Source organism: Zeus faber (assembly GCF_960531495.2).
Source record: "Zeus faber genome assembly, chromosome: 16".
Lineage (NCBI taxonomy): Eukaryota > Metazoa > Chordata > Actinopteri > Zeiformes > Zeidae > Zeus > Zeus faber.
Window position 1 is genome coordinate 29368 of NC_137202.1, and position 288358 is coordinate 317725.

General features: G+C 42.7%; 8 protein-coding genes and 1 pseudogene across 18 annotated transcripts; 4 read left to right on the forward strand and 5 right to left on the reverse strand.

The window, feature by feature from the left end:
• Positions 1–77231: 77231 nt before the first annotated feature.
• Positions 77232–98014, forward strand: LOC307242185 (transmembrane protein 41A-B-like). The gene is made up of 5 exons (XM_080016521.1): positions 77232–77536; positions 95080–95230; positions 95708–95869; positions 96632–96770; positions 97254–98014. The coding sequence occupies exons 1-5, from the start codon at positions 77397–77399 to the stop codon at positions 97466–97468; spliced, it is 807 nt and encodes a 268-aa protein (XP_079872647.1). The 5' UTR covers positions 77232–77396; the 3' UTR covers positions 97469–98014.
• A 147-nt stretch (positions 98015–98161) lies between these two features.
• LOC307242184 (lysosomal cholesterol signaling protein-like) lies at positions 98162–118353 on the reverse strand. 4 transcript variants are annotated; one of them, XM_080016517.1, is made up of 20 exons: positions 118165–118353; positions 117388–117592; positions 116342–116489; positions 115931–116060; positions 115389–115567; positions 113382–113534; positions 111780–111847; positions 111479–111650; positions 110995–111150; positions 110455–110538; positions 109921–110041; positions 108274–108358; positions 106944–107034; positions 106588–106795; positions 105958–106035; positions 105628–105776; positions 105071–105166; positions 102633–102697; positions 102398–102538; positions 98162–101741 (listed from the first exon to the last, which is right to left on the reverse strand). In XM_080016517.1, exons 2-20 carry the CDS (start codon positions 117540–117542, stop codon positions 101012–101014), a joined length of 3009 nt encoding a protein of 1002 aa, XP_079872643.1. In that variant the 5' UTR covers positions 117543–117592; positions 118165–118353; the 3' UTR covers positions 98162–101011. The 4 variants fall into 4 exon arrangements, with proteins under 4 accessions (XP_079872643.1, XP_079872644.1, XP_079872645.1 ...); XM_080016520.1 differs by having other exon boundaries at positions 101601–101799; XM_080016518.1 differs by lacking the exon at positions 113382–113534.
• A 2012-nt stretch (positions 118354–120365) lies between these two features.
• On the reverse strand, positions 120366–139089 carry LOC307241912 (WAS/WASL-interacting protein family member 1-like). 3 transcript variants are annotated; one of them, XM_080016180.1, is made up of 9 exons: positions 138996–139089; positions 130208–130298; positions 129061–129190; positions 128771–128893; positions 123934–124669; positions 123697–123791; positions 123308–123511; positions 122016–122129; positions 120366–121138 (listed from the first exon to the last, which is right to left on the reverse strand). In XM_080016180.1, exons 2-9 carry the CDS (start codon positions 130250–130252, stop codon positions 121086–121088), a joined length of 1500 nt encoding a protein of 499 aa, XP_079872306.1. In that variant the 5' UTR covers positions 130253–130298; positions 138996–139089; the 3' UTR covers positions 120366–121085. The 3 variants fall into 3 exon arrangements, with proteins under 3 accessions (XP_079872306.1, XP_079872305.1, XP_079872307.1); XM_080016179.1 differs by lacking the exon at positions 138996–139089 and adding an exon at positions 134760–134898; XM_080016181.1 differs by lacking the exons at positions 129061–129190; positions 130208–130298; positions 138996–139089 and adding an exon at positions 127214–127334 and having other exon boundaries at positions 128771–128832.
• A 3058-nt stretch (positions 139090–142147) lies between these two features.
• LOC307242419 (tubulin beta-4B chain-like) lies at positions 142148–145482 on the reverse strand (the record flags this gene model as incomplete). 4 transcript variants are annotated; one of them, XM_080016886.1, is made up of 7 exons in its annotated part: positions 142148–142295; positions 142397–142741; positions 143007–143329; positions 143451–143695; positions 143841–143951; positions 145101–145209; positions 145426–145482. In XM_080016886.1, 7 exons carry the CDS (start codon positions 145480–145482, stop codon positions 142148–142150), a joined length of 1338 nt encoding a protein of 445 aa, XP_079873012.1. The 4 variants fall into 4 exon arrangements, with proteins under 4 accessions (XP_079873012.1, XP_079873011.1, XP_079873014.1 ...); XM_080016885.1 differs by having other exon boundaries at positions 145074–145209; XM_080016888.1 differs by lacking the exon at positions 145101–145209 and having other exon boundaries at positions 145446–145482.
• A 3072-nt stretch (positions 145483–148554) lies between these two features.
• Positions 148555–162049, forward strand: LOC307242458 (tubulin beta-4B chain-like; annotated as a pseudogene). Its single transcript has 7 exons — positions 148555–148611; positions 148706–148767; positions 160219–160340; positions 160499–160667; positions 160893–161201; positions 161376–161713; positions 161881–162049. The product of its transcript is annotated as a tubulin beta-4B chain-like (transcript).
• A 2166-nt stretch (positions 162050–164215) lies between these two features.
• Positions 164216–167706, reverse strand: LOC307242022 (tubulin beta-4B chain). The gene is made up of 7 exons (XM_080016352.1): positions 167609–167706; positions 167382–167490; positions 166197–166307; positions 165773–166017; positions 165317–165639; positions 164793–165137; positions 164216–164629 (listed from the first exon to the last, which is right to left on the reverse strand). The coding sequence occupies exons 1-7, from the start codon at positions 167663–167665 to the stop codon at positions 164482–164484; spliced, it is 1338 nt and encodes a 445-aa protein (XP_079872478.1). The 5' UTR covers positions 167666–167706; the 3' UTR covers positions 164216–164481.
• A 2251-nt stretch (positions 167707–169957) lies between these two features.
• cryzl1 (crystallin, zeta (quinone reductase)-like 1) lies at positions 169958–195947 on the reverse strand. 2 transcript variants are annotated; one of them, XM_080017000.1, is made up of 12 exons: positions 195766–195947; positions 190937–191014; positions 182300–182372; positions 182136–182180; positions 173491–173559; positions 173142–173275; positions 172954–173065; positions 172363–172461; positions 171545–171669; positions 171343–171448; positions 170932–170977; positions 169958–170569 (listed from the first exon to the last, which is right to left on the reverse strand). In XM_080017000.1, the coding sequence occupies exons 1-12, from the start codon at positions 195829–195831 to the stop codon at positions 170473–170475; spliced, it is 1050 nt and encodes a 349-aa protein (XP_079873126.1). In that variant the 5' UTR covers positions 195832–195947; the 3' UTR covers positions 169958–170472. The 2 variants fall into 2 exon arrangements, with proteins under 2 accessions (XP_079873126.1, XP_079873127.1); XM_080017001.1 differs by lacking the exon at positions 172363–172461.
• Positions 195948–202608: 6661 nt separating this feature from the next.
• On the forward strand, positions 202609–257921 carry itsn1 (intersectin 1 (SH3 domain protein); the record flags this gene model as incomplete). The annotated part of the gene is made up of 45 exons (XM_080016892.1): positions 202609–202716; positions 211029–211127; positions 211369–211432; positions 213124–213284; positions 217150–217326; positions 217608–217680; positions 218360–218469; positions 218557–218620; positions 219269–219406; positions 220055–220149; positions 220545–220684; positions 221120–221242; positions 221882–222031; positions 223039–223179; positions 223327–223414; positions 224496–224635; positions 225491–225574; positions 228975–229111; positions 229265–229563; positions 229776–229939; positions 235219–235457; positions 236178–236352; positions 236627–236713; positions 236838–236986; positions 238945–239024; positions 239152–239324; positions 239426–239471; positions 239851–239972; positions 240351–240474; positions 243153–243347; positions 251460–251581; positions 251739–251845; positions 252126–252227; positions 252319–252400; positions 252661–252759; positions 252957–253040; positions 253295–253378; positions 254022–254153; positions 254386–254466; positions 255524–255645; positions 255833–255915; positions 256659–256742; positions 257284–257348; positions 257437–257545; positions 257773–257921. Exons 1-45 carry the CDS (start codon positions 202689–202691, stop codon positions 257919–257921), a joined length of 5370 nt encoding a protein of 1789 aa, XP_079873018.1. The 5' UTR covers positions 202609–202688.
• Positions 257922–264136: 6215 nt separating this feature from the next.
• On the forward strand, positions 264137–282573 carry bmp5 (bone morphogenetic protein 5; the record flags this gene model as incomplete). The annotated part of the gene is made up of 7 exons (XM_080016957.1): positions 264137–264695; positions 269989–270181; positions 274250–274398; positions 274787–274984; positions 278132–278208; positions 279556–279666; positions 281704–282573. The coding sequence occupies 7 exons, from the start codon at positions 264137–264139 to the stop codon at positions 281851–281853; spliced, it is 1437 nt and encodes a 478-aa protein (XP_079873083.1). The 3' UTR covers positions 281854–282573.
• Between the last annotated feature and the right edge of the window lie 5785 nt (positions 282574–288358).

Sequence of the window (288358 nt, forward strand, 5' to 3'; positions counted from 1 at the left end):
AACTAACCTTCAAGCTAAACTTATGTGGGATGCAGATGCATTGGCAGCGTTTGAAAGCATCAAACGAGAACTTCAGGGAGCAAGTGTATTGGCAACTCCAGACTATACAAAACCATTCCTATTGTATGTAGCAAATAGGAGTCAGGGGTACGCATCAGCAATACTAATGCAAGAATCCTGCAGTGGGAGGCGAAATCAACCCATAGCATATTATAGCTCAAAATTGGATACAGTAGCACAAGGCTACCCACCCTGTTATCAGGGATTAGCTGCGGTACAGTATGCTTATGACAAAGCTTCATCCATCACGATGGGATATCCGGTAACTATTTTTACACATCATAAAGTTACTGAACTGATTGAACAGGGGAAATTTGTGTTGACAAACGCGAGGTTGTTGGAATATTTGACCTTGCTTACGTTCCCCGATGTTACCATCAGAAGGTGTTCAACGGTGAACCCAGCAGAAAAAATTCTGCATGATTTTGAAGGGACGTCACACGACTGTGTGACTGATTCTCTGACGTTTACCAAGTTAAGGCCTGATTTGTTGTCAACACCACTAATTGGGGCTGAGGAGGAGTTGTTTGTAGATGGTTCGTGCTACAGAGATCATTTGGGTAACCATGCAGGATTTGCAGTAGTACGACAAAACCCGGATAGAACTTTTGCTGTCATTCAAAGTTCTTATTGTAAACAACCATGTTCAGCACAGGTGGCTGAATTGAAAGCTCTTACAGCTGCCTGCCGGGAAGGGGCAGGTAAAATTGTGAACATATATACTGATTCTGCATATGCACATGGTGTGTGTCATCTGTTCGGAGCAGTATGGAAAATGAGGGGTTTTAAGAAGACTGATGGGTCCCCCATAATGCATTGTGATCAGATTGTGGAACTGATGTTGGCATTGTTGCTACCTAAGCAAGTGGCGATAATCAAATGTCAGGCACACAAGAAAGGAAATGACTATATCACAAAAGGTAACAGTGCTGCAGATGAGGCGGCCAAGAGAGCCTCTAACAGTTGTGTTCTGATTCAGGCAGTGTTGACTATGCCTGTGGCGTCACCTACTGAAGATGATGTTGTCCGCATGCAAGAGAAGGCTGGTGTCTATGAGCAAAACATGTGGCTGAAGAGGGGTGCGGTGCGCACTCCGACTGGGTTATGGAGAACTCATGATGGGATGTTAGTGGCACCGACCGCGTTGTTAGGATTGCTTATCACTAATGCGCATGGTTTTGACCATTGCGCAAGGGGGGAAGTAGTAAGGAGAATCAGAAAACAAGGTTTTTGGTCACCATACTTGCAAACAATGGTTGAAAATCAGCTCAATGAATGTGAAGTATGTGCGAAAAATAATGTAAGAAAAACAATCACCACCCCATTGGGACACATTCCAACACCAGAGGGACCATTCAGACATCTAGTCTTAGACTATGTGGACATGATCAAAAAAGTAAATGGGAAAAGATACATGCTTGTAGTCATTGACAGATTTAGCAGATGGGTGGAGGCAGTCCCATCAAAAGATCAGGGTGCGGTTACAGTAATCAAATTTTTGACCAGAGAGGTCATGCCAAGGTTTGGAATTCCAACAGAAATAAGCTCAGACAACGGCTCTGCGTTTATCCAAAAAACTGTTAAACAAGTAATACAGCAATTACATGTCAAACAAAGATTGGGTTGTGTGTATCACCCTCAATCACAAGGAATGGTGGAAAGAGTGAATGGAACAATCAAGACAAAATTTAACAAAATTTGTGCAAGTGCTAAATTGAACTGGGTAGATGCACTCCCATTAGCACTAATGAGTTATCGCATGCAAACTAACAGAATGACACATTTAACTCCGCACGAAATGCTCACGGGTCGACCCATGCCTGCACCTAACCTCAGAGGACCCCATAAGGGTCCTCCACTGGAACAATTGCAATTAGAAATTAGAGAATATATCAAGCAACTAACTGGCATACATAAGCATTTATTCCAACAGGAGAAGAACCGAGTACCAGAACCAGAAGACGACCCACCAAGGGGGGTGGAACCAGGTGACCAGGTGTACCTAAGGGTGTTCCGGAGAAAGTGGAACGAGCCCAGGAGAGAAGGACCATACAAGGTCACCAATGCAACCCCAACTGCCATCCAGGTGGAAGGGAGTTCCACCTGGTACCACCTCAACCACTGCACGAAAGCTGCGCAACCCAGGACGAGGGAAGAGAGTGGGGAGGAGTCGGATGCAGACGCACCCGATACTGACCCACCACCCCAAGACCAGACCTAGCCCAGCCAGGATGATGATGATGTTGAAGCTGATGAAGCTGTTCCTGATCCTCTACGGCTTTGGGCAGACCCCAGTGGCCCAAGGACGGATTCAGAGGAAGGATGAAATCACACTAACAGAGCAGACCTGGAACAACCAGGAATCAGATGGTAACAACAGAGAAAACATGACAGTGTTGCAGGAAAGGCTAGCCCCGAGGTATTCAGGAAAAGTAAATAGTGTAAGGAAAAAGAGGTCAGAGAGAGAAGCCTTACATATTGAAACACCCCCACAAGAAGTAAAATTTGACAATGAACAAATTATCTTAAGTGTTATGGCAGATGGAGAACGTCAATGTGCGGTAATGATGCTCAAGAAGTTCAAACCAATTATCTGGGGACAAGAACAATGCAAAATAAGTATTTCAAAGACTCATGCATACTGGTGCTTTACAGTCGAACCTACAAATCAATGGAACTATGAGATAAACCACTACAGATTAGAAATTACGAAACTGCAGATTCCAAATATACGTGAAGATACAAAAATATTTTCCTTATTAAGACGAAATGCCTCTTGTATAATACAAGAGAATAATGATATGACCAAGGCAAATAAAATATTAACTATGGATTCTGACATAATTAATAATAATACTAATATAACAAGCGTCACCGTAAAGGGTAGTGTGATAACAACAGATGATGCCGTATCCATTTTTCAGACGGAAGGGACAATCACCACAATAGCTCCAAGAGAAAATGTCTTAAGCACAGAGGCGACAGCAATAGAGGATGTCCATCCTGAAAAAAGATCAAATAAAACAACAAGAGCCATAAAACAGGATATATCTGTTAAACAAGATACATCTGATCACTTCAAACGGAAAAATTAAAGTAATAACTGTAGACCGGTTGTATGATCAAGCAATAGGAAATAGCTGGTACAAATGGGAAAATGGGGAACAATATTGGCTCAAATAGGATTAGTTCTTTTGATTGTATTCACAATGATGGGATTGATTTTTTGTTGTTGTATTCCAATACTAAGGTCCATGATAGAATCTAGGCTAAACAAGAAAATGTTCCTTATGTCCAAAGGCATAGGTGAGGAGAAAGGATTAGAATGGGAATATGTTGGGAATAAAAGCCAGAGTGAATATGGGGATGATGACGACATGGAAGGGGAGAAATTCAAGGTTTGACCTGGCCTTGAGGAGGCTCACATGTGATTGTGCTAGTAACCTCTCCATGTGGGTCACACCCTTGTTAAGCAGGATGAACACTGAACTCATCAAATAACCGGACATGAAGGGGCTGATGAAAGCTGAAGCAACGACTACAATAATGCCCAAAACCCCCCACAAACATACAGCACACCAATACATGAAGATCACCTGATCATCCACGACAATGAATGCTGAAAGTTTGTTTAATTTTGTGTTATGCATTCATTGAAGTACTTATATGATGTTTATCTAGGTTATGGGTTGTGGAGAGATAATGATTTAGATGTTTTTCACGATTTATAGAGGAAATAACACATGCAAGACTCTACTTAAATAACAGGCTGCCGCTTACATGACATTTATAACTGAACTCACTATGCTAAGTGATTTACTAAGTTAACTTGTACTCATGTTAAGATGTTTTGCAATAATATGCAATTTGATATAGGTATGCTAAAGGTTTTTATGTTAACTTTTAATTTTTGTATTGCATGTTTTTATATTCGATTATATATTTCATTATGGGTACCAACTCAGAGGATTGAAACACTTATAGGGTATCGCACATTTGGTAACCTTTTTTCACTTGCTTAAGTAGAAGGTTCAGGTTGAAAACCCTGGAACAGGTTGAAATTCCTGTGATGATAAGAAAGCAAGACGTTTTTTCCAGGTAATCAAATGTGAATACTGTTCGTTTATCTAGCAGTCCGGCAAGTAGTCATTTGTAAATTTGGGTTATTAAAGATAATGGCAATTGACATTGGGACTTAATAAGTCCCAAAGGGGGGATATATGGGAGAAATTTACTAGTACATTTAAAAGAAATATGTTCATTATATTCTACCATTAAATAAGAAAGAACATTCGTTATCTTGCCCATATGCTATAGGAATGAAGTAAGTGTGTGTGAGACAGGGGTCAGCAAAGACATGAATAAGTGCTTTGTTGACTGTGGGCCATGTGACATGGGAAGGTGTGTGAATGCAACCATCCCCTCATAAAATGTGGCCTGGACTAGTGTCGGGAGGTTTGTTGTTGTAACTGATGTCAAAGAATGCAGACAAATGGCTTCTTTGCACTATTGACCGTCTAGGAGGAAGGAAGGGATCCTAATTGAGTAAACAGATGTACTTTCTCTACCAACAGAAAGAGGTTAAAAGGAGGAGTCCATGAGCGGCTCGGGAGTTCTTTGCCAAACCAACTCAGATTCTGTTGTCACTTCTTGCAAGTGATAATAAAGTCTTATATCTTCAGACCTCGACTCTCTCGAACTTCTCTTCTTCAGTTTAATTGTTAGATGCAGTTTTTTCCACTACAGCATTTGCCACCGTGACTGGACTAGGCCACAAGCTGGTCATTACAGCAGAGTCTCCAGATAAGAAGGTAATTTTGTTTAATTATTTATGAACAATACTTGTTCTGATAAATAAGTTGTGATTTACATAAAAAAAATACTTTCTATGTTTGTAGTTTGTAATTCTGGTTGGTGACTCCCATCTACGGAGCATTGTGGATGGATTTGTGAAGATGCCAGGGGACCAAGGTACTGAATGCTTTTTTGTCTCTGAGAACTGATGCAGTTTGTGTTGTAGCCCCTAGCAGCAACATGACGGCCAGCATGACCATCTACGAGGCAGCAGTAGACTTTCGCAGCCTCCAGGTTAGTGTCTGCTGTCACTGGCCAAATTTACGCTTGATGTTTATTACATTTTTGGTAGTATTGGTACTATTAATACTTTTGCTTTGTGAGCTCTGCAGAACACATTTAACAGTTGGAAAACAAATGTACTGTAGTAAACACCTTTTTATTTTTTGTGTTTGTATTGGTGTTTGTCCTTGACTTCCCTCCGCGTCTGACCAGGAAGGTGGCGCTGCAGGATTTTCTCCGGAATACCATCATGTGGCAGCATGCATAGGTATGTTGGAAGCATATTTAAGTTTAACTAAAGTTAAATGTATAACAGAGTATATATTTTTAGACAAACCAGTTCAATATTTTTTTTTTTCATGAACAAAGTTGACATATATGTATGCATATTTCTATTCATCATAATCATTGTTGTTAGATATCAAGTTCTTTTCTGCAGCCAACCACTTCCCATTGAACCACCCAGAGCTGTGAAGCAGAGATGGTGTAAGTACAATTGTACAATTTGTTGTCATGTCAAGTGATGGGAATTTTATTAATAACTTTGCTATGTTGTGCAACCATGGCCATATAAACTTGTGTGTGTAAACAATATATCTAAATCTATGTTATCACAGAAACATTTATGCACACACATAAGGAAGAACACAACCTCATATATCCTTGTGATGTTGTAATCACATATCAGCACACAGTGTTAATTCCCACAGACAGTCCAGATGCAGCCAGCAGAATTTAGGCCTCACCGCGATGCAGCTGCAGAGGGCGAGAACAACATCCATTCTTTACGAATCTGTGACGCCAAACTCACTAAATATTGTTTCTGACTTCCCAAAATAAACTTGATCCCAGAGAGCTGCCTTAAGCACAGCTGTGATCCAACCCTTGTACAACCGGCCATTGTACAAGGTAATAAATTCACTTTGAGACCAAAACCTCTTTCCTCTTCATTGTTTATTAGAAAATAGGGCATTCAGCAAAATTATTTTTCTAACACACGCTAAATGGAAAAGTTTCATGTTCCCTTTTTTGTCGGTGATACAACAAATTCTGTCCATGGCAGATACACATTGAGGGTAACTGTGAAATACCATATACCCATAATGATTTCAATCTGCTTTGTGCATTAATGTTTCAATACTTATTTTTGCAGGTACACCTGAGTAATGCTGAGGGGATGAAGATCCTTGTGACATTGCTGTGAAATGCTGCTTATCGCCAACTGGAGACAACAGCACCGCCAACAGCACCAAAGTCAAAGGTTTCTCCCGGCACTTCCAACAGTCTCTCCAAAAGTGGTTGTGAGGGGGGAGCTCATCGTGCCTCATCCTTCACCTAACCCTTTTGAGTGGGGACTGGTTGGAAGGGGCAGAAAGATAATGGGTTGCACATTGTTGGGTTAAGACCCTCTGGAAACTGTGATATTCCCTGATATTCACTCAAAGTGTACCTATTTTTTTTAAACAATTTTGATATGTTTATTATGTGTGTAGTTTGAGATTCGTCAAGACAAAGTCTTAAATCGTCGTTTTGCTCTATGATCTCACAGGTGGACACAATACCAGTAGTGCCACCGTTATGGTCCATCTCGCTATCTCATTTTGGATGTGATGGATCAACTTGTTCCATCGCATCTTTCCAGCCCCATCCAGTGTGGAGATTTTTATATTGTTTTTATATCAACAATTTTGCTTTGCTTACATGGAAAAGCCACGATGGGATGTCGGAAGAAAGCTACTGCCTCCAAGAGGACACTGGGAAAGGAGCAGGTTTGCTTTGGTTTTTTTTTTCTTTTTTTTGTGCAATATTACACTTATTTGGAAATTTTTTTGGACTGTTTGAGTGGACAGGCAGCAATGACATTTTTGACAGTTGTAGTTCATTTTAGTTTTATTTTGTCCATGCATTTCATTCTATTGCTTTTTGTTCGGCGAACGCAACACCAACCGTTGTGGAGGTGTCTTCAAAGCCATCACCTGCCAGTGATGTGCCAGTTCTTGTGAAGGAGAAGCAACACTCTCAAACATTCGTCAAAAATCAGAGTGATGCTGCTCCTTATCATCCTGATATGGAGAGTGCTACAGTGTTTTCTGATGTTGCAGCAGAGCTTGAGGGTAGCATTTCTGTCATGGGAACAAGTGATGTAGGTTCTATCAGGTGAACAGGTGATGTCAGTTCTGTCCGGGGAACAGGTGGTACTTTTGAGTGTCCTAGTTCTACAGATGAGGTTGTTGAAGCTTTTTCTGTCAAAGCAGCAAATTAAAGTGTTAATCTGGAAAACATTCAAGTTGTAGCTGAGCCTGAGGAGTACTTAATTATCAGCGTTGTAACAGTGTAAGGGGATCATTTTATCAGGGGAAAGATATTTTTACATATGCAGATGTACAGTACATGGCAATAGGTTTGGCAAGGCTCGCAAAACATACGCTTCAAAGTGTTTTATAGAAGATCTGGACGCGGTTCTGTTGTCAGGTGACCAGTTGTATACATATTTGCAAGATACTGGCAAGTTCAGAGGAGGGCAAGTTTTCTTGTGTGTCCCTGAATAACCTAAACAACACACATTTTATGGAGAGGACTTTGAGTTTGAATATTGTGATGACTATATAAATGGTGATGTCAATGTGGTTGAGGGAGACTCTTTCAAGGATTTCAGGTACATCACTTTACAACACGGATTGGAAAATTTGTTGGCAAAATATGATACATGTTTGCTGACGGTAAATAGTAATCATTATGGACGGTATGCAGTGGTTGACTCTCATTCGCCCAATGCTGCTGGAATGCCAGATGTATGTGGCCGAAGTGTTGTTGTATATTTAGGGTCCTCATCTACAGAATGTAGGATGATGATCCTATTATTATTGCTCTGTTTATTAGGGATTGTTGGAGAAATTCTCATGCGTGGTCGGTGAGGTTAATCTGCCCACTACAGGAAAACAAAACTGAGGGTATTAAAGATATTTATTCTGCAGAATAAAGAGAAAGATTCAGTCATGCTTCAAAGCAGTGTTCTGATCAGTCTACCTCCACTTTACTTGACAAGGCTTTTATAGTCATGAGAGGTTGTGTCCCATTCTGAGACTTGCCATGTGATGTATGTGACAAATAATCTCTTGAACTTGATTCGCTGTTGTCTTTAGTAACAGCTGAGAACATGTTTTCAAAAAGAAAAACAGAGAATACTTTCCTTTTACAATCTAGAAAAACAGAGATAACGACTAAAACATTTGTGACAGTGGTATACAGGAATGTAAGATCTCCTGTGAAAGAGTCGGGCGTCACCAAACAAACATATGCCTCAGCATTTATACATCACTTGGTGGTCGAATTATATCATTCATTAACATTGATCATAATTTTTCTCTCACACTCCCTCCTGTTGTTCCCAGTGGAACAATACGAAAGGAAAATGCAATAATGCTTAAATATCATAAAATTGAGGCAAAGGGATCAGAAAATGACATATAAATTGATTACAATACAATTATATTACAGAGATATTGTTTTATCGTAGTCCTTTTGATGGAGAGGCGAAGGAAAATTATGACCATATAACAAGGTGGGGAGTGGTCAGGTGTAATCAAATGTGGAGCAGAAGTCCAGCGGTGGAGCGAACTGTGGGGCGCCAATGTTGGTGTAGAATACCCCTTCGATAACTGCTTCCAAAACACACATTTCTTCAGCTGTGGTAAGGGGAATGGCAGTAACCCAAGTAGCGTATGTAGGTGTGGTACCATCGCAGTTGCAGGGTGAGCAGCATTCGGCGTACACTCACGTTGTCTCCTCAATGAGTACCTAGAGGGGAGTAAGAACTTTCTTGCAATGAGATGCGTGTACCCATGTTGGTCGTCTGCCACCTTAACTGCTGCTGCAGTGGTGCGGACTGAAACCCTGCTGCAGAGATCCTAGGAATCTGGCAGAGTTCCTGCTTTTCCTCTGGAAGTCACGAATCACCACCCATTCACCTGGTCAGAGGCCGTGTAGAGGTCCTCCAAGTGGGACGGGTAGGGCTGCTTTGACCTGGGCACATAGACTTCAACACTTGGGTGAGAGACACACATTATGACAACATTTTTTGGTATAGGTCCAATATTGTTTAAATGGGGTACGTTGAATAATTCTGTGATTTCCCAAACAGTTATGTTGAATAGCTGACTACAGGCTCAGTACAAAAATGAATGTATGCACACTCGTGTAACAACAGAATAATATTATCGCAATGTCTAATATGTAGGAGATAATGTTCATAGAATATTGATTAGGCTACAAAATAACAGACAGTGTGTAAATCATGCAAGGTTTTTAATTTTCCTAGAATGCATTTCTCGAATGTTGCTTGAACATAATCCCACCTACACAATCCATTAATAAAGTCAAATCTAAAAGTGATAAATACCAAACTGGACAATCTGATCACTACTGGTTTACGTGATGTAATTCATATGTGGCTTTTGTCGACAAAAGACAGACATAACCGCATTGGTCTCCCGGTCAGCACTTCATGCTGAACAGTCCTGTCACACCATGTGATCATCCTCACATTCCCGTCATCACTAATGGCAGGAATGGAACTCAGTTGAGCTTACCTTTACTGGCATTCCATTAAGATTCCCATCAATATTATATGGCAGTGGCAAAATGGCGACCACGCCCTCTTTAAAATTTCAGAAAATCAAACCTATTCACTTTTTACCATGAAACTCATAGATTTCGGGAAACTTATGTAACATCTTGGATTAAATTTGTAATTTGATTCACTTTCCGGTCATTTTCATGCTTTGTACTTTTGCAAACTCCTCCGAGGCCATTTATCTGATCAGCTTCAAACGTGGCGTGTGTCCACAAGACATCTTCACGATTTTTGTCACACGATGTGGGCATGGCAAATTGTAGAATTTCATGTTCCAAAAAAAGCTGTGTTTTCGTAATATATTAGTCACTTTTTATGCTTTGTACTTCTCTTTCAAACTTCTCCTAGGGGATTTGTTGGATCGACTTCAAAGTTGGCGAGTGTCTACAAGACTCATTGGGGATTAAAATTTGTTAAAACATCTTTTTTTTGTTACGAGTTGTGGGCATGGCAACGCGTTGAATTTCATGTTTGGAAAAACACTTCACGTGACTTTTGGGCCCTTAAGATACTCAAAAATATCGCAAAACTTTGCAAACTCGTCAGTCCCAGTGTATCATTTGATATTCTATGGGTCCCACGCATCGGCGTGTAAAAATGGTTGCCTATGCCCCCATAGAAAATAAAATAATACTTGTCTTACCTATTCACTTTTTTCCACGAAAACTCCTGAAATTCGGTACACATAGGTAACCTCACTAGACTTAAAAAATATATATATTTCCGCCATAACTGAAACCCAACAGGAAGTCGGCCACTTTGAATTTTCCTGACTTTTTAGTCATATTTATTCTTTGTACTTTCGCGAACTCCTCCTTGGCGATTTTTTGGATGGACTTCAAACTTGATGAGTGTGTACAAGACACCTTCACAGCTAAAAGTAATTACAATATATATATTTTTGGCACACGGTGTGGGCGTGGCAACACGTTAAATTTCATGTTCCAAAGGATACATGGAAATTCACGAAACTTTGCGCACTCGTCAGTCCCAGTGTGGCAATTAATATTCTATGGGTTCCATGCATGGGCGTGGTCATGCATGGGGTTGTTTTCGTCACATGATGTGGCCATGGCAAAGTGTTGAATTTCATGTTCCAAAAAAAAGCTATGTTTTCGTGATATTTTCAACACTTTTTATGCTTTGTACTTTCCCGAACCACTCCTAGGGGATTCATTGAATCGACTTAAAAGTTGACGAGTGTCTACAAGACACCTTGGGGATTATAATTGAATAAAACATTTCGTTTTCATCACACAATGTGGGCGTGGCAACACGTTGAATTTCATGTTCGAGAAAACACTGTGTTAACGTGACTTTTGGGGCCTTAAGAAACTCGGAAAAATCACAAAACTTTGCACACTCCTCAGGCCCGCTGTGTCGTTTCATATTCTATGGGTCCCATGCATGGGTGTTTCAAAATGGCCACCTACGCCCCCTAGAAAAAATAAAGAAGATCAAACCTATTCACTTTTTTACCTCGAAAACTCATATGTAACGTCACTAGACTTTAAAAAAATATATATATTGCCGCCATGACCAAAACACAACAACACAACAGGAATGCCATGTCAGCATGAGCCAATTGCCATGGGCCAATGTCAGCCATATTGGATTAAAGGTCCAATTGTAGTCACTTTTTGGTCATTTTCATGCTTTGTACTTTCGATTCACTATTAACACAAATTGAAAGATTTCTTTTCCTCACACGGTGTGGGCGTGGCACAGCCTTGAATTTCATGTTGGAAAACAGCCTCTTTTTTGTCACTTTTTGGTCATTTTCATGCTCCGTAATTTCGCGGACTCCTTAAATCCAATTTATCCGGTCCCGCCGTCACTTGCACTCTGAGTACGCCGTCATCACTGCTTGCAGCTCTAATGTATATTATGTTAAAATTTACATGAGAATTGGTAGGGTAGTACAAACTGTAATCTAGAGAAAGTCCATTCTTCCAAGGCACTGGCGGGTTAGTTGAGTAAAAGTAATCTCGACGACACCCCCTGCTTTGTCCAATAACTGGGCAGTTGAAATGAGGTGCCAAAGGCAATGCACGGGCCAACGCTTGTCTTCAGCAGCTCTCCATTCCCATATTACTCACTCTGTGATTCATATAAAGAGTAGAGATAAAATTGATTTTGTGTCAGTCAATGCCCAAGTAAAGGGCTTTGAAGTTCTGACTTCACGGTTTTTGACAGCATTTTTGTGACCATAGCTATTGTTGGAGAAATATATATCCTCGAGGAAAGCAACCAGTTGTTCTGTTGTAGATAACCTGTTCTGTTAATTAATTCAAATATGATAACTATTACAACCTGTTTCAATCAATTACTAAACTTCTGTTGATCAATTAAAGTATAATTACCTTCGAGGTTCTCCGTGTGTTCGTTAAAGGGCTTGGAGCGTCAATCAGAAGACGTATCACAAATTTAGGAGTTGGTCATGTTTATTGTCCGGCAGAATCAAAAAGTACAGCATACAGAGTCTCTGGGTACAATACAATGACAATGCATGGCTCCGGGCATGATTGGAAGGGAAAACCCCATTTGTCTTATGGGGAAAAAACCTGCCAACATCCTTATTTTTGAACGTGCGGATCGCATTCACTCACCAACTGGACCATTTACAATAAAAGAGCAAAAAAAAAGTACAGAGTTATTGTTATTATTTTATTATTTTATTTTTTTTAGGAGTTGTGTCTCCCTGGGTGTAATACTGGATCTCACAGCTTTTTAGCTCTTAACCTCATGCAAGGTGTGCTGACTTTGCTGTTTAGATCTTTCTCTCTTGAACCCTGGTCAACTAGATGCAGTCATCGTGCACGATCAAAGCAACACATTGGTTAAATCAAAAAATACATCACATATTATCTTCTCCTTTTCATCTTCTGAGTCAACTGGCATAGGGCCGACTGGCAGCAACGACTGGGTCTCGGACTGCAGTTGGGGCATCTGATAGGGAGGGGGCTCTCCCCCTTTTCCTTCTATAGCCGTGGTAATCAGGCGGAGGGAGAGGGAGCAGATACAGGGAATACAACAGCATCCGCACAGAACAAGGATGGCCACAGACATTATTATTGTGGTGAGAATATACAGGAACACGGCCTTCCATTTACCAAACATCTGGTCCATCCAATTACTGAACGGATTGTCCACACCCGAGTGTTCCTTCATTTCAGCTGATAGGGTACGTAGACCAGCTAGAGCGCGGGTCAAGGGCAGTGTTGTTGGGAATGAAAGTACAACAGTGATCACCAAACATATGACAGACGCCCCCGTTTTCGGGCAATAACATGTCGAGCGCCATTCTATTCTGGACAGCCATCGGTGAGGTGGCCGCCATTTGCTCTGACAGTCCCGCGACCGCGTCCCTCATTAGGTTGGCCAGCCGCTGTACATTATAGTGAACATAGTTAATACGGTCTACGTTTTTTTGTTTTTTTTGGGGGGGGTTACCGGGAAGAGCGCGGCAATCAGGGGAATGTTTTCAAAACCGGTAGCCAATCTTACCATATCCTGGGGGGTAAATTTGGTGGGGTTAAATACCTGGACTTCCTTAGTCTGGGTCACTGCCTCCTGGGAGGTGTTGGTAAAGGTGGTTGTTGTGGTAATGCAACACAATCCGTGTCCCACTGATATCTACGCCCATCACTAGATAAAACGATGTCGCCGAGGTATTACAAGGGCCGGAGGTTAAAAGGGACTGATTGAGACCCGATATGGTGAGAAAGAGGGGATTAACCTTGCTTTGCATGCTGGTATCGAAGAGTAGGCCTCGGTGTATCTGAATCCTACCCTTATCACACTGTTGGCCCTGTGGACACGGCGTGGTAGTCCAACTCGGCCCTGTCCAGACAATTACATAGCCCCAGGTGGGACACCACCTGTGTTTGGTATGGTAGGCTAACACTCCTACCACCACATGAGCACATAAGTAGATGTTGTATCCCTTCCATCTCGCCGGGTAAGACCCACATGGGATAACGCTACACAGGTCAAATATGAAGGACTGGATGGAGCCTTTTGTATAATGTAATTCTACTCCACTGTAATTGCGTAGGCATGAGTCAGCTGGGTTGGGCTGCAAAGGTGCCAATTGCTTAGTCCTGCTGTGTGTGGGCCCTACCCTCTGCGCCCGATTATTTTAACACCAGTGATTACTGGTGTTAAAATAATTGGTCAGCGGAGGCGTGGTGGGGGAGGTGGTTGTCAGCACTGTTGCCAGGTGGTAAGAAGCAAACAAGGCAATTGCAATAGTACATAACCATATACACACTCCCCGGGGATTATTTCCACGCGAGTCATTGGCCACATTATTTTTACTTGCTGCGTTGCCCAGGGCCACCCTGGTCTCCACGAGGGAGCGCTGGGGGGTCTCAGCTGGGGCGCACTGCGTGAGGTGATACCAGGTGTCGCCTTTCCCATCCAACCGGACAGAGTGGGTGTTCGTCTGGACCACTCGGAATGGTCCGGTCCACCTGGCCTTCTTCCACTTCCTTTTTACCGCTTTCAGCCAGACCCAGTCGGAGACTCTTACAGCCTTAACCGACAGTAGGTTGATTCCCTCTCCGGCGTGGTCCTGGATCTGTTAGGAGAGTGAGGCTACCAGTACAGTTAGGATACCATAGTACGATGCGTGATCCACGCGGGTGAGGCCCAGGGGCGTCCCCCTTAGACCCATCATGGCCGGGCTCTCTAGCCTCTTTCCTGTGCACAATTCAAATGGGGAGAAACCTGTGCCGCTATTAGTGGATGCCCTTATTGACATGAGAGCTATCGGAAGGGCTTCTACCCAAGTTAGCTTTGAGTCCGCGCAAATCTTAGCCAATTTGGCCTTGATCGTTCTATTTGCCCTTTCCACCTGCGCATTTAGGAGTCGGTTTAGGAACAAGGAGACTATATAGGAGATAGGAGGCAGTCTATGAACATCCATATGATTCGCCATGTATGTGCTGTGTGGTTGGAGTAGTGTTTGTTCCAATTTTGTTTGTCGCAGACTAGTCATGGTAAATGCTTTGGATGAGATGAACGACGTCACGCTATGTGTTGTTAGGACCGTTAATGGGTGGCACATAACCATGTGGGCTGTTTAGAGTCCAGGTTGGAGCTGTGACACATCAGGACTAGTCTATCTCCCCTTGTTTTTTGAAAAAGGGCAGCATTTGCCACTCCCCGTCTTTCAGAAACATCCAAATAAAACGGGAGGGTGTAGTCTGGGACGGTGAGGGCAAGCGAGACATGTGGTTGCAAGTAATCAAATACGGCGTACTACTCCAGTTGGTCAGGCGTAAACAAGATCTGGGGTCCGGGTGTAGTTGAGGGTGACGTGGTATGGGTCTCTCGGTGGGACGAAGGGTCGGATGGACTGCAACCAGGGTTTCCATTTGGTGTACATGGAAAGTATTCCCCCTTTTTCAAGTGTCTCTGGGCATACTCTGCCCCAGTATACATTGGCTTTGGGGGTCGGGGTACGGGTTGAGTGTCTGGCGACAGAATCATCTGAGCTGCCACTGTAAGGCAGTTAGGTCCACACGTCATGACCTTCCCATCCAGGAACTTGACTCTGTTGCCAGATGGAAGACACGTCACTTCCGCCCTTGTTTTAATGGTAGCTGCGGGGATTCGACAGTCATTGGGAGTAGGGGCTCTGCCAGTCCCTCCTCCAGGGGGCTTGGTGTGGCTGTGATCCCTGCTGCGCTGCAGGGGGTGGTCCTCTGTGGTCTGGGGCTTGGGACTGCCATGGTACCGGGCATTTGGGAGCCCAATGTCCGTTTTCCCCACAGTTGAAACATCCCTGTGGTTGAGGATTGGAAGCAAATCCTCCTCTCCCTCGTCGACCGTATCCCCCACGACCACATTTGTTCGATGTAAAATTAAATCCCTGTCCCCTTCCATAGTAGGTTGGCTGCTGTGGTGGAGGACCCCAGCTCGCCTGTGGGGGAGGAGGACCGCATTGGCCTTGGTACATCTGTACTCCTCCTCTCGTGGGATCCCCCCACGTGGGTCCAGTGTAACCCTCCAAATCAGGCTGAGGAGATGTGATAGGCATTATAACGAATCAAGGTGGAGGTCAGGTGGGGCATATCTTCGGAGGCGCAAGTTGTCAGATGCTTCGGCATATGACGATGTGGCCTCGCACATTATTTTGTGGCGTTTATGGGCATCGTTACACGCGAGTTGTAAAGATTGTCATTCTTTTTTCCGCAGTCTTTCTTTTAATGACTTTGTGATCTTTTTTCGCTCGGGCCAAATCATCAACTGCTTGTTTATACACAGTCTAAAATGCCTCGCACAATGCTTTAATTTCGGTCTCTTTATCATCATCCGGGGGTAATATACTTTTGTCCCGTAACTCATTTTTTAGTGATGTCAATTGGAATACTCTTTTAGATCTTTCCTTCGGACTGAGTCCTCCCAAGAATAGTCCATTTATTACTTCCCAATTTTCTCTGAATGTTTCCATGGTCATATTTTACAAACTTACTGATCAAATGTACAAACGTCCTTAAAAAAAAAAACTCATATATGTTTTATCAAATGTATAAACGTCCTGTAAACAGCTCATATATTTTTTATCAATCAAATTTATACACGTCCTGTAAAAGGCTCATATATTTTTATCAATCAATTTTATAAACGTCCTGTAAAAGGCTCATATGTTTTTTATGAATCAAATTTATAAACGTCCTATAAAAGGCTCATGTGTTTTTGATCAATTAAATTTATAAACGTCCTATAAAAGGCTCATATATTTTTACAACGTCCGTAAACAGGCTCATATATATTTATTACTAGAGGGGCAAGAAATGTTTCTTACCACATGTGTATTAACTGCCACAAGTTTTAAAATTTATACACGTGATCAACAGACAATGTATGGTCGCAATTCCCTATTTGTGGACCTAATCGACAAGCTTCTACAGATTCTTAGAGAAAACTGCGGCCGACTACTGCGGGTTCTATCCCAGTCCCACAAATCATTTTAATACATGTCCGTCTATTTCACCACCAACCCACTGTTATACCACACAGGTTTTTCCTTTTATTCCTCGGATGATTTATTCAATAGAAATAATCGCTCGAGGAATTTCGAGAAAAGACCCTCCCCACAATATTGGCTTGGCTTTACTAAAAATAATGCCGGGAAATGGTCGGCTTACCTAACTATGACAGGACTGTCACATCAGTCATCGTTATCTGTCTAATGCGTTTACCTAAAATTTATCGGTCATTTACCGAATCATTTACCTAACTATGACAGTCCTCTCTTTACGCGACACGATGCAATGGCCTGGGCTTTTTGTTCTAGAAATGCCGGGACCATCCGTCACTGCCAGCATATCGAATTATGACAACCTAGTTTCTTGAATACCCTAAATCTGGCATTCTTGTACCTCAAATCTGGCATTTCTTTGAATAGAGCCGAGAGAGATTATCTTAAATCTAGCATTTCAAGAACCTGGTTATTGAATCAATTCAACCATTCACCTGTCGTCATATACTGTAACTATGACAGTCCTGTACAGACTGTCCAAAGGCAAGAGAGCAGAGAGAGAGAGAGAGAGAGAGAGAGAGGAGGAGGGTAATGGACCAGTTGAGAGGAGGAGAGAAACATAACCCAGTTTCCCTAAAGGGGGGGAGAAAAACCTAAAATTTGGATTGAATCATTTACCTAAAATTGAATGCCAAGCCCACCCTTGCGCACTTCTTTTACTATCCGTTTACCCATAAATGCATGCTTATCCTATAATTTTATGCCGTTTTTGACTTTGCCTTTTATTTAAAACATCTGTTCCTTATCCTGACATCGATAATTTGATATAGTCAATATGCACAGTTCTGTTAAAAAGGTTTGTGCTGACCTTTTTTATGAGGCGCCTCTCGGTGTCTGGACAGATCTGGATTTTGTTTAGGGAACTTCCAATAACCCTGTGACGTTCATTTTAAACAAATTGTCATTGTCGTCACTTAAAATGTTATTATTAATTTGTAGTTACGACCTCTGATTTAAACTCCTTCCTATCAGGTCGGGGTCCCCAATTGTTGGAGAAATTTATATCCTTGAGGAAAGAAACCAGTTGTTCCGTTGTAGATAACCTTTCTGTTAATTAATTAAAATATGATAACTATTACAACCTGTTTCAATCAATTACTAGACTTCTGTTGATCAATTCAAGTATAGAAATTACCTTCGAGGTTCTCCGCGTGTTCGTTGATGGGTCAGAGCATCAATCAGAAGACGTATCACGAATTTAGGAGTTGGTCATATTTATTGTCCGGCAGAATCAAAAAGTAGTCATTGGGACCTTGTATCCCTGACAGAGCTATCGAGCAGGGTCATTTCGCAAAGTATCTGCGCCGTTCCTTCTTCTCTGGACCCTTATATAGTTTCATGTACGCAAGTGGTCACAAAAGGACATATGGATCACAAAGAACCTACTCCAACCAGAGGCGCACATGCAGAACAACAATGACAACATGCACTCAAGCGGAAAAGTACAGGAACAACATGTGCGCGACTGGTCACAAAAGGACATTTCCAACCAAAGGCGCCATATTATTTCTAACACTATCCAGATTTTAAGTCCAATTTGGAAAACAAGCCTGTATTTCTGTAGTTGGATTGTCTCTGATTTTTAAAAATTTTTTTTTGCAGCTAAACTTTGTTTGAAGGCTTCAGTTGGGCTTTCAGAAATGTATTCCCGTATCTGGACTGCATCCGAACCTTATAATCAGAATTTGTTTAATAAAACATATTTATATATTTTCGTGTCTGGATTACATCAGGATTTTATGAATCTGGATTATACACCCCCTCACTCAGTGTATTAATGATATTAATGCATGGATGTCACAGAGCTTTTTACAATTGAACAAAGATACAACAGAAATACTCATCTTTAGTGGAAAGGCTCAAAGACAGAAAATTGCAGCTCATCTGTCCCTTTCTCTGTCCCTGAAGAGCAAGAATAAAGCCAAAAATCTGGGTGTTATCATAGACGGCGATCTAAATTTTAAGAGCCATATCAATCACATCACAAAATCAGCCTTCTACCATCTAAAAAACATTTTTTTAAGAGTCTTCCTGTCAAAAGCACTCTGAAAAATGAATCTATGCATTCATAACGAGAAGATTGGACTACTGTAATGGCCTCTTCACCAGCCTCCTGAAATCAGCTGTGCAGCTGCTACAGTTAATCCAGAATGCGGCTGCACATAAATATATAAATGGCCTTGCACCTCAGTATGTAAAAGAAATGCTAATTATACACAAACCAGCAAGAGGAGCAGGGGAGGCTGCCTTCTGTGTCTATGCCCCAAGTTAATGGAACACCCTGCTGAGGGACCTGTGAGAGGCCCTCACACTGAACATTTTTAAAAGCAAGTTAAAAACCTTGCTGTTCACTACTGTCTATGACTGGTGTGTGTGTGTGTGGGTGCGTGGGTGCGTGTGTGCAAGTGTGAGGGTGGGTGGGTGGGCATGTGTGTGTGGGTTGGTGTTCTCTATGATGTGAGATTTGTGTGTGTGTTCTCTATGTTGTGAGATTTGTGTGTGCTCTGTATGCTGTGAGATTTGTGTGTGTGCTCTGTATGCTGTGAGATCTGTATATTCCGCACTGACTGTTCTTATGATTGCACAGACATTTTCTGCTGCTCTTTCTGTTGGTGCTTCTGTTTTTGTTGCTGCGGTTTTTGTTGCTGATGGTGTTGTTGTTGCTGTTGTTGCTGTTGTTGTTTCTGTAGCTGCTGCTATTGCTGCTGATGCTGTCGTTGTAGTTTCTGTTTTTGTTGCTGCTGTTGTAGTTGTTTTTGCTGTTGTTTTGGTTGTTGCTGCTGGTGTTGATGTTGCTGCTGCTGCTGCTGTTGTTTCTGTGGCTACTGCTTCTATTGTTGCTGCTGTCGTTATTTTTTTCTATTTCTGCTGTTGTTGCTACGGCGGTTGTAATTGTTTTGATGTTGTTTTTGCTGTTGTTGTTTCAGGGGCATTTTTTGGAAATGACCAGCTGACAACAATGTTCTTTCTTTTATTGTATATCTTTGTTTTTCTTTTGCACATTGCCTTGCCCTGGTATGAAATGTGCTTTATAAATAATGTGTGACTTGACTTGACTTGACTTTTAATTTGTATTACTGTTTGTTTGGATTGGATCTGATTTTTTTAATCTGGCTTTTAAGGCGGTTTTGAAACTCTATTTTTGTATCTGGATTGTGTCTGAATTTTTATGACACATCATCAGTAGTGGACCCAAGTATCATGGGGTGTTTCAACCATTATCACTAGACACCCTTGCCTGAGGAAAGCCTTTCTGATTATGAGATACAAATAAATCTGCTGAAAATGCGTTTTTTCCCATTTGTGCACATTTTTATGAAAATGATCGTAACTCGAGAAATACATGTTAGATAGGCCTAAAACTGTGTAACAAACAAAAATTTGCCAGCACATACTAGTTTATAATAGTATTTATACTGTCGGACCCTGTCACAAAGAGTAATGACTAAAGCTTTTAACCTAACCGCCTTTTCAGCGTTTGAATCGGCTGAAAATGCGTTTTTTCCCATCTGTGCACACTTTGATGAAAATGATCAGAACTCGAAAAATACATGTTAGATGGGCCTAACACTGTATGACATATAACACTTTACCAACACATACTAGTTTATCATAGTATTTATACTGTCTGACCCTGTCACACAGTCATAACTGATGCTTTTAACCTAACGGCCCTTTCAGCCTTTAAATCGGCTGAAAATTTGTTTTTTCCCATGTGTGCACACTTTGATTAAATAATTATCAAAACACGAGAAATACATGTTAGATGGGCCTCAAACTGTGTGACAAATGACATTTACCAGCACATAGTAGTTTATAATAGTTTTTATACTGTCTGACCCTGTCACACAGATTAATGACTGATGCTCTTAATCTAACTGCCTTTTCAGCCTTTAAATCGGCTGAAAATTAGTTTTTTCCCACATGTGCACACTTTGATGAAAATTTTCATAACACGAGAAATACATGTTAGGCTTAAAACTGTGTGACAAACAATACTTTACCAGCACATATTAGTTTATAATAGCATTTATACTGTCTAACACTGTCACACAGAGTAATGACTGAGGCTTTTAACCTAACCCCCTTTTCAGTGTTTAAAATGGCTGAAAATGCATTTTTCCCATGTGTGCACACTATGATGAAAATTATCATAGCTTATAACCCTCACTGAGTAAAACCGAACACTGAGCAAATCCGAACACAGAGCTCCGCGAAATTACATCTCAAATTAGTAATATCAGCCATCAAAAGACACAATTCCTCATGCATCAAAGAAGAGCAAATTATTTTGAATTCATTGACAAATCAGGTAAATTTCTTGCCAATCAATTGAAATGCGATTGAGAAAAAACACTTGTGCAATCAAAGATCCACAGGGTAGGATAACATACACCCCCCACAAGACATCAATAACATATTTAGTCTGGTACGGAACCCAATATCATTCCTACTGGAGGTGTTAAATCTATATCTAAATTCTCAGCTATTTCAGACTATTCAATAAGTTGGACTAAAACCACAGTCTTACCACTCAGTGAGGGGGACTGCAATGCAGCAACCCAGAAACTTCCCTTAACCATCACAACGGGCAATATTAGATCCCTTGGTATTGATATCTCCACCAATCTGTCAGATTTGTTTACCCTTAACTTTACTCCATTGCTCAAATACATTGAAGACGACCTCATTCGAGGGAACAACCTACCCATCTCACTAATTGGTAGGATGGCAGCAGTGAAAATGAATATACTTCCAAAAATAAACTATATATTTTCAATGACCCCAGTGCAACCTTGGTACATTGGTTTAATACTCTAGACTCAGTAGTCAATACATTTTATTGGAAATACAAGAAACTGAGTATTAAACTAGTAACACTACAGAAAAACAAAGACTGGCCTAGCAACCTCAAACTTTAGTTACTACTAACTAGTGAAACATCTTCAATTTATAATGAAATGGTTATAACCAGAATAACAATTGGGCCATGGATGGCGAGACATTCAACAAACAGAATGTCAGGAGTTATCATATCTGATCTACCATTCCTTACTTAATCAATAAGGAAACATAATTGCTTTAAAAATCCATTTATTGCAACAACTCTGTCAGCCTGGTGGAAATTCCCCAAACTCAGTGGTCACACTCTATCTCCAAACAAATTCACGCTAATCTGGCACAATGCAGATTTTCTGGTTGACAACAGACCAATAATCTTTAGGTCTGGGAAAAGACAAGGAATTACTCATTGGGAACACATTTTTGAAAACAATTTCTGAAAACTTCTTACATCCTTCCCAACTTTAACCCAAAGGTATAATATCAGTGGCCACAGCTTCCTTCAATTCCTTCAATAACAGCAGTCTCTAAAAATTTAAATCAAATTGACGAACAAAATCCTAGAACCACCTCCAATGATTGAACATCTCACCCATATGGGTCACTTAAAAAAATCAATTTTCCAGAATATACAAACTTTTATTAAAAACAGATGACACTTTATCTTTACCTACAATGGAATGTGAAAGAGACCTATCAACCTGTGGAAGCTTATTTGCCTTTTCTATTTTTCTATGACCCGCAACTCCAAAATGCAACTCATCCATTGTAAGATTCTAGTCAGAGCTCATATCACGGAACACAAAATGTCCAAAATGGGTTTTGTGGATGAAGACATTTGCTCTCACTGTTCCCTTAATACCAGAGATGACTACTTTCCGGTCTTCTGGCTCTGCCCACCTATCCCAGCATTCTGGACCAACATCACCAAGAAGCTATCAACCCTTCTGGGTCGCAGCATTCCAGTCTTCCCGTCTATACGTCTTCTCGGTGACCAACCTTCAGTTGACCCACCACTTAAACACCACTAACCCATTTTGATGGCCTTAACAATTGCCAAGAAAACAGTATTACTGATTTGGTTAGGCGTTCCATCTGGTCCTGTCGGCCGGGGGCCCGAACCTGGCTGGGTGTGCTCGGAGTGGGGCTCACCATGTGGCCTCCTTTGTTGGGGAGCTGTCGTCACAATGGGCTGCCGGGACACCTGTTCTCTGGCAGTCTTAGTGCACAGGGCGCTCGTCACTGGGGGCTCGGGCTGTAGGTGGTCTGCCACCCTCTGTTCTGTGGTCCGCATGCTAAGCGGCTGGGGGCTGACTATGGCCCTCATGGGAGCGCAGAGCTGCCTGGCATGGCGGAGGCGCATGGCGAGCCGCTCTGCGCCTGTGGCTGATTGCTGTAGGTAACGTGCCACCAGGTATCGGAGGTGGGTGTGCTAGGGTGCGGTCAGGTCGGGGGTGGAGCGCTGCTCCCCGGCCTGCTCTGCCACTGCATCGATCTGGTCGCACTTCGCCTTTCTCTCCCAGTGCCAAAACTCATACTCAGTACATACACCACACAATAGGCCCAGGAGGATGGGTGCGAGCTATGTGGATAGGGATGTGGCAGGCAGCTGCCACCTTGCCTGTCACACTCCTGCCCCAGTGTGCTTCTCGTCCGTCCCGAAATTTTAAACCCACTTATATTTGCTTGGAAAACATACACTCGCACACCAATCCTACGCCAAACAACACAACTCCAGACCAGGGTCTGCGGGGCTGAAGCAGTTTGAGTGATTCGGGTTCAACTTGCCTGAAGGACTCTCACCCCCACACCCCACAATTTTAACTGCAATTACCAATAGAACACATTGAGCACTGGGGATTTCCCGGGGTGGGTCGGTGTGGGTGCCCTGGGTGCCAGGGATGGTGGGGGGCCCACAGATATTTCGGTCCCAGTGTGGCAATTAATATTCTATGGGTTCGGTGCATGGGCGTGGTAACATGGCCGAACACGCCCTGTTGAAAATTTCAAAACATAAAACCTATTCACTTTTTATCATGAAATTGGGTATACTAATGTAAAGCAGATATGCAAAGAAGACTGAGGTAATCACCTATAACTTCCGATTACAACATCAGATGGCAACGCTCTGCGAGAGGTCAATGACTTCAAATACTTGGGTTCCTGAGTGAACTCCACAGAACAGGACCTTAAGGTCAGGAAGGCACTAGCGTGGAGGGCCCTGAACGGTATGTCAAGAGTGTGGTGCTCGAATCTCCCTCGACACATAAAGCTGAGCCTATTCCACGCCACTGTGGAGTCTGTCCTCCTGTATGGCTGCGAAAGCTGGACCCTGACACCCACCCTGCAGAAGTCCCTGGATGGGTGCTACACCAGAATGCTATGAGCTGTTCTGAATGTGGACCAGAACATCCACATTAAAAAACCAGGACCTGTACCGGCAACTGCCAAGGCTCAGCAAGAAGGTAGCATCTAGGAGGATGAGGCTGGCCGGCCACTGCCACAGACATCGGGAGCTCCCGGCCAGCAGGCTGGTCCTATGGGAACCAACGCACGGGCATCGATCGCGAGGACGTTCAGCTCTAACGTATGTGGATGTCTTGAAGAAGGATGCGGGAGCTGAAAGCTCTTCGGAGCTGGCCGGGTGTATGGAGAACCGGAAGGATTGGAGACTCCGATGGAAGCTCGTCTGTGGACGACCGAGAGAGAGAATGTAACATCACTAGACTTAAAAAAAACTATATTGCCGCCATGATCAACACCCAACCAATAGGAAGTCGGCCATATTGGATTTAATGTCTAATTTTAGTCACTTTTTGGTCATTTTCATGCTTTGTACTTTGGCAAACTCCTCCGAGGCAATATATTCGTTTGGCTTCAACCTTGAGTGTCTACAAGACACCTTCACGGTTGAAAGTTATTCAAATATTTTGTTTTCGTCACGTGTGGGCATGGCAACGTGTTGAGTTTCATGTTCTAAAAAAAGTTGTGTTTTCATGATATTTAAGGTACTTTTTATGCTTGTATTTCGCAAAACTCCTCCTAGGGGATTCATCAGATCAACTTCAAAGTTGGTGAGGGTCTACAAGACACCTTCAGGATTAAAATGTATGAAAACATTTTGTTTTCGTCACACAATGTGAGCGTGGCAACACGTTAAATTTCATGTTTGAGAAAAGACTGTGTTAACGTGACTTTTGAAACTCGAAAAATCACGAAACTTTGCACACTCCTCAAGCCCGGTGTGTCATTTCATACTCTATGGGTCCCGTGCATGGATGTGTCAAAATGGTCGCCTACGCGCCCTAGAAAAAATAAAGAAGATCCTAAAAAAAACCTATTCACTTTTTTCCTCGAACACTGACGAAATTCGGTACACATATAACATCACTCGACTTAAAAAATATATATATTGCCACCATGACCAAAACAACACAACAGGATGACATGCCATGTCAGCATGTTCCGATTGCCATGGTCCAATGTCAGCCATATTGGATTAAAGTCCGAAGATTAAAGTCACTTTTTGGTCATTTTCAAGCTTTGTACTTTTGATTCACTATTAACACTAATTAAAAGATTTGTTTTCCTCACATGGTGTGGGCGTGGCACAGCCTTAAATTTCATGCTGGAAAACAGCCACTTTTTTGTCACTTTTTGGTCATTTTCATGCTCCGTAATTTCGCAGACCCCTTCAATCCAATATATACGGTCCCGCTGACACTTGCACTTTGAGGACCCTGTCATCGCTGCTTGCAGCTTTTATCAATTTGGAATTCTTTGTGATAAAATCTATTAAAAAAGCACAAACTATAGCTCTAGAACAAAAACTCACCATACTGGTCACCTTACAAAAGTCGCATTTATAAACCACCAGATTATTTTTCCAGCAACTTAAAATCTGCAGCAACTCACCACACCAATCATTTCTCGACACACAATCAAACCTTTCAAACTGTTCAATATCTATTCATACTACTTCAGCATGGACTACTTTTGTTAACTGGCAGTTAAATGCAATTAGATTTGAATTCAGTCTGCTAAACACAACTAATTTTCAAAGTGTTTTATTTGTCAAGTGTACAGTACAACACAAGGTCATTCGGTACAATGAAATTCTTGGGGCATGACAGGCAACAACTGCGTAGTGGACATAAAAAGATAAAATAACAAGGCAAAAAATAATATATATTTTTTTTTTAATAAAATAAGGGTCGAATATAAAAAAAAGTAAGAGTCGATGTTACAAATACGGGCAAGACGTCGCAGTGTATGTACATAAAATGAAAATAAGAAAAATAATCCTAAAACAGAAACTAAAATAATTGGAACATTGTAGCAGTTCCAAAACAAATAGGTCAGTCTATTGCACAAGATATGAATATAAATATAAAGTGAAGGAGTGCTGGTGGATATGTACATGTAGTTGTGGTGATGTACATTTAATTAACATAGCTGACTACAGAGGTTGAGAAGCCTGATGGCCTGAGGGTAAAAACTGTTCGTGAGTCTAGTAGTCCGTGCCCGGATGTTCCGGTAACGTTTAACAAATGGCAGCAGCGTGAACAGTCCGTAGCCTGGGTGGCTGTAGTCCTTTATGATTTTCCGTGCCTTCCTAAGGCATTGTGTGCGGTAGATGCCTTGCACAGATGCGAGGTGTCAACCAATGATGCGCTCCGATGTCTTCACCACCCTCTGGAGCGCCTTGCGATCGGCAGTGGAGCAGCTGCCGTACCAGGCGGTGATGCAGCCAGTGAGAATGCTCTCAATGGTGCATCGGTAGAAGCTGGTGAGAGTCCTGACAGAGATGCCAAACTTCTTGAGTCTCCTCAGGAAGAATAGGCGCTTTTGGGCAGTTTGTCCAATTGCCTGGACCAGGAGAAGTCATCACTGATGGACACACCAAGCTTGAAGCAGGAGACTCTCTCCACTTCAGCTCCATCGATGTGGATGGGGGCGTGCCCCCCCGCTGTCGTTTCCTGTAGTCCACCATCATCTCTTTAGTCTTGCAGACGTTGAGAGAGAGGTTGTTATCCAAGTACCATGTTGCCATGACGCTGACCTCCTCTCTGTAGGAGGACTCATTGTTGTTGGAGATGAGACCTAGGATGGTGGCGTTGTCTGTAAACTTCAGGATGGTGTTGGTGCTGCGCTTGGCAACACAGTCATGTGTGAACAGGGCATACAGGAGGTGACTGAGCATGTAGCCCTGTGGGGCTCCTGTGCTCAGGGTCAGTACAGATGAGGAGACGTTTCCCATTCTTACCACCTGGGGTCTGCCAGAAGTCCAGGATCCAGTTACAGAGGAAGGTGTTAAGACCCAGGATCCTGAGCTTGCTTGAACAAGCTTAGCGGGCACAATTGTGTTGAATGCTGAGCTGTAATCTACAAACAGCATCCTCACGTATGTGTTGCTCTTGTCCAGGTGGGAGAGGGTGGTGTGCACTGCCAGGCGATGGCGTCATCCGTCGATCTGTTCGGGCGATATGCAATTTGAAGGGGTCCAGGGTGTCAGGAAGTGAGGAGCAGATGTGGGTTCTGACTAGCCGCTCGAAGCACTTCATGATGGTAGAGGCATGTGACGGATTGTTTCTTTGGTACCGGGACAATGGTTGTCTGTTTGAAGCAGGTGGGGACTGTAGACTGGATGAGGGAGAGGTTGAATATGCAGGTGAATACCTCTGCCAGCTGGTCAGTGCACGCTCTGAGGACGTGGCCTGGAATACCATCAGGCCCTGGAGACTTCCGTGGGTTTACTCTTTTAAGTGATCTCCTCACGTCAGCCGTAGACAGGAACAGTCATCCTGGTGCTCTGCTAGCCTTGCAGACGGGATGGTGTTGCTCGTCTCAAGCCGTGCGTAGAAGGTGTTGAGCTAGTCGGGAGGAGAGACGGCTGGCCGGGCATCACAACAAAACTGAGAGTATTAAAGATATTTATTCTGCAGAATAAAGAGAAAGATGCAGTCATGCTTCAGAGCAGTGTTCTGATCAGTCTACACCTATTACTGACGAAGAGGGCTTTATACTAAAGAGAGATTGTGTGCCATTGGTCAGGTGTCATTTACAACACTGTTACCCCCTGTCATATCCCTGGGTGTTACCCCTAAACAGTGATTTAACATTCAAACTCCGGTCACAGACACAATTCTACTGTACCATAAAACAAACACACAACGCTCTTTTAAGCCCCCCTTGTCCTTATCCTTATCTCCACACAAAGTTAAGTGAGGATGAAATGTGGTCTGGTTTTTCCAATACGACAACTGGAATTTTTTAGACGGAACAATCTCTTTATATTAACTCTGAGTGATTCATTAAAACCCATAGACAATGACTTTTATAACTACATAACATACAAAAGGCTATTGTCCTGTATAAAACATGTAAAACATCTTTCAAATAGTTGATCATGTGCATTTTTCCCTCAGTGCACGGCCTCCATACGTGCAACTGCGGCTCTTGTGCGGGCCACTGCGATCGCACTGACGTTTCACCCGCTGGACTTGATGGACCTGCTGGCCAATTTAAAGGAGTTATTGGCCCGACTTAATGGACTTGTTGGCTGACTTGAAGGACCTGCTGGATGAGTTGCCAAGCTTGCTTTGCGCAGTCAAAGTTGTACTGCCACTGCGGTCCAGGCCTTCTGCCCGATACTCCAAGCCTGGCTATCTGTTTGGGCCCACGAGTTCCGTGGAGCCTCTGGGTTCCGAGGTGTCTGAGGGTTCCTTGGGCACTGGGTGTTCTGACATCATTGCTCTCAACATCAAGGTGCCCCGTGCTGAGCACACTTTGCTACATGGTTGGGCACTCGACTCTCACACCGGTTGGGGCATGTGGTCGGCTGCGGTGGGGTGGGCCTCGCCCTTATGTTGGGCGTGGGTGTCCCATTGCCTCGCCCGATGGGGCGGGCGGTTCGGGCAGGGTGTCGGTCTGGTGTCGGGGATGGGCGCGGCTGGGGTTCTGTGCCTGCAGCTGTGGCTTGTGTCTGCACGTTGGGGTGGGTTGTATGAGTCCGCCCCTGGGGTGCGGGGTCTCCTCGTGCCGCCTGGAACTGGGTTATGCTCCTCTGTGCCGGGTGTGGGGGTTGCTCCACGGCTATCTGGCTTCTCTGGGGGCCCGGGGGTCTTCTGTGGCCGCAGGGCAGGGTGCTCGGGGCTTTCCTGCAGCCGTATGGTGTCAACGCGGCTGCGGAGCTTGGGGGGCTTCGGTGCCCTTTCCACTGCTTGGAGGCGCCACGACATAATACCGACTTCTACACCAGTACCAAATGGGATAAGTCATGTATACTCACCGGTGGACACCTTACACACACACGCACACACACACACACACAGACAGGTGGTCCCATCACACACACACACGCACACCCCACCACACCTGCTTCGAATGCACCCCAGCACCCGCCTGGTTGCATTCCTCTCCTTTTCTCCCTCATTTACTGCCATAACTATGACAGGAAGAGACCATATGACCAATTGTCATTCCGGTTTTCCTGGACCTAATCAATTGTGTTTCATGACATCTTGTCATCCAATGTTTATTTTTTTGTGAAAATGTTGTTTGGTTCTCTGTTTAATTATGTCACGGGTGGTGATTTCCCCCTCTTGGAGTAGTGATCAGTTTATAGACCCAAACATGGGTTAGGGTTAACAACATGATAAATAGTTTTCCAAATAGGGGGGTTGGGGTTGGTTCATTGTGACCAAAAACTGTGCTCTTGTCATCCTAAGGATCATCCACGGGACAGAGTTATTGCAGCAATTCTTGATGATTAAGAATGAATAAAGTGTTGCATTGCAGGTTGAGAACTTGAACTCCACTTGCAGACTAACTCTGTCCTAGATACAATGGCATACAAATACTCTTTGTTGTATTCCTAGCATGCTGACAGGACAGGTTAAAAATAAATAAATAAAGAATAAAATCTTCACTAATTACTCTGTGTGACAGGGTCAGACAAAGGGTCAAACATGTATTTGTCGAGTATGAGCATTTTCAGAACTTTGGACGGTTTGCTCTCCATCTGAATTACAGAAACATTGTCTCTTTTTAGGTGAATGATTGAGAATGCTGCAGTAAACCATAGGGGTTTAATTATTATTAGGAACTATTATGTGCTTGTTAAGTGTTTCTCACAGAGTTCTAGGCCCATCTAACATGTATTTGTGGAGTTATGATCATTTTCATCAAAGGGTGCACATGTGGGAAAAAACGCATTTTCAGCCGATTTAAACGTTGAAAAGGTGGATAGGTTAAAAGCTTCAGTCATTACTCTGTGTGACAGTGTCAAACAGTATAAATACTATGATAAACTAGTATGTGCTCCTCAAGTGTTGTTTGTGAAACTGTTTTAGGCCCATCTAACATGTATTTGTCGAGTTATGAGAACTTTTGACGGTTTTGAACGAATTCGAGACTCACAAAAAAATCGACAATTAGGTAAAATTCAACACTTCACCAGACTCCAAACACCAGAATAAATCAGAACTTATAATAAATCAGCCAAACTCTGGACTTGGAACAAATTTGAGACTTAGACAGGAATCGACACTTTGAATAAATCAGGCAAACTCTGGACTTTTAACTTATTCGAGACTTCGCAAAAAATTGACACTTAGAAAGAAATCGACACCTAGCATTTATCAGTAGAACTTGGGAAAAAATTCAACACTTAAATAAAAATCAACACTTAAAATAAATCAGCAAAACTTCGTACTTTGACCTAATTCAAGACTTAAAAATATAGACACTTGGGGAAAATTCGACACTTAGACTAAAAAATTCGAGACTTCAAGAGAAATCAAACCTCAGAAGAAATTTGACATTTAGATAAAAATCGACACTTAAAATAAATCAGCGAAACTGGGGACTTAGAAACTCAAACTCGGGACTTTGGCCTTACTTTGTACTTTGACCTAATTCAAGACTCACAAAAAAATCGACACTTGGGTAAAATTCGACACTTAGACTAAATCAACACTTAAAATAAATCAGCCAAAAGAAGGACTTTGAAAAAAATCGAGACTTAGAAAAGATTCCACACTTGGAAAAAAAAATCGAAACTTTGAATTGATCAGGCAAACTCAGGACTTTGAACAAATTAGGGACTCACAACATAATTGACAATTAGGTAAAATTCAACACTTCATAAGACTAAATCAACACTTATAATAAATCAGCCAAACCCAGGACTTGAAACCAGTTTGAGACTTAGAAAGGAATCAACACTTTCAATAAATCAGCCAAACTCAGGACTTTGAACTTATTCCACACTCGACAAAAAAATCGACAATAAGGGAAAATTCAGCACTTATAATAAATCAGCCAAACTCAGGACTTTGAATAATTCGAAGATTAGAGAAAAATCGACACTTAGCATAAATCATCATAAATCTTTGAGCAAATTCGAGACTCACAAAATAATCTTTGACAAAAATCGAGACTTGGAGAAAAATGGACACTTGGAAGGAAATTAATTTTTAGCATGAATCAGCAAAACTGGGGACTTTGAAAAAATTCGAGACTTAGAAAGAAAATTGACCCTTGAAAAATATTTGAAACTTAGAATTAATCAGCCTAATTTGGGACTTTGAAATAAATTAGACTTAGACTAAATCAGCACTTATAATAAATCAGCCAAGCTCGGGATTTGGAACAAATTCAAGACTTATAACGAAATCGACACGTTGAAATAATTAGTCAACTCGGGACTTTGAAAAAAATTTGGGATTTTGGCTAAAAATCGCAACTTAGGGGAAATTATACACATAGACACTTGGAAAAAAATTGACTATTAGAATGGATCTGCCAAATTCGGGACTTTGAAAAAAACTAGAACCTTGAAAAAAATATACACATGGAAAAAAATTGACAGTATAAATCAGCCAGACTCGGAACCTTGATAAAATTTGAGACTTGGAAAAAATCTACACTTTGAATAAATTAGCCAAACTTGGGAAATTAACAAAATTCAATACTCACAAAACACTGGACACTGAAGAACAAAGTCAACAGTTAGATTAAAATCGACAGTTAGAAAAAATATGCCAAATTCGGGAATTTGAAAAAATTAGAGACTTAGAAAATAATCTATACTTAAAAAAAATCGACACTTAGATAAAAATTGACACTTAGAATAAATTAGCCAAACTCGGGACTTTGAAAAAATTCAACACTTTGAAAAAAAAACAACGCTTAGAATAAATCCACCAAACTCGGGACATTGAAAAAAGTCGAGACTAAAAAGGAAATCGACAGTTAGAAAAAAATTGACAAAAAATTGACAAATTACCAGTTAGAACGAATCTGCCAAATTAGGGACTCTTGAAATTAATTGAAACCTTGAAAAAATTCGGCACTTCGTTTTTTTACACTTCAATAAACAATCGACACTTAGAATAAATCTGCAGAACTTGGGACTTTGAACAAATTTGAGACCCAGAAAGAAATTGACAATTGGCAAATATTTGACACCAAGATAAAAATAAGTACTTGGAATAAATCAGCCAAACCTGGGACAATGAAAAAATTTGGGACTTCATAAAAGTTTGACACTCAAATTAGAGACTTAGAATAAATCAGCAAAATCAAAAAAAATCCATGCTTGGAAAAAATTAGACACTTAGATACAAATCGACACCTAGAATAAATCAGCCAAACTCGTGACTTTGAAGGAATTTGAGACTTCGAAAGAAATCGACACTTAGAACAAATTAGCTCTCAAATTAGAACTCAGGACTTTGAAAAAACTCGAGACTCACAAAAAAATTGACACTTAGAAAAAATTTGACACTTAGAACGAATCTGCCAAATTCGGGACTTTGATCAAATTCAACACTTTCAAAAAAATCGACACCTGGAAAAATTTAACATTTAGAATATATCAGCCAAATTCTGGAATTTGAAAAAAATTAAGACTTAGAAAGAAATCGAAACTTAGCGAATATCTGACACTTAGATGAAAATCAAAACTAAAAATAAATCAGCCCAACTTGGGACTTTGAAAAAATTTGGGACTTAGAATAAATGGGCCAAATTCAGGAATTTAAACAAATTCAGGACATAGAAATAACTTGACACTTGGATAAAAATAGACACTTAGAATAAATCAGCCAAACTTGGACTTTGATCAAATTTGAGACCTAGCAAAATATCACCACCTGGAAAAAATTAAACACTTAGCATATTTCAGCAAAATTCGGGAATTTGAAAAAAAATGAGACTAAGAAAACAATCGACACATTGAAAAAAACGTACAATTAGAATGAATCTGCCAATAGTCTGCTTCGGGACTTTGAAAAAAAATAGAACCTCGAAAAAATCGGCACATGGAAAAGATTTCACATTTTGATAAAAGTTTGACACTTGGAATAAATCCGTCAATCGTGGGACTTTGAACAGATTCAACACTTTGAAAAAAATCAACACACTGAAACAAATAGACATTTAGTATAAATCAGCCAAACTTGGGACTTTAATAAAATTTGAGACATAGAAAAAATCAACACTTTGAATAAATCAGCGAATTTTGGGACTTCGAACAAATTCGAGACTTTGAATGAAATTGACACTGAGAACAAATCAGCTAAACTTGGGACTTTGAAAATAATCGAAACATAGAGAGAAATCGACACTTCGAACAAATCAGTCAATCTTGGGACTTTGAACAAATTGGACACTTCAAAAAAATGAGACTGGAAAAAAATTGCACACCTGGAAAAAAATCGACATTAATCAGCCAAACTTGGGACTTTGCCAAACTTTGGACTTCGTAAAATTTAGACACTTAGAATTGTATAGGCCAAATTCTGGAATTTGAAAAGATTCAGGACTGAGAAAAAACTTGAGACTTCAAAAATTCAACACTTAGAAAAAATTAAGCCAAACTCTGGACTTTGATCAAATTTTAGACCGAACAAAAAATTGACACCTAGAGACAATTCAACACTTAGAATATATCAGACAAATTCGGGAATTTGAAAAAAATTGAGGTTTCGAAAATAATCGACACTGAGAATAAATTAGCCAAACTCGGGACTTTGACAAAAATCGAGACTTCTCCCGTTAGGTGTCCACAGCGGATCATCCACCTCCAATACCTTCTGTTCTGCGCATCTTCCTCTCTTACACCAACCACCTGCATGTCCTCCCTCACCACATCCATAATCCTTCTCTTTAGCCTTCCTCTTTGCCTCTTGCTTGGCAGCGCCCAATGTAACTCTCATCTCTCCTACACATGTGTCCAAACCATCTCAATCTCACCTCTTTCACTTTTAGACCGAATTGTCCAACCTGAGCTGTCCCTCTAATGTACTCATTCTTAATCCTGTCCATCCTTGTCACTCCCAATGAAAATCTCAACATCCTCAACTATGCCATCTCCAGTTCAGCCACCTGCCTTTTTATCAGTGTCACCGCCTCTAAACCGTAGACATAGCTGGTCTCGCTACTGTCCTGTAGACCTTCCCCTTGAACTCTTGTTGGAACCCTTCTGTCACAGATCACTCCGGACACTCTTCTCCACCCACTCCACCCTGCCTGTACTCTCTTCTTCACCTCTCTCCCGCACTCTCCACTGCTTTGTGTGGTCGACCCTAAGTGCTTGAACTCATCCGTCTTCTCCACTCCTTGCATTCTCAGCTTTTTTCGCCACCCTTCCTCAATTTCAGGCACATGTATTCTGTCTTACTCCTGCTGACTTTCATTCCTCTTCTCTCTAATGCATGCCTCCACTCCACTACTACAGATGCAAACATTAGATAACATAAGTTAGAAACGTCTGGACCTTTTTTTAACCACAATAGCGGGGCGCTGGTAGGTTGGTGTGGGGGTGTGGTTGGCTGGGGGTGACTGGGTGTGGCCCCTGCCAGATGTGTTCAGTTCCTGGAAGCTTGCTCATGGTGCTAGTTAGTTTTTGGCGTGCTTCGACCTTGCAGGGCTGCAGGTGGCTCCAGGGCCCCTTGGAGTCTACTTGCTGTCGTAGGTGTGGGTTTGGGTGTAGGGCCTTTGCTCCTGCTGCTTGGCTTCTCTGCAGCAAGTGCCCCGGGTGGTGTAGGGCCTACATATCTGTGAAAGAAAGAAGAAAAAACAGTCTTTATTTATCACACAACACACCACACTATAACACATGCTTGCACACACACACACATGCATGCACATGCTTTTGATGGTGGCCGGTGAAATGGATTCTCTGCTTTTGACCCATCCTGGCTTGTCCTTCCTCTGGGGGCACAGCCAGGAGCAGTGGGCAGCATACGTAGACGCGCCCGGGGACCAGGAGATAAATGTCCATTGCTGGTCAGACAATGATGGGTGCATGTTTTTTTTGGTGGGGGTCCTTACTGACGTGAGGTGGAGGAAACCCCATGTGAGCACGGGGAGAACATGCAAACTCCACACAGAAAGGCTCCTATTCGGGAGATAACCCGCCGGAGCACGGTGCCAACAGCGCCCCAGGCGGGAATCAAACCCAGGACCTTCTTGCTGTGAGGCAGCAGTGCAATGCACTGCGCCACCGTGCCACGGTGGTCCGTGCCTAGCTGCGGCCAGGGCGCCTGCGGCTGTGGCTGCGTCTGTGTCTTGTGCCTGCGCGTGGGGGTGGGTTGTATGTTTGCGCCTCAGGGATGCAGGGTCCCCTTGCGCTCTCTAGGACTGGTTCATGCACCACGGGGCCGGGCGTTGCTTCTGGCTTTACTGGGGGTTGGGGGGTCTTCTTTGGCTCCTTGGCAGGGTGCTTGGGGTTTTCCTGCTGCCGCAGGGTGTCTATAGGGCCGTGGGACTCAGTGGTGGCTCCGGGCCTTTTCCCACACACTCACACACACACGCGCGCACACACACACACACACACATACAGGCGGACTCATCACAGGGACACACACACCACCAGCATCTGCTGACGTTTATATGGTTGTGTTTTTCCATGTACATGGTGTTTGGCTCTATGTTTATCAGTCTCATCCATGGTGATTCTCCCACTCTTGAAGTAGCAATTAGTTGTTTAAAGACCAAAACATGGTAAAATTGTTCTTCAAAGAGGGGGATTGGTGGTGGTTCTGTGTCACAAAAAGCTGTGCTCTTGTCATCCCACAGGTCATCCACAGGACAGAGTTGTTGCAAGCAGTTCTTGATGATTAAAGAATGAATACAATTGGCATTGCAGGTTGAGAAGTTAAACTCCACTTGCAGACTAACTGTCCTGGATGTAGTTGCATACAAATACTCTGTGTGGTACTGTATGCCCAGCATACTGGCAGGTTTGAAAAATGTTTTTTATTAAATGTGCTCTTCATCTGCAAACACATTTTTAGTTTTGGATAATGGTCACAGAAAAGTCAGATATAGATATATAACATATAGATTGGTCTGTAACATCATACAATAAATATATGGATACCCATTTCTATCAAAGTAAAATAAATTCACATGAATTTATATCCAACAAATACTCTTCTGTAGTAGTTTGAATGCCTATTCAATCAGTACAGTAAAGTTAACTTTTTACAGCTCTGGTCACTCACCTGCCGATGCTGACCGCTCCAGCGAATTACCACTTTAATACCTCAGGGTTCTCTCACAAATTGAGCTGTGTGTGGTTTTTGAAGCGGTGGTGTTTAGCGCAGATAGGCTGCACTGACAAGAGGAGATTGTGCGGAGATGGAGATGATGTGTTGATGTGTGAAGTGAGTTTCCGTCTAAATTGGCGTTTATTAAGTTGTAAAAGACGTAAATAAGGGGAATAAGAGAATAAGTGAAGAAAAAGAGAATTAAGTTGAAATACAGAAAGACGAAAGAAATAAAAGATTACGTAAGTTAAAAGTAAAGGTTAAAGGCTTAAAGATGTGGAGAAAGTTTAAGTAAAACGTAATTGTAGAATGGCAGAACTAGTAGCCAAAAGTTATTTAAATAACCATGCAAGATTAATGAAGACAGGGCCCGTATCTTCTTAATGGTAAGACATGTGTACATTAAATGCTGTGTGAAAGTTAGCTGTATGATAATATAGTATAGTCGAATCTGTGTAAGAAAAACAGAGTGGAAATAACCCTGGCCAGGGGAATTGGCTAAATATAAAATGATATATATTAAGATGAAAAAGATGAAAAGTGAAAAAGAGATAAGAGTAAAAAGCCGAAATTAAGATGAAAAAGATGAAAAGTGAAAAAGAGATAAAAGTTAAAAGCCTAAATTAAGATGAAAAAGATGAAAAGTGAAAAAGAGATAAAAGTTAAAAGCCTAAAGTAAGATGAAAAAGATGAAAAGTAAAGTAAAAAGAGTTACAAGTTAAAGGCTTAAAAGATGAAAAATAAAGTTTGAGAAAAAATGGGGAAAATCAGGGCTGAACCAGCCTAGGAGAATGAGTGCACATTGAACTGAAAGAGCTGAAAGCTGAAAGAATCTGATTAAAAAGATTTGTTAAAAGTTTGGCCAAAGTGAAAATTTTAATGAAATTAGAAAAGCATAAATGAGTCGACGTTAAAATAGAAAGTTAAGTGCTGTTTGAAGTCTTTGGAGAATCAGATGTGCTGCTGGACAGACATGTCTTTTCCTTTTTCCTTTTTTTGGGTGGGTGGGTGTGTGTATGTGTGTGTGTGCCGCGGCTAAAGATGTGTGAAGAGATTTGTGTATTGTTCGTGTATATGTATAAATGATATATAGATCATATGTGTTATGTAATAGGTATACATAGGTGGTGAGTGGTTTGATTAATACATAAAGAAAGACATTTTGCCTCTTTAGTGATAAAATATATATGAGCCTTTTTCAAGGACGTTTGTACAATTGATTAAACCTATGAGCCTTTCTTGAAGGACGTTTTGTACATTTGATAAAAAAGTATGAGCCTTTCTTTCAGGACGTTTTGTACATTTGATAAAAAGAATGAGCCTTTCTACAGGACGTTTATACATTTGATAAAATTATGAGCCTTATGAGAAGGAGTAAAGCCAACCAGCAACAGTTTGCTTACACATGCATGTACACATTCAGAAAAAGAAAGAAAAACGTCTTGTTCTGATTTTGTAAGTAGGATTTGTGGATTGTTTGATTAGTGTGTGGGGTTTTTTCTTTGTCTTTTTATGCTTGGTGTGTGTATGACAGTGCTTGCTGTGAGTCCTGTCTTGTTTAAAGAGCAGATGTCTTGTTAAAATAGAAGGAGAAGCTGGTTTGGCTGCCAGAAGATAGATTTGTGTTTCGGCTGCTGAGTGAGAGAAAACAGATCTGATTGTTGGCTCTGTGCCTGGCCTGAGGGAGCTAAAACAGGATGTTCACTCGCTGACGACCAGTGCAAACTGGACGTTGTGCCTCAATTTAAGAGGTGGAGCAAGGGGTGGTGCTTCATACAGAGTGGAGATTAGTTAACTCCTCCTGACAAGAGGGGCTCTGAAGTAGCCTCTCCTCTCATTTCCTATCAGTATGATAGAATAAAAAATAAAAATGTAATTAAATTAAATAGATAAATAGAATAAAAAAAATGAATTGAAGGTGATATCAGATTGACGAATATACTCTTTACATTTGAATGCATAGTATGAATAAAAGTAAATATTGCTTTATTTCAAATGCACAAGAAATAAGAAAGCTGATAATGTCTGTCTCACTGAATTGTTTTATAGTGTGTATAAGAATTTTGATTGGTCTTAAGACACTGAACTCTTGTGTTGTTCTTTTTGTTTTTTCTTTCTTCCTCTCTTTTACTCTGCTGAGTGAAAGCTGGGGGAAAAACAGATGGAATGGAAGATGCTATGTGTCTGAATTGGATCATCCAAGGGGCAGATAACAAGACATCTGGCAGTTCTTCACAGACACTGGAAGCTTGCGGATGACAGTCAATAGAAATTCTGAATCCAGTTGAATCAGGCCAGTGCAGTTTTATCCACAAACTCTTTCAATAGACACCTGCATTTACCTATATGTGTATACATTTAGTTATAACCGACATAATTGATACATGTTTAGTTTGTTTACACATATAGGCTTACAGTAGTTATTTTTCTTATATTGCGTTTGCAATTAGTTAGTAAGAGACTTGGCAATGGACTGATGGCAATGGACGAATGCCTTGATTAGTCAAGGCATTCGCCTAATTAATGGAGTATTATTGATTTGATTGATCACATGCGGAAAAGCTGATTTGATTTAAATACGGTTGAGTGCTGTGAATATTGGTTTCATTATCTGAGTATGGTTTACCTTGATTGAGGCTGTATAAATTCTGATAATTTAAGATAAATGAGTATGATCAGATGCATCAGATGATGAACAAGTGAATTTGCTTTCATAAGTGGGAAGCTATTGGTCTCCTTTGGGGTTGGTAAATTCAGTTGTTTTTGGTTGAGTGTGATTACACAGTGCTTTATAAATCATTTTTAAATTAATCAATTCGATTTACAATAAAAGAAATGGTTAAAAAATTACAAAAGTAATCACTCATATTGATGAAGTGTGAAAGAATAATCCTCTTATTAAAGATATTGCAAAAATATCAGGAAAATGGAGCAAGCGGTGGCCTTACATTGAACAACCATGGCCAGTTGAGGGAACTCTTAACCCGGATGTGATTAAAACAATGTAGGTGCTTGTGTCCACATATAAAGTAAATCAAAAGAAAGACAAGAAAGGAAAGAGACGCATGGAAAAAAGACAAATATAACTCGGCATTCTGCACCTGTTTGAAAAGGAGGGACAGAAATGGTTCGAAGCTGCAAAGGAAAAAAGAGAACAAAGAAGACAAGAAATAAAGAAAAATTAAAAGGAAACAGAAAAATTGATAGAGAAGATTAAGTCACCCTTCTCACATACTGCATCCCCTGCAAGAAGCCCCCTCCTTATGAGAAGGAGGTGAAGTTCACTGATGTTTATCCCCAGTTCGAAGTGATTACACAGGAGGGCAACTATCTCTTCAAAGATGAGGATGGGCAAATAATAGAGATGGGCAAGGCTAAAACAACCATAAAGATGTACCCGAGCTCCAACAGTACAAAGAGAAGGAACCGGTTGGGAAGAAGACAACAAGTCAGAAGTCTGGAAATAGGAGAAGAGATCATTTAGAGTACAAGCCTTGGCAGAATACAGACATACTTGAAAAGTTACCCACTCTTCAAGATGGAGCTCATCCGTGGATCTCAAAGCTGGAAGAGGTTTTGGTGGGAACACAGCCTGAGATATTAAGAGACTTTTGGCTAGCCTCATTGGAGTCCCAGCTATGGAGGAGAGCCTGCAGGCAGCAGGCCTTAACAGATACATGGCAACTGCGGTGTATGATCCACAATTGTTTGCTGCAAGTAGACATTGGATGTGGAGAGCATTGAGAGATGCATTTCCAACAAACGTACACCCGGACAACATCTTTATTGAGTCATTGGGCCCACAGGAAAATTCAAGAGCTTATGTGTCAAGGGCTCATCAATTGTGGAGAAATGTCACTGGAAATGATCGAGATTTGAATCAAATGGAGATATCAATTCTCCGAGCCAAAATACAGAAGGGGCTGTCTCTACAAGTGAGGAGCAAATTGGCAGAAGTGGTTGGTCTTGGAAGAATGACCAAAGGTGTTTATACGGATCACATAGCACATCAAGTGGAGCTATATCGGAAAAAGGAGCATGACCAGGAGGAACAGGCTCTCAGAAAACTCAACCAAATACAGTTGGCGGATGATAAGAAAATGGAAAGGAAACAAGCTGTGGTTATGCAGAGCCAGTTACAACCAAATCAATTACCACCACAACCACAGCAAGGACAGATTCAGGTTCAACCACCTGTGGTCCCCACTGTCTCCTTTCCACAGCCAGTTTTTGATCAACCACAGATATGGAGAGGAAGATGTCAAGGAAATTTAGGAACAGGTAGAGGAGGAAATTTCCAACAGCCTCAAGGAGCGTGTTATAATTGTGGACAACTAGACCACTTTGCTCGTGACTGTTACAGGTTAAGAGGAGGCTTCAGAGAAGGCCAAAGAGAAGGTTTATGGATGTGGTGAATGAGGACATGCAGAACAGAAGGTATCCTAGGTAGACAATGCACTGCGGCACCCCCTAACGGGAGCAGCCGAAAGGAGAAGAAGAAATCCAGTCTTGTTACAGTTAATAAAATAATTTGGCGATGTTTCTTTTCATGTCAAATTTAAGTAAATCAATTCCGGATTTTTGGTGGTGGAATGAGGAAGTAAAGGAGCAGCTATATAAACACTGATGATTATCTTGATAAAGAGCATGACATTGAGAAAAGTGTGCTACATGTGACTTTAATGGTGGCTGAAGGATTTGAGCAGAAGCATATAGGAGAAATGATAGCAGAAGCTAAGGAAGCCATTTTTGCACCAATAAAGGAGAATCTTGCTATCTGGATGGGGGAAGAACAGAAGTTCATAAAAATCATGATCTCAGCTCAAGGACAAGGACAACCACAAGTGGTACAGATGTCACATGAGTCAATGCTCAGCACTAAATTGGACTCAGACAGCATGAGAGAGGAGATGCTGCAACAAATTCCAGAATGTTTGTGGTCATGACAGTACTGACATCGGACTTGTGAAGTCAGCTCAACCGGTGAGAGTCTAACTGCGACCAGGAACCAAACCTCCTTGGAAGAACCAGTACCCACTAAAGGAGGAGGCAATCAAAGGGATTGAACCACAAATTGAAGGACTGTTAAAAGCAGGTGTAGTGGAAATATGTTTGGATCCTCAGAGCAAGATTCAAGATTCAAGATTCAAGATTTTTTATTTGTCACATACAATATGTCCTAGGAAAAAATAAAAAATAAAATAAAATAAAAAGTAGAAAATTCCTTTCTAATAGACCGACTAACTGACTCCTAAAACGTAATACAGTAAGTGGCAATACGCCTATATTGCCTCTAAAGAAACCAGATGAATCCTATCGCCTGGTACATGATTTGAGAGCGGTAAATGAAGTGGTGCAGGACTTTCCAGCTGATGTAGCAGATGTAACATGTAACACCAAAGCTCAGAACAGTCAGAGAGATGATGACATTTCTTGGCATTGCAGGATATCCTTCAGCCTGGGTAGAGGATTATGCCTGTCTAACAGGGCCTTTGAGTGCCATGATAAAAGAGACTGGGAATGCTCAACTCCATTTTAACCTCACCTGGACGCGGGAAGGTCATATGGAATTTGAGACGATCAAACAGAGCATAGGTGTCGAACTCTGGCCCGCGGGCCAAATATGGCCCGCAGTGTAATTATATAACCAAAGAGTACAACATTAGAAGACACTATGAAACGAAACACCACGACAAGTACAAGGACATGGACATGACTCAAAGGCACCAGAAAGTAGAGGAGATGAAAAGAAGTTTGGTTTCACAACAGACTATGTTCAAAAAAGTAATATCACAAAGTAAGGCTTCTGTAAAGGCAAGTTTTATTGTGGCAGCAGAGATCCCAAAATCAGCCCGGCCCTTCAATGAGGGAGAGTTTGTGAAAAAGCGCATGATGAAAGTTTGTGACCTTGTGTGCCCAGAAAAAAAGCAAGCATTTTCAAATGTGAGCCTGAGCAGAAACACAGTAGCTGATCGCACGTGTGATCTTGCCACCAATCTATATGACCAGCTGATGGAAAAGGGAAAACATTTCGTTGCATTCTCCCTTGCTGTCGATGAGAGCAGCGACACATCTAATACTGCCCAGCTGGCAGCTTCATCCGTGGAGTGGACTCAAATCTGTGTGTTGCGGAGGAACTATTGGGATTAAAATCAATGCGTGGCACAACCACGGGAAAGGAAATCTTTGAAGAGGTTTCCAAATGTGTAACTGAAATGAGGCTGACTTGGGATAAATTCCTGGGATTAACGACAGATGGTGCGCCAGCGATGTGCGGTCAAAAGAGTGGAATGGTGGGCAGGGTACGGGAGAAGATGCGGGAGGAGAGCTGTGCGGGTGAGCTAACTGTTTATCACTGCATTGTACATCAAGAAGCACTGTGTGACAAAGCCCTAAAGATGGAACATGTTATGACCACAGTAACACGAGTAGTTAACTTTAAAAGAGCCAAAGGTCTAAATCACCGCCAGTTCAAGTCTCTTTTGGAGGAGTGTGGTTCGGAATAGGCAGACGTGCCTTATCACACAGAGGTGAGATGGTTAAGCTGAGGAAAAGTACTGAACAGATGTTTCGAGCTCCATTCTGGAAAGCAAAGGGAAAGACACAGCAGAGCTCAGGGAGCAAAAGTTTCTGTGTGAGCTGGCCTTTATGTGTAACATCACGAGCCATTACGATGCCTGAACCTGCAGCATCAAGGGGTGGGAGCGTATCATCACAGACATATACGCTGCAGTAAGGGCTTTTAAAACTAAATTGTGCCTGTGGGAGAATCAGATGCTGCAAGGAAACCTGGGCCATTTTCCCTGCTGCCAAACAATTGAAACGCAGATCTCTACCACCATGCTCCCATGTGCACAGTTTGCTGAAAAACCCGCCGATTTGCCGACTTTGATGTTCAGAAATGTAGGTTTGAACTGCTCAGTTATCCGTTTGCAGTTGACGTGGAAAACATACCTACCAACCTCCAAATGGAGCTGATTGAACTCCAGTGTAGTGACACGCTGCAGTATGATGCTGTGGGTGCCGCACATTTTCCACATTTCATCCCTGACACAATGCCTCAGCTCCGCACCCAAGCTGCTCAGATGCTCTCCATGTTCGGCAGCACTTATCTATGTGAGCAACCTTTCTCCATGTAGATGACCAAACATCTCACAGGAGTCGTCTGACAGATGAACACCTTTGCTCGATCCTGAGGATTTCCTCAGCTCAGAGCCTGAGCCCAGATATTGATGAACTAGCATCCAAGAAGAGATGCCAGGTATCTGGATTAAACACAGAGTAGATCAATATGTAGCAAACTGAGCTACTATTAAAGTTGTCTTTATGCACTTTTTCTTGCTAGTCCAAGGCATGGGCTTGAATGGTTGCACGTTCATTGAAGGATATTATTATTAGTCAATTGGTTAATTATTGTAATTTTATATTTAAATTTATTATTAGCCTGTGGAAGAAGATGACTGTTAAATTTAAATTTAAAGAAGGCTGCAAATAAAAAAAGAGGCATACGATTTTTATTTAAATTTTATTTAAGAAATGAATGCCATTGATGTGTTTTTTTTATATTTGAAATTCAATTTAGCATGTGTGCAATATTAAGTTATATCAAGCTTTGCTTGTTCCATATTGTTTGAACTTGTTTAGGTCCATTTTTCAATAAATATCAATGTTGGCCCGCAACTTTGTCCAAGTTTTAAATTTTGGCCAACTGTATATTTGAGTTTGACACCCCTGAAACAGAGGTTACAAGAAGCTCCAGCGCTAGCACTGCCAGAGTACTCTAAGAACGTTTTGCTGTATGTGGCTACGTCCAATGGGGGCAAATATGAATGCGCAGTTCTTTGTCAACCCACAGGAACAGGAACAAGTCCTCAACCTGTGTCGTATTATTCTACTGCCTATTCAGAAGTAGAATTGGTGCTACCATGGTGCTACAGAGCAATGGTGGGAGTTGATCTAATGTATGATAAAGCATCATCAGTAACTATGGGTTACCCAGTGACAATTCTTACCCATCATAGTCTCAGAATTATTTTGAATTCTGGTAAATGTACATTGACTATGTCTAGGCTAAGAGACTATCCTCTTAGAGCAGGAAGATGTCACCTTAGTAAGGTGCGTCACGGTAAGTCCAGCTGAGAATTTGCCAACACCAGAGGATGGGGAGCCACATGATTGTGTTCAGGAAGAAGAGAGACATGCAAAGCTCAGATCAGACATGCAAGCTTTCCCACTGCATGTGTCAGATGTGGAGGATTGGACCGATGGGTCCTGCTATTGATTAGGAGACAGATAGAGTGCTGGTTATTACATTTACATTTAGTCATTTAGCAGACGCTTTTATCCAAAGCGACTTACAATTGTTCAAACACCGACGGACGCAGCCATCAGGAGCAATTAGGGGTTAAGTGTCTTGCTCAAGGACACTACAGCATGCTAGCAGGAGGAGCCTGGGATCGAACCAGCAACCTTTAGATCACTAGACCACCAGCTCTACCGCCTGAGCTACCACCCCCCCATGCAGTAGTCAAAGCCCAAGGAACTGAATTTGTCATTGAGAAAGCAGAAGTAATACCACAACCTGCTTCTGCACAGCTTGCTGAGCATGTTGGCCTGATGGAAGCTTGTCTATTGGCCGAAGGCAAGCGAGTGACAATATATACATATTTCTGCATATGCACATAATGTGTGTCATTTATTTGGATCAGTGTGGAAAAATCAAGGATTTAAGAAAACCGATGGTTCTCCGATACAGCATCATGCTAATTCAGATAATGTAATTGTTGCATGCAATGATGAAGCCATAGGAAATAGCTGTAGCTAAGTGTGCAGCACACAAAATGGACATGTGAAGGGTCACTCAAGGTAACAAAGCAGCTGATGAGGCTGAAAAAGCAGTTACAGGAGCAAACAAAGCAGGTAAAGTTCTTCTGGTCACCCATGAAGTGGACTTGGAAGATAAAATCACGCTCAGAGATGTGATCTCAATGCAAGAAGCTGCGTCAGCCATAGATAAACAATTATGGACTGAGGGGCCATTCAAGATTCTACTGGTCTGTGGAGAAATCATGAAGGACTAATAGTAGCACCCCCTGAGCTACTAGGTCTGATGATTCAGGAAGCACATGGGTTAGTCCATGTTGCAAGGGGGGGTAAGGAGAAAAATCACTAAAGAGTATGGTTTTTGGGCACTGTACTTGGTTGAGCAAATTGATTATGTCATAGGCAGATGTACAATCTGTCTTAAAAACAATGTTGAGGGGTGTGAAGGGTCCACCCGGTCACATTCCAACTCCGACATGTCCTATGCGTGAGTTGGTTGTGGATTTTGTTCACATGATAATACCAGTAGGAGGTAAAAGATGCATGTTAGTCGTCGTGGATAGATTTTCGCGGTGGGCATGTCCAACCAAGCGTAAAGATGCTCAGTCAGTTGCCAAGTTTTTGTGTCGTGAGGTAATAAGCAGGTGGGGACTTCCAGATCGCATATCCTCAGACAATGGGAAAGAGTTTGTGGATAAAACAGTAAAATGAATTCTGCAAAAATTGGGAATTAAACAACGTCTAGGAGCTGTTTATCATCCGCAAAGCCAAGGTGTTTGTGAAAAAATGAATGGGGTGCTGAAAAATCGCATTGTTAAAATCTGTCAGCACACAGGTCTGAATTGGGTAGAGGCGCTTCCGTTGGCATTAATGGTGTGTCTTTTAAAAGGGCTCCGTGATTTGCGCATGACACCCCAGGAGTTGGCTACGGGTAGGCGAGATAAGCTGGGTAAGCTAAGCCCTTTTAGAAGATGAAATGCGAGTGGATGTTAACTATATAGCTGCACTGCATAAGAGAATACACACATATGTCTCTGACAGGAAAAAACAAGAGGAGGAGCTAACACTAGTAGAGAAATATCTATTCTGAATATCTGATATCGTCATATACTCAATACTATTTTTAACTGGGAAAATGCATGGACAAAGCGGGGAATAGGAAAATGTTAATCATATATTGGAATAATGTTAAAGTGTAAGGCAAAAGTTAAATTATTATACTGTATTTGATGTGTGTGCAAGATACTGGCTGGTGAATTTTTCTTTCAGGATCAGTCTGAGGGTGGCTGTGTCCAGAGATCCTAACAGTCTAATGGACTTGAACACTCAAACATGGACATTCAAAAATGCAGGATGAAAATGGACGGCTGACCCTGAATGAGGATATCATGATCAGGAGTGTCGAGTGAAATATCATTAAAAGTTGATGGTGTTAAAAAGTAACAGTTCAATTCATACATATGTGTCATGCATGTTTGTATGATATTGGAGTTTGGTTCTTACAATGCAACCTGTATTATTGATGAATATTATGTATTCTACACTAGATATTTTTAGCAAAACATATTACTTTCATTTATTATTGTTTCTTTGAGGTTTCTGTAACAGGGTGAAATGAATATATTGGGACCTCAGGCCCAATGCTGTATGCATTTATATGTAACGTCCATCAGGGACCGTGACAGAATTTTCCTGTCTTGATTGTTTGAAGAAAGAACTAAGAAAGGAAGCTGCCAGATGGGTTTTTTGCTCTCACACTCCACAAATGTATTGTATTGCCATGACTAAGCATGTTCAGAAGGGTATATTAAAATAATTTTGTTTGTTAGTATGTGATTTCTATTAAGCCAATTAACATCATAAGTTCAATTACTCTTCTCTCTGTCGAGACTTTGTGTAGTCTCGAAGGGGGGCATATGAAGGTGGTTATGGAATATGGTTGGCATCCCAAGAAAGTCCCCATTGTATAATATAATTACTAACAGATGGTGCCAGGGGTCCCAAGAGAAAGAGCACATTGCCAGGGGTCCTGGTGATAAAGGAAGTGGAATGTGCTTAGATGTATGTCGGACAGGGGCTGACCTGTGACCTATGTAGGGTAACCAGATGGGCAACATTGTCTCTGGACCAACATAAAAAGACACTCCCTAGTTCAATTCAGGAGAGAATACTTCCGGCTTTGTTCTCTCCCAGACGAACCATAGCAAGTCTGGTCTGATGCTGTTCTTTTGTAATAAACCTATTATTTAAATCAAGTCAGCGTCAGCGGTCACTCCTTCTTCATCAACACATCAAACTCATCAAGAAACTTCAGTTTCTAAACCAGCTGCCTTCCCCTTGGGCTCCACACGTTTTATTTCCCATGGCTTTTTTCACATTTGTACTCATTCCACGGTGGCTTTTCTTATGCCTCATCCCTTTCTTATGCCTCTTATGACTAGGCATCGGCGGTCAGGGTCTGCCTGCACTGCCGCTTTGCTTCCCTTTCTTTTTGAAGGAGGCAGTAGTGGCAGCAGCTGACATCTGCAACACGTCCCCCATCAGCTTGGAGGTGAGGAAAAACTGATGTCATTTGGGTTATCTTGGGAGTTACGGTATTAAGATTTGTTTGTATGTTTCCAAACAATTACGTGTTTAATCCAATGAGAAAGTTAGTTATTTAGTTATTAAAGGGTTTTTTTTGCAAACATAGCCAAGGTATTATTTTCAATACAACTTTAAATCCATTAACCTGGTTAAGAGCGTCTGCCTCTCTTACAGAAGTGCGTCTTCATGTTACAGAAGTGCAGGATTTAATATTTACAAGAAAAGAGTATTCACACAAAAAAATCCAGTTTTTACTAAATTAAGTCCCATAGCAATGGGGAGACATGCGTGAAGCGGCACAGGATGCAAGGGCTTTTTATGTTTCATTAAGTAGGAAACAAAGTAAAATAATTACATCTAAAAAAGAAAAAAAACCCTGTTTCTATTTTATTATTTTGTTTGGAGACACAGGAACAGGGCAAGCAGCAGACTGGAGATTGGTCCTTCCCCATTACGCAGCGATCTAATATGGACCGGCATAATTTCTGAGTTGTGTTAAAATTTTTCGTAGGAACCTAATGGAAATAAATACATCTAAAATAAAAACACAAGTAACTTGTGTGGCGCGTGGTGCGCACCGTAGTCTGGGGGAAACAAAATTCCACTCCAATTCTCATATACCATATATTTTTACACCAAAATTAGTGTGTATATGCATGATTTTTAAAAGCAGGCATACCCGATAAAAATAGGCGATTTGTTGTGGTTTATTAATAACCTGTTATGGTTAAATTAGTTACCCCACATGAAAAACCTATTATATGTTATACTAAATCCGATGCGATAACAACCAAATTGAATGTATAAAAAATCCCTTAAAAATTACCTGTTACGGATACGGTCTGGTGAACACAAATGCAGGACACATCAAGGTCTTGGGAGCAGGTGCAAGGTTTAATGTGGAACAGGTCCAGGGACAGAAAAGGAATCAGGGTCCAGGAACAGGCAGGGAAGCAGGATCCTAGCCAGGACCAAGAATTCAATAGACAGACAGACAGACAATGGCAGCTAGAGAGGGACAGAGGGACGTAGAGACAGACAGAGTGAGCCAGAGAGGGACCTAGAGACAGTCAGAGGGAGCCAGAGAGGGACCTAGGGACAGCCAGAGGGAGCCAGAGAGGGACAGAGGGACTGAGAGACAAACAACATGCAAGAGCAGGGCAGGATCCTGGCAGTACCTTTGAAATTTAGTACACCTTATAACCACCAGATGAAGCCAAAGTCTAGTAAATCATATGACCAATAGAGGATGCAAAAACTTTCCAGAAAAAGATTCAAAAATATTATCTTCCGAGGTCATTTAAGGGACAAGTCGTGACTGCGGAGTCAACAAAACCAGTTTTTTTGGAAGCCAGCAGGTTTGGAAAATTACAGATATACCTTCTCCCAAGAGAGAAGGCAAATCTTTCCCTAAATTCCTGTTCAGCCTGAACCCTGCACTGCATCTAAACTCTGTTGTCAATTAAGCGGATATTGTATTGTTATTGTTGTACAGTATTTTGAAGTTTGTGTGAAGATAGATAGATAGATGGATAGATGGATAGATCGATAGATAGATAGATAGATAGACAAACAGATAGACAGACAGATAGACAGACAGATAGACAGATAGACTGATGGATAGACATAAATTAATTTCATATAATTACACAAAACATGCATGGACAGATATTAGTCCGGACAACAAAGACAATCCACTGTCCTCCACAGACCACTGAACAAGTACGAGGACGAGGACCACGAGCCTCAGCGCCCCCTAATTGTAGCGAACAGTGGTCGCCAAAGTAGAAGGGTGGGTGCAGTGGATTAAGACTATGCAACAGACCTCTGAGCATTCTTACAAGCGTGGGTTGGCGGTCGAGATCGTGGCAGCCTGTTTTCCCATTTTTCCTATTTGCCTCCACCACATTCGCAGTTGCTATCAGCTAGTTAGCGAGGATAATTGATAGTACGGCAGAAATGAAATGAATCTCACTTTTGGTACAACGCAACAAGCAAATTTTATCCCGGTCGAGAGTAGCACAGCTAATAAATGCTCTTAGTCTTATCACCATGTCGGTCCAACTTCTGTACTAACCCGGAGTCTATTATTTGACAATCTTAATTCACCAGAAATCGATTTTAATAAACCTTGCAGTTAAAAACTTTCAGGCTTTGAATTTCTGCCTAATATATCCCACCCCTTGACAGGTGCTACTGGAACGAGATGAGCAATGTTATTCACGTGATCTGTCAGTGGGTTTTAATGTTGTAGCTGATCAAAATGATGATTATGCCTCTTATTATGATGATTATATACAGACCATTAAATGCAAACACTTTAGCCTTCCAATGAACATTCACAATTGGAAATCACAAAATACAACACTTAAAAGTCTGATTTTAAGATTGTTGTATTTTGCCGAATTCCACGTAAACAAACTTATCAGTGAGACAATGTTTCAACATGAATGTTATGATATGACGTAATGGAGCTACTGAAATTATTTTGATCTTTCATCTTTTTTTATTTCTACGTTCTATTATTTTTTACCTGTGACATTAACTACTTGGAATCCATTTTTTTTCTAGTGTGCCATTTAAGGAAATGTCATGTTTCTTACTGGTGAAGGGCTTGTTGTTAAGATTTTAAATAACAATGTTTTTGTCGGTTCCTCAGTTTGTTTTTTGTTTTTTTATTCTAAATGCACTGTGATTAAAAAATGATTACATTTAAAAGAACCTTAACATGTTTCAGAACATCCTTTATTTTCTCAGTGGTAAAGCTGCCATTTTTAATTAATTAGCAGACAATGTGATATTGTGTAAACATCCCTGATCATGTTGATTGTTTTCCATATCCCCCCTGTTCCACTGGATGGAATACAGCCCAGTAAATACTCAAACTGCATCCAATTACTCAAAGGGAAATATTATAAAATATTCCAGCAGAAGCATCAGAGAAGTTCAGAAGGTCAGATCTTCAGGACTTTGGATCTTTTGGATGGAGGTTCTGAGACTTTCACTGTCCTTTCTGCAATTTCATCATCACTGGTATCTTCTTCCTCATCTGAAACTAAAAATAGCTTGTTATAACCTTGCAGAGGAATAAAATAAATCTTCAGGTGGAGCTGTTGGAAAATAATTTATAATAATAAATATAATAATAAAAAGCGTCTGCTAAATGTAATGTAATGTAATAATTCCGCTTCAGTGGAGATTTTTCAAAATAAGATGGAGTTTGAGGTCACAAGATGAGGTTTTTATTAAGTAGGCAAACATTAATCAGATATGAATGAATGAGTTAATATAAATAGTAATATTAATTCTAAAAATATATAAAGAAATATATTCATACAAATACGAATATAATAACTGATATAAATAGTATATTCACATCGTCATGAATAATAAATTACCATGAACTGTAAATAATATAATATAAATAGCAAAATGAATAAACTATTTACATAAATTGTAACAAAAATAAGTCATAAATACATATATAAATGATAAATCAACAAAAAATATTTAATATATATAAACAATAGCTAATATAAATAGTAATTATAGTAGTTTTCTCCAGTTACCGTTCGAGGAGTTATTTTCTCCTGTTTCTCCTCTCTCCAGCTCAGTGAGTTCAGTTAGCAGCTCAGATATCCAACAGTTTAATTCCTTTATTCCTTCTCTCAGTGAAACCAGATCTCTCTGTGTCTTAATCTCCATTCTCCTCCTCTCTCCGCTGCTCAGCCTGAGCTGTCCCTGCAGCGCCATGTTGGGGGCGTCACACCACTTCCTGCTTGAGCGGCCTATCAGCGTCGTTTCTGCAGTCACATGTTTTAATTGTGTACTGCGGTATTCAGTCCAACATAACCTTCTTTATTTTATGACTTGAAATTATGAAAGGAGTTTATTAAATATTATTTGTGCTACAGCCTTTGATGATATCAAATAAGATACAATGCAACAAAATAAATGTTATTGTCGTCAAACCACAGTTTGAACGGCCCAGCAACACTATTTTTGTGATATGTTATTTATACCGATAAACATGAAAAGAGGTTATAAATTGTAAAATTTACCCCACTGTAACCCTAATTATACAACTTTCTTCTCGAAGAAGAACCAAAGTGGTTTTTTTTAATTGACACACAGCAGAGCTCATGTTTCTCTTATTTTGCAAATTATTATGTTTAATTATGAATAATAATATAAATTCTTATAATGAATAAGTAATTCATATTGTTATGGTTTTGATTATTAGTATTAGTATTAGTATTAGTATTAGTATTAGTATTAGTATTAGTATTATTAGAATTAGTATTAGTATTAGTATTATTAATAAAAAGATTGGTGGAAAATAATATAGTAATAATAATAATAATTGTTTTTACTGGGATTTTTATTATTCTTCTTCTTGGCCTTTTTCGGGCTCAAGGTGTCTGGAAAACAACAATTGCTGAACTTACGGACATGGTTGAGGTCTCATTTGGAGCAGGAATTAGACAAAACAGACGAAAATCTGCCGTAAGTAGCAAATGTTGGTGTACCTAGATTAGTTGTTTTCGTGTTCTAGATGCCAGAGAGATGCTGAAAGTCAAAGACAATACAGAAGCAGTGGCCAGAACGTCCACCGTGCGTTCCATGTGAACTAATAGATTTGTAATTGGTGTCAGTAGGAAGTGGTGCTGCATTTCATGGGAACTCTGAAAACTACAGTAACTAACATGACAAACCTCAACCCTGTGAATTGCTGCCAGCAGCTATATTAAGTATTAAGAGTTTAAGAGTTTTATGAAGAGTATTATTGTTTTTCTCCTTGGCATATTTCGGGCTAAAAGTGTCTGGAACACGACAACCGCTGGGGCTATGGACAAGAGTGGGGTCTCGTTAAACTGGGACATCACAGACATCTTGTGGTCTAAGATTCGTCCATATGATCCACATTCGGAGCAAGAATTAGCAAAAAAAACAATGAAATTGACCAGAAGTAGCTGAATATTCGTGCATCGTCCATATGCCAAGGTTTCCAAAACATCCGGTCGGGTGGTGGAGTGAGATGAATGTGTGGAGTAAGACGCATTGTAACATCATTATCCAATTTGCTATGTATGTGCAAGTTGTGGCAAAGAATATCCATTTTCATCATGCGAGCTGCGTAGTGTAGACTCCATCTCTCTGTAGTGGTTGCAAACTGCATGTGTGTGTGTGTGTGTGTGTGTTTGTGTGCGTGCGTGCGTGCGTGCGTGCGTGCGTGCGTGCGTGCGTGCGTGCGTGCGTGCGTGCGTGCGTGTGTGTGTGTGTGTCGCCTTACCTGCCCCATGTTGGCGGGGCTTTCGTATGATATTTTATCTCTTTTGCTCTCTTTGTAAATAAAAACGCACTGTGCTAACATTTAATCCGGTGCCGTGTCCATCCTTATTTTGTGGTATTCGAGCTAATCGTAACACACAAACTGTAGGACTCGAAAGCAGTCCAAAACATATTGCGTGTTTTTGTCCTCACACATGGTATTTGCCTGCAGCTCAGGTCCGAATCGTGTCAATCGAGACAGCCACCTTCTAATTTTTAGGATTAAGTAAGCTGATACACGCAACAAGCTTATCAGCTTGTATTTGTAATTCTGCGTGTAACAAGGACTCAGAAAACCTGCGTCATTACGTCAGCCAATGCTGACGAAATCTCAATGGAAACTCAGAAATTTTTAACTTGTTTTTGTGAGTTAGTTAGTTTGAAGAGGGGCGACAGCACAAACTGATGCTACTTTCCATGGGAATTCTAAAAATTGGAATTGCTGTCGATGCTGGACCCTGTGTATTGCTGCCTGCAGCTATATTTATGAGCTTATAGTAAAAAAAGGTTGTTTTTAAGAAACTTCTTGTATAAACAGTTTCCTACAGCTAAACGTAGCAGAAGAGGTTCCCACTCAATGTAACCTGGAAGTAGATTGAAGCTGTTCTCAGTGTTGCCATGTTGGGTGGTTTAGCAGGTACAGGCAGTGCCCGGGTTACAAACAAGTTCCATTTTTAAGTCTGTAAGTCAAATTTTTATGTAAGTCAGAACAGTTACGTACGGTTCACACCTAGCCTCAATTAGTCAAATGTTTGTCTTAGTATGTATTTTACCTAATACATCTAAAATATAATAATCCATTAATAATAATAAATATGGCTGCAGGCAACAATACACGGGATCCAGTTTAGTCGTGTTAGATACGTATTACAGTTCTCAGGATTCTGTGCAATGTAGCACGAGTTACAAATTTTCGATTTTTATGACTTATCTGAGAAAAAACAAGGATTTACATAGTACTGGTTTGTGATGTTACAAAGCGACTGTTCTCGATATAACGCCAACGGGAAGACGGGAGACAGACAAAGGATGTATATTAGCCCACACTCAGTCGTCGACGAGCGGAAACAAGCAGGTAAACCGGGCTGGCTGGAGATGGATGGACAGACTGGGTTGACGAGAGGAGACAAGCAGGTAAGGGGAAGACGAAACAAAGAGACATAAACTAGAAACTTGAAGCAAGCACTTGGAGCTAGGAACTTGGAACTAGGAATGGAGCCAGTAGCTGTACAACTCAGGTAAGCTAGCTGACGGTCTGGCAAAGAATATGCGGTTAGGGGGTCGAGTACCTGGGTCGAGCTGGTGTTCCTGCGCTTGGGTGACACGGACTTGATTTCCCAGGTGAGCGTGGCGGCAAGGCACAAGGGTGGAAGGATGGGTTCTGGATCCCCTGTCTTCTCCTCTGGCGCAAACACAAGGGACAGGGCATCAGGTTTGGCATTCTTGGTGCCAGTAGGATAGAGAAAAGTGAAACCGGCTGAAATACAACGCTCACCTGGCCTGCCGGGAGTTGAGCCGCTTCGCCGTCCAGATATAGGCCAAGTTCTTATGATCGGTCCAGACGACGAAGGGGTGGATTGCTCCCTCAAGCCAGTGGCGCCACTCCTCCAGGGCTAGTTTGACGGCCAGGAGTTCCCAGTTGCCCACGTCATAGTTGCGCTCGGGTGGGGGTGAGCCTGCGGGACAGAAAGGCACAGGGGTGGAGCTTACTGTTGGTTGGAGAGTGCTGAGACAGTACTGCACCTACCCCCGTGTCTGAAGCGTCCACCTCTATGACAAACTGGAGGTTGGCGTCGGGCTGGGCCAAGACTGGGGCCGACAAAAAGCGGCTTCTGAGGTCAAGGAATGCAGACTCGGCCGCGGGGGTCCACTTGAAAGCCACTGTGGTGGAGGTAAGGGCTGAGAGGGGAGCGGGAACGAAACTGGAAGTCTCAGTGACTTTACCCTTTCACTGTGTTACCCTGGAAGTTTAAAACTTACAAAAATAAAAGTGCCAGGTCCAAAAATAAAATAACTACAGAACATATTTTGGTAAACTTCACTAAATATTTATTACATATTTACACTTTGGTTACATTCTCCCCTCTTGAATTTGGCCAAATATGCAAACCAAAACAAAATGTAAAAAAAAAGAAAAGCCATGTTCCACAAAATACAGTAATACTGGAATTACTGTCACAACCAACGAAGGCTATACCCCTATCGTTGAAGATCAACTATCAAGCTGTTCTCTTTAAGAACTAACGAGAGAGAGCATAGGCCTTACCACTCCCTCCACAATAACAACCAAATAAAGTGCCTTTTTCACCTTAAAACTACAATTCCTAACTAAACTGGATGTGGTGTGATGTGAGGATTTGATGGTTTGAGCAGCATGACCTGGATCTAGATGATTGGGTCAGGGTGGCGGCATACCTGTTGCTCATTGGTTGGGCTAACGAACAGCGGGTTAAAACCCCCATCTAACACAGAGGAGACCTGTTATGACATGTTCCATCTGCTCCTGGCTAATTCCACCTAGCCTTCCCCCTACAATAAACTGATGTCTACAACCCATCATTGTCTGTGTCCTTGTGCCAGGGGGCCCTGAAAACACCACTTGGATTGCGTGTGGCAGGCGGAACTGCCACACTGGATTATGCTAGCCTCACACTTACAGCAAAAACTATAAATGCACAAATGTAGGACAGGCTAATGCATATAACGGTCATGTTAAAGTGCATACAAATTAAGCCTGGGACCGAACACTGAAAACTAAAGTCCCCCATTTCTTAAACATGGCTATGCCTGTGCTTAGCATCTTTGGACTGTTCATGGTATAGATGAGGCGATTAACCGGCTTAAAGAGTCTGCCACCCCTAGACCTGGCTGTCGTGAGTTCAATGCCATCTGACTGGTACTCATGCATGATATCTGGACTACTTGGCATCTCTACAACCTCAGACTCCAAACTCCAAACTGACATCCTCCTCATCTGACACATCCAAGTTTGTTCTTGAACCCTGGCAGCTCCCAGGTGGAGAGGGGTCGTGATTGGGGGCAGCCCCATTGAAATGTACCACCTCACTAGGCTGCTTTACTAGATAACCTCACTAGGCTGCTTCAGATAACTGACTTAAGGCATCACTGTCTTCCTCCTCTCTGCCACAGTCTAGTGGTAGGAAGTTGATGCACAGGAGAAGATTGCGATGAACTACTTTCCGCTTTCCAGGTTCTGGGATCTTGTAGATGTGTGTCTGTGGGCTGTGGTCTACTACAGTATAGACAACACTTTCTCTTTTGTCTGTGATCTTTTGTCGTCCACGCTCACCCTTGTTGGCCACGAGAAACCTGTCTCCAACTCCAAAATTGCCCCCTTGGCTCTCTTGTTGTAACACTCGGCCTGATGATGTTGCTCCTTGGTGGTGTGAGCTTTGGCAAGGGTTACAGCTTCCTTCAAGTCTTTCTGCAGAGAATCAATGTAGTTACCAAAGGAAACATCTTCCCCTTTCTGCAGTACACTTTAAAAGATGACATCCTCCAGGATGCAGGGAACTCTGCCAAACATGAGGTAGGACAGAGGGAAGCTAGCAGTCTCTGAGGCAGTACAGTTATACGTCATTGTGAGCGTGTGGAGCATCTGAGGCCAGCTTTGCTTTGTTAGTGGTGTGAGAGCACGTACCATGTTGCCTAGCGTGCGGTTGAAATGCTCGGTGGTGCCGTTACACATGGGGTGGCAGGCCGTCGTGCGAGACTTTTTGACTCCAGAGATCTGCAGGAGGCTGGCGATAAGTTCACTCTCGAATGACGCTCCCTGGTCAGAGTGAATATGTTGTGGGAAACCCTAGACGCAGAAGAAATGGTCCCACAACTTCTGGGCAACGGATCTTGCGGTCTGATCTGGACACAGAAATGCATGAGCGAGCTTCGTAAAATGATCGGTTATCACCAATACATCCACAGTTTTGTTATTCAAGTCCTGGGCACACCAGAAGTCTATGTACACAAGTTCTAAGGGAGCAGTGGTTTTGATGCTTTCTAGTAGCACATGCCCCTCAGGTTCTGGAGTTTTCCCTGACACAGTGGGCACATGACTTAATGTGCTCCCTCACGTCTCTCTCCATGGGAGCCCACTGGAACATCTGGCGAACCAGGTACAGTGTTCTGAACTGACCCTGATGATCCGCGTCCCCATGGCAGCCTCTCACAACTTCACTCCTCAGAGATGCTGGTACGACAAACTGGTAACTCTTGCGCTTGGTCAGGGAGTCTTTGGATACTCTGTATAGGATGCCGTCCTCGACTAACAATTTATTCCATTGTTTAAGAAGTCTGATGACTCCCCTCGTCTCATTTGTTCTTTCACATCTGGATGGACGATGACGACACTCTACAAAGACAACTGCTTTGGCTAAATCTGGAACCTCCAACTGCTTGGCTCTCAGCTTGTGTTTTGTGTATGACGGCAGTGTGTCTTGCCCTGCACCTGCCAAATGCTGATATGGTTCACCATAGAGAGAGTGCTCATTCTCGCACCTGTCTCCTACTCTACATGGCTCCGTAGCACAGCGGCGACCTCAGTGGAAGGCACCTCGCTCATCTCAACACTAAAGCTGTCAGAGGACGTGAGCTCTCTCCTACTCATTGACTGGGTGTTCTGGCTTGAGCTGGTATGGAGAATATCCTGAATAGCACAACTTGCTAGCTTCTTTGACTTTCCCAACATTGCTGAGTAAGGCTCTCTAGTCAGGCGGTGACTAACCCCCTGGCCCTAACAGGGTTCCCTACTCAACGCATCGGTGACTGTGTTCTTTGGGCTTGGGACGTATATCCCCGGGGATTTGATTGGGGGCCATAATCTTGAAAATGACAAGCTAACCAATGGGACCCAACCTCTCATGTCTATGAAGGCCTCTTCAAGTGAAGCAGGGGCAGACTGATCAGACCACTGTTTTTAAAGTACTCTGTATCTTTCTCTTGATTCTGCAGAATAAATATCTTTAATACTCTCAGTTTGTTTACCTGTAGCTGACAGATTACCTATATAACCTCATCGACTATGCAGTGGGAATTCTCCAACAATTTAGCGATGAAGATGAGATTCTCTGATTGATTCTGTTGGACCTGCGTTCACTTTGAGTGCACAATGGCAGTCAGAGACCGGCCGTAAGATATCTCGGAAGGAGTCATCTGGATGTGACGGCAGATGTATCAGAGGCAACACGAGATACCGAACAAATTCAAGGTGAGGACCAACTGAGATATTGTACCAATCATGGATGATCGTAAAAAAAAAGCTTTGAGTAAGCTTAGATATTGTGCCAATGAGGGAAGATTAAAGGAAACAGCTTTGAGTAAGCTTAAAAATGTCATCAATCTAGAGGATCATTGAAAAAGCTATTGTTAAGCTTAGAACCCCCTGCCCAGACAGAGGTATCGCCAACTGCGTGCCACGCAGATTAGAAAGGGCAGTGGACATATCGGTCTGGAGGACCGTGAATGATGCGGCCAATTTTTCATCGATCAAGAGAGATCATGGTTTTTGTTTGTTATTTTTTATTTCTTATTTTTTATTTTAAGCGATAATAAAGTCGACATTATTAAATACAGTATATGATTATTAAACTATAGGTATATAGATTACTCTTGACCCCTCGGTAGCAAAGTGTTGAGGGCAAGAAAGCAGAATAGTACTCTTGTTCCCTCTGTAGCAAAGTTTTGAGGGTAGGTGAGATACTTCTGGTGTTTTCAGAATAAAAGAAAATTAGTTTATAATAAGTAAAATTTATAATAATAATTAATAAAGCCACCTGTCGGTCGTTAGGTGTATTGGGACACAGGTTTGGAACACTCGTGATTAAAAAGGAAAAAAAATACTAATATAATATAATAATACATATACTTTTTAAAAATGTTATTCTATTTTTTTTATAATATTTTTTGGGGGCACTGGTATTCCAGCTATGCGACTTCATTTCTAACTAGTTTTAGCAAGTTTTGAATAGTTAGGGAAAGGACGGAGTTCAAGGTCCCATTGTGTGGTTGGCATTTGTATTTACTCTTCACATGAATCCTGGGTGATCTTATTGGTGTCTGGGGCATGTGACCGCTTGGCCAATGGATCGCACTGGAGCACATATGGATGAGATGAGTTTGGAGTGATTTTATTGCCTTGGGGTATGTTAGCTACCTGGCTGATAAAAATCTTGATGAAACGAGCAAATGCATAAACACGTATATAAGCGTAGTGTGTGTGTCAATAAATGCAAGATAAGCGCGGTATGTGTGTTGTACATTACATGTTAAATTAGCTTCACACATGAGTCCTTGGTGTAACGGTAGCGTTATCAACTAAAATATCCAATGGGAGAGGGGGCACTCGTGAGCAGCAAGTTAAAATGCATGTGATTTGCGCTCTGCATGAAAAGAACAATTTCGTTAAATTTCAGCCTTTAAAACTAACTTTATGACTGCCCAAAGTAAACCTTAACTCTCTGGAGTCCCTGCTGAATTCAGAGAAACGTTGAGATTTTGGTGTGGTCTGATATTTATCTAAATATAATCAACTAAACACACTCTTACTCCATAGTGGTCGGTATATTTATATGAAGGAAAATCACAGCTACATTGATATGCCATCAATAGTTTGGTCACTATCATTATGCAGCTTTAAGATAGATCTCAAACACACAAGATATAAAGAGTATTTTTTTGTGTTGCCAGAAATGTTGTCATAGCACACACTAGAATATATTGACAAACTGTTTTGTCAATACAAAAGTTGTTCATAAAGGTCTTAGGTAATTAATGAAGTCAAAATAGTTGATCAAATCTGATGTCTAAATCAGTAAAAACAAGGTTTCATCACAACGGCTCACAACTTTATTTCAGTTGACCCAAGGTGTGAAATGAGCCATTAGCTAATGACCTGATAATTCATGACCCCCTGGTGGGGGCCATTAGAGGTGTCGATCTGCAGCAGGCCTGGACATCTCTCTGTCAGACTCTCAGACAAAGGAATGAGGCTGTAGGCTAGTGGGAGTGGGGCAATGCAAGAAATGTTTTTAGTTTTGAAAGATTTTGTGAGAGAAAGATGCATACGATCAGCTATTTTGAATGAGGACAAAGGCCTCTGCCTCCAAAAGGGGTTTTAAAACATTTGTCTCTGTCTCCTCAGGAACCCCCCAGAGTTAATGTGAAGAGAAATGTTTTGCTCCTACAATGTAAATTCTAATATGAAAGAATCAGATCACACTTGGCCCTGTTTACCTTCTATAGAGACGAGGGACACTCAACAGGGTAACCTAGAAGTGCATTGTCATGCAACCCGCTTCTGCCAGGTCAAGTTTGCAAGTACCTGTTATTTCTATTGTCTAGGGGGGGCACCCAGGAAGACAGTTGGGGGGGGGCAGACTTGTTGGAGACCTCTGACCCAAACCACACCCTGTTTTCCTGTATAAAGCCTCCTGTCTTCTGTGATATCAGATTGATCCGAGCGCTGCTTTGTAGCAGTACTGAATCTTTCTCTTTATACTGCAGAATAAATAATCTTGAATATTCTCAGTTTTGTTTTCTTGTAGCCGGCAGATTAACCTGGGTGGGGATGGTAGCTCAGGCGGTAGAGCTGGTGGTCTAGTAATCGAAAGGTTGCTGGTTCGATCCCAGGCTCCTCCTGCTAGCATGCTGTAGTGTCCTTGAGCAAGACACTTAACCCCTGATGGCTGCGTCCGTCAGTGATTGAACAATTGTAAGTCGCTTTGGAAAAAAGCGTCTGCGAAATGTAATGTAACCTCACAGATCATTGCAAAAGAATTTCTTCCACAATTTACTGAAAACATCACACAAACTATATTTCTAAACCTCCAAAAAATGTTTTTAAGTGATGAGCAACTCTAGAATCAACAATCACGTTCAAGCCAAATTAAAATTTGAATTCATGAAAAAAAAATTCAATTAAAAACTAATTTGAAAAAAGAGTAAGGAAATGTGATATTTACATCAGACACATCTCTACAGACTACATACATCACACCAGGCAGGGGAATGCCAAATATTACATACAGCTCACCAGCTTATGGACTGTATGCAAACACGCGCACACACACACACACACACACACACACACACACACTGCTTGGTGTGACGCAGTGTGTGTGTGGCTGTTGTGTGGCAACTTGGAGGGGGGATGTGTTGTCACTGTAACCATAAGTAAAACAAAAAGGTTGTAACACGCAGGCTATTGCTAAGTGGAGAGGAGAGCAGAGCTGCATAAAGGATGTGTGCTACTGTTTTCAACTATCGCCTGAATGTGCTGTACAATGCTAAGCTGGCTCAGCAAAGAAAAATCCCATCTCTTTACCCTTAGCTACCGCCGGTATCGCCAGTAACATTAGCTAACTTGACAGAGTTATCGTTGCAGCAAACAGGATTCCATGAAATGGTCTCTAGCTAGCTTAGTTAGCTACTCACCCACCTAGTATTCTGGCTAGCTAACGTGAGTGAACAGTTATACAAGACGCAGAAATCATTTCAATGTTAGCTTGTGCTAGTAAAACATTTTTTACTTACTCGTCGTCAGGTATTGAGTCATCAGCTGGGTCAATTCTCCATTAAAAATTATGTCTTTCTTACTCAGTATCAGGAAATTATGATTTATTGAATCCGTACACAAGTCACACCGGCGCGGGGCTGCGACCGCATCACAGCAGGGCGCGTGGCCGAGGCCGGGTCACAGTGGGGCGCGCGTCATTATGCCAAGCAGCCATCAGGGCTGAATGGAAAGGATGTGGATTCAGGAGCCACAAATCCATTGACATGATAAATTGGTGTTGGTTTGGAAAGACGGATAGAGAGAACAAATACAAGGCCTAACTTAATGCCAAATCTAACCTTAATAATTTAATTATAATATTATTCAAAATCAGAAAGTCGGAAAGTCGCGATTCTAAGCTTTCTGCCCTTTTTTTCCCCACGCGCATATGATAAAGTCACGCAGAGGTAGAGAGCTATTTATAAACCAAAGTAACTTTTTTTTTACCTGCGATCATGCGGGCGTGTTTGTTGACCTCAGAAGGGGTGCATCGTAATAACATGGAGACACATAACTTTTTCTTTCACTCTCATCTTTATTTAATGCGACAATCAACTTTTGCGCAAATGGCTGGAAATTGTAGGCCGAAACAAGGAGCCTAAGCCTCGGACTCGACTGAGGTGGGATCACCAAAGGACACGCCAGACCTGGCGGTCAACACTATAATAGAGGCTATCAAAGCCTCTAAGCAACTGGTTTTGACAAATATAGAAAACACGGCTGCTACACTATCGACAGACCTACACCTGAAAATTGAAAGCCTCTCCGATGAGCTTCGAAGAGAAATAGCCACAGTACGCTCAGAATTTCACGAAGCTCCCGATAGCACTAACCAGGAGATGAAGCTATAGGCTGAAAGAAAAACTGTTGAAAACTTCAGAGATGTTCGTATGGAACGGTCGGTAGCTAAAGTACTCTAGGATTCGCTGGGCTTAGACGACATCCCGACACTGGACCGAGCCCACAGAAGTCTACTGCCTGAACCGAAGGATGGGGATCCCCATTTGATTTCTAAAACGTAATGCAGCTAGCGAATACAATAATATAAATAAAATAAAATAAAAATTAAATAAGACTCAAACAGATAATATAAAGCAGGGGTACAAAATAGAAGGGAATATAGTTATGTATATGGGATAGGCTATATGTATACACAGATATGTGCAGTAAAAATATTTACAGTATAGTATACAACAGTACGACACAGCAATACAGTAACACCGAACAGAACAGCAATACAGCGCAGTATGCAGTAACCCAGAACAGTGATACAGTATGCAGTAGAGTATGCTACATATCGTACAGTAAGGCAGTGTGAGTGACTCAGTGCTTTTTGTTAGGACCCCTGGTGAGTTCAGCATTGACAGTCCTTATGGCTTCCGGGCAGAAACTCCACCTCAGTCTCACTGTCCTCCCTGTGTGACTGCGGAGGTTCCCAAACCAGGCAGTGGTGTTGCCTGTCAGGATGCTCTCCACCGCTCCAGAGTAGAAGGACTTGAGGATCCCCTCCCAGACCCTGAATTTCTTTAGCTGCATGATGTGGTAAAGACGCTGCCTCGCCTTTCTCACCAGAGTGTCTGTATGTAAAGTCCATGTTAAATCCTCCGTGATGTGGATTTCCAGGTACTTGAAGCTGCTCACCCTGTTGACAGAAGTCCCATTAATCACCAACGGCGCATGCGTCCTTGGTTGTAATCCCCTCCTAAAATTCACAATCAGCTCCTTGGTTTTGCTGATGTTCAGGAGGAGGCTGTTGTCCTGGCACCAGAGTGACAGGTCAGCCATCTCCTCATGGTGGGCCTAATCATCGTCGTCAGTGATCAGGCCCACCACGACAGCGTCGTCAGCAAACTTGATGATGGTGTTGGAGCTGGACCTGGCCACATAGTCATGTGTCTGCAGTAAGGGGCTGAGGATGCAGCCCTGAGGGGAATCCTGCATTCGGGGTGAGGGAGCTGGACATGTGCCTCCCTACCCTAATCACCTGAGAGGAAGTCAAGGATCCAGGCACACAGCGGAGTGCTCAGTCCTAGCTCCCACAGCTTGACAGTCAATCTGGTGGGGACTATGGTATTGAAATCTGATCTGTAGTCCATGAACAGCAATCTCACATAGACCATCTTCCGGCCATCCAAGTGCTTGAGCTTGGTGTTGCAGTACCTGTGAGACCGCATCGTCCGTGGATCTATTCGGTCGGTACGCAAACTGCAGTGGATCCAAGGCGCGGGGGAGGGAGGCACAGATGTAATCTGTAATCCTTAATCAGCCTCTCGAAGCACTTCATGACCACGGAGGTGAGGGCCACAAGACGGTAGTCATTCAGGCAGGCTGGAGAGGCGATCTTCGGAACAGGAATGATGGTAGACCTCTTGAAGCAGGACGGGACCACCGACTCAAGGCAAGGGAGGCATTGAATATCCCAGTGAACACCTGGGCAAGCTGGTTAGTACAGGACTTCAGTACTTGCCCAGATATGCCATCTGGGCCCGCCGCTTTCTGGGTGTTCACCAACATCAGACCCCTCCTGACGTCATGCTCCGACACTGAGAGTGTGTGCTCATCCCCAGCGGTGTAACTCCAATTAGCTGGCAAGCTAGCGGTGTTGTGCCAGATGCAAAAGAGGAATTGAGTTAGTTGGCTAGGGAGGCGTCCACACTCGTGGCTGGGAAGGAGCTGCTGTTGTAGTTCGTAATAGTCCGCAGCCCCTGCCAAGCGTCTGGTGTCCCGTTGCTCCTTCTGTCGCCGCACTCTGTTCCTACACATCTGTTTAGTGTCCTTCACCGCCCTCCGCAAATCGTACGACGCCACTTTGTAACTGTCCATATTTCGGATACAAGACCGTCAATGTAGATGGCCGTGCTAGCATTCAGAGCTGCAGATGGATTTAACGACCCAAGGTTTCTGGTTCGGAAATATCCGAACTTTCACCATGGGGTGGATGCCATCCGCTAAGATAGCTATGAAGCACATAGCTACTTTCGTAAACTCGCTGACGTCACTGGAACTTGATTGGAACATGTCCCGGTCTACGTCAATAGGAGTGTCCTGAAGCGCGGCCTCTGATTGGTCTGACCACCGCTTTACGTCCCTCGTCATTACCTTTCCACGGGCAATGCACGGCTTGTAAACAGGGATCAGAGTGATGGACGTGTGGTCCGATTTCCCAAAAGCAGGGAGCGAGACGGTCTTGTATCCATTCTTGTACAGTGTGTAACAGTGGTCCAAAGTTTTATCTCCCTTGGTAGCGTACGTGATGTGTTGATTGAAATTCGGCAGAACTTTTTTCAAGGTTCACCTTGTTAAAGTTCCCAGTCACCACCACAGCCGCATCGGGATGTTTGTTCTGAAGTCCGCACAACACGTCACATAAATCAGATAGTGCTGTTTTGGTGTCAGCTTGGGGTGGAATATAAATGGGTATAATGATGACCGTGCTGAATTCCCGGGGGAGGTAGAATGGACGGCATGGAGGTAAGGTTGTGTCCTCATTCTGACCCGAATGCTGCCTCGTTTACCGCTTTGCCGTGGAACAGCGGCTCTATTATTGATGTTGCTGTTGAGAGCGTTGGTCCTTATAATCTCCGGGGGCTACCCTGGATCCTCAGATAAAAATTCCCAAAGTAAAGGGGTTTGTGCTTACCTTGTTTTAATGAGGCCTCTCGGTGTCTGGACAGGTCTGGATGTTGTTTAGGGAACTTCCAATATCCCACTATATCCTCACTAATATCTGCTCCGAATGTCGACCAATTTTTATGAAATTTAAATCACAAGATCCTTGTGACATACCGGTTTAAAAAACACCTTAACCATATTTGTAGCTTCTGTCATTGTTATGTTCCAAATAGTTTTAGCCGGTTTGGAAATATTTCGGCTTGAAATGCATTGGACTGCATCTGTGATATAGATCAAATTTGGTCAGTTTTCGGCCAATTTCTGCTCCGTATGTGGATCAATTTGGATGATACTTTAACCACAAGGTAGTTGTGACACACCGGTTCAAACAAGATTTTAGCCGTGTAGGTTCTGATGTTGTGTTCCAGATAGTTCTAGATTTAAAATTTCCTGGAACAAAAACAATAGGGTTCCATCCCTACGTAATGTTCTGCTTTTCTTTCTCCACAGTCATATGAGTCATGGCTGATGACTTGAAATCAAGATTCAAGATTCAAGATTTTTTATTTGTCACATACATATACATACTTTCATACATATATGCAGTGAAATGTAATGCAACGCACCCGGTGATAGCACACAATATGTCCTAGGAAAAAATAAAAATAAAAAATTTCTTTCTATAGGCCGACTAACTGACTCCTAAAACGTAATACAGTAAGTTGAATACTTATAGATTAAAATAAAAATATATAGAATAAAATACAATAAAAATAAAAAGAAATAAAATGGAATAGATAGAGGGAATATGCCTATGTATATACAGATATGTGCATTAAAGTGGCATGTGACTTAAAGTGGCATGTGAATGTGAATACAGTTAGGTAGTGTTTGGGATAATACAGCACAGTATACAACAGTACGGCGCAGCAATACGGCATCACGAACAACCCTGAACAGTGACACAGTATGCGGTACAGTATGCTACATATAGTACAGTAGGTAGTGGAGCCTATGTGTAGTTAGGACCCCTGGTCAGCATTGACAGTTCTAATGGCTTGCGGGAAAAAACTCAGTCTCAGTCTCTCTGTGCTAGCTGTGTGACTGCGGAGGCGCTTGCCTGACCGCAGCAGCTGGAACAGTCCGTTGTTGGGGTGATGAGGATCCTTCATGATCCTGCGGGCTCTGCTACTACAGCTCCTGGTGTATACCTCCTGCAAGGGGGGGAGGGTAGTTCCAGTGGTACCTTCAGCTGAACACACCACCCTCTGCAGGGCCCGCCTGTCCTGGTCAGTACGGTTCCCAAATCAGGCAGTGATGTTGCCTATCAGGATGCTCTCCACTGCTCCAGAGTAGAAGGACTTGAGGATCCTCACCGAGACCCGGAATTTCCTCAGCTGCCTGAGGTGGAAAAGACGCTGCCTCGCCTTTCTCACCAGAGTGTCTGTGTGTACAGTCCATGTTAAGTCCTCTGTGATGTGGACTCCCAGATATCTGAAGCTGCTCACCCTATCGACAGAAGTCCCATTAATCCACAAGGGCGCGTGCGTCCTCGATTGTGATCCACGCCTAAAGTCCACAATCAGCTCCTTGGTTTTGCTGACGTTGAGGTGGAGGCTGTTGTCCTGGCACCAGAGTGACAGGTCAGCCACCTCCTCGCGGTAGGCCTTCACATCGCAGTCGGTGATCAGGCCCACGACCACGGTGTCGTCAGCAAACTTGATAATGGTGTTGGAGCTGGACCTGGCCACACAGTCATGTGTGTACAGGGAGTACAGTAGGGGGCTGAGGACGCAGCCCTGGGGGGATCCTGTATTCAGGGTGAGGGAGCTTGACATGTCCTTCCCCACCCTGACCACCTGGGGGCGGGCTGTGAGGAAGTCCAGGATCCAGGCGCACAGCGGAGCATTCAGTCCGAGCTCTTTCAGCTTGACAGCAGGTCTGGTGGGGACTATGGTGTTGAAAGCTGAACTATAATCGATGAACAGAATTCTCACATAGGCCCCCTTCTGGCCATCCAGATGCGTGAGCGTGGTGTGCAGTACCTGGGAGACCGCGTCATCCTTGGATCTGTTTTGCCGGTACGCGAACTGCAACGGGTCCAAGGTGCGGGGAAGGGAGGCGCAGATGTAATACTTGATCAGCCTCTCGAAACACTTCATGACCACCGAGGTGAGGGCAACCGGACGGTAGTCATTCAGGCAGGTTGGAGAGGAGATCTTCGGGACAGGAACGACGGTGGACCTCTTGAAGCAGGACGGGACCACTGATTCAGCCAGGGAGATGTTGAATATTGTAGTTAACACCGGAGCTAGCTGGTTAGCACAGGTCTTCAGTACTCGCCCAGATATGCCATCTGGGCCCGCAGCTTTCTTGGTGTTCACCCGCATCAAAGCCCTCCTGACCTCGTGCAAGGACACTGAGAGTGCGCGCTCATCCCCAGCGGTGTAACTCCAATTAGCCGGTGAGCTAGCGGTGTTGCTGCCAGACTCGAACCGCGCATAAAAGGAGTTCAGTAGGTTGGCCAGGGAGGCGTCCACACTCGTGGCTGGGGGGGAGCTGCTCTTGTAATTCGTAATAGTCCGCAGCCCCTGCCACAAGCGTCTTGTGTCCTCCCGCTCCATCTGTAGCTCCACTGTCTCTCTGTACGTCCGTTTGCCGTCCCTCACCGCCCTCCGCAGATTGTACGACGCCGCTTTGTAATTGTCCATATTACCAGATACAAGACCGTCGTTGTGAGTGGCCGTGCGAGCATTCAGAGCGCATTGATCTTTTAAAGTCAACACAGATGTAAAATGATTATTCTGAGTCTGTGTAATTTATCATCTGTATCTTCCTCTCCATCATCATTGATTGCTTATATAGTGTGTTTAAATCCAATGAGAAAAATAATTATAAAAAGCGGCTTAAATCATCCTTCATGTCGGACATCATTTTTCTATGTCAGTGTTATAAATCTAAACCTGGAGCTCTTCCATAAAACCTGGGCTGAAAGTGAATACTGTTTGCCATAAACATTAGTGTTAAACACGGTCAAAAGGCAAAAGTACCTCCCCAGAAATACAACCCTTTCAGTGCCTAATGTTGGAGCATAAACATTGATAAAAATATCGAAAACTTTCAAACTAAGAACTCTGAATAGAATAAAGAACAGACATTGGACTGTACCAGAAAAACTCCAAGCATCTGTGATGTGTCCGAGCGAATTTTGTGCAGCTCAATTCAAATAGTCAAAACTTTCAACAAATATTAATTTTTTATTTTTTCTCTGGCCTAAGGTATCACTGATGTATGTATCGGACAGCACCTCAGAATACTGGACTTGGTTCCAGTATCAAGGATTAACCCATCTCATATTTGCAAGGATAAGAAATCTGTCAATCACTGTGGATCTAAACCGGACTCCCAAGGGTCGCACAAAATGGCCTTCTTGACAAACAGACCAACAGGCCTATAAAGACAATTAACAGACAGATGTGAAACCATGTAACTGATCCCAAAATCGATGAAAACAACATCCCCCTCTCCCCTGTCTCATCCTGACAAACAATTAAATACGCACATAAAAGAACCCACTCCAGACACAGAGACTTAAAACCGCTTTGACATAGCAGGACACTACAACCTCTGTATTGAGAATCTCACTGCCTTTGTCAAACATTGACACACACAACCACACACACGTACGTCACCTTTTTTAATGTCTCCCACCAAAGTCGCACAAAGGTGTGTTCCCCTGGGATCCCCTGCCATAAACTGATAACTTGCCCAATGGACTTCTGGACTCATTGTCTGTTTTTATACAAAAAACGGTATCAACATGAGTTATTAATTGAATCAATCTGTAACCGAACTATGTTAAAGCTACAAATGTTTCCATTTAAGTGGATTGAAATCATGTCCTTCTACACCAAGAAACGGTGGAGATATCTGTATGTGTTCATGCAGCCAAATGTCTAATTTCTCATTAGTTGGATGTATTTCATGCCCTCTGCAAGGCAGTCTGCAGCCATTTGTTTTTGTAAAATGCTACATATGTCCCACATGTTCTTAGCAGCTCACAATTATTTGTTGTACCATAGTTCTGCCCCTCTCAACAGTGACAAAAAAGTTTTGAACAAAGTTGATATTTGTCTTTGTTATTCACTTGAAAAGTTTGATCTTTGATTGATGGAGTAATGGAGGTTTCTGAACCTGATAAATTAAAGGGATTTATGTTGTAACAGAACAATGTGCTTACATATATTTTTACATTTATGTAAATGCATGTACAATATTTGTACACTTGAATAATTCATAATCAAATGCAGAGACAGTTCTTTAACAATATGTTGAGGAGTAGTTACATTTATTCAGTCTTACAGTTACAACCGGCCCTTTGAGGGCAACCATAATTCTGATGTGGCTCGGGGTGAAAATGAGTTTGACACCACTACAATAGATTGTAAACTTAAAATGACCACCGGGCAGAGACACGTGATGTCATCCCGGGTGATTGGCTTAAAGATACGACATGTTTCACCTAGTCACAAAACCGGCAGACAGCATTTTTGTCAACGACTCTCCTGGTATAGCTACCTCCACCATCTCATCTACGACCCGGAGCTCCATCCTTTCAAGTCTTCTTTAAGTTTTTGGTTTATTTGCTCAAATTTTCTCTTTGTTATTTTCTTCCTTTTGGTTTACTTAAAACCGTCTAGACCATGAAGTGCGGTGCAAGTCTTATTTCTCTTTTCTGATTTATTTTTAAAATCACACTAAGTTTAGATTAAGTTTTGCAATTCGACAACCAGATTCCTCCAGTTAATTTTAACTACACAAGTTTAGACGAAAGGCCAGCCACGGTACTTGATAAAGTAAATTTTGAACGAGTCATCCGACTCCGCCTTTGACACTGTTGACCATCAGATTTTATTAGCGAGATTCAAAAAATTGGTCGGCCTATCTGGCCAAGTTCTAAACTGGTTCAAAACCTACCTACGGGACAAACAGTTCTTTGTGTCCATTGGAGATTTTTTATCGAACAAAGTGGATACTATATGTGGAGGGCCCCAAGGTTCGATTCTGGGGCCATTATTGTTTAACCTCTATATGCTCCCACTTGCACATATTGTAAAGAAACACAAAATAATTTACCATGATTATGCAGATTATTCACAACTGTACATATCCCTATCTCCTGATGACCAACTCCCCATACACTCCCTCACTCAGTGTATTTATGATATTAATGCATGGATGTCACAGAATGTTTTACAGCTGAACAAAGACAAAACAGAAATACTCATCTTTAGGCAAAGGCTCAAAGACAGAAAATTGCAGCTCATCTCAGTTCTCTGTGCCTGGAGAGCAAGAATGAAGCCAAAAATCTGGGTGTAACCATAGACGGCGATCTAATTTTAAGAGCCATATCAATAAACATCACAAAATCAGCCTTCTACCATCTAAAAAACATTTCAAAATTAAAAGATTTCCTGTCTAAAGCAGACTCTGAAAAATAACACATGTTCTCAATGGGACAAAATGTTTGAACACATCACACCTGTTCTTAGATCTCTACATTGGCTCCCTGTAAAAAAATTAATTGATTTTAAGATTCTGCTACTTGTATATAAAGGTATAAATGGCCTTGCACCTCAGTATATAAAATAAATGCTATATACACAAACCAGCAAGAACTCTCAGGTCCACAGGCAGTGGTCGTTTAACTATCCCTCGTACCAACTCTAAAGCAGGGGAGGCTGCCTTCTGTATCTATGCCCCAAGTAAATGGAACACCCTGCCAAGGGACCTGAGAGAGGCCCCCCACACTGAACACTTTTAAAAGCAGGTTAAAAACCTTGCTTTTCACTACAGTCTATGACTGACTACTGTGTCTGCGTGTGTGTGTGTGTGTGTGAGTGTATGTGTGTGTGTGTGTGTGTGTGTGTGTGTGTGTGTGTGTGTGTGTGTGGGTGGGTGGGTTTGTGTGTGTGTCTGGGTTTCTGCTGTTGCTGCTGCTGCTGTTGTTTCTGTTGTTGCTGCTAGTTTTGCTGCTGTTGTTACTGCTGTTGTTGTTTCTGTTGTTGTTTCTGTTGTTGCTGCTGGTGTTATTGTTTTTTCTGTTGTGAGATTACAGTGAGAGGATCATTAGAAGGGTGTGTTGTCAGAGAGAGAGAGTCGGAAGTCCCTCCCGAGGTCTGAAAGAAACTTGACCCATAATTTAGGGACGCTGATTAAAGCACCGTGACTGGATTGAGATGAGATGGTGCACACTGTTGAAATTTCCATTTGCAGTGAGGGCTACCACTTCCGGTTCTGGTGACGTCTTTGTGTGTGCGTTACTTCGTTGAATCATTTCCCAACTTTACCTGATTTGGATAAAGGAATTTGGATTCTTCGCACTGTGATATCCTTGCTATTTCCTGGCTTTGACCCTGGCCTGAACTGTTTTGGGGATTTTGGAACATGTACTTTGGCTTGGCCGGCACTCAGCTGGTGCTGGTTGTTGCTGCTGTTGCTCCTGCTGTTGTTGCTGATGTAGTTGTAGTTGTTTTTGTTGTTGTTGCTGTTGTTGTTGTTGTTTCTGTTGCTGGTAAAAGCTTTTTGCTGTCGTCTCTGTTGCTGCTGCTGTTGTTGTTTCTGTTGTTGCTGCTGTTGTAGTTGCTTTTGTTGTTGTTTTTGTTGTTGTTTTTGTGTGTTTTTTATGCTGTGAGATTTGTGTGTGCTCTGTATGCTGCGAGATCTGTTTTTTCCGCATTGACTGTTGTGATTGCGTAGACATTTCCCATTGTTGTTTCTGTTGTCTGCTGCTTTTGCTGCTGTTTCTGTTGTTGCTGTTGTTTCTGTCTGATTCCGCGGTTGCCGCTGCTGCTGTTGTTTCTGTTGTTGCTGCCGTTGTTGTTTCTGTTGTTGCTGCTGGTGTTGTTGCTGCTGCTCTTCTTGTTGTTTCTGTTGCTTTCTGTTCAGAGAGAGAAAGAGAGAGAGAGTCAAAGTGATATCCCTCCCGAGGTTTAAATGAAAACTTGATCTGCAATTTACAGACGTTAATTAAAGCCCTGCGACTGGATTGAGATGAGATGGTGCACACTGTTGACTCAATACAGATGAGATTTCCGGTTTTGGTGAGAGCTACCACTTCTGGTTCCGGTGACGTCTTTGTGTGTGCATTACTTCGGTGAATCGTCTTCCAACTCCACCTGATTTTAGATTAGGAATTTCGGTGTGTGATATGTCTGTGATATCCTACTATTTCTTGGCTTTGACCCTTGCCTGAACTGTTTTTCGGTTTGGGAAGGTGGACTTTGGCGTAGCTATCACTAGTTGTTTCTGCTGTTGTTGTTGCTGCTGGTGTTGCTGTTGTTTCTGTTGCTGCTGGTACTGTTGTTTCTGTTGCTGCTGTTGTTGTTGTTTCTGTTGCTGCTGCTGTCTGTTGTCTGTTTCTGTTGTTGTCTCATTTGCGGCTGCTGTTGTTTTTGCTGCTGTTTCTGTTGTTTCTACTGTAGTTGTTGTTGCTTTTTCTGTAGGTGTTTCTGTGCTGCTGCTGTTTCAGTTGTTGTTGTTTCTGTAGCTGCTGCTATTGCTGCTGCCGCTGTTGTTGTTTCTATTGTTGCTGCTGCTGTTTTTTTTTGCTGCTGCTGTTGCTGCTGTTGTAGATGTTTGTGCTGTTGTTTTTGTTGTTGTTGCTGCTGTTGTTGTTTCTGTGGCTGCTGCTGTTGTAGCTGCTTTTGTCGCTGATTTTGTTGTTTTTGCTGTTGCTGCTGCTGCTTTTTGTTGTTGCCTGATGTTTCAGGGGAATTCTTTTAAAATGACAACTTTGTTCCTTTTTTGATTGTATTTCTTTGTAAAGCGCATTGTGTTGCCTTGGTATGAAATGCGCTTTATAAATTAAGTGTGATCTGACTTGACTTGACTTGACAGTTCAAATCAAACCACTCCCGGTCCATCACACGGATCCGATCACATCGACGTTACAGACTTACAGACTTAGTCTTTACCACCTCCAACTTTGCCTTAGCGACTTCCTCATGCTGTCCCGATCGGAAGGACGGAAGACCCAATGAAGCCGCCTTTCTTCCAAACCCAACACTGCACAGTGTATTTCTTCCAATTGTAGAGTATCGTTTTGGAGCGGAATAAGCAACTACTTTCATGCTTCCAGCAGCTGTACGACAGAGCATACGTTCCTCGGCAAGTTGAATTGGCAGAACATTCTTACTGCCGTGCATGTGATCAGAGTTGGTGTATAATCGATATTAAACCTTTAGATTAGAACTTAGAATTATATTTAAACGCCCGGTCCCATTATTATATCCCTAATCACACACTCTCTCCATTACTGCCAATTAGCGGTGACTTTATTTTCCTTTAGTTGTTTTCCTATATGTTTTTATTGATTTGCTATTTTAAATTCTTTATTTTTAATTTTTTAACATGATAATTTCCAAGTATTTTAGATAACAAATATATGCTTATTTTATTATTAAGGATGTTGCGTGTTATATTTAGCTCCCGTTAGTATTGGGATCACTGAAAGAGAAACGAGCCGCACACTTTAGAGATGAGATTAACTGATTAAACTTCATGACTGACTTACACTGAACGACTGACTTAATTAAATGCACAAGTTTCCTTCAAATAAGTAAAACAAAGGTGATGCCCAAACGAGACAATTATTGATTATTGTGTTATTTAATTGTTAAGTTTTAATTATTTCTTAAATATTTACACCAAATTGTTGTGGTAATGCTACATTATCCAATGAACTTTACTGGGTGCCTAAGGAATCACTGATCTGCTTCCAAGATTTCCAGGCACTCTTAATATCCAAACAAATTAGCTTTTTTTCAACCATTTATTTTTTAATGATGACAACTCAATCAGCTACCCTTTCCACACGTTTCCACGCCCTTATGGACCAGTCGCTCTTCAAGCAGCCAATCCCACCTTCTCTAGCTACTTTGCTCATTACTGTGTTACTGCTCTCTCTCCACCTCCACTGTGTCCACCTGTTGGGCTGTATCCTTTTATCCGATGGAGCACTTATTATCACTCCTCTTTCAACGCTCCAAAATTACAGGGGGCGATTCAGGAATCTGACCTTAATTCCCTAATTACCCCTTATTTCACACTTGAACACCCCCACCCCACAAAGAGGTAGAAACAACATATTGAGGGGGTCAAACCATTTATATATCTTTCTTACCTCTAATCATAAGGATTATATTCCCGCATTCATGCCTGGAAAAATCTCCGACACCCCAAATGTGTAACATACTATTATGCTGAGCATCACGCTTCGTGGAGCAGATCCGCCGCAACTGGAGTGTCTGTTCCTAACTCACTAATGCCCTCCAGTGACAACTTTCTGCAAGTGCAACTTGAACGTAATGCTCACCAACCTCAGTGTAGTTACGAGCTGCATTCTTTAAACCAGTGGTCCCCAAACCAAGGCCCGCGGGCCGGATACGGCCCGCCTCCACATTTGGCCCAGCCCCCTGAACAATACCAGAGACGCATTATGATTTTTTTTTCAGTCTAGCCACACGAATCCTAGGCTAGCCCCTGTCAAATAGAACGGAATAATGGCGAAAAGGTTAGGTAAGAGAAAAATTGATTCAGAATGCAGGGTATTTAACCTGCAGTGGTCAAACGATTATTTTTTTGTTCAATGCAAAAAAAGGCTGTTTCTCTCATCTGTCAAGAGGCGGTGGCGGTATTCAAAGAACACAATCTGCGCCGATACTATGAATCCCGTCATAAAGACAACTATGATAACTTTCAAGGCCAAATGCGAGCAGACAAACTCTCAAAGCTAAAAAGTGGACTGTTAGCTCAGCAGAATACATTTGTACGCCAAGCTCAGCTGAACCAGTCATCCGTTCTGGCCAGCTTTCGGGTTGTTCAACTGATAGCAAACAGCGGTAAACCTTTCAGTGATGGAGAGTTTGTCAAGAAATGTTTGAATGCTGTCGCGGAAGCGGTGTGTCCCGAGAAGAAAGATGTCTTTAAAAGAATTGGCAGCCCTCCAAAGTCTCAAAGGGACTACAACGGGGGAGGATATTTGCGGCAAAGTATGCCAAACCATGGAAGAGTTGGACCTAGACTGGTCAAAGCTTGCCAGCATCACGACTGACGGGGCTCCTAGTATGATGACACCTCGCATTTTTAACAGACGTGACAGAAATGCTGAACAGCCTTAACTTGCAGCTACAAGGCCAGGGAAAACTCATTTGCGACATGTATTCGCACATAAAAGCATTTGAGGTGAAACTTGCGCTGCTTTTGGAAAGTGAAAAAGCACAACTTCATCCATCTCCCTGCTACCCAAGACCTCTCTGCAGAGAACCCAGTGGTCCCGTTCCCAGCTGAAAAGTGTGTGGAAGCACTGGAAATGCTGAAGGCGGAGTTCGGTGTGCGATTCCGGCAACTACATGTTAATGCAAAAGAAATCCGTCTTTTCCAGAAGCCCAGCCTTCTTATCAGTTTGAGTTGACCGAGTTACAGAACTGTAACTGTTTCTTACGGCTCCCAAGCATTTATTTTATCTATGAAATTTTATGAAATATTTTGTTTATATTCATTCCACCACAAAAATATAACAATATTTATAATGATTTATTGTGACTGGGCTCAATGTTACTTATTGAAAAACAAGACTCGATCAAACAAATCAAGACTCGATAGGGTTAGTGCTGAAAAATATACATGTCTAGATCAAATCAAATCATGTATTGAGAGATACAGTCTTATCTATTATCGACTGTACCTTGCTTAATTTTAAACTGATTTTCATGAAATTGAGTTTGTTATTAACGTGCGGTATCATGCGTGCCTCATACTGCACTTTAATTTAACAATTTAGTATTGAATATTTTATATATTTAATTTTTTTATTCAAACATTGGACATATTGAATTTTGCTTTCGGCAAAAGTTCCTTGCTTTTATTTGTCTCCCCCTTATTTTTCTGCTGATCCCAAAGATTATCCAATCCGTGATACGATCCGAACAGTGAGTTTTGTGATCCGTTGCACCCATACTCAGAACAAGAAAGTCCTGTATTCCTTCTGTGGAGTTTGCGTGTTCTCCCTGCGTTTTTGTATATTTCCTTCCATCATCAAAATACATGTACTGTTAGGAGTTCAGTGGTCCTGAGCAAGGCACTGGCAAAAAGAGCAGGAGTTGGTCTCGGGCACTGGACTGCAGCTGCCCACTGCTCCTAGGGTGTGTAGGATGTGTCAAATGCAGATGACAAATGTGTTGTACTTGTACTATGACAATAAAGAGACACTCCCTATTCTAGGAAATGTGTGTCCATCCGATGGTCACTTCAGAGCACATTTTACCCTACGATGCATTGCAATTCTTCTGATGGTGCTTTGAGTTTATTGGAGGATCCCGAACCTAATGCAGGTGCATAGCGCTACCCACTGTGGTATTTTTGTACGACAACTAGCATTTCCAAAATTGCGCTCATAATCTTAAATCCAGTCACATTTATTCTGTTTTTACATCCTATTTCCAGACAGTCTTCCATATTTTATTATATATGAGTGATTTATACCAAATTGATTCAAGTTGCCGTCCCACATAAGAGATTTCATAACAAATACGTGTTCTGACCTTAGATATTAGATATAGATTAATCTATGACAAACTAAATATAGCTTATTATAGAAGCATTATTTGTTTGACTTGCCATATAGTAGTTAATATTCATATTTAGATATAAATGATATTATAGCTTAAATGTCAGTTTAGTATTCAGCTCCATTGTGTTTACGAGGTGTCTCACACAATATATGTCACAGTTGGCATCTGCATTTCATGACAGCATAATGCATTCTGAATGACACCACAGAGCGTTTGTTTTGAATGGGGCGAGGATGACCTCCCAGGGCATTCAGGAGTGGGGGATGGTGACATCGTGTTCTGGATGTGGGCCCAGCAGGGTGCAGCAGATGTAGGGACCCCTCACAAGGACCCTGTGGATCTTTTTTTCTTCTTCCACCAGCTGGTCGCAGCTTGCCATGTGATCCCCTTAGCATGCTCACTGTCACTGGGAGCTCTATTTTGGGAGAGACCTGCTCTCTGCTTCTGTTTCAACTGGGCTTAAGACTTGAGTGAATCCCCCTCCTGATAAGATTTTTTTTAATGGTCTTGGTCCGTACACAAACGTGATTTTTTTTTTGTTTTGTTTGGTTGGTTGTTTTACTGAAGACCAGAGTAAGCTGCACAAGGACTCGGACCTAAGATTGCACCCCAAGGAGCCATGAGCTCCATCAGCGGACTGGTCGCGGTGGTGTCAGCCGCAACTTTCTACCTGTACCTGCTGTCCGTGAACCTGCCCCCAGGACCAAAACGTGATGTACTGGAGCCAGCAGAGACCCAACTGGGAGCCCAGGGGTACAGGTAGGGATGGATATATAGCCACAACATTAAAACCACTGACAGGAAAAATGGACAAGCATAAGGATCTGAGCAACTTTGACAAGGGCCAAATTGTGATGGCTAGACGACTGGTTTTCCCAGTATACAGTGGTTGGTACCTACCACAAGTGGTCCAAGGAAGGACAACCGGCAACAGGGTCATGGGCGCCCATTGATGTGTGTGGGGAGTGAAGTCTAGCCCTTCTGGTCCGATCCCATAGAAGACTACTGTAGCTCTACTGCTAACATCTTTGTGCCGAGCAGATACCACAGGACACCTTCAGAGGCCTTGTGGAGTCATGCCTTGAGGGGTCAGAACTGTTTTGGTGGCATGAGCGGGAGCTACACATATGCAGTATATGTATGTGTGTATATATGTATGTGTGTGTGTGTGTGTGTGTGTGTGTGTGTGTGTGTGTGTGTGTGTGTGTGTGTGTGTGTGTGTGTGTGTGTGTTTGTGTGTGTGTGTATATGTATGTATGTATGTATGTATGTATGTATGTATGTATGTATGTATGCCTGTATGTATGTATGTATTTATGTGTGTATGAATTTATGTGTGTATACAGTATATATATGAATGGATATATATGTGTGTGTGTGTGTGTGTGTATATATATATATGTGTGTGTGTGTGTGTGTGTGTGTGTGTGTGTGTGTGTGTGTGTGTGTGTGTGTACCCCGCCCATCAGAGCCTTCGTCACTTCTCACACCGGCCCCCTCAAATGGACTGAAGTCAAACAAGTGGTAGAGCGAGCGAGAGCTGCATCAGCCCCAGGATCAAATTGCGTGTACAGAGTGTACAAGATCTGTCCACGTCCCCTCAAGCATTTGTGGAAGCTGATGACCGTCGCCTGGAGAACCCAAGCCATTCCATCAGCATGGAGCAGAGCAATCACCACTTTCATCCGGAAGGAGAAGGATTCCCAAGACATCGGCCAGTTCAGAGGCATTGCCCTGCTGAATGCGGAGGGGAAGATCTTCTTCTCGCTGCTGGCAAAGCGGATGACCTACTTCCTTCTGGCAATAACTACATCGACACCACTTGCCAGAAGGCAGGCGTTCCAGGTTTTCCCGGCTGTGTGGAACACTCTGCCATGATATGGGAGCAAATCCAAACAGCCAAGAGCCACAAATTGGATCTCCATGTGGTTTGGCTGGATCTTGCGAACGCCTATAGGTCGGTTCCTCACCAGTTCATCACCTTCGCCCTTGAATTTTTCCACATACCACCATGCATCCAGAGCCTTGTAGCAAAGTACTTTGACAACTTCCACATCACCCAGACAATCTGAACTGGCTGGCACCAGCTGGAGAAGGGGATAACAATAGGCAGCTCCATCTCGCCCATCCTCTTCACAGAAGCCTTTGCGATCATCCTGATTGGAGGAAGACAGATGGTCCGAGGAGTCAGGTCCCAATCAGGTCATCGACTCCCGGCACTACGGAGCTACATGGATGATGTCACCACACTTCTCCAGACTGCAGCCTGTACCTCCAGACTCCTGAAAAGATTTGAGGAACTGCTCTCTTGGGCCTGGATGAAGATCAAACCTGCCAAGTCCCACAGTCTCTCAATCAGGAAAGTCAGGAGTGACAACATCTCCTTCTCTGTCAGGGGTGAGAAGAGCCGGTGCAAAGCCTCGGAAGGCTCTACACAGCCGACCTTTCCGACAGGCACATGGCTGCACATGTCACTTCCCAGCTCTTGGAGGTTCTGAGCAAGATCGACCACAGCTGCCTGCCAGAAAAATGGCACCAAAGATGTGGTCTAAAGCCACAGAGAAAGAAAGGAAAGATCTGGTCATTTCAGAGGTGGTCAAGGTGGAAAAGGAATGCTACAAGATCTGAGCTGTGTGCCAGCAACAGCAAGGAGATGGACAACCTGGGAGGCTGTGGTTGATAGGGCCGTGACATGGGCGGATATGTGGAGGATGCCTCAGGCAAGGCTCAGCCTCCTGATCCTTGCCACCTACGACACCCTCCCCAGTCCCTGGAACCTGTGGTACAGCTCGGATGAAGCCTGCCAGCTGTGTGAGTCCCAGAACCCAAGCTTGCAGCACATCCTGTCTGGGTGCAAGGCAGCTTTGATGCAGGGCCACTACAGATGGCGCCATGACCTGGTCCTGGGCAAACTAGCTGGAGCCGAGTGGAACATCACAGCCGACCTCGACCGCCAACTAAAGTTCCCCATTGAGATCACCACAATCTCCTTATGACCAGACATCGCGATCTGGTCCATCCCCGCAAGGACAGTTATCATGGGTGAACTGACTGTCCCGTGGGAAGAGGGAATGGAGGCGGCCTACGCGAGGAAGAAGGAGAGGTATGCAGAGCTGGCAACTCTGTGTTCCCAAGCTGGGTGGAAGGCGCTCACGTACCCAGGGAAGTCGGCTGCCGAGGCTACACTGGAGCATCCACCCAGTGATTCCTGAGGTCTCTCGGGATCACGGGCTTCAAACTCAGGAAGGCCACAAAAGACAGGGCAGCGGATGCTGAACAAGGGAGCTTTTGGCTCTCGCTCCGAAGAAAGGATAAGGCGTGGGGAAAGCAAGGGTCTTAGGGTTGGCAAGGAGCATCAGGGAGACGTCCCTGTCACTGCTCCACCATCTGGAGGTGTTCTGGGTTTAAAGGAGCGAAACACCAGTGAAGGGTGGCCCCCAGCTGATGACCTTGCAGCCAACCCAATGGCACTGTCGGAGGTGCTTCAGACAGAAATGCCCTGCAGTTGAACCCATCTGTGCTCCCATCTATATATGTGTGTGTGTGTGTGTGTGTGTGTGTGTGTGTGTGTGTGTGTGTGTGTGTGTGTGTGTGTGTGTGTGTGTGTGTGTGTGTGTGTGTGTGTGTGTGTGTGTGTGTGTGTGTGTATATATATATATATATATATGTTTCTGTTTCTATGTTTGTATGTATATAAGATTCAAGAGGTTATTCTTCACATACATATACATAGGGTCATACATATATGCAGTGAAATGTCATGACACCCGATGTGTATATATATGTATATATGTATATATGTGTATATATGTTTGTGTATATATATATGTATTAATGTTGGCTTTGGCATCCAACTTCAGGGCTGTCAATAGGGTGATGTCACACAGCTTCAGCGGCCACATCAGGCGTTGGTACAAGGTGAACTGGTAACACCAGACCTTGAATTAATTGAAATGCCATTATTAATTGAAATGCCATTACATGTACATGTATATGTACAAATGGGTATATATGTGTATCTATGTTTGTTTATGGGTGTGTGTGTGTGTGTATGTATATATATGTATTTATGTATATATATACGTGTGTGTGCAGTGTGTATATGTATATATATGTGTGTGTATGTATGTATGTATATATATGTACTGTATGTACAGTATATGTGTATATATGTATATATGTATGTATAGATGTATATATACTGTATATATTTATGTATATATACTGTATATGTGTGTGTACAGTGTATATTAGTGTGTGTATATGTATATATGTGTATGTTTATATGTGTGTGTGTGTGTGTGTGTATATGTATATTTATATATGTGTATATATATATGTGTATGTGTGTGTGTGTGTGTGTGTGTGTGTGACTGTGTGTGTGTGTGTGTGTGTGTGTGTGTGTGTGTGTGTGTGTGTGTGTGTGTGTGTGTTGGAAATTTTACTGTATGCCAGACTCATGCATGTGGTAGTAGGACGATAGAATAACACCCTGTAAGATATCATGCCGCATGGACCTAAGAGGATGTTTTAACCAGGTAAGGGGCCAGATGTATGGAGAACCAGGATGACTGGAAACAACGATGGAAGGCTTGTCTGAGGACGACCTAGAAGGGGGACTCAAATGCTCGACACAGAGAGGCAGACGGGGTTCAAAACTGAGTTTTATTGGGAGTAATGAATAGGGAGAGACCCAGTGGAGCTGGATCTGGCGGACGGGTCCGGGAAGGCGGGACAACCAAAAGGGACGAGGCAAGACAGGACAGGGACGACGTGGACGAGGAAGGAGGGATCCACGTGGACTCCCTGTCCACCCGTCCACCAGGCTTGACAAGGCTTGGACGTGGAAGGGTGAAAGGCAAGGTTAGAACGATGAATTGCATCAACAAATACTCCAAAATATGGAGGGACAACGACCGGCACTAACTAGGTTAGATAAGCTGACAATCTTGTGATAATTGGATGGAAGGCTACTGTGATATAGAATACTGTGGGTGTGTGGTACAGCGCAGGAGGTAGGAATGGCAGAGGGGACCGTGAAGGGCTAAGCGCCCGGCGACCTGTCCATGATAAATGACAAACAGACATAAACTGCTCCTAGTGGGGCGAGGAGGCTGTGGGCGTGACAGTACCCCCCCAACCACCACCATGGACACCACCTAGTGGATGCCTGGAGTTGGGAGGATGAGCTTGGTTAAAGTCTCTGAGGGATGCATCCAAAATTTGCCTCCAATAGGTGACTGACCGTGAAGGTAGGTGGTCGTCAATGGTGCGGGGTGGCGGAGCAGAAGGCAACCGACTGGATATGGGAGACATGAAAGGTTGGGTGGACAAAACAAACAGCACAAGGGTTGACGATGGACTTGATAACAAAGCGGCCAACATACCAGGAGGGCGAGCTTGGGGGACTCCACTTTGAGTGACAGGTCCTTTGCCAGGAGCCAGACCCTTTGGACAGGGACGTATGGGGTGGCGGGGCTGGGTGGATGCCTGGAAAAGGGCTGAGTGGGCCTTGTTCCAGGTGCGTTGACGGTGGAGAATGTGGGCCTGCCTAGGTGGAAAAAAAGTGAATTGATGCTGAGCGAGGTGTGAGCATGCTGTGATCTCGTGAGAAGACGGAAGCTGAGTGAGTAGTGAGCGGAGACCCAACATGGTGGCGCCCTGCTACATTAAATAACGTGGTAGCTCCACCTCAGACAAAATAATACAGCAAATTGCAAATAATATTTATATATATATATATAAAAAAGGGAACACCGCACAAAACCAAAATTGAGGACCTCGAGGATTGTATCGATTTTTTTATAAAACCTACGTGATTGAAGAAGACCAGGACCGCAAAAGTCCCGCGAAAAGAAAGAAGACCGACTCAGCAACAGACACTGATGATCTCATACGGAGTGCCGTAGAGGTTAGTGTCTTGGATGAGATTAACAAGAAGCTGGACATGCTCGGTCCACTTCTCCGAGACATAACCGAGATCAAAGCCAGTCTTGATTTCCTGCACTGCACTGTAGGCGAAATGCAAAAAGACAACGCGGATCTGAAAACCTCCGAAGCCTCTCACAGCGGAGATGGAAGTTGTAAAAAAATAAAATAAAATAATGAAAGAGACCATCCTGGATATTCAATCCAGAAGTATGCGGGACAACCTCATCTTTTCTGGGATCCCAGAGAACAACACCGAGTCCCCAAAAAATATGGTGAAAGACTTTCTCCGCATCGCCCTGAAACTCCCGATGGACACCGTTAAGCAGATCACCTTTCACGAATTGATCGACTGGGACACTGTGTGGGGAACCGTCCCCGCTCCATCATTGCTAAGTTTGAACACTTCAAGCACAAGGAGCTGGTTAAAAGCAAAGGACCGGAACTGAAAGGAACCACGCTGGGTATGAACGATCAATTCTCCTGGGAGATCAACGAGCGAAGAAAGGTGCTGTATCCCGTCCTGAAGGAGAACCGGCAGAAGGGTAAACGCGTATCGATGATTGTTGACAAATGATATATAGACGGTCAGTTATTCCGAGACTCCTCCACCACACCCTGGTTATTCTGAGCATAATGTAACAAGTAATTGTAATTGTCATAATTCCAGTTATTATATACTGCAAGATGAAGGAATAGGCATGCTATCTATGTCAGGATTTAAAATATCGCTCACTCTCATCTCACCTTCCTAATTCCCCCTCCATACTTCTCTCATCTCACCTCCCTAATCCCTCTCTCCTTACATCTCACGCTCACTCTATACTGTCTTTCACTTTATGTATGTGTAATCCCGCAATATTCTGTGTTTTTCTTTGTCTACTCGTCAGTTGTTTGTTTAGTTATGTATCCCTACAAACTTCCTACAATACTATGGCAATGAAAAGGAATATAAAGGAGGACACCCCAGACTTATCTATGGGAAAGCATGGGAACGGTAGTATAGCTATTGCCTTGCATGCACTGTGCCATCACCCCCTAACTAGCTTCAATGACACCCATTAACTTTGTTAGTTGGAATGGGAGAGGCTTGGGCTCACCTGCTAAACATAGCAAAATCATAACTCACCTCACCAAGATGAACCCCAGCTTCTGTCTACTGCAAGAAACCCACCTCACTGCATCTGAGCACCTCAAACTCAAAGCTAAATGGCTTAATCAGATGTTTTCCGCATCATACAACTAAAAAAAAAGAGGTGTATCTATATTGATCAATAAAAGTATCCTATATCAAAATAAAACCACAATATCAGACCCAGAAGGACGTTTCATTATGATTAATGGGATTTTAGGTAACATCAAAATAACCATAGCTAATATTTATGGCTCCAATGCTGATGACCTAAATTTCTTTCACAATATATTTTCAAAACTTTTAGAATTTTCTGAATCAATTATCATATTGGGAGGAGATTTCAACACAGTACTGATTCCAAATTTATGCCGCTCTCAAACCAGAAATATTTCCAAATCCTGGCGTTCGTCAGATACCATAAAACAATACATGAGTGATCTTGCTCTTGGGGATTGTTGGCGATCAAATAACCCACATTCTAGAGAATACACATAATACTCACCACGCCACCAAAGTTTCTCTAGAAAAGACCTTTTCTTAACAAGTAACTCTGCACTGTCCAAAATCACTAATCCAGAAATCCACCCTATTTCCCGGCAGGTGGCGGTTTTACACCTCACTTTTGACGGATAAAGAATTTAATCATCTCTTTTCAAGAGAATGGACTTCCTTCATTGAACTGAATGACTCCCCAGGAATATCACCATCCTTACTTTGGGAAACAGCTAAGGCAGTTCTAAAAGGAAGTATTATTTCATTCTCCACTCACAAGAAAAAGAAAGGACAAGAATGCCAAAATAAACTCGAACAGCGACTAAAGGAGTTGCATTCCCAACAAGCCCACTCATCCTCTGAGCAAATCCGATATGAGATCAGGACAATTACATCTCAACTTGAAACTATCATCCATCAAAAGACACAATTCCTTATGACACGGACAAGAGCAAATTATTTTGAATTCAATGAAAAATCTGGTAAATTTCTTGCCAATCAATTGAAACGTGATAGAGAAAAATCACTTATTACAGCCATGAAAGATTCACAGGGTAGAATAACATACTTTCCGCAAGACATCAATAACATATTTAGAGACTTTTATAAGAACCATTATCACTCGGATAATGAATCGAATATATAAAACATTCACTCATTCCTTGATGATATCGACCTTCCTAAACTTTCGACGGAACAGGCTACCACCTTAGATCAACCACTTACTCTTGAAGAACTCAGGAAAGCGCTCTTCTCTATGCCCAACAATAAATCACCTGGATCAGATGGCTACCCAGTGGAATTTTATAAACACTTCTGGCCACTTATCTCCCCACTATTCATCAGAATGGTTACAGAGGTCAAGTCAACCTTGACCATGCCTCCTCACATGAACACTGCTCTTATCTCGGTTTGGCTGGAAGCCAAAAAGGACCCAACCCTCACCTCCAGTTACAGACCCATAAGCCTTATTAATTGACCTTAAGATTATAAGTAAAACACTAACCAACAGAATTGAAAAAGTAATCTCATTTATAATTCACCCATATCAAACAGGCTTTGTCAAACGCAGACACTCATCCAGCAATATGCGTCGTTTATTCAGTCTGATGAGCATATCTAAAAGGAACAACTTAAATACTACCATTGCCTCTTTGGATGCGGAAAAACCTTTGATTGAGTGAATTGGACATATCTCTTTTCAATCCTCAAAAAATTTGGCTTTGGAGAGTCCCTGATTCAATGGATCTGAATCCTCTCCAACTCTCCATCTGCTTCTGTCATCACCAATGGTTACACCTCTCAGCGTTTCACTCTACAACGCGGCACAAGACAAGGATGTCCGCTCTCCCCTATACTATTCCCAATCTTTATTGAACCCCTCGCGGCGGCTATCCGTCAATAAAGCAATATTGTAGGCATACAAACAGGAAACTGTTCACAAAATCAGTTTGTATGCAGACGATATCCTACTGTACATATGGAACCCAGTATCATACCTACCGGAGGAGTTCAATCTTATATCTAAATTCTCAGCTATCTCAGGCTATTTAATAAATTGGACTAAAACCACAGTCTTACCACTCATTGGGGGGTACTGTAATGCTGCAACCCAGAAACTTCACTTAACCATCACAACGGACAATATTAGATTAATTGGTAGGATAGCAGCAGTGAAAATGAATATATTTCCAAAAATAAACTATGTATTTTCATTGACCCCAGTGCACCCAACAGCACATTGGTTTAATACTCTGGACTCAATAGTCAACAAATTTTATTGTAAATACAAGAAACCAAGAATTAAACTCGCAACACTACAGAAAAACAAAGACGGTGGAGGCCTAGCAGCCCCAAACCATCTTCAATTTATAATTAAATGGTTATAGCCAGAGTAACAATTGGCCCATGGATGGCGAGACATTGAACAATCTGAATGTCAGGAGTTATCATTATCCGATCTCCCATTCCTTAATGAATCTATAAAGAAACATAATTGCTTTAAAAACCCACTTATCGCAACAACTCTGTCAGCCTGGTGGAAATTCCTCAAACTCAGTGGTCACACTCTATCGCCAAACAAATTCACGGCAATCTGGCACAACCCAGATTTCCCGGTTAAAAACAGACCAATAATCTTTAGGTCTTGGAAAAGACAAGGAATTACTCATCTGGAACACATTTTTGAAAACAATTTGCTTATATCCTTCCCAACCCTAACCCAAAGGTATAATATCGGTGGCCACGGCTTCCTTCAATTCCTTCAATTATAGCAGTCTCTAAAAGTTAAAATCCTACAACCACCTGAAATGATTGAACATCTCACTTATATCGGTCACTTGAAAAATCCCTTTTCCATAATATACAAACTTTTACTAAAAATAGACGACACCTTGTCTTTACCTACAATGAAATGGGAAAGAGACCTTGCTGTTCCCACCGATATCAACCTGTGGAAGCTTATTTGCAACAACACCTTTTCTATCACCTAACTCCAAAATGCACTCATCCAATATAAGATTTTGCACAGAGCCCATATCACGGAACACAAAATGTTCAAAATGGGTTTTGTGGATGAAGACATTTGCTCTCACTGTTACCTTGATACCAGAGATGACTACTTTCATGCCTTCTGGCTCTGCCCACCTATCCTAGCATTCTGGACCAACATCACCAAGAAGCTATCAACCCTTCTGGGTCGCAGCATTCCATTCTCCCCGTCTATATGTCTTCTCGGTGACCTCTCCTCAGTCGACCCCCCACCGAAACACCACCAACCCATTTTGATCGCCTTAACAATGGCCAAGAAAACTATATTACTCAATTGGAAAAATAGAGATAATCTCACCACATCCCAATGATTGCAGTTATTAATAGATTACATCTAAATGGAAAAACTATTTGCAATATCCAAAAACCATGTTGATTCATTTAATGAGATATGGGCTACTTTTATCACTGACATAACTCCATCATTAAATACTTGAGTCTTCCTAAGTCGGTGCAATGTCGGGGCATGTGGGGGCCCTCCTGGTCTGCCGGGGCTCCGCATTTGGGTGGCTGCCCGGGCGGCTCTGGGGAAATCCGTAGTGCGTGAACCGGTGTTCTTGGGGGATCCGGGGGCCCCACGGGGGAGTTGGGTGGTCTGGGGGGTGGCGCCCGCTCCTTTGCCTGAGTTGAGCTGGCCTGTCCCCGGGGGTGGTGGGGGGGAGACTTGCTCCCGGGGAGTACCTGCAGCTGGCGTCCGTGTGTGGGTTCCGGGTGTGGTTGTGGGTTCTGGGGCTCGGGCTGGGGGCGGGGGGTGTGGGTCGCTGGTTCGGGTCTTGGGCCCCGTGGTCGGCGGGCTAGCGCCCGCAGGGGTCACCCACCCCGCCGGCGGGGTGGCTGGGCCTGCGTGTTCCTCTGCGTCCCGTGGAGCGGGATGGCCCGTCGTGCCGGGGCTGGTTGGGTGTTTCGTCTGGGCCTGTCAACCTGAGTCCTGATTTACCTGTTTATAGATCCAAACATGATGAATAGTTCTCCAAAGAGGGGGGTTGGTGGTGGCTCTCCATAACCAAAACTGTGCTCTTGTCATTCTACAGGGCATTCACAGGACAGAGTTATTGCAGCAGTTCTTGATGATTTAAGAATTAATAAATAGTTGCATTGCAGGTTGAGAACTTGAACTCCTCTTGCAGACTAACTCTGTCCTGGATGCAAATGGCATACAAATACTCTGGGCATACTGTGTTGTATGCCCAGAATGCTGACAGCACAGGTAAAAAAAAAAAAAAGGAGAATGTGGGCCTGCACGGCGGGAACAGAGATCTGTTTCCCAGGACAGGAACAGAGGGTGATGGTGGCCTAGCGAGCAGAGGAAGGGAGACAGACCAGGGGATGCATTGATGAGAGTGTTGTGGGAGTACTCTACCCACGGGAGTTGGATGCTCCAGGAGGAGGGGTTAGCAGCTGTGACGCAGCCAAGCATGGCCTCCGTTTCCTCATTCGCCCGCTCCGTCTGGCCATTGGTCTGGGGGTGGAAACAGGAGGAGAGACTGACCTTGGCTCCCAGGGCAGCGCAAAAGGCTCGCCACTCCTGAGAGATTAACTGCGGACCCCTGTCCGAGATGACATCTGCCAGAATACCATGTAGGCGGAACACCTGGACCACCAGAAGGTTGGCAGTCTCCTTCGCCAATGGCAGCTTGGGCAGGGCGATGAAGTGGGCGGACTTAGAGAACCGGTCAACAACGGTGAGGATGGTGGTGTTGCCACTGGATGGTGGGAGCCCAGTGACAAAGTCCAGGGCAATGTGGGACCATGGGCAACCGGGGATGGGTTGGTGACAGAGGGGGCCGGAGTGGCGTCGGGTGGAGGTCTTGTTCCGAGCGCAGGTGGAGCAGGCTGTGACAAAGGCCCAGATGTTGGGGATCAGGTTAGGCCACCAGAACCGTTGTCGGACGAAGGCCAAGGTACAAGCAATCCCAGGGTTGCAGGTGAGGCTGGATGAGTAGGCCCACTAGAGCACCTGGGAACACACAGTATCTGGTACAACCAGGCAGTTGGGAGGTCCGCTACCTGGGTCAGGCTGATGTTCCTTGGCTCAGGTCACCAGAGACTCAATCTCCCACTTCAGGCTGGAGATAAGGCAGATGGGTGGTAGGATAGGATCCAGGTCCATGCTGCTTTCCTCAACTGTAAACAGGCAGGACAGGGCATCGGGCTTGGTATTACCGGAACCTGGACGATAGGACATTTTAACTGACAATTTAACTGACCAAAGAACAGAGCCCACCTGGCCTGACAGGAGTTGAGCCGCTTTGCATACTGAATGCAGGACAAGTTCTTGGGGTCCATCGAGACCACAAATGGCAGGTCCGCTCGCTCCAGCCAATGCCACCCTTACACCAGAGCCAGTTTCACTGCCAGGAGGTCCCGGTTGCCAACAGCATGATTCGTCTCCGGAGGAGTGAGCCTACGTGAGGGGAAAGCACAGGGGTGGAGCTTACCATCTGAAGGGGAGCACTGAGGCAGAACTGCTCCAACCCTCTGTCCAAGGCGTCAAGGCCAACGCAGTCTCCGCTGCGGAGGTCCACTTGAACGGTGAGGCGCTAGAGGTAAGGGCTGAGAGTGGGGCTGGAGGTGTTGCAGGACCTGCGTATGTGTGGCTCGTGCTCCACAGGGGACTGGGAAAATATCAAAATATTGTCGCGATACACAAACACAAAGTGATTCAACACGTCCTGAAGAACATTGTTAATCAAGGCTTGGAACACTGCAGGAGCACTGGACAGACCAAAGGGCATAACCAGGTACTCGAAGTGGCCTAGAGGGGTGTTGAAGGCAGTCTTCCAATCGCCCCCCCTTGCGGATGCGAACCTGGTGGTAAGCGTTGCGGAGGTCGAGCTTTGTGAAGTGTATGGCACCACAGAGGGAAACAAAAACAGAGTCAATAAATATAAACCCCCATTGCCTCCCGCTCAGGCTGGGAGAGGTTATATTATCTGCTACAGGGAAGAGGGGTGCCAGGGTATGCTTCTTACTAAAAACAAGACCTAGATCATGGTATTGTTCCGGCACAGAGGACAGGTCTGGGGGTTCAGATGGGGAGACGATTGATGAAGGGGCAGAGGAGAAACGGAGACAGTGGCTGTGCCAGTGAGAACTCCAGGCAGAAATTCTACCTGAGGTCCAGTCTATGTGGGGGTTGTGGGCCTGGAGCCAAGGGTAACCCAGAACCAGGGGGGTTTGGAGTGAGTCAATGAGGTGGAAGGCAATTGACTCTCGGTGGTTACCTGAAAGCAACAGTTCAAGGGGAACGGTCTGGTGCTCAACCCGGGCCATAAGCGTCCCAGTCAGGCCCTTGGCTTCCATGGGCACGGAAAAGGGAACGGGCACCAAGCCCAACTGATGCACCAGAATCTAAGAGAGCTGAGAGATGTAGAGTCTGGTTCCCCCAGGAGAGGGTGCCATTTATCAAGGGACGAGAGGTAGAGGTACAGACAGCTTGGTTTGTACATACCTCACCTATGTAGCACAAACGGGGATGTGGCCCGGAGATGTCCAGTCTGGCCGCAGTACAGGCAGGACCAGGTCTATAGGCGGCGGGCCCACTCCTTGGGAGAAAGCTGAGCTCACGCTCGGGAGACTTCAGTAGTACTCGGTGGCTTTTGAAGCCGGCAACCGGGACGTACCCGACGGAGCAGGAAGTACAGGCTGGGAAGGCGCATTCCTCTCGCGTTGGCGCTCCCAGAGCCGGTTGTCCAGCCGTGTTGCAGTATTACCAACTGGTCCAGGTTTGCGGGCTCGTCCCGCAGATTGTCATTAAGAGCATTAAGAGCCACTCTCCAGAGTCTCCGCCAGAGTCCAGAACTCCACTACGAGCACAGATAAACTGCGGGGACCCTGGCGGAGGGAGAGGAGCCTCTTTGAATCTTCTCTCCCACAAACCGGGTGGTCGAAGATTCTCCGCATCTCCTGCGTGAAGGCTTCATAGGAGCGGCCTTTGGGACCATGACGTTCCCACAGCGCCGATGCCCAAGCGAGAGTCGCTCCCCCCGGGAAGGTGATGAGGTAGGCGATGTAGGAGCTCTTGGTGGCGTGGAACAGTGGCTGCTGCTCGAACACCACAGCGCATTGAACCAGGAAAGCCTAGCATGCCCCGAAGTCGCCGTCATATGGCGAGCAGGCTGGAACATGGTGCTCCCAGTGGACGGGAGGAGCGCTGGGAGCCAGGCTGCGAAGCGGTGCGCCAGACGGCGGGGCCTGGAGACCACTCAGGGCCGCCAAGATGTTGCGGAGGTCTTCGGCAATGTCCCAGATGGCTTGATCGTGCTGACCCAGGATGGTTCCCTGGCTCTGTACCGCGCGACAGAGTGCCTCTGTGTCGACTGAGTCCACGTTGTGGCGGAGATCGTACTGTTACGACTAGGACTAGGGGGGGACTCAATCACACAACACAGAGACTGCTGGCAGACGGGGTTCACCAACAGTTTTATTGGAAGACACTAGGCGTGATGGATTAGGAGAGACCCGGTCCGGCACGATCGGGCCGATGTGTCCTAGAATGCGGGACTACCGGACGGGGCGTGGCAAGACAGGACATGGACGGCGTGGACGAGGAAGGAGGGATCCAGGTTCCAGACAGGTAGACACGGAGCCAGGCTCGACGAGGCAGGACAGGAACGGCTTGGACGTGGAAGGGAGAAAGGCAAGGTTAGAACAATGGACTGCATCAACAAATACTCCAAAATATGGAGGGGCCACGAGCTGCACTAACTAGGTTAGATAAGCTGACAATCTGGCGATAATTGGATGGAAGGCTACTGTGATATACAGTGGGGCAAAAAAGTATTTAGTCAGCCACCAATTGTGCAAGTTCTCCCACTTAAAAAGATGAGAGAGGCCTGTTATTTTCATCATAGGTAAACCTCAACTATGAGAGACAAAATGAGAAAAAAAAATCCAGAAAATCACATTGTCTGATTTTTAAAGAATTTATTTGCAAATTATGGTGGAAAATAAGTATTTGGTCAAGAACAAAAGTTCCTCTCAATACTTTGTATATACCCTTTGTTTGCAATGACAGAGGTCAAACGTTTTCTGTAAGTCTTCACAAGGTTTTCACACACTGTTATGCTGGTATTTTGGCCCATTCCTCCATGCAGATCTCCTCTAGAGCAGTGATGTTTTGGGGCTGTCGCTGGGCAACACAGACTTTCAACTCCCTCCAAAGATTTTCTATGGGGTTCAAGATTCAAGATTCAAGATTCAAGATTCAAGATTTTTATTTGTCACATACATATACATACTTCCATACATATATGCAGTGAAATGTAATGGGTTGCAGGGTTGAGATCTGGAGACTGGCTAGGCCACTCCAGGACCTTGAAATGCTTCTTGCGAAGCCACTCCTTCATTGCCCGGGCGGTGTGTTTGGGATCATTGTCATGCTGAAAGACCCAGCCACGTTTCATCTTCAATGCCCTTGCTGATGGAAGGAGGTTTTCACTCAAAATCTCACGATACATGGCCCCATTTATTCTTTCCTTTACACGGATCGGTCGTCCTGGTCCCTTTGCAGAGAAACAGCATCCAAAGCATGATGTTTCCACCCCCATGCTTCACAGTAGGTATGGTGCTCTTTGGATGCAACTCAGCTTTCTTTCTCCTCCAAACACGACAAGTTGAGTTCTTACCAAAAAGTTATATTTTGGTTTCATCTGACCATATGACATTCTCCCAATCCTCTTCTGGATCATCCAAATGCTCTCCAGCAAACTTCAGACGGGCCTGGACATGTACTGGCTTAAGCAGGGGGACACGTCTGGCACTGCAGGATTTGAGTCCCTGGCGGCGTAGTGTGTTACTGATGGTAGCCTTTGTTACTTTGGTCCCAGCTCTCTGCAGGTCATTCACTAGGTCCCCCCGTGTGGTTCTGGGATGTTTGCTCACCATTCTTGTGATCATTTTGAACCCACGGGTGAGATCTTGTGTGGAGCCCCAGATCGAGGGAGATTTTCAGTGGTCTTGTATGTCTTCCATTTTCTAATAATTTCTCCCACTGTTGATTTCTTCACAACAAGCTGATTACCTATTGCAGATTCAGTCTTCCCAGCCTGGTGCAGGTCTACAATTTTGTTTCTGGTGTCCTTTGACAGCTCTTTGGTCTTGGCCATAGTGGAGTTTGGAGTGTGACTGTTTGAGGTTGTGGACAGGTGTCTTTTATACTGATAACGAGTTCAAACAGGTGCCATTAATACAGGTAATGAGTGGAGGACAGAGGAGCCTCTTAAAGAAAAAGTTACAGGTCTGTGAAAGCCAGAAATCTTGCTTGTTTGTAGGTGACCAAATACTTATTTTATCGAGGAATTTACCAATTAATTCATTAAAAAACAGAGACAGACTGCTCCGAGTGGAGTTAGGAGGCTGTGGGCATGACAGATGAGCCTTTTGCAACTGTGTGTGTGTGTGTGTGTGTGTGTGTGTGTGTGTGTGTGTGTGTGTGTGTGTGTGTGTGTGTGTGTGTGTGTGTGTGTGTGTGTGTGTGTGTGTGTGTGTTGTGTGTGTTTGTGTGTGGTGTGTGTGTGTGTTTGTGTGTGTGTGTGTTTGTCCCTTAAGAAAAGGCAATTGAGTCATCACTTTAGTTCCATCTGGATGCTTTGGTTTATATATATATATTTAACTGATTTAGAATATATATTTAAAATATAGTTATAATGTGTGACAAAGAGACTAGTTAATTACATCAATAAGAAAACGTTATATAAGTTTTCCAAAAAAAAAATCTGACTTCTCTCGGACTATCCTGTAACTGTGGAAACTTTAAGTGGTATCATTTTATAGGATGGGATTGGAGCTCACTGACTTAACGTTTTGATTTATCATCTCCGAGGACACTCGGGAGGATGAACAGCCACTTGCCTTCACTCTCTTTGGCTCACTTGGGATTGAAGGCACCGCTCATCATTCATGTGCATTCATTCCCTCTGGGTCGGTTCGAAGCGTGTTGTTGGGATCCAAAGTGGTGACCTTTTGAGCGCACATTCACGTCCCTAACCATCCTCCCTTCATATCCCTCTGGCTGTCGGTGGGTGTGCCTGTACGTATGTTTGGAAAAATACAATATATGTATATATATATATATATGTAGCATCAAAAAATTATTCACTGTCTCAGTATCTACAATGCAGGTGTCCCATGGGGTTATGTGTAAGTGAAATCAAAGAACCAGCTCTCCCTCTCAACCTCACCCTCTCAATTCAGAGATTCCCTCACCACACACAGACAGACACAGACAGACACCCCCCCCCCCCACACACACACACGCACACCCACACACACATTCCATCATCATGTTACTGGCCAATGAGAGAGCTTGTCAACCCATTGACCCATTGATAGCACGATGTTAAATATCAAGGCAATGTTGAGTTGCGTGTTGAGGGGATGTTGAGAGGATGTTGAGTTCCATGGGGATTTTGGTGTGTGTCTCTGGCCATGTGTAATTCTATTGTGTAAGGGTGTGTGTGTGTGTGTGTGTGTGTGTGTGTGTGTGTGTGTGTGTGTGTGTGTGTGTGTGTGTGTGTGTGCGCGCATGTGCGTGTGTGTGTTGTGAGGGGTATCTCCTGAGCCTTTTAGCCAGTTTAGGCTAAGAGGCAGCGCAGGCTATTTTTGTCCGTCAATCAAGTAGATCCTGTTACCCCCACCCCATACACACACACACACACACACACACACACACACACACACAGACATGCATACACGCATGCAACGGCCTCTTACTAACTAGAGCTTTCCTAGCTGGCGAGTTTGCCGTTTGTCAGTAGATGTATAATGTATATGTATGTATGTGGGCTATGACTATCCATCCATCTATATATTTATAAGATCACTCAATGACTTTGTTCATACCACATACTTCATTCAATCACTGAATTCACCCACTAAGAGACACTGACAGTCAGAGTCAAATTCCATATTCTAATTCCCATTCTTTCATAAGTGGTGTCTTTATGGTCTTTATTTTGCATTTTTGTTGTCCCCTTTGTTGTTGTCCCCTTTGTTTTTTCCTTTGCTTTTATCCTGTAAAGTTGTATCAACAACACTAACTATCTGTGGTGAGGGTAAACTCCCAGAGAAGAAGATGCTTTAGTTTTAAGAGTGGTTTTAAAACCGTTGCCAATCTCCAAAAAAAAAAATGGAGGTGTGATAGACGGGAACGCATGATCGGCAGGAATTTAGGGACAGTGTATGTGTTTCCATCCAGACTCAAGTTCCCGTCGGACCTGGATGAGCTGCGGGAGCTGGCAGAGATGCTGAAGTTCTACAAGCGGGAGCACCACCGCTACGTTCTGCTGCTGTTCTGCAGTGCCTACCTTTATAAGCAGTCCTTCGCCATCCCTGGCTCCTCCTTTCTGGTGAGCATGGACACACACACACACACACACACGCACACACACGCATGCACACATGCACTAATAGCAAGAAATGAACCTATAAGAACAATACCTACGGAAACGGAAACTCTTTTTGTCCGGCCTTTCTTTATCTATTTTTTAACATGTTTTGAATAACAGTTATATTTCATCACATTTTATTTAAATGCAAATGCATCCAGACAGGCCGTTCCATAGCATAAGCAGTCTATGCGGTTGTTTAGGGCCACAACCGTTATGGGGGGTGGAGGCACATGATCAGTGTAGGGGCACTGATCATGTGCCCCTACATGTGCCATGTGCCCTCTCTGCTCCTGTCTGTTACTCCAAACAAAACAACAAAAAAACTGTTTTAATTTCAGATCACATATTAATGTTGTGATCTATGCCACCATGCGCATGGACACACCCCCATTTATTTATCCATCCATCCATCCATCCATCCATCCATCTCTGCAGAACATTCTGGCAGGTGCTATCTTCGGCCCATGGGATGGCTTGGTGCTGGCCTGTCTGCTGACCACCTCAGGCTCCACCTTCTGCTACCTTCTCTCTTCTGCCTTTGGGAAGAACTATGTTATTCGCTTCTTCCCTGACAAAGTGGCCATGCTGCAGAGGAAGGTGGGCTAACACTTTCTGTGTGTGTGTGCGTGTGTGTGTGTGTGTGTGTGTATGTGTGTGTGTGTGTGTGTGTGTGTTCACTATCTATACTGTATATTTAAATGTGTTGGATTTTCAAATGCATTTTAGTCAGAACAGTGAACAGAACACTGAAATTTTATACCCGCACAGTGTAACTTTTCAGAGTTCAAATTGTTATTTATAAGTGATGGATGACTTTAATACACAAAACGATATATCGGTGTTTTAGGGCCCTTGGATACAGAGACACAGACAGAGATGTTGCAAACACACCATTTTATTGTAGAGAGTGGCAAGATGTAACAAGCTGGGAGCAGATGGACACATGTCATGACAGAGGCTCCCCTGTGTGTGTGTGTGTGTGTGTGTGGGGATGGGTGATTTACATATTGCTTGTTGATTGCTCTAACGAGACACAGGTTTACAGCCACCTCTGATCCCAGGCCCAATTACCTAGACCCAAGACAGGTGTGGCTGCTTTACTACACCCCCTAACACCACAGACAGGTTTTGACACACGCACATGCACATACAATCTACTTCGTACTCGTTTTCACTCAACCTCCCTCCCTGCCATCCCTTCCCACTTTTCCATTTTTCTTCCCATTTTCCTCTCTCCTTCTGACTCAGTTGCTGTGTCTGACCTCTCGTCTTCCCTTAACGTTTCCCTCTCCTTCACCCTCTTCTCTTCCCTATTTTGTCTTACTCCCTCTCCACTCTTTCTCTCCATCCATCTCCCAGGTGGAGGAGAACCGTAACAGTTTGTTTTTCTTCCTTCTCTTCCTTCGTTTCTTCCCCATGACCCCTAACTGGTTCATTAACGTCACCTCCCCAATCCTCAACATCCCTATGACCATTTTCTTCTCCTCCGTGCTCATAGGTGAGGCCGTGTACACACACACAGTGAACATCCTGACACACACACATATATATACACATTCAAACACAGATCAGACTCAGTGACTTTACTCCACAAAGTACATTTGAAATGTATTTGTAACAAATGTTAATTGTAATAAAATGTTAAAAACAAAATTGACAAACAAACATGAACAAGAATACAGAGCAGAAAAAGCCAACTATATAAAAATATATACAGAATATACAAAATGTGATTTTATTCACTCCTCAAATCTAATGTTGACACACTGACTAGCCCACATACAGTGGGCTAGTCAGTGTGTTATATACTGTATACTGCTGTGTCCCTTCATGTTTTTAACTATGCGTATGAGTATATTTGAAATAGAAATGTATTCTTCACCTAATAATAATTTGCTTGAATTATTGATTTTATTGATTTTATAATATAAAATCAAAGTTTCGATATTTGTATTTTCAAGTTTTTCCCTTCGTCCCACAGGCTTGATCCCCTACAACTTCATATGCGTCAGGACAGGCTCTATCCTGTCGGAGATCTCTTCCCTGGACGACATCTTTACCTGGAGAATGCTGGCCCAACTCCTGGTCATCGCCTGCGTGGCGCTCCTCCCCGGTGCACTGATCCAACGCTACAGCCAAGCGCACCTTCAACTGGACAATCTGAACCCCACAGACGAGGCACGCAAGAAACAGTGATGTAGGAGGGGACGGGGAAATTGGGGCTCTAATTCCCAATTCAGGATTCACACCAAATGCGTTACTACACGTTTATTGTAGAGAGTGGGCCAGTTGAAATTAGCCTGGGGCAGATAGATATGTGTCATGACACAGGCTCCTCTCCTGAGTGTGTGTGGGGATTTTACCTGTTGCTCATTAGACCAACAAACGAGCAACAGGTATGCAGCCACTCTGATCCCAATTACCTAGATCTAGGTCAGGTGTGGCTGCTCAAACCGCTTCATCCCCACACCACAACACACAATTATATAACACACTTATATAAAAAGAGATTGATTGATAGTGGATTTGGTGACATCTAACATTAACGCTAATAACATCATTATTTTAAATGCGTGCCTTGTTTATTTAGTTTTAAGCCCAGTTCCAATTTAAAAAACTCGACTGGCGTAGTACTGTCGAGCTGAAACTTGTCGTATGAGTTAAACATTTTGAATGCATCCCAGAACTTCAATAGAAGGCGGAAAGTCCGATTCTCCATAGGAATAAACGATTTGTTCTTGACGTTCGTTGTATTAGGTGTGAAGTAAAGTAAGTAAGTAATGCTTGCCGCAAAAAGAAAAGCGATTCATGTCATGGGAATCGAGTGGAGGAAACACTAGAATGTCTTAATTCGAAAAGAATGCCGGGTCGTGTTTCCGTCACGCTTCAAGACGTCTCATTTTGGTTTTTTAACTGTTCCTGATATTCAGGGAAGCATTTCAGTGCGTCAGTGTGACTCCACTGTGTTCAAAGACTTTTTTTTAACGCACTTTTTTCTTATCTTTTCTTGAAAAAATGCTTCTAAAGCATTTATTTTTGAATGACCATGTCACAATAAGTTGGGATTAATTTGGGGATTCTGTTATTTAAAGTAAATTATTGAACGTACAATAAGTGAAAATGTCCGGGTGTAGATTGAGATTCTCTTGTTGTATTTATTTTTAAAAGAAGATAATGCTCGGAAGAAAAATCTAATTATAGACTTATAGACTAAAGTATTTGCTACAAATGTATATTGAAAATGTCCTTTGATGACAATATGATCATTGCATATGTACAATCACTTATCCACACACAAGTCTTCATGTCATTGTTTCATTGAATGAAGAAATTGTGCTGGGTTTAAGTTTTCCACATAAAAACAACCAAATCTGCACAGACATGTTTGTAACACAGACTGCAAATTGTTAATTTTTCAGATTTCTGGGCTGAGATCAATTATTCATTTCAGTCACTGTTTTCAAAATATTACTACTTCTTAAGACACATTCAATTTTAAAGTGCAGTATATATAAAGAAATATGGCTGCAGTACGTCAACGATGTGTGTATTTTAAGTGCTTTAACTTTACTTAAGGTAAGCAGATTTCAGTCATATTTATTAAAAAATAAAAGTGAGTTTGGCCTGAACAATATAACAATTTCCAATAGTGGTTTTTACGGCATAAATTTGACTTGAAATGACCTCAGATTTCTAGTGTTTTTCATACTCAGGTTTTCTGTAAACTAAACTAGTAAATATTTGGTATTTGAAGCCAAATGTTTGGCTTCATATATATATATATATATAAATTTAAATCTAAGTGAAAAATAGAATTTTAAATACTGTTGATATCTAAAATGTGCTGTTATTAAATGCAAATCACAACAAAACATATTTTACAAAGCAAAAATTAAAAGAATGTTTATAACAAGTCAATGTTATCATTAAATATTGAATTGAAATTCAAAACCATTTGGGGTGGTAAACTTAAGGTACTTTATTTTCCTTGTCACATAGGAACATTGATAAATGTCTTGTTACATTAAATCATAACACTCAAGACTTGTGGCTTTTTATCAGGTTCACTTTAAGTCCATGCGGCAGAAACGACCACGGCCGTCTGCACATGCCAACTTCTGCTCTTGGTGGGATTTAAAGAACGAGAACAAATACGTGCACACATTTCAGTAGCACACACACAGACACAGCTTTACTTTTAACATCTTTCTCTTGCTCCCAAACAAGAAATGTACCATAGACAGGCGTCTGTTCAAAACCATCTGATTGGAACAAGAAAAGATAAGAGAAGGAGTAGTGGATCTCTTTGTTTAGTACTCCACTTTCTAGTTAATTTTAGAAGTTTTCTAGTTTTGGTTGATGTGAGAAAACTAAAACTGTTGTGTCACTTCCCAAACAATATGAGATTCCACGACTTAGCTATCTTTGTTGTTTCCATCTTGGTGATTTGCCTGAAATGTTTGCAATTTTCCTTTGGCTCATTTCACTGAGGTGTGCTTATATAAACCTCTAAATTGGCACAAACTCACAATTTCACTCGCATTCAATTCATACATCATCAGCAAATCAAATGGGTTGTACCATAGCATGTGACAGAATCTTCCAGTAGTAGCCAAGTCATTTCTGCAGTACTGTATCATGACACCAACTGATATACAACTGAAACCAATCAAAAGATAAGACTTATCCAAGACATTGGGTTATTTTACTGCTATGATTGTTTCAAGCAGTAAATCTCTATCTCAAATCTCTAGTCAAGAAAAATAGATTTGATTTAATTCAGAGCTACTTTAGGAAAGGCCTGTGGTATAAACCAAATCCAGTCCTTTTAAATGGCATTGTAGCATTTGAGCATAGGTGAAACTGTTATTTCATCTAGTAGCGTTGGCTTAACCTGCACTAACACAGATCGGTCAGATTCCCAGAAGAATTAGAGGATTACGTAAAACATTACACACATCCGCAGAAACGGTGAAATCAGTGCAATAATTTGGGTGTGTAAAATGAAGTCAGATCTTCTCTTAGTCATGCAGGTAGTTGGTGCGGAACACTGCCGTGGTTCACAGGGAAAGAGCTTAAATTCACTGTCACCAGAGCTGATTGGCCCAAACATTCAACTGGACTGGCACTGTCTAGGTTTGGAAAAGTGTAACCCTTCCAGCAATGACATTTTAACAGACAAACTGAGTGATGTGAAGCATCGATGTGTGTTACCTTTGATATCAGTATTCTAAATCCAGCTCATGCTTCACTGATGCCACTCTGTTCTCTTCTACATTAAAGGATGTTCAGCTAATGACAGACGGCACCCTCTACTTCAAAAGCTGTTTTTTTCCATCCTTCATACACACTTCATAAATTATAGGATGTGGTAAACACAAAGGCAGGAAGACAAAAAAAAAATACAAAAAGGTTCATGTTAACGTAAACTTAAATGACTTAATGACATAACTGTGGTGGGTGATTAGGTATCAGTGCAGAAAAGAAAGACAGGAAATGACCACTCTAAAACAGTCCTGTGCACTCCAGCAGCACTTTAAACCCCCTCCTAAGAATTCAGCAGATAGTAGAAACGTCTGAATCTAAAATTAGCAAAACATTTTGCAAAAAATGATATAAAATGATATATACAATTTTTTTACCGGCCCGTCAGTATAGTGTGAAAAACCAATGGGAGCATAAAAATGAAAATGTTAGATCCCTGAATTTGAATAGGCTAAAATCCAATCCAAATTTTTATTAATCAAAAGAACCAATAGAACTCAAACCTGTGACAAAATGGGATCCTGAACAGTTTGCATCTGACAGTGTAACTCCATCAGCTTTTAACTGGGATGTCTCCCTCGCCCTCCACCACACCGCAAACCTCAATCCAGTCACCCCCACCCCCTTCCTTCCTCCCTTCCGTATCCTGGAGCACAAGCAGCAGCCTCCAGACAGGGGCGCACTCCCGTCCTCTTTCCCCATCCGCGGCCTGCTTCCCTGGGCGAAACGGTACAACAGGGTGGGGTCCTTAAAGCCGTGCCCATGTGCGAAGTGGTGCAGCACTTCGCCCCACAGCAGCCGCCCACCATAGACCCAGGCCTCCGTCCGGTCGGAGCAGGGGCCGCGGCGGACCAGCCAGTTCACCAAATCGCTGGCTCTGAACGGATCTCCCTGACCGGACTGGGGATGGAAATCGGGCACGTTGGGCTGGTCTCGGGGGTAGGGATACAATCGGTTGTCGGCCCGCTGTGGGGATGCCAGGTCACGGGATGGGGAAACCGGTGGGATCCAGGGCTCCTGGATGATTTGTTGGTGGTTGTTCCTGTTGGTTCCTTTTTCCTGTTCTGCAGAGTGCGCCTGGTTCTGCTCAGGGTAGGAACCTTGGATTTGTCCATGTCCTCCAACACCGTAGTATTCGCTTTCCTCATCTCCATCTCCTCCTGCTGCTGCTCCTGCTCCGCCTCCTCCTCTTCCTCTTCCACACCTGTCATTACCAGAGGAAGGATTCACCTGTGGGAGCGCTCAAACTCTCCCCCGAGCCACTAGGGAGCGGAAGAGAGAAGGGGAGGGAAAAAGAACCAGAAGAGAGGAGAGGAGAGGGGAGGCGAGGCCATAGTAAAAAACAAGTAGGGAGGAAGTCAAAGTGGTAAAAGAGTGAAGAGCGAAGGAGCATAAAAAACAGCGAGGGAAGGTTGGAAGGAGTTGAAAAGGTGTTAAAAGAGGCGAGAGGCAGATTTAAAAACATCAGGAAAAGACTGCAGCAGTTTAGGAGAAGAATTTCAGTGTTTAAGGAATTTCAAGGTATTTTTGGGGGGATAAAAGGCAATTTTTATAGTTACTTAGGGACAGTATCAATGAACTGTGAATCGTTCTAGCTAAAATAATGGTTTACAGTACCATGTTGCAAAATTCAATACCTTAAACAATTGTTTTCACTTTTAGGCAAGGCTGGTATTATGTATTTGATAATATTGTCATCAACATTATTTAATTGTTTTTCTTTAATCCAACGAACATTAAGAGAGCTATGGAAAGTTGATTATGATGTGATGTGGTCATACTTTACTACTGATGTGAGTAATATAAATAAAATTATAAAAATTAAAAAAAATGTACACACCCAAAAATCAACGTGTGTACCTGCGTGTGTGCACTATGTCTTGGTGGCACTGGTCTTTGTGGTAGTGGACAAACTGGGTACAGGTGAGTCTGACCTCCCCTGGTATGACCGAGGGAGTGGACTCCTCTTCCTCCTCCCTTCCGTGCCAGAGGCTGAGCAACCTGAGCAAGAGAGAGATAGGGCGACAGACAAAGTAAAGATATTATGATCTATATCTACATCGCTTCCTTGTCTATCAAATATCCTTGCACTGACCTCTTCTTGAACGGCAGGATGATGAGGTGTCTGTCCAGCCCGAAGACCCCAAATGAGATGAAACCCTGGGACACACCCACAGTTTGGTTGACAACAAATAACAGGCTAATTTAAAATTTGGAAGATATACCTCACACACACATTTGATAGAAACACAAAACAGTAAATGAGACGAATAAAGACAGAAAGCGAGGAAAGAATTAAAGGAAAAGTTCCACAGTGGGGTCTCATCTATTAATAGAAAAGTGTCTTACCTACAGAATAGAATGAGCGCTCAGTGAGTCATACAGCCCTGCACTACTGCACCACTCCAGCTAGCAAGCTTCCATTCAGGTATCTGTCTTTTTGTCAATACCGACCAAAGGCCAGGCTCATCAGGAGAACAAATCTGTTATTTTCAATGTACGTGCACTGAAGGCTCGCTCAAAATAAGTAATACGGTTCCAATACATTATTTTGGCTGTTACCATCAACTTTAACTCAACAAGTCATGAGACAAGAAATACCCAACTGGTCACACACGTCTATTGAATCTTTTCCCTTCCATCCTACGGCCTCACAGCACTGTGAATTTGGGGTAAAATGCACGGAATGTAACAGAAGGTGAACAAAGTGGGGTAGTTTAATTAAGTGTAGACACACAGAGACACACAGACACACAGACACAGAGTTTCTGTCAGAAAAAAATTGGTTCCGGTCAATGTGTTCTGGAAGATTTCAATTTCCCAGACAAATGGGAGAGATTCTGGTCAAATATTATCTGTGTTTATTGAGCTTAAAAACAATTGATAGGTAGGCTATATAGAGAATGACATCATCAAGGCATGTAGATGTATATTTATTGAATAGTCAAGATAAAATAAGTCCCGTCAGTAAGCAGCAATTTAAAAATGAAAAAAAATTATGAATATTACTACCGTATTTTCCGGACTATAAGCCGCTACTTTTTTCCTAGGTTTTGAACCATGCGGCTTATACAAAGGTGCGGCTATTCTGTGGATTTTTCTTCCACCGCTAGGGGCGCTCTAACCGGAATTAGAATCAAAAATAAGATAGACGAAAAATCAATGCAAAGAAGAATACGCTATTTTTTCTTTAGCAGATAGAACGCGGACGATAAATTACCAACTGGTAATTATTTTCAAATCCTCGCCCCTTCATCATGGAACCCACACGAAGAAGTTCGTATGATGCAAGTTTTAAGTTGAAGGCCATCGACATCAGTGTGAATCGGGCATTTAAAGCTGCACTCCGGGTTGAGTGGGAGGCTTGGATGACAAGTGGTGAGAAGTCATTCACAAAAACTGGCCGCATGCGAAAAGCTCTTTTTCTGATGTCTGTCAGTGGACCCTAACAGCGTGGAGTGCTGTGAAAAAATCCACCATCACCAACGGGTTCCGAAAGGCTGGACTGCTACGCGAAGAGAGCGGCGCACCTTCAGAGTCAACTTAACCGGAGGAAGACAGTGACACGGAGAGCGAGACTGATGGAGACAGATGTGACGAAGCGCTTCTGAGGATGTTCAATTCCGACACTGAAGAAGCCGACTTCATGGGTTTCAGCGAAGATGATTAAAGTGACTTGTGGTTTCAAACACAGGAGAAATGAAGGTAAATAAATGCCGTTTTTTTTCTCTTGGTTCTGTTCCGTTTTAATCAGCAAAGTTGCTGCCGTGTTAAAAGGCACTGTTCGGAAAGAATCTGTTCAGGTACATACATGTACATTTACAGTTCAAAATCGTTCTGTACATGCAGTAAATATCTAATTGTTCAACATAGATATCTGCGGCTTATAGCCCGGTGCGGCTTGTATATCTCTTTTTTTTTTTTAAATAGAGCGGATGCGGCTTATATACAGGTGCGCTCTATAGTCCTGAAAATACGGTACTTGAAATCATATAATTTCCGTTCATGAACAAAAAGTAGCAAGTGCAACTGCTTTAATTAACATTTCAATAAAGTAAAAATTTGGTCAAATCAAAAAATATATATATATATGGCAAGTAGTTCTAAATAAATAATAAAGTTTGTGGTGTTGTCTACATATTTTACACAATGAATATTTAACATCTGCTTTTGGTTGGAACTTAAATATATTAAAAAAAACCCGCCAAACTAGGAATGTATGTGTCCCAACGATACATTGTTTTTCTGTTTCTCTTCAGAGTTCTAGACGCTGCCGCTGCCTCCGCTCCATGTGTACTGTGCATGTCTACTGTGTTAAGAAGCGCAACCTGTCCACGAGAGAGGGGGCGGGCTTAGTTCTATATCAACAAATGATTGTTGATATAGAACCAATCCAAACTGATTGGCTTGCCGTTACAACTTGCCGAGCGCGGAAATGAACAGTTTTAATATCTTCAACAGACTTCAACAGATTTTCGCGGTCAAAATCCGGATAACGGAAACGCTGACACACACACACACATACACACACACCTGTCCAAAGTTGGCAGCCACACAGAAAAACTGAAGCTCCAAGTAAAGTCGTCCTGGATCTTTGCTGAAAAGCCACCAGAGACAACTGGAGAGATTCTAGAGGTAGAGCAGAAGAGAGATAGGATGAGAGCAAGAGGTAGAGAAAGAGTGAGGTATAGAGAAAGAGACAGAGGTAGAGAAGTAGAAAGTGAAAGGTGGAGAGAGAAAGCAAGTGAGAGGTAGAGGTAGAAAGAGCAAGAGGTAGTGAGAGGAGAAAGAAAAGGGAAGGACAGAGAAACCCACAATTTAAATATATATTTAAACATCTAAAACAAAAGTTCTCACTCCCCATCTCTCTCCAACACACACACACACACACACACACACACACACACACACACACACACACACACACACACACACACACACACACACACACTATTGTACTGGTATCAAAGTGAGGTCAAAGTAAATACATCTGGTAAGTGAGGACCCATGTTTCTGGTGCCCTTCTAAACCAAATAATAGTAAATTCAGAGATCAGTCCTCACTTGTCAAACACACATACACATACACACCGCCAGCAGGCTGACTATGAGCAGGAGACACAGCAGAACGTGTCGGACGGTCTGTCGCTCATCGTGGATTGGAAGGCAGAGGTCTGGCAGGTTCAGGGGCTGCTCGCTGGAGCTCTGCTGCAAGCCATCGCACAGCACCTCCGTGTGGCCTGGGGTGGAACAGCAACATGCCTCCACACTAATACAATATATTTAAGACTCCATTCTACAACAACAACAACAACAACAACAACAACAGCAACTACAACAAAAACAACAACAATACTAGATGCATCAAAACTGGGCCAGTCTATGACACCTGATTTATTTGTGTGTGTGTGTGTATAATACCTGTGGTGTGTGTGTGTTCACTCTGCGTACTGGCTATCATATAAGGTATTGACTGGAGAGGGGAGCCGTTATGGATGTCTGAAAACAGAACAAAAAACAACAGTACTGTTATAAGAAATAAGAAATAGAGTCTCATATTGCATCTCTGTCATAAACATAAAAGGCATCTTGGTCCATGTTGTTTTGACCAGCGAGCACAAATTACACTTGGAATTATGCCACTTTATTGTCATTTTGTCATTTTCTACCACTAGAGAGAGTACAGTTGGCTAAAACCTTACCAACGTAAAAATAAAACGAAATCTGAAACAAAAACAAGATGGATTCCAACTTTAAAAAAAAAAAAAAAAAAAAAAAAAAGAATTCACAGAATAGGTGTTAAAACAGGAGAGCAAGCAGGCAAATACTAAGTGAATTTCGATTTTCCTCATATGGTATAAATTACATGATTGATACTTTTTTTCCAAATCAATAAGTTACAAATATTCAGTTGTATAAATAATACAATTTGGGGGCGACAGACAAAAATAATCCGTTGGCCACACAAATTACCCACAATTTGATATAATTAAATAAACTAAACTCAACCAGACTAGGAATGGAAACAAAGAACGGTGTCGGGCGCAGTACCAGAATTGATGCTGCAGGCTGACGAGCTTCCCATTTGCCGTTGGTCCTCCAAGCCCCCAGGGGTCCTCTGCTCCTCTGTGATACCCATTATAGAGGCTCTGCCCAGGGCCTGGTAGTCCCTCTGTTCCCTGCCCCCCTGGCTCAGACCTATCAGGGATATGGTGCCCAAAACAAGGCTCATGCCCAGCACCACGGCCGTACTTATTATCTGGAGAGAAAAAGAATGCAACTCAGAAAATAATAAACGGTAAAAATATATATATATATTTATTAATCTAGTAAAATTGTAGTTGTAGATACTGTTTACCAATAGAAACACCTGAAGAAAGAAATAATTGAGGAAGACAGCTTTTAACCTGAGCTTCGCCATAGAGGAAGGCAGAGTCTAGGGTGTTGTTCATTCTTTCTCCTGCCAGCAGCAATCCTCCTACTACCAGGAACGGAACCCTACATGCAAGCAACAACCATACCAGTCAATCTGACAGATTTCCTTAATTTCAATTAAGACCCTGGTGGTACCATTCTTGTAAAAGTCAACAGGTTTCTGTTTTTTGGGGTTTTTTCTGTTTTGTTTTTGTTAGTTTTTTTTGGGGGGGGGGGGCTCCGCTGTGTTGCTTTTCTGTATTTCTTTCATTTAGAGTCTAAAATGTCAAGGTTCGTGTCGTTTTCAGTTTGGGCGAGATAAATTAAATAAGATCCAATGTGTGTAGCATTTTGCTCATCAACTTGCTCAAGGGATCACCATGCTCTCCATTTTTTAATGTGGCGAGGTGTGGCAGTTTCGCCTGCCACACGCTTCTGAATGCTATTTTCATTACTATTTTTATTGGGGGTTTTTTGCCGGCGAGTGTACGAGGGCCAGTCGCAGCCCAGAGCGATGGGACTCGGTTGGGGTCCGAGTCCACCATGGCGGGGTCCGGCTGAGGGGCGCTGTTGTTTTTTTTTTTTTTTTTAAATAAAGACATTAACATTAAGACATTACTTAAAATTAAGCATCTTATTTTTGGCTTAGGCTGTTGTTAACGTTTTACACAGGTTTTTTAATATGGCGGTTGCTAGTGCTCCATTAGCACATGTGTTCGACCAATCAGCGTGCACTTACTTCACTGAAGATTCCTCTTGCGCCGGTTAGTCCCCGCCCTGGAGTAAGAGCTTAAAAAATCCCTCAAAAACAGCGTTCTAAGAACTACGATCTCTCCTAGTTCCTGCAGTGTGGACACAAGAAAAAGGGCCGCTCCTCCAAAAGTTTTTAGAACTATGAAAAAGTTTGTCAGGTGAGAAAAAAAGCCTAGCCAAATTTATAACTAGTCTGGTACCCGTTACATCAATAAATTGGGTTATCCTACACAATTAGCAGTCTGGTGGTTTGCGTGAACAGGATGGCCTGGGATGGAGTCAAATTCCCACCCTGAATTATTGTTTCAGTCCGCCCCTGGTGTGAAGTAGGCTTCAGTGTTATGGCCTGCAGTGGAGTCTGAAGCTATGCACATCATGATACACCAATTTACGATCAAAATTGATGATGGTGTGGTCAATGACCTAATTACCTAATGTTTTGATTTGAAATTGTATGAATTTAAAGAAGTAATGAACCACGGTTCGGTTCACACTATAAATATGTATAAATGTGACGTGGTGTAATTGAAGGGCTTTATGAAGGGTGTGATGAAGGGTGTGCAGGCGTACCCCCAGCCCAGTGCCATGAATACCCCCGGTCGAAGCCTCAGCAGATCATCTCCGCTTGTCAGCGCCAGACACAGTGGGATCAAACCTTCAAGCAATAAAGGAGAGTAGGTCACTGTCACATTCAAAACACAAAAAGACAAAGACAGAACTTTTGCGATTGAAAATCAATGAAAGTATTGATAGTGCTAAAATAAAAAAGCTAAAATACATCATTGGTAGGCGTGTCACGATTCAGATTCGAAATAGAAAATCAATCGAAATGACTGTTCGATTCGAACTTTTAAATCACGAGCAGGTTCGCGATTCTCCCCGTATTTTTGTGGGTAATATTGTTCAACATGGTCGCCATATTGGGTTGGTCAAGATCTGCTGCTAAACAAGTGCAGTGTGCACTGGGGGGTGTCGACTGCGGCTCGTCGCCCCCGAACCGACTTTCTTGAGTTGTTGAGAGCTGCGGTCGCTCTGTGGAGGGGTCCGCTGCACCGCATCCCTCAAAGCACACTGCATCCGCCCACCTGGCACTAGGGCTGCAGTAACAAAATTTGAATAGAATTCGAATTCAATTCAAAAATTCAAAGGAACAAAGTTCAATATAAGTTCATCCAGTTTGCTGCATAGTGAACGCACATTAGAGAGAAATATTCCCGGTAACGCTTTGCGAAATCTGCGTCTGTGGCGGAGACACACGAGTGCACAGTGCCAAACAGTGATCATCCGCCAAAAAGTGCAGGCAAAATGCAGCATCTGCCTTGTCACTGAAAGCTTATTTATACCTCAAAATGACTTGGCTTGGCTGACAGCAGTTTTTGGCGGACGATCAGTTTTTTGCACGACACCAGCACGTTTCACTGTGTTCAAAGGAGAGTGCACCTTTGACCAGAATGTCTAGTTATTCCACAGGTGTGGCGATGAAAGTGGGAAATAAACCGGACCATCATCGAGGGAATGTGCTCCTGTGCAGAGGTTTCCAACCACCGGCTTGCTGACCGTGCTGAGCTGCCCGGCCGCGGGACATTTGCCACAGGACAGTGCAGGGATTTTTTCAGGAGCAGAAGCAGAAAACTGAGTAAATTAAATACATCTAGAGTTTTTATTTGCTCTGTTTGGACAAAAGATCGCTCTGATCGGAGCTGCAGGTAGTAATTTGTCTTTTACTACCAGCATTCCCCTCTGGCAAATAGCATCCGTTTTTCTGCGCTTATTTTGGTGAGTAAATGAAAAGTAGTGTAAGAATTAACCAATTGTTTATTATTTTAAAGTCTAGTTTTGCGAAAGCTCTTAAGTGTTTAGGTGTGTTGTTTAAATATTCTCATATTTTTGTTATTATTTATAATTTTTTAATATGCAAATACAAGTATTTTTCCTTAACAAATCAAGACTCGATATTCTAACAATGGCATAACAGTCGCGGCTGGAAAAAAAATACATGTTTAAATTGAAAATCGAATCGTGAATTTAAAATCTTAAGTCAAATCAAATCATGGATTTGGAGAATCGTGACATACCTAATTCATTAGCGATGTGGGCGTGAAGACATTTGAAGACATTTATTGTTCATTTCACTCAGATAGAACAGTCTAATGAAATAAAATAAAAAAGGATTTTAAGCTTCATCACAATGTTAAGATGACCCACATACACACACACCTGCCCAGATGTACGTGCTGTACAGAGAGCCATACAGGAGGGTGAAGGTGAGGATCTTGCTCAGCAGGGTGTCATCTTGCACCACAAAGTTCCACAGGATCATGCTCACACACACCAGGAACTGGAGAGCAGGACAAGGTAAAGCCGAAATCCACAAGCCATTTCTTTTGTAAATTCCTTATTTTCTTAAATGTTTAACATGTTCTAACGTGTTCAAAATCTTACCTTCATTTTTTATTAGGTAACATAGGCAGGCATAGATACATTTTGTGATTAATATCAATTAATATATCTTAAATGAGACAGATGTACTAGGCGAGATCAGTGCAAAAAATTGAAAGTCACATGCGTTAACGTATTCACCTTCTCGGCCCACATCGGCTCAATAGGGAGTAAATAATAAAATAAATAGAATATAATATAATAAAAACATATTTAAACATGTCAATGATGTAAAGATATTTGTACATTAAATGAAGGATCAACATTTAATTTGATTTTAAATTTAAATGTGACATTTTCCTGGAGACTGACCTGAGCGAGGAAAAGGTTCAAGGTAAAGAGATGAGGAAGCCTGTTGAACTTTTTGCTGAGCAGCATCACTGCTATGGTCCAGACCTAGAAACCCACACACATTTACTTTTCATTACTTTACATAAAACAATGAAAAACAGTTTTGTGTGTTTCTTATTCCTGTTGCTGTTTAATTCTTGTCTGTGCTTTAGGTATGTGAGCTGCACCAGCACCAGAAGGTAAGAAACAGGACAGAAATGTGCTTTTAATCACTTTGGAGGAAGGCTCAGAAATGTAAGCTTTAGCACCGGAATATTACTAATTCTGTAAAATAATTTTTTCTGTGTTCTAGAACTAAACTACTGCCAAAGGCTACTGCCGGACTGCACCAACCTATGGAGTCAAATTCCTGGAATGTCTAAATGTACAACAACATTTACATATTTACAACAAAACAACAGAATTACAATGTTTCTTTTTTTCAAGTTTGATTTGAAAAGTCTTCTTTGTGTGGGTGTGTCATGATCCATGTGTGAATACACTGTACCCAAACACACCTACCAGCACTAAGAGGCAGATGATGCTGATGTTAAAACTGACGTTCTGCAGTTCCCCCACTAGGGGCGTCGGGTCCATCAGAGGGATCGCCAGCAACCATGCCGACATGTACATGATCGGTGCCGAAAGAAATGTACTGATCACCAACCCTGATGTGACCTATTAGGTACGAGAGACGCATCAGGGGGAAGAGAGGGGGCGGGCAGAAAGGGAACATAACAGAACCGTGCTCCAATGTTGTGCCATTCATGGAAAATAGGTCTAATTTATGAAAACATGAGCAGAACAACTTTGTGTGTTACGTAAATGGAGGTAAATTGGAAAAGTAGTAGTAGTGTGTAAACCTGCTCAAACAATATGTGTGAAGATACACCTAAAGTCAAAAATAAAAATTCAAATCATCAAACTCCATTTTAGAATGGAAAAAAATATTTTCAGAAATTGTTCTCCATATCCTATAGACTGGGCTATTTGAGTGACTACTTACCACCTCTAGCTCCATGTTGTAGTGTGCTGCATAGATGGCCACGCTAGGCGCAGTGGGGAAGACTCCGTACAGGAAGGCAAAGTTAGACAAACTGGTATGGTTGGCACTTGTGCTGTTTACACCTATGTCCAAAATGTCCACCATGTCCTTACACACCAATGGCATGACCAGGCTAGAGAGAGAGGTGGACAAATTGCATAATATGTACATATTATTGCAATTATTGTGGTGAAACCAATATGCGTTGAGTGCATTTGTGAACTATATATGAAGTGCTATCCTTAAATACAGTCTTACTTACAGTTTAGCTGTGATAAGTAGTATCAGAGCCACTCCAGTGCCTCTGGTGAGCTTTCTCAACTGTCCCACCTGCAACAGACAGAAGATGGGACAACGAAAAGAAAACAGAAAATTAGAGTGCAGCAGGCGGCTCCGCTCTCTCCGCTCACGCAGCCCTGTGATGTAAAGCAAGCTTGCACAATGTGGGATATGGTATTCTGTAGGGATGCAACAGTACAGTGGGCTCACGGTTCGGTACGCATCAGTTTTGGGGCCACGGCAACATTACGGTTTTGGTGTCTTATATTTATGCACAATAAAAATACAAATTTTTCAAATTAAAAGGTATAAAAAAATGTTTTATAGTAGTCTTCCATAAATAACTAGTGTAATGCTCTGGGTTGTTATAATTTGCATAAGTTCTGATAGGAGGGGAGGTGTCAAGGATAGTGGCTAATTCAAATATTAATTTTCCGTTAACTATATATATATATATATATATATATATATATATATATATATATATATATAAATTAAAAAATGTTTCACAATAAAAAAAAGTAATAAAACCAGTATAGTTAGTTATCTTTGTGTAGAACAGGTAAAAACATTTTTTCACACAAATAATAAATAGTAATAGTAAAATAACTAATTGAAATAAAACCTCAGTCAGACAAGTGCGTATGTGCCTTCGCTTTGTGAACCTGACTTGATGGCAGGTACGCTCCTTCTCAGCCAGGGCACCTCCCGGTGAGGGAGGAGCATAAGCGATCTCTTGCAAAAAGCGAAAAACATTTGCTGGCGGCAGGAGATGGCAACTCAAACAAACAACACAACATAAAACTGTAAAACTTGACAAAAAAAAGAATGTCTCATCACCCAGCGACACTCGGTTCCTTTCATTCCTACAAAAGAGCCGTTCAGAAGAATAGAAGAGAAAAGAAGAGAAGTTTGTGACAAAAGAGGGACACGGCCATCCCAGGGGTTCTTTTTCCGACTGGACACCTTGATTGATTGCACTCACATTTTTATGGAGTTTTATTTTGTGTTTCTATTGAAAAGGCTCGCGTAGCCACACACAGTTGTAGAAATAATAATAAAATACACCTCTCGCGCAAAAATAGAGAAATGCCGCACTGCTGCACACGGACCCCTCACAGCTGATGTGGCCAGTGGAGCTGCAACAGTGGATTTAATAGGAAGCGGTACTGACAGAACACCACACCGCGCCTGTACGCTGCACCAACATGTCCAGGACTTCTTCCATGATACGGTAATACTGCGGTTCACGTGTGCCTATTGAACCGTAGGGTTCATACCATGTACGATTGCATCCCAGGATTTTGGAGAAAGATATGATAGTAAAATGCTATTTATACACCTATCGTTTATTTTACTGGAGTTAATGAATGTGGCATATTCATTTTTAGCACAGCGATACTCTTTGGACTCTTTGGAGAGTGGTTGGACGATCAAAAATAGTTCAGAATGTAGCAGCATTTAAAGATGTCGTCTTGATGTTTGAATGTAGATAAGATCGACAAAAATCAAATTTCCCCCAAACAACTTGACAATCTCATCGAGTTTCTGGTTTGGCCCATAATGTAACGCAGATTGAACCCACCATGCTGAGGCCGAGATAGAAAAGGGCGGCACCTCCGAAAGAGTTGGCCAAGCCGTCTATGAAGTCTGAGAGCACAGCAGGGATTCGCTGCCCAAGGGCAAAGTGAGAGACGATCCCCACCATCACCATGAAGACAATGGGGTTCTTCAACACCTGGAAGTGAATAAAATGAGAAGATAGAAAGAAAGAAAAAGCAATGGAGCAATTAAAAATTCAGTGTTTTTATTGAGTTGATCTTCTGACTTTGGAGGCTGACTGAGGTGTCCTGCACTGAGCACACTTGGCTATGCGGCTAGATGGGGCGTCTGGCCGGTTGCGTTGCGGCGCAGCGGGGGGGGGGGCAGGGCAAGGTAGGCCTACCCCTTGCGCGGGGCAGAGGTGTAGGTCTGTCGGCACGGGACCTGGCCCCGGGCCTGTGGGGCGTACCTGGCATCCACGGCCTGGGTTCTGCGCCTGTCGCTGCATCTTGTGCCTTCAACGTGGCACGGTGGCGCAGTGCATTGCACTGCTGCCTCACAGCAAGAAGGTCCTGGGTTCGATTCCCGCCTGGGGCGCTGTTGGCACCGTGCTCCGGCGGGTTATCTCCCAAATAGGAGCCTTTCTGTGTGGAGTTTGCATGTTCTCCCCGTGCTCATATGGGGTTTCCTCCACCTCACGTCAGTAAGGAAACTAAAAACATGCACCCATCATCGTCTGACCAACGATGGACATTTATCATCTGGTCCCCGGGCGCGTCCACGTATGCTGCCCACTGCTCCTGGCTGTGCCCCCGGAGGAAGGATAAGCCAAGGATGGGTCAAAAGCAGAGAATCCATTTCACCGGCCACCATCAAAGCATGTGTGTGTGCAAGCATGTGTGGTGTGTTGGGTGATAAATAAAGACTGTTTCTTCATCTTTCTGCACGTGGGGGTGGGTTGTCTGTGTGCGCCTCGGGCGTGCAGGGTGTCCTTGCGCTCTCTGGAATGGTTTATGCTCCTCAGGGCTGGGCGTGGGTGTTGCTCCGCGGGCTTCCAGCTTCTCTGGGGGCTGGGGGGTCTTCTGTGGCTGTAGGACGGGGTGCTTGAGGCTTTCCTGTGGTCGTGGGGTGGCTATACAGTCGCGGGACACATGGGTGGTTTCGGTGCCTTTTCCACTGCTTGGAGGCGCTACGATATAATACCTACCTCATACATCAGAACCAATTGGGACAAGTCCAGTACACTCACCGGTGGACACATCACGCACACACGCACACACGGAACACCCTCCTGGTAACCTCCTTTCCTCCCTCATTTACTGCCATAACTATGACAGGAAGAGGCCACGTGCCGAATTGCTGTTCAAGTTTTCTTGGACATAATTAACTGTTATGTCGATAAACGTCTGACATTCTATCTGACATTTCTATGTTTGTTTCACCATGTACATGTTGTTTGGTTCTATCTTTATTTGTCTCACCCATGGTGATTCTCCCCCTCTTGGAGTAGTGATTAGTTGTTTAAAGACCGAAACATGTAAGATCGTTCTCCAAAGAAGGGGGATTGGTAGCGGTTCTTTCCAACAAAAAGCTGTGCTCTCGAGATCCAACAGGTTGTCCACAGGACAGAGTTATCGCAAGCTTTTTTGATGATTAAAGAATGAATAAAAAGTGGTATTGCAGGTTGAGAAGTTAAACTCAACTTGCAGACTAACTCTGTCCAAATGCACTGGCATACAAATACTCTGTGTTGTATATGCACAGCATGCTGACAGCACAGGTTAAATTAAAAAATATATCAATAAAAATGAATAAAAATAATTTAAAAAAGAAAAGAATGATGTACCACTAGTTTTGCATGCTGTAAGCAGTGTGGAAATTAAGATAAAAGGTTTACAAGGGCCTCAGGACTTTGTACTAGGGAAAAACTACATGCTTCAAAAGCTGAATTGAAAGCCTTGAACTTGAATAAAATAAAACGAACAAAATAAAACGACCTAATCACCAAGAAACTGATAACAACACTTATATCAGCCACTATATACAGTACCTGTAGGAGTACAACTCCCAGGATGCTGAGGGTGCTGCGCTGTGGATGGCTGGCCTGTCTCCACACCTGCACCTCACACAGCGCAAAGCCAATGGGATTAAGGAACATGAGAGACACCGGAGCGACGAGATAGATATACTGGAGATACTCTGGATATGTCGCTCTGTAGAGAGCATCAACTATACAGAGGAAGACAGAGAAAAGAGAACAGAACTAAGATTAGGAGTTTGTGTTCTATGTTAGGTAGGTAGATGGACTGGGGAAGTTAAGAGTAAGACAATGTTGCATATGCGTACGAGCATCATTGACCAGTTCCTCATCTAAAAAGCTGTGTATGAATGATTCTCCATGAGAAAATGCACTCCTTGTTTTTTGAGGCTGGCAACTGGAGCCACCAATCTTGCATGAGGATAAATGAGAATATTTTTTTCTGTACTTTCAAAACTATATATAACCACAATATATATACAATTATTATTATATCAACCGCACTGACAGGCTTCCTTATCTGTTTGAGCTATTTCAGATGCTTTACTGCTCACCTATGGGATATCCCAAGGCGAAGTCATTGCCTTGTGTGGCGAAGATGGCATACAGACCTGCCTTGCTGTATTTGGTGTCGGGGCTGGCTACCATCAGCGTCAGCACACAAACCAAAACAAATACTGTTACCTAGGGAGGTGAGAGAGAGAGAGCGAGAGATATAAACCTCCATAATCTACGTTATGTTGCATGCGGTGGCCTTCAGTGGCAAGGGGGGTTCAATGATATGCTACCATTTATTAAAACAATGGTCTAATTTGTAATATATTGTTTAAAATATTTGACCAATGTAAATTTAGGACAACCATAGGCCTAAACTGACTAGAGGGGCCTATCCCCCAGTGGTTGGGTGTAAGAAAGTGTTCCAGTTTTCAAGACATGATTGAATCCACACAACAACACACACCTACCTTGGCTATCAACACACTCCAGAAAAAAGCCCAGACGACATCCCCAAAGTCCAACAGAACCATGTTCTTTAAGAGCAGTGCAGGTAAGGCAAACTTGGACACAAAGTTCCCCAAGCCTTTGGCCTGGCTGGCTGTGATGATGTCCGCCCTGCAGGGAAAAAATGTTGTTGTCACATGCAAACGTTAAATAATTTAACGTTAATAATTTCTTTTAACAACATGGTGTTTCCCCTAGCAGTTCTACAATTAGTGGGCGAGGGTGGTGGTGGAATGTGAAACCTAAAAAATATATTGTTTCCTCAAAATAAAGTAATAATTTTAAACATATCTAATGATGCCCACATTTTAAATAAGTGTTAAAAACTTTAATGTGCGCAGCTCCGGGATATTTATTATATGTCATTTAACACAAAATTTAAATCAAGCAATCAAACAATGACTCTAATCCAAGTATTTATTTAGATGTATCCGTCAGTAGCTTGTAATTTGTCAGTTTCAGTGTGATAATTATGTTCTTATAAAGAGGTCACACGGTTTAACATATACATGCAGTCTCATCCGGCACCTTTCAACTCATTGGAACTTTGAGCTGCAAATCATTCAGGGGAAATGAATACCGAATTTGAAATTCTACCTACACATGGTACAAGTAGAAACTGTGTTACGCTGTCTTCGGATGAATTTACTATGCTACAAATAATGAAAAATAATAACCAATCAGTGAGCTACACATTATTCTGTTGAAAACCTGTAATTCTCTGCTACGGTAAAGCAACGTCTTGTTGCACATTTGTGTTTTCAACATTCGTTTTCACATCTCCGTGTTGACAGGGGGATGAGTGGGCGTACCACACACCAATGCTATGGTCATGGGAACCACTGATAATATGCATAGTTTAGGTGAAAAACAAAGGAAATAGTTCCAATTAAGTGTCAAGAGTGGTCATATTTGTGTCGATTGTGTGTTAATACCATGCTGCCTGGACAGAAATAGCAGTAGACCATTTTTCCTGAGATTACATGAACCTCTACCTTGAAGTACCTACCTGCCTGCTATGTATCCACACAGTATGATACCAAAGCACTCCAGAAGAGCAGGGAACAGCTTGTCAATAGACATGTGAGGCACAGTGGAGTAGGTTACAGCATTGTGGGATATGTTCTTCCCATGGATGAACACGTAGCTGCTTGTCATCTCCATGGCATGAACAGGATGTCAGCGTATTGGGTGGGGTATCGGATGGTGTATGTCTTGGAGTAGAGAAATCGACACGGATTCATAAAACAGATCTCATACTTGAATTAAAGTGCATATCCATGAGAACGTCATATGGATTCTACAAGTCTCAAAATTCCATTCGAAACGGCAAGATCCAGGTTTACCGTCTTCTTTGCGCTGAGATTGTTTCCCAAATGTATGCTTCCTTCTAATCGATTGTTAAAAACAATTATTGAGGTGGTGGCGATATTTTTCATCTGAGTGTACCATTATTTTTAGAGAACATTCATCCACATCGGCAGTTCAGTGACCACAACAGTTACGACAGTTTATAAAGTGCCAGCTAAATGAATATGGGATTCATATAAAACATGGGATTTTTAAACAAAAGAATACATATTATTATTACTTACTATTAATTACTGACGGATTAATAATTTGACGTGACATGAAAGCTAACTGTCGGGCTGCTTTCCCTCAGATCGTTAGCATTACAGATATGTTACGGCATGCTAGGTCTCAAAACACCACGCTACTACAGATTGCTGTGAGAATTACATTTTTAATCTTTAATTTAAGGCTTGTATAGCCGGAGACTGCTTACTTTTGTTGTTCAGTGAATCATCTTCGCCCTAATAAAATGTCCACAACGTCAACTCTCGCTGTGTTGGTCATCTCGAATCATCTGACAGGCAAGCTGCATCCGAAGCAAATGACTGACAGGCAGGCCAGCAAATCACAAGAGAGATATTCAAGTGACGTCAGGTGGGAGTTTTGGACGAAACACATTGAGGTAAATTAACATATATCAACATACAAAAAAATGTATTTTTTGTTGGTTTTGTAAATTAATAAATAAAAACAATATATATACACACACATATACAGTATATATATATATCCTTCCGTCCATCCATGCATTATCTATACCGCATATCCTCGTGGGGTCGCGGGGGGGCTGGAGCCAATCCCAGCTGTCATTGGGCGAAGGGCGGGGTACACCCTGGACATGTCGCCGGTCTATCACAGGGCCGACATACCATGCACGCTCACATTCACGGTCAATTGTTAAGAGTCACCGATTAACCTAACCTGTGTACACACACACACACACACACACACACACACACACACACACACACAGTATACCATCTTTCCCTCCAAGGGCCAAGCCAAGAGCAGCCAAGATTGAGACACCTGGTCCTAGTGTCTGTAGCATATGGTAGTGTAGATGAGTGGTCCATGGTGCTGGATTAAGTCTCCAGTCTCTTTGGCGATGTGGTTCAAATCCCACCATTGCCAAGGTTTTGTATGTCTTTGGTGCATTGGTGAAACGCCAGGCGATGATGAAGAACGATCCTGTCCCAACATGAAACTGACAATTCATTGAAGAAGACAACCTACAACCTAAGGTTCATCATCTTCAGCTCCAAGGGCAAATCCAGTACCAGCAAAGATGGAGACACCTGGTCCTATTTACAGGTTGAGGAGGCTAACCTACTGGGCCGAATGCTCAGAAACTCAATTTGGCTTTCACAGCTAGATATTTAGTAAAAAGCTTTGTTGTTTGTTATATGTAATTCCCAAGAAGACTTTATTTTCACTGCCATTTTCTTTGGCCATCAGAGTGCACCTTGGTTGCATTATTTGCGTTTCATTCTCATTGTTTAAATAAACAACCTGGTGTGTACACTTCTTTTCACTTTTGCACTTATAGCTTTATCCCACATGGTGACCACCGTATTAGGGTTATAATTTTACATTTATTAAGTTACGTTTGAAAAGAGTTTTCTCTGAATTTAGAAATGGTTAGGTTTGGGTAATGATTGGGTGTGGTCAAGATCGGGGCACCAGATATGAACATTTGCAAGTACACACTGCAATGTGTTTAAACTCCAATTCCCACTGTTTATCCCATGCAATTTAAAGCAATTTATGTAACTTTTTATACTGTTGTTTTAAATTGCATGGGATAAGCAGTTGGAATTGGAGTTTGAACAAGCCAACATTAAAGCGGCATTATGTAACTTGTTTTACCTTAAAATAGCAGCTTCCAAATCATTTGGATGGTACACTGACTTGTAATATTGATGGCGAATGGCACCTCTTTCATTCTCCATATTAGCCTGGCAACCAGACCAATCTGCAGCTCATGTTTCATTTGCTCTGCAGAGCAAATTGGGCCACCCTCCCATTCAAACAGAATTCCACCCAACCTTGCCAGGGTCGGGCCAATTCCAACTGTTTATCTAATATGGGGCGGATTTGATACAATGACGAGAGCTGTCGACGCACCTAACCAAGATGGCTGCCGCTGACGTGGAACAGTCTGTTGAATCTGCTTTCGCGACAATATTAAACTACGGTACATTACGACTAAGCTTAACATAACATAAGCTTTTGTTGATAAGACGGATGTGTTTGCGATACTTCTGACAGGACTCGCTCAGTGCTACGTCACGTTTCGTTGCTCTGATTGGTTCTAAGTCTATCCAATTGCATTGAGAGACATTTTGACCTGCCCCCGTTGGTAATGGCCCTTGGGAATCGAAAATGAGAGGAGAGATTCCAGACTAATACGCATTTGCGAATTAGTCTGGTGATCCAAGGCTATATTTAAATAATCTCAAAGCTACAATCTTCTTTAGATTCTTTTGTCCGATGAACAAACAGGATGCTGGTCCATTATATTGTCATTGTCCAACAACCTTCTTCCACCTCTGTATTCTCCTTTTTTATGCTCAACATTCACTGACGTTCAGGAAGTGATGTCAAACACATTTCAGGAGGAAAAATACATCCCGATAAAGAAAAAAAAAAGTATTTTAATACAAAATATATCCACGATTCCTTTTGAATTCAGAATAAAGAATTGATGCATTTCTTCACGATTGTATGATTGCATTTCATCCAAGCTTAAAACATCATAGTTAACACGTGATGACAACATGAAATAAAATAAACAAAACTAAAAAGGTCCAATCAACGGAGTGCCAAGTTCAGAAAAACAAACAAAAAAAAACAAACAGAATACTGCACAGTTCCAAAACACTACTTAAAAAGAAGCTCCAAATCAAACTCAAATCACGTTGTTCCATGAGTAGGCACCTTGGAAGTCAAAACCCATTCAGTTAAACAGTGAGGCGCTAGAATGCTCGTCTTCAGGTCACGCTCCCAGCGCAATCAATCTACGAATGTACCGTTCAGCGGCTCGAGTAGAGCCCGATATTCAAGACACGTCAATACATTTTTTAAGGCACACCCAGCATCCCTCCCATGAACCCACCTACAATGTTTTGTAAAACCTCACAAAGTCGAAGCCTGACAATCTTGGATACAACGCACCACGTTGAAGCATATAATGAACTGGTCATTGGACTTTTTATTCTTTGGTCAAGTGCCACGTTGAAAATAAATGTATTGTAAACATCCTTAATGCGCAAAGGAAACCTCCAGCCATAGTGCAGAGAGAGAGAGAGCGAGAGCAAGAGAGAACAGATTATATGATAGGGTACAGTCTCCTCTTCACCTTGGTATTGGAGGTAGCGGCGGAGCACCTCTCTCCTTCTTACCAGACCCTATAAAAAAACAAAACAAAACAAAAAAACTAACAGAAATTAGTAGATTCACCCATGTCATATTTCTATCCAGCAGATAGGGCTCTGTCACAAGAATCCACTTTTTCCACGAGGCACATTTACAGGTACTCCTCACTTAACAACCGAGTTACATTCCTATGACCAGGTCGTTAAGCTAATTGGTCGATAAGCGAGGATCCACACCCTTACCGTTATTTCAGTCTTGGAGATTGTGAATGCTAGTGTAGTGAATACTGACTGACTGCAGGAATGAGAGACTGAGAAAGGGTGATGCGCAATGAGATGCTTGACGCTTAGACGCCGCGCTGCTTACAATATGCCGCGGTATTGTACACAGCGTACAATACCGACTGGTCGAAGAGCTAGTCGCAAGTCCGAACCGTCGTTAAACAGGTAGGTCGTAAAGCGAGGAGTACCTGTAAAAGGAATTTGTTCTGGTGATGTTTGGTGCATCACACTCAGTGCTTGAAGTGGGCCGGTACTCACTGTTACGCAATACCGGCACATCTACATTTTACTCTCTGGCGTTCCAGGCCTTTTTCTTGCACACAGCCACTTCTCACAAGCTGCCGGTGTTCTGCCCTCTCAAGTGAACAAATCAAGTGGACATGTTGTAAAATATATCATAAATTATTTAGTTGGAGTGCACTTATTCATTTAGTTATTAGAACGCACAAGCTGCGAGCTCCGGCTTAAGCACTGGCACATATCTATTTCCACTTCAAGCACTTGGGTTAAATAGCCAAAGAACCCCCTCCCCCATCGACATTGTTAAGTTACTTATTTCCAACAATGGGGTGGACATAAAACTCCCCATTGAATCATCGTAACAAACAATTAGGAATTGCGTTGTGACCTCGTCCATCGTTCTTGCTCATCTTGCTTGGGTAGGTCTTCTGGCTGGGTGTGTAGGGTTCTGGAGGCGGCAGGTCCGAAGCAGGATGGAAGGTGAAGCGACACTCCCAGTCATCTAGATAGATAGATAGATTTAGGTGCGGTGCTCAGCTGAGGTCAGTGTGATACCAACACAGCGTGGTACCATCACAAATACTTTGTGGACCGAGGAAAAAGAAAGATGAAGTTTGGCCAAGTGGACTTTTTTTTTTTTTTTTTAGGGTAGAAATTATTTAAAAGAAAATCCAAGATTAAGAAAATATCTTTGCAGTGATGTTTATATTCAGACATTATGTGGCTGTTTTGCAGAGGTAGAGCGGGTCGTCCAGTAATCAGAGGATTCATGGCTCGATCCGCCGTTCTTCCTGGCAGCACATGGAAGTGTCCTTGAGCAAGACACTGAACCTAAAGTGCTCTCGATGAGCTGGTGTGCACCTTGCACGGTTGTCGCCGCCATCGACGTATGAATGTGTGTGTGAATGGGTGAATGAATGTGAGGTGTTTATTATAAAGCCCTTTGAGTGGTTGCAAGACTGGAAAAGTGTTATAAGATGCAGTCTATTTACCATTTACTTAAACTGATCCAAAATCCAAAATATTATTTATTATTTAGTGATAGATTTGTTCTAGAATAGAAAGTCCGAGACTAAGGAAGAACTAGTCAGCTCCTTCTGCCTGGTCTTGGTGCTGGTCTTCTCCAGGTCAATTTAGTCAGGTTGACCAGGTTGGAGGCCAGAGGCCACATTACAATTACATTTACATTTAGTCATTTAGCAGACGCTTTTATCCAAAGCGACTTACAATTGTTCAAAGACCGACGGACGCAGCCATCAGGAGCAATTAGGGGTTAAGTGTCTTGCTCAAGGACACTACAGCATGCTAGCAGGAGGAGCCTGGGATCAAACCAGCAACCTTTGGATCACTAGACCACCAGCTCTACCGCATGAGCTACCATCCACATCCATTCACTTAGACCTAGATTAGCTCTAATCTCCCTTCTGGAAATCAGATTTTTTTCTGAGACAGATTTATTTTAAATCATGACTGATAAAAGACCATTTCAGTTAATCCAGATTAAAAGTGTGATTTAGTCAAAGATTGGGCCTTATCTGTGCTTTCAGAATTGCATCTTTGTGTAATGCAGGCTCAGATTTTGAGCAGCAACTTGGGACCGGTGCTGCTTTTCCCCCATCCACTCTAATCATAAGCATAAGAGTTAGGATTAATGTCTGAACATCCCAGTTTCAAATTTACCAGTCTGCTGCTGGTGATGGTGGTGAGAGTTCTGGAAGCCATTGCCCATGGGTGGGGGAGGGGGAGGAGGCCCTCCCATGCCGGGCCTGTCTGGTGGGAGGGGGGGGCGCCCACCCGGGGCCTGCCTGCCGAGAGGCGAAGCACCCGACAATGACCTTTTGCTGCCCCCACCCCAAGCGGTGGGTGGAGGAGGAGGAAGCGGGCCTGCGTGGAATGGAGAGCGACATCGTTGGTAATTCACACGACGAATATGAAAAATCAAATGTCTCAATATGAATATGTGGGGTCAGAACATTAAATCACATGGAAACCATTCAACACGATATGTACGCAAATAAAGCACAAATTCAAGTCGTATTGGAACTAAAAGTCAGTCAAGTGCCGTTCACCTGTACGTCCTGCCGTCCTCCCAAGAGGCGGTGGTCTCTCGTTTGGTGGCGGAGGTAGGGGTCCGGAGCGGCCAGTCGAGGGTGCCAGAGCATGGCTGGTGAACAAAAACAAAATCGTCAACGATACAAATATGGCAAACAAACAAAACAAGCTTATGAATTAACGCTTTACACTCCAAATCGAGTGTCACGCTAAAACAACTACTGGGGGTTTAGGGAGCGGAGATTAGTCATAACCTGTTCAGTGACAGGTTCCTCTGTGGAAGGCGGGGGGTGATGTGGTCCTCCCCACCTGCTGGGGTCGGGGGGAGAGGAGGTGGTCCTGGTCGGCCCGGTGGGAGCGGGGGTGCCCCTCCCCCCACTGACAAACGGGAGGAAGAGGAGGAGATTGAAGACAAGGAAGATTTGGATGTGAGTGAAGGCGGAGGCGGTGGAGGCCCGTCCCGTGGTACAGCGGGGCGGTTGCCCCCAGCCGGGGCTGCTGGGGGTGGGGGGCGCTCGTCAGAAGGTGGAGGCCTCCCTCCTGGAGCCAGTGGGAAGGATGGGCGGAAGTTGTTGGGGAGTGGAGGTGGAGGTGCAGAGGTGCCCGTCCGCGGCCCGCTGTAGGAGCCCCCCGGTGGGGAAGGGACAGGACCGTGCCTGCTTGGTGGAAGGCCGGGGAGTGGGGGTCCTGTGGAAGAACCGGGTCTGGGGCCTCCGGGGACCGGGGGCGGTTGGGGTCCACCCCGTGATTGGAAGCCCTGGTTTGGCCGAGGGGTGCTGGGCACAGGGGGCGGCAGGCCCCCTACAGTGTCTGCCCTGGATGAGGGCATTGAGCGGCCCTTTGGCAGCTCAGGGGCGTTGCTGCGTGGACCAGACCCTGGAATTCTTGGGGGGCCCGTGGAATCTGCACCACCACCCCCCCCACCAAAGGGCCTTGGGCCAGCTGAGCGCCCTCCTGGTGGGAGAACAGGACCTCTGTTTGCTCCGGAGTCTAGAGAAGAGAAAAGAAGGCTGCAACATCAGAGCTCCTTTCATCAGACAGACAGACAGACAGACAGACAGACAGACAGACAGACAGACAGACAGACAGACAGACAGACAGACAGACAGACAGACAGACAGACAGACAGACAGACAGACAGACAGACAGACAGACAGACAGACAGACAGACAGACAGACAGACAGACAGACAGACACTTTTTTCTTTGCATCATTTGAAAGTGGGGAATCAGAGCTTCCAAACAAGGTGTCAATTGTGCAACTCAAGCAAATATTTTAAAAGCTATGTTTTGTTAATGACAAAAGGTGTGGCAAACCGTGTTTCTGACATTCTCACATTCAGGTTGAAATCCGCTGTTTGAAAATGAAGTCCAGTACGCACTGCTAACACTGACTTTGATCTATCGCACTGGTCAGGTTAAGATCTGATATGATATAGATCTTCCTCCACCTGCTTCTCCTCATCCATAATAACCCAGGGAAATGAAAGTTCACACAAAAGTGAAACCGGATCCTCATCTTGTTTACGGAAGTGACGTCAGCAATTCTTACTCGATGATACACGTTGGTACACGCCCCGTCCACAACAATGTCTCCGTGTGTGTAAAAGTAGTACGATTTAAAGGTTGATCTTTATCAAAACGGTTGGGGGTTTTGCTGCGGTGGCTCACATATAACACACACACACACACACACACACACACACACACACACACACACACACACACACACACACACACACACACACACACACACACACACACACACACACACACACACACACACACACACACACACACACACACACACACAGAGATGAATAGAGAGGGTTGTGTCAGGAAGGACATCCGGCGTAAAAACCATGCCAAATCAAACATGCGGACAACAAATCTGATTTCCATAATGGATCGGTCGAGGCCCGGGTTAACAACGACCGCCACTGGTGCCGTTAGCCAACAGGGTGCCAGTGGAAATTGTGCTACTGTCGGCCGAAGAAGAAGACGGGGAAGGCGTGTCCGGAGACAGCAGCAGAGGAAGAAGGGTAGGAGAGTAGAGTAAAGAACAGGAACTTTGAACGTTGGCACTACGAAGGGTAAAGAGAGGGAGCTGGCTGACATGATGGAGAGAAAGAAGGTAGATGTACTATGTGTACAAGAGACCAGGTGGAAGGGGAGTAAGGCCAGGAGTATCGGAGCCAGGTACAAACTGTTCTACCATGGAGTGGGTGGCAAGAGAAATGGGGTAGAGATAGTCTTGAAAGAAGAATATGTCAAGAGTGTTTTGGAGGAGACTAGAGTGTCAGAGTGATGAGCATGAAGCTGGAAATTGATAAGGAGGTAATGAATGTGGTCAGTGCATATGCTCCCCGAGTTGGGTGTGAGATGGAAGAGAAAGAAGAATTCTTAAGTGAGTTGGATGTAGTGGTGGAGAGCGTCCCCAACGGAGAGAGAGTGGTCGTTGGAGCAGATCTCAATGGGCATGTTGGCGAAGGGGTCAGAGACATAGGTGACGAGAAGGTGACGGTGTGAAATGTAGAAAGACAGATGGGGGTGGATTTTGCCAAAAGGCTGGAATTGGCTGTTGTGAATATGTATTTCAAGAAGAGGGAGGAACACAGGGTGGCATACAAGAGTGGAGGAAGGTGCACACAGGTGGACTACATCTTATGCAGAAGGTGCAATCTGAAAGGGATTAGTGACCGCAAAGTGGTGGTTGGGGAGTGTGTTGCTAGGCAGCATCGGATGGTGGTCTGTAGGATGACTCTGGAGGCCAAGAAGAGGAAGAGAGTGAAAGAAGAACCAAAGATAAAATGGTGGAAGTTGAAAAAGGAGGAGTGTTGCATGCAATTTAGGGAAGAGGGAAGGCAGGCAATAGGTGGGAATGAACGGTTACCAGATGACTGGGAAACAACTGCAGAAGTGGTGAGGGAGGCGGGCAAGAAGGTACTCGGTGTATCATGCTGGAAGAGGAAGGAAGACAAGGACTCTTGGTGGTGGAATGAGGAAGTACATGAGAGCATAGAGCAGAAGAGGTTGGCGAAGAAGAAATGGGATAGTCAGAGAGATGAAGAAAGTAGAGACAGACAGACAGACACATATACACACACACTTTTTTCTTTGCATCATTTGAAAGTGGGGAATCAGAGCTACAGGAGTACAAGCTGATGCGGCACAAGGCGAAAAGAGAAGTGGCGAAGGAGAAGGAAAAGGCTTACGACGAGTTGTATGAGAGGTTGGACAGTAAGGAAGGAGAAAAGGACTTGTACCGATTGGCAAAGGGACCAAGCTGGGAAGGATGTACAGCAGGTTTGGGTGATGAAGGATAATGATGGGAATGTGCTGACTAGTGAGGAAAGTGTGTTGAGAAGGTGGTAGGAGTACTTTGAGGAGTTGATGAATGAAGAAAATGAGAGGGAGAGAAGAGTGGATGATGTGGGGATAGTGGTCCAAGAAGTGCAGCAAATTAGCAAGGATGAGGTGATAACAGCATTAAAGAAGATGAAGAGTGGAAAGGCAGTTGGCCCAGATGACATACCTGGGGAAGCATGGAAATGTTTAGGTGAGATGGCAGTGGCGTTCCTAACGAGACTGTTTAACATCATCCTGGAAAGGGAGAGGATGTCGGAGGAGTGGAGAAGAAGTGTACTGGTACCCATCTTTAAGAATAAGGGAGACATACAGAGCTGTAGTAACTACAGGGGAATAAAGTTGATCAGCCACAGCATGAAGTTATGGGAAAGGGTAGTGGAGGCTAGGTTAAGAGGAGAGGTGGGGATCAGCGAGCAGCAGTATCGTTTCATGCCAGGAAAGAGTACTACAGATGCAATGTTTGCTTTAAGAATGCTGATGGAAAAGTACAGGCCAGAGGGAGCTGCACTGCATCTTTGTGGATTTAGAGAAAGCATATGATAGGGTGTCAAGAGAGGAAGTGTGGTATTGCATGAGGAAGTCGTGGTGGCAGAGAATGTGGATATGGATATGGATATGTATGAGGGTAGTCAGGCAGTAGTAAGGTGTGCAGTAGGTGTGTCGAAGGCATTCTAAGTGGAGGTGGGATTCCATCAAGGATCAGCTCTGACCCCTTTCTTGTTTGCAATGGTGATGGACAGGTTAACAGATGAAATCAGGCACGAGTTTCCGTGGACTATGATGTTCGCGGATGACATTGTGATCTGTAGCGGGAGTAGGGAGCAGGTTGAGGAGAATCTGGAGAAGTGGAGGCATGTATTAGAGAGAAAAGGAATGAAAGTCAGCAGGAGTAAGACAGAATACATGTGCCTGAATGGGAGGGAGGGCGGCGAAAAGCTGAGAATGCAAGGAGTGGAGGTGGAGAAGGCGGATGAGTTCAAGTACTTGGGGTCGACCATCCAAAGCAGCGGAGAGTGCGGGAGTGAGTTGAAGAAGAGAGTACAGACCGGGTGGAGTGGGTAGAGAAGAGTGTCCGGAGTGATCTGTGACAGAAGGATTCCAGCAAGAGTGAAGGGGAAGGCCTACAGGACGGTAGTGAGACCAGCTATGTTGTACAGTTTAGAGGCGGTGGCACTGACAAAAAGGCAGGTGGCTGAACTGGAGGTGGCAGAGTTGAGGATGTTGAGATTTTCATTGGGAGTGACGAGGATAGACAGGATTAACAATGAGTACATTAGAGGGACAGCTCAGGTTGGACAGTTTGGTGGAAAAGTGAGAGAGGCCAGATTGAGATGGTTTGGACACGTGTGTAGGAGAGATGAGAGTTACATTGGGAGAAGGATGCTGAGGATGGAGATGCCAGGCAAGAGGAAAAGAGGAAGGCCAAAGAGAAGGTTTATGGATGTGGTGAGGGAGGACATGCAGGTGGTTGGTGTAAGGGAGAAAGATGCGCAGAACAGAAGGTATTGGAGGCAGATGATCCGCTGAGGCGACCCCTAATAGGAGAAGCCGAAAGAAAAAGAAAGACACACACACACACACACACACACACACACACACACACACACACACACACACACACACACACACACACACACACACACACACACACACACACACACACACACACACACACACACACACACACACACACACACACACACACACACACTTTTACTCGTACCGCTGGTGTCTCTGTTTCCCATGGATCTCAGCTTGGGCATTCCTCCCTGGAACAGGCCTCCCAAGCCAGATGGTGCCCCTCCGCCAAAGCCCCCACCCCCACCACCTCCACCTCCTTTAGGCTCTGAGAAATACAGCGAATACAATTCATTAATTTGCACATTATGAGAGACGTCGGCAGTCTGTGACCCCCGAGATGTATCCCCGACATTAATCAGAATGTTTTCTATGGCTTTCTATAGCTGGATATTTAGGGGAAACTGTCGTTATGTGAATGTTGCTGAGTCTTACTGTCCAGTACGGGTACACTGCGGTCATTGGTGATGGCCTTTTTCAGTTTGGTGCCTTTAGAGATTTCAGACAGGAGGGTGTTCCTGCCCTGCTGCTCCGAGCGATTCAGAGACGGCTTTTCTGTGTTGGCCTAGAAAACACGCACAAAGTGACAATCAGAATCTGATTCGCTCACTCATACAACAAGGAATTTGACTCAGTTTGTGCATTGCGGTTACAAATATTATTTCTATTGGAAATCTGAAGCTATACCTTGACTGTGTCCCTTAATAGTGGCTCAATAGTTTTTACTTTTTATTCTTGAAAATATGGAAGTATGTGTCATTTGTTCTTGTGATAATTTGCATGGATGATTTAAAGAACTGTGCATATTATCTGAAATGCTCCAAATTCCGGCAAACAAGATGCAATGACTTAATTTCAACACAGGGTGTCTCTACTGATCTGGGTCAAAGTGGAACAATGAACATTGTAGATCATATTGCAGATATTTACATATCCAAGAGTCTGGCTGAATTCCCATGAAGCCAGCTTTTGTTTAAGGCCACAGATAAGCCAACTCACTTCCTGATACTGTTGTCTTTGTTATAGTTTTCACTACATGATGTATGTTCCGCTTTGGCCAATATTAAATTTGGAACAAACAGAAAATAGGGCTGCACCGATCAGCCTTCCATTGCCAATACGGTTCACTAGGGCAGTCACCATCGTGACAATTTAGTTAACAAATAATCACCACTATAATGGTGGCATAAAATCTAACTAATATAATAATACACGTCTCCCAGCAGAAGAGCCATTTATTGGACAGTTAATTTTCCTCAAGCCAACTTATGGAGGCTCACCTAATTCCCCTTCTATTTATTGTGACATTGGCACAAATCCTAACAAAATTTGGATGCAAACACATCACTGGAAAATACAACGATTTTAGAAAAAGATCGCTATCAGGTTATGTTATAATTGTGAAATCTCTATGGTTCAGATCCCTAATCTTCAAATGTCTACCAATCAATCAATTTTAGTTTGTGGTGGATGGAATATGAGTACATGACTCTTTGTGTTGAGATATTCTGCAATAGCGATAAAGTCATGAGGTATAATGGACGACAGTGTTAGCAGTACGGCATTCCCTAATCACACTCACCAAAGCAAGAGTGGGAGGAGGGGGGGGGCATGGTGGGGGAGGCATCTTTTTCTCCTCTCCTGTTCAAAGTGCGTGTGCTGGACGCTGCACCCTGTTGGACACACACACACACACACACACACACACACACACACACACACACACACACACACACACACACACACACACACACACACACACACACACACACACACACACACACACACACACACACACACACACACACACACACGTCAGAAGCGAACACCTGGGAGGGGGACCAGGGGGATGGAAAAAGGTGACAACTCCTGCATCTCTAGCCACTGGCTCTCTGACTTTAAAACATCCCTTTTAAGGATTTAAAAGCCATTATAGCTTTGCAGGTTCAGCCATATCTCACCATATTTTGTTAGCGTGTGGAGATACAATACAGGAATAATTAGAGATACATACCATATTCCAAACCTGTCACTCGATGTTTCAGCCACTTCAATTACACACCCAGGAATAAAACCAACAAGTGTTAAGGCAACCTCAAGACAAAAATCAAACTAATTACCCTCTATGGCGGAGAGTCTTCAAAAAGGGCGTTTTGTCGGGACCAGAACAAAAGGTCTCGTAAAACAGTAAAAACTGCAATAACCAGAAAGACAAATGGGACGTGGCAGACCTAGAAATATCTGATTACAACAGTACATTACATCTAGAATATCGGACATGTGGGCGATGAAGCAGTAGCATCACAAACACTTGCTGAGCTGAAGTGGTCACGATTTAGAGCCTTGTCCACATCTTCTTGGAATGAAAAACACATGACACCCAGGCAATCATGTCAGAATGTGTATAACACATGACACAGGATTCTCAACATTGGGGTTGCAACCCTGCGTGGAGCCACTTGTCATGCACATTGATATAATTTTCATGAATAAAAATGGTTAAAACAGGTTTGAAATATATAACATTTCCATATAATGGCACTGGAAAGAAAAAATAAAAATAAAAAAAAAGAAGAGTAGCTTTGGGACCTAAAAACAAAGTAAGAAAGACCCCCGGCACATTAGATAAATATATACAGTACATCCATAAATACTGATCAGTCGATGGAGGACAAGAGTATAATGATGCAAATGGTGAATTATGTAATCCAGAATAATAAAATAAATCTGATAGAAAATTATCAGAACACCAAAAGATATGGCTTTATCCACGTACTTTGTATATACGAGCAGCTCTCCGATCAGTTGGTATTGTACGGTGCGTACAGAACCACAGCGTGCGCGCTGCATGTGTGGCGTCTCAGTGTCAAGCATCTCATCACGCATCAGCGTTCTCTGTCACAGTCTCGTTCCCGCAGTCTGTCAGTATTCACTACATTCACTGCATTTGCAATCGCCACATCCCCTTACCATCAAATAACGCGGGTCCTCGCTTATCGAGCAATTGGATTAATGACCTGGTCCTAGGAGCGGAATTCAGTTGTTAATTAAGGAGTACCTGTATATCACATTGTTAACTAACTATAAAGGAATGAATATCATGTTGGTCTGTATGTCCTTTTATTAAAAACAACTAGCGGAAGAGCGAGCCGCTCAGCTCTGTGCAGCAACAGGACGGGGCTTCAGGGCTCTGCAACTGAGTCACTTACGTCCGCAGTGCAGCCCGTTCTGACGGGCATGCCCTAGTCAATTTAAATGCTCGGTTCAATGTCTCTTCACCCAGATCCCATTTATTTCAGTTTCGTATGACCCCCCGCCAATGACAAGGTGACACTGCCTCATCAGGTCAGCTCCCCATCTATCACTCCATTTCATGCCCTGCCAGGCTCTACAACTCACCTCTGGCAACTTTCCGTTCCACCTTTGTTCAAGTTCAAGAGATTATTTGTCACATTCATATACATACCGTCATACATATATACAGTAAAATGTCACGACACCTGGTGATTATGCACAATAAGCTCTATAAGCTCTAAACATACTAAAATGTGCGTAATCGATATGAGGTGCTCGCGTAGGCAGCCGCAAGGGGCGGTGCCACAATCGCGATTCTGGGTTCTATAATTATAGAATAGAATTTATTGTCTGTGTTGTATTGGTCACCTCCCATCTTTTGCTTTCTAACCATAAAACACTTTTATTGATTTTGCTTTGGCCTAGGACACACTAGTGTATTAGTAGAGTTTCTGACCAGGAAGTTGTCGTTTTATCCTTTTGCTGATTTTTTTTGTTTTAATCCTGTGACGTCACCGGACCCACGCCAAGAAAGAAAGGACTTTCACGTGAAATCCCTCACAATACGGCTGACATCGGACCGTGGAGGAGGACTTCACGTACCGTGGTGTTGCGGTCTGTGTAATAATGCAGAAATACTAACCCTGTCCCCTGTCAACATGGCTCATTTCCTAATGCTAGTTTCCTCAAAGTTTTGATGGTTGGGTAGCCATAGCGTGAACCAGGAATTGTGACAGACCACACATCTCGCCTCATCTGTCTCCATTACCCATGCACTCGATGTGAGAGTAATGGAGACCCATATTTCTTCTGTCCAAATTCAGATCCCACAACGTTCCGCCAGCATCATACATCGCAACTTTTGATAAGTTGCTGATGCTGTAAATCATATATTTTTGCCAAATATTATGGACAAAAGCAAGATCCAAGACCCTGAGGTCAGTCAAAGTTGACCGTTTCTAAAAACCAGTGGTGCAAATTCCAAAATATAGATACGGTGAAACATCTTGCATCTCCATGTATAGAAGAACATTAGAAATAAGCCCTTCCACATTCTGGACATTCAGCTAGCACCGACAATGGATGGATGGATGGATGGATGTCAATCACTCCACCCATAGTATGCTCTCTTTTAAGTCCATGTAGAGCAAGTCCATCCCATGTGAAATACTTTTTTGATAATCATTTACAGTTGACACAATTTGTCAAATTGACAATTTGACAAGTTGACATGACGATGGAGTACACTATAATACCGAAGGGTGGATTTAAATTGCTGATTGCTTTAAATGACATGCTTTAAGCATGGAGGTATTAATAACCTGCTGTGATCACACACACAGAAAAAGTAAGTACGTCCAGAGATAAAGCCCTGAAATACATATTCACACTCAAGGAAGTCGGCCATGTTGATGAGCGATCCTGCTTTGTGGTGGAATTCCCCTTTAATCAAGCAGTGCAAGGAGAGGAAAAGAGAGAACGCAACTCGATCTAGGATTCCAGAGTGGACCCTTTGAAATGACAGGACACACACACACACACACACACACACACACACACACACACACACACACACACACACACACACACACACACACACACACACACACACACACACACACACACACACACACACACACACACACACACACACACACACTTTGGTGATTCATGTCCTCCGCTAACAAGTTCCCCAGATAAACGCAATACAATGCTAAGATAGAGATACTGTATAATTCCTCGAAATCATCATATAACAAACAACAGATATCGGATTTCCAATATTGGTGTTTTGTTAGATATGTTATATCGGCCTGTCAGTCATAAACCTCTGATATGAAAAATAATGAAAAAAGTTCCTCGGTAGGGTTAGGCGGTAGACCTGTACCGAATATTTACGGTATATCGATGTATTTTCAAACAAGCTATAGGATGAGACAATAACGTTTATGTCGATGTAATGATGTTGCGTTAAAATACTTAACCTTTTCTTCCGTAAAGCGGCACCAGTGTGCATCTCTCCTCTCTCACTCTCCACGCAACCCCGCCCGGGTGCAGAGGGAAAGTGAGGGCAGAGGGTCAGTCCGCAATACGCTACTTTGGGTTCTTTTTTTGTGAAGTCGCTTGAGAAAGTCCTGGATCGCGTTTTTCCGGTCTGTTTACAAATATATGGTTACTTGTTATGGAAATATGACAAGCGACTTCATTTTTTTATATCAATTGTTGCTTTTTTCCCCAAGGCAGAGGTTCCCAACCACCAGGCCATTCGCCACCGGGCCAAGAGAAGGTGGGCGGGAATTTTTTCAGAAGCGATTTCCACCTTTCTCCAAATAAAGCAAATAAAAACATTTACTCTGTTTCATAATTGAATGAAACAAAGGGTTCCGTGTGAAACAGGGACACTTTGTCAGCCACTATTTTCAAACTTTTTTTTTTTTTTAATTCGTATATAACGAGGTTCACAGACGAAACAATAGATTCCTGGCATTAATCAAAGGCCCTTTTTTGAATGTTCTCTCATAGTACGTATCATTCTAGGAGAGCCTGGCTCTCCAGTTACTCATTAAAACATACCCCTCATATATGGGACTCCCAATTTGAAAACGCTGGATTACTAGCTGCTGAAAACCAGTGAAACTAAACCCTATATATGTACTGTCACACATTCTGTGTTAAAAGATAGGGAGACAAATCTGTTTCACAGAATTAAAAAGGCCATTTGGAGGAACCAGTTGGCTTTAAATTATCCCAGAGTCCCAGACTCAAGCGACGTCGGCAGACATCGACCATCCAATGGATTGTTCATAACAAATAAAGTATGAGACCAAAAATCTACTTACTCAATCTATGGCCATGGAGGAGTCAGCAGCAGAATGTTGAGATAAACATAGAAGAGGCCGCTCAGTTCATTCTTCACACAGAAACCCCGACCACGAAAAATACAAAAAGCGAAGAGGAAGACAAGGAGTCTCTATCAAGTCTTAAAACGTACAACTGTGAGCAGAGCTTCCTAATTCTACTTCCTCTCAGCGACACACACACACACACACACACACACACACACACACACACACACACACACACACACACACACACACACACACACACACACACACACACACACACACACACACACACACACACACACACACACACACACACACACTTCTGCAGTCAGATCTTTGAGCGGCATGATGAAACTATGCATACAGAATGCTATCTGCGAAATTTGAAACTACTAGTTTCAAAATTTGAAACTACTAGTTTTAACAGCAACAAAAGAGAGGCAGCAGTAGCGATTGAAGAATAAAAAGTAAATATTGAACAATAATCAGGGTAAAATATAGACAACATGAAGATGAAGTTCTGATTCAGAATCAAGATTAAAGTATGGGAGTAAAACGAATGAGTGGTTTGAAAAAACACATCATTCACACTGCATTTCTCCTAGATTCTCAACGCCACCAAACCGTGGTAAGAATTAAGAATTCAAGCAAAGTACTGGAGCCTATGTGGGGTTTGGGCTGTGTCTTATTGCAAGTTTTCTTCCATTAGCTGGAACAAATTCAATAAAATTCAGATGCTTAGGCTACATCATAATGGAAACACGGCGTCTGTTTGATGGTAGAAAACAAAGAACAAACTGATCATAGAACAGAAAAAGTCTACCTCCGGAGCGGCCGCATCCGGTGTTCTGCATGAAGCACTTCCTGTCTATGAAGGCAGAACCCAGAGCTGCCATCAATGGCAATATTTTTATAGTGTAGGTTATTGTGAGTTATATTGTTAATGTTGTTATAAGTGATATTGCCACTTTCTTTTTCATATTTTAATTTTCTTATTAGTTTTTTCAAATGTCTTTAATTTCACTCTGATTTTTATTCTATTGTTTGTCATTATCACTACCTATCGTTTTGATGTGAGATGCTGGGACATTGCAATTTCCCTCCGGGGATGAATAAAGTATCTATCTAACTACAATATAGAAGGCCATTCAAAATCATTTCAAACAATAAGCTCTATTGAATTTTAATCTGAGCCCCAGGGATTCCTTGTGTTATCTATTGAAATGGGGTAGCGGACATGACATGGAATAAACAAAATGTAAGGGAATGGGGTACAAGAAAAAAAAAAATCTAATATAAAGAGAGGGACACAGAAGAGATGAACAGAAATAGGGGTTTGTTTGTTTCTAATTCCGTCCATGTTCTTTCCCCAACTCAATTAGTACGACGGCATATTGCTCGGTCACATGAGCAGAGGAAGTGAGCGCCTGCAGGCAGCTACACAACTTTAGACTCTTTGTGTTGACACACGTCACACATGACTCCTATCTGCAGACCCAGTATAGATGTCACCAAATGCAATCGAAATGCAGACGTCGCCCAAACAACTCTGTCTACAATCTATAATCCACTCTAATAGCTGAATCTTAGATCTTCTGTTTGAGAAGTGGTTTTCCTAGTCCAGCAGTTCTCACACTTTTCTTTTGTGTGTATACCTCGAAGATCTTTTTTCAACTGAGCACCCCCTTCACTGGCATTGGGAGTGGCAAAAAATAAAATTTACCCAAATGATGTACTGAATGCGTTTTTTTTTTTAAACACTTACGTAATTTATAATTATATATATAACCGATATTTAACACTTTTTTTTTTTCTCGAAGTACCACAAAGTACCACTAGTGGTATGAGTATCCCTATTTGAGAAACACTGTCCTAGACCACATAGTTAACAATATTCCAATTTATCTCAATTTCTTCAAAAGATCTTCCCCCGTCATCTCATATCAGGGGAACACATACGATGCTTGAGAACCTTCTGAAGTGTGTTGAGGTTTGACATGAACCTGTAACGCAACAATACTCAGCTGCAGAGATACTATAGAATCAGACTGAAGGGAGGTAGTGGCTTCTAACGTACAGTATGCAGTAAATCGACAAAGAAATTACGTAACTCAATCTCTCTGCATTTGCCAATAACGTCAAACTTTGCCTCCATGACATTAATGCAGAAGCAGACAAGCACTAAATGATGGAGGTGCAAGACAGCACACAAGGCACAGGGATAGAAGCAGCTCACCAGCAGCTCACTGTTTGATTCTTTGAACTTTATTGGGCGGTTTCGCAGACAGGATTTAATCTAAAACCGGACTAAGATTTTGCTTCTTAAATTAATCCAGAAGTTAAAATGCCTTTCTGAGATGTGGCTTCATTTAATATAAATTTGTTCTAGACTAAGGTGATGATGGACTAGTCAGCTCCTTCTGTCTGGTCTCGGTGCCGGTCTTAGCCTAATAAGCCTGGTTGACCTGGAGGCCACATCCATTCATCCAAAGACAATTTAAGATTTCACTTAGACCTTGTTTACACCTGGAATTAACATGCGTCTTGGGAGATCCGATCACAAGGGGACAGCTCGAAGTACGTCTGTTCACACCTGGCATTATAATGCGTCTGCACATGCCTCTCGAGTAACTTCTCGGATCTCACTTCCCTGCTCTATATGCAAATAACGTACATAGTTTCCAATTGCAAAGACCAAATGGATTGGAGTGGAGTTTTTTTTCCCTCCTCTTGATGCCGCGCCAGTTTTCTTGTGTTTTTATTTTAGATCTATTTAATTTTGTTTGTTTCCTACTTGTATGAAACTTTTTTTTTTTTAAACACAATTTTAGATGTACGGTATTTGTTTCCCTCCGTTTCTGAATTGAATGTAACAAAAAACATGTCTGTCCTGCGCCGCATCATCCACATCTCCCCATTGCTTTCTGTTGCCAGGGGACTTAATATAGTAAGAGCTGGATTCTTTGTGTAAATACTTAACTTATAAATAAAGAAAATCCTGCACTTCTGTAACTGGGAGACTTTCTAAATTTCCCAACGAGACTTTAGTATGGCGCGCGAAGGAGTAAGTACTTGCGCTTAAGCAGAGAAGGTCGGTTGAGTAGACTGTCCTTCAATGTGGCCCAGGACACATTCGCGTTTACACTGCTAAAATCCATAATACCACCTCTGAATGCGGTCTGACTGATCGGATCTCAATGCGCCCTCAATGCTGTTTGATTGCATTTACGCCTGTACTTAGAGCTATGGGGCGGGCATGTTTAGTCAACCAATCGATTAGTTGACTTGGGAAGTGGTGTTGACTTCCGAGAAACTATTGATGATTTATTTATTAAACCAAGACTAGGGCAAGTCAGACTATTTAAAACCATGACTGAGAAGGACCATTTCAGTTGGTCCGGATTAAAAGTGTGATTTAGACTAAGTACCTGTGTTGCTCAAAGAACAGTTTTTAATTGTGGTTGGGTGTTTAGAGCCATGGTTATGAAATCTGTCTGTAACGTTAAACACAGAAAACATCCCATCGGAGAGGACATCTGGGCCTTGAGGATCAGTGTGTGTCACAGAAAAGGCAGCACTGTATGTACACTGCAGTGTGTATTGGTGCCTTCACACACACACACACACACACACACACACACACACACACACACACACACACACACACACACACACACACACACACACACACACACACACACACACACACAAAATCCCGCTTGCTTGTCCAGCACTGTCGTGTTTGTTGACCAAGAAAGAGAAGATTGGCCTTCAGCAAACAACCCTAAAGTGGCCAAAATGGTTTAATCTGCTATTTTAAAGTTTCTCAGTGGATGTCCTTATAAAGCTCTGTCGAATCAAAACGTCGGATTCCATTTGGATTCACTATTTTTTCCACTCTCCCCTCTTTGTATCACTCTCAATACACAAACATGCACAAACATAAATGAGCATTTAGAAGTAAATAGTGCTCCTTAAACACAACTCATGATTTGTTGCCTAAGTCGCTGCATTGTTCCCAGAATGGCATGCAGCAGACTAAATGTGGAGGAAAAAGAGAGAGAAAAGGCTAAATAAAAAGTCATATTTAATCGGTGTTATTATGTTTAAAATAATAGGAAGGCCTGTGCATGAACTCTGGATTTCTGCTCGGGTTTAACTTTTTTTTGGTCGTATACAGAAAGTTTCCGAGTAAAAAGAAAAACTTTGAGGACTGTGCGCTCCACTTACCTGTCGGGGTGTGAAACGTCTCTGGACGTTAGAAATGTTCCATGGGAGGATGGCAGTGTCGGATCTCATCTGCTTCTGTACGACCATCTGCTGCTTAATGAGCCGCAGACCAGCCTAACAAACTGCGCTAGCGCAGGTCGGATCCGGAGCCTCACATTGAGGAGGTTGGACCACAGTTGCGCCAATAGTTATACGAGACGCGCGAACGATTCGTAGGCGCCGAACACATCTTTTGGTGACTCGGGAGCCTGGAGCCAGGCCGATAAAAGAGCCGTTCGTTGGTATCGTTCTTGACTCGGTAAAAAAAATAAAAAATAAAAAATAGAGCCAGGCACACAGGTTGCCAGGCTTTAGCTGAGACTCGAATGTTGATTCGCGAACGAAAAGAGCCGAGCTGCGAGTCACATGCGCCTCAAGCAGCTAACACCTATAGTGGGTTGGGGAGCGAGAGGATCTTCGACTCGTAAACTTAAAATAATTACTGTGGACGAAATTAATTTAGACAAAAAAATCAATTTGGCATAATTCATGTTGAATGTGACTGAATTACACTTTGCATTCAACCAAAAAATATATACATATATATATATATATATATATATATATATATATATATATATATATATATATATATATATATATATATATATATACATACATACATACATACATACATACATACATACATACATACATATATAAATATATACTGTATATACACAAACATATATATATATATACATACATATATATATATATACACACATATATATATATATATATATATATATATATATACAGTCCGCCAGAGAGCTATGTAGTAATTGGAATTAACAGTGATTAATAAGGCTCAAAACATCCAGGCCGCCAAAGTAAATTAAGTGTTTACCACCCACCTTGTAAACCTCTGGAGGCCAACACGAGACAATCTTACAGCGTTTCTTTGTTCTTCTATGTTATATATATATATATATATATATATATTTGTTTATTTATTTATTTATTTAATTGTATTAATTTTTTTTCCACCAAATTACAAAGTAGTTCAGAGAGAATGAAGCTAAAACATTTTTGATATCCACACTTTGCATTCTTCCGCCAAAAATACATTTTTACAGTTGTTCACTACAAACGAATCGTTGGCGAGTCTTGCATCACGCGCAGTACCGCGGTCGAACTGCATCTCCGCGCGCCTTTAGCCTCCGCGCGGAATGCAGCTGCTGCGTCCGCTTATTGCTTCTCTCATCCGGGTTGTTTTGCGGTGACGCCATGTTTCCAGATGTGGAACACACACACAGGAAAACCTTCCATGTTCTGCGCAGAATCCAAAGCTTTATTTGATCTGAGTGATAAAAGGACAAACTCCAAAGGCTCTGCAAAAATAACAAAAGAATGAATTACAAATAAAAAATAATAAAAAATTAACTGAAATGAAACATAACAATCTAAACTAGAAAAATATATAGAAAGCGAAAAATAAAAGCAATAAATATAGGTAAATATAAAGGTTTTTATTGATGTCCATATGAATTGGGTTGCCAGTTGTATTATTGTCATGTGGGTCGCCGACCTACTTTAACAATCCTAGAAAAAGAGCATTTCAAAATGACACAAACATCAAGTTTTAATATTTAAATATACTGTCGACATTCTTCATGTTTTCTAGCGTTATATATATTATATATATATTAAATATATTGGTCTTAATTATATATATTAAACCGTATTGAGCTCAATACGTCCCAATAGAACACTGTTGTCAGATGGTTCCTTGAGCTCTACATGACACTTTCAACATCTTCAGGTCACGATAGAATTATAAAGAGAAAGCACACTTTGTGGTGGGTCTACATACGAAACAGTACGTTAATATAAGTAAAATTAATGTTTCATGGGTCTGTCAGAATATGCTGACCCCCCTCCATACAAACACACACACACGCAACTTCAGTTTACTATCCAGACGACCAACCCAATGTTTATTTGGAACTAGTGGACAATAATTCAATCAATGACTCATGAAACCTGTTACAATTACATTGCATTTAGCAGACGCTTTTATCCAAAGCGACTTACAATTATTCAAACACCGACGGACACAGCCATCAGGAGCAATTAGGGGTTAAGTGTCTTGCTCAAGGACACTACAGCATGCTAGCAGGAGGAGCCTACGATCGAACCAGCAACGTTTCGCTTACTAGAAGACCAGCTCTACCTCCTGAGCTACCATCCCCTCCCCCTCAGTTACAACTGATAGCCACCCAAAAACCAATAATCAAAGTGCTGAAAGCGGAACATGCCGACTTAAATAAACACTGTAAGATTGTCTCGCATTGGCCTCCAGAGGTTTACAAAGTGCATGGTAAACACTTTACTTTGGCAGCATGGATGTTTTGAGCCTTATTAATCACTGTTAATTTCAATTAGTAAACGGCTCTCTGGAATACTGAATAATGACTGTCTGCTAGGGACCGTTTTCACGAGCAACCACTTGCTTCTCCGTCAGGTTCCGAGTCCGTCGTTTCACACCGCGCAAAATGCTAATGCTAATAACAATGCTAACGCATTCTATATTTTACCTGCAGTAAAGAGTCTAGCCATATTAAGAATAAAGTATTTTTTTGTGGCATGAATAGTTAGCTACATTTGTTGCAATGTTAGCTACATTGTTGCGTTTTTTTTTAAGTGGAAGCTCTTAAACCAGTATAAAACAATTTCTAATCCATATTTTGCTGCAATGTATTATTTTATTTAGTAAGTATCCGTGTAATAAGTGGGATAATGTGTAGCCAGGTGGTCGTTGTCGCAAAATAACAGCCTTCAGAGTGATACAAGAGCACCCTGTCAGGGTTAGTTTGCAACAATGACCACCTGGGCTGCACATTATGCCTTACTTATCTTTTTACCTATGAAAGAGAAATTGATTGCAATTCAAGTTTTTTTTTTTTTTTTTACTCATAGTGTAAACAGCTAGAAGCCTAACATGAGAGAATCTTACACAGTGCTCAAGTAAACACAAAAATACAAGAGTTCAAGAGGAAACAGGAAGTGCAAAACATTACAAACAATGAGGAGTGAGGATGTAGCCAGACTGAAAAACAGATGGAAGATTAAAATCAGGTGGATCTCTGAAAGAGGAGGCTGGGAGATTTCTATGCGGCGTCCTCCTCGCCCTCATCCTCAAACTCTCCTTCTTCCTCAGCGGTGGCGTCTTGGTACTGCTGGTACTCTGACACCAAGTCGTTCATGTTGCTCTCTGCCTCTGTGAACTCCATCTCATCCATCCCCTCGCCGGTGTACCTGGAACAAAATCCATATTGGTTCAATTAATACCTCTGTATGAGTTCAGAAGTCAGTGTCCTTCAGTCACAATGAGTGGTGAAGGGTAGGAGCCTCTGTACCAGTGGAGGAAAGCCTTGCGACGGAACATAGCGGTGAACTGTTCTGAGATGCGTTTGAACAGTTCCTGGATGGCCGTGCTGTTGCCAATGAACGTGGCGGCCATCTTTAGGCCGCGTGGCGGGATGTCACACACGGCCGTCTTGACGTTGTTGGGGATCCACTCCACAAAGTAGCTGCTGTTCTTGTTCTGCACGTTCAGCATCTGCTCGTCCACCTCCTTCGTTGACATGCGGCCACGGAAGATGGCGGCCACTGTGAGGTAGCGACCGTGGCGTGGGTCGCAAGCCGCCATCATGTTCTTGGCGTCGAACATCTGCTGGGTGAGCTCGGGAACTGTCAGCGCTCTGAGGGAAAACACACAACATTGGCACATGATCAAAGCTCAAGTTACCAAAATGCATCATCTTGCATTGGAACAGCGACAAACTACAGATGTGGCCCCTCGGCCTATAGGCACATTCCAGAACATTTCCTTAATATCCAAGGGAGAAGACAATCTGGCGGGTTGCCCCCAGGCACAGAGTTTGAGACATTATACAATCATCCACCTGCACTCTGAAAAGCAGCGCTGTGACTCCAGACCTATAGTCTCATCTTATCTCATCTCACCTGTACTGCTGGCTTCCCCGACTCGTGAGCGGGGCAAAGCCCGGCATGAAGAAGTGCAGCCTGGGGAAGGGCACCATGTTGACTGCCAGCTTCCTCAAGTCGGCGTTAAGCTGTCCAGGGAAGCGCAGGCAGGTGGTTACCCCGCTCATGGTGGCGGAGACCAAGTGGTTCAGGTCCCCGTATGTAGGCGTGGTCAGTTTCAGAGTGCGGAAGCAGATGTCGTAGAGCGCCTCGTTGTCAATGCAGTAGGTCTCGTCTGTGTTTTCAACCAGCTGGTGCACCGACAGGGTGGCGTTGTATGGCTCCACCACCGTGTCTGACACCTGATGGGGAAAGAGAACTGATGGAGTCATGGGTCAGAGGAACAGAAATACGATGCAGGAGAAAAACACTGGTGGCAGTTGGTTTTATACCACTGTGGAAAAGGACAGCGCGTTTGTATACCTTGGGTGACGGCACCACGCTGAAGGTGTTCATGATCCTGTCGGGGTACTCCTCTCTGATCTTGCTGATCAGCAGGGTGCCCATGCCTGAGCCAGTGCCTCCTCCAAGAGAGTGGGTGAGCTGGAAGCCCTGGAGGCAGTCGCAGCTCTCTGCCTCCTTCCTCACCACATCCAGGACAGAGTCCACCAGCTCGGCTCCCTCTGTGTAGTGGCCCTTAGCCCAGTTGTTACCAGCACCACTCTGGCCTTTTGGAGCACACAACAGCATTTCATGGGCAAACATGCAAGATTATGACTGTAAACTGGACTCTCCCTCTCTCCCCATTTCAATCCCTCCCCTTTTCCTGGATTGTATACTAGTACAGATAATTATTATTATCAAAAAACTCACCAAATACAAAATTGTCTGGTCTAAAGACTTGTCCAAAAGGGCCAGACCTCACAGAGTCCATGGTGCCAGGTTCCAAGTCCACCAATACAGCACGGGGAACATATTTGCCACCTTGAAATTCATACAGAGTGAATTATCACAGGTAAAATATAATATACTGGACTTACAAATAGAAATATGCATTTTAAATTGTTGTAGGGCAACGTTCACGTCATTTTGTTATGTGAGCGAAGGGCCTGAGATAGTTATTCAGTTGTATTTTCTATTTCTATTACCTTGAAGAATGTCAAAATTAAAGATCATTTGCAAATCATGAAAGATCATTTTCATTTCACTTCATTATTGAATTATGTGATTTTGACGTCAACGTCATTGCATATAGTCAGAGAAAGTTGCCTGTTAAATCAATTGAAACAAGGCTCACTTCACACAACAATATTTTTTGATATTCTTCAGGTTTATCATAACATGGAAACCAGTGAACGCTGAACTCGAGTCAGAAGCGTTGGTTCAGCTCTTGGGCTATGCATGTTACAGGGAATGTGAACTTTTGACAGGTGCTATGGACCCCGGTCGCTTTTTTGGGAGGATCGCTTCCATTTAATTGCACAGAGAAACAGCGAAAATATACGAAACGTAAAGAAAATGGAGAAAAGAGGGGAGAAAAAGAAGGGTCGAGGTTTGACGCAAGATGGCTGCAAGGTTTTCCGTGGTTTTCCCCCTAACGAGATTTCCAAGCCGCCTTTTAACTCAAAAAATGGCGACCGACAATCACAGTCAATGCGAGTGATTCTCCCCCTACACACACGCACAAACATACATACATACATACATACATACATACATACATACATACATACATACATACATACATACATACATACATACATACATACATACATACATACATACATACATACATACATACATACATACGTATATGGCGGCTCGCTCCAGCAATGTGTCAGCTTCATATTCCCACAAGATTCATTCAATTCTGTTAAAAATTTAACTAGTGGACAATAATTCAATCAATGACTCATGAAACCTGTTAAAAATGATATTCTTCAGGTTTATCATACCATGGAAACGGGAAAACAGTTAACACAGGGTGCATTCAAAACACCATCCCTTGAGATCAAGAGTGATTTCCAGTGGATTCAGGGGACACCATGGTGTCCCTTTCTGGAGCCTCGATGGGTTTCCATTTCCTCCAGAGCTTCTACAAGCTACCGTTTAGCAGCTTGGCAGCCAGGTTACCTGTGGCTTCGTTGTAATAAACGTTGATTCGGTCTAACTGGAGGTCGCTGTCCCCATGGTATGTCCCAGTGGGGTCGATCCCATGTTCGTCGCTTATCACCTCCCAAAACTGTAATTGGGAAAACAAGGAAAATATGATTTAAACCTGGCTTCAACCTTAGATTCTGATGCAAGCCTCTTGAATCTTGAATCTTAAAGCTAAATCGATTCTATAAGTGCCAAAGCTGAAGTTAGCTTACTAAGCGCCCCCCGACCCAACCCCCCCAAAATCATAGCATTTTCATGATTTGAAAATATACTTGAAAAAACGCAAATTAATCTTCACCTTAGCTCCGATTTGATTGCCGCACTGGCCTGCCTGCAGATGCACAATTTCTCTCATTTTAACTAAATCACTTAACTCCTTTACACAACAGAAATTGAAAGAAATTAAGGAAATTGCTCCGGATGGATCAACAAACTAAGTTAAAACTAGGTTTAAGTGTCATAAGAAGTTAAAGGTGTGCTGATGCCGCATGTGTGTTTGTGTGTGTGCGTATATATAGGTGTGAGTGTATATATCTATGCATGGGGGATAATTGTGACTTCACATTGACATCACATGAGAATTGATGCCGGGAATTCCCCCAATATGAGCTATTGTTTGGTCAGTGCAACCTTGCGCATTCTTTTGATTGGAAACACTTTGGGACGGGCTTCCCGTTGCCGATGGTGACAGAAATGAGAGCACATGCACAGACGTGGAAGGCTCCAGTGGAGCTGGAAGGACGCAATTGGGAAAAACCAAACTCAAGCCACAAATTATAGCCCTATAGCCTTAACATCTGAAAGACTGTTGTTTGTTTTGAGGAAAAGGATATCTGATAGCACCATGCCATACCTATCATTTGTCTGGAGGATGAAATAAGCAAAGCTCAAGTTAGCAATAGGCTGAATGGTGGTGGTGGCTGAATCTATACAGAGGAAATGGTTACTGTTTTAAGATTCAAGATTCAAGATTCAAGATTTTTATTTGTCACATACATATACATACTTTCATACATATATGCAGTGAAATGTAATGCAACGCACCCGGTGGTAGCACACAATATGTCCTAGGAAAAAAAATAAAAGTAGAAAATTCCTTTCTAATAGACCGACTAACTGACTCCTAAAACGTAATACAGTAAGTTGAATACTTATAGAATAAGATAAAAATATATAGAATAAAATACAATAAAAATAAATTGAAATAAAATGGAATAGATAGAAGGAATATGCCTATGTATATACAGATATGTGCATTAAAGTGGCATGTGAATTAAAGTGGCATGTGAATGTGAATAGAGTGAGGCAGTGTTTGGGATAATACAGCACAGTATACAACAGTACGGCGCAGCAATACGGCATCACGAACAACCCTGAACAGTGACACAGTATGTGGTACAGTATGCTACATACAGTACAGTAGGTAGTGGAGCCTAGTGCATGGCTCAGTTAGGACCCCTGGTGAGGTCAGCGTTGACAGTTCTAATGGCTTGCGGGAAAAAACTCCGTCTCAGTCTCTCTGTTCTCGCTGTGTGACTGCGGAGGCGCTTGCCTGACCGCAGCAGCTGAAACAGTCCGTTGTTGGGGTGATGAGGATCCTTCATGATCCTGCGGGCTCTGCTACTACACCTCCTGGTGTATAGCTCCTGCAAGGGGGGGAGGGTAGTTCCAGTGGTACGTTCAGCTGAACGCACCACCCTCTGCAGGGCCCGCCTGTCCTGGGCAGTACAGTTCCCAAACCAGGCAGTGATGTTGCCTGTCAGACTTGAGGATCCTCACCGAGACCCGGAATTTCCTCAGCTGCCTGAGGTGGTAGAGACACTGCCTCGCCTTTCTCACCAGAGTGTCTGTGTGTACAGTCCATGTTAAGTCCTCTGTGATGTGGACTCCCAGATAATGGCATTGTAGTGGGTGGAAGACCATGCAAGAGACCATGCAAGAGTATATCAAGATTAGGAATTTGACATAGCGGGCTGAAGGAAACACTGTTGTTGTCCCTGTTGTGGGAAACATCAACAGAACAGTTGGAATATTGGCAGGAAGAAGAGTCAGTGCAACATGTTGTAGTCAGAAAATACTGGACGCAAATGGAGCCAAGGGAAGAGGAATTCAGACTGTAAACACTGCGGGAGACTGCAGGCAGAGTTTACATTTTCAATCTCATGTGCCAAATAAAAACCTTTAAGAAGTCTTTGTGTTTTTATTTTGATATTCTGCCATTCATGTGCAATTTTTTAGGTACTGCAATAAATAAATAAATTTGAATCTTATGCTTCGATATGCTTCAATAAATGGTTTAGATGTCTTGTCTAATGAGTACATGTTACATTATTTGTATCAGTGAAAGTAAACAGTAGGGCTGTGTGGCCAGTATGATCCATAATCAATTGGAGCATATAACTGCATATGACTGCTTCTACATAGCAGTATATTTAGAGCTTATTATGCGTAATCACTGGGTGTCACAACATTTCACTGGATATATGTATGATCGTTTGTACTGTATATGTATGTGACAAATAATCTCTTGAACTTGAACTATTGGCCCTAAACCTATAAACCCTGGTATTATGCATTTTCCTTCACAATTGACATTTATGTGACAAGTATTTAATGAGATAAGTGAGAAAAATAACTTTTCATCATCATCAGTGTTTTGGGAATACATTTGAAATGGGACAAAGATAAAGGGGGGTTCGGGGAATGTTCTTGTCCAACAGGACAATATCCCCATCCCCCCACAAACACAGAAGAGGAACCATTGTCATGCTGTCAATTTGCTCCGGGGCTTGTTCCACCTAGCCAACTTGTCTTCTTTGCCCAGCAAAGAAGAATAAAATCATATAAATAAAGACAGATCTTTCTCTTCTCTATCTGCCAGCGCTGAAACTTTCAAAACTCTCTTTTTGATTTAACAAAGTCAGAGAAAATTATCAACATGTGTAAAAGCAAACAGAAACAACCACAACCTCATAGAGATAAGGATTAAAAAATGTAATAATAATAATGCAGTTTATTTCTAAAAATCAGATCAGAAGTAAAAAAATAAATAAATAACAGATAGAATTAATAAAATAAATAGAGGCTTTTTCGAAAAAAAGCGTATTGCTTTTCTTATTGTTTATTAAAAAACATACTTATTCAGATAGACATTTCTGAATAACATTTCTGGAATAACTGCAGACGTGCATTTCTTACTAGTTACACATTTAAGACATTAAAAATAACTAATAATAATAATCCAAACGTTCAAACCTGTCAACACACTTCTAGCGGATCAGTGACGTGCGAAGCTTCGTGACATCCCAATCACGCATTGATCACCATTCGACCCGGGAGCTTCACGGCCGCGAGACCGGCGTCTCGTCCTCAGACCGTCCAGTTGTTTTTTCATGCGAATAGGTAATATAAATTCTGTCAGAAAAAAATGAGAGAAATCGTGCATGTGCAGGCAGGCCAGTATGGCAATCATATCGGGGCTAAGGTGAAGATGAAGTTTGAAGACGAGGATGAACTCATGTTAGCTCCAGGTTGAAGTTACATTTGCTCCCCCCCTCCTCCCTCCTCTCCGGTTCCAGTTTTGGGAGGTGATAAGCGACGAGCATGGGATCGACCCCACCGGGACGTACGACGACTTCCAGTGAACGTTGAACTCGAGTCAGAAGCGTTGGTTCAGCTCTTGGGCTATGCATGTTAAAGGGAATGTGAACTTTTGACAGGTGCTATGGACTCTGGTCGCCATTTTGGGAGGATCGCTTCCATTTAATTGCACAGAGAAACAGCGAAAATATACGAAACATAAAGAAAATGGAGAAAAGAGGGGAGAAAAAGAAGGGTCGAGGTTTGACGCAAGATGGCTGCAAGATTTTCCGTGGTTTTCCCCCTAACGAGACTTCCAAGCCGTCTTTTAACTCAAAAAATGGCATTGATGACATTCTGAATGACATCAATGCGAGTGATTCTCCCCCTACACACACGCACAAACATACATACATACATACATACATACATACATACATACATACATACATACATGCATACATACATATATGGCGGCTCGCTCCAGCAATGTGTCAGCTTCATATTCCCACAAGATTCATTCAATTCTGTTAAAAATATATATATAATAATTAATTTGACAATTCATTTTGCAAACTGCAAACTGCACAATTTCGCTCGGTTACATTGGCAGTGAAATGCGAAGTCACAATCACAAATACAATTTTATTTCGAAAGTGAATTCCAAAAAAGTATTTTATTTGCATTAGTGATGGTAGGCTTGTTTTTAGTAATTACAATTTTGGTAATTACTTATATGTTGTCTTTGTGTATCGTAGCTGAGTCACTTGAACGACTGACTAGTTTGCAAGTCTGCATCTCGACGCCAACCTGCTTTACGGTGGCTTCTAGAGGTTCTGGGGTAAACTGATTCCCATCGGGGCTCCGGGACCCCCAGACCGTCCACTGGAAACCACTCTCATTGTCTCATGGGACGAGCAACTTTTTTTCTGTTTTCCCGTTTCCAAGGTAGCATAAAGCGCATTTCTTGTAGATAACACGATTGTTGTGTAATCTACATGAGTGAGCTGGCCTCAATGTATCTTTTTGATTAAAAATCAAATACAAAAAAACAATTTAGATAGCAGAGGTGAAATGCCAGATCGGTGGAAAATACTGTCTTCCCATTACAGAAATTCAGGATTTATTGTTTACAACTAGGGTATATACACAAACAACGCAGATTGATTGTTTCCTTTAAAGCGACTGTCCAGGTGAAGATCCTTCCTCCATATTCCATGTGATGTGAAGTCACAATTGTGTAGGGGCTGTATACCAACGAAGAAGTCAAGCTGACGTCACTTCCATAAACAAGACGAGGATCCGGTTTCACTTGTCTGAAAACTTTCATCTCCGTGTTATGGCTTACGAGAAGCTGGTGGCGGATCAAAATCATATCGCAGACCTTTATCTGACCAGTGCGATAGATCCAGTCAGTGTAAGCAGCAATGATAGTTAGTTCTCCGACAACTATGCTGAATTTGATACCGGCTTTATCCCGACTTGGAGAACATTTCAAACAGCGCATTTCAACCTGATTGTGACGGTGATGGCTGTTGTTGTTGTTACAACGGAAGAAGTTGATGACGTGATGAAGTCCATTGAGGTTGGTGATGCCGATTATGAATAAGTAGCAATGGACAACTTTCTCAAGTTCACCTGCATATTGCAGCCAGGGGCGAAATGAAAAGAGGCCCCAAACAGGCTCTCAGAGTGTAGCTGGGGTAGCGTTGGGGTTAGCCCACATAATAACTCCAAGAACTTTGAAGATATTTGGCATACGCACATTTATATATTAAATGACACACCAAGGCTGATATACAGAGACTCATATTATTGATAGTTAGATAGTTAGGCCTTTCGGAACATAGGCCATTGATGAATCGCTCCACCCTCGTCTGTCTTGGGCCCTCTTCTCCAGCTGTTGCCATGTCAGACCCTCCTCCTTCAACTCTTGCTCTGTGTTTCTTCTCCAGGTGTTCTTGGGATGACCTCTCCCCTGTTTGCCCTGTGGATTCCATGTCAGTGCCTGTTTGGTTATGGCTGTTTTGTCTCTCATTGTGTGACCAATCCAGATCCAATTACTCCGCTGTGTGCCTGGATCCTGGACTTCCTCACAGCCCGGCCCCAGGTGATTAGGGTGGGGAAGCACATGTCCAGCTCCCTCACCCTGAATACAGGATCCCCCCAGGGTTGCGTCCTCAGCCCCCTACTGTACTCCCTGTACACACATGACTGTGTGGCCGGGTCCAGCTCCAACACCATCATCAAGTTTGCTGACGACACCGTTGTCATGGGCCTGATCACCGACTGCGACGAGAAGGCCTACCGCGAGGAGGTGGCTGGCCTGTCACTCTGGTGCCAGGACCACAGCCTACACCTGAACGTCAGCAAAACTAAGGAGCTGATTGTGGACTTTAGGCGAGGATTACAATCGAGGACGCACGCGCCCTTGGTGATAAATGGGACTTCTGTTGAAAGGGTGAGCAGCTTCAAGTACCTGGGAGTCCACATCACAGAGGACTTAACATGGACTGTACAAACAGACACTCTGGTGAGAAAGGTGAAGCAGCGTCTTTACCACCTCAGGCAGCTGAGGAAATTCCAGATCCCGGTGAGGATCCTCAAGTCCTTCTACAGTGGAGCGGTGGACAGCATCCTGACAGGCAACATCACTGCCTGGTTTGGGAACTGTACTGCTCAGGACAGGCGGGCCCTGCAAAGGGTGGTGCGTTCAGCTGAACGTACCACTGGAACTACCCTCCCCCCCTGCAGGACTTATACACCAGGAGGTGTAGTAGCAGAGCCCGCAGGATCATGAAGGATCCTCATCACTCCAACAATAGACTGTTCCAGCTGCTGCGGTCAGGCAAGCGCCTCCGCAGTCACACAGCGAGAACAGAGACTTGCAGATATTGGGTCTTTTGCAAAAGCATGAAATGTCCCTGTATTGGATCACAGCTGGCTCTTCACGGGTGACTTAATGAATCTTTAGTGTAGCTTTTAGAGCTGGAACTAAGGGCGGGACTTTTTCGTCATATTTGTTGATTTCCTCTTCTGAGGTCCAGTAGCAACGGTCGATTTCCTCATCTCAAACAATTTATTGAAACAAAAGCCAACAACAGTGGTGGGTATACCACAACAAAAAATGTCAATGTCTCAATAACTTGTCATGTTCCCTTGAGCATCAATTACAGCTTGACAACGACGTCTCATGCTGTTCACAAGTCGACTTATTGTCTGCTGAGGCATGGCAGCCCACTCTTCTTGAAGGGCGGCCCTCAGGTCATTGAGGTTCTGGGGTACAGAGTAACGAGCCTCTACACGGCGACTCAGCTGATCCCATAGGATTTCGATGGGATTCAGGTCTGGAGAAAGTGCAGGCCACTCCATTTGAGGAACCCCAGTCTCCAGCAGCCGTTCCCGAAGGATGCAACCTCGATGAGCTGGAGCATTGTGGTCCATGAAGATGAAATGAGGCCTGTGTTGTTCATGCAGGGGCACAATGACTGGATTAATGATGTTATTCAGGTAGTATGGGCTTGTCACTGTACCATTCACAAAGTGTAGGGCAGTTCTCTATTGACTAGACACACCTGCCCACACTGTAACAACAACACCAACCAAAGGCTCGTCTGGTGACAACAGTGGCTGATGCATAGCGCTCTCCTTGACGTCTACGACATCGTTGGCGGCCATCATTTCTGCTCAACGTGAATCGACTTTCATCAGAGAACAGCACTGAGGCCCACCGGTCCCTCGTCCAGCGTAAATGCTCCCTGGCCCGTGCAAGACGATGATGCCTGTGCCTGGTGGTGTGGTCAGGTAGCCTTGCAGGTCGTCTGACATGCAGACCACGCTGATGGAAACGGTTTCGAATGGTCTGACGTGACACTTGGGTGCCTCTCACCTCCCTTAAATGTGCCTAGAGTTGAGTGGCATTCATCATTCCGCATGGCACTGTTCAAAATAAAGAGGTCATCAGTGTGGGATGTGGCCAAAGGACGTCCACTTCAATGCTTTTCTGTGACTCTTCCAGTCTCTCTGTATCTCTGTTGCAACCTGCTGATGACACTCTGTGACACTCTAAGCTCAGTGGCCACATCCCCCTGAGAACATCCTGTTTGAAGCCTCGCAATGGCAAGGCACTGTTGATCAGTTGTTAGGTATCGTCTTGGTCTCATGATGTCAAAATGTGAACAGCATGATGAAGAGGACTGTTTAAATACCAATTCTAATTGAACCAGGACATTTTTGGTCGATTCATGGATCAAACACCTGTAAAGGTTATAGTGCATTTTAGGTTCATCCTGAAATTTCACCCGAAAGCCGAATATCCCTAACTTTTTGTGTGGTTTACCCACCACTGTTGTTGGCTTTTGTTTCAATACATTGTTTGAGATGAGGAAATAATCATTGCATGCTTCTACTTAAATGCCCTACTTTCATGATATAATATCACTGTAGCATGAACTTTTTACATTTTCCATGAATTTCAGCCAAAAGCCAAATATCCCTAACTTTTTGTGAGTAGTGTATATGAATATATGTGTATGTATATATGTATGTATATATGTGTATATATATGTGTGTATATGTGAATATATGTATGTGTATATATATGTGTGTATATATATGTATATATATGTGTATATATATGTGTGTATATATTTGTATATATGTGTGTGTATATATGTGTATATATAATATGTATGTGTGTGTATATATATATATATATACGTGTGTGTGTGTATGTATATATATGTATATATATGCACATCGTTGTCAAGCTGTAATTGATGCTCAAGGGCACATGACAAGTTATTGAGACATTGACATTTTTTGTTGTGGTATACCCACCACTGTTGTTGGCTTTTGTTTCAATAAATTGTTTGAGATGAGGAAATCACCATTGCATGCTTCTACTTGAATGCCTTACTTTCATGATATAATATCACTGTAGCGTTTTGTGAGTAGTGTATATATATGTATGTGTGTGTACATGTATATATATGTATATATGTATATATGTTATATACATATATACATACATATATGTATATACATATATGTATGTACATCAACAAGGCATTTTCGTCCACACAACTATATATATATATATATATATATATATATATATATATATATATATATATAATATACTGTGTGTGTGTGTGTGTGTGTGTGTGTGTGTGTGTGTCTTTGCGTGCTCGCTCACCGGCCACTGTATTAGGTACACCTGTTCAATTGCTTGTTAACACAAAAAGCTGATCAGCCAATCACATGGCAGCAACTCATTGCATTTTGGCATGTAGACATGGTGAGGATGACTTGCTGAAGTTCAAACCAAGCATCAGAATGGGGAAGAAAGGAGATTTAAGTGACTTTGACATGGCATGGTTGTTGGTGCCAGACAGGCTGGTTTGAGTATTTCAGAAACTGCTGACTTACTGGGATTTTTTCACGCAGAACCATCTCTCGGGTTTACAGAGAATGGTCCGAAAAGAGAAAATATCCAGTGAGCGGCAGTTGTGTGGACGGAAATGCCTTGTTGATGTCAGAGGTAAGAGGAGAATGGGCAGACTGGTTTGAGACGATAGAAAGGCAACAATAACTCAAATAACCACTCGTTACAACCAAGGTATGCAGAATATCATCCCTAAACACACAACACGTTGAACCTTGAAGCAGATGGGTTTCAGCAGCAGACCACACTGGGTGCCGCTCCTGTCAGCTATGAACTGGAAACTGAGGCTACAATTCGCACAGGCTCACCAAAAATGGACAATAGAAGATTGGAAAAACGTTGCCTGGTCTGATGAGTCTCGATTTCAGCTGTGACATTCAGATGGTAGGGTCGGAGTTTGGCATGAACAACATTAAAGCATGGATCCATCCTGCCTTGTATCAACGGTTCAGGCTAGTGGTGGTGGTGTAATGATGTGGGGAATATGTGACCCACCACAGCAAAAGCCACCATCTCGCGCATTTCTAAAATCGCCAGGAGCCTATCTTGAAGGAAAATTCGATTTTTCCAGATTTGTGTTCCTTTGTGGTTTTTTTTATCTCTCAACGTATTTTCAAAACCGAGTTTGATTTATAAATAGTAGAAAAATGTTAAACCGTGGAGGTAAATAATCCCGTTAGATAACATGGGGAAATGCAGCTCACTTCCCGAGACGCTTAACAACGCTGAACGACACAGATCAATCGTTTCCTTTAAAGCGACCGTCCAGGTGAAGATCATTGATCCATATTTCATGTGATGTGAAGTCATAATGTGAAACCATTTTGACAGAGTTCACTTTAAATTGTTTTATACACACACGGAGACAACGTCACTTCCGTAAACAAGACGAGGCTTGAAAGACTCTTAAACATCCCAATGTTAGGCCCACGGCCTCCCAGCGCCACTAGAGGCCGCCCTTGCCCCATCTGCAACTCCCTACTCGAGCCCGATTGCACACACCTGGGATCAATTACCTGCACAGTATTTAGTCCCAGCTTCCCAGTCATTCCTTGCCAGACCGTCAACTAGCTTAACCGAGTTGTATCGCTACTGGCTCCCTTCCAAGTTCCTAGTGCTTATTTCTAGTTCCTAGTTTATGTCTCTTGTCTCGTCTTCCCCTTACCTGCTTGTCTCCTCTCGTCGACCCAGTCTGTCTCTCCAAATCCAGCCAGCCCAGTTTACCTGCCTGTCTCCGCTCGTCGACCAAGGCTGCCCGTCCTTCTCCATCCAGTCTGGTTCCCCGTCTCTCCACCCGGATCCTGGACCACATCTCCTGGTCATCATCCCTGCCCAGCCCTGCTCCATCCCTACCCGACTGGGTCCCCCCGGCCAGCTCCACCGTCCAGGCTAATAAACATCCTTTGCCTGTCTTCCGTCTCCCTGTGTCGTGCGTTTGGGTTTCTCCCAGTTCTGGTCGTGACAGTACGGTCTGGCCAGGAAAACATGGACCCAGCCGACACAGAAGGGCTCCGGGACCAAGGAGTGTTACTTGGGCAACATGACCAGGCCCTCCGGGACGTCGCGGAACACCTCCGGACCATCTCGGCGGCCGTCAGCAGCCTGCAGGGTCCTCCGGCCCCCGTGGCCCCCCCTGCTCCTCCGACCCGCCCTCCTTCCCCCACCAGGGCTCCCAGCGCCTCTCTCGTCCCCCCTGAGCCCCACGTTCCGGCTCCAGCGCCTTACGACGGCGATTTCGGCACCTGCCGCGCCTTCCTCGTGCAGTGCGCGGTGGTTTTTCAACTGCGGCCGTCGTCGTACGCCCCCGATAGTGCCCGCATCGCGTTCCTCATCTCCTGCCTGAGAGGGGCGGCTCTCGGCTGGGGTTCCGCCGTTTGGAGTCAGGGGGGCCCCGTGAGTCTCTCCTACGATCTGTTCACCCGCGAAATTAGGAGAGTCTTCGACCACCCAGTTTGCAGCAAGGAGGCCGCCAGAAGACTCCTCTCCCTCCGCCAGGCTTCCCTCGTCGTCGAGTTCCGGACTCTAGCCGCAGGAAACGGCTGGAATGACGGAGCTCTGCAGGACGTGTTTCAGCGCGCCCTGAACGACGAGTTGGTGCGGCGGGACGAGCCCACGGACCTGGACCAACTAGTTGAGACCGCCATCCGCCTGGACAACCGGCTACGGGAGCGCCAGCGCGAGAGGGAGGGGGCGAGACTCCAGCCCGTGCCTCCCGCCTGGGCGGCCACGCCCCGGTCTCCAGCGCCCGCTACTCTTGGGCGCCTCGGTGTCCCCCGACTCTCTCCGATGCCGAGCCAATGCAACTTGGTCGCTCCCGGATCTCCCCCGAGGAGCGAGCACGCCGCATACAGACCGGCGCCTGTCTGTATTGCGGCCGGCTGGGACACCTTCGAGAGGGCGACTCCTCGGTAGGGTTACGTTCCGGTCGCTCCAGCTCCAACCCTCTCTCCCGTCCGCTGCTCCCAGTTACGCTTTCGTGGGGAGATATAACACTCTCTCCCTCCGCTCTCATAGATTCCGGGGCGGATGCAAGTTTTCTCGACCAGGGACTAGCACGCCAGCTAGTCGTGCCCACTGCCTCCACTCGGCCTCAACCCCGCCGCTGGGCGCGCCGCTGGCCTGACCTGCCCTCGGTTCCGTCGCAATATCTGGACCTGGCCCCGGTCTTCAGCAAGCAGGGTGCGCTATCCTTACCACCTCATCGCCCCTACGACTGCGCAATCAATCTCCTGCCAGGCGCCCCCCTCCCCTGCAGTCGCCTGTATAACGTCTCCCGGCCCGAACAGGAGGCCATGGAAACTTACATTCGCGACTCTCTCGCTGCCGGGATTATTCGCCCCTCGTCTTCTCCGCTAGGCGCAGGGTTCTTCTTTGTTGCGAAGAAGGACAAGGCCCTCCATCCTTGCATTGACTTTAGGGGACTTAACGACATCACTATCAAAGACAAGTACCCCTTGCCCCTGATGGATTCAGTCTTCGTCCCCATCCAGGGTGCCACCAAACTTTTCCAAGCTCGACCTCCGCAACGCTTACCACCTGGTCCGCATCCGAGAAGGGGACGAGTGGAAGGCGGCGTTCAACACCCCGCTCGGACACTTCGAGTATCTAGTTATGCCCTTTGGTCAGTCAAATGCCCCAGCGGTCTTCCAGGCCCTAATTAACGATTTCCTCCGGGACATGCTCAACTCATTTGTCTTTGTGTACCTCGACGACATCTTGATTTTCTCCAAATCCCTCTCCGACCACGTAAAACATGTACGCCTGGTGCTGCAGCGCCTCCTGGAGAACCGTCTGTTTGTTAAGGCCGAGAAGTGTGTCTTCCATGTTCCGTCCATTTCCTTTCTAGGATTCATCATTAGTCAAGGGAGGCTGGAGATGGACCCCAAGAAGGTGGCCGCCGTGTTGGAGTGGCCAACCCCAGCCAATAGGAAGCAGCTCTAACGGTTCCCCGGGTTTGCAAACTTCTACGGGCGCTTCATCCGTATCTTCAGCCGCATCGCTGCTCCCCTCTCAGCCCTTACCTCCACCGCAGTGGCCTTCAAGTGGTTTCCTGCGGCCGAGGCCGCGTTCCTCGACCTCAGGAGCCGCTTTTCGTCGGCCCCAGTCTTGGCCCAGCCCGACGCCAACCTCCAGTTCGTGGTAGAGGTGGACGCTTCAGACACGGGGGTAGGAGCAGTACTTTCTCAGCGCTCTCCAACCGACGGTAAGCTCCACCCCTGTGCCTTTCTGTCCCGCACGCTCACCCCACCCGAGCGCAACTATGATGTGGGTAACTGGGAACTCCTGGCCGTCAAACTAGCCCTGGAGGAGTGGCGCCACTGGCTTGAGGGAGCAATCCACCCCTTCGTCGTCTGGACCGATAATAAGAACTTGGCCTATATCCGGACGGCGAAGCGGCTCAACTCCCGGCAGGCCAGGTGGGCGTTGTTTTTTTGGCCCGTTTAACTTCTCTCTATCCTACCGCCCAGGAACCAAGAACACCAAACCTGACGCCCTGTCCCGTGTGTGCGCACCAGAGGAGAAGACAGGGGATCCAGAACCCATCCTTCCACCCCTGTGCCTTGCCGCCACACACACCTGGGAGATCGAGTCCCTCATCACCCAAGCGCAGGAACACCAGCCCGACCCAGGTACCGGACCCCCTAACCGCCTGTTCGTCCCTGACTCCGCACGCTCCCAGGTTCTGCAGTGGGCCCATGCCTCCCGCCTCAGCTGCCATCCCGGGATCACCCGCACCCTGGCCGTCGTCCGCCAGCGCTTCTGGTGGCCGACCCTGCTCCCTGACACCCGGTCCTTCGTCTCGGCCTGTCCCACCTGCGCCCGGTCCTAGACCTCCACCCGACCCCGCTCCAGCCTCCTCTGCCCATTACCCATCCGGACTCGTTCTTGGTCCCATATTGCCCCGGACTTCATCACCGGTCTTCCACCATCCCGGGGCAACACCATACCATCCTCACGGTGGTGGACCGCTTTTCTAAGTCGGCCCACTTCCTCGCCCTGCCCAAACTACCATCGGCAAGGGAGACCGCAGACCTGCTGGTGGCCGAGGTGTTCCGCCGCCATGGCAGACGTGGTGTCGGACAGAAGACCCCAGTTCACCTCCCAGGTCTGGTGCGCCTTCTGCTCGGCCCTGGGGGCACAGGTCAGTCTCTCCTCCGGTTTCCAGACCAACGGCCAGACGGAGCGGGCGAACCAGGAGGTGGAGGCCATGCTCCGCTGCCTGACAACCACCAGCCCCACCTCCTGGAGCGACCAGCTGCCATGGGCCGACTACGCCCACAACACCCTGGTGAACGCCTCTTCCGGCCTGTCGCCCTTCCAATGCTCTCTGGGCTACCATCCCCCGCTGTTCCCTGCCCAGGAGGCTGAGATCGCCGTACCCTCCGTCCAGGCCCACATTGGTCGCTGCCGGAGGACGTGGAGGAGGGCCCGCTCTGCCCTACTCCGGGCCTCTGCCAGGTCCCAGCGGCAGGTGAACCTTCACCGTGCGCCCGCACCCACATACGTCCCCGGACAGATGGTATGGCTTTCCACAAAGGACTTGCCCCTCAAGGTGGACTCCCAAAAACTCGCTCCCCGGTATGTTGGCCCCTTCCCCATTGTGTCAATCATCAATCCCTGTGCCGTACGCCTCCGTCTCCCTCCCTCCCTCCCTCCATGTCCACCCTACCTTCCATGTATCCTTGCTTAAGCCGGTGGTTTCCAGCCCTCTCTCCCTCCCCGCCAAGGCCCCACCAGCCCTCCACACCATCGACGGCCACCCGGCCTACACAGTTGATGTGCGGCGCCGGGGGAGGGGCTTCCAGTACCTCGTGGACTGGGAGGGCTACTGTCCGGAGGAACGCTCCTGGGTCCCCCGGAGTCAGATCCTGGATGCCTCCCTCATCCGGGATTTCAATCGAACTCGCCCTTCTGGTTCCAGGTGTCCGCCAAGGGGCATCCGTAGAGGGGGGTACTGTTAGGCCCACGGCCTCCCAGCGCCACTAGAGGCCGCCCTTGCCCCATCTGCAACTCCCTACTCGAGCCCGATTGCACACACCTGGGATCAATTACCTGCACAGTATTTAGTCCCAGCTTCCCAGTCATTCCTTGCCAGACCGTCAACTAGCTTAACCGAGTTGTATCGCTACTGGCTCCCTTCCCAGTTCCTAGTGCTTATTTCTAGTTCCTAGTTTATGTCTCTTGTCTCGTCTTCCCCTTACCTGCTTGTCTCCTCTCGTCGACCCAGTCTGTCTCTCCAAATCCAGCCAGCCCTGTTTACCTGCCTGTCTCCGCTCGTCGACCAAGGCTGCCCGTCCTTCTCCATCCAGTCCGGTTCCTCGTCTCTCCACCCGGATCCTGGACCCCATCTCCTGGTCATCATCCCTGCCCAGCCCTGCTCCATCCCTACCCGACTGGGTGCCCCCGGCCAGCTCCACCGTCCAGGCTAATAAACATCCTTTGCCTGTCTTCCGTCTCTCTGGTCGTGACACCCAAACACATGCGAACATGTGGAGGTCGCCCTCCAGCAGTCTAAAATGTATTTTTCTATTGTATATGTACCGTATATAAAAATGTACATGTGAGCCTTGTCTCTGTATTGGAATTTCAAGGTGGCAAATATGTTCCCCGTGTCATACTGGTGGACTTGGAACCTGGCACCATGGACTCTGTCAGGTCTGGGCCTTTTGGACAAATCTTTAGACCAGGTTTTTTTTGATAATAATTATAATATTTTGTTATCTATACTGTTATACAATCCGGGGAAGTGGATTGAAAGGGGGACAGACATTTAGGAAACATCCACGATGCTACACTACCTTTTTAGTTCCAATGTTTGTCCATGATATGCTGTGTGCTCCAACAGGCCAGAGTGGTGCTGGTAACAACTGGGCTAAGGGCCACTACACAGAGGTAGCTGAGCTGATGGACTCTGTCCTGGATGTGGTGAGGAAGGAGGCAGAGAGCTGCGACTTCCTCCAGGGTTTCTAGCTCACACTCTCTGGAACACCTTCAGTGTGGTGCCGTCGCCCAAGGTAAACCCGCTGGGTCCTTTTCCTCAAAATAGGGTTTATCTGGGATCACTAATGCAATGATATAAAAACAACTGCCACCAGTGTTGACTGAAATTCAGTTTCTGTCTCAGTGAAGAACTTTCCTTTCAGTGCATCAATAGCTTTAATGTCTTGCCTTCAGTTTCCTCCTGCATTATATTTCTGTTCCTCTGACCCATGACTCCATTGGTTCTTTTTCCCCACCAAGTCTCAGACACGGCGGTGGAGCCATACAACGTCACCCTGTCGGTGGATCAGCTGGTTGAAAACACAGACGAGGCCTACTGTATCGACAACGAGGCGCTCTATGACATCTACTTCCGCACTCTGAAACTGACCACGCCCACATACGGCGACCTGAACCACCACGAGTGGGGTCATCACCTGCCTGCGCTTCCCTGGACAGCTCAACGCAGACCTGAGGAAGCTGGCAGTCAACATGGTGCCCTTCCCCAGGCTGCACTTTTTCATGCCGGACTTCGCCCCGCTCACGAGTCAGGGAAGCCAGCAGTACAGATGAGATGATGATTGTCTAATGCATGAACATGGTGAGGCTGTATTGAATTGTTTCACAGGCTGGATGTTGCCCCTGGACCTGTAATTTCAGAGACCTGGTCCAATGCAAGATGATGCATTTTGGTAACCTGAGCTTCGTTCATGTGCCAATGAAGTCCTGTTGCTTTTCCTCAGAGCGCTGACGGTTCCCGAGCTCACCCAGCAGATGTTTGACGCCAAGAACATGATGGCTGCATACGCCACGGCCACTACCTCACGGTGGCCGCATTCTTCCGCGGTTGCATGTCCATGAAGGAGGTGGACGAGCAGATGCTGAATGTGCAAAACAAGAACAGCAGCTACTTTGTGGAGTGGATCCCCAACAACATCAAGACGGCCGTGTGCGACATTTCGCCATACGGCCTAAAGATGGCTGCCACCTTCATTGGCAACAGCACAGCCATCCAGGAGCTGTTCAAGCGCATCTCAGAGCAGTTCACCGCCATGTTCCGTCGCAAGGGTTTCCTCCACTGGTACATACAGAGGCTCCCATTATCTCTGTGATTGAAGGAAACTGACTTCTGAAAAGCCTTTCAGCTAAGGGCTGAAGATTGTAATTAATTATTTATTTTGGGGGGGTAATGATACTTTACAAACTCATCTAGAAGTAGTAATTGAGCCAATATGGATTCCGTTCCAGGTACACCAGCAAGGGGATGGATGAAATGGAGTTCACAGTGTCAGAGAGTAACATGAACGACTTTGTCAGAGTACATCTTGCCACCGCTGAGGAGGAAGGAGAGTTTGAGGATGAGGGCGAGGAGGGCGCGGCAACCTCCCACCGCATGCTGCTTCAGAGATCCACCTGATTTTAATCTTTCATCTCTTTTTCAGTCTGGTGTTCATCCTCACTCTTTATTGTTTGCTTTTTGTTTTGCACTTCCTGTTTCCTCTTGAGTTTTAATGCGTGTAACCCCTGCATTTGTTTAATTATGAAAGGTTTATCTGAAGTTAAACCAAGCACTGTGGAAGATTCTCTCATGTTGCGCCTCTAGCTGTTTACACAATGAGTAAACAATCTTAAATTGCAATCAATTTCTCTTTCATATATATATATATACAGAGGTAAAATTATATTATACATGAGGCATAATGTACATTCAGCCGGTCATTATCACAAACTAACCCCTGGCAGGGTGGTCACGGTCTTGTTTCACTGTTTCTTTTGTGATTATTGTCTGGCTGCACAGTATCTCACTCTTTTCATAGCTACTTAAAATATATATTGAGACGGAATATTGATTTATAAGGATTTTATAACTAGTAGGCCTGATTTAAAAGCTTCCACTGAGGGCGTGGTGGGTGATGCATGTTGAGTGCCGGTAAACATATAACAACATACCTTATTTACTGTTAGTGAAATGGACTGGAATCAGAAATGGGAAGTGAATCCAAACTTGAGAAGCCGTTGCCTGGTCATTATTAACAGACACCTGACCAATGATTTGTTTGAACAGCAGAGACCTCTACATGTGCATATGATCACATGAAGGTAAGCAGCAAGGCACTGATCTCTAGTTAGTGAACACCGAACTGCACTTTGTAGTGCAGCAGCCTCACTTGTTCCAAATAAGCTTTGGATGGTATCTTCTGTATTACCAATTAAACACTGCTTTTATTCACAATGATCTACCAGCCACATTGTCTCGTCACATTGCCTGTTCCACAATTATTTTTCCCGGTTGTTGTGGTGCGTGCGCTCTTAAGTGATCGCTTTCTTTCCGGGTCAAATTGATCACTGAGTGGGTAATTATTATACTACCGAATTGTTTTTCTTTTTATTTCTCATGCCGATTATACAATCTCATGGCTCTGCAGTGCCTGATACGGGACGCACGGGGATTTTTTGTTTCGTTAATTTAGGAAACTTTTAGAAACAGGAAGCGGAGACGCGCAGCGGAGTGGATGCTTCTTAAATACATTTTATACTAAAAATAATTGTTGGACAGGATTTAAAGTGTTAAATGGAAATACAATTATTATGGAACTAAAGTTAAAAATAAAATAAAATGACTTTTACTTTTTTCTCACATGTTGTCATGCATGAAAAGACAGATAAAGTTGCATCTAGAGCAGAGTGGCGCAGTGGAAGCGTGCTGGGCCATAACCCAGAGGTTGATGTATTGAAACCGTCCTCTGCTACCTTTTTCTTTTTTGTGTTGTAGAAGTGGTCTTAGTATTAAGAACAGAAGAACGTAGGATGCGAACGATGTACGTCTGAGGATTAAAGCGTTGCGCACCTTTTGTTTATTATGCTGGGAGTTGACGGACTTTCCCGTTAGGTTGTGCGTTGGTCAAGCGATGGTTAAACATATTTCACAGATGTGAATATGAATTCATAAATGTTGAGTCTTGGACAGGCAGTTAAAAAGATTCATTGATGAACGATTAAAATTATTTTGGGGACAATTATTTTGCTCACCGAAAAAGATAGTCAACTCAAAACGGTCCCATACAGCAGTTGTAGAACAGAGACGCACTGGCGTTCTATATGGCATATGGTGTTGGCTTATTATAATCTAGAACATTGTTGTACATTATATTAACCATTTACTAATTTTTGCCCATTACATTAAGTTTGGCTCAATCATTTTTAATCGCTTAAATTTTATTTTAAAAGATGTGTGCATATGTCTGAGGCAGGATTTTTTTTTCTTGACAAATTTAAGAGGTTAGTAATGGATCTTACATTCTGGTTTAAAAGGTGTATGCGCACAAATTAAGCAGAGATTTGTGCAGTTCTGCCAGATTCGGATGAATTTTCTCCTTTTTTGTGCTCTAGTTGATGTACGGTGGATAGACTACTAGGGCTAGGTTGACCGACGTTAAAACTAAAATGGAACATTTGAAGACATGAATGTGGATATGTGCAATTTTACATTTCACAAACAGTTAATACGTTTTTCCAAATGTAGGTTGTGTTTTTCTCAGATGAACCTCTTCATCCAGCCATATAAGTCATAAAACCATTTTGAATCATCTCAATGTATTCTTTTATTTAGTAAGTAGCACTAGATGGGCCGCAGATGTAGATTAACTTTTCATTAACTAAACATTGAAAATGCAAGCGTTAAACATTTAAACTCAAGAAAAAGCAGGAGTTACACACATTAAAACTCAAGAGGAAACAGGAGGTGCAAAATATGAACAACAATGAAAAGAGAAGATGAACTGCAGACTGAAAAAGAGATGAAACATTAAAATCAGGTGGATCTCTCAAGCAGCATGTGGTGGGAGGTTTCTATGCTGCGTCCTCCTCGCCCTCATCCTCAAATTCTCCTTCCTCCTCAGCGGTGGCATCTTGGTACTGCTGGTACTCTGACACCAAGTCGTTCATGTTACTCTCTGCCTCTGTGAACTCCATCTCATCCATCCCCTCACCGGTGTACCTGGAATGGAATCCATATTGGCTCAATTACTACCTCTAGATGAGTTTGTAAAATATCATTACCCCCCCAAAATAAATAATTAAAAACTTCAGCCCTTAGCTGAAAGGCTTTTCAGAACTCAGTTTCCTTCAATCACAGAAATAATGGGAGCCTCTGTACGTACCAGTGGAGGAAAGCCTTGCGACGGAACATGGCGGTGAACTGCTCTGAGATGCGCTTGAACAGTTCCTGGATGGCTGTGCTGTTGCCAATGAAGGTGGCGGCCATCTTTAGGCCGCGTGGCGGAATGTCGCACACGGCCGTCTTGACGTTGTTTGGGATCCACTCCACAAAGTAGCTACTGTTCTTGTTCTGCACATTCAGCATCTGCTCGTCCACCTCCTTCATTGACATGCGACCACGGAAGATGGCGGCCACCGTGAGGTAGCGGCCGTGGCGTGGGTCGCAAGCCGCCATCATGTTCTTGGCGTCAAACATCTGCTGGGTAAGCTCGGGAACTGTCAACGCTCTGAGGGAAAACAACATGACTTCATTGGCACATGAACGAAGCTCAGGTTACCAAAACATATCATCTTGCATTGGACCACGGCTCTGAAACTACACGTCCAGGGGCAATATCCAGCCTGTGAAACAATTTAGTGCAGCCTCACCATGTTCATGCATTAGACAATCATCATCTCATCTCACCTGTACTGCTGGCTTCCCCGACTCGTGAGCGGGGCGAAGCCCGGCATGAAGAAGTGCAGCCTGGGGAAGGGCACCATGTTGACTGCCAGCTTCCTCAGGTCTGCGTTGAGCTGTCCAGGGAAGCGCAGGCACGTGGTGACCCCGCTCATGGTGGCAGAGACCAGGTGGTTCAGGTCGCCGTATGTGGGTGTGGTCAGTTTCAGAGTGCGGAAGCAGATGTCGTAGAGCGCCTCGTTGTCGATGCAGTATGTCTCGTCTGTGTTTTCAACCAGCTGGTGCACCGACAGGGTGGCGTTGTATGGCTCCACCACCGTGTCTGACACCTGGTGAGGAAAAAGAACCGATGGGAGTCATGGGTCAGAGGAACATAAACACAATGCAGGTATTAACTGCTCCACTGAATTGCATCAGTGGTCCCAGATTAAACTATTTTGAGGAAAAGGCCTGTTTGCGTACCTTGGGTGAAGGCACCACGCTGAAGGTGTTCATAATCCTGTCAGGGTACTCCTCTCTGATCTTGCTGATCAGCAGGGTGCCCATGCCAGAGCCGGTGCCTCCTCCCAGAGAGTGTGTGAGCTGGAAGCCCTGGAGGCAGTCGCAGCTCTCTGCCTCCTTCCTCACCACATCCAGGACAGAGTCCACCAGCTCGGCTCCCTCTGTGTAGTGGCCCTTAGCCCAGTTGTTACCAGCACCACTCTGGCCTGTTGGAGCACACAACAGCATATCATGGGCAAACAATGGAACTGAAAAGGTAGTGTAGTATCTTGGATGTTTCCTAAATGTCTGTCGCCCTTTCAATCCCGCTCCACTTCCTGGATTATATACTGTAACAGTATAGATAACAAAATATTATTATTATTATGATTACAAAAAAACTCACCAAATACAAAGTTGTCTGGTCTGAAGATTTGTCCAAAAGGCCCAGACCTGACAGAGTCCATGGTGCCAGGTTCCAAGTCCACCAGTACGGCACGGGGAACATATTTGCCACCTTGAAAACCAAAGGCAGAGATAAAGATCACATGTAAAATATAATATACATATATTTTAAATTGCTGGGAGGTGACCTCCAGACTTTGCTCTGTGTACGAGTGGGCTATGGTTATTAAATTCTACTTTCCGATTAACAATTTCATGCAGTGAACAACCTAGTAGAACATGGATTTAAGTCGATGAACGTGGATTTGAGTTTGAATCATCTTAAAGCGATGGCTTCAGTTTGTTAATGTTCTATTGAGGTTGGATTCTGCTTTTTTCAAGTCAAATTGACACTTCGAGAAGAAAAAAAAAAGAATATAAAGCTTCACAAATAGATGTTTTTTTCCTTCAGTACATGTATAACATAGAACCTGTGGCGGGAAATGTGCTTATCCATGTACTTAAAAAAAAAAAAAAAACCTTCACAGTTCACATTTATGTTGTTAATTTTTTCTGTCCTTTTATTTATTTTTTATCCTTCTGAGCTTGCACATATCTAAATTATAACGATTTTTTTTAAGTTAGGTCATCAATGCCAAACATCTATTTGTGTATATATTTAGGTAAGACAATATATTATATATTTAAATTAACTAAGTTAATATAACTAAGTCCCGTGAAATCAAGAGGCGGCAACGCCCCCACAGTCAACTGGAACAACAGGTTTATTTGTGAAAAACTGGTTTGGGAAAAAAGCTGAAAGGCGTTGGAGGGGAAAAAAAAGCTAGAAAGAAAATATAGGAGTTAGTAATCTAAATATTATACGCAGATATGCAACAGAGCATGAAATATTTAACAGGGATAATAATAATGTATGTTATGCAATTATTATTATTATTATTATTATTATTATTATTATTATTTTGTTATCAGTGAAAGTTGGGCTATTACATGGAAATTAAGCGCGGTCACTCTTTTATCTTGTAGCAGGAGAAATAATAATCCCCGTGTTTTTAAATGCTGCCATGGCAATGGGAATGGGAAACAGTAAACACAAGCTGCGTCCGATGAGATGGAGGTCGGAATCCATTTCCCCCGCAGATCTTCCCGAGCCGGACCCGTTAGAGCCGCTTGGCGGCCAGGTTACCTGTGGCTTCGTTGTAGTAAACGTTGATTCGGTCCAACTGGAGGTCGCTGTCCCCGTGGTATGTCCCGGTGGGGTCGATCCCATGCTCGTCGCTTATCACCTCCCAAAACTGGAATCGGGGAGGGGAAGTAAACAGCAAATGTAACTTCAACTTGGCGAATCAATCATTGTTATTCGATTAATAACCATTGATAATGTTCATCGCTATTATCTATCATCATCTTCACCTTGGCTCCGATTTGATTGCCACACTGGCCCGCCTGCAGATGCACAATTTCTCTCATTTTGACTGATTCCTAGGGACTTATAACTGCGCAGAGTACAGACAGATTGTGTGTCGTCTCTGTGGGCGGATCAGCTCTATATAGCCGCTCGGTACAGAAAGGCCATTGGTTTAGCCCGATCGCAGTCCCGCCTCTTTCTATTCGTCCTCCTCTCCACGGGCCGTGATGGCGGCTCGCATCCTGCTCCGGTGCCCAGCTGTCGCTGCCTCCGCAGTGCACGCGAGAACTTGTTTTGCGCTTGTGCGCGCCTGTCTCTGTGCGCGTATATATAGGGGGAGAGTTGTGATGTCACAGATACACTGCACGGTGATGTGGGGAATTCCACGAATAATAGACCTTTTTTAAATTAATAATAAAATAAGCTTTTTGTATATGACCAACATTTTACGGTGTACTTTATTCTGGGTTACTACACACACACACACACACAAACACTATATATACATACATACATACATACATCCATACATACACACATTTACATATATTCATATATATATATATATATATATACAAATATACACATATATATACATACACATATAGACATATATACATATACATACATATATATATATATATATATACACACACATATATATATATATACACATATACATATATATACATACATATATATACACATATACAGACATACATACATACATATATACACATATACATATATCAACATATATATACACATATACATATATATCAACATATATATACACACACACACACACACACACACACACACACACACACACACACACATATACATACACATATACATACACATACACTCTACTCACAAAAAGTTAGGGATATTCGGCTTTCGGGTGATATTTCAGGATGAACCTAAAATGCACTATAATCTTTACAGGTGAACTTAATTTGACCTTCTCTCAACTTTTGAATGCACATGTCCAACTGTTCAATGTTTCAGCACTTTTTGCACAACTTGCTGTTCTCTCACAAGGAGCTGAACGGCAAAATTCACAACAGGTGTTTGATCCATGAATCGACCAATACATTTCCTGGTTCAATTAAAATTGGTATTTATACAGTCCTCTTCATCATGCATCGTGAAATGGATTCTCTGCTTTTGACCCATCCTGGGTTGTCCTTCCTCCGGGGGCACAGCCAGGAGCAGTGGGCAGCATACGTGGACGCGCCCGGGGACCAGGTGATAAATGTCCATCGCTGGTCAGACAATGATGAGTGCATGTTTTTTTTGGTGGGGGTCCTTACTGACGTGAGGTGGAGGAAACCCCATGTGAGCACGGGGAGAACATGCAAACTCCACACAGAAAGGCTCCTATTTGGGAGATAACCCGCCGGAGCACGGTGCCAACAGCGCCCCAGGCGGGAATCAAACCCAGGACCTTCTTGCTGTGAGGCAGCAGTGCAATGCACTGCGCCACCGTGCCACACAAAGTCAATTAATGTACCCCAGCCCAAGCTTCAGAATAGTTTCGATGAAGTATGTCCTCTGTTACCTCAGGAAGAAGAGTGCAAAATTGAACTATCTGCAGCGAATACCCCCATTGCCTCCTCATCTCTGTTTTACAACAGGAGTCTCTATTCCACTCTAGTTCTAGCTCCGGCTCCGCACTAACCCATTTCAACCTCTACAAAGAACAATAACCGGTGTGTTGACCTGCATTGGCTGAATATTTTTGAACACAAGAGGATAAAACAAAATGGATGGAAGGTTATACAGGGTAAAGCCTTGCAAGATGAGTGTAATGGACACTGTTTGTAAAAGCCTGTTGGTGAATCTGAATTAAATGCAGTATTTTGTATCATTGCAATGCTGGCACGGGATGATTGGGATGTGAAAGAATTTGACCAATGTGTGAGAGAAATGCATATGATCAACTATTTGAATGTTTTATTACCTGTTGAATGAGGACAATAGCCTTCTCCTGTTGACAGGGGTTAAAAACATTGCCTCTGGGTTTTTAAGGAGCCACCCCCCAGAGTTTCTGCAAAGAGACTGTTCTTTCTCTACAATGTCAATTCTAATATTGCAGAATCAGATCACATTTCATCCTGATTCAACCTTGTATGGAGATAAAGATAACCCCAGGGGAGCTTGAAAGATCATTGTAAGGGATATTAGTCCGCGTCTGCCACCAAACTTTGCAAGTACCTGTGAATTCACTGTTTGAAGGTAACACCCAGGGAGACAATTGAGGGGCACAGTCTTGTAACTTACTTCTGACCAATGGCACACAACCTCTCTTTGGTATAAAGCCCTCCTCTTCAGAAAGAGCACCAGACTGGTCAGAACACTGCTTTGGAGCAGGACTGAATGTCTTTATTCTGCAGAATAAATATCTTTAATATTCTCAGTTTTGTTTTCTTGTAGCGGGCAGATTAAACTCACCAACCATGCAGGAGAATTTCTTCTACACCATGGTAATTCACTCACAAACTAATGAAACTGAACAGTTTTTCAAATATCATTATAACAGACTACCAACAAAAATATTAATTGACAATTGAATATGAATCAAAGTTGAAAAGTAATTTCTCATAAATTCTCAGACTTATCAACACAACAGTTACTTAGGTGTGGTCTATCTTTAATATTCAGAGTGTCTTAACTGGTCATTTATGGTGTGGATTGATTAAAATCACAAATTAACATGAGGGTTGCCGGTACTGTGATTTATAAGAATGTAAATGGTAAAGATAGTGCTGAACTATGGAAGTATCTACTGTCACAATAATGATTTCACATGATAGTTACATAACGTGAATGACATCATGATGAGCATTCCCAGCCCTGGGTGTAGTTAGAGCTGAACTACAGCTTTCCTTTTCAGGCAACGTTGGACCATCTCCATGGCAACTGGGGCTTCATACAGTGGGACCGGCTCCTCTGGCTGCGGCCTGGAAGGAAACAGAGTTTGGGAAGGCAAAGGACAGAGAGTGACTTAATAGACTTACATATTACTAAAGATAGACAGAACTCAGTAGGAATGCCACTAGAAGTGAAAACAAACCGCGGCCACATAACTGGCCTTCCTAACAGTCAGCACCATCGAAACACTGACTTAGCAACAGCTATCACCTATTGTTGTAGAGCCAACATGGTTGCTGGTGAACACTGCAATTTGATAATTATTTCTTAGTTTGCTCCCCTTTTGTTTAGTTTCATGCGGTGTTAAAAAACATGCAGCAATTTTTTCAGCTTGTGGAATTTACTTGGGTTTAAACTACCGATACAATATGTAGAGACATGCTAATGTTACCTGAGAACCCTGGCGGACATCTTCTCCACAATGTCCTTCAGAATGTCTAATAGAAGAACAGTGTTAGGAGTAACACGACAGGGCTGAGCATGTGTGTGATGCAGATACTGTATATACATATCCAGCTATATAGATTTACAGCTGTGTGTACACACACACACACACACACACACACACACACACACACACACACACACACACACACACACACACACACACACACTATATTTATATTTATAGATAAACACACAGCTATATAGAGATACACAGCCACAGCTATATAGATATTCAGCTAAACAGATACACAGCTAAACAGCTATATCGATATACAGATATATAAATATAGAGACACAGTATAGATATACACATATATCAATTTACAAATAAACAGTGTGGTGGTGTGCAGGATACGAAGGTATCGTCCTTGCTGAGCAGCGGAAGCCGTCCAGACCTCGTGGTTGAGGAAAGACACGGATGCCGACTTCAAAAAGAGCATCTTGCTGTCTGGAGGATCCAGCTGCACAATGCAGAGCAGCACAGCTGGGTCATTTAAGTTCTTATCAGATGCTTCCTTTGCGTATTAGTCCTCATACTGTCCAGAACTAGCTACTACCTGCAGATCCTGGTGTGACGTCACCCAGTGTCCGCCAACACCAAGCACGCTGATGATGTCATGCTTGTGGGGGCGGAGCTTCACCTCCCCTGGCTCCTTCTCCTCTTCCTCCTCCTGGAGATGGACTAATAACAACAGTGATGACATTCAGAAGGAATTCAATTAATTAAAACCCCGCACAGAGTTCACTATATCATCATCACCCTTGAAAGGCTTTTTGATACATGTTTAGTTTATCTGCATTCAGTTTGCCAAGTGGTCTTTCAGAGTGTCTGCAGATATCACAGGTTAATCTAATACTTTTGAGTCCTTCCTAAGACAAATCAGATGAATTCTCTCTTCTTCAATAAATTACTGCAGGTAAGTAATAAAATAAATCAAACTAGTACTTCTTTTTTCCTACAGAACTGGCAGGTAAGTAAAATAACTTTGTAGATTTCTCTCTACTGGTGAGTATAAAGGGAGCTGAGTTCATCTAGAACAAGTAAGTGTAGCAGGTAAGTATTGGGCTTAATTTTAGATCTGGGGCTTTATAACTTCAGAATGACTTATAAGATAAGACTTTATTATTAATTCCTGCACGGAAATTCAGGGTGAATTGAAGAACTTGACTAATTTTGGAAAAAAAAGAGAATTGTATGAAAGAATAAAATCTGATAAAATGTTTGTCAAAATAAAGACCTCCTAATTTCAAATTGAGGACTACATAATGACATTCAGGGTCTAATATTTGTAAAACTGGATTTAAGACATTTTTAAAGAACTTTGGCAGAGACTGGCATTGGGTCACCACACACACACGGAAGAAATTTGTTTACCACCGGTATCTACGACTATATCCACCCCTAATCCTCCCGTTTCTTCCAGAACCATGGACAGAAGGTCTGAGGAGCCGTCAAACACCGGAATCACCCTGACTACACACACACACACACACACACACACACACACACACACACACACACACACACACACACACACACACACACACACACACACACACACACACACACACACACACACACACACACACACACACACACACACACACACCAGTAGTGAAAAGCCTTAAATTAAATGATTTAAAATGCATCAAGGTCAAAAATGATGACCAAAAACTGAAATGGAGTACAATACTTTGTTATTATAGTTATTTTTATTAAATGCATTTAGTAAATTTATTGTTACTATTTGATTGTCTTTGAATGTAATGTATTACTGTAAAGAACTTTGCTTTACATGTTGTGTATGATATGAAAGGTGCTATACAAATGAAGGTTATTATTATCATTAAAGGGTAATTTGCTTAGTTGGCACCACCAACAATAACGACAGTTTGTAAACTGGTAAAATATTGATGTATTAAAGTTGATTTATTAAAATTATTAAATCTCCTCTGCAGTACAGACCTACGCTGGGCCTGAGCTGCTCCAGGAATGTCTGTTGCTGTGGTGTGTGCGACGTAGTCAAAACCTTGACTCCGTGGTAACCAGCGAGCTGGATACACAGTAGGCTGAATGACTGGGGGGGGGGGGGTGAGAGAAAAGTGTTTGAATCATCACACAAACAATAATCTATACACAGGAGGTGAACATACGCTGGCTCCGTCCAACACCAGTAGTGTGTTTCCGGCAGCCATCCGCGCATGTGTGTGTAGCGCCGTGTAAGCACACACACTGTCACGTATCGCCCCCGCCGCAGAGACCCAGGTCAGCGCCTCTGGCTTCTGGACTGTAACACACACACACACACACACACACACACACACACACACACACACACACACACACACACACACACACACACACACACACACACACACACACACACACACACACACACACACACACATTAACAAAAAGAAATAGTCGTTTCGGAGACCTGGTGTACACATGTAAAATGGGTTAAACTATACGTTTTACATTATACTAAACTTTATGTATTACCGAGGAGGTGTTCGTCCACGTCAATGACCTCACAAAGTCCAGAGCAGGGATAGTCCAGGGGCAGAATACCTGGAAAAGTAAGGGACGTATTGTTAGAGGAGGGAGACAAGGAGAGTTTTACAAAAGTACAAACAAACCCAATCCTTCACCAGACAGACATAAAACGACATGCACATGCACACACAAAACTACCCTGACAACAGTGAGGCGATTTTAAGGGAGTGGTATTGAAATGAGACAGTATTGTTCCTCAGCCAGTGTAGAGTATCTTTTGGATTAGAGAGAATATAATGTTTAACCCAGATACAGACAGTGGTATGACACCCATTCACAAAAATATTTTTTTTACATTTTCAATACAGTGTGTGAGAGAAAAATGCACATGACCAACTATTAGAATTATGTTTTACATGTTTTATATAGGACAATAGCCTTTTGTATGTTACGTGGTTTTAGAAACATTGCCTCTGGGTTTTAATGAGCCTCTCAAGAGTATGAAAAAACTATTCTTTCTAAACAATGTAAACTGTAGTATTGCAGAACCAGATCACATTTTATCCTCACTCAACCTTGTGTGGAGATAAGGACAACCCCAGGGGGGCTTGAAAGAGCATTGTGTGTTTGTTTTATTGCATAGTAGGATTGTATCTGTGATCAGAGTTGGACTGTTAAATCACTGTTTAAGGGTAACACCCAGCCACCCCCAACACCCAATTGAGGGGCACAGTCTTGTGAATGACACCTGACCAATGGCACACAACCTCTCTTTGGTATAAAACTCTCTTGGTCAGTAGTTGGGGTAGACTGATCAGGACACTGCTTTGAAGCATGATTATCTTTCTCTTTATTCTGCAGAATGAATACCTTAAATACTCTCAGTTTTGTTTTCCTACAGATTAACCTCGCCGACCACAATGTCAGAATTGCATTGCACTGCCAAAATTAGTGTAAAGTGCTAAATTAGGATGTATAGTTTGAGAAGAAATGGTTTGGCAAAAATCATCAATGTAAATTGTTGTCGGGGGGAATTCAGGGAATTCTCTGCTCGCCATATTGTGCGTTGACTGTCCAACTGATGCCTACACAGGATGCCTGCTATGACATTTCAAGTTCAAGATCAAGTTCAAGTTCAAGAGATTATTTGCCACATACATATACATAATGGTCATACATACATGCAGTCCAATGTCATGACACCTGGTGATTACGCACAATAAGCTCTAAAAATACAAAAAATACTAAAATGTCCGTAATCGACACGAGGGGCTTGTGCAGGCGGCCGCAAGGGGCCGCGCCACAATCGCGATTCTGGGTTCTATAATTATATTATCCTAATTGTCTGTGTTGTATTAAATATACATTTAAATCCTCCTAAATGAAACTGACCCTAACTTGTGACTTATTTTTTGGATTGAGTCTGCCGGACTCCCTGGGCAGCTTTCCGTCCAGGCTTCTGAATTGTTTGTGTTGATCCTTGCATTCTCACCGAAAGGTTCATTTGTTGGGGTGGTGACGGTGTCGTTTCTTTTGTTTGTTCGTCATCCATCTTTGTTTTGTGTTTTTCTTTCTTATTTGTTGTAACCTTATTTTAATTGCAGGTATAGGTATGGGCAAATGTGGTCTGACTAAAAGGATGTAAGGAACATCCATTTAATGTTACGATGCCATAACCCTCTCATGTCAAATAGCCGTATGCAAATGCACCGCCCAGACCGGTCCATAGGACCCGGTGTCACAAGGGAACTCTTCTGCAGATGCGGCAGCCAAGTCGGCCACTTACTCCCCCACTTCCCCCATTCCCCTGTGTTCACAACTTCCCCCTGCCACTCATAACCTCTCTTTTGACCAAATTGTTACTTTCCAACAGAACGCACCTCCAGTAGAAAAAGCCGGCTGGGGTCTGCATGGATGGGGTGTGGTATGGCCCCTCAGGAAGCCCCTACTTGTCCCGTTCACTGTTTCGCTTCCATGCTGTGTTGAGGCACGGTCGCAACGTCAAAACGAGGAATGCGTAGACATTGGGAGATAGCAGGGTTCTCTGCTTACGCTGAAATGTTTGCGCCAAATGTGAAATTTGTGCCACTAACAATGCTGCCAGAGGCACTCAGATTCCACAGTCAGCCCACCCGGCCCCTGACACGCAGTTTGATCACCTCATGATGGATTTCATAAACTTAACGCTGTGCCAAGGTAAGAAACACTGCCTGGTGGTAATTGACATGTTCTACAAATGGGTAGAGGTTTTCCCCACCGCGCATGTAGACGCCTGAGCCCTAAGGCCCTACTAACTGAGATCATCCCACGAGGGGGAATTCTGAGGAAAATTTCCTCTGACAATGGACCCCATTTAGTAAATACTATTTCTCACTGCTCGATCCACAAGGTTAGGGGTTACCATCCACAGAGTGGGGGAGCTGCAGAGAGGGCAAACGGGACGTTGAAGTCTAAACTCACTAAAATTATGGAGGAGACAGGGCTGCACTGAATGGACTGCTTGCCTCTGGTCCTCTGTGCTATATGTGGCTGTTCTCATACGGCCACCAAACTGTCTCCCTTTGAGGTGTTACATGGCCGCCCCATGCCAACACCAGTAAGCACTCCCAGAGGATTCCCCCTCACGGTGGAGGGCGTCACTGATTCCATGCTAAATTACTGTCGTACCAACTCCACAACTCTCAGTTCCATCCATTCGCAGGTTAAGGCAGCCTTGCAGCCCCCCCATGGAAGGGCCTCTCCACAACCTCCAGCCAGGCCAGTGGATTGTGGTGAAGAGCTTTGCCAGAAAGAACTGGTCCTCCCCAAGGTGGAATGGCCCATTCCAGGTTCTCCTCGTCACCAACTCCGCTATGAATGTTGGCAAACGAACCACCTGGATCCACGTCAGCTGCTGCCGCAGAGTTCCTGAGCTCGCTGACGATGATCACTGCCTCACAGAGCCATAGGCCACAGTGCCTGACTGACCAGCGGTATTGAAACGGTTTCTGCCAAAGGAGGAAGCCCTGGAAAATGGGTGGCCTGACATCCAATGGGGACTCTCGTTGCCTACATCCACATCCATCTACATCCACCCCAACAACGACATCTCAGCCCTGGCACCCAGCGCGCCTCCTTCTCCTGACAGTGTCCCTCCTGGTTGTTCTTCCTATCTTATGGCATCACCACCAGCCGTCAGACAACCCCCAAACCAGAGGGCCTACCAGTTTCCCGAGCCCCCGTAAATGCACCGGCCCTCCCCGACGGGGTAATAGACGTGTGGTGACTGGCCAAGAGCTCTGGGTCCTGCACCCACAGAATCCCCCTCACCTCTACGAGACCAACATGTGGTGGCGCTATGCCCGCCACACTCAATACAAGAGACTGCTATGTCTGCCCTAACATCCCTTCCTTGTCCCGTGCACCCACCCTTTATGCCTATAACATCACCGCCAATCACTCCAGATGTCTTTTGGCTCTAGCCACCCACCCAGGGACGGGCCCCTCCCGTGGGAATTTGTCCACACCCCTGAACCTCACCAGCTCCCCATTGCAGAACCATTCCTGCAATATGCTCTCACAGCTCATGGCATGGCCTCAGGTAGTCCCCTCGCTACCAACAGTTCTCACCCCTCCGGACATATGATTTGATGACAACCCACCAACAGGTTGCCCAGCGACGGTTCCACGTCGGTGAGTAACCTGTCCGCCTCCATGTGTACGCGTATTTACAGTTATTGCCCTGCTCTAAATGTCACTGCCCACTCTTCCTGTACCAGTAACTGCTACAATAGTGTGGCAGACCACGGGGGCGTGGTCAAGCTGCCACTGCAGACAGGCGGTGCAGGCTCCCATTCCGTGGCCGCTCAGCTGCTGCGGATTGGGCAAATGAACGGAGGGACTCCGCTGATTTGTCCGATACCAAACCCAGGAAATAATAAATGTTTTGTTGTCCCTGCAGCGAGAATCGGCGTGCTTGCAGGACATGTTGGACCAGGCGAGTAATCCCGATACGCAAGCCGCTGGACACGAAAAATTGGGAGCTTACTAACGTGCTGAAGTGCACAGACTATTTGCATATTGGCCTGTGAGCCCATGATTTGACATTTTGGCCCACGAGCCACTTTTTGTTTAAAAAGACTGAGAATAAAATACATGCAAACTGGCGCTGTTTCGCCTCTGCTGGCCTCCTCTTTTTCATTCCCTGGCCCTGCACCAGAACACACCTCCACAAATGGTAGTACCCCTGCTTGTGCATCTAATACCTCACATCTTGATTATTCCTCATCTGGATATGCAGAGAATGCCACTTCCTGTTCCCGCATTGCCCCCTGCCCCAACGGCACACAAGTCCTGAGCTATTGGTATTGGCATTGGCCACAAATATCACCCCCACTCCCATTTCAAGGGTTCTACTGTCCCCAGTCACTGCCACTACCACTCCATCCCCAGGGAGCATGGCATCTGGCCCGGTGGTGAAAAGTTCTTCCTCTCTGTCTTTCCTATGCTGTCTGTTAGTGAAATTATGAAAGAGGCATGATCCCACGTTTCCACCTGGTTTCCTTCATCAACTCCTCCATCACCATCACTGAAGCTATCCGCTCCGAGCTGACTGCACCCCGTCTGGTGGTGATACAGCGCCGTCTCATTCTTGACCAGCAGGCCGCAGCACTTAGGTGGCTGCACCCAGATGGACCCCACTTGCTGTGCTTTCATCCCGAGAACGACGCCGATGGCCGGATGATTCAGCAGGGTCTTAACAACCTTACCCAGCAACGGGACTTCCTCGTGACCTGTTAGGTCCAAGGGGATGACTGTTCGGCTGGCTTGCCGGCTGGCAAAAGACCCTTCTGAGGCTCCTGGTCCCGGTCATTGTCGTTCTTGTCTGTTTCACCCTGATCTTCTGTTGTGTGGCCCCAAGTGTTTGTGTTTACATTACCTGCATGGTGTCTACTTCCCTCACCCACCAGTACACTCAACTGACCCCTGACCCAACCTCTCCCTATGATGAGCTTGCCTGGACCTCTCCAGGCTACCCCTCCACTTATCCCCCTGATGCTGATGATTATCGCCTCTCTCCTCTGAAGGAGGCAAATTCTGCATACTGCCCTGTTCTGTTCGATGTTACTGTATTGCTGTGTCGTACTGTTGTATACTGTACTGTATATCTCCATACATACTTTATTCAAATGCACTTTTACTGCACATATCTGTATATACAAATAACCTATCCTTTATATACAACTCTATTCTCTTTACTTATATTTTGTACCCCCACTCTATTACCTTTTTGAATCTTATTTTATTTATATTATTCTATTCACTAACTGCATTATGTTTTAGGAATCAGTTTCAAATAGTTAGGTAGGTAGGACTTAGGTTAGGTATTATGTTATGTTATTATGTATTATGTTTAGTAACTATTGTGTTATTGCATAATCTCTGTGTGCGTTGCAAGGACATTTCACTGCATATACTGTATGTACAAACATATGTATATGTGACAAATAAACCTCTTGAATCTTGATCTTCTTGTGTGTGATATAAATAATCAAAGGAGGAAATGTATTTGCAAATTTGCGTCCTACCCTGTGTGTGCTCTTGTATAACATACTGCAACATGGAAAAGTATTGCTAATAGAAAATACAACAATTGATAATTGTGATGAAAATGCAATAATTAATACTTTATATGCTTGATATAAGAAACATCATAGTTTAAATGTATTTAGTCCCATAGCCGGTGCCAGCTTGCGTGACATCACAAAAAGGATACTCTTGGCTTATGTGTGGGTGACCATGATTGACCTTGGAATTTCCCAAACATTATGATCTCACAACCTCCTAGTTTGTTGAATATCAAACTTGTGTCACAAAGCAATGTTCGGCTCTTTTCTCTATAAAAAGCTCCCTTAGACAGTCTGTCAATGAGTGATTCTACTGGGCTGCAAAGTCAGATCGTCTCCGCTATTTGCAAACTTCTATTAAAAATGTACTTACAACACATCTAATGTTTTAATGCGGGAGGAATAAATTTAATTCCACAACAGTATTTTTGGAGGCCAACCCGGAAGTTAGCAACGCCCTGGTTGCCTCAATAAAAAGCCAATGGTATTTTTCCATTAGATATTGGATTATTGCAGAAAATAAGCTCTGATGAAAACATAAGTTTATGACACTTAAAACGGTTTGTTCAGAAAGATTATCTTCACAAATGAACACGGCTTTTATGATTTTTGAAGCATATACACAATCGCCAGAAGTAAAAAGCTAACGTGAGGCCATAACAGGTTGTGACGTGAGGTTGTGAGGAACAACACCACAGTCGAATGACTTCAATGTCCCCACCACTAAGCTTCCAACTTTGATTTTGCGTGCTTATCTCTTCTACAAAAGCCTTGAAAGTTTGATTTAAAATAGTTTGCAACAGTGCCAGTACAACCACAACAAGAGGCTGTAAAGGCAGACGAGTGAGTAGATGAGTTTCCGTGTTCAGCGTGATGACGTTTAATGTCCCTGGCAACTTCTGTATTCTCATTTAACCACTAGTTAGCAACCGGCTGTTTTAAGACACGTAAAAGCTTAAAAATTCACAAGTGGGGTAAATACTGACGTATTTCATGTTGTAGAACAAAACGTGAAAATCTCTCAAGCTTGCGTTAACCACAGACCTTATTTCAGGCATCCAACCAAAAAACCCATTCAAAAAAAACCTATAGACGACTTTGAGACGATAATTTGTCCTATGCATGGTTCAATTTTACGGAATCAGGTTCATGGATTCTTGTTATTTGTAGACGTCTGTGTGAGTCAGTGAGATTGCCATTGCTTACTGTATCTGTAGCTGCTGTGGCAGTTGAAAAAGAGATCCCATACTTGCAGAAAATGGGTTTGTTGCTTATACAGTGGGGCAAAAAAGTATTTAGTCAGCCACCAATTGTGCAAGTTGTCCCACTTAAAAAGATGAGAGAGGCCTGTTATTTTCATCATAGGTATACCTCAACTATGAGAGACAAAATGAGAAAAAAAAAATCCAGATAATCACATTGTCTGATTTTTAAAAGAATTTATTTGCAAATTATGGTGGAAAATAAGTATTTGGTCAATAGCAAAAGTTCATCTCAATACTTTGTTATTTACCCTTTGTTTGCAATGACAGAGGTCAAATGTTTTCTGTAAGTCTTCACAAGGTTTTCACACACTGTTGCTGGTATTTTGGCCCATTCCTCCATGCAGATCTCCTCTAGAGCAGTGATGTTTTGGGGCTGTCGCTGGGCAACACGGACTTTCAACTCCATCCAAAGATTTTCTATGGGGTTGAGATCTGGAGACTGGCTAGGCCACTCCAGGACCTTGAAATGCTTCTTACGAAGCCACTCCTTCGTTGCCCGGGCGGTGTGTTTGGGATCATGGTCATGCTGAAAGGCCCAGCCACACTTCATCTTCAATGCCCTTGCTGATGGAAGGAGGTTTTCACTCAAAATCTCACAATACATGGCCCCATTCATTCTTTCCTTTACACGGATCAGTCGTCCTGGTCCCTTTGCAGAAAAACAGCCCCAAAGCATGATGTTTCCACCCCCATGCTTCACAGTAGGTATGGTGTTCTTTGGCTGCAACTCAGCTTTCTTTCTCCTCCAAACACGACAAGTTGAGTTTTTACCAAAAAGTTCTATTTTGGTTTCATCTGACCATATGACTTTCTCCCAATCCTCTTCTGGATCATCCAAATGCTCTCTAGCAAACTTCAGACGGGCCTGGACATGTACTGGCTTAAGCAGGGGGACACGTCTGGCACTGCAGGATTTGAGTCCCTGGCGGCGTAGTGTGTTACTGATGGTAGCCTTTGTTACTTTGGTCCCAGCTCTCTGCAGGTCATTCACTAGGTCCCCCCGTGTGGTTCTGGGATGTTTGCTCACCGTTCTTGTGATCATTTTGACCCCACGGGGTGAGATCTTGCGTGGAGCCCCAGATCGAGGGAGATTATCAGTGGTCTTGTATGTCTTCCATTTTCTAATAATTACTCCCACAGTTGATTTCTTCACAACAAGCTGCTTACCTATTGCAGATTCAGTCTTCCCAGCCTGGTGCAGGTCTACAATTTTGTTTCTGGTGTCCTTTGACAGCTCTTTGGTCTTGGCCATAGTGGAGTTTGGAGTGTGACTGTTTGAGGTTGTGGACAGGTGTCTTTTATACTGATAACGAGTTCAAACAGGTGCCATTAATACAGGTAACGAGTGGAGGACAGAGGAGCCTCTTAAAGAAAAAGTTACAGGTCTGTGAAAGCCAGAAATCTTGCTTGTTTGTAGGTGACCAAATACTTATTTTACCGAGGAATTTACCAATTAATTCATTAAAAATCCTACAATGTGATTTCCTGGATTCTTTCCCTCCATTCTGTCTCTCATAGTCGAAGTGTACATATGATGAAAATTACAGGCCTCTCTCATCTTTTTAAGTGGGAGAACTTGCACAATTGGTGGCTGACTAAATACTTTTTTGCCCCACTGTATAAGATTAAGGAGAGATTTGGCTGCTTTTAACGAACAGCTAAACTCTGGAGTGATCAAGTAAAGAATTGTACATGCCTCTGTCTTAAATAATGTGAAGTGAAGCGTGACTGATCATGGACCACTGTGGAAAATTGTGTAAATAGAGGTTTTGTTTTTTACCTACAACCTCATCATCAGGCTGGAAGAAGGAAACATTGGCACCAACTGGAGGCATACAGACAAAAAAATGGGGTATCCATAGTTAGTACCTGTTTCTCATTTGTGTTCTCACACAAAACATTATGCATCACAAATTTTAAAAAAGTGAGAGAAAAAGTAATCACCTAACTGGATGATTCCAGCCACCTCTCTGCCGACAGGAATTAGATCTCTCTGAATTCCCAGATCACTAAACAACTGGAGAGGGATAGAGAAACAGAGGCAATCCATTACTAAACGCTATTAATAAACTGTATTACTCTGGAAACCATTGTGTTTAGTAATGTGAAGAAGTTAGAACATGATGTGGGAACCAAAAAAAGGTGGAAAAACAGAAACAGATGAGAGATAAAAATAACAGTAATAATTAAAGGTGTAAGCATCAATGAGCGGGTCCTCGATGTGAAAGTGTCGGTGGCACCCAAAATTTCGCCTAGGAGGCATCCGCGAAAATACAGGGATGAAAATGACCAGGTCTCTTGTAGACACTCTAAGTTTGAAATTGTTCTGATAAATCACCTAAGAGTTTGCGAAAGTACAAAGCATAAAATGACCAAAAAGTGAGGAAAATTCAATATGGCCGACTTCCTGTTGGGTTTTGGTCATGGCTGCAAAATATAATATTTTTCAAGTCTAGTGAGGTTACATATGTGTGCAGAATTTTGTGAGTTTTTGTGGAAAAAAAGTGAATAGCTTTGATTTTATTTCTAGGAGGCGGAGGCGGACATTTTGACACGCCCATGCACTGGACCCATAGAATATCAAATGACACACTAGGACTGACTAGCAAAGTTTAGTTAGTTCTTGAGTTTAAGGCCCCAAAAATCACGTAAAGGTTTCACGTTTTCAAACATGAAATTCAACATGTTGCCACGACCATATTGTGTGACGAAAACAAAATCAGAGAACTCTCTCTCTCTCTCTCTCTCTCTGCACTGCTTCAATATTATTATTAATTGATTACTTAGGACTAGAACACCTTAATATGGGAGAAAAGTGGGAGAAAAATAATAAAATAAAACAAAACCAGTCATTACTTAATAATATTGATGGGTGGACCATGACCAATGTTTCTTGAGGCCCCCAAAAAAGCTGACGCAATTTGGCTGAAGAAGAAGAATAAACAGAGCAATAACAATAGGATCCTCATCCTACATTCTGTAGACGAGGACACTAACAAGAAGAATAAACACAGCAAGAACAATAGGATCCTCATCCTACATTCTGTAGGTGGGGACTCGAATTAAAGCTGCAAGCAGCAATGAGCAAAGTGCAAGTGCCGGTGGGACCTGATAAATGGGATTGGAGGAGGCCGCGAAAGCACGGAGCATGAAAATCACCCAAAAGCGACAAAAAAGTCTCATAAACAGTGCCTTTTTCCAACATGAGGTTCAAGGCTGTACCACGCCCACAACAAATTTTTTAATAACTTTTGATCAGGAATGTGTGTTGTAGATGCTCACCAAGTTTGAAGTCAATCCGATAAATTGTCTAGGAGGAGTTTACAAAAGTAAAAGCAAAAATTGTTATACAAAAGTATAAAAATGACGAAAATGTGACTAAAATTGCACCTTTAATCCAATATGGCGCCTCTACATGGCAGCCCACTGCTCCTTGATACATCAGATACTAGGATGGGTAAATGCAAAGAAATTGCAAATTTCAGTGGGACTGCTAAGGGCATATAAAGAATACAAAATATTTTAATAACCTTTAATCATGAAGATATCTTGCAGATACCCGCCAAGTTTGAAGTTGATCGGGTAAAATCGTCTAGGAGGCGAAAGTATAAAGCATGATGTAGATCGAAAAGTGAAAAAATTACAATTTCTAATTTGTATTTTATTTTAAATTACACATTTAATCCAATATGGCCAACTTCCTGTTGTGTGTGTGTGTGTCATGGTGGCAATATAATTGTTTTTTTTAAGTCTGGTGATGTTCAATATGTGTACCGAATTTCATGAGTTTTCATTGAGAATAGGTTTGATGTTTTGAAATTTTCAAGAGGGCGTGGCCAGCCATTTTGCCACACCCATGCATCGAACCCATATAATATCGATGGGGAGACCAGGACTAACGTGTGTTCAAAGTTTTGTGAGATTTCAAGTTTCTTAAGGCCCCCAAAAAGTTGACGCAATTTAGTTGAAGAACAAGAACAACAAGAAGAATTAAAGCTGCAAGCAGCGATGACCGGGTCCTCAAAGTGCAAGTGGCAGCGAGAACTGATAAATCGGCTTGGAGTCCGCGAAAGTACAAAGCATGAAAATGACCGAAAGTGACTAAAATTGCACCTTTAATCCAATTTGGCCGACTTCCTGTTGGGTTTCGGTCGTAACGGCAAAAAATATATTTTTAAGTCTTGTGATTGTTTGATTGTGATGTTCCATATGTGTACCGAATTTCGTGAGTTTTTGTGGAAAAAAGTGAATAGGTTGGTGGGGCAGTTTCGCCACCACACGCCACCCAAGTGGCGTCATCAGAGACCTCCGGCACAGAGACACAGACTACGGGGGGTTGATAACACCAGTTTATTGTAGAGATGAGGCTAGGTGGAATTAGCCAGGAGCAGATGGAACATGTAATGACACAGGGCTCCCATCCTGACTGAGTGTGTGGATGGGGTTTTTAAACCTGATGCTCGTTAGCCCAACCAACGAGCAGGTGTGGCTACTTAGGCCACCATATCCACGACAGTTGATTTTTTTTCTTTCTTCTAGGGGGCGTTGGCGGCCATTTTGACACGTCCATGCACGGGACGCATAGAATATGAAATGACACACCTGGACTGACGAGTGGTCAAAGTTGAAAAACAAACAGAGCAATACCAATAGGATCCTCATCCTACATTCTGTAGATGAGGACCCTAATAAACAGAGGAATAACAATAGGATCATCAATCTACATTCTGTAGATGAGGACCCTAACAAGGAGAAGAATAAACAGCGCAATTACAATAGGATACTCATCCTACATTCTGTAGATGAGGACCTTAATAAACACAGCAATAACAATAGGATCCTTGTCCTACATTCTGTAGCTGACGACCCTAATAAACAGAGCAATAACAATAGGATCCTTGTACTACATTCTGTAGACGAGGACCCTAAATATAGCTGCAGGCAGAAATAATTAATATTATATTTAATACAATATCATAGTTTTACAGTTTCCCAGGTTCTCTGAAACGCAGCACGATTTTGAACACTGCATGAGCTCCTGTGTCTCCTGGTTGCTCGTCTTGCGGATAAACCGCTGTCTACACAGCTTCACCCTCCTGTCTTTAAAACAACAGTACATGATTGCCTGTAAACCAGAACTTCTGATTGTTATAACTCACCGCGTTTTGTGCCATGTCGGGCACCTCATTTATTTGTTTAGCTTTTTCCTTGGATTACATTTTCAGTAAGTTAAGTTTTCCATGAAATACAAAAAATGTTGTGGTATTTCTGTGAGTAATTACCAATGCACGGCTTCTTTACTTCCGACGCCTCGTTGGATCTTGAACGCATCACTAAGTCACACATTTCAGTGGTTTTGTCTGGACGCAGTGCCGAATTTATAAGGACTACTTTTTATTGTATTTTGCATTACACTGGCAAAGCAATGTGGACCACGAACTTCAAATATAAATCGAACAGATCTCCTACCAGGTAAGAAGCCGTATAAATATACACGTTAATCGATAGTTCGGTAACATTGAACCACTAGAGTGACCGAGCCCACGGCGCACACTGGACATTCTCTATCAGAATCTGGACATTTATAGTAAATAATCTGATGTCATAAAGAATCTTACTGTAAATCTCATCTCGTTCATTTAAGAACGAGAGGTGTAACGTGTCAGTTCACCAACAACAGATGAATATTTTTGGTCAAAATTGTTTGTTTCTGCACTAACATCTGCTCTGTACATGGATCGATTTGGATGAAATTTTAAACCAAGGCATCCTTGTGACAAACCAGTCTAAACGACATGTCAACCATGTTCCTACAGCAGGTTCTGGCGAAGTGTGTCTTCCTGATAGTTTTAGCCGGGTTGGACAAATTTCGGGATAAAATGAATTCTGACAGCGCAGCTCAAACAAGACATCAACTGTGTTCATATGTTATGCCCAAGTTGGTGTTCTAGATAGTTTTGACTTCAAAATTCAGAGGATTTTCCCCAGAACAATACCCCAATGAATATAGTTGAAGGCAGCAATACACCAGGTTCAGTTTAGTCGTGTTAGATATGTATTGCAGTTCTCCGGATTCTGTGCAATGTAGCATGAGTTCAAATTTTTCGATTTATATGACCAATCAGAGACGAACCATGGATTTATATAGCATTGGTTCACGATGTTACAAAGTGACTGTGTTCTCAATATAACGCCAATGTTATTGGGCAATTGTTGGTGAGTTTTTAAAGTTTTATCAATATTTCCCGATACAAATGTAGATCAGTGTGAATCAAACTTGAACAACAACACAAATGAAACATTCCCATTGTTGTTTGAGAAAAGAACTGGGAAACATTTTGCTTCATTGGTTTCATTTGCCAATAATCGTACAGGGTTGTTCCCTTCTGCTGGTGCTACAGACAAAATAACATCAAGGTGCTGGTCTAATACTTCCTGTAAAATATCAACTGGCTGTAAACATGTGTCCGTAAACATACCATGTTGTTGTTTATCAGTTATGTCAGTCTTTATCAGTCATGTTTCATCAATATTTTCATCTTCTGACCTTCAATCTTAATTTTCAATATTATTACATAGGTTCATGGGATCTTCTTTAATTTAGGAAAGAGGATTATTGCATTCATTGTTCAATTCTACATCCTGAAACCACTTGCTATGTATACTCAAATATGCCAACGCCCACTTTCGGCTATTATTCGGCATCTGGAACAATAACAAAAACAAACTTTGTAATAACTTTACATAACAATAATAATACATTTTATTTTATAAATATAATAAGTAAATGTTCGTTCTAATTAGTACTTCATTGTATTTTTTAAGTTAATAATCGACAATTGTAAAATTACGTTTAATAGATTACTTTTCTATATTGTAATGCCAACAACATTTATTCGAATTATTATGGAAAAACTTGGCAGTACCTAACACTTTGTCTTTTAATTTAAATCTGCTTAGTTAGGCTGTAGGAAACTGTTTATACATGATGTTTCTTTAAAACTCCCGTTTTTTTTTTTGTTTTTTTTTTACTTTAACCCAAACAGTAATTTTCACAACTTACCTTGCTGTATGTAATTGTGATTATATGCTGTGTGATTGTATGCGGGGATGTTTGGAGAGTACCAAGTGGAGAGGACCAAGTGATTCTTTTTGACCGTGTCAGACCAGAAAATCACAGATTCTTTCTTTAATTGCTCTCCTATTGCGGGAGCGACACCGGGCTCAGGTTGGGAGGAGGGCATGTTCAAGTGCTAGTTGTTTGAGGAAGACCAACAGCATCAGCTCCGGGGGGCCACATCCCCGCTGCTCGCTGCCAAGCCGAGAGTTGAGGAAGCACCGGCACTCCTGCTGTACGTGTCACGTGGTTGTTTTTCTGCTCTGTACAAGTTCAAGTTCAATCAGCTGTTCGTGTCACGTGGTTGTTTCTCAGCTCTGTACGACTGGCTGTTTGTCTTGTGTCTTTGTAGGTTGAGGAAAACGGACTGTCTCAAACTGTACTGAAAATAAATCTCACAAATTTATCATTGTTGTAATGGAAGATTTTATCGTGAAAATCATCAAGATCGTTTAATGGTCCAGCCCTACCATGAAATACCAAAAATATTGTGGTATTTCTGTGAATAATTATCATTTCGTTGTGACGTGGCGCCGCTCGTAAGCGGCAGCCTGCACCGGCACTTCTCGTCTATTACTCTATCGTACTGTTGTATACTATACTGTAAATATTTTTACGGCACATATCTGTATATACAAATAGCCTATCCCATATACATAACTCTATTCCCTTCTATTTTGCACCCCCGCTTTGAATTATCTTTTTGAGTGTTATTAAATTTTTATTTAATATATATTATTCTATTCACTAACTGTTTTACGTTTTATGAATCAGTTAGTTAGCTAGGTAGGAATTAGGTTAGCTATTATGTTCGGTTTAGTAACTATTGTGCATAATCTCCAGGTGCGTTGCAAAGGCATTTCACTGCATATATATATATATATATATATATATATATATATATATATATATATATATATATATATATATATATATATATATATGGAAGTATGTATATATATGTGACGAATAAACCTTAAATCTTGAATTTCACGGCTTCTATTTTTCCAATGGCTCGCTGGATCACAGTCGCACATTTCAGTTTTTTCAAGTTTTTGTTGATAACTTTTTTTTTTCTTCATATTTTTTTATTAATCCGGCGAAGTAATGGGGACCACGGAGATCATTTATAAATCAAACAGATCTACTGTCATTTACCAGGTAAGAAGGTACAAAAATACACATAAATCCATAGTTGGTAACGTCAAACCACTACAGAGTGACAGTGTACACTGCACACGGTGGCGAGGGACATTGTCAATCAGAATCTGTACATGTATAGTAAATAGTATGATGACGTCATAAAGTGTCTTACTGTAAATCCCATCTCGTTCATTTTGTTTATGAATAGGGCTGTGTCAGTTAAGCAAGACAAGCTGAATATTTGGGATCAATGTTGTTTGGTTTTTGACTAATATCTGCTCCATGTGTGGATCGATTTGGATGGAATTTAAAACACAAGATCCTTGTGACATACTGGTTTAAACGGCACCTTGTTTGTGTGCCAAACCGTGTTTGTAGCTTCAGTCATTATTGTGTTCCAGATACTTTAAGCCGGGTTGGACATATTTCAGCGTGAAATGCATTGGATTGTGATATCGATCAAATTTGGTTGGTTTGTCGCAAATTTCTGCTCGATATGGGGATCAATTTGAATGAAACTTCAAACACAAGGTTTTTGAGACATACAATACATAAACCGTGTTCTTGGTTGAATGTTAGATAATTATTAGTTATTTTTGATCAAGGTTTTCTGAGATTTGTATTTTCTTTAACATAAGGATAAATGAATACTAAGGATTGTTGTTCAGTCCACTCCTCTGACTGACGTTGCGACTTGGTCGGGTTACACTGAGGAAAACCTGTTGGGATCGAGGGTCGGGATTGAGGGTCATTCTGAGTCCACCGTATCCACTACGAGGTCGAGGCGGAGGGAAGTTTATTTTTTGATTTTATTTATTTTTAAAATGTAGATTAAATGTTTTGGAAATAAATTGTGCATAAATAAAGACATGTTTACTTTAAATGAAGCATCTTATTTTTCATTTGTTTTTTCCCCAATCACTGTAGACATACATCTGGACCAATCACCCTGCACTTACATCACTGAATGTTCCTCTTGTGTCGTTTAGTTGAAATGTCCCTCAAAGTGTTACAATTACGATCCTGGATCCTGGATCATGCAGTAAGGACGCAAAAGAAAAAGGACGGTTCCTCCAAAGGTTCTTAGAACTTCCTACGGTGCAAAAGCGCCTTTGTGACCGTTTATAGCTTTTGGGATTTTGTGAAACGCAGCACGAGTTTAAGTTTCCAGGCCTTGAATTTAACAAGCAGTCCCGATTTGTCCACTGCTGTCAGCCATGCCTCTAGCTCCCGATTTGTGGCCTTGATGGATGCAACGTCCTTTCGGGTACAATCAAAGGTCTTGCCAAGGCTTTTGATGGGTTTCTCAGTGATGGGATCTGGGTGCCGTCCAGAGAGAAGCGGAACTTGTCTGTCACTTTCCCTCTTTTGAACAGCAGGGACCTCGATTTTTCAGGCTTGAAACACATCCGGGCCCAAGTGAGGATTTTCTCCAAGCCCTGGAGGATCCATCGGCAAAAAGGCACTGATGTCTTAACTGTCAGGTCTTCCATAAAGGCTCTGATGGGGGGCTGGCGGACTCCAGACTTTGCGAGCTGCACTCGACTTCGGCTGACTTGACCAACATGTTCATGGCCAAGGCAAAGAGGATCACTGAAATCATGCATCCAGCCACTCGGATGAGACTGTCCCAGAGGTGACTCTCACTTTGAAACTGTTGTAAAAGTCCAAGATGAGGTCCCTGATTTTGCGTGGTACATGGTGCCGATGCAGTGCTGTTTCCACCAGCTTATGGGGAATGGATCCTTAAGCATTGGTGAGGTCAAGTCACAGCATTGCTAGGTCTCCTTTCCCTTCTCAAGGTGTTTTAACAATTACCTGGATCATGCAGTAAGGACACAAAAGAAAGGGAAGGGTTCCTCCAAAGGATCTTAGAACTTCCTGCGGTGCGAAAACGCCTTCTGTGACCGATTATAGCTTTCAAGGTTTTGTAAAACGCAGCTTAAGTTTTCCCAGTTTCCTTTAAATGCAGCATCGACCCAAGTTGTCTTTCTATGTAAAGCAAATGCTATGCAGTCCACAGGACGCAAGTGGCTGGATGTGAATGACTTCGAGAGATGAAGCTTGGACTTTTACAACTTTGGTTGATGATGTCACAAAGCGCCCCACTCATGAAAGTAATAAAAGTGCACCAACGTTCTTCTACTTCAGGTAAAATTAAAAGTTTTTAAACTAATTTCTGCTTCAAATGTACATCGATAGTAACACATCGATCAAACTCGAACGACAAGACGGTTGAAGCGTCCCGGCTCTAACGAGACTAAAAACAAAAAAATCTGAGCAATCACAATGGGGTTAATAATATTGTCATCATCAGTTACCTTGAGGTCCAGTGGGCTGAGTCCACAGGCCTTCACCCGAATCCTGACATGGTGGCTATCTAAACCTGTGGAAAGAGTCTAGAGAGAGTGACGGGAAGAAAGAGAGACAGACCAACACAAAAACATATTCACCTTTGAGACATCCAAGTAATTAGAAAAGGAGACTAATGACTTATACTGTGAGTAAAATAAGTAGTTTTAAAAAATCACACACACACACACACACACACACACGCACGCACGCACACGCACACACACACACACACACACACAGTATGAGTTGTTTCAAATTATTTATAAGGATTCTATTGAATATAATTTGAGGGGTGACGTGGCATTTTTATATTATATTGAGTAAATAGGCTTTCACTAACGAACAAAAGACAAAATTATGGATTAACTACGTCGGGGTGAGTGAAGCTATAGAACTAACTTATATTAAAAAAAGGTTTCACTCGCAATGAGACACGTGTGCTAAGATGTCCTAGAGACGCGAGGCAAGGAAAAAATAAAAAAGGAGCACTGACAATGGATCTGGTTCTGAAAGTTCTTATTCGGGTTTATGTTCACCTCTACCCCAGACTCCTATCCTATCCCAACCCAAAGAAGATCTGCACTGAAGTGCCTGAAATAAGAGAAGAGGCGGTATCCAAACGCTGACAAAAGCTATTAATGTGCTGAACGGCCGTTTTAATAAGTTTGAGCAAATGGTATATAAAAGCCAAAATTGCAATTGTGCAGGAAACCTGAAAGGACTGGAACTTTAGTTGAACAGAACATGACACTATGAAGAAACTGAATGACCAGATTACTGCTCTGCAGGAGAGACAGGAAGAGATGACACAGTACAGAAGGTGGTGGAATCTGCATCTTTTGAATCTTCCAGAGAGCAGCAATGAAGATGTGAGAAAGGAGGTCCTCGAGATCATCGCTCAAATTGTCCCAGAGAAGAAGAACAAGCTAGGATTCATGGTCGACGCGGTGCATAGAGTCGGGGGCCCAAGAGAGGATAAAAGCACACGCCCCATCATTATGCAGTTTACCATGCCCACCTTCAGGTATAAAGTATGGAGGGCCCCCAACGCGGATGTCATGAAGGAAAATAATCTTTGGATGGCAGAAGATTTAACTAACTTTGAGAGACAGTGCAGAAACAAACTTTGGCCCCTTGCCAAGCAAGCGTGCACCGAAGGAAATAAGACCAAATGGCAGGGTACTGTTGCCATTATTGACGGTGTGAGATTTGCTGCATAAGATAATGTTAACTGATTCATAAGGTAATTCAACTACTTTAAATTTACTATGTATCCTATGTTTGGGTGGTTAACTTTTATTTTCATGCCTACATGCTTGATTAAGCCATATGTTCACTTCACTGGTTAAAAAACCCTTAATCCTTAAAAGGATTTTAAGTTACTTATTATTCAGAGGTTTCTATTTGAGAATATCCAATTTCTCTCACAGTTTCTGTCTCGGAGCTTTATAAATTAATAGTTGTTCTTAAAAAAACATCCAGTTATTTAATTTTTTTTTTTTTTTGTTTGTTTTTTAATGGCAGACTTATATTTTAGTTATTTAAAAATAATATCTCTTAATGTCAGAGGTAGCCGTGATAGTACTAAGAGGAAATACTTTTTTATGTTTTGTAGATGTAAAAATGCTGACTTGATATTTTTACAAGAGACTCATTCAGGTGACGGTGATATGAAGATTTGGAAAGCACAATGGGGTGACCAATGTTACTTTTGTCATGCTTATCAACATTCAGCCAGTGTCACCTTCCTCCTTAACAAGTTTAAAGGACACATTGTTGAAGCATTCACTTCAGATGAGAGTAGCTGGATAATCCTGGTTTTCAAATTAGATAACACTTTTTTATAGTTTGTATATACATGTACATAGATAATATATATATATGTTGAAATGACTAAGGGGGCCTTTAGAGCAAAATGGTTGGAACTAGGGGAAATAAACTCTAGTTACTTCTTTGCCTTAGAGAAACAAAACTGTAATAGAAATAATATTACTGCCCTTAGGGTTAACAATAACATCATTTCCAACCCTTTGGACATATCAAGATATATGTTTGTTCATTTTATAGTAATATACTGTATATAGTAAGTCAAATTCTCCGGTCAGTGACAGTGATAGATTTAGTGACTCAACTAAAGAATTTATACTGACTATCTCAAAACATTTTAAGCTGAATCGTGAATGATCCGTTATACAACAGGAAATCTCAGAAGCAATTCACTCAATGAAAAAGGGGATGTCACCAGAGATTGATGGGCTTTCTGTTGAATTCTATCTACATCTTGGGACATAACTGAAAGTCCTTTATTAGAATTATTTCAAGTTCAAGTTCAAGTTCAAGAGATTATTTGTCACATATTTCAAGAATGTATTGCTAGAAATGAAATGTCCACAACTATGAAACAGGATATAATAATTCTAATCCCTCAGCCAGATAAAGATCGTTTATTGACAGAAAATTGGAGACCTATTATCCTCCTAAACATAGATTACATGATTATCTCATTGACATTTGCCAAGCGTATAAAGAAAAATCTTGACACGATCATAGGTGAAACGCAAACAGGCTTTATGACCAACCGTCACATAAATTCTAACATAAGCCTTGTTGTTGATTACTCTGATAAGATTGAAACTGATGCTCTTATACTATTTCTTGACTTTTATAAAGGCATCCGATACTGTAGAACATTGTTTCTTATTTAAAGCACTCCTAACTTTTGGCTTTGGGCAAAACTTTGTATCGACAGTTGATATGTTTTATAAGAATATTGACAATTGTGTCATGCTGTATTTAAACAGGACCAAAAGGTTTCCTGTTTTGAGATCAGATCATCAAGGATGTCCAATTTCACCCTTTCTGTTTCTGATTGTGGTTGAAATACTGTCTTTGCATATTTTACATAATCCAATTATTAAAGGTTTATCTATTTTTGGTAAAGAAATCTGATTTACCCAGTTAGCTCAAGATACAGCTTTATTTCTAAGAGACAAACACCAGATTGAAAATGCCACCTCTAATAGACCAGTTTTCGGATGCATCAGGTTTAAAACTCAACAAATCTAAATGTGAAATCTTATGCCTGTATCAGACTGACAACATTTTTTAATGTAATATATCTGTTAAGAAATGTGTTAAGTACTGTATCTCTGTATTGTTTGTAAGAACTGTATGGAGCGCCAACAGCTTAATTTCTCCCCCTAACTGAAAAATACTAAAACATTATTGTACTTATGGCTTCAAAGGGATCTCTCGATCTGAGGAAGGGTTCTTTTGACTAAAGCTGAAGGGGTTTCAAGATTTGCCTACCCAGCACTTTCCCTGAATGTTCATGACTCAACATGTAAAGACTTTCATAATAATAATGAATTCACAAACTTGATTAACACACAAAACTTTGTGTGGAAAAATAAGCACCATCATCTGAAGAAAACAATTCTTCATGGATCCAAGGCTGAGGGTGCCTTTGAATTATTGGATTTCATGGACTTGAATTATACCTTTAAGGTAAAATGGATAAATTAATGTTTAAAAATACTAAACTCATTATGGGACTTCATTCCATACAAAATCTTTAAGGAAATAGGAGGTCTGATTTTTTTAAATCGATGTGTAATGATAGAATTGCAAGGTTACCGGTGAAACTATCCATATTCTATCAATGCGCTCTTACACCGTGGAAACTGTGTTATTCACCTAACTTTTCTCCACATAAGTTTATAATATGGAACAATGAATGTATTACTAAAATGAACAAGTTAGTGTATTTGGAAAATTGGGTTGACAGAAACATCATCTTCCTAAAGGATTTATTTGACTCTAATGGTTAACTATTTAACTGTGAAGCTTTTCTTAAGGAGAAAGCATTCCCTATCAAGTTTAAAGAACTTAGAATAGTAATAAAATCCATACCCACTGGTATATTAGAATGAATGAAAAGCTATAAAAAGCAACATGTGGATGCTAAAGTTCTATTACAAATGCTCTAACAGACATATAAGAGAATGTTGTTTACACCATACACCATACTTTTCGTAACTCTTATTTTACAGACATTAACTGACACAAGGTGTGCTTCATCCTTTTCGATTCTTCATCACAAACAAAATTAGAGAAATACATCAAAAAACACTGCATAACATATATCCAACAAACATGTATTTTTCAAGATTTTCAAGGTTGATAACAAATGTACTTCCCGCAAAACGGAGCAAGAAAGTGTGGCTTTTCTATCGTTGCCCATATAGTATTACATTCTGGAAAGACTTTGAGAATCATATATTGTGCAAAACAACACATGCAATTATCATTGAAGGAAAATATATTGTCACTTATTTTGAATGTAACGATAGAAATGTATATACTATTGTTAATCTTTTTATTTTATTATGTAAATGTTATATCCATAAATCTACATTTCTTAATTCAATGGCATATTTTAAGTTGTTTATAATTGAAATTGATTGTTATTTTGAGTCTCTTAAATTTGTGACTTATAATAAAAGCACATGAGTAATTACAATTTACTCTGAAATGTATATCTGAAGAAAATGTCACCAGTTGAATCTTTTATTTCATTCTCTGATGTTTGTATGCATCTTTATCATGAATGATCCTTTGTTTATATTTAAACTAGTATGACTGATTGTACATTCTCACAATAAAAAAAACAACGAAAAACAGACTCTAGATAGAGCCAGAGAGCCTTAAGTATATGTAGGCTACGCGCACATCCTGGAATTTTGACAGAACATCCTTTAATAGCACATCCGGGAACTTTAATCACACAACTCACCGTCTCTTGTATCGTGAACTTGGTCTCAACATCTTCTTGTCCGCGTCGGAAGTACAAACCTTTCATGCCGATCAGTTTAATACGTAAAATACTGATGCGGCCAGCTGGGTAGATGCGTTTAAATATCCCTTGAAAAGTCGTGTATGCGTGAGCAGGATAGCTGCAGTGTTCTAGCACTGGCTGTCAGCTGATTTCCGGTGTTACCCTCCCCGTTGGTCTGTTTGTCTGCAGGTCGTCGCAATGCCGCCACCCACAGGCCCCGACCTATTACTGCGTCTCACGTGTCAAGCAAGCACAGTGGTGGAACTGAAGTATATTCAGACTTTTTGCTTAATTAAAAATACAAATACCTTGACAAAAAACCCCCCCAAAAAACTCTCATAAAAGAGAAGGCACCACATTGCTACTTCTACGTTAGCAAAAGTATATAAGTACTTGATCTTCAATGTTACAGTTTGTAATTTACAATTTAGAAGATAAAACAGAAAGTATTGATATTTGCTTTGAAATGTAGTAGAGTAAAAGTCGAAAGTCTTACATTTATAGAATTTGGATTTCCATCACAATTTCTACACAAATTCCTCTTTTTTCCATGGGCCAAAAATGATAATCCAATAATAATACCCAGGATAAAATCAATCACAGCCGTTTTAGTTTCAACAAGACTGTTTAAGATCATCATATTAATTATATGATTCCCACCCTGTGCAGACTCATGACTTTTTTAGATCTTAATTATCCAAAGTAATATTCCCCACCTATATTTATACCTACTCTCAGTACTCACAGTAACAATACTGCAACGAAGATCCTGCCATAGCCCTGTTATTCATCTTGTGCATAGAGCACATTCTGTATATTCTCTATATTTTGGGGTTTGGTTTGTTTCTTCTTATATTGCTAAGCTTTATTATATATAATTCCCCTGTCTGATTATGTACAACAATGCACCAACCCACCCAAGTCAAATTCCTCGTCCTGTACATTAAAATGTACTTGGCCAAATAAAAGCGATTCTGATATTTTTATTTTTATTTATTTATTTTTCTGGAGTGACTGATGACCTCTAGCCGAATCTGTTTTTTATATATTTATGCTGTATATATTATAAATGATATGTTTTTACATATTTATATTACATTTAATGGATTTATATATATATGTTTTAACTATATAACTTGTATATAAAATCTCGTTACTATAATAAGTATGAAGACCAGGTATAAAGGTAACTGACCAGTAAGTTATTTCGCGATTTTATTTCTTCAGGACCACTGGATGGCTGCTAAACGTCTCGCGATAGTACTACTAACGGTAATACCGACTCGCTGACATATCGCGATATCTGGCGGACGTAGCCCCATTTTCCAACTCTTCCTTCCTCGGTCGGTATTTAGTGTCATAGAAAGATATCCACAGGAAAAGGGTTTCGGTGACCTAAAAAAAGGGATATTGTTTTGGAGACGGTACCGCATTATGTGGCTAAAATAAGTCCACGGTGATCAAATATTTGAAGATGGGAGTTGAAGTATGAGGTAAGAGCGGATGCAAACATATGTGTGTAAGAATGTTTTCTTGATCGGGCTAGCGAGTTAGCTTCCAGCTGGCTAGCTTGCAGGCTCCACGGATGTGTGCGGTAACCATGACATTGGGTCCCCATCCTTCAATGGGTGACGGAGTTAAAACCGTGGTTTAAACTGCGGTTAGCCTAGCGTGTTAGCATAGAGACTGGCGTGGGTACCAGGTTAGTAGCCAGCGAGCTAAAATCACTGCATCGGCACTAAATGCTAGCCCTGAAGTATAGAGAGGGAGAGATGGATGGAGGGAGGGTTAGATAAATAAAATAGCCAATGACAACAAAGTAACTAGAATTTAAAAAAAGAGATAATTTGGCATATGCGATAAACCTAAAAAATATTATAAGTAAAAGTATATAAGTTCTTAAAGTATCAAATGTAAACGTACTTGTAATATCCAGTGCCCTGTTATAATACGGCATAAAGTTATGTATCTTGTATCTATTGTATCTTTTGTTCTGCAGATCAGCTCCTCATGCAGATCCTGATTACAATTTACAATAAAATAATATAGGTGGTGTCATAGTAATTTAGAAGGATATGAACCTAATGAGTTTTTGATGTGCAATCCTAAATCAGCATTTTGACAGATAGACCTGCTTTGAAATATAATTAAGTAAAAGTTGAAAGTCCCTTAAACTGAATACACTAATAAGTAAGCACAGGTGCTTTAAAAATGTACTTAAGTAATTCAATAATGAAGTACTGGTACTTTGTTACTTTGATTCAGTGGTGTAGATGAACTACGTTCAAACTGTTCACCAATGTCGGAAAGAATGAGCAGAACAGAAGTGCGGTGCTTGGTGGGTGTCCTGGCACCTCACAGAGCCCACCACTTCTCAGCTATGTGTGGAGAAGTGGGTGTGTGGATATATTTGAGGGATGGATGGGGTGTTGGGGATGTTTTGAAGCAGTATGTACATAGTGTGTATGTGGTAGTGTTTAGAGCGTGGAGGTTGACAGTGTCTGAGAAAGGTGGATCCTAATCTGTGTCGTATTGTGAAGCCATGTCCAGACCTAGAAGCGTGTGTGTTGTCTGCCACAGGCCTTGAAAACAGATAAGTACACTGTATACATCCTAAAGCTCTAATTACATTAACTAATCCACCCCCCAACTCACACACACACACACACACACACACACACACACACAAACACGGACGTGCACACACACACACACGGTTCGTAGAAATCACACAATAGTGGATTGACACAGATGACAGGCTGATATTCAGTGAGCATGGCAGGGAGTAACAGGAGGAACAATAACAAAAGATCTAACTCTATATTCATTAAAAACAAAGCAGCTTTTTGAGACACCCTGCTAACAGTTGTATGTGTTATTTTATCCTTTGTTCTCTTTGAACTCCATTATTTATATAAGTAGATCATCATTGTACAAAAACCAGCGGAGGTGACGTCCATTGATTCTAAACTGTGGTGGCTTACCCAGTGCTTGTGGGGATCATGCCGCCAAAAGGTGGTGTTTCACTGGGGTCAACTGACTAGTGCTGCCACAGACAAACCGGCAATGAATGTCAAAGCACATGCAGCGTGAATGGGCTAAGTTACCACATCTTAAGTCAGTGACATATATGAGCCTTCCAGGGCGAAATGTGTTGTTGAATTTTTGCCTTTATTTAATCAGGGAAACACCAATTGAGAGCAAAGCTACCATTCGCAATGGTGCCCTGCACATACATAATCACTTTCAAAAATACGTTCTACAGTAGACAGTGTCTTCTACTTTCTTCTTTTTCTCCTGTTAGGGGTCGCCACAGCGGATCATCTGCCTCCAATACCTTCAAATCTGAGCATCTTCCTCCCTTACACCAACCGCCTGCATGTCCTCCCTCACCACATCCATAAACCTTCTCTTTGGCCTTCCTCTTTTCCTCTTGCCTGGCAGCTCCATCCTCCGCATCCTTCTCCCAATGTAACTCTTATTTCTCCTACACGTGTCCAAGCCATCTCAACTTGCTTCTCACTTTTTCACCAAACTGTCCAACCTTCATTCTTAAAAAAATGTAAAATCAACATTCTTATACAAAGCATAAATACAACACAAGACAAGACAATGACTTACAAAATACAAAAAAACCCCACAAAGTAAAAGACAGTAAAACAAGTACATTACATAAAAAAACAGACAGTGAAACAAGTACATTACACAGGGACAAAGCGGACACATTAAGAAAAACAGGAGCATTATATAAATGATATAAAAGATCATTCAACAGAAGTGTGGGAATCTGCCAATAGGTAAGGGTTTAGGGAGGGAGACAGTCACGCGGGTGCTGATTAGGCCAATTCAAGGCAGCTTGGCAGCCGCGGGACAGGGAATGGTGCTGTCGTCTGAAGATGGTGCTTGACCACGCCCCTTGGTCTGCCACATACCCCCAGCGCCCGACCTAGGCCGGGAAGCTGTCCTGCTGACAGCCGACTCCAGCACTGGCTTCCCACAGAGAGTTAAGTTTACCCTTGCACGGACACCCCCCCCCTCCATTCTTTTAAGAGGTTTAGGTGATAGATCTGTGTCTCCCCCTGTCTGTCAGACCGTTCAACCTCATAATCGACCTCGCCAACCCGCCCTGTAACCACAAAAGGCCCTTGCCACTCCGCGAGCAATTTGAGCTGGACGTAGGGAGCAACACTAACACCTTGTTTCCCGGTGCAAATTGTCTGAGCCAAGCCCCCCCGGTCGTATATCGTAGTAATGGGGGCAGTGGCTCAGGAGGTAGAGCGGGTCGTCTAGTAATCGAAAGATTGCTGATCCGATCTCCGGCTCCTCCTGGTAGCATGCTGATGTGTCCTTGAGGAAGACACTTAACTCCCTAACTTCTTCCCAGGCACCGGTATCTGGCAGCCCACTGCTCCCAGATACGTCAGTTACTAGGATGGGTAAAATGCATAGAAATGCATTTCGTTGCCTCAGTACTTATACTCTGTGCAATGACAATTAGTTGAATCTTATCTAATAAGAGGCGCTGACGTTCTGAGCCCACAAATTCTCCTGCGATAACTGCCGAATCAGCACATATATCTTTGCTCTCAGGTCCATAACATACATATTTTATTCTTACTGGTGCTTGGACCTTCCTCTCAATTTTCTTTAATTAGGTCTAGCACCCCCCGTGGTCTCCTGCCAAAGAGGTGTTCAAAGGGAGAAAGTCCCATGGTGGCCTGGGGAACCTCCTGCACCGCAAACAGGGGGTCCAACCACTTATGTTTAGTGGAATACAATGTTTCGACCTGAAGCATCATGGACACTTTTGAAGAACAAGAGATGATCAACATTTTCTTGAAATAATTGGGTGCTTCTTTACCTTGGTGCTCTTATATTATAACTCGTTGTATTCACATGAGCGCTGTACGTCCCCCAGTTGGGAACCTGTCCACCTCAAGTACGTGCTTGCTGTAGTACATTGTCAGCAACGGTTCTGAGTTAATGAATGAGTGAATTTGTGTGTTTGTATGTGTATGTCATTATTATCAGAAAGGGGCGGGGGGCAAGTAACCAGCTTAACTAGGTCAGAGGAGCAAAGCTCACACACACACACACTCCAAATATATACCAAATAAATGGAACAGTGGTGGGGTAGACTGTTAGAAGGTTGGGGTGATTTAGAGGAATGTGTATATTCTGTGTGTTGGAATTGATTGTGTATATGTGCCTGTCGCCACAAATGAAGACCAGAGGTGACAAGTCAAGTCAGCAAACCGGATGCAAACACACCTTGCAACGAGGAATCACAGAAGAACTAACACTGTACCATGTTGATGCCAAAACTAAGGAAAAGAGATGGAACTCGGTAGTATCCATAGTTCCACCAACTAACCAACAGCGTCGACCAAAAGCTGTACAATGTCAACCAACTAGGATAACAAAAAAGTACATGCAACTGATGGCAAAATATAGTGCAGTGGATTGCTGATGCTGGAAAAACCAGCCTGCATACACTGCCATTATTTTTTTATAAAAAAAAAAAAAAAAATGCATGTAACCTAACCAAGTACCTAAAATACTGAAATCTGGAGTTCAAGCAGGCGTCGTTAATGTTTAAATTATAACTTGGGTTATAACACATCATCAAAGCGTTCTCACTCTGAAATACACGTCATTATTTTAGTTTGACTTTGTCCGATTATTGTTAGCGTTCCTGGTGGCCATAACGACACGGTGAGGCATGTCTGGATCTGATTAACATAGTTTCTTCCTGGGAATGTGGGTGAGTACAATGTGTCTGGATGCGGATATTAGAGGGTGTGGGTGTGTGTGCGCACGCGCTTCAGCTTTTTGGGAAGTAACAGATACAGAAATAGGTTAAAAATGGAGTTTGAACATAGCTGTGGCAGTTTTGCCTACCACACGCCCACCCAAGTGGCTTTTTTAAGGGACCTCTGTCACAGAGACACAGACGACAGGGTTTCAGACACACTGTTTATTGTATAGAGTGGGCTAGGTTGAATAAGCCCTGGAGCAGATGGACATTTGCCATGACATGGGCTCCTCTCCTGAGTGTGTGTGGGGGTTTTAACTGTTGCTCGTTAGACCAACCAACGAGTAACAGGTATGCAGCCACACTGATCCTGGGCCCAATTACCTAAAACCAGGACAGGTGTGGCTGCTCAAACCACACCATCCCCACACCACAATAGCCAAGGAATTTGATTTGGGCATTGCGACAAATGGCTATTCCACTTCACTTCAAAAGCATTAACAAAAGCCTATTGTATGGCCTTCCATCAACAGTATCTAAGAAGCAGTAGCGTCATTGCAATATAGCTGCTTGGGGACTTAAATTTAATCGTCATGGTTTGTTATTTAAACAGGATTTAGAAGATATTGCAAGTTATGACTAAACAATTGGGTGTAGATGTGGTCACGGTTTTGGGTTGTGTCACGGAAGTAAAAATTTCATTATTTATTCCCATTGACATTGTTGTATGAGTAGCTTTTCTGACATTTCTAAACCTTAAATGGGTGTGCAATCCAATAAGTGAAAGTTGATGCACTGCTATTGCATAAATTGCTTTGCCGTGTGCTTTCGCCCATATTTTGTCCACTAAACTGAGTCTTGCCCAGTTTCTTGTCCAAGTAAACTAATTAAAGGTGTCATTCTAATATTCATTTTATCTAACAACAATAAAGGAACTCAAAAAAATATTTCTCAGTAACCAAGGTTTTTCACCTGACGCTCTGAGTTTCTGTGCTTGTGAAATGGTTATTGACAAACTCTATTGCTGAATCAGCGTGGAGATGAGTTGAAGAGATAAGCACTTATTAGCACATATTGTTTGCTTTCTGTTGTTTCAGGTGTTGCGTATCTGAAGACTGACTAAACCATGGCACAGTTCCCCACCACATTCACAGGTCAGTAGCAGTGTGTGACGAGCCGTATGTGTACTTGTTGATAGGGCAGTCAGGATCAAGAAATGTTAGATGTCGATTCTCAATTCTCAGCATTCGACAACGCGCCCGGGGACCTGGTTCCAAATGTCCATCGCTGGTCGGACGATGATGTGTGCATGTTTTTGGTAGGGGTCCTTACTGATGTTAGGTGGAGGAAACCCCATGTGAGCACGGGGAGAACATGCAAACTCCACACAGAAAGGTTCCTATTTGGGAGATAACCCACCGGAGCACGGTGCCAACAGCGCCCCAGGCGGGAATCGAACCCAGGACCTTCTTGCTGTGAGGCAGCAGTGCAATGAAGAAGTGAAGAAGTACAAATGTGTACAGTTAGTACCTGATGTTTGTAATTATTTATTGTTTATATACCTGCCCTGAAGAGTAAATCTTTCAATTTCCATGTTAAAGTGATCAAATTGGTAGTGGTATTATCTAACTTGTTTCCTGTGTTGAAATAGATTAAACATCCTGTTCAAATATAGACATGAAACACTGACTGCCTGAATCGATCACGCTATCCTCACAGTTGTGGCCTGCTGGCAACAAACCTTGGCTCTTAAAATATCTCTGTTTTACTGTTACAGTAGCCTAGAGTATCCATCCACTATGCTTATAAATGGTGGTATCAAGGGCTGGTGTGTTTGTATGTGTGTCGATGGGGCGGGGGTGGTGGAGCATCCACAGGCTGGCTGTGGTGGGCTTTTTAGTTCCAGTCTGTCTCTGACTCTGCACCCACCACTTATGAACTGATGCCGAAACCTCATTTTCTACTTCGTAAGTACATTACTTATTAATTATTTAATAAATATTGGTTAAACGTTAGTCCTTTTAAGGTGTCCTTCCTTAATGAAATGCACCTTTGGTTTTATTTGAGGTTCATAACAGTACATTGTAGTAGGCAGTTGTTGGCTCATTAGTTTGTGATTCGCATGCACTAAAATTCACCAGAGTGCGGGAAATTAAGTCTTTGTATCTAAAATTTTGGGAAACTGTAATACGTACCCAACATGACTAAATAGACCCCGTGTATTGCTGCCTGCAGCTATATTTTATTATTTGCGGTGATGACAGTAATTAGCTCATCCACGCGTTGACGTCACGTTGCACGTAGTCGTGTATAGATGTATTTAAGAAGTTGTGATTGTGTAGCCTATTTTTCTTTTTCCATGCAACAAACTTTTTTTCCATAATTCCATAAATATATATATATATTATATTTTTTAATGGTTTAACTGATAGTATTATTCGGCCAAAATCCTTATTGTCAGTTAATGGTTAAACAGTTAATTATCAACATCCCTACATCCCTAGTTCCTAAACAATTCTTATTTTTTCAGTTAAAGGCAAATGTTATCTTACTTTTCAAACCTTGGTTTACTTTCTTTCTCACTGATGCTGAAAAGAAAAACTACTTAAGTATCAGGCTTCTGTATTGAATGCCGGAGAGGCTTCGTTACCCAATACTATCAATGCAATTTGATCAATGTCATAAAAGTGTTCAATTTTGAGACCCAGCCTTAGATTGACCAGCTTGAAGAAAGCAAATATAAACAGCTGAATACAGATGCTGAGTCCATATTGCTGAGTACGGATGAAGGGAAACGGTGCTGAAGCTGCACAGAAAGCCAACACACCATCACCAAGATGGCGGTCGCCTCGGTGTGTCGATGCGTGTTATGTTTCATTTTGTTTGTTAAATTAGTTTTTTGTGACAATTCCGGAAGCTCGTACACCAGAGAAGAGCTCATGAACATCAGGGCTACAACCCCTGTGGATTTATTTCCCACTTTCATCGCCACATCCATGGAATTACTGAACATTCTGGTCAAAGGTGCGCTCACCTTTGTGCACGCAGTGAAACGCCAGTGGAGAGGGAGTGCATCACACACTGGTACCTAGAATATTTCTCTCTAACGTGCGTTCACTGGGAAACAAACTGGACAAACTTCAACTACTGTTGGGGAAGAACAGAGACTTTTGCCATCTTCTGTTTTGTGCTCATGGAGACATGGCTGAGCAGAATGATACCGGACTCTGCGCTGCAGCTGGCAGGCTTCCAACTCTTCAGAGCAGATCAGGACAGAGCTCTTTGGCGGAAAAACAAAAGGTGGAGGTTTGTGTTTTTACACTAACAGTAGCTGGTGTAATGACGTGACAGTGATCCGCACAGCACAGCACTGTTCTCTGGCCGGTGTTTACATACCACCGCAGGCCAACGTGCGGGACGCACAGCGCATGCTCGCCGACCAGATACGGTGTGTGGAACGGACAAACCCGGACTCCCTAGTTATTGGCCGAGGCGACTAACAAAGGAAACCTCAGCCATGAACTGCCCAAACTGAACTCTGACATCGTCATAGTCCACCTGATTCCAGCATACAGGCAGAAATTAAAGCTGTGTAAACCTGTGGTGAAGACATCTAAGAAGTGGACCAGTGAAGCTGTGGAGGATCTTCAGGCGTGCTTGGACTGCACCGACTGACCAGACTGGTCAGCCTGCCCCACCGCAGCCGGGGCGTGGGGCGTCGGTGGGCATGGGGGTCCTGCCGGCTCGCCTGTGGGGCGGGCGGCTCGGGCGGGGTGTCGGTCTGTCGCCGTGGGGCATTGCACACGTGGCCCGGGTTCTGTGCCTGTGGCTGCATCTTGTGCCTGCACCTGAGGGTTGGTTGTATGTGTGCGCCCCTGGGGTGCGGGGTCTCCTCATGCTCCCTGGGACTGGGTAATGCTCCTCGGGGCTAGGCGTGGGGGTTGCTCCACAACCCTCTGGCTTCTCTGGGGGCCCGGGGGTCTTCTGTGGCTGCAGGGCAGGGTGCTCGGGGCTTTCCTGCAGCCGTAGGGTGTCTACAAGGCTGCAGAGTTCGGGGGGGGCTTCGGGGCCCTTTCTGCTGCTTGAAGGCGCCGCGACATAATACCAACCTTCTACACCAGTACCAATGGGGATAAGTCATGAACACTCACCGGAGGACATCTTACACACACACACACACACACAGACACACACACACACACACAGGCAGTCCCATCACACACACCCACACCACCACACCTGTTTCGAGTGTACCCCAGCACCCTCCTGGTGGCAATCCTCTCCTTTCCTCCCTCATTTACTGCCAGGTTACTATGACTAGTCCCAGTTTTCTTGGACCTAATTAACTGTTTTTCAATACATGTTATGTTTATGTTTATTTGTCTCACCTGTGGTGATTATCCCCCTCTTGGAGTAGCGATCAGTTGTTTATAGACCCAAACATGATAAATAGTTCTCCAAGGAGGAGGGGGGGTGGTGGTGGTGGTGGTTCTCTATAACCTAAAACTGTGCTCTTGTCATCCACAGGACAGAGTTATTGCAGCAGTTCTTGATGATTTAAGAATTAATAAAGAGTTGCATTGCAGGTTGAGAACTTGAACTCCACTTGAACTCTGTCCTAGATGCAATGGCATACAAATACTGTGTTGTATGCCCAGCATGCTGACAGCACAGGTAAAACAAATAAATAAAAAATAAAATAAAGTGGCTAAGTACAGGTTTAGCAAAGAGGTGTGAGTTACTAAACGACTGTACTCAAAGAGACTCCAACACCAGTTTTCCGCCAATGACTGTCTGGAAAGGGTTCACACAATTCACGAACCTCAAACCAAAAACACTTCACTCCTTGAACAACTCACGCCTGGCCAATGACCTGAACAACTTTCTACTGTTGCTTTGACAGGCAATGGGATAGTCCTGACACCATCCGTTGTGACACCTACCACCAGCCCCAGCCTTCCAGATACACCTCCCCCACTACAGCAGAAAACTGGACTTCTTCACACCTACTCAACTCAGAGGGCCCCCCCCCACCAACACCACCACGGTGACGACTCTTTCGATCCTGGAGGGGGACGTCAACAGGCTTTTCAAGAGGCAGAACCCCCGCAATGCAGCTGGACCAGTCTCTGTCTCCATCCACCCTGAAGCACTGTGCTGATCAGCTGTCTCTGGTGTTCAGACATTTTCAACACCTCATCTGGAGACATGCTATTTACCAGCCTGCTTTAAATCCGCCATAATCATCCCAGTCCCAAATAAGCCAAGGACCACAGGACTTAATGATTACCTCTGTGGTGATGAAGTCTTTTGAACGCCTTGTGCTTTCCCACCTCAAATCCATCACAGACCCTCTCCTGGACCCCCTGCAGTTCCCCTGACACAGCCAACAGGTCTGTAGACGATGCAGTAAACTTGGCCCTCCACTTCATCCTCCAGCACTTGGACTCCTCAGGAACGTACGCCAGGATCCTGTTTGTGGATTTCAGCTCCGCCTTTAACACAATCATCCCGACTCTTCTGCAGGATAAGCTCTCCCAGCTGAGCGTGCCTGACCCACCTGCAGGTGGATCACAGACTTCCTGTCTGACTGGAAGCAGCACGTGAAGCTGGGAAAACACTTCTCTGACTCCCGGACCATCAGCACCGATTCCCCTCAAGGCTGCGTTCTTTTTCCTCTGCTCTTCTCCCTGTACACCAACAGCTGCACCTCCAGCCATCAGTCTGTCAAGCTTCTGAATTTTGCGGATGACGCCACCCTCATTGGACTCAACTCTGGTGGGGTTGAGTCCACCTACAGGTGGGAGCTTGACCATCTGGTGACTTGGTGCTGCCAGAACAACCTGGAGCTCAACGCTGTGAAGACAGTGAAGATGGTTGTGGACTTCAGAAAGAATGCTGCCCCAGTCACCCCCATCACCCTGTGTGACTCCCCAGTCGACTGTGTGGAGTCCTGCCGCTTCCTGGGAACCATCATCTCCCATGACCTCAAGTGGGAGCTGAACATCAGCTCCATCGTGAAGAAAGCCCAGCAGAGGACATACTTCCTGCGGCAGCTGAGGAAGTTCAACCTGCAAGAGACAATGATGGTGCACTTCTACACCTCCATCTGGTACGCTGCTGCAACCACCAAGGGCAAGGGCAGACTGCAGCGTGTCATTCGCTCTGCTGAGAAGGTGAAGACCAAAACCTCTCGCCACAAGAACAGTTTCTTCTCCTCTGCAACTGGCCTCATTAACAAGGCCTACCCTCCCCACTATGCCTTAAACTGAATGGCTATGTCTATGCGTTACATTAACGCACATTCCTCGTTCTTCTGGACGTTATCCGTGAACATTGCACATACTGTTACACTTTAGACTGAACATTTGCACATTCCTGCATAAACTATACAGCGTTTTTTAAACAAAAACAAACAAAAACAACCAAACAGCCTTATTTATATATTCTTATATATTTCACAAATATTTTATGTATTGTTTTACATTTATGTTTTATGTATGCACCGAACACCAAGTCAAATTCCTTGTTCGTGTAAACTTACTTGGCAATAAAGACTATTCAGATTCTGATTCTCTAATGTAGTTTTGGGGGTGCAAGGGATCCCAAAACTCCCCGTTCGGATCGTGTCACTGTTTTGAGTCACGGATGGGATCATTGTTCAGATTAGCAAAAAAGGGAGAGACATATAGGGGACATATAGGAAGACATTTGCTTCAATTTGCTTTCCATTTATTCTGTAGAACTCTTAAAAGCAAGGAACTTTTGCCCATGGCCTTAAATGAAAACATCATTCAAGATGTCCAATGTTCAAATAAAATCTTAAAATACAAAAAACATTCAATACTCAATTGTTAATCAGTGCGATATGAGGCACGCATGATACCTTTGTCCTTTAAACATGGGAGTGAATGAGAAAGTATGATTAGATCCGCACCCAGTCACCCAGTGACTGGGTGTGGATTTATTTCCAGTGTCATGTTCAATTTCTCACATTTATAACAAACTGAATTTCATGAAAATCGGTTCATAATTAAGGCAGTTACAGTCGATTTTGTCACATTGTATGGTCGTATGTTGTTTACAAGCGACCTGACCGCTCCAATATGCCAGACGAGCAGACACATAGCAGCAACATTTGCTTTGTGGTATGTCGTAAAGTAGCAGCAACATGCATCTGTCTCCTCTCTTATCACTGCAACTCTGCATCAAGATTTATGAAATTGTTACTTTAAAAAGTAACAGTGGCAGTAAAACTATTTCACTGTGGTGTGTTGTTTGGTTGAGCAGCTACGCCTGTCGCTCGTTGGTTGGGCTAACGAGCAGAAGGTTTAAAATCCCCATCCACACACACACACTCAGGATAGGAACCTGTGTCATGACATGTTCAATCTGCTCCTGGCTAATTCCATCTAGCCTTCTCTCTACAATAAACTGGGGTTAACAACACCCTGCCGTCTGTGTCTCTGTGCCGGAGGGCCCTGAAAACGCCACTTGGATGGCGTGTGGTGGCGAAACTGCCACACTGGTGCCTGAACAGGGACTCTCCGGCACGGGGAAGGGACACAGAAGGGCCACCCGAAGACGCTTTGGAGCCTCTCTCGACTGGCAGCAGCAGCACCTAGGCGGTCGTGCGGATTACTGGGGGAGAAGCAGCGCAGCAACCACCATAGGTAACCGCTGGCAGCTAGCTTCTCCGCCCAGCAGGCATCGTCGGGACCATCCAGCAGCTCAGCAGCCAGACCAACCCTCTCTCGACTGGCAGCAGCAGTACCTGGGGGGTCCAGTGGACGACCGGGGGAGAAGCGGCGCAGCAACCGCCACAGGTAACCGCAGCTAGCTTCTCTGCCCTGCAGCCATCGCCGGGACCATCCAGCAGCCCAGCAGCCAGGCTACCCCTCCAAGCAGGCCCCGCAGCAGCCAAGTCTGGCCACGCCGTCACCAGCCAGCGCAGCAACCCGAGGCCCCACACTCCGGAAGGGAGGAGGGGGCAGTCTGTCGTCACCCTGGTGGAACGAGACCGGTCGACCGTGCTACTCCGGGGAACCCAGGTCCTCTGGAAGGAAACCCAGGTCCTCTGGAAGGAAACCCAGGTCCTCTGGAAGGAAACCCAGGTCCTCTGGAAGGGAACCCAGGTCCTCTGGAAGGGAACCCAGGTCCTCTGGAAGGGAACCTAGGTCCTCTGGAAGGGAACCTGTTTATTTTCTTTTGGACATTTGTTTGTATAAGGTATGGGAACCCTGTTTCAGAGTGTGGTGTTTTTATGATTTAAGGTATAGTAACCCTGGGTCAGAGTCTGTAGTTTTAGGTATAGCAACCCTGTGTCAAAGTCTGTTTCAAACATTTTCGTTCTCTGCGTGGTGAGTTGGTGAACGTAGGCTTCGGCCTACGGTGTGGTAGGAGAAACTGCCACAGTCGCTTTAAAGGAAACAATCGATCGGTGTGGTTCACCTCTGTTCAGCGTCTGTCAGTGAACTGCGTTTCACCCACGCCACCCGTGGGTGGCGGAACTGCCACATTCACTATGATGGTTTCACATGAGAACCGAACGCCCTGTACGGATCACAGATGAACTACGTTCTGTTATGCCACTTTTAGTTTTTTTTATACATGTGGATTGAAATTACATTGTGTGTGTGTGCAGTGTGTCGATCTATACTAGTGCCTTAGGAAGTGAAAAAAAGTGATTTTGACTCCATTTCACATTTGCACAAACAATGTATTTTCAAAAGGGGCACATTTTGATCTGTTGAAAGTAAATAATGCACCGCCATTTGCTTTATTTGTGTGATAAAACCGTCTAAATATTAGTTTATCACCCGGGAGATCATTGACATTATCGCTACCGTCTCTGCTCACTCATAGCACACATCTTCAATGTGCTTCAGGCCACATTAGAACCCGGAGGATGATTCTGTCAGACCCCCAATTCACATCACAATGGATCAAGTAGTTGTAGCAAGGGCTTCATTTGATTCTATTCTCAGCTGCTTCTCAGCCCTCCCACGGTCAGTCTGAAGGACTGTAGCATTCTGATTCCTCAGATCTTGTTAAGATCTATCAATCCCTCCCTGCAATTTATTCTTTGCAATGTTCTAAAACAGCAACTTGGGTTTTTGACAAGCCACATGTATAGGTGATCCTAGTGGAAGATGCAGCCAGACTCTGCTTGGAAATGGAAATCTCCCATCCCTTCATCCAGCCAGCCTCCAACTGCTTCCACCGCTGACTCGGCACTACGCCGTTTACGATGCGTCATATTTACTATAGCACATTTACGGGAAATGAAACCAAGCCTCCGCCCATTCTACTCATTCTTCCTCTTTGACCAGCAATTGTTCCTATGTTTGGGGTCAGCTCAGACCCTCTGGACCCATGGTTAATATTTACCCTATGTGTGTGTGTGTGTGTGTGTGTGTGTGTGTGTGTGTGTGTGTGTGTGTGTGTGTGTGTGTGTGTGTGTCAGGTCCAGTATCAGATATGTTTTTGATCTCGGTGGATGAAAGAGCCAAACATGACCAGCAGTTCCACAGCCTCGCTCCCACTGCTGCAGGATATATCACAGGTGATAAACACACACAGCCTTGCCCCTTACTGTCTAAATACAATACATTTTTTGCAGACCTGTAGGAAAGCCTGGGTTAAAGAAATAGTGAACTTATCCTTTAACAATTAAAAGTATTTACCTACAACTTTGCCTTGTAAAGTTGCTTCAACTAAATAAGTACAAATGAAATTAGTTGTACGAGCCGACCACTCTTCCACCCCTGACCTGTGATGTTATATCTTGTTCCTGCATCTCCTAGGCGACCAGGCCAGGAACTTCTTCCTCCAGTCGGGACTCCCCCCTCCCATCCTGGCCCAAATCTGGTGAGACATGTGACTGTAAAGTTGGCGTAGAAGTGAAATAATTTGTAAAGTGGAGCCGCGCAGCATTTCTATATTTTTACGTGAGAGATCTATATTTTTTTGACTGTGTGCAGCTACTTAGCCATTTCAATAGAAACACCCCATGTTTCCGCCTCCATGTGAGATATAGCCTATGCTCTTCCATCGCTGGGAGGTGCCTTGGCTGAAAAGGAGCGCACCCACGGTCACGTCAGATTCACAAAGCGAAGGCACACGCCCACTGGTCTGACTGTGAGGTTTTATTTCAATAAGTTATTTTACTATTATTATTTAAATTTTTTTTACACCTTTTAACTTTTTAATTGAGTTTTATATTTTTTCTTAAATATAAAGAGACCGGAACCGTTCCGTTACCGTGGCCCCAAAACTGTGATACATACCGAACCGTGAGCCCATTGTACAGTTGCATCCTGAGTATGTATGTATGTATGTATGTATGTATGTATGTATGTTCTACAAAAAGCTTGACAACCGTTCACTGATCTATTTTACACTTGGCGGGTGTATTGCTGGGGACTTAAGGGCATGCAGTTTAAAATTTGGTGCAATTTGGACACGCGACACATGTAATATTAATAAACTTTCAATAAACAGCTAGCCAGCAGAGGGCGTAGATTCCCGTGAAAGCAATCAGCCCGTTCTGATCAGGCATGTTTGGTGCTGACACGCGACATGTATTTTACATTATTATTAATATTATATAACTTTTAAGAAACAAGCAAACAGCAAGTTTATCCAAAAGTACGACTTGGGTCTGTTTTTTCCTGTGAGGGTAAAAAAGGGTATTTCCCGGTGTTTTTCACTGCGATTCGCTGGGACTTTCACCAACAGGCATGGTTTCAACGGGCACTGCATTAGTATGGTTTTAAGTGATTTTGGAGAATTCCCACTAGTTTTGTTCATCATGAGTTGTCTTTCTATGAGTTAAGAATAAAGAAATTAGAGAATACAGACCATGTGGACCAAACTGTGGAGCATATTTCATTCTTTGACACAAAACACATTTGACTAACAGCTTTCTAAATTCCTTGCTTTCTCACATAAGTACTATTAAAAACTGTTACCATCCCCTGATCATGATGCCAATCTTTTCAAAACTTTTGACTTAAATACAAAGCCTAACATACAAAATTCAAGTGGGTTATGGTTTGCTCGATCACAAAAAGTACATAAAATGGTTATTACATTATTATAGATTAAAGAGGCTCCTATCTTTTTATGAGATGTTTGCCTCAAAACCAGTCATACTGTAATCTGTACATTTATTACTCTTTTATAACAGAAAAACCTCAAAACAAAAACACATGAGCACAAAACGATCACTGCATGGATCGAAATAGACTTAGAATGATGCATCACTTCCTGTGAGTGATTTTTAGGTTATTGTGCTGGAGTGAGCAATTGTTCTCGCTTGGATGAAGCTGGTTATGGTCTTTTTATAGGATCATTATTTGTGTTACTATTGAAGCATATTGTATACTGTAATTCTTACCTTTATTGTGTCGCCAAAATGTGTTTAGATGCACTGAAGTGTGTGTGTGTGTGTGTGTGTGTGTGTGTGTGTGTGTGTGTGTGTGTGTGTGTGTGTGTGTGTGTGTGTGTGTGTGTGTGTGTGTGTGTGTGTGTGTGTGTGTGTGTGTGTGTGTGTCCAGGGCTCTGGCTGACATGAACAGTGATGGTTGTATGGACATCCATGAGTTCTCCATTGCCATGAAGCTCATCAAACTGAAGCTTCAGGGTCACCCTCTGCCCCCCGTGCTGCCCTCCAGCATGAAGCAGCCGACCCTGCCTTTACCACTGCAGACTGGCTTTGGTAAGCGCCAGACATTTGTGTTTGTATTTCCATCATTATATTATTCAATCTGTCCTGTGTTCGTCTCGTGTAATTCGCCAGGATGGGTAACCTCCTAATGGACCAGAGAACCTAATCACGCATTCATAATGTAATAGGGATGTTGCTCTGTCTCCTGCAGCAGCACGCCCATGATTTTTCACCAGATCTCCACTTACATAAACAGATTAGTCTGAGGTCGAGTCGCTAGTCTCTCACTGCACGCTTTAAACGGCCTACGCCAACTTGGTAGAGGCTGTGTTTTTGTAGTGGGTGGATGTTACAGATTTCAGGCCATCTTATCTCGGTATAGATAGCTAGGTAGGTAGGTACTTTATTCATCCCCGAAGGGAAATTACAATCTCCCAGCAGCTCACATCAACACAATAAGCAAAATAATAATCATAAAGCAATACAATAAAAATATAAAAAAAAGAAAATGGCAATATTTGAAAATATACAAAATAAACCTAATGGTTAACTGAATTCTAAATAACAGATACATCCAATAACTAACAGAAAAACAATACAAAATAAAAAAGATAAAAATGAAAAAGACCTGAAAAAGAAAACTTCATAAAATGTAATACACGGTACTATACAATAACAAATATAGCAGCAGGCAGCAATACACAGCGTTCAGTTTAGTTGTGTTGGTGCATTTTACAGTTTCCCGGGTTCTCTGAAACTCAACATGGTCTTGGTCGTGTCCTGGTTACTTGTCTCGCAGAGCAACGGCTACACAGCGCAACCCTCCTGTCTTTAAAACAACCGTCCATGTTTGCCTGTAAGCCAGAAATTGTCATTGTTAAAACTCATTCTGTTGTCTGTGGAAATAGAGCTGAATTTTTTTTTTTAGTTTGATTACATTTTCAGTAAATCCAGTTTCCATGAAATACGACAAACATTGTGATATTTCTGTGTGTAATTACCATTGCACGGCTTCTATTTTCCCACACAACGTTGGATTTTGAAGGCATCACTTTTGAGGGACATGCTGACAAGATTTTAAGGATTATTTTCTATCTTTTTTTTTTTCATTAATCCGGAGAAGTGATGTGGACCACAGATTTAAAATATCAATCGAACAGGTAAATCGATAGTTTGGTAACTTCTAAAGACTACAGAGTGACCAATTCCACGCCGCCCAATGGACACGGTCCAACTGGACATTCTCAATCAGAATCTTGCTTCTACATTTATAGTAAATAATATGATGGCGTGATGAAGCATCTTACTTTAAATCTCATCTCGTTCATATTTGAACGAGATGTGTGACGTCTCAGTTCACCAAGACCAACTGAATGTTTCGGGTCACAGTTTGGTTTTTCACTAATATCTACTCCGTATGTGAATCCTTTGGTAGAGAGATTTAAAACACAAGATCCTTGTTACATAGCAGTTTAAACGTCCCCTTAACTGTGTTTCTAGCTTTGTAGTATGTTTTCCAGATAGTTTCAGCCTGGTTGGACATATGTGACCCACCACAGATTTTAGGTACATTTGGTGCCGTTTTACCTTTTTCACTTTCATTTGAAAGTGGAGAATCAGCGCTTCAAAACAAGGTGTCACTTCTGCAAATCAAGTCAATATTTTTAAAGCTATGACTTGTTAATGACGAGGGTGTGGCAAACTATGAAGAACGCAAATAGGTTGGAGGACCAACTGAGGCACATGGCTACTTTCCACATGGCCACTTGACACCATGCTGAATGAGGCAATCTCTGCATTGTTCTGGTGTTTTGAGGGAATGTTGAACAGCGTCATCGACACACAACATCTTTGTTTAAAAAAAAAAGTATATATTTATCAGTAAGAATATACATGTTTTCATAAAAGTGGAATTATTGAGATAGGTCAGTTCTAAATAACAGTTCTAAATAGCTGAGCTAACAGTCCCTTTGTTTTATAAGTTAGAAAGTAGAGTAATTGTGGTATTTCTGTGATTTCTATTTTTATCGGAGGTAAAATATCAATCCAACAGATCTGCTGACATCTACCAGGTAAGAAGCTACACTTACTGGTCAGTTTATTAGGTACACCTTGCTAGTGCCGGGTTGGACCCACTTTTGCCTTCAGAACTGCCTTAATTCTTCGTGGTATAGATTCAACAAGGTGTTGGAAACATTCCTCAGAGATTTTGGTCCATATTGACATGATAGCGTCACGCAGTTGCTGCAGATTTGTCGGCTGCACATCCATGATGCCAATCTCCTGTTCCACCACATCCCAAAGGTGCTCTATTGGATTGAGATCTGGTGACTGTGGAGGCCACTGGAGTACAGTGAACTCATTGTCATGTTCAAGAAACCATTTTGAGATGATTTGAGCTTTGTGACATGGTGCATTATCCTGCTGGAATTAGCCATCAGAAGATGGGTACACTGTGGTCATAAAGGGATGGCCAGCAACAATACTCAGGTACAGTATGCTGTGTCATTTAAACGATGCTCAATTGGTACTCAGGGGCCCAAAGTTTGCCAAGAAGATATCCCCCATACCATGACACCACCACCACCAGCCTGAACCGTTGATACAAGGCAGGATGCATCCATGCTTTCATGTTGTTTACGCCAAATTCTGACCCTACCATCTGAATGTTGCAGCTGAAATCGAGACTCATCAGACCAGGCAACATTTTTCCAATCTTCTATTGTCCATTTTTGATGAGCCTGTGCGAATTGTAGCCTCAGTTTCCTGTTCTTAGCTGACAGGAGTGGCACCCGGTGTGGTCTTCTGCTGCTCTCCTGTGACCCCTGACATCAACAAGGCCTTTTTTTGGCAACACAACTGCCGCTCACTGGATATTTTCTCTTTTTCTGACCATTCTCTGTAAACCCTAGAGATGGTTGTACGTGAAAATCCCAGTAGGTTAGCAGTTTCTTAAATACCCAGACCAGCCCCTCTGGCCCCAACAACCATGCCACATTCAAGGTCACTTAAATCCCCTTTCTTCCTCATTCTGATGCTCGGTTTAAACTTCAGTAAGTCATCAGACGCTTTGGATAAAAGCGTCTGCCAAATGTAATGTAATCCTCACCCTGTCTACATGCCTAAATACAATGGGTTGCTGCCATGTGATTGGCTGATAAGCTATTTGTGTTAACAAGCATTTCAACAGGTGTACCTAATAAAGTGGCCGCTGAGTGTATATGAATACACACATAAATCGATAGTTGGTAACGTTGAACAAGTACAGAGTGACCGGGTCCACACGCCTCACGCAAATGTCACCCCAGCTCCGCTTCCTTCATAATAATGTTTTTTCACTAATTCCTGCTCCACGACACTTCATTCGTGTCCGTGGATTCGCCGGTTGCTGTGCGTAAGGCACTTTCAGCCGGCGAAATGCCTTCGAGAAAAAAAAAAAATAAAAATCCCCGAAAAAACAATAACAATTTCACTAATATAGAAGTGTCTGAACTAAGGAACATCCTAAGAAGAACCCTATGTTAGCCGAATCTGTCTTAAAGTCCAAAATAACAGTTGAAAATAGCAGCCAGACGATGATGGGTAAAGCCTCCCGTTTCTCTTCGCTTCTCATCATTTGTGTCATTGCAATAGAGTACATTACTTAGGTAGCTAGCTTGCTAAAGGTGAATCTATGTTACTATGGATACAGGCTTAAACAATTGATTGCTGATTGTGAGTTAGAATTGACAACATCATAGATTTATTAAGTTAAGATAATATAGAAAGTCTAAGATAAGACGATTTACAGCCATGAGTTTTGGATTTTCTTCTGTAACAGCTAAATTAACATTTTTTTCCTATCTTTTGAAACTGAAGATAAGATACGGAAAGCTTTGTTGTTTTTTTTCTTAACCTTGTGGCTTTTCCCCCACAGGATTGCCCCCTATAGCTCCCATAGCAGCTGGCGTACCCCCACTCCCCCTACCTTCGCTACCCGTGGGCGTTTCTCCGCCCCTCATCTCATCCGCACCACCTCCCCTCCCCCCGCCCATCGCCAACGGAGCTCCTCCCACAGGGATGATCCAGCCCATCACAGGCTTCTCCCACCCAGGTGAATGACATATGCAGACACACCCATAGAACGGTCAATGCAGAGCCACCACTGATGCACTTTATACACAATTTACAATGATAGTTAAGGATTTGTCATTTGTATACCTTTGTGCTATTTTGGTCTCAAAGCAAGTATATCGATATCATTATAGGAGACTAGAAATACATTTGAGTTCTTTGTGGCCTTGGACTGCGTCCCAACGCTACCCCACGGATGGTTTATTACTTTGCGAGACGGCCTTGGATTTAAAGCCTCTTCCCTGTCTCCATTTCCGCCAGTCTCCGCCATCAACAAGTCCTCGTCATTCTCTCGCTCCAAGCTGCAGAAGGGGCCATCGTTTGATGCTGCTAGGTAGGTCCCGTTAGCAGAAAGACCACAAATATGAGTATATGCACCACAAATAATGTCTTTTGTGAGACGGAAATGTCCCTGTAAATCTGCACAGAAAAGCTTGTTTATTTTAATGTTCTTTTAAACAGGGTTCTTACCAGGTCCTTGAGGTGCTGGAAGTACTGGAATGTCTTGAAAATGCTCCCTTTTGTGCAAAAGTGCTTGAAAAGTCATTGGAAAGAAAACCTAATCATTGAAAACCTGTGATATTCCCTCTGGTTTTGTTATTCAAATCGTAATGTATTTTTAAAAAATCCAGAATGGCTTTTCCGACATAGATTATTCCAAGGAAATGTTTATTTTGTATAAATATGTTTGTATAGATATGTTTATGATGTATAGATTGTATAGATATACTAATAGATATAATAGACAATGAGGCTAAGATTTGATTATATTTTAATTAATAAAGATTATATTGGAGTCCTTGAAAATAAAAAACTGTGCTTAGAAAAGGATTTGAAATCCCTGAATTTCATTTTGTAATGCCAGAATGAACCCTGTTTAATGTCCACTTGCTTATTAATGAGATACAGTCATATAACCAGATGTGTCTGATGTACTGTTCCATTTTTTCAGCTTTCCTTCGGTCTCCTCTATCAAATATAATTTAGTTTTGTTTCCTGCCCTCCTCCCACAGTGCCCAGACACCGCCCTCTCACACTGACTGGGCAGTTCCTCAATCCTCCAGGCTAAAATACAGACAGCTCTTCAACTCCCACGACAAGATGATGAGCGGACACCTCACTGGTACACCATCAAACACACATACACACACACACACTCCTGAAAGTATAATTTTTTCTCCGTTTTTGATAAACTGACATTGTGTTCCAGGTCCCCAGGCCCGCACCATCCTGATGCAGTCCAGCCTCCCTCAGACGCAGCTGGCTTCAATATGGTCCGTGAATGATGTCTCCCTAAATTAAATCATTTTCAAACTAGAATAAGATGATATTTGGAATGGAGGTCAATGCATTATTTCTATTCTTTCAACCAGCCGTGTTTATGCGTCTTATTCGTCAGTACATTCTTTTCACTGTGCATTTCAGTGGATGCTTTCCTAAACATCTATTGTTTTTGTTTTTTTCACCAGGTCCAAGAGTTAAAACATATTCAGCTCTTTCATTAGAATAAAAATTCATCGTTTGGCTGCCGACTATAGACATTACAAATACGGTGTTTACATGTGGAATATATAAAATATTACCTTATATTATAAATTACTGATACAATGATAGTGATACTTTGAAGTTATTGAAGATTTTGTGCTTTTTATCCTCATTGCCAGCTGGAGAAATTTGACTCATGTAAACTGATATTGGTAGCTATATGTTGAAAACCCTGTGTATTATAGTCGACAGGTAATTATGAATGAATATTAAAAGATTAAGAAACATAGCCAACATGGAGCCAAAATGACAGGAGAAAAAATCTTTGTCTTTTTTCCTCTCTTTCAGTGTGCTCAATGAGACCTCGATCGGTGAAAGGGCATTTTCGGGTTTGTAGATCTCCCCAATACTAACCCTTCTTCTTCCCCCCCATGCAGGAGTCTGTCAGATATTGATCAGGATGGAAAACTAACGGCTGAGGAGTTCATCCTGGCCATGCACCTCATCGACATGGCCATGTCCGGTCTGCAGTTACCTCCTGTACTCCCACCAGATTACCTCCCTCCCACATTCAGGTACAGTAGCTAACCCCCCCTAGATCCATCGTGAGTTTAGGTTTTCTATAGATTTTTTTTTTTTTTGCTGGTGAAAATTTCAGGAGGATATGAAATATAAACACAATAATTATTGTTTAATTATCATCATTGGCTGTCTTCCAACCTATATTAAAGGGATTCTGGAGAAACTCTTTCAGTTGCTCCGCTGAGTCCACTCCTGCTCGTCACTTCAGGTTTTGGGAGAGGGGCTTCCGATTATTATTAATTATTTCTAGGGCTGTACGCAACTCAGAATTTTGTCATTCTAATCGGATTCGGCTGTTCAATGCAAAGATGAGCGAGGCACGGCCAAGGGCGGAAATTACAAGGGGGGGGTTCGGATCCCCCTTCCTGAGGGGGAAAAAAAGAGAGTTGTCCCCTTCAATATATCATTGTAAACATAACTATATATTGTCTATCGCTTTTAAACTGTCATATTTGTGTCATTTTGATACATCATCTCATGTTTATTCCGACATTGTGTTTTTGTTTTTATCCATTGTTTATTTTTTTTCCCTATTTTTTGTTGCCTTTATTCTTTCTACTTTTACTGCTGTAGGTAAGTAAGTAGGTTCAATAACCTAAAAGTAGGTAGGTTCAATAATCTTTGAATGTTTGTGTTTTCAGGCGTGTGCGTAGCGACAGTGTTCAGTCAGACCAGAAGAGCGTCCCTGAGGAGGCCGAAGAGGAGATGGAGAGCAACCAGGAAAAGAAGCTGCCAGGTGGTTGGCCAATGTTATCTATTCGATAATATTCTGTCTCCTGGAAGATTATTATTGTTAGATATGATTTAGTCCAAACTTCCATATCTGTCTATTCTATAGTTACAGAGATAACATTGAAACTATGATCAATACAGTCATTACTGTATGTTCTCTAGGGTCAGGGTTAGTGGGTTAGGGTTAGTTTAACTATTAATCATTTTGCTGGGGACCCCCTGCAACCTCTTTAAGACCCCTGGGGGCCCCAAGGACCCCACATTGGGAACCAATGAACTTGCCAAGCACTCTCCCTTTAAGTTAAATCCTCAAACACTTATCCTCTACTTATTTTCTCTGACCTTTTAATCCACTATCAATAAAACCTCGACCTCCTGCTTTCCTCCCTCACTCTGCAGTGACCTTTGAGGACAAGAAGAGGGAGAACTTCGAGCGGGGGAATCTGGAGCTGGAGAAGAGGCGACAGGCACTGCTGGAGCAGCAGAGGAAGGAGCAGGAGAGGCTAGCCACCCTGGAGAGGGAGGAGCAGGAGAGGAAGGTATGACACACCACTTTTATATCTGATATGCGGCTGATACCAGCCCAAAATGGCCGAGCTTTGAAAATCTCGAGAGCCAAAAAGTTATCGAGAGCCATCTCAGCAGTGCTATGAAATTACAGCATTTCTGGATCATTTCGTTCTTGGATTATGCTTCACTTGTTATGTTCCAACGACCCCCAAAAATAACAGAATCTGACTTAGTCAAAGAAACAGTTTGGATCGGTGCTGAAGTTTAGGAATCTGTAGCACCAACTCTAATTATATAGAATACACTTTACATTGCATTCTAATATTTGATTGTCACCAGCAGATTTCTGTGAATAAAAGTTCATTTCTTGTGTTTAAGGAGGTGGCAACAAGAGACTAGATTTATAAAATCATAATTACCTTTTGTATTTTTCAATTTCACTTATTGCATTTGAATACGTCCAGGAGCGAGAACGTTTAGAGCAGGAAAGGAGACGACAGCATGAGCTGGAGAAGCAGCTGGAGAAGCAGAGGGAGCTGGAGAGACAGAGGGAGGAGGAGAGGCGCAAAGAGATTGAGAGGAGAGAGGTGAGGAGGAAGTTATTTCCTATAATTATAGTTTTTTTAGTTGTTGTTTTTTTTATACAGGTACTCCTCCCTTAACGAGTTCTGTTCCTAGTTCCAGGTCGTTAAGCGAGGACCTGTGTTATTTCACATTAAGGGGACGTGGCAATTGCGAACGCTAGTGTAGTGAATACTGACAGACTGCGGGAACGAGACTGACAATGGTGATGAGATTAGAAGGATACAGTGTATATCGTATATAAAGGGTGATGCGCAAAGAGATGCTTGACACTGAGACGCCCCGCACGCAGCGCACACGCCGCGGTATTGTACGCAGTGTACAATACAGACTGGTATGAGAGCTGGCTGCAAGTGTGAACAGTCGTTCAACAGGTAGGTCATTAAGTGAGGAGTACCTGTAGTTTTTTAGTCTTTCATGTATAGTTAGTTGTAAATTTGGATTGGTGATTCTGCTCCCTGGTGTTTCAATTATGCAAAATTAGTACATTTAGTTACATTACATTATTGTTGCTGCAATCCATTTTTCAGCTCTACAATGCATATCGTCACATTTTTGTACTGGGAAGTTCCATGCCAAGATATATCGTTAGGCGTGCGTGTGCGTGTGCATGTGCGTGCGTGCGTGTGTTTGTGTGTGTCCAGGCTGCAAAGCGGGAGCTGGAGCGGCAGCGGCAGTTGGAGTGGGAGCGGCAGCGGCGCCAGGAGCTGCTCACCCAGAGGAACAGGGAACAGGAGAGCATCGTGCTGCTGAAGGCCCGGAAGAAAACCCTGGAGTTCGAACTGGAAGCACTGGTAACGACACACACCGAGATGGGTTGTAGATCCAATCATCAGAACCACAATTGGAGTTAGTCAAAAATGCATGTAAACCTGACCACATTGAGTCCACATCTGTCATCTACGTCAGTGTAAGTATGGATATATTCCTTATTAACTGTGACTCAACTTTAACGAGGGCCCCCCTGCTTGGTCGAATGTTTCAGTTCAAAGTAAATTTGCAAACTCACAGCGTAACCATGTCCATACAAGGTTGTTTCCCTACCAGCTAAGCAAAAAAAAATAATGGTGGAATGTGTACACTGGGTGTCAGAAAACATGGATTCAATTCAGTATTGTGATTTTATGTTTTGGCAATATCACACACACACACACACACACACACACACACACACACACACACACTCACTCGGATCAAAATCGGCATATTTGTTTACACTAGTGCAGTGCCCATTCAAACCATACCTGTTTTGTGAAAGTCGCGACCACTCAATATGAAAACACCGGGGAAATACAGTCTCATGAGAAAAATACACACCAAGATCTCGCTTTTGGATAAACTGGCTTTTCCTTATTTATTCAAAGTTTATTAATATTACACATGTCCTGTTTCCACACCAAACATGCCTATTTTGAAGGGCCCGATTGCTATCAAGGGAGACCCCACCCCCCCGCTGGCTCGCTGTTTCTCATGGGAAGCCCTGCCCCCTGTTGGTTTGCTGTTCACTGTTTATTGTAGGTTTATTAATATTACACGTTTTGGATGTCCATCTGCACCAAATTCGACAGTGCATGTCCTTGGGTCCCCAGCAATACACTCGCCAAGTGTGAAATGGAACGGATGAACGGTTAACAAACTAATCAAAGGACATACAATGGACAGACAGACAGAGATTCCTTCCTTTGTAGTTGACTGCAAGTCTTTTTTTTTAAGTCTGAGTCCTTTTTAGTGATTCAAATGTTTTGTCCTGTGAGTAATCTATTTTCTTTCCTTCATCCCCCCTCTACCTCCCTCTCTGCAGAACGACAAGAGGTCCCAGCTGGAGGGCAAACTGCAGGATGTTCGCTTTCGTTTGTCTGCGCAGCGGAGAGAGGTGGAGCAAACCAACCAGACCAGGGAGACTCGCATTGCCGAAATCACGCTGCTGCAGCAGCAACTGCAGGTAGGCAAAACCTAATACACAGAAACATTGTTACGACACTGTTTGCTGTGTAAAGTAAAAAAACAAACCAAATAAAAGTTGACGTACCCTGTTGAATGCTGAGACCATTCCCCACTGTTGTGTCTATTTCCCCTTGTTACTCTGTAGGACTCTCAGCTGTGGCTGGGTCGGCTCATTCCTGACAAACAGTGTCTCAATGACCAGCTCAAACAGGTCCAACAGAATAGCCTGCACTGTGAGTACCACAAGGTCAACATCTATTTGATATTTTGTGTCCAAAAAGTGGAGAAGGTTGATTTTGTTTTATATTTTAACACTTCTTTCTTTGATTTGGTTATTTGGGAAAGTCTCAAATAATAATAAAACCCTATTTAACAGTGTCAGATTCAGCAAATCACTAACCCCTGAATTAGGCTTGGGAGATTGTGCAAAATTCCAATTGACAGCGATCGCCAATAGACGATTTTATCAGGAGAGGGGGGTGCGCGAGCATAGAAGGTAATGTAATGTGTCAAATGCGGTCTTCCCGTTACAGAAGTGTAGGATTTATTATTTACAAGTAAAGTATTCACACAAAAACATCCAGATTTTACTAAATTAAGTCCCATTGCAACGGAAAGGACAGTGAAGACGCACTGTTTTTTTTTGGAATTGGAAGGAACAGGACTTAACTCAGTTCTGTTAAAAAATGTAGTTTCATACATGTAGGAAACAAACTAAAATAAATAGATCTAAAATACAAACACAGCACAGGAGTCGAGAATCGGGGCGCACGCATGGTGCACCGCTGTCTGGAGGAGAAATAAATAAAAAAAACACCACTCCAATTTTCTGAGTTAGGTTTACATTTTTCATTTTCCATACAAGTAAGAAACTAAGGAACAAAATAAATCTAAATCTTTCTCTATGAGATTATTTTATATATTGCTATATTATAATCACAGAGATTTGAAGATTTGCATATAGAGCGTGGAAGTGAGATCCAATCACAAGTGGTTACTCGGCAGCTCTGAGCGGAGAGGGCGAGACCCATGGCCCTCTCTCTCCCTCTCTCTGTCTCTCCCTCTCTTGACCATTTAATCATGAATCTGCCAAAGCGAACTTGAATGCAGTTGTCCACATTTAGAAGCGTCGCCAGAGAAGATGTTAGTTATAGATATTAATTATAGGAGGCACTTCGGCTGAGTTTTTCGGTGTGTTAGTTAATTACGTCCCCCCATACGAACAGTTCCCGTCAAAGCAGCATAAGTACAAAAATGGCCCTTGCATAGTGAGGGGAAAAAATGGTTGATGGACTGATGTTTTTGTGTGTGCAGGTGACAGTCTGGCCTCCCTGCAGAAGGCTGTAGAGCAGAAGGAGAGCAGCCGGAAACAGCTGAGAGAACAACTGGATGTCATCGAGAGGGAGACCAGGTCCAAGCTGCTGGAGATAGACGCCTTCAACACTCAGCTGAAGGTAAAAGACCAGTTGACCTGCTGGGACCGGTTTACTTATTGAGACCAGTTGACCTACTGATACTGGTTATCCTTCTGAGAACGGTTGGCCTACTGAGACTGGGTGACTTATTGAGACCGGTCGGCCTGCTGAGACCAGTTGACCTGCTGAGATCAGTTGACTTACTGGGATCAGTAGGTCACCTGGGATTACACACCCACCCTACAAAGGACACATTTATTGATATTGAACCTTGCAACATAAAAGTTTGATGAGACAGCTAATTGATTAAATGCATTGCAGCAATTAAAAACATGTGATTGTAGTGCCAGTTCTGAAAAGGGGGAAAGAAAGAGAAGGGAAGGAAAGAGACAAGGAAGTTAGAGGACATTTTCAAACTGATTTGAGTCACTCTACATCTTTTACTCCTAATTTGATTTGGTAATGTTGATTTTGCTAATGTGGTAAAACGATCTTTCACAGAGTTTTTCCGTATTTCCAGAGTATCGACGGGAGACATTCCTACTGTTTGCTCTAGTCAAATTAGAAATCGGTGGTGACAACGACTGAATTGATATCTGACTATATTGCCCTTCCAACATACCCCCAAAACCCCTTTAATCCCCTGGTTTCCTGTTGGTCCCCACCCATTTGCCTTGTTTATTCTGTTGACCTTATTGCCTCCTGTGTTCTTCTCCCTTCTCTGCCTTTTCAAGCCTACACTTCTAACTTTTATTTCCCTCCTATTTTATTACTTTTATTTTGTTTTATCAATAATCCCCTCCTTTGATTTTGTATGTTTCCCTTTCTCCCTCTCCAATTCATGTCTTCTTCCTGGTTCTCTTACCATTGCCCTCCTCCCATTGCCCATGCCAGTCTCTGTGTGAGTTCTATGCCAACCAGTGTGCCAGGATAGAAGCCCTGCAGCAACAGCTTCAGGAGGAGCAGAGAGGGAGACAGGTAGAGCACACTGCCTCTGCCTGCCTGGGGTGGTACTGCAACTGGGATGAGCAAAATAAAAAAAAATATTGAGTAGTCTGGGGCAATAGCAAAAGGGGGACCTTAAGTTACAATAAAACCATGATTTCATGCCATTACTCATGGTCTGTCGCATTTTTTACCTCTCATTGTACATGACCGGGATAACGTATGCCATTGGTGGCACAGTAGCCATATTCTATTAAAATTTAGTTTTATTTGAATAATAATAAAAAAAAAGTTGAGCCATAGTTAAAATCAACTGCTAGCCATCTTTGGGCCGCATTAATTATTCTGTTTTTCCGGAGAGACTGTATTTTAGTACTTCGGTGTATAGTGTTAAACATCCAGGCATGAGATATGTAGTCCACGGTGCTGCCCCCTGCAGGCAGACAGTTACATTGCAGCCTGATGAAACCTGACTGTAATCGGAGTTTGACTCCTGAAACCTTCACTCACTTACAGCACACTCGTGCACATTGACCTTGCGGTGCCATTTGGCTTTTCGTTGTTATCATGCCCTAAACAAGCGTCATACTCACCATCATACTCACCAACAAGTACACAGTAGTATAAATAGCACTTGTGAATCTCCTCATCAACAGAGGCCTATTGTTGACAAGTTCAGCGGGACAAGCGTCATGGGACTTGATTGGCGATAATGTATGAATTTATTAATGTATAAAGATAACTTGCATATATGAGTACAGTGTTGGGACATTGCAGTGTTTAGCAGCGAAAACTGTTACAACGAAGTAAAATATTTGCGTCATAGGATTTTCTTACATGCCACCCTTTTTCAAACTAACCATATTTTCGTTTGACTCAAAAAAGGATGTAAAGGTTCACACATTGGTCCTCCTTCACTACACTCCTCATTGTATAGCTGTTTAAGGAAAACTATTTTTTCAACTTCAACTTTATGTTTTGCTCATTTGGAGTTGACTGAGTGATGGAGTTTTCCTTTTAAAAATGGCTACTTGGTCATGACTTGACACTGAATTCCTACTAAAATCATTGGGTGACATGGAAAATAGGTACCCTCTAATTCCATCTTGGCTGTGTTCTTGCCTTTCCCTTACATGATCCCCCCCTGACAGCCATGGCAGCCCATTTCATATCTCCAGCTTGCAGAGTCACACTGCAGCTCGCTCCTCTCGAGGCACAGAATCATTGAGCGTTGTACTAAACTATACATTCCAGAATATGTACTGGACAGTAGACCCTTTTTAGAAACTAGTACAAGACTCTGGGCTCGTATTGACATATTGCCCGGAGTTAACTATGAGGTTCTTATTGATTAACTGGGGTGCGTCTCTTGGCGCATCACTAAAAAATGATCAGCTGCATGGAGTGACACAATATTCTATCTTTTCTTTATTGAGTAAAAGAATGTAGTCAAATCCATATTGTGGCACACATTTTGACCAATGTACCTGTGTATATGTACCTGTTTAGGTACATATACCAAAGAAATGCCACCCAACTCTGTTTTATTCTTTCTCCCTCTCTGTCTATCTCAACTTAAAAGGTCTATTGTGTTCGGTGTGTGTGTGTGTGTGTGTGTGTGTGTGTGTGTGTGTGTGTGTGTGTGTGTGTGTGTGTGTGTGTGTGTGTGTGTGTGTGTGTGTGTGTGTGTGTGTGTGTGTGTGTGTGTGTGTGTGTGTGTGTGTGTGTGAGTGCGCATGTGCTCTCGTGTGTGTATTCCAGTGCCAGATGCAGCTACAGCAACTTGAGTGTGTTTCAGCCATCAGAGTGTGCCTCACACGGTTTGGCTACGTTATACAGGTTCAAACAACTCACCTTCTTCCTTCTGTCATTCTATCTTCCCTTCTTCCCAGCTTCCTTCCTTTTCCTCCTTCGCCTTTCTTGTCTTATTTATTTACCTATCGTTTCATCATCCTTCTTTCCCGTCATCCTTTTACTTTTCCTCTATGCTGTTTTTTTTTTCAACTTCGTCTCTTCTCTTTACACTCTCCCACTAAACCGTTTCCTCCAGCCCAGGCCTTTTTTTTTGTATTCGTCAACTGCTCAGCTTTTGCAACTTGGCATCCTATTTTCTCTCCAGTTAACCATCATTAAACGAGTGTTGGCACTAGTTTAGGAAGTGTCGTCTTGTTAGCGTGATGCTGTTGCAATGCTCGGCTAGCTGGAGCGCTACTATAGGACTGCTAGCTTAGTATGTTTCAGCCAGACAAATAGCATCAGCCGATGAAAGCAGACCATGGGCCAGCTGGCTAGAAAAAGAGTTGTAAAATCGTTATTGATCCTTATCACAGAGGCGTCATAGAGGGTGTAGCCCACATGTGATTACTCTGCTATGGTATCTTTATGAGTACTTAATTGTTGTAAACATAGATCTGTGTGTGTGGGTGTGTGTGTGTCTGTTTTTTGCTGTGTGTGTGCGCACATGCACACGCATATACTGTATGTGTATGTGTGTGCTCTCGGCTTGTCGACTTGTCCATCACGACCATACGCCCTCCCTTTCACCTCTTCTTTAATTGAATTTGTATTTCCTCAGGTTGTATTGGCTTGTTTGCTTGTTAAGTTTTCCTCTGGTTGTTTGAAACAAAATGGATGCTGTGCACTGTGGGAGTCACAGGGTGCGCCCTAATGACACAGCTGGTTGACGTAGAGCTGACAGCGCACCACTTACTCTTCCAAAAAAACTGTGCTCCCTGCAAATAACAGAGCCCTGACACAAAACCGCCAGTGGAACTGCATAATAGGCCTCTCTAATAACTGTGTAATACACCTTTTATTATTGTTAACACCGCCCACCCCGATGACATTGTAATCTTGCTTAAATCATTTTCCCTCCCATTAAAAAAAACAAACGTGAATAACATTAACTTTCGATTCTCATTTCCAACAAATAAGATTCAAGTGAAGCAACAAGAGAACTATACCAGAGAAGCAGAGAAGTCTAGTCGACACTGACAAGGTGACAAGATTTCGAGATGATATATCATGGTGGATCTGCTGCATTTAATCTTCACTTGATTGCATTTGGCGAAGCTTGTGAAACCCAGCCTGTGGGTATCCAGTCCGACTCACTGGTTCAATTTTCCCAGTTTACCTTTGAAATTGCGTTGCTACTCCAATAAGCTGCTTGTAATTGGCTGTTCCTCTATTAAGGTACGTAAAGTTAAATTCTGCTTCTAGTTGGATGGAAGGAAGCGTTCCAAAGCACTTTCTGTATCTAGATGAAATTAGGAGAAGGGAAGGGTGTAGCTTGGCTTAGTCACCTGACCACTACTTACTACTGCTGATGTTGTTGTCGCTGTTGTTGTTGTCATCGTCAATGGTAACTGTTTGCAACCGGCCCTTTAACCCCACCTCTTCCTTGCCTCTGGTTCCTTCCCATAATGCCTTGTAGGAGCTACGGGAGATCCATAGCCGCCAGCAACGGCAGAAGCAGAAGGAGCTGGAAGGAGACACACATACACGGACACACATACTCTCACGTGCACACATACCGAATGAGAGGAGGTCTGCCGAACTGCAGGAGAGTAGGTGAGAAATGGAATGATTCTAGGAAAATGTTATTAGGATTTCCAATGTCATTCAAATCGTATTTTCAAATACGATTTATGTTTAGAAGAGGCACCCTTTATGCATGAGATCCATTTCCCTGTGTGTATGACCATGTCTACTTGCACGCCTCAGTTTGTTGTCTGAGGATGGTCTGGCCTGGAGGGACGACGGGGTTTCCTCGGCCCCCAAAGCTTCCACACCCCCGATGACGTCCGCCTCCCAGGCCTGGCTCAACAGAGTCACTCAGGAAGAAGAGGAGAGGAAGAGGAGGGGCATGGAGGAGGAGGAGGAGGAGGCGGAGGAGAAGGAAGAAATTCGCAAGAGAGGAGTGGGAGCCAAGGAGAAGGAGGTCGAGGGGAGAGTCACGAAGGACATGCAGGAGAAACTCAACAAGCTGTTTAGCCATCAGGCTGACCCCTGGGCTTCTGCAGGTTGGTGTGTGTGTGTGTGTGTGTGTGTGTGTGTGTGTGTGTGTGTGTGTGTGTGTGTGTGTGTGTGTGTGTGTGTGTGTGTGTGTGTGTGTGTGTGTGTGTGTGTGTGTGTGTGTGTGTGTGTGTGTGGTTTTCTGTCTGTCATGTATGACTGTATCCATCTTGTCAACCAAAGTTATCTGGTTCAATTGTTATTGTCTTTTTTTATTCAGGCCCAGAAGAGAGGGACACGGTAGCCAGCATGTTTGATCAGAAGGCCCCCATCACAAGCTTGGACCACCAGCAGCCGGCAAAAGTGGTCTACTACCGGGCTCTATACCCCTTTGATGCCCGCAGCCATGACGAGATCAGCATTGCTCCCGGGGATATCGTCATGGTAGGTGGCCACACACACACACACACACACACACACACACACACACACACACACACACACACACACACACACACACACACACACGGGAAGAATTCACAAAGAAATGGATTGCGCTCCATTGGAGAGTCATTACGCATTTACAGCACTACTCTACAATTGCCTGTTTAAGGAATTATCAGTCTTAAATAAATATAAAATTTAAAATAATTGTCGAACAGTAGTTATTTTAATTTAAAGTGTTAAAAGCAAATGTAAATTTGTAAGGAAATCTTTGGAGGGGCTGCACTGATACTATGCAATATCCTGACAGGGTGGTTTGCGGGTGGACACCTGATGACCCTGGTGTCCCCCCTGCTGAATGGGGACTTGTCACCCTGCTGAATGGGGCAATCTCTGCATTATTCTTGTGTTTTGAGGGAATGTTGAACAGCGTTATCGACATACAACATATTTTGTTTTTAAAAAGGCTTTTATGTAACAGTAAGAATATACATGTTTTATAAAAGTGGAATTATTTTGGAGTTTGAAAGTGCGGACAACACAACAAAATGTACAGTCTATCAATAACATGAGTCTCTGTATATCAGCCTTGGTGTGTCATTTAATATATTAATGTGTGTATGCCAAATATCTTCAAAGTTGTTGGAGTTATTATGTGGGAAACCCCAACCCTACCCTATTACCTATTCTGTTTCATCCTCACATTCAGTTTGAAATCCGCTGAAATATTGTCCAAGTCCGGGATAACGCCGGTATCAGTTTCAGCATCGCTGTTGTTCTCTGCGGCGCTGTCGGAGAACTGACTATCATCATGGAAAATGAAGTCCAGTATGGGCTGCTTACACTGACTTGGATCTATCACACTGGTCAGATTATTAAACAGGACAGGACAAGCTTAGCTTAGCTCGTCTTAATGTCACCAACACACATGCATTTCATGCAGCAACGGCAGACACACATGCAATGGAGGCCGTAAAATGTCTCTTCAGCATTTTCCCATCATGGCTCGTCCTTCCTCTGGGGGCGCAGGCCAGGAGCGGTAGGCAGCTGACAGTACAGCGCCCGGGGACCAACTTCTACATTCATCGCTGGTCAGACGATGTTTCTTGTGCATGTTTTTAGTGGGGGTTCTTATGATGATATATGGAGGAAACCCCATGTGAGCACGGGAAGAACATGCAAACTCCACACAGAAAGGCCCCTAATCAGACGATACCCTCTGGAGCGCATTGAGGTCCGCGATATGATTTAGATCTTCCGCCACCCGCTTCTCGTAATCCATAACAACACGGAGACCAACGTTTTCAGACATGTGAAACCGGATCCTCGGCTTGTTTATGAAAGTAATGTCAGCGTGACTTCTTTGTTGGTATACTTTGGTACACGCCCCCTCCACAATGATGTCTCCGTGTGTGTGTAAAAGTAGTACGATTTAAAAGTTGAACTGTATCGAAACGGTTTCACACTGTGACTTCACATCACATGAAATATGGAGGAAAGATCTTCACCTGGACGGTCGCATTAAAGGAAACGATCGATCGCTGTTGTTCAGCGTCTCGGTAAGTGAACTGTGGTTCCCCATGTAATCTAATGGGAACATTTAACTCCATGGTTTGACATTTTTCTACTATTTATAAATCAAATTCGGTTTTGAAAATACGTTGAGAGATAAAAAAAACCCCACAAAGGAACACGAATCTGGAAAAATCGAATTTTCCTTTTAGAAAGGTTTTATAAACTTATTTAGCTGCTCCTGGCGATTTTAAAAATGCGCGAGATAGCGGGTTTTGCAGTGGGTCACATATACACTCACCGGCCACTTTATTAGGTACACCTTGCTAATACCGGGTTGGACCCCCTTTTGCTTTCCGAACTGACTTAATTCTTCGTGGCATAGATTCAACAAGGTGTTGGAAACGTTCCTCAGAGATTTTGGTCCATATTGACATGATAGCATCACGCAGTTGCTGCAGATTTGTCGGCTGCACATCCATGATGCCAATCTCCCGTTCCACCACATCCCAAAGGTGCTCTTTTGGATTGAGATCTGGTGACTGTGGAGGCCATTGGAGTACAGTGAACTCATTGTCATTTTCAAGAAACCAGTTTGAGATGATTTGAGCTTTGTGACATGGTACATTATCCTGCTGGAAATAGCCATCAGATAATGGGTACACTGTGGTCACAAAGGGATGAACATGGTCAGCAACACTACTTAGGTATGCTGTGACATTTAAACAATGCTCAATTGGTACTCAGGGTCCCAAAGTGTGCCAAGAAAATATCCCCCACACCATTACACCACCACCACCAGCCTGAACCGTCGATACAAGGCAGGATGGATCCATGCTTTCATGTTGTTTACGCCAAATTCTGACCCTACCATCTGAATGTCGCAGCTGAAATTGAGGCTCATCAGACCAGGCAACGTTTTCCAATCTTTTATTGTCCATTTTTGGTGAGCTTGTGCGAATTGTAGCCTCAGTTTCCTGTTCTTAGCTGACAGGAGTGGCACCCAGGGGTGGTCTTCTGCTGCTGTAGCCCATCTGCTTCAAGGTATGACGTTTTGTGCCTTCAGAGATGGTATTTTGCATGTCTTGGTTGTAACGAGTGGTTATTTGAGTTACTGTTGCCTTTCGATCGTTTCGAACCAGTCTGCCCATTCTCCTCTGACCTCTGACATCAACAAGGCATTTTCGTCCACACAACTACCGCTCACTGAATATTGTCTCTTTTTCAGACCATTCTCTGTAAACCCGAGAGATGGTTCTGCGTGAAAATTCCAGTAGGTCAGCAGTTTCTGAAATACTCAGACCAGCCCGTCAGGCACCAACAAGCATGTCACATTCAAAGTCACTTAAATCCCCTTTCTTCCCCATTCTGATGCTTGGTTTGAACCTCAGCAAGTCATCCTGACCATGTCTACATGCCTAAATGCAATGAGTTGCTGCCATATGATTGGCTGATTAGCTATTTGTGTTAACATGCAATTGAACAGGTGTACCTAATAAAGTGGCCGGTGAGTGTATATATTACAGTGTAGAAATGATGACAGTTGATGGAATATATTTTACTCTGCCAAATTCCAGCTGCTGCACCCAGAAGCACCACAGATGCCATCTGTGGTTCAATGTCAGTTTTGACCACTTTATCACTATTACCTATCACTTTTATTTGTTTTTTGACATGTTTTGAGTTCAATAGCAATTATAGAACAATTTTTGTCAACTTTTGTGACATAGAGTGCGTTTTGAAAACCACGAACTGCAGCATGTTCCGCTACCTATACCCCTTATAAATGGGATTTCAGCTGCACCAGCTCTCTGAAGACGATCGTGCAGTGCTGCCTTTTTTGCCCCCCTCTTTTTTTTTTTTTTTGATCTTGGACAATTACCACCAGGTCTCTGCAGACAGTAATTGCGTCTTCTTAACTGCGTGTGTGTGTGTGGCTATTAGTGTTTGTGAATTGGATGCTTTTTGCAACGAGGCTCATTTGCATAGAAAGGGGCCAATTTTGCACCAAAATGCATGCATAATACCTAATTAAAATATGCGCAAATAGCACCGACACACCGTGACTGTATTTGTGAGGCAGCGGAGTAAGCGGTGCATTTCACCGTTCGTGGGTCTTTCTTTGTGAATTAGACGCTCACTTTTTCTGTTATTTGCGCCGGTTTAGCGGCCAGAATAGCTGCTCAATGCAATAGCTTTGTAAAGCCATATCTGTGTGAATAGGACAATCTAGATTAGAATTATCTTCACAAAAAGACTGCCAAAAGACTAGTTGAAAGACAAAAAACTAGTAAATAACACTGATAAAATATTAGTTAAAAGTGCAAAAGTGGTAAAAAAAAAAAAAAAAACTTGCTCAAAGATTAAACAAGTAAGAAAAAAAAATACTGCTATAAGTCTTCTAAAAAATTAGTTAAAAGACAATAAACAAGTACAATGACTGCGAAAAGACTAGTCAGCTGCGCTAGGCAGGTAGTTCATTTGTGTTAATTTGTTAATTATGTGTGAGAGATGAAGTGTTTGTGTGTAAGGGCATAGCACTGCTTTTTACCTCCATTTCTGTTTAACTTCTGGTGTTTATTTACAACTGGATTACTATTTGTACTAGACGGATAGCCTCTACTGTACATATTATGTGTATGGCTGTGTGCATATAGTGTGTATGTATGTGTAATAACTCTTTCCTCTCCCCACTGCCATCCAAACTGAAGGTGAAAGGGGAGTGGGTAAGTTCACCCCCCCCCCAGGTCCTTTCCCTACCAGTCACACGGCATTTTGATTTTGTCGGTCATCGTCTCTGCATGTGTTTGTGTTGATTTGTGCAATCATCCAATCAGAGCGATGTTTTAGGAATCCATCTGAGATTACCACGCAATATGCTAAACATGGGTGTGGTTTATCCTAATGTGAGTGTTAATTGAAAACTGCATATTTCCCATTTTTTTATTTTTAAATAATAATTTAATGAATAAACACAAATATCTGTTATTAGTCGAGCCTTGGGACACACTGTAGTGCAAACAGTGCTCTTTTGTTTGTGCTATGAGGTTTAATACAAAATCTCTCGCTCGTTTGTCTTCATTTTGTCGGCTCTAATTAGCTCCGAACAATGTCTACGAAATCCATTGAGAGAGAGGAGACCAAAACTTAGGGCTTACACAAGCGACAAAGAGAGACAAAAATTGTTTTTTTAAAGTTTGAACACTATTTGTGAACATTGTTTGCTGGAGTCAACCACAGCCACGATCTCTAGATGTCTAAATGCTGCTAAAATGGCATTCTGAAAAATAAAATTGCCACAATCTGAAAAATGGAGATTTGGTCTGGTTCACACTAAAGATTCCCATGGAGTTTAATTGAATGAATTGCAGTGTAATTCTTAAATTTGCCATTTTGAAATCATTATCAGCAGACATTGTTACATTGTTAATATATTCTGATTACCGTAATTCGATCAGAAATCCTTCCATGTTACCCATACCTAAAATCACTCCTCCTTTCTATCCATGTGTTTGGTTCTGTGGCTGCACAGCTACATTCTCACAAGGGGTTTATTTTAAGAATAAGGATACCTAAAATACAACTGTAGCGGTTTTTATGACATTGTGAGAGACCACCAGGAATTTAGAATCTGTGCCTCTGGGTAATCCTGCTTTCTTGAGATCCCCTCAACTCCTTCTATGCTCGTAGCAGTTTCTCCACCTCCCTCACTGTGGAGTGTGAAGTCGAATATACATATTTATGCATTTGTTATTCTCTCCCGCTAGGTGGACGAATCTCAAACTGGCGAGCCCGGCTGGCTGGGAGGAGAGCTGCGGGGCCGCACCGGCTGGTTCCCGGCCAACTATGCTGAGCGGATCCCTGACAGCGAGGCGCCCATTGGCCTGCGTGGCTCAGCCTCGACCACACCCACCCAGGCCCCACAGCCTGTGGCCACGCCCCCGCCTGCCCCCCACACCACCTCCACCTCGTCAGCCAGCAGCAACTGGGCCGATTTCAGCACCACGTACGTACCCGACAGCAACGATAAAGAATGGATAAATGGATGCATTTTCTTCCAAATGTCTTTTTCAATTACTGTTTTAACAGGAAGGAAAAAAAACTCGAAAGAATTTTGTGACTTTCTCACACAAAAAACTTTTTTAGTAATTGTAGGGACAATGTGGTACTATCAGTTTGAGTTCAGAGACAGGATAGGTTTGAGGTACACATTAAAGGACATAAAACAGTCAGTGCCAGTGCGCACATTGTCTAATGTGTGCTCTGGCACTTACTGCTATGTCCAGAGCAGTGCTGTTGAAAAATAAAAGGTGGAGTTTGCCTTCAAGTCAAGCGTCTAAGTCAATTTATTTTTATGATTGTTGCGAGGCTTTTCTGAAAACTTGTGATTTTTTTTTTAAATTCAGCTTTTTGTTGTTTTTTGCAATGAACAATGATGATGAATGACACTCTGGGAATTGCAAGAATTGTAAACATTTGAGTACTCAATTTCTTTAAAGATTTTCTGAACATAGAAGACAAAATGATTTGGTTCAAAAGACCAAAAAAGAAAAAGATCGAACTGTGCTTTTGGGTTCCACTAGTAAGTCTATAAAGCCAACCTTTTATTTCAACATACAGTAATCACTGAATTTGACGTTATCGGTGAAGGGAGCATCTGTTGATTTAGAGGGAGGGACTGGTAAACTCACACATTCTGTCATTTATGGATGTGTGTTTCTCGCAGCTGGCCCTCCTCCACGGCCAACCAGTCGGACAGCGAGGGCTGGGATGCCTGGCCGACCTCCTCCAACTCTCAGAACCCCTCGCTCAGCGTTCCCTCTGCGCAGCTACGGCAACGCTCTGCCTTCACGCCCGCTACCATGACAACAGGCTCCTCCCCTTCCCCCATACTGGGACAGGTAACACAGGCCCATTGAAATCTTTATGACGTTGAAGATGTAATGATGATAGGAGGAGATGAGAAGAAATAGCAATAGGCTTGATTCACAAAGTCCTTTTCTCCCTCTTCACTTTATAAGAATATTTGTATTACTAATTCTCTCTCTCTCTCTCTCTCTCTCTCTCTCTCTCTCTCTCTCTCTCTCTCTCTCTCTCTCTCTCTCTCTCTCTCTCTCTCTCTCTCTCTCTCTCTCTCTCTCTCTCTCTCTCTCTCTCTCTCTCTCTCTCTCTCAGGGGGAAAAAGTGGAGGGTCTTCAAGCTCAGGCCTTGTATCCCTGGAGAGCCAAGAAGGACAACCACCTCAACTTTAACAAGAACGAGGTGCTGATGCTGTAGCAAGTCCTTCATGTCTCCACTCAAACTGTCAAGTTGCAGCTTGATGGATTAACTGGTACTGATCATGGTTTTGTTTTTTTGTTTTTAACCCTTCACGTCTTTCCTGCAGATAATAACGGTGCTAGAACAGCAGGACATGTGGTGGCTGGGCGAGCTGCAGACCGGACAGCGAGGCTGGTTCCCCAAGAGCTACGTCAAGCTCATCTCCCCCACCATGACGACGCCCGCTTCCGTGGCCCCCCGCAGCAAGAACGTCAGGTGGGGGAGGATATTACCTGTATAAGACTAGGGCACAGGTTCCAAAACTGGGGACCATGGCCCCCTAACGGTCCTGGAAGGAATTATAAAAATATAATTTGATATACAGTGGGGCAAAAAAGTATTTAGTCAGCCACCAATTGTGCATGTTCTCCCACTTAAAAAGATGAGAGAGGCCTGTAATTTTCGTCATAGGTACACTTTGACTATGAGAGACAGAATGGGGGAAAGAATCCAGGAAATAACATTGTAGGATTTTTAATGAATTAATTGGTAAATTCCTCGGTAAAATAAGTATTTGGTCACCTACAAACAAGCAAGATTTCTGGCTTTCACAGACCTGTAACTTTTTCTTTAAGAGGCTCCTCTGTCCTCCACTCCTTACCTGTATTAATGGCACCTGTTTGAACTCGTTATCAGTATAAAAGACACCTGTCCACAACCTCAAACAGTCACACTCCAAACTCCACTATGGCCAAGACCAAAGAGCTGTCAAAGGACACCAGAAACAAAATTGTAGACCTGCACCAGGCTGGGAAGACTGAATCTGCAATAGGTAAGCAGCTTGTTGTGAAGAAATCAACTGTGGGAGCAATTATTAGAAAATGGAAGACATACAAGACCACTGATAATCTCCCTCGATCTGGAGCTCCACGTAACATCTCACCCCATGGGGTCAAAATGATCACAAGAACGATGAACAAACATCCCAGAACCACACGGGGGGACCTAGTGAATGACCTGCAGAGAGCTGGGACCAAAGTAACAAAGGCTATCATCAGTAACACACTACGCCGCCAGGGACTCAAATCCTGCAGTGCCAGACGTGTCCCCCTGCATAAGCCAGTACATGTCCAGGCCCGTCTGAAGTTTGCTAGAGAGCATTTGGATGATCCAGAAGAGGATTGGGAGAATGTCATATGGTCAGATGAAACCAAAATAGAACTTTTTGGTAAAAACTCAACTTGTCATGTTTGGAGGAGAAAGAAAGCTGAGTTGCATCCAAAGAACACCATACCTACTGTGAAGCATGGGGGTGGAAACATCATGCTTTGGGGCTGTTTTTCTGCAAAGGGACCAGGACGACTGATCCGTGTAAAGGAAAGAATGAATGGGGCCATGTATCGTGAGATTTTGAGTGAAAACCTCCTTCCATCAGCAAGGGCATTGAAGATGAAACGTGGCTGGGTCTTTCAGCATGACAATGATCCCAAACACACCCGGGCCCGGGCAACGAAGGAGTGGCTTTGTAAGAAGCATTTCAAGGTCCTGGAGTGGCCTAGCCAGTCTCCAGATCTCAACCCCATAGAAAATCTTTGGAGGGAGTTGAAAGTCTGTGTTGCCCAGCGACAGCCCCAAAACATCACTGCTCTAGAGGAGATCTGCATGGAGGAATGGGCCAAAATACCAGCAACAGTGTGTGAAAACCTTGTGAAGACTTACAGAAAACGTTTGACCTCTGTCATTGCAAACAAAGTGTATATAACCAAGTATTGAGATGAACTTTTGTTATTGACCGAATACTTATTTTCCACCATAATTTGCAAATACATTCTGTAAAAATCAGACAATGTGATTTTCTGGATTTTTTTTTCTCATTTTGTCTCTCATAGTTGAGCTATACCTATGATGAAAATAACAGGCCTCTCTCATCTTTTTAAGTGGGAGAACTTGCTCAATTGGTGGCTAACTAAATACTTTTTTGCCCCACTGTATGTATACCTTTTCTTTTATTCTTTCACATTTTTAAATATGTTTAAACATATATACAAAATATATTTTGATTCTTTGTAGTCAAAGTTTGTAGGGGTATCCTGATTGGGATATGAAAATACAGATTTGTCTCGTTCCGATCGATCCAAACAAAATCAAAATATGCGACATCTGCTTTATGATATGTGGCTAGCTCATAGGCTAAATATGTTAAAAATAAAAACACTGTTGCTTCTCTTTTCCAGTGAGTCTGGAGCTTCAGAAAGTCCTCCATGTGCGAAGCGCCCCTCTCCCTCCCCCACCAAGCCCTCGGAGTCTGGAGAAGGTAGAACACACACACACACACACACACACATACACAGACATGTAGCGCTAACAAGGATGAGGATATTGATATCCTAGGTATTCAGTTGATGTTTCTGAATGTGTCTGCTCCTTGTTTGTCTGCACAGAGTATTTAGCCATGTACACCTACGAGAGCAATGAACAGGGCGACCTCAGCTTCCAGCAGGGGGACATAGTCATGGTGACCAGGAAAGAAGGGGATTGGTGGACTGGCATTGTTGGCGGCAAGACTGGGGTCTTCCCTTCCAACTACGTGAAGCCGCGAGACTCTGCCTCTGAGGTGAGAGGGGGGGGGGGGGGTTCCTGAACCAACATGGTGGGGGGGTGATGTTGGGGTCCAGTCTTCAAACCGGCAAACATCTGTCGTCCTCTTTTTTTTAGTCGTTGGGACCATCGGGAAAGACGGCCAGTATGGGAAAGAAGCCAGGTGAGCTGATTCTCTGTTACCATGGATACGCTTCAATACCTGAGTCCTGTTAGAGCTGATATCTCCTCTCTAGGGCAACCTGGTGACTGGGTCCAAGTTATACAGCACTCATAAACATGTTCTTTTCTCTGGCCGCTAGTGGTTTGCATTAGAAAAAAAAAACTACCCATGGGGAAAAAACACTGGAGAGTTTAAAGTCTCCATTGGGCTCGCTAGCAAGCCATGTTGCTGGTGCTAACTTTCTGCTTCGACTGTAGATCACCTGATCAAAAAGACACCTCTGGCGTTTTACTGCCCTTTAACCTTCGCTGAAGAAGCACAGTTAGGTGAGGTAATTCATCTAAAAGTTGCACTCCTCTCTCCTCTCCGCCTCTATCAGAGATCGCCCAGGTGATTGCCCCCTACAGTGCGACGGGCACGGAGCAGCTGACCTTGGCTCCGGGTCAGCTCATCCTCATCAGGAAAAAAAACCCCGGCGGCTGGTGGGAGGGGGAGCTCCAGGTATACACAGACATGCACACCATTTACTGTGTGTAAGGGACATGTTTTGACCTCCACGTGTTTCCTAAAAGGAACTTGAAAATGTGTGTAAAAGATATAAAAATTAATTTGGCTGATCTATCAAAGAACTTTGGGCAATCTATATGGTAATGCAAAGTTAATATACTGATATATACCCCAAGGAGCATATGAATAATGTAAACTCCAATCTAGACAGCTAATTCTTTTTCTAGAAATCTAATTCTGATTATATTTCTAAACTTGCCTAAAAGGGAAAGTTATGAAAACATCCATGGAAAGAATTACATAAAGAGAATACTTTGCAAAACTCTGATCTGGTATTCTACACTTATTTTAATGCTTGACCGACAACACCAGGCACGGGGGAAAAAGCGCCAGATAGGTTGGTTCCCAGCCAACTACGTAAAGCTGTTGAGCCCCAGCACCAGCAAGACCACACCCACGGAGCCCACCCCCCCGAAGCTCGCACCCTCCAGCACAGGTTCACATACACACCCACTAACACTCACCAAGGCGTTGGGTTATCTAGTGCTTAGAGAAACCATGTGATGATCCTGGGACATCAGTTAGATGCCAGGCCAAAATAGGGTGACATCTCAAGAGATTATCCCTACACAAAAATGCGATACTACAGCCATATCCAGAAATTATATTAAAGGACCATAAAATTGAGTTTTAGCCTGTTTCTTAGTCATGGATTAACAGGCAATAATAGATAATTCATCAGGGCAATCTAAAAAAGTCAGTCATTAAAACTTTTTTGCATGTTGGGAAATTTGTACCATCCTCATTTTGAAGGGTATCCTGTATAACTAGGAAATGAACTATACGGTGTATACATTAGGGGTGACACGATTCCAATTCGAAATCGAAGGAATAGAGCGTTCGATTTCGAACTTCGAAATCAAAGCAAGTTCACGATTCTCCCTGTGTTTTTGTGGGTAATATTGTCTGGCAGTTTGTAAGTAATGGTGGTACACGCTCCATAAGAGTAGTTAATGTTATGGATATGATTTGCATTGTGATATCAAAGATAAGATAATAATATGAAACAGAACATGGTGCTGTGATATGATGAGTATTAGGGGGAAAAAAAGTCAGGTTAGAGAAAAACTTACAGAGCGGACACGGAGGGAGGAGAAGAAGAGACGCACTGCAGTGTTGAAAAGTTGGTCTCTTCAAAAAAGAGCCGCCTCTTACAACTCTCGAGCATTTATTTTATCTATGAAATTGTATGGAATATTTTGCTCATATTTATTCCACTGCAAAATAATTGCATTATTTATAATCATTAAATGTGACAAGACTCAAAGTTATTTATTGAGAAACAATTGTTTTTCTTTACAAATTAAGACTCGATAGTCAATGGCATAGCTGTCAGTGCTGAAAGAAATACATATGTTTAAATCGAATGGTGACCTTAAAATCAAAAGTCAGATCGAATCGTGACACCCCTAGTATACAGTGGGGCAAAAAAGTATTTAGTCAGCCACCAATTGTGCAAGTTCTCCCACTTAAAAAGATGAGAGAGGCCTGTAATTTTCATCATAGGTATACCTCAACTATGAGAGACAGAATGGGGGGAAAGAATCCAGGAAATCACATTGTAGGATTTTTAATGAATTAATTGGTAAATTCCTCGGTAAAATAAGTATTTGGTCACCTACAAACAAGCAAGATTTCTGGCTTTCACAGACCTGTAACTTTTTCTTTAAGAGGCTCCTCTGTCCTCCACTCGTTACCTGTATTAATGGCACCTGTTTGAACTCGTTATCAGTATAAAAGACACCTGTCCACAACCTCAAACAGTCACACTCCAAACTCCACTATGGCCAAGACCAAAGAGCTGTCAAAGGACACCAGAAACAAAATTGTAGACCTGCACCAGGCTGGGAAGACTGAATGTGCAATAGGTCAGCAGCTTGTTGTGAAGAAATCAACTGTGGGAGAAATTATTAGAAAATGGAAGACATACAAGACCACTGATAATCTCCCTCGATCTGGGACTCCACGCAAGATCTCACCCCGTGGGGTCAAAATGATCAAAAGAACGGTGAACAAACATCCCAGAACCACACGGGGGGACCTAGTGAATGACCTGCAGAGAGCTGGGACCAAAGTAACAAAGGCTGCCATCAATAACACACTACGCCGCCAGGGACTCAAATCCTGCAGTGCCAGACGTGTCCCCCTGCTTAAGCCAGTACATGTCCAGGCCCGTCTGAAGTTTGCTAGAGAGCATTTGGGTGATCCAGAAGAGGATTGGGAGAATGTCATATGGTCAGATGAAACCAAAATATAACTTTTTGGTAAAAACTCAACTTGTCGTGTTTGGAGGAGAAAGAAAGATGAGTTGCATCCAAAGAACACCATACCTACTGTGAAGCATGGGGGTGGAAACATCATGCTTTGGGGTTTTTCTGCAAAGGGACCAGGACGACTGATCCGTGTAAAGGAAAGAATCGTGAGATTTTGAGTGAAAACCTCCTTCCATCAGCAAGGGCATTGAAGATGAAACGTGGCTGGGTCTTTCAGCATGACAATGATCCCAAACACACCGCCCGGGCAACGAAGGAGTGGCTTCGTAAGAAGCATTTCAAGGTCCTGGAGTGGCCTAGCCAGTCTCCAGATCTCAACCCCATAGAAAATCTTTGGAGGGAGTTGAAAGTCCGTGTTGCCCAGCGACAGCCCCAAAACATCACTGCTCTAGAGGAGATCTGCATGGAGGAATGGGCCAAAATACCAGCAAAAGTGTGTGAAAACCTTGTGAAGACTTACAGAAAACGTTTGACCTCTGTCATTGCAAACAAAGGGTTTATAACAAAGTATTGAGATGAACTTTTGTTATTGACCAAATACTTTTTTTCCACCATAATTTGCAAATAAATTCTTTAAAAATCAGACTGATTTTCTGGATTTTTTTTCCGCATTTTGTCTCTCATAGTCGAAGTGAACCTATCATGAAAATAACAGGCCTCTCTCATCTTTTTAAGTGGGAGAACTTGCACAATTGGTGGCTGACTAAATACTTTTTTGCCCCGTTGTACATTTGGAACAACCTACAAAATGGCAGACACCCTAGTTGGTCTCCTACATAGTAAACAGGCTATGGATGATGTCCTCGCCATATATCCCACCTGACTGTCTCTCTCTCACCAGCTGTTTGTCAGGTGATTGGCATGTACGACTACGTCGCCCAAAATGACGACGAGCTGGCATTCCTGAAGGGTCAGGTGATCACTGTGATCAGCAAGGATGACTGTGATTGGTGGAAAGGGGAGCTCAACAGCAGAGAGGGCCTATTTCCTAGCAACTACGTCAAGCTGACCACAGACACCGACCCAAGCACGCAGTGTAAGTGCACACATCACCCAACCCCTACATGCACACACACACCTTTCTAAAATGTATGGATGCCATATTGAAAGACTGCACAGTGTGAGCAAATAGGAGTAGCTCACACTCACACATCTTTCGCACACTCAGACATACACCCTTACTTTCAACCCAGTGCCAGGTGTGGAGATGCTGTCCCTCTACCGACCTTTGACCTTGTTAATTGGTTTGGTTGGAAGGTTTCGCCTATGACCTTTCACCTTTATGGGCCTCTTTGATAACTTTCCTGTGTGTGTGCGTGTGCGTGTGTGTGTGTGTGTGTGTGTGTGTGTGTCTGTTTCCTTCTTCCTCTCCTGCATGTGTCCCTTTACGCATGATCCACCATAGAGCTAGAGTCTCTAGAGCGGATCCCTGGGCCATTTCACTGGCAGTCGATACAGACTCAATACAGAGTTCATTTAATACAGAGTCAATTCAATACAGAGTCGATTCAATACAAAGTCAGTACATGGTCAATGCTATACAGAATCAGTACCGAGTCAGTGTCAAGTTACGGACTTCTATGCATTAGTATTGTATACAAATTTCTGAACATTTAGGGTGTAAAATTATAATGATATGATGATATTATTCTCTGCCCAAAGATGCAGAATTGATTGGTGGGTGAGTGGGGCTGATATTAAAGAAACACAATATTTTTTACCCAATTTCTCAATGTCAGTGATTTGACACTGTAGGGATGATCATTGGTGCTTTCATTAAATATTGAATCTAAACAAAAGGCATGACGAGAAATATATACTGTACAACATTTAAGCTGCATCATGATTTTACGACAACCAAACCTCCCAGATTGTCTCTAGTAGGGCTGTCACAATCATGACATCTTAGTTGACGATTAATTGAAATAGTAATAATGACAATTTAACTGTCGTCTTTGCTCATTTTAAGTCACTATCAAAATTTAAGCTTATGATAGTAATAATACATGTCTAGCTATTGCAGAAGAGCTAACTATTAACATTGAACTTTGAAATATGAACAATTGGGTAATCAGTTAATTTGCTTCAACCCAACCAAAGGAAATTCACCTTGTTCACATTGTATTTGTCGCAACATTTCCAAGAATCAAAATTTTCCTTACATTTGGATGGAAATATGCTTCTAGAATTTAGTAATTTCACAAAACTAGTGCAGAGCCCGTTCAAAACATGCCAGTTCCTGAAAGTCACGGCGACTCGCGGTGGAAAAACACCGGGGAAAACACACTCTTTCTCACGGGAAAATACACACCCAAGTCATGCTTTTGGATCAACTCGCGGATCGCTTGTTTGCGAAAGTTTATTAATATTACACGAGTCGAGTGTCCACACCAAACACATGCCTGTATCGAATGGGCCGATTGCTTTCACTTGAAGCCTCACACCCCGCTGGCTTGCTGTTTGCTGCACTGTTCGGAATGCCGTGCCGGTTCAAAAGGGCTGCATTGTGGACGTGAGTGACTCAGTCGCAGAGCCCTGAAGCCCCGCCATCTACTGCACACAGTTCGCTGTCCTGACAGCTCGCTGTTAGCTTGTTTTTGAAAGTTTATTAATTTTACACGTGTCACACATCCAAACTGCACCAAATTCTACACTGCACGTCCTTGGGTCCCCAGCAATACACCCACCAAATGTGAAATAGATTGGATGAACGATTGTTGAGAAAATCGTTGGACATACAGACAGAGATTGGCCAGACAGAGATTCCTTCCTTTATTAGTTAGATGATCGTGATGATCTCAAACGATTGCAACCAGGCAATGATGTAATGATTGTGACAGAACAAGCTATAAGTCATCACTTCCGCCCTAGACGCTCTAGACGTTCTATTTCTATGCTCGGTTAGCCCACACTTCCACACTTCCTGCCTTGCTGCACACTCTGGCCACCTCGCACCTGATTGGTTGTTGTTGTTATTGTTGTTGTTTTGTTTAGTTGTTTTTGTTGATGTTGTTGTTGTCGTCCTCTCTCTAGGATCATATCATTACCCAGAACCCCCCTCTCCTCAAAGCCCTCAAAGAGACCCACTAGGCCACGCCCACTAGGCCACTCAACCAATGGGACAGCAGCAAGAGGTCACATGACCAGGAAATGGCGGCTCTCCACCAGTAGAAGTCAGAGAGGCAGACAGAGACAGACAGACTGTAATGTTAAAGCACGCCGATGACGGAAACAAAGGCCAAAAACTCTGTATCTAAAGCTATGGAGGGAGATTAGTAGTCACTCCTCCTCCATGTGCTTCCCGACTCCTCTCCTCTCTCTTCTGAGACTTTCTTCTCTGTTCCAAAATCTCCTTTTCCTTTGTTTTTGTTTTTTTGGGTCACAGTTTGAACAACCGGGAGGTTCCCACCGTCCCATTCTAGACGAGGCGAGTGGGGTGGGGGAGGAGGAAGAAGAAAGGGAGGAAAAAAATGAATATCAAAAGGGTTTTCAAAGGGAGCAAAAGAGGAGATTGTTATTTAGCTCCTTCTCTGCAGATAGGAGTTGATTTTAAAATGCAGCTGTTTGACTGGAACACTGTATTCACTTCTAATCTCTCTCTCACGAACACACACACACACACACACACACACACACACACACACACACACATTAAGGTGGATAGTGGGTCATTTTGTGGCTTTCTGGGAGATTCCTTCATAGTGTCACAAGCTTAGCCCCTCCCCACTCTCTAACCCCGCTCCCATTGGTTCAGCCACTTCATGCAGCTGTCAGTAAAAGCGCTGACCATGCCCCCTCACTAACCCCTCCATCCGTCCACCCCAACAGCTTCACAGAAAGGCCCACTATCTGCTGAAGGATACATCTCAATTCTAAAGACTCTGTCGTATCCCTCTCCTCGGCTCCGTTGTTCTTGCCTGTTCTCTTCTCTTCTCCTTCTCTGTCCTTCGTTCCTACCAGTAGCGGAGGGCTGGGTTCCAATCCACAGTGCTGCCCCCTGCTTAGTGTAGTGGAAGGGAGCACATAGTTGGAATGAAACCCTGTTGCTGAGGACACACATAAAGCCATTCTGTAATTGCTTACATACCAGCTGGCCAAATACCACACAAACAAACACACACACACACACACACACAATCTTATCAAAGAAAATACTGAGTAAGGTACAGAGGTTTTGAAGCATGCACCTGGGTTTTTTTAATTTTTATTATTTTATTTTTTTAAATGTTTGAATGGATCGCACTCAAACATATGTACACACACATCTAACGCACACACTGATATAGTGATGTTTTTAGCCATAGTCACTTATTATTCTTTTATGTGTATTAACTTTTAATGAATTGTTTTATGTTCTGTCGTTTTTTTATGTTTTGTTTTTTTTGTTTACATGTTTATTATTGTATCTGTTGCTATGATGATGAGATACAGGTGCAGAGCTTGGTGCTGAGATTGGAAAAAGACAGGACAGAGATGTGACGTCACAAAAACTATGAAAATGAAGGGGTTGGAATGATTTACCAAAAGACCCGTTGATTGATGGAGGGGCGGGAGCCCATCTTGTGGTCACAGTTTTACCATAAATTAGTACCACCACATCAAGCCTCAGCAGAAGCATAGATTCTAAAGGTAACTTTTTATTAATGAAACATTATTAAAGCCGTAGTATGCAGTCTGCATACAGTCTGTAAATATTCGCCATAACCTACATAGGGTTAGGGTTGGGGCTAACCCTAACCCAACATATCCTCATTCAAAGCAACTCAAAACAGTAATTACCCTACTTTCGTTTATCCTGAATCTCCAAATCACGTGGTCCAGTGCGTGGCAGTTAGCTGAAGCTAATAGCTCATAGCTCAATACTGAATTTAAAAGATTCTGACACCTCCCAATAATATAAAATAAGAGAAATACCAGAGTTGTCCTTTTAAGTTGGGACATGTCATCTCGGTCTTTTCAAGGGTTTTCAAATCACTGAACGAGTAGGTTTATAATAATTGTCACTAGTACTATTCATGATTTCATGTTTTGTTTTTTTTTTTATCTTGGATATCGTATACTGCTATGTCGTTTTAAAAATCGTTTTAAACCGTTTAAACCAATTGTCCATTTATTTTACTTTTTCCCCAATGTCGAACCAGCACTTTTTAGACCCCTGTATATCTGAACAGACCCTTGATCTGATGCTAAAGCACCGGCAAACCCTCGCTTTTCTGAATTACTCCAACCCAACTGGAAACGCAACTACTTTGCCCTGCTGAAAACAAAACAAAGACGGGGCTGTGACACACATTTAAACACAGGACTGAGTATTTCCGGGGCTGGGCAATGACATGGCTTTTGATTGAAGTGTGGAAAGAAAAAGAAATGCAAGGATGGGGCGATGCCATGATGGACTGAACTGTTACCTGTTAGTTCCGTTATCCCGCTACGATGATTGGTGCTGTTTGCGTCTCTCCCTCGTAGCCCGAACTGGTTTCAGATGATACTCATTTGTTCTCCAACTTTTAAGCATCACCCGATATGCCTCATTCTGGGTGTCCTCAGCTGGGTAGAGGACATTCAGCGGCAAGACAAATACATCACGGACTTTCAGACAAAATATGACACAAACACAACTTCCTTCCATCCTTGGTCATATCTGGCAAGCATTGATTACCACAGTAACCGCTGCCCTTTAGGTATCTGTATCTTTACTGTTTTTCAGACGTGGAAAAGCAGGGTTCAGAAAGTAAAATTCCACTTAGGGATTTTGAGTAAACCATTTGGATTACCTAATTGGCATCTACCCAATGGTCCAACTAATCGCTGCACGGCTGGAGCAAAAACACAACAGGACTTTTACTTTCTGAACCTGGAATTTTCCACCACTGCTGTTCTTCCCCATAGCAACAGATCCAACCCTTTGTATCAATAGACAAAGTATTAAGAGTTTTATTGCTATATCAGTTTTGTATTTTTTGTTTTTGTCTTTCCTGACAGCAGTATTCTGATCTTAATGTTTACCCTCAAACACCAAGAATTAATGAAATGATCACTATTGGGCTTTTTATACAACAACTGATAGTTTTTATAATAATAATTATAATAACATTCTCGGGTCACTTTTCCTCTGCAGTGTGTCAGTATTTAGAGTCAGAGGTGGAGCTCTCCACTAGACGTTTTCTGTCCTGGTCCACAACAGCTTTTTCCATGCTACTTTTAATCTGAGTGGTCTACTTTTTGGACCAGGACGTAAGACGGACCAGGCCAGAGCCATTTTGGTGGCGCATTTACTCCCATCGAACGCTATTACACGTCCCCACCACTAAGTATTTTGTTTGAATTAATTTGGGGACAGCAACGTTCGAAGCATCTCCCACTTGAGTTAAGATGGCATGGTGTTGAAAATGTTAAAATATCCTTTAGTATGTCTCCAGTCTGCACTGGTTCCCTCATTCAAGACCAATATAATCTATAATCGAACAATTTGAATGATCAATATCGATGCCTTGCAAGAATGTTAACAGAAGATGATTAGATGGATGGACACAAGCAAAATGTAACCAAACCCACACTTGGTGTAGGTCAACAAATGAATTACATTACATTTAGCAGACGCTTTTATCCAAAGCAACTTACAATTATTCAAACACCAATGGGCCATCAGGATTCAAACACCACAGCCATCAGGAGCAATTAGGCGTCAAGTGTCAAGGACACTACAGCATGCTCGCAGGAGGAGCCTGGGATCGAACCAGCAACCTTCAGATTAATAAACAACCAGCTCTACCTCCTGAGCTACCATCCCCATGAATCCCCCAAATGAGTGAATGAGTGAGTGAGGGAATGGGTGGATGGATGGATGACCACAAGAATAATGGGAAATGAAAGAAAAATATAAAATAATGATGCATACTCGAACAGATAAATGAGTGGAATGTACAGAATGTTAACCCTGTGATCGCTAGCTTCGAGAGTACAGATGTCCTGAGGTTTTTATTGATGGAGATTGGTGGATGGAGCCGAGAATGATTGGTGCTGAAGATTAAACGCTCTGAGACAGAACCGGAGTCCTTTGGCCTGATTACTCTCTCTCAAACACACACACACACATGTAAATTAATCACACATACAGATACAGTGATGTTTGTATCCATAGTCGTTTAATATTTTTTTACATGTATTAACTTTAAATGAACCATCTTATATTATGTCGCTTTTTTAAATGTATATTTTTATTGTTGTTTCTGTTGCTATGGCGATATGGTACCATCAAAAAGTTTGGTGCTGTGATTGAGGAAAAAAGCAGCTGGAAAATCCGGGTTCATAATGTGAATTATCCATTTTGCATCAGCCCAGAGGTCCAATTGAAGGTTGAAACCTGGATCAGTGCATTCTGCACCTGGATTTATCCGCCTCTGGAAAAAGACAGGACGGAGACGTGACTTCACAAATAAACAAGAGTAAAAATCAGTCGACTGGCCCGATTAGTCATACACAGAAATGTACTGGTCACTTTTCACATAAAGTTAGATCTAGCTATCTATATCATTTTATCTGTTGTTCTATCTATATGAACTTTAGGTCATTTTCCCTTTTAAAGTACACCCAACCATACCATAGTTACATATTGAGATCACCCTTGAAAAGAGATATAAACTCAATGGAACTTTCCTGGTTAAATAAAAACATAATAATTCATCTTCTCAAATATACACATTTATTGAGATAAGGTTCTGTGTGTGTGTGTGTGTAAAATGGCTGTCTGTTTTGCAACAACTTCTCGTTTGTTGACCTCAGGTATGTATTATTGTAATTCATATACGTATCATCATCGTGACTCATCGGCCACTTTATTAGGTACACCTTGCTAGTGCCGGGTTGGACCCCCTTTTACCTTCAGAACTGCCTTAATTCTTTGTGGCATAGATTCAACAAGGTGTTGGAAACATTCCTCAGAGATTTTGGTCCATATTGACATGATAGCATCACGCAGTTGCTGCAGATTTGTCGGCTGCACATCCATGATGCCAATGTCCCGTTCCACCACATCCCAAAGGTGCACTATTGGATTGAGATCTGGTGACTGGAGGCCATTGGAGTACAGTGAACTCATTGCCATGTTCAAGAAAGAGAAAGAGATTTGAGCTTTGTGACATGGTGCATTATCCTGCTGGAAGTAGCCATCAGATGATGGGTACACTTTGGTCATAAAGGGATCGACATTGTTAACAACAATACTCAGGTATGCTGTGGCGTTTAAACGATGCTCAATTGGTACTAAGGGGCCCAAAGTGTGCCAAGAAAATATCCCCCACACCATCACCACCAGCCTGAAATGTTGATACAAGGCAGGATGGATCCATGCTTTCATGTTGTTTACGCCAAACTCCGACCCTACCATCTGAATGTCACAGCTGAAATCGAGTCTCATCAGACCAGGCAACGTTATTCCAATCTTTTATTGTCCATTTTTGTTGAGCCTGTGCAAATTGTAGCCTCAGTTTCCTGTTCTCAGCTGACAGGAGTGGCACCCGGTGTGGTCTTCTGCTGCTGTAACCCATCTGCTTCAAGGTTCGACGTGTTGTGCGTTCAGAGATGGTATTCTGCATGCCTTGGTTATAACGAGTGGTTATTTGCGTTACTTTTGCCTTTCTATCGTCTCGAGCCAGTCTGCCCATTCTCCTCTGACCTCTGACATCAACAAGGCATTTTCATCCACACAACTACAGCTCACTGGATATTTTCTCTTTTTCGGACCATTCTCTGTAAACCCTAGAGATGGTTGTGCGTGAAAATCTCAGTAGGTCAGCAGTTTCTGAAATACTTAGCCCAGCCCGTCTGGCCCCAACAACCATGCCACGTTCAAAGTCACTTAAATCCCTTTTCTTCCCCATTCTGATGCTCGGTTTGAACTTCAGCAAGTCATCCTGACCATGTCTACATGCCTAAATACAATGAGTTGCTGCCATGTGATTGGCTGATTAGCTATTTGTGTTAACAAACAATTGAACAGGTGTACCTAATAAAGTTAGGCCTGAGTGTATATATCTCCTTTTGGGATCATTAATGAATTTAAGATATTTATGTGACTGCCAGGTGGTCTGCTTTTTGTTTTGCTTCATGTTTCAGAGGATTTCTAACTGCTGTTGTCATTGGTTTCCAGGGTGTGCTGACCTCCACCTGCTGGACATGTTAAGTCCCATGGAGAGGAAGAGGCAGGGCTACACGCACGAGCTGATTGTCACCGAGGAGAACTACGTCAATGACTTGCAGCTTGTCACCGAGGTACACACACACGGGCAAATGCTTATAGGCGGTTGTTATAGAATAGTTTGCACTGCATTGATTTTGACTTGAATACGTAGTGTGTGTGTGTGTGTGTTTGTGTGTGTGTGTGTGTGTGTGTGTGTGTGTGTGTGTGTGTGTGTGTGTGTATGGACAGGTCTTCCAGAAGCCTCTTCTGGAGTGCGAGTTGTTGACGGAGAAGGAGGTGGCCATGATTTTTGTCAACTGGAAGGAGCTCATCATGTGCAACATCAAGCTGCTCAAGTAAACATATCGAAAATGAAATACTGTGACCCAGTGTACTTCCTTTCTTTATCCAACTTTCTTCCTTTTTTAAACTTTCTTTCTTCCTTCTTTCTCTTCTTTCTTAATTTCCTAAACTTTCTTTCTTCCTTCCTTTCTTTATTTCTTAAACTTTCATTCTTTTTTAAACTTTCATTCTTAAACCTTTTTTTCTTCAACTGTCTTTCTATCTTTCCTCAACTTTCTGTCTTTACAAACTTCCTTTCTTTGGTTCCTTAACTTTCGTTCCTAACCCCCCCAGGGCTCTAAGAGTAAGGAAGAAGATGTCGGGTGACCGGATGCCGGTAAAGATGATCGGCGACATCCTGACCAATCAGCTCCCTCACATGCAGCCCTACATCAGGTTCATCCAGCCGTCAAACAATCTTCACCATTTATTTGCCTATCTTTTAGGTTTTCATGTTCTGAAGTATTCTTCTCCGTTCCGTGTTCAGGTTCTGCTCATGTCAGCTGAACGGCGCCACGCTGATTCAACAAAAAACTGACGACAACCCCGAGTTCAAAGACTTCCTCAAGGTACGTTGCACTAAGGGGAGGAAATTTGGGTACATTAGAATACACATAGTATACTTGAGTTCATAAAATATATTAAACAAAATGAAAATAAGTTAATATACTTTATAGATTTAGAATCACATAAAATAAAAAAAAAATTTAATAAAGCAATGTAGCATATGGTAATGGGAATAGAAATGACAGCACTACATTTATTTATGGCAGTGTTTTTATTCATATTGTACTCTAACCTGTTGTCATGGTCTCTCTCTCTCTACCAGCGGTTGGCCATGGACCCGCGATGTAAAGGAATGCCTCTGTCCAGCTTCCTGCTCAAACCCATGCAGAGAGTCACCCGCTACCCACTCATCATCAAGAATGTACCCACACAAAATTTTGAATGTTTTAATTTGTTTATTTGTGATTAATTTGTTTATAAAGTGATTTATAAGCTAAAAAATGTGTTGACTTAGATGTGATAAATTGTTCCTTAGTTGATGATAAACACTACATTTATTTTTTGGTCTTTCTTTCTTAAACTTTTCATTCATACCTCTGCTCGCCCTCTCTCTGGTAGATCTTGGAGAACACTCCTGAGTCTCATCCAGATCACAGTCACCTGAAAGCTGCTCTGGAGAAAGCGGAGGAACTCTGCTCACAGGTGCACACATAGACACACACATGCATGCATGTACAAATGCACACAGCTGTCATACTTATTTGGACTTAAATATGTTGATAAAAGTATTAAATTATGTATCTCAGATGTTATCCATAGAATTCCTCTTTTTTGTAACTTGCCAGTGTCCGTCTGTCGGTGTGTGTGTGTGTGGGTGTGTGTGTGTGTGTGTGTGTGTGTGTGTGTGTGTGTGTGTGTGTGTGTGTGTGTGTGTGTGTGTGTGTGTGTTTCTCTAGGTGAATGAGGGCGTACGGGAGAAGGAGAATTCCGACCGACTGGAATGGATTCAGGCTCACGTTCAGTGCGAGGGCCTGTCGGAGGTAACACACACACACACTCTCTCTCTCTAAGCATAGACAGAATACAATTATACATCGTACTTTCCATCGCTGCTTATCCAATGCAACAATCACACACACTTAGTTGACTTGTGGCCCCCTAGTGGTTCTCAAATTAATTGCAGGGGTCAGCTGTAAAAAAAAGAATATACAAGTACTCCTCACTTAACAACTGAGTTCCGTTCCTACAACCAGGTTGTTAAGTAAATTGGTCGATAAACGAGAATCCGTGTTATTTCATCGTATGGGGGCATGGCAATTGCGAACACCAGTGTAGTGAACAAAACCACTTGACTTGACTGACAGACTGCAGGAATGAGACTGAGAACGGTGATGAGATGTGTATGTCGTGTCTATACAGTGTAAATAGTATATAAAGGGTGATGCGCGGTGAGATGCTTGACGCTGAGACCCCACGCACGCCGTGGTATTGTACATTACAGACTGGTCAGAGAGCTGGTCGTAAGTCCGAACGCTCATTAAACAGGTAGGTCTTTGAGTGAGGAGTACCTGTATACAGTATATAGTAGTCTAAAATTTTGGGTTTAAAGATGCTTAAAAATGACATTGACATTCCTTCTTTTTTTCAAGTGTGTGTGTGTTGTTTTATTTTTATTCCTCCCAGCAACTGGTGTTCAACTCGGTGACGAACTGTCTCGGTCCCCGGAAGTTCCTGCATAGCGGGAAGCTGTTCAAAGCCAAGAGTAGCAAAGAGCTCTACGGCTTCCTGTTCAACGACTTCCTGCTGCTCACACAGGTTGAATGTCCCAGAAATTAGACCATGGAAAGATGGAAGATATAATCTAACGATTGCAGTGAAAAGTGGAACTGTTCAAAATATGGGCCATATGACACCACAGTGGTCGTTTAAATTGGCTGTATTTTAGGATAAAAGTGTTTTGGCATCCTAACTTAATAAAATATTAATGATTTATAATTCACATGAAATGAAGTCCTCAGCATGTTAGATTTATCCATCTTTCCCTCAGGTGACCAAACCTCTGGGTTTCTCCAACTCCGACAAGGTCTTCGCCTCCAAAACACACCTACAGTATCGCATGTACAAGACGGTGAGAGGGCACACACACTCACACGCACGCACAGAGATTCTCTTTTGGATTTTAAAGCACTGTCTGAAAAAAAAAATCTCACAAATTTCAGAAATTCCCACATTGAATCCCACTTTGATATGTATAAGATATGTATGATTCCAGACCAAACAAGATTTCAAATAAATGGCATGCATAAAAAAAAGTATTCAGACCTTATATCTGTAATAGAGTTATTTTAGGTAATCTTCTTGTTGTCATTGACTGAGAGCTATGTGCTAGTGTCTTCATGTTTCATGATCTATTGTGTGTGTGTGTGTGTGTGTGTGTGTGTGTGTGTGTGTGTGTGTGTGTGTGTGTGTGTGTGTGTGTGTGTGTGTGTGTGTGTGTGTGTGTAAACACACACACACCACTGGTAGACTGCTAGTGAGAGTGCTAGTGTCTTCATGTTTCATTATATATACATATTGTTTACATGTGTATGTATGTGTATGTATATATACATACACGTGTGTGTTCACACACACCACTGGTAGACAATACAAATGTTCAAATTATCTACCAGTCCTCCCATTAAAGTGTAAATCTGTGAGATTATTTGTTTAAAAAAAAATCCCTTATTTAGATGGCGTACAGCGTTTTGATGTAATTGCCTCATGTATGTGTTCCTTTATCTTCTGCTTTCGTGGTTTGTGGCCAGGTCCACCACATTCCCAGTTCTCAAGCAGTAGAAAGAAGAAAACAATATAATCAAAACAAAGAAAAACAAATCAAGTTCAAGTGAATATTTGTCACAAACATAAAATCAATAAGAAGAAGGGTAACTTAAGAAAAGAAAGTGAGCGTCTTAGAGCGAAGACGGATGGAAAAACAAAAAAATGTTGTAGTGTAATACACCCAACAGACGATCTGATCGATCGCCACTTTAACTTGACTAAAACCTGTTTTTTAACATAAAATATTTATCCTGTGGTATCTTGTCCATCACAATACATTCCTAGTGAAAGACGATATCATCACTTAGATCGTACTTTTTTATACTTTATACTTATATTATATTACGTCCTTTCTGTGGCAGCCCATCTTTCTGAACGAAGTGCTTGTGAAGCTGCCGACGGATCCTTCCGGAGACGAGCCACTCTTCCACATCTCCCACATCGACCGAGTGTACACCATCAGAGCGGAGAGCATCAACGAAAGGTAACAAACAGAACACGCACCCACACTCAGATTTATGGTTACCCGGGCGCACCACACCTCCTCATCATGACGTGTGTGTGTGTGTGTGTGTGTGTGTGTGTGTGTGTGTGTGTGTGTGTGTGTGTGTGTGTGTGTGTGTGTGTGTGTGTGTGTGTGTGTGTGTGTGTGTGTGTGTGTGTGTGTGTAGGACGGCGTGGGTTCAGAAGATCAAGGCGGCATCGGAACTCTTTATCGAGACGGAGAAGAAAAAGCGGGAAAAGGCTTACCTGGGTACCCATCCTTTCATCCCTCCCTCCCTGCGTTCATCCCATTTAAAACCTTATAAATATATACAGTTTTTTTATATATATATATATAGTAACAGGGTTCTTGCTAGTCCTTGAAATGCTTGAATTTTGTTCTCAGAAATCTAAGTACTGGAATACCTATAGCCCCTTTGGTGCTGAAGTGCTTGAAAAGTCATTGGGGAGAAAGTTTTTATTCAAATAGTAACATATTAACATGTTTCCAGAATGGCTTTTACAACATCGATTATTGCAGGGAAATGTAAATTGAATCCAGCATGGTTGGAAATAGAAACTTATAGTAGTAGATGACAATGAGATTAATAATAGAGATATATAGATATCCTAATATAAACAATAGACAATGAGTATAAGGTTATATTATATTTCAATTAATTAATCACATTGAAAATGTATTATTTGTTTTTAAGTCCTTGAAAATAAATTTAAAAAGTATTCTAAAGTCCTTGAATTTCATTTTGTAATGCCAGAAATGGACCCTGTAGTAATATTGAAGTATCCCATTTCAGTCTTTATCCCGTTTCTGTTACTTGTAAGTTTAAGTTATAAAATGGATCAAATATTCTCTCCACTTCTTTTCTCTCTCTCTCTCTCTCTCTCTCTCTCTCTCTCTCTCTCTCTCTCTCTCTCTCTCTCTCTCTCTCTCTCTCTCTCTCTCTCTCTCTCTCTCTCTCTCTCTCTCTCTCTCTCTCTCTCTCTCTCTCTCAGTCCGCTCACAGAGGGCGACAGGTATCGGCAGACTGATGGTCAACATTGTGGAAGGAATAGAACTCAAACCATGTCGCTCCCATGGTACACAGACACACACACTCTAACGTATTTAGTTAACTTGTTTTTTGGGGGTATAAATACTCCTTTAAACAATATATAAAAGGGAAATTCTGACATTCTGACATTAATCACATTCCTCCTTCGGGTGAAATTATTTTTTCGTCAAGGCAAATAATTGGACAACTACACGTGTCACATGTTTAACCCCCACAGCTACTCAAAATTAAACATTGCGGGTGAATCAATATAGCCCTGTAGAGTCTAGTTTAAATCCAAAGTAAAGGAGCACTTTGTATTTTTACCGTAAATGATGAAAAGTAAAATTGTACATGACCTCGCCTTACAGATGATCATTATTTACAACACACATTTATACATTCACTAAATAACTACGACAGTAATACCTAAAATGTGACTGGGATGTGCTTAGAGCTTAGTCCAATCTGTTGCTATATGTACGTGGCTCCTTAGCTAAATTAAAAAAGGTTGCTCTTAGAGAACACATGTTTTATGCATAACCCGAAATTAACTTCTGAATTCTGGTGTCTCTTTGTTTTCCCAGGAAAGAGCAATCCATACTGTGAGGTGACCATGGGATCCCAGTGCCATATCACTAAGACATTACAGGTATTTCACAGCATTTGATTTGTTCTTCTTTCCATCTCGTCCCTGTAAAAAAGAGTAAAAGGTGCGTTTACCGTCGCTGCCTCCTCAGGACACGCTGAACCCCAAGTGGAACTCCAATTGTCAGTTCTTCATCAAGGATCTGGAACAGGATGTCCTCTGTGTCACCGTGTTCGAGCGGGACCAGTTCTCACCAGATGGTCAGCAGCACCACGCTTCTTAAAACGGTGGCCCCAGGCGTTAATAAAATAAAATTAGGGTTAACAAAAATAAATCTTCATATCACAAGGATATGAATATTTTACCTTTATGAATATTGGAATTATATTTGAATTTGGGGTTATTTTAAATTTGAAAACAGAAGGGCTTTTTTTCTGTAATTAAAGTCAGAATTATAATTTTTTTTTCCCATTCTGGCTTTTTCCAGACTTCCTGGGCAGGACAGAGATCCGATTGGCTGAGATCAAGAAGGACCAGGGCACCAAGGGACCAATAACAAAGCGGCTGCTGCTCCACGAAGTTCCCACGGGGGAGATCGTCGTCAGGCTGGACCTCCAGCTGTTTGAAGAACCCTAAAACCGGACTGGATCGGACCGGACAAGACCGGGTCTGCAACTATCTACACATGATTTGGACCAGATTTCTGCACTCAGCTGGACTAGAAAAATACTTGACAACTAGACAAATGTCTGGCTTTCTCCTTCTCTGATCCTCTGAAATGGTGCTTTGCATCCATGCCAAAATTTAATACAAAGAATTGCTATGCTCATCCCGAAATAGAAACATTTTGCGGAACAGTAAGTGCCATTCAGTGCGCCCTCTACTGGACAAATGTGTATGTTCTGTTAATTGTTGCCCTAAGTTGGGAAATTTGCCAACGTGTAAATTGAAAACCTTCATTTGTTTTTTCTTTTAACTCTGACTGAGTAACTGTGCAAATTCATGAAAATCTATTTGCCAACAGGAATTTCATGAACTTATATTAATTTAGATTTTTATTTTACCTAATTTTGGTATTTATTTGCTTTCATACGTTGGTCTCAGTTAGTAATAAATAGTCCAATCGCTCAACAAGATAGATTTCCACCCCTATAACCGTGTAAGTAGGTGGATTAATTGCTGCCTAAAAACACTTAAATACCATTTCATTAAGATTAAAATTGTATTTGACTGAAATCCACGTACCTGTGATAGACTGGCGACCTGTCCAGGATGTACCCCGCCTCTCGCCCAATGACAGCTGAGATTGGCTCCAGCCCCCCCGGGACCCCACGAGGATAAGTGGTATAGATAATGGATGGATGGATGGATGGATAAAATCCACATAAAGCTAGACGCCGCTATGTTCCTCACGTTCAAAATTAATCAAACATGTTGAATATGCTTAATCGTGTACAGAGCGGGTACTAGTTGAACTTTTGAATTTAAAGTTACGGAAATGTGTTTAAAATAATAATTAGGAACAATAATGCAGGGAGGGTGGGGCCAAGGACAGCAGCTTTTCAAGACTCGAGCTGAAGTTTTTGTGCTATTTTACATCCAAAAAAAAGCCTCTCTAATTGAGTTACCCTAAGAGGCTGAGCTCATGGACACTGGTTTTAGATAATATAGTGCTGTCTCAACCAGTCATATCAGATCGATCTCTCTCTCTCTCTCTCCCCCCTACTCTCACTTCATCAGCTACATCAGCCACACTCCAGTGACACTCCCACTCCTAAAACCCCGGGCGTGTGTTTGCGTGTGTACACGAGGCTAGACAGGTGAATTAAATGTAGTGTTTATTTATTTATTTTTTTATTCTTAGTTTGACCCAGTCTTGACTTTGATGCCAACCGTCCTTCAGGTACTGAATTTGAGGGTGGAGGACATTTTTTATTTTGTTCTTGTTTTGCCTCTAATCGATCTAGAATAATAATATTGTGGCCAGGCCATTTTGTATGGCTGGGAAAGATGCACACAAGACTACAATTGAATGTGTCGGCATCCTGTTGACCCGTTATCGATAATAATGACAACAATATTATGACGTTGATTAGTGCTTGAGATTTTGACATTTGGGGGACCGGGTGTTGCAGCTCAGATCGAGGTACTGTAGTGATGGATTTATTATGTCACATATCCAAATTATTCTGCTGCCGTACAAGACTGCAGCCACAGAGGGGTTTGGCGTGCGGAGCCAGGCGTGTCATGGTTCACTGCTCTGTTGGGTTCAGCCACAGTAGCCCAGTCTGTCAGTTAGAAAGACAGTTACTGTGGTACTTGCTTTGCTTGCCTCAGTTATAAATACATCTCATTTTTAATTAGCAGAACTGCAGACTAATTTAAAATTGGCTTTCAATAATTGTAATTATTTTCTTATTTAGGTTAGTCGACTGTATCCACTTCCAATGCATAATAATGGTAAACTGCTGTTTAAAAGACTGACTGTTACCATAGTGACTGTGCAATCAAAGTCGAGCAAGACTTTCAACAGAGAGAGCGAATCACAACATTGAAAATAGAGAACATGGTGGCTAGCTTTTGGCTGTGTGCGTGCATACGTACGCGCGAGGGCGCACATGGACTTTTTTTTCGTTTCCCCAAAACAAACAAACAATGAATGATGTTGTCCTATAACACCCACCACCACCACCACCACCACCACCAACTTAGCACTGTAGTACGATTAAACCTCATCAGATTCAAACCTGTTCCTATTGTCTACCTGCCAGTTTGTGTATACTTCTGCTATCTGAGAGTTAATATATGAACACTGGCGATAGAGACAGCCTGCTGTTAATTATCACTGTTTAAGAAGATGTACGTTGTTGTCTTTCAATGTTGAAAATAAACTTAATTTGGACCAAGACAAACTCTCTCAGTGTACGTCTTCTTATTGTTTTCAAGTCACATTTATTTACTGCTGGTGCTGACCCCTGGTGCTGACCTCACCAGGGGTCCTAACCGAGCCATACACTAGGCTCCACTACCTACTGTACTGTATGTAGCATACTGTACCGCATACTGTGTCACTGTTCAGGGTTGTTCGTGATGCCGTATTGCTGCGCCGTACTGTTGTATACTGTGCTGTATTATCCCAAACACTACCTCACTCTATTCACATTCACATGCCACTTTAATTCACATTAATTCACATGCCACTTTAATTGCACATATCTGTACATACATATGCATATTCCCTCTATCTATTCCATTTTATTTCATTTTATTTTTATTGTATTTTATTCTATATATTTTTATCTTATTCTATAAGTATTCAACTTACTGTATTACGTTTTAGGAGTCAGTTAGTTGGTCTATTAGAAAGGAATTCTTTACTTTTATTTCTCTTTTTCCTAGGACATATTGTGTGCTATCACCGGGTGCGTTGCATTACATTTCACTGCATATATGTATGAAAGTATGTATATGTATGTGACAAATAAAAAATCTTGAATCTTGAATCTTTACATAGCACTTAAAAGCTTCTGGAGTTCTGGAATGGCTTTACAGGCCCACATTCTAAAGACATTCTGATGGCACCCTCTAAGCCCTAAGACAAACCCCAAAAAGAGAAAGCACTAAGTAGAAATAGAAGGGACCTCGTCAGGGAACGGTCCGAGGGCCGGTCTCCCCATCGAAATGATATGGGTCCCGTGAATGGGCGTGGCAAAATGGCTGACAATGCCCTCTTTAAAATTTCAAAAAAGCAAACCTATTCACTTTTTAACATGAAAACTCACAAAATTCACATACATACACATTCACATTCATACACATATTTAACATCACTAGTCTCAAAAAAAGGATATTGCCGCTATTACCAAAACCCAACCAGAAGTTGGCCATATTGGATTAAATGTGTACTTTTCGTCACTTTTTGGTCATTTTAATGCTTCGTACTTTCACAAACTCCTCCTAGGCCATTTATCGGATCGACTTCAAACTCGGCGAGTGTCTACAAGACACATTTACGATTAAATGTGTCTTGTAGACACAATTTAAAAGATTTAGTTTTCATCACACGGTATGAGTGTGGCACAGCCTTTAATTTAATTTTGGAAAAATACACTTTTTACGTGATTTTTTTTGTCACTTTTTGGTCATTTTCATGCTCCGTACTTTTGCGGATTTCTCCGATCCGATATATCGGGTCCCGCCGACGCTTGCACTTTGAGGACCTGGTCATCGCTGCTTGCAGCTTTAATTAAGGTCATCTACAGAATGTAGGATGAGGATCCTATTGCTATTGCTCTGTTTATTCTTCTTGTTAGGGTCCTCATCTACAGAATGTAGGATGAGGATCCTATTGTTATTGCTCTGTTTATTAGGGTCCTCATCTACAGAATGGAGGTTGAGAATCCTATTGTTGTTGCTCTGTTTATTCTTCTTCTTCTTGTTCTTCAGCCAAATTGCGTCGGGTTTTGGAGGGCGTTAACAAACTCGAAAACTCACAAAACTTTGCACATATGTTAGTCCCGTTCCCCCATCTGTATTATATAGGCCCCGTGCATGGGCATAGCAAAATGGCCGACCACGCCCTCTTAAAATTTCAAAAAATCAAACTTATTCACTTTTTACTACGAAAACTCACAACATTTGGTATGCTTACGTAATATCACTAGACTTAAAAAAATATGGTATTGCAGACATGACCGACACCCAACAGGAAGTCGACCATATTGGATGAAATGTGTAATTTTAGTCACTTTTCGTCATTTTTCGTGCTTTGTACTTTCGCAAATTCCTTCTAGGTCATTTATCGATCGACTTCAAACCCGGTGAGTGTCTCCAAGACACATTTACGATTAAAAGTAATTTAAAAAATTGGTTTTCGTTACACGGTGTAGGGGTGGCACAGCCTTGAATTTCATGTTAGAAAAGCCACTGTTTAACTGACTTTTTGTCACTTTTTGGTCATTTTCATGCTCCATACTTCCGCAGACTCCTCCAATTCAATTTATTGGGTCCCACTGACACTTGCACTTTGAGGACCCGGTCATCGCTGCTTAAAGCTTTAATTATTATTATTATTATTATTATCATTATTTTTATTATTATTATTATTATTTGTATTATCTTAACAAATGTATTAATTTAAAAAAAGACAATAAACGTATGTTTGGTGTAAAAAAAAGGACAACCCGGCTGGGGGCCCTAGGTGCTTTCAATTTTGGCCTCTGGAATAAAGCATAGATTTGACGTTGTTCCCTAGATGGCGGTGTTTGCCAACAACACTGTCATTGACGCTAATGACGGCGACCACAAAACGTATGATATAAGGGAATTTACATTTACATTTACATTTAGTCATTTAGCAGACGCTTTTATCCAAAGCGACTTACAAGGGAGAATAACATTCAAGCTACATTGCGACAGAGATTAGTGTAACAACAACATTCGTGTAACAATAAATACTGCAAGGTTTATTTGGGTTTATTTGGGTGAGAAAGTGTGTTGTAACTATCATCCTGGGAAATACTTAGACCTACTGCAGAGCTATACAATCCATTTATCACACGCCTTATTATATATAAAAAAAAAACATTAAATTAATTAATGAGAGAATACAATTGTATTAATTTTACAATTACAATTATTATTTTTACAATTTAAAGCAAGGTACGTTTTTGGCCAAATACTCACAACCCTTTTGCATCTCGAGGACTCTGAATTTCACACGCACTAGACCCTCTTTGATGTGAAAATCATATTTTAGGTATGATTTAGTGTCTCTAATATAGATAGAGGGACAACAGTGACATTAAGATCAAAACAGCCATTACTGTATTTTCATTATTATTATAATTTTTCTTTAATTATTCCCGTTATATTTCCGCTATTATTTTTTTTTTTTTTTACATGTTTCATTATTTTCATTATCTAACTATTAATCATCTTAGCCGGAGACCCCGTGGAACGTCTCGAAGTACCGGGGGAGGTCCGCGGACCCAGGTTGAGGTACGTGTTGTTTTGCAGAGGATGAGGTGATTAAAGGCTCCGTCACGATTCTCTTTCTCTCCTCCATCGTTAGGACGCTTCTCGGATTTCAACTGTCTCCTTTTACGCTTCCACCCCGGAGCTGCTGGAGGGGGCAGGAGTGGGGGGGTAGGGAAAAGTGGAGGAGAGGGTGGAGGGGAAAAGAAAGGGGATAGCGGGGGAGGGAAGAGAGGGAGAGGAACAGGGGGAGAGAGGGAGTGGAAAAAGGGGGAGAGGGGGTGAAAAAGGAATATGAGAGAGAGGGAGAGGAAAATGGGGAGGAAGGGGGGGAGAGATGGGAAGAAAGGGAGGAGAGAGGTAGAGGAAAAATGAAAAGGAGGGGGAGGGGAGAGAGGGGGAGATGGGGAGGAAAAAAGAACATGGTAGAGAGGGAGAGGAAAAGGGAAATGGGAGAGAGGTGGAGGAAAAGGAAAAGTAAAAAAAGGTCAAACTGAGTGGGAAGGACTCGGAGAGACACCTCCATCACCCCACCCTGTTGCTGTTGCACCAGGTTGTTCAACTTCTTTTATTTTTTTGTATTTTAATGAAGGATCCGGAACCGGGAAACCCCGACGCTGTGGGCGGTGCCGCGCGTCCTCTCGCCGCGGCGGAATAAACCCAATAAAGAGGAGACGTTTGGGTGAAGTTTCGGACGGAGGCGAACACCCGTTGAGGATCAATTTTACAAGTCGAAGTCGCGATGGGAAGTAAATGATGGGGATTTGTTTTGGATTTTCATCCAGCGCCATGTAGTCGCCCCCTCCTAACCCTAACCCTAACCCTAACCCCGACCCCCCCCCCCCACACACACACACGCACACACCACCACCGCAATGCCGGGCCAGGCGCGCTGCTGCGCCCCGCCGCGCTGCTACGCCGCATCGCCGCCCCGCCGCACCCCGCCGCGCCGCTGGGCCGCATCGCCGCCCCGCCGCACCCCGCCGCGCCGCTGGGCCGCGCCGCGCTGTGCCCTGCTCGCGCTCCTCTGGAGCTGCGCGGGCTTCCTGTGCGGCGCCGATAACCACGTGCACTCGAGCTTCATCTACCGGAGGTTGCGTGGCTACGAGCGCCGCGAGATCCAGCGCGAGATCCTGTCCATCCTGGGGCTGCCGCACCGGCCGCGACCCTTCTCCCCCGGCCAGCAGGCCTCCTCCGCGCCGCTCTTCATGCTGGACCTGTACAACGCCATGTCCGCGGAGGAGGAGCAGGAGCTGCAGAGGAGGGCGCCGCACGGGCGCCGCGGGGCGCTCCACGGCGCTCCCGGGGTGGCTCACTTCCGCGCCGACCCGTTGAGAGGCCACAGCGCACCGCTGAGCGCCGCCCCGCTGAGCACTGCCCGGGACACCGCCTTCCTCAACGACGCGGACATGGTGATGAGCTTCGTCAACCTGGGTGAGTGGATGTAAATGATCCGTTTCATCCAGGCTATATATGTTATCATATGAAATACCCGGTGACATGGATAAAGTGTTATTGCCTTGGTTTAATTTTTGACTTAACTTATATCATCAGACTTGGAACTAGCAGATTTAATATGTCATAATATTACATCTTATAATATTTGATAATTAATTATTAAAATTGGAACACCTCACAAATTGTTGTAGTTGGTATGATTTTATTCAAACCAACAATTCTTCCCCGATTATTCCCCAATGCTTCGGGAATAACATGCCCAATAACATTTTAGAGACACTGGAGCCTGTTAACTCGTGTTTGACCTGTTGTGTTAAAACTCTCCAACAGCCTCTCAAGTTCTACCTATTGATGCTGTTCTAACATTCATTTAGACTCAGTTTTGTCCAGAAAGTTATTTTATTTGTATTTAATTATTGTGCAAATCATCTGCAGAAATTAATTACGTCTACACATTATAATGTTATACACTGGATAAGCATGTTAAATTAAATGCATTTATTTTGAGGCAGGGAATATAAAGTTTAATGCTTTTTTATTCTTTCACTCAAATTCCGACCCAAACTATAGTCGTACTATACACTTTGTCTTCCTTCTACTTTTAAACCTAACTTGTTTTAATCTCCGTTATCGCCCTCAGTACCTCATTTTTAGAAGTACATAACTTGTAAAATACTTACTCGCCCTTCATGCCGTGATGTTTTGTTGTTGTAGTAAAAAGTGGTGGAATTGCGGGGTGATTGGGTTTCTCCAGTAGCACTGTGACCTTTGACCCCAGTTATCAGATCTACCGTCTGACCTTGAGAAAATTGCTCCCAATTATTTCCTGTTGATAAAATGGGTATGGATGTTTCTGAATGAAGCCTGTGTGCTGCACGGCCTCCAACAGGAGCCAGTTTATTTCATTTACAGCATCTGGTATCCATTACATTCAAATAAGAGTTAGAGGGTACTTGAAACTTGAAAAATGGCGTTTGATGCATCGTTGTACACTCGCAAATAAAGACATAAAAAAAAATGCAAATAACACCACATAGGGCTGGGTTTGATATGGACAAATAACTCAATATCAATAATTTGACTATATTTCTGAAATTACTAATATTTCCATGCTGTCATAAGGTATTTATCCAAGATAAATATTTGTATTTATTTAGTAATATGGATATTCAACAGTCTATGAAGTTTAGAAAACGCCATTACTTAGCTGTATTGCTCCTTAAAGACAACATTTAACTATATCACAATGATACCATGTAGCATTATCAATATTATAGCTATATATCGCCATAACAGCCCTAACACTAATATATATATATATATATATATATATATATATATATATATATATATAGATAGATAGATAGATAGATAGATAGATAGATAGATATGAGAATGAGTTTTTTTATTCTGCCAGGTATATTTACATATAGGGGAATTTGAGGAGGAATTTGTCACAGTGAGGACTGGTGCTTTTCTACATGATTAGCATTAGCTGTCTGAAAAAAATGTATAAAATAAAAGATAATAATAATAATAATTACATCAATAAAAGTAAAGTAAAACATATATATATAATGTATTTACAGAATATATGTGTGTATTCTCAGAAAAATAGCTGAAAAGTGAGTTCCATGAAGCAGACATTGATACATGTAGCAGTGAATGTGTGTTGATGTGGGTGGAGGTGTAATCCTCCACCTTGGCCCGACTCCATCTGGTTCCACTCAGCACCAGTGGAACCGGCGGTTGTGGAACCGGCAACACTAAAAGCCATTGAAGCATTGAATGGCCCTCTGTCTCTATTACAACACAGTTAAATAGAAACCGCTGACCTCCTCTATCATCTCTATGAGGATGTTTCATCCATATATTATAGCTTTTAATAAAGCGCTTTGAAATTAATCAGAATACGAATGAGAACCTGTATTTTCGGCCAAGTACATTTTCATATACAAGGAATTTGTCTTGGTAAAGACTGGTGCGTTGCTGTACGGACAATTAGTATAAATGAGCGAAGCACTCAAATAGCCAAATATACTAAAATAGCCAAATTAAAAGAAAAATACTGATATAGTCAAATATAGCAAAAAAAAACAGCCTTATTAAAAGCAAAAAAACTAAATACATAAAATATTGCCAGATGAAAAACTGTCCAGATACAGTATACAAAAAATAGCACAAAAAGCCACATATACAAAATAGGCAAAGCATAGGCAAATATACAAAGAAAAGATCAAAATAAAAATAAAAAAATCCATTAATTAATGCGGAAAAAAAAGTTGATTAAAAACTGTATAGCTGCACAAAAGGTGATTTATTTATTGATGCTGTGTATTTGTATGAATAGAAATGCATCATTAACGAATATGCACAAATGGACGTATTTTTCTAATCTGTTCCACCTAAATTCTGGATTCCTGACGCTCTGGATTCCACTCCTGCTTCAGATTAGCGCTGGTGCTTAGAATAATGGAACCCGTGGTGACCTCTGACCTCTGGCTGTGTTAAGTACTTGCTCGCTTTTCCTCCTTACAAACTATCAGGCTGACGTCCCAAACCAGCACCTCCATGTTTATAGCAACAGAAAATATCATTGATAATATAATGACAGGAACAACTTTCATCCATGAAATGTGATTTCACAAAAAATGGCAAATAATGAAACAAAAATTGCCAAATATTCCAAAAATAGCCAAATAAAAAGCAAAAATAGCAAAATAAACAAAAAATATAAAAATAAATATCCTGAACCGACCACATATTAAAAGAATATAGCCAAATAAAAACACTCCATACTAAGCGTTAGTATGGAGGCTATAATGTCTGTGGGTGTACAACAATGGCGTATTAAAAATAGCGTCATGGAAGAGAAAACAGTGTAAATTGCCCTCTAGAGTGCCCCTAGGATAGAGAAACCATTAATAAGTCCCCTCTCAAGTGGCCCTGTGCAGGCCCTGGACTCCTTGCCCGCTGGTGGCAGGTCCACCCTCATCTGTTTAAATGTTATAAGCAATTATATTTTAAATAAAATATTTATAGCAAGGAACAAAATTGCTCCTGCTGCAAGATTCAATTGAAGATATAATTGTTTATATTAAATAAATGGAATTAAATATTTTTTATTTGTGATTGATGTCATTTTAGACCTACCAAAGCATTGCATCATTGGATTCAACATTGCAGAAAAGTTCATTGCCTGTGATCGGTCTGCTGAGAACAGCCTCATGGAAGTGATACTTGACAATTCTTCATTGTATAAACAAATGAAATTTGTTAAAAGCAAGTCAATTGGCGTTTCTAAAATCATTCTGTTAAGTTGTTAGTGTAGGCCACCGGTCTGTGAGAAGGTGGGCTGGAATTATTTCAGCGATCTTATGGTGGCATATCAGTGAGAAAATCCACGAGCGCCTATGAGATCCACACACAGGGATGTAGAGGAGCCCTGCGCATATTCGTTTTGCGAGCGCTAGCACACATGCACACGACTTGCATTGTAACGGTATCAACAACAGTGTGAAAAATGGACAGATAAGGAAAGACACATTTGCCTCAGAGTAGTTTATTTTCTTTGTAATTACTATTTGGAATGTTTATTTAAATTACAGTTAACCATGCTTCCTGTACCGCCTCACACATGGTTACTTAACCACCCACCCCACCGCCGTGTCCCCTCGCCATTTTTTAAATGGCCCCTCAGTCACTAATTCCTGGAGCAGGGCCTGCTCCTGCGATAGAGAAAACAGTATAAAGTGCCCTCTGGAGTGCCCCTATGATAGAGAAAACCTTATAAAGTACCATCTAGAGCAGCGGTAGGAAAACTACGACGTTGTTTAATCCGGCCCGCGAGGCATTTTCATTAACAACAATCCTATTATATATTTAAATTTGTAGTATTAATTTTACTGTTATTTTCCTGTAATACTTAATGGTACCACCAGATGGTGCATTGCCGGGCCTTCTCTGATGTCAAGATGCATCACCCATAACAAAATGAGCGGACAAAAAAAGTGCAAAATTGACAGCGAGTGTCGGGTTTTCAACAAAGATTGGATTGCAAAATATTTTTTTACTGAATTACGATCAAAGGCTGTGTGTCTGATTTGCCAAGAAACCGTTGCCACTGATTTGGTGTTCGCTGTGGACATACTGGCACACATGAATGAGCTGAACGTGAAGGTACGAGGGAAAGATCAGTTTGTATACGACACACAGGTATTCATGTATTCAAACGTGAAAGCCTTCAAGGTAAAATTGACTTTGACATCCTACAGTTGGCAAGGAAGATGCTGGTGTTATTTGGCTCTACATATGTGTGTGAACAGACATTCAGTGTGATGAACCTAAACAAAACACGCCACAGAGCCCAGCTTACTGATGAACACCTGAGCGCTGTCCTACGAATTTCCGCAACGAAAATGGCACCAGATTTTGATGCGCTGGCAAAAAAGGGTGACCAGCAACACTGTTCTCATTAAATCCATCAATGGTAAGTTGTTGTATTTTTTATTTAAAAATGAATTCATTAATTAAAAAATGGGATAAGAGGAAATAGATTTCACATATATTTTAATTTTTTCGCCTGCTCATATTTCACGTAATCTACTAATGGTCAGTTTTAAAAATGAAATGTGGCCCTTGAGCCAAAAAGTTTGCCCACCCCTGATCTAGAGTGCCCCTATGATAGATAAAACAGTGTAACATGCCCTCTAGAGTTCCCCTACGATCGAGAAAACGTTCTAAGGTGCCCTCTAGGTTGCCCCTCCGATAGAGAAGAAAGATGGGTTTAATTGGGAAGTGTTGTGATGGCATTGCTTGGAGAAAAGGGATTGAAGATTGAAAACATACATTTGAAGTAAAACATAAAACTATCAGTGTGGCCTTAAACAGCAGTACATTGTGTAGACACCGGGTCAGAACCAGGTCAGGAATGAGGTCAGAGTTGTCTTTGTTCACATGATGCTGAATTCCACAGATCTCCTCTCCTCAGCAAAGTGTGTAATTGAAATTTGGCTGTTTTTCTAAGCTGACAGCCCATTCATCATGCAGCAGAAAGCAGCTCCTGTGCGGGGCCGCTCGCCGCTGCCCCTCTCTGATTTAATGCTCTGGAAAGTGCTTTTGTAGCTCGTCTAAATGTTTACACTGGAGCTGGAACGTAAGAGAAGATATCATTCATCTTTCTACGCGCAGCGGCAGCAGATGAAGTCATATTTTATGATTAGAAAAATGTTTCTCTCAAAATAAGCCGCCTTTCCTTTCCTGTTTCCAGTGGAGAGAGATAAAGATTTCTCTCACCAGCGGCGGCACTACAAGGAGTTTCGCTTCGACCTGACGCAGATCCCGGATGGCGAGGCTGTCACTGCAGCAGAGTTCCGCATCTTCAAGGATCACAGCCACGCCCGCTATGACAACATCACCCTGAAGGTGACCATCCACCAGGTCATCAAGGAGCACGGCAACAGGTAAGGAGCAATGTGCTCTCCCTGGTTTGGGATACATACATACAAAAAATTGCCAAATAAAAACCCCAAATAGCCAAATATACAAAAAAAAAGCCAAATAAATTTGGCTTATTTATCACAAAGCGATTCTTCGTTTGATTTATCTATGCACAGGGTAGGTTCAGTACATGGCAAAACTCTCTTAGATTTTAATTATCTCAACTCAATGTCTGAAGTGACTGCATACGGACAATATGACTATTTTCAGTTTACCCAGTGTGTTGTGGAGTATCCCTGCCATCAAAGCCCTGCTCCAGGAATTAGTGACTGAGGGGAAATAGTAACTCTAGGAACTAGTGACTGAGGGGGCAGTTAAAAATGGTGAGGGGGCACGGGGGCGGGGGGTTAAATTACCATGTGCGACGCGGTATGGGAAGCACGGTTAACTGTAATTTTAACACACTTCATCCTAACTAACTAACTAACACTAACTCACTGAAACTAGTTTAGACATGAACATCCAACATTTTTGAGGGTTTAAGTGACTTTTGTTTAAATAAAAAAAACAGTGTGTTCCAACCACTGTTCTGCCGTGAAAGCTCGCCAGGTGACCGTGAAAACGTTTCAAATTTCCCATAAAATACATAAATAATGGAAACTGGCTCTTATGTTGCAAGATCAAAATTACAAGGCTCCGTTTATTCATCAGTTCCAGCAGAACAGCTGCTCTGTGTTCATCAGAACAAGCTTGACTCTGAAAGTCAGAACTATTCGTAGTGATGAAAGGTTTAACTAAATTTTGAGATTCGGTTCTTGAGGAGTCACTCAGTAAAACAAATTGTTTGATTTGTGCGACTCTTCTTGGGTCGTTTGGTTCAGTTAGTGTAACTCACGGTGAGCGAGGGAGGACTTCCTCAACAATGAATGAGAAGAAGAGTCGGTTTGGCACTGAGTTGAGAATGGAATTCTCACAGGAATTATTTAATTCTGTGAAAAAGATTTATTTTTCTGGAATGCAAAGCATGAATCAGTCTCATTTAATATGAATTATTTTCCTTGGACTTTAATTTAGTTAAGCAATTAGTTTCAGATTGAGAGATGAAGATTCACTCTTTCGTCGGAGTGACGGCAGACTCAAGTCATTTAAAAGATTTGTTCGCTAGGAACATATCGTTCACGAGTCTTGTATCACTAACTTTTAGAAGGCCATAATAATATAGTTAATAATAATAATAACAATATTATTATTATTATTATTATTATTATTATTATTATTATTATTATTATTAATAATATTAATAACAATAATAATAATAATAATAATAATGCTTCAGTATCTTTACTCACCATTGTTTCCACTCGTCTGTAGCTGATAACACCTCTTATCTCCAGACGCTCCTTCCTAAAATAGTCCGAGTCCATTAGCCAGATGAGCACCAGATGACCTCTTCTCTAACCTGGACCATCCATCACTCACCACCCCATGCCGGCTGCCAGGCTGGAGCTCTTGGGGGGTGGGGTGGGGGTGGTGGAGTTCACCACCTGTACTCCTCCTTGAAAAATATTCTGGAAGTTCTGGCCCTGACATATCTGAATACACAGGGGTCCACTTAGAACTTAATGTGTTGAGGAGATGGAGGAAGAGATACGGACCCCCAGAGCTGGGGGGGGCTTTAAAAGGAGAATATGGATTTTAAATCAGTGCTTACTTGTTAAAATTATCGTTTTCTGTAAGCGAAAGTTCTATTTGTTTAATGCCCTTAGAAGTATACAGATAGATAGATAGATAGAATACACCTAAAAAATTACAATAAACAAGATAAATCAATAAACCTAACCTAATAACAAAATAACAATAAAAATCTGCCGATATGCAATAGATGGATAGAAAGATTCTTTATTTATCTCTGGAAGGAAATCATCATAGCAGTTCAAATCAAAAAGAGGAAAAAAATAACAAAGTATTTATGATAAAATGTAACCCACCGCAGCAAAAGCTACTATCTCGCGCATTTCTAAAATTGCCAGGAGCAAACAAACACACGCGTTCCAAATGATTATGCAAATTACATTTTTCTCTGATTTTCCTAAAAAGTCGATGCAAATGACAGTCAGTATAATTTTCAAGTCATCAACTGTTAGGGTATAATTTAAATGTTATTGAACAAACCTCCCAATGATAACACTATTTTTTTTTTTTTTACATTTTTTTTCAAAAAACTCAAAATGCACTGTTCCAAATTAACAGTGTTTCAAAACATTTTATAGGTTGTAAAGAACTGAAAATGGTCATTTGTTGAATTTGCAGCTTAGGATGTCATATTTACTGAAGTCAAAAGCTATTTCAATCAAAAGCATCTTAACAGGCCAAGTTACAGTTAGTAACATAGGACCCCATCTTTGATATCACCTTCACAATTCTTGCATCCATTGAACTTGTGAGTTTTTGGAGAGTTTCTGCTTGAATTTCTTTGCAGGATGTCAGAATAGCCTCCCAGAGCTGCTGTTTTGATGCAAACTGCCTCCCACCCTCATAGGTCTTTTGCTTGAGGGTGCTCCAAAGGTTCTCAATAGGGTTCAAGGTTCAAGAGGTTTATTCGTCACATACATATACATACTTTCATACATATATGCAGTGAAATGTAATAGGTTGAGGTCAGGGGAGAATAGGGGCCACACCATGAGTTTCTCTCATTTAATGCCCATAACAGCCAATGACACAGAGGTATTCTTTGCAGCATGAGATGGTGGATTGTTATGCATGAAGATGATTTTGCTATGGAAGGCACGGTTCTTCTTTTTGTACCATGGAAGAAAGTAGTCAGTCAGAAACTCTTTATACTTTTCCGAGGTCATTTTCACACCTTCAAGGACCCTAAAGGGCCTACCAGCCCTTTCCCCATGATTCCAGCCCAAAACAGGACTCCGCCACCTCCTTGCTGACGTCGCAGCCTTGTTGGGACATGGTGGGGCACCATCCACCAACCATATACTACTCCATCCATCTGGACCATCCAGGGTTGCACGGCACTCATCAGTAAACAAGACTGTTTGAAAATTAGTCTTCATGTATTACTGGGCCCACTGCAACCCGTCTGTGCTCTGAATCAGCCACAAATCTCTTCACAGTCTGATGATCACGCTTAAGTTTTCGTGAAATATAGTATGTTTTCATACCTTGTCCAAGGCATTGCACTATTTGACGCTTTTAGGCAGCAGAGAGAACTTTTTTCTTTCCCATATAGCTTGAAACCTGTGGCCTACTTAATAATGTGGAACATTCCTCTTAAGTAGTTTTCCTTTATTTGGGCTCACTCATTTCAGTGATCCAAAGAGCCCTAAAACACAATACCATCCATGAGTTTAATTGAAAAATAAAAATTTTAATGTTTATGACGCTTAAATCCAATTTGCATAATAATTTGGAAAGTGGTATACATTTTGTTGTGTTGTCCGCGCTTTTAAACTTCTAAGTAATTCCACTTTTAAAAAATATGTTTATTCTTACTGTTAAATAAAAGCTTTTTTTAAAACAAAAGATGTTGCGTCAATGACGCTGTTCAACATTCCCTCAAAACACAAGAACAATGCAGAGATTTCCCCATTCAGCAGGGTGTCAAGTCACCATGTGACAAGCAGCCATGCGGCTCTGTTGGTCTGCCAACTCATTTGCATTCTGGGAGCTGGCTGAATGAAGCCAAGTGTGGGGGAAAACTTTGAAGGTGATTATCTCAGAAAGACAGGTTGCCACACCCTTGTCATTAACAAGTCATAGCTTTAAAAACATTTTCTTGATTTGCACAAGTGACAACTTGTGTGGAAGCTCTGATTCTTCACTTTCAAATGATGCAAAAAAAAAAGTCAAAAGCCACCAAATGTACCTTAAATCTACGGTGGGTGACAAATTTGGAAAAAAGAAAATGGAATAGAAATTAATGAGAAGATAGAACATTTTTTAATATATAATAATCAAAGACATTAACAATATATAATAAAAATTTATCACAAAAAAAACGAATGATAAACAATGGAAGTTACGTGGTCAGTCGACATCACCCTTAGTTTAGTTTAATTTTATTTCACATCCAGCGATGCAGAGACCTTCCTACTGGACTCCCGGAGGCTGCAGGCCTCAGATGGCGGCTGGATGGTGTTCGACGTCACCGCCACCAGTAACCAGTGGCTGATGAACCCCCAGCACAATATGGGGCTGCAGCTCAGCGTGGAGACCATGGACGGTAGGGAAAGGAGACACCTATATTCTGACAATTTTTAGAGATGGATGGATGGATGAAAGGATGAATGGATGGACGGTAGCTGATGAACCCCCAGCACAACATGGGTCTTAACATGGGTCTGCAGCTTGGCATGGATTTCTACAGATGGATTGATAGATAGACAGACAGACATACAGACAGATAGATGGCAGGTGACACTTAGTCTACAGTACCAGTTACAGTATTGCAGAGTTACTAATGAAAGGTGGCGTACAGTGGTAACAGCCATCACTGCTGTAAACCAAAACGTTTGTGTTTTAATTACGTGTTTAAACTTTCTGTATGTGCGGTATGGATGTAGTTTATATAAAAGAAAAATCTGAATAAACTTTTGTTTTTCTGTTTCTAGGCCAGGGCATCCACCTGAAGTCTGCGGGGCTGGTGGGCCGCTCGGGGCCACAGGCCAAGCAGCCCTTCCTGGTGGCCTTCTTCAAGGCCAGCGAGGTGCTGCTGCGCTCGGTGAGGGCCGCCGGAGGGAAGAGGAAGAACCAGAACCGCAACAAGTCCACTGGACACATGGAGACATCCAGAGCGGCTAAAGGTGGAGGTGGGTGACGCTAGTCCTGTCACTTCACCAGTATAGAGTCATTTATTTTTTTGTCATGGATGTGTCTGTACTTATCATTTAGAGCTTAGTGACTTTCAATGTGGCACTGTCATAGGATGCCACCTTCCCAACAAATTATGGTCTAGGAGCTACAGCTCAACTAGGAAGCGTTCCGCTACATCAGCTCACACAACAACCAGAGTGCTGACGCCTTGCAGCACTCCCTGACGAGTTCCAAACAGCCTCTGGAAACGACGTCAGTGCAAGAACTGTTCGTTGTGAGGTTCATAAACTCGGTTTCTAAGTCCTTAAGATCATAAAGATCGCCATGCGCAATGCCAAGCCTTGGCCAGAGTGGTGTAAAGCAGTCGGACATCGAACTCTGGAGCAGGGGAAACGTGTTGTCTGGAACGATGGCTCACGCTTCACCATCTGGCATCTGATGGACCAATCTGGGTTTGGCGGATCCAGGAGAAAGCTTCCTGCCTGAACGCAGAGTTCCAACTGTAAAGTCTGGTGGTGGAGGCTGTTTTCCATGGTTTGGCCCCTTCTTTTCAGTGAAGGGAAATCTTAATGCGAGAGCAAACAATGACATTCTAGAGAATTGTGATGTTATGTTTGTGTGTACTTCCAACTTTGTGGCAGCAGTTTGTGGAGGGGCCTTTTCTGTTTCACCAGGACACAATATGAGGTCCATAGAGGAATGGTTTACTGACTCTGGTGTGGAAGGACTGGCCTGCACAGAGCCCAGACATGAACCCCATTCAACACCTTTGAGATGAACAGGAATGTCCCAATGTCAGAGCCTGACCTCTGACCTCACAGATGCTCTTGTGTTTGAATGGAGTAAATCCCTGCAGACATGTTCCAAAATCTAGTGGAAAGCCTTCCTTAAAGAATGGGAGGCAACTCCATATTAATGCTCAGGTTTTGAAATTAAATGTTCAACAAACACATATGGCTGTGTGGTGGACCAAGGGGCATGGTTAAGCTGCACCTGCAGACGAATTGGCCGGATTAGCACACAAGTCGCACTGATTGGTCCAGTCCGGGCAGGGTGCTTTCTTAATGTTTGTCTGTTATGCGGTAAGGGAATGGCAAATGGGGCTCGTCAGCCGGCCTCGAGCCAGTTAAGCCATCTTTCCTCCTGCCCGACTTAGTGTTATTATTGTTGTTCATCATTTTGGCCTGAGAGCCTTTCTGTTAATATCCAATATAAAAGCTCACGCCATGTCTGCACCCCAATACCAGAAAGTCTCCCTCCCTGAACCCCTTCCGGTGAGTAGAGACTCCCAGAGGGTGTTTATATACTCTGTATGCACTTTATAGCTCTCTCTCTGTATATATATAAACTGTGTGTGTGTGTGTGTGTGTGTGTGTGTGTGTGTGTACATATATATATATATATATATATATATATATATATATACACACACACACACACACATACTGAGCACTTTATTAGGAACACCTGTACATCGTGTGGCAGCAGTGCAATGCATTAAATCATTCAGATACCAGTCAGCAGCTTCAGTTCATGTCCACATCAACCATCAGAATCGGGAAAAAATGTGATCTCAGTGTTTTTGACCATGGTCTAATTGTTGGTTCCAGACAGACTGGTATGAGTATTTCTGTGATCTCCTGGGATTTTCATGCACAACAGTCTCGAAAAATAAAAAAACATCCAGTGAGCGGCAGTTCTGCGGACGGAAACGGCTTGTTGATGAGAGAGGTCAGCGGAGAAGGACCGGACTGGTTCTTACTGACAGAAAGGCTTTGGTAACTCAGATAATCACTCCATACAATTGTGGTGAGCAGGAAAATATTTCAGAATGGACAACACGTTGCACCTTGAGGCGGATGGAAACAGCAGAAGACCCCGTCGGGTTCTACTTCTGTTAGCCAAGAACAGAAAGCTGAGGCTGTAGTAGGAACAGGCTCACCAAAACTGGACAGTTTAAGATTGAAAAAACGTAGCCTGGTTTGATGAATCTCAATTTCTGCTGAGGCACACAGGATGGTCGAGTCAGAATTTGGCGCAATAGCATGAATCTATGTTCGAACCTGCCTTGTGTCAACAATCCAGCCTTCTGGCAGTGGTGTAATGGTGTAGGGATTTTTTTTCTTGGCACACTTTAGGCCTGTTAATACCAATCAATCATCGCTTGAATGCCACAGCCAACTTGAGTATTGTTGCTGACCATGTGCCACCCTTCATGGCCACAATTAACCCCCTTCTAATGGCTCCTTCCTGCATGATAATGCACCATGTCACAAAGCAAAAGTCATCTCAAACTGGTTTCATGAATATGACAATGAGTTGAATGTTCTTCGGTGGCCTTCCCAGTCACCGGATCTAAATCCAATACAACACCTTTGGGATGTGATAGAGTGGGAGATTCGCAGCATGAATGTGCAGCTGACAGATCTGCAGGAATTGCGTAATGCAATCATGTCACCATGGACCACAATCTCAAAGGAATGTTTCCAACATCTTGTGGAATCCATGCCAAGAAGAACTGAGGCTGTTTTGAGAGCAAAGGGAGGCCCCGCCCAGTATTAGTATAGTGTTCCTAATAAGGTGCTCATTGAGTGTATGTATATATATATATATGCCGTTCAACCACAACATTAAAACCATGACTAATCACCACTAATATTGTGTAGCGACCCCTCGTGCCGCCAAAACAGCTCTGACCCGTTAAGGCATGCACTCCACAAGACCTCTGATGGTGTCTTGTGGTATCTGGCACCAGGATGTTAGCAGCAGATCTTTTTAGCTCAATATCCTTTAAGTTAAGTAAGTTGCGAGGTGGGATTTTGCATACCGGAAACACCCCACAAGACCTGTCGTTTTGGAGATGCTCTGACCTAGTCATCTCGCCATCACATTTTGGCTCTTGTGAAAGGGCAGATCCTTTGGCTTGTCCATTTTCCCGCTTCTAACATCAACTTCAAGAACTGACTGTACACGTACTGCCTAATATATCCCACCCTTCTGGTGCCGGTGCTAGCCGGAAAGATTGTGAAGTAATAAACACACAGGGCATCAGGAACTTATGCAGGAAGAATGCTTAATTGATACACGCCCATTGTTGTATACATGCATAATACACATTTATTTTATTTCCCTTTCCTTTCCAGATTTGAAAACCAGTGAACAGAAGCAGGCCTGCAAGAAGCACGAGCTCTACGTCAGCTTTCGGGATCTGGGATGGCAGGTAAGAGACGCTTCACTTCTCTTTATTTTTCCCAACACAACCGGAATGTTCCTGTTTCTTTGATTAAGGAGTAAGGAGGAAATTAGAAATGATCTTCAAGGAGCGTAAACGACTCTCCCCGTAGTGACCCTCTTTGTAGTATCTGTGGGTCTGGAAACCATCACACTGTCTGGATTTCGAGATTAGAGCAGAGAGTTGGAAACCAGAGGAACCTGAGCAGGGCCACTTCCTAGAATACACTTTGTTCTGGGCTTATAAGGTGGAAGAGTGAGAAGTTAGAAGCTTTACACCAACACACTGTGAAATATAGACATAGAAATAAATCACCTAACGTAACTCATAGAAAGAAGGTCAATACTGGCATTATAAATAGCATATACCTTTTAAAATGTCCTAAATAGTTCCAATTTCATATTATTCAATTAAATTAAATATAAAGATAAATAAATATGTGAATAACATTTATTCAACAGTTATTGCAGAAAGACAAAAAAATTCAGCCTTTTAGTTTCGTGGCCTAATCATAGGGATGACCTTGGCCCTTCAAGTTCTAAATTGATTCAAATTAAATCCCAGATCTGAATTAGATTTTAATATTAAGTTATTATTTATTAAAAGTATATTTCATTTGACTATTATTCATAAGATTATTTTCTAATTTCCTGGTGAAAAGGATTTATTTCTTTCATATTTTTCATATTCCCTCTTTAAAAAATGTACTGTGGCCGCCTTCCATTTGTTGCGTGTATGGCGGATCCCGCCACCAACAATGAAAACAACATATAGAGGAGCACATGCAGGCACAAGATACACGGGATGGCTGTTCTTATAAAGAGACAACTAAATAAAGTATCAAATATGCGATTATTAAACAAAATAATTTTTAAACTACAGGTCTAATTAAATAAGTAACGATTAATAAGAAATTGCAAGGCGGACCCAGCGACCTAACTGTTTCATATAAAGAGCCAGATAAATTAAGTATCAAATATGGGATGTAACAAAATTACGTCACGGATTACCACTTTAATGCATAATGAAATAGCTTGAACTTTTCGCAGCTTGCTATGTCAAAAGTGAGGGAGTAAGTAACAATTTATGATTCATTAAATGTATCTGATATATCTTTAAAAGTCTGTCTTATCAATATGTATATATAATACAATAAGTATAATAAGTCTGACATAAGCAATATAAAACATCTAAATATTAATGTTCTAGACTGGCTGTTTCTTATAGAAGGCCAGTAAAATACAGTATTGGAATGGTATTTTTTTTGACAAAATAATCTCACGGATTTCCATTTTAATGTATAAATATTCCAATATGTTGTTTCTTTCACTGAAGGATTGGATCATTGCCCCCGAGGGCTACGCCGCGTTCTACTGTGATGGAGAATGTTCCTTCCCTCTCAATGCTCACATGAACGCCACCAACCACGCCATCGTGCAAACCTTGGTCAGAATTTAACTTTTAAAGTCTTTATCTATAATATAGATAAACATATCTAAATATTATTTTGATAATTTATCTAACAAGCACAGTTAAACCTGTATTGTTGTATACATGTGTTTGTATTCATCCTGTACAGTATATTATCTATATAAATTTTAATTTCAATTTCACACCGACAGCCCTTCTAGTGACCATGCTGCCACAGATATTGCCTTTAAACATTTTGTATTTTTTGTATATCTGGCTGTTCTTGTATGTGTGTGTATATGTACACTACTCACAAATAGTTAGGGATATTTGGCTTTTGGGTGAAATTTATGGAAAATGTAAAATGTTCAAGCTACAGTGATATTATATCATGAAAGTAGAGCATTTAAGTAGAAACATGCAATGGTGATTTCCTCATCTCAAACAATTTATTGAAACAAAAGCCAACAACAGCCACAACAAAAAATGTCAATGTCTTAATAACCTGTCATGTGCCCTTGAGCATCAATTACAGCTTGACAACGACGTCTCTTGCTGTTCACAAGTCGATTTATTGTCTGCTGAGGCATGGCACCCCACTCTTCTTGAAGGGCGGCCCTCAGGTCATTGAGGTTCTGGGGTACAGAGTTACGAGCCTCTACACGGTGACTCAGCTGATCCCATAGATTTTCTATGGGATTTAGGTCTGGAGAAAGTGCAGGCCACTACATTTGAGGTACCCCAGTCTCCAGCAGCAGTTTCCTAATGATGCCAACTCGATGAGCTGGAGCCTTGTTGTCCATGAAGATGAACTTAGGCCTGTGTTGTTCATGCAGGGGCACAATGACTGGATTAATGATGTTATTCAGGTAGTATGGGCTTGTCACTGTACCATTCACAAAGTGTAGGGCAGTTCTGTATTGACTAGACACACCTGTCCACACTGTAACACCACCACCACCAAAGGCTCGTCTGGTGATAACAGTGGCTGATGCATAGCGCATGATGAAGAGGACTGTTTAAATACCAATTCTAATTGAACCAGGAAATGTATTGGTCGATTCATGGATCAAACACTGTTGTGAATTTTGCCGTTCAGCTCCTTGTTAGAGAACAGCCAGTTGTGCGAAAAGTACTGAAACATTGAACAGTTGGACATGTGCACTCAAAAGTTTAGAGAAGTTCAAATTAAGTTCACCTGTAAAGGTTATAGTGCATTTTAGGTTCATCCTGAAATTTCACCCGAAAGCCAAATATCCCTAACTTTTTGTGAGTAGTGTATATACCTACTCTGTATATATACATTATATATATGAGCAGCTATATCTCGTTCCAATGACATCTGTCAAGGGGTGGGATATATTAGGCAGCAAGTGAACAGTCAGTTCCTGAACTCTGTGTTGGAAGCAGGAAAAATGGGCAAGCGTAAGGATCTGAGCGACTTTGACAAGAGCCAAATTATGACACTAGACGACTGGGTCAGAGCATCTCCAAAACGACAGGTCTTGTGGGGTGTTCAAGTTCAAGTTAGTACCTACCGAAAGTGGTCCAAGGAAGGACAAGGACAACAAGGCCCTTGTCAAGGTCACTTCTTCCTACACATCAACTTCAAGAACTGACTGTTCACTTGCTGCCTAATATATCCCACCCCTTGACAGGTGCCATTGGAACCAGATGATCAATGTTATTCACTTTACCTGTCAGTGGTTTTAATGTTGTGGCTGATCGGTGTTTATATATTGCCAATTTTTGCATATGTATTTCTGTTTTTAATTTGTCTGTTTCACAATTTCTTCATTAGCCAATTATTGTATGTTTATCTATTTTTATATATTGTGCTTTTTTATTTATTTTTACATTTTATTTACCAATTTCTGTGGGATATTTATTTATTTTTTAAATTTGAGACTGTTAATCTTCTTTAATGCTAATTATCTGTACAGCAAAGCACCAATCCTGACAACATTCCTTGTATATGGAAATTAACATATCTCGATAAACAGTTTGTGACTTGTTCAAACCTCTCACCGCTGGTGTTTCCAATCTAATCCCACGTTTGTTCTCACCTTCCAGGTCCACCTGATGTTCCCGGACAACGTTCCCAAGCCGTGCTGTGCTCCCACCAAGCTCAATGCCATCTCTGTGCTTTACTTCGACGACAGCTCCAACGTCATCCTGAAGAAGTACAGGAACATGGTGGTGCGCTCTTGCGGCTGCCACTAGCCCCCGAAACAATGCTTATTTATCATCTATTTCTATACTGTGGGTGTGATGTACAGTATTGTGTATATACGAGTTTCACTATTTAATTTATTTTAGCACTTTTATCCTTCCTGTCCATCGGCATATAATCCCTGTTGGTTACGGCTGCATTAGTCTGAAAACTGCACTGGATTATATTTATCACACCAGATAATTGTTATGTCATTTTGCATATATGCTATTTAAATATGAGCAAATGCTGGTTTCTGAATATAATTTTACAAATTCAATATATATGTAGTACTCACTGAGCTGTGTAGAGTTGAACTTTGAAGACTTTGTGAACATTTATATATAAATATACTGTTTCCATGGAAACGCTAATCTGATCATACAGGTGGGCATCTGAAATTAATAAAACTTTTCATTGTCATTGTTTCTTAAATCAGACCAACCTGTCCATAAGAACAACATCTTAAATCTTAAATGTAACATTCTAAACCACTTAACTGCAAAAACTCCTCCTTATTGTTCCATTTTGCCATATCTTTTGAGAGAAACTGGAAATGGTTTTAATGTTGGAATCTGATTTTTTGAAACTGTGTTTATTAATTCATCATTCACAATTGCTTAATTCAGATTTGGCATTCATGTTTATTAATGTACATGTCATAAGCAATGTCTCTGACACTACAATTTCCATCTCATTCATTTGGGCTACAAAGTTAATAGTATTTTTATGGGGAAAAATATTTTCTGGTGTCCTGCTGTGTATTTTAATAAAAAAAAAAAATGTAAACATTGACTGACATTCTTTCACTCCTTTAGTACCCAAAATGACACATTTCACCAGAAGTAGCTCTCAAAATGCAACTTTCCCGCTTTCCATATATAAGTTTGAACCAAATAATTCAAAATGTCAATAACCATTGGCAGTGATGGAGAAAGTACTCGTGCTGCATTGTAATGTACAGGCTAAGGTATACTCTCGAAAGGTAAAAGTCTTCCATTCAGCATTCTACTGAAGTACAATTAAAAAGTTATTGTTCAACAAGAAATATTTTCATCATAGAATACTATATTTGATGCATCAACCTCTCTTGATTTATATTTTTATTGGTTAAAGACAGTTAAGTGTCATCTACCTAGCAGTGATACGAAAAGCCATAGGAGGAGATACCACCAAGGGATTTTGTTCAAGTTCAAGTTGTGTACAAGGAAAAGAGCAGAGGAGCCAGGACAGAGCCCTGAGGGACAACATTGTTTATGAGAGACCCCGGGACTGAGCCCTGATCGACAGTGGGGTTTAGAAGAGGTCCCAGAGTGGAGCCCTGAGGGACACCAGTGTTTAGAAGAGGCCCTGAAATGGAGCCCTGAGGGACACTCGTGTTCGTCTCCATGAGCCCAACGGATGATGATGGTCTAGTTTTGTATTGGCCTAATTGTTAAGGGATAGTAGAGTAAAAAGTAAGATATTTGCTTTAGCCTAGAAAATTATATCAAAATGTTTTTAGACATGTCTTTTTCTAGCACTGCGAGGTAACCTAGTGATTGGCATCAGAATCTTTCAAATTGATCCAGTATTGAGAGAATAGCTTTAACCGAGCTGATCATTGGAGACTTCCAATTTTTAAATAATAAGGTTTTCCTTTGACAAACGCTGAAGAAAATTCGAAGAAAATTGAATTAATGTTCACATCTTCCCATTTCTTTCCATTTCCCCACAGAGTCATAGCAGAGCTCCCAAAACCTGACCAAACTGTATTTTTTGACATTCTAGTGTCAGCAAGGCTTTCAGAAACGTGTGAGAATGTCCTTTTTTTCCAAACCAAGAACTCCGGTTACTCAGGGATTTTTTTTATACATTTGGAAATGTAGGGATTAGGTTATGGATTAATATTTATTGACACAACTGTGTTGACCTTCTCCGAACACAGGATATGTACTGTTGCAACTTTTTTCCCTCCTCACACTCTCTCTCTCTTCCAGACTTTTTTTCGTACGTGGCAGAACATTGAAGGACTGTATTTCAGGTAATTAAACCCAGCGCCAGGCCTTCAGCCAGATGTTCTGCGGACTCCGTCTAGATTCCAAAAAGCAATGTTGACATTTGGAGGATCCGGGAGGCCACCTGCTAGCTCTGCTAGATCATCTAGCGTAGCTCTGGCTCCAAAGATGGTTTGACATTCCTGTGGCTTGTTGTCTGGCGTGATCAGCCCCAACACTTCACAATCCAATCTACTTTTCAATATGGTGGATTCAATCCAGTTTTCAGTTCTTGCCGAGTTTCTTCTCTTCTGCAGAATGAATGAATGAGCTTCCTATTTAGAGGAACTGACCACATGGAACCAGCAGAACCTTGACCAGAAGAAACCTTCTGATTGGGTGGACAGTGAAGGTTAGAGGTTTGTTACACTCTCAGGGACAAATTCACAAAGAAATGGACTGCAGCTGATAATAGCACCATGAATTGGGCATCAATTGCGCCTGCTCTCTGCGCTGTCTTAGCGTCCGATTCAAAAAAGATATTGCGCTAATGATTTGACAACGCAACAACGGCCATAAAGTTTTTCTGCTGAGTGCAATTTGCCCTTGTTTTGTGGCCTCTGATCGCAGTTATCCATGCTGCAAAGTTAATAATCCGTGCGTCAGCAGAGATTGGGGTGGGTCTCCATTGGAGCGTATTACGCATGAACACCACTGCTCTTAACTTGCCTGTTTTACAAGTTATCATTATTAAATAAATATGAAACTTTAAGCATCACTTGTTACCTTGGGATTTGGCAATGCAATTGCACTTTTACACCACTGTCGTAAAACTCAGTCGAGTGCCTGAAAAGTATTTATTTTACCTGACAAATTTGAACATTATTGGTTACGTTTCAATAACAGTCCATGTTTCAAACACAAATATAATGTACACCGAGGTTACAGTGCCCCTTGCCCCTTGCACTTCAGGGTCAGCAGTCCAGGGTTGACGCCCCTTATAAATGGGCTTCAATTGCACCAGCTCTCTGAAGACGAAGTGCAGTGCTGCCTTTTATTGCCTTTTTTCCCTGTGCTGGTTGCCACCAGGTCACTACAGCAGAATAGCATCACTCTAACTGCATGTGGCTATTGGCACCCGTGTTTGTGAATTGGATGCTTTTTGCAAGGATGCTCATTTGTATAGGCAGGGGCCAATTTAGCACAAAATGTATGCATAATACATAATTTATATAAGCACAAATTGCACCAGTGCACCGAGGCGCAATTCGCGTGGCAGTGCAGTTAATGGTGCATTTCACCGTTTGCGGGTGCTTTGTGAATTCCACGCTTACTTTTTCTGTTATTTATGCCGCTTTGGCGGCCACAAAAGCCGTGCAATCCTTTTGTGAATTCACCCCTCAGTGTCCACTTTATTAGGTACAACTGTTGGTTAGTCAGTTAGTGATCTGTACCTGCTCTTCAAAGCAAATATCTAATCAGCCAATCATGTGGCAGCATCATGGTCAAGAGGTTCAGTTGATGTTCAAACCAAACATCAGAAGGGGAAGGAAATGTGTCCAAGGCTACGTTCAAACTGCAGGCAAAAGTGTCCCAAATCCGTGACAGTGTGGGATCTGATCTTTCAAGGTGTCTTTCAAAAGGTCTTTTCAATTCGGATTTGGGCCACTTTTATATGTGGTCCGTAATTGGATATAGGTCTGATTTCTTTGCAAAGATTGTGCAAGTATTAGGGTCACACAAAAAAAAAAAGTACCCCTGTGTTTCCAGAATAAAATCGGAATTCCGCCCCCGACTATACAGTATATAGGGTATAAATAAAATACATCCATACAAACATAAATAAAATACATCTAAACAGTTTGTTTAAATGCACTTTATTTGACTTAATGTCCTTATTAAACGAAACAATCAGCACCGTGCCCCTGTCTGGAACCATCCGCGAGCTGGAGTCGAGGTACGCCGGCTGACAACCACCAGGCTGCGGACTGTGTCGCGGTGCATTTGCCTACGACAGCGTGCTGCCTGTGACGTCTTTGTTACTTATGTGCATGCGGGTCAGTTCAGGACTTTGACCCGTTCACATTGGAATCTGATGTTGGCCACTTTTAAAAAATAATGTGAACAGCCAAACAATAAAATTGGATCCGAGCAATAAATCTCAGGCTTGCAGTGTGAACGTAGCTTAATTGACTTTGGGTGTGGAATGATGGTTGGTGTCAGACTTTGAGTAACAGTTGAGCTGGTGAGGTGTCTTGGAATGAGTGGCGTCCCAAGACAATACCCATTGTATAAGATAATTATTAACAGATGGTGCCAGGGGTCTCAAGAGAGAGAGAAAGAGCCCATTGTCAGGGGTCCCGGTGATAAGGGAGGTGAAAATGTGAACGGTGACCTATGTAGGGGAATCAGATGGTCAACGTTGTCTATGGTTAAGCATAAAAGTACCTGCCTCAGTTTCATTCGACAGAGAATCCATCCGGCTCGGTTCTCTCCTAGACGTCCATGGCAAGTCTAGTCTGATGCTGTTCTTTTGTAATAAATCTATTATTTCACTCAAGTCAGCGTCAGGGGTCACTTCTTCCTCATCAAACACATCAAATTCATCAAGAAACTACACTATCGATCTATCTATCTATCTATCTATCTATCTATCTATCTATCTATCTATCTATCTATCTATCTATCTATCTATCTATCTATCTATCTATCTATCTATCTATCTAATCCCATACAATCATCATAATAATCATATATAATCAATCTGGAACTGTCTAAATTCTGAGTTATTCGAGCTATTTGAGCCTCAGCATAAAACCATAACAATGTTGATTTTTCTACACCCCTTTCTCTCCTTTCCTCTCTCCTTCTCTGAGGGTTCTGCAGTTTGTTACAGTTTATTTTCCCATTGTCACCTTGCAGAGCGTCCACAGGGCCAAGCTGAAACTGAGTTTTATCTGCATGTTGTGCAGTTTACCTAACTCCGTGCTCCACACGTGCTTCTTCTTACTGTGTGGGTGGGCTTTTGCCTCCACGCTGCTCAACAACAGGCTCTGGACCCCATGGGGGGGACGGGGACGGGGGCCGTGGGGATCACACTCTGGAATGTGGCGCTGGAATACTGGAATACTGTACTACGACCTATTGGTTTGTTATTCACATTGGACAATTCTAGTAACATCTGTCAATCCATCTCTTGATGTCTCCATCGATCTGTCCACCATCTACCTATGGCTCTCTCTCTCTCTGTCCATCTATCTCTCTTTCATCTATCTATCTATTGTTGGATGTAGTATAGCGCACAAAATGGCGGCTGATAGAAATGACTGGGCATTTTACTTAAAATGGTGCCCAACATATAAAATGTCTCTTTATGACATCTCTCATCCAAATAGCCTTTATGACGACTTGCCAAATAACCTTTATGACAACTGGCCTAGGAGGATGTATATATAGGAGCGTGTCTAAAGACTCACTCTCTCTTTGGCTTGGTCGCTCTTGCTTTGGGCTCGTCTCTTGGTCTTTGTTATTGTGCCAATAAAGGATCCATTATGCATCGCATCCGTCTCCATCTTATTGAAGAACCTCCCGACATCAACCAACCTGGGATCGGTTTTCCAGATCCCAACAGTTTTGGGGGCTCGTCCGGGATGTCGGGGAGATTTTAGAGATTGACGGACCGAAAGTTGCCCCGGACCTTTGCCTACGGATGACTCTGGTGGACCACATCTAAAGGTAAGCACTGGCCTGTTACATCGAACCCGTGCAAATTGGACTTTGTCAAATTTTGAGTCGGAAGTGAAAGGGAGAGAAAAATTAAAGCTAAGCAACGATTGAGATGGATGCAATGTATGCAATGTATGTTTTTATGCAATGCTGTGCGCTGGTTGTGAAACACAGACATGTATTAAAACTATTTGTGGGACTGGGATAGAACCCCCAGTAGTCGGCCGCAGATTTCTCTAGGAAGCTGTAGAAGCTTGCCGATTAGGTCCCAGAATAGGGCATTGCGTCCATACATGGTCTGTTGATCACGTGTAAGAATTTTGAAGTTTGTGGTGGTTAGTACATATGTGGTGGAGTGGTAGCCGGCCTGTTCCCTCGTGCCTCACTGGTAATACATGCATGTATGAGCCTGTATACGGACCTTGATAAAAAAATCTATGAGCCTTTTTATAAGACGTTTATAAATTTGCCCCCTAATCGATTGATAATAAATCTATGAGCCTTCCCCAGGACATTTATAAGATTGCCCCATAGTCAATTGATTAAAATCTATGAGCCTTGCCCAGGACGTTTATAAATTTAATTGATGAGTATATGAGCCGTTTTACAGGACATTTATGAAAACATATATGGGAAACAAGGAACTTGGCCTTTATGTCCGCGTTGCGGAGGATTGGGGGGGTCTCGTCTGCATGTGCGCATGGGCGTAGCACGGACGTGTGGTTGAACTTGGCCTTTTGATCTGAGTTACGGAGAATTTGGGGTCTCTCAAATCCCGGCCGGGTAATAGAACAGGCGGACAACAGATACCGTT

Bases quoted from the DNA above. Each gene is read 5' to 3' on its own strand.
- LOC307242185 (XM_080016521.1), top strand. From the start codon at position 77,397: ATGAGCTCCATCAGCGGACTGGTCGCGGTGGTGTCAGCCGCAACTTTC. The intron at 95,231-95,707 runs GTGAGCATGGAC...CCATCTCTGCAG, and splicing joins TCCCTGGCTCCTCCTTTCTG to AACATTCTGGCAGGTGCTAT. The intron at 95,870-96,631 runs GTGGGCTAACAC...TCCATCTCCCAG, and splicing joins TGGCCATGCTGCAGAGGAAG to GTGGAGGAGAACCGTAACAG.
- LOC307242184 (XM_080016517.1), bottom strand. From the start codon at position 117,542: ATGGAGATGACAAGCAGCTACGTGTTCATCCATGGGAAGAACATATCC. The intron at 108,359-109,920 runs GTGTGTGTGTAT...TATTGCTTGAAG, and splicing joins CAGCACGTACATCTGGGCAG to GTTTGATCCCACTGTGTCTG. The intron at 106,796-106,943 runs GTTAAAAGCTGT...TTTTCTCTCCAG, and splicing joins TCCTCTATGGCGAAGCTCAG to ATAATAAGTACGGCCGTGGT.
- LOC307241912 (XM_080016180.1), bottom strand. From the start codon at position 130,252: ATGCCTCCCCCACCATGCCCCCCCCCTCCTCCCACTCTTGCTTTG. The intron at 123,792-123,933 runs GTTATGACTAAT...TTTGTTCACCAG, and splicing joins AGGAACCTGTCACTGAACAG to CCATGCTCTGGCACCCTCGA. The intron at 122,130-123,307 runs GTAAATTTGAAA...CTATCTATCTAG, and splicing joins CCATCACCAGCAGCAGACTG to ATGACTGGGAGTGTCGCTTC.
- LOC307242022 (XM_080016352.1), bottom strand. From the start codon at position 167,665: ATGAGAGAAATTGTGCATCTGCAGGCGGGCCAGTGTGGCAATCAAATC. The intron at 167,491-167,608 runs GTGAAGATGATG...CCCCGATTCCAG, and splicing joins GCAATCAAATCGGAGCCAAG to TTTTGGGAGGTGATAAGCGA. The intron at 166,308-167,381 runs GTAACCTGGCCG...TTGGTTTTCAAG, and splicing joins TTACTACAACGAAGCCACAG to GTGGCAAATATGTTCCCCGT.
- cryzl1 (XM_080017000.1), bottom strand. From the start codon at position 195,831: ATGAAAGGTTTGTACTTCCGACGCGGACAAGAAGATGTTGAGACCAAG. The intron at 191,015-195,765 runs GTGAGTTGTGTG...CACTCTCTCTAG, and splicing joins AGTTCACGATACAAGAGACG to ACTCTTTCCACAGGTTTAGA. The intron at 173,066-173,141 runs GTATGTTCACCT...CCCCCCCCCCAG, and splicing joins TGGTGTTGGACGGAGCCAGC to TCATTCAGCCTACTGTGTAT.